General features: G+C 44.3%; 2 protein-coding genes and 1 long non-coding RNA gene across 5 annotated transcripts; 1 reads left to right on the top strand and 2 right to left on the bottom strand.

The window, feature by feature from the left end:
* Positions 1-90,593: 90,593 nt before the first annotated feature.
* LOC146058632 (uncharacterized) lies at positions 90,594-97,347 on the bottom strand. 2 transcript variants are annotated; one of them, XR_014469875.1, is made up of 3 exons: positions 96,066-97,347; positions 95,775-95,886; positions 90,594-91,059 (listed from the first exon to the last, which is right to left on the bottom strand). It is a non-coding gene; the product is annotated as an uncharacterized LOC146058632 (long non-coding RNA). The 2 variants fall into 2 exon arrangements; XR_014469876.1 differs by having other exon boundaries at positions 97,199-97,347.
* Positions 96,146-255,585, top strand: GALNT7 (polypeptide N-acetylgalactosaminyltransferase 7). 2 transcript variants are annotated; one of them, XM_083170892.1, is made up of 13 exons: positions 96,150-96,737; positions 96,797-97,154; positions 139,361-139,818; positions 201,356-201,522; positions 207,036-207,166; positions 209,972-210,051; positions 213,912-214,094; positions 217,357-217,474; positions 234,045-234,167; positions 238,933-239,151; positions 241,185-241,283; positions 250,787-250,915; positions 251,676-255,585. In XM_083170892.1, exons 2-13 carry the CDS (start codon positions 97,032-97,034, stop codon positions 251,811-251,813), a joined length of 1,968 nt encoding a protein of 655 aa, XP_083027018.1. In that variant the 5' UTR covers positions 96,150-96,737; positions 96,797-97,031; the 3' UTR covers positions 251,814-255,585. The 2 variants fall into 2 exon arrangements, with proteins under 2 accessions (XP_083027026.1, XP_083027018.1); XM_083170900.1 differs by lacking the exon at positions 213,912-214,094 and adding an exon at positions 214,241-214,423 and having other exon boundaries at positions 96,146-97,154.
* Positions 255,586-258,719: 3,134 nt separating this feature from the next.
* Positions 258,720-261,785, bottom strand: HMGB2 (high mobility group box 2). Its single transcript, XM_083170885.1, has 5 exons — positions 261,630-261,785; positions 260,868-261,024; positions 260,541-260,692; positions 260,254-260,428; positions 258,720-259,246 (listed from the first exon to the last, which is right to left on the bottom strand). Exons 2-5 carry the CDS (start codon positions 261,015-261,017, stop codon positions 259,082-259,084), a joined length of 642 nt encoding a protein of 213 aa, XP_083027011.1. The 5' UTR covers positions 261,018-261,024; positions 261,630-261,785; the 3' UTR covers positions 258,720-259,081.
* Between the last annotated feature and the right edge of the window lie 26,573 nt (positions 261,786-288,358).

The following is a 288,358-nucleotide window of genomic DNA, read 5'->3' as shown; positions in this document are numbered from 1 at the left end:
TCTTGTTGTGTGTCATTCAGCCAGCACTGGCACATTTCTTTCTTTATATACATTTACATAGGGGATTGACTACCCCGTGCCAGCTGCTGTTAATTGCGCACCACACATTTTCTTCTTTTTTGTTCATCAACACCTTTTGACCATGTTGACCTTGTGACTGTTGAACTTTTGACCCTGTTGACCTTTTGACCCTGTGAACCAATAGCGGTGGACCTTTTGACTGTAGACCAAGACATTGTAGATCTAATATACCATAACTTATCGGATGGCCTGGGGTGGAAGGCTTGGGCGTTGGGCCCCATAGATTATGAGGCCTTTGGGCAAGTGCCCATCAAGCCCATGCATTAAGATGGCTCTGCCTAGCCCAATCTATTAGCAGAGGTGAAGCACTGCTTCTAAAGGATATCTCCCAAAGTCAGCATTGGAAGTGTGCCCATCTGCAAGTTAAATACTGTATTTACTTCTAAAAATGTAGTTTATGAAGTCTTTAATGTAAAATGTAAGTAATTAACACAAGAAACAAATTATTTTTTAATTTAACACTAGTGCATTGTTCTTGGATGAAACACTGAAATAAATGAAAACATTAGCCTGATAATGTTCCTTGTAAATTACAATTTAGTATTACATATATATTCATTACATTTTAAAGTCACTCCACATTTTCAAATCCAGTTATTTCTGAATTCACAAGTTATAACAATGGTCTTGCCTGAAATATCAAACTTATATTTTAGGACACTATGGGGGAAATCTAATAGGATGAGAGAATTAGAAAGTGGATGATTTGGTAAGAAATCTCCAGGTCTTTTAAAGCGGCTATCATTTACACTGTAAAACCAGTTTGATTTTGCAGTATAAACGATTGCCGCTTTAAAAAGCTTGTATATTTCTTACCAAATCTCTCACTTTCTGAATCTCTCATCCTATTCAATTTCACCCTATATTTTTTTATCCATCCTAAATAAAACATATTGGTTGGTCATTGAAGAAAGTACATTATAGTATACTGTATATACAGTATAGGTGTGGGTGTGCGGTCCAGCACTCTCCCTTCCAGGGACGTACCCCGGTGCCTTCCAGAGGAATAGAGTAGCGTAGGTAACAAATTAGGTGGCACTCCGAGGATTTTCAAGTAAAATTGTTTTAAGGTAATGACACCAACGATTCGGGGCTAGCGCCCCTTTGTCACTCACTGTTTTATCACCTTGACAAAGGGGCGCTAGCCCCGAAACGTTGGTGTCATTACCTTAATACAATTTTACTTGAAAATCCTCGGTATATACAGTATATATATATATATACAATGTAGCAGCGGCACTCAAAGTAAAATGAAAACTCACAGACGTCTTGTCATAGTCAACGTTTCGACGGCTTTTAATTGCGCCTCTTCATCAGGACATCACAATATATATATAATGAACGTCCCGTTAGTGAAAATGGAGGACAGGAGGCGGCACTCACTTATAGTGGGAAAACGTGTTTTCAAACCGTTAAATAAATAAACATAAGGTCAGCATGGGGAGGTCAATAGTTTCGGGGCTTGCATCCATTCATCAGGACAGCCGACATGAGTGAAAACATGGCAAATGCATTGCTGCCGGCCCACATGCAAGCTAATGCCTGCATCACAGTTGTGCCTCCTGTGATCTAGCTCCCCTCCTCTAGCACAGCACCCATCAGCACAGATCACAGAAGCATTCAGCAACACCTATCACCTCTCACACACAGCAATCATCAAGTGGAGCCGGTTTAGGCTTGAGGGCGCACCTAGACACAACAGTATGTGCATGTCCTACCCATTTACAGTCCATTCAAGATGGCATATGGTACATACAGTACAGTGTAAATATTTTGCAGTTACTGGTGTATTTTATTCTGACAGTACTAACAAAAGCATCCTAGAGTCGTCCCCAAACAAGTGCCACTCCTAGGCACATGCCTCCTGTGCCTAATGGGTAATTCAGAACTCAGAATCACCCTTCATACAGAACCCCTCAGATCACTGCAGCACCTATCTCCAATGTCCCTCACCGGGCCAGCACAGAGGCAGTGATGACGGCAGTACCTGTAAGTGCGGCACTGAATGGAGCATCCTCAGGATTCTCTTATTGGCTGTACCTGCTGCAAAATTCCGGTACGGACCATCTAAGGGATGCTTTGTGCATTCTGTGTGGCAGCACTGGGCACACACCCAGCGGTGTAGCTAGGTACCATGTTGCCTTGAGCAAGGGCATGTTTCGTGCCCACTGCGCCACCCCCTCCCCCCCCCCCCCCCAACAATCCCCCAAACCCCATGATCCATCATTATGGTTATTCCCCATGACCCAATCTTTACTTAAAAACTAAAATCCACCTTGACAGACATCTTGATGTGACAGAGGAGGCACAGCAGGGTGGCAGCCAGCAGAAGTCAGTCAGCCTCCTCCCCAGGCTACAGCCAGCACTTGGGATGGAGTGATGATGATACTGCTGCAGCCAGGGAGGAGAGAGTGTAGCAGCGACAGGGGAGGAGTGTCTCCTGATCTGCTGCGCAGCATTGCCCGACCGGCTCGTCATCACAGCCGACTGAGCCGGCCCGAGTAGCAGCAGCTTCGGACATGGGGAAGACCACCCATGAAGTGTGTGACGTCATCGGTTTGTGGGAACGGCGGCAGGGTGAGCAGCACTGCAGGCAGTCACCGGGCTGGGCAAGGCAGGCACAGTGTCTGGGCTGAAAAACCAAGCGAGTCCTGGAGACCTGGACTCCCAGGTCATTTGTGGAGGGGGGGAGGCGCCCTACACCCCTTCAGTGCCCGGAGCGTGTGCTCCACTGGCTCCGCCCTCTCTATGCCTCTGCACACACCCCTACTTACGGCAGTGTCACTAGCTACATAAGGATGACTCCCAAACTGGTAATACTGAGCTAAATCCGTAACTTTTCCCCAATCAAAAGGATTGACTATATAAAAAGGAGAGGAAAGGTAAGGTGTGAGAAGAGGTACACTTCCAGGTTTGAGTATTTGGATGTTTTTTTCCAGTATAGGGACATATCTAATTATTGATGAAAAAACGGGAGCCTTTTGCGATTTTATCTTATATTTCACTGATATATTTTGGGGGGGGCAAACCTATTATGTTGGCCAAAAAATGACCATTCTCTTGTGAAAACATACAGCTCTTATTGGGGATTTTATTTTGTCTGCTTTAGGCTTGCAAAAAAAAATCCCTGATATGCTCCAGCATGCACAGGCTTTTTTAGGGACATTAGTCTGGGGCGAATTCATTTGTCAAAGATAATTACTGTGGCTTGGATATCTCCCCCCCCCCCTTTTTGAATGTTGTAAGTGAAGCTTAACTGCCAGAAGAAACAGTGCAGATTCACCAGAGAAAATTATTCACAAACTTCGAAAATGGCTGTAGAATTGTCAGATTCTTAGTGGATAGCCTAACTGTATAACCCACTGCTGATGAAGGAGCGTGCTGACATTTCATAACTGCTAGTTATTCATTGTACCTTTTCTGAACAATGTATATATATTGTGGATTTATTTCTATGATATTTATTTAAGGTTCTTGTGGAGGTCTTGTGCAGCAGGCATTATATTTTCTGTAAATGAGACAGGGAAAGATTAACCTGTAATTCAGAAAAAGCTGAATTTATAACATTGTTATAAGTAAACCTCACCCACGAAAAACACCCAGTAATCTTGCTGGGAATTACTGTAAATATGTAGATATTTTGCGAACATCAGGGGTGGATTAAGCATTCAGAGGGCATTGGGCACTTAAAACAGGGTGTCCTACCTCCGCTCCTTTGGCCATCCTCATCTTGAAAGCACTGCCCCATGGCTGTGCTCACTGTGTGCCCCCTCCCTCCACACCTCCAGAAGGTGGCAGCATCACAGGTCCTACATGCAGCAGGGGCAAACTCCAGAGTTCAGTTAACCCCTTTCTTCTAACCCCAGTTGTTTCACAGCAGTCCAAGGACCAGTGCTCATCTCCAGCCTTCATCACATACTAACATATGCGATTAGTATTGGGATAGTCAACTCTCCCGAAAAGAGCTGTCCTTTACGGTGACCGCACTTCCAGGTTTCAGCCATGGAAATCTGTCTGAGCATGTGCAGAGGGATGCAGTGGTCACTGGGGGGAGCTGGGAGGAATCCAATTGTATTCCACTATAGCACGGATGCAGGCCATAGACTTTTCTAGGGTAAGGGAAACAAGAAAGTATGAACCACATGTGCAACTATAGCTGCTGTAATGGGAGGGTGTAAAACTCCCTATATATAAAGTAAATATAAATATAGGGTAAGGCCAGCTTTTGCTGTGTTACTTCCACACCATAGCCCTGGTTTCCGGAGCTTAGCACATATGGGAAATGGACACATTTTCCCTTTAGCATGTCCTGGCCTCATTGTCTTGCCCTCCCCCACTATAAGCCCGCACAACTATAGTACTCTGGCCAGGGAAGGGGGATCTTGAGAGAGGGTGGCTGGGTTAAAGCCTTTGCTGTTAATCCAGAAGTTGAAAAGAGGCTCTCCCAAATGAGGGGTCCCAAAATTAAGCAGGTGCCGGTGTCCTAAATGTTGTTAATCCAGATGGAGCATGGAGTACCAAAAGTTAAACTGGAGCTGGTCCAAGACAGGTTGTAATCAATGTGTCCAAAAGTCCAACAATTAGGAGTGTGTTGACGTGTTTCATCGTCTACTGACAACTTACCCAATTGATTGCAGTAATTAAAACAACATTTAAACAATATTTAAAAGTATACACTATCATTAGGGAAAATCTCTATAGGAGGCAGACCTAAAACATATGTCCACATACTGTCAACTCCTTGCAAACAGCCAGAAAACAAAAAAAGTAGCAGGCTTTCAGCTCCCGTGCAGATCCCTAGCTGTGCGATCAGGTCTGAATTACCCCCTATGGCATTCTTAATAAATAATATATCCTTTAGATGGCCTCATACATCTTCTGTCCCTAATATGAACGTCCTCAGATCAGTGAATCCATACCTCCCGACTTTGTCATGTTGAGAAGAGGGACACGGTAGCGGCCTATGTAAATTAGGGTATGTCATATGCAAATGGAGGACACTCCCCCATTTTTGTACACTGCGAGGCTGAAATTCTGTCAGACTAGGGGGACTCCCAACTGCTCCCCCCCCCCCCAAAAAAAAAATGATGAATCTTGTTCCCTTAAATTGAATTCAGACCTGATCATTCACTGGGCATACACATTTCTACTATGGCTGCATCTGTGGAATCAGTGATTTCCATGTCCTACTGTGCATATACCTTTAATAGCATGTTACGGTTATAAAGCATGTGCAATATGTTACTTACACAATCAGGATCTATATCTTACATCTGCAGGTCCGTTGTCTACTGTGTATGTATTTTTTGCCTTCATTTACATCTTTTATTTTCTGTGGCTTCTCATTCTGACACTGTAGAGATTTGCATAAATATAAAAAAACTAGGTTGTGCAGCAATATCAAACAAAGGCACTGAGGGCCTGGGATTTTTTATCTTAATCCCAAATTAACATACGAGACAATACAAAGGGTGGTGATGGGGTTTTTTTTTGTTGTTGTTTTTTTTTACATACAGTATAATATTAAAATAAAAATCTAACTTAAATACTTATCAATGATTATTATTGTGGTATTTTACTGTATGTAAACAAACATCAGCATCATTCTGATGTCACCACTGTAATGTTTTGCAGCAGAATGATAAATAATGGTCAATGTGACTATATATATTAACAGTATATGCACTCCAATGTACTGCCAATGTACGCATCTGATTTGGTGTGGTATAGCTCTCAGACAATGGGCCTAATTCAGACCTGATGGCAAGGCTGCAAATTAGCAGGCTAGGCGATTATTGTTAGACTGCACATACATACAGCTCTTAGGCCCTTATTCTGATCGGTGCGGCCCGATCAGAATATGCGGCCAGGACCGTGCAGGCGAATCCCCGCCTTCCATACGGATCGCCACCTCCGTCCGTACGCGGATATGTGGCGGTCCGCATGAAAGTGGACGGGGATACGCCTCCTCCATCTTGGGAGCAGCCCCTGCATTCGATGGTCGCCGAACATCGAATGCAGGGCCGCACGCTCCACCAGCTCCCGCCACCCTAGACCACACGGACACTTGTCCGTATGAAATCATGTATGGGGGCGGGCAGCTGACATCCGGCGATGTCAGATGCCCGCCCCCTACACAAGCGTCACGGCTTCATTACCATGCATACGCCCCGCGTTTGCATGGGAACGCCCATGAAACGCGGGGCGTATGCATAGGGTAATGAGGCTAAGTAGCCCTACACGCCCCTCTCCGCCCCCTGTGCGGCGTATAAAGAATACGTGCGGCGAAACCGCTTGCACATGCGCAGAGTGACCTCTGCACATGCGCAGTCCAAAAACATCGGCGGTACGACCGCATGCGGAGAAATCCGCACCGATCAGAATAAGGGCCTTAGTACGCAAACCTGCTACTTTTTTTATTTGTGGCCATATATAAGGTGATTGTCAGGGAGCCAACATTTGAAATCATGATCACAATTATGATCCACTTGTGGATGAGACATCAAGACAGGCCTAAAAACTGGGACTGTACCACAGAAAATGGGACAGTTGGGAGCAAAGGCAGAACTAACATTGATGCAGCAGGTGCAGTGCATTTTGTAAACTTGGGCTGGCGTTGAGGAGAGGGCCCACATTAAATTTTTGCACCTGGGCTCACCACCCACAAGTTCCGCCACTGGTTGGGAGGCATGTAAATGCTAGTAAAATATCTCTTGAATAGTGCATTAAATTCGTTGTTGCATGTGTCATAATAATGTACATATTTTATGAATAAGTTGTACATAAAACAAAAAAAAGTACATAATTCTCCTTAAACAAAACAAAATGAATGACTATTCATCTCAAGCTATATAAGGAAAGTATGAATACAAAAACATCAACAATGAAATCACCAAAATAATAATTTTTTGGTACTTGTTTCCTAGCATGGCGCCCAGATTTTCTACGTACGCTAACGTAGTGAAATCGCATCGCATGCCACTATATAGTGACATGCGATGCGATTTCAGTCACTCCCGTTCCCGTTCACTGTCTCCCGCTCCCTGGCTCACTGGTAATCCCGCCCCCTGTCACATCCTCACAGAAATCACTCTGAGGTGATTTTGTGAGAGGAGAGGACGTGCATTTGTGAGCTAGTGATTTATTCCTGGTGATTTGGTTATTTCGACTGGGTGATTTGCTTATTTCGGCTGAAAAGGCATCTGCGCTGAATCTGTTTTCATTGCCGGTGACGGAAGTTGAGGCAATCGAATTCTTTCAGCGTCATCATCTTTTGCCGGTGGCGGCGAATTGTGCCAATATGTAGGTAGGTGGCGGTGCCATGTGAAGGTTTGTCGGCTAAAGGCAAGCCTTCGAGCGGCACTCTTTTTCCCCAGGTGCCACTTACCCTTCCTCACATTGGTGAGGTTCATCTACTCCTGGGCTCAGGAGATGACCTCGGTGGAGTACTGCCAGCAGCAGCTGGAAATGTCAAAGAAGAGTACAGTATTTTAAAATAAGTGGATGCCGGAGGCCTACCTGATAGATCTACTGGCGCAGCCGCAGCGCCATATTGGTGGGCCAGACCGGATAGTGGAGGTGGACGAGACCTTATTCGTCAGGAGGCAATCCAATGTAGACTGCATGTTACCCCAGCAGGGGGTATTTGGGGGAATCTGCCAGGAAACAGGACAGTGTTTCCTGATGAAGGTGGCCATCCGTGATGCAAGCACATTAGTGTCGGCCATCATCGACAATGTGGAGCCTGGGACGACAATATACACGGACTGTTGGAGGGCGTACAGCACAGAGCAGCTGCAATTGGCAGGATACGAGCACGCCCAGGTCAACCACAGGTACAATTTTAGCGACCCATCAACAGGGGTCCATACGCAGGACATTGAAAGGATGTGGGGCGTGTGTAAATGGTGCAAAAAATGTCATCGGGGCACCGCCAGGCACATGTTAAAGTCTTACCTTGAGGAACTCATGTGGCGTAAAACTTTGGGTGGGGATGACCCTTTTACCCGTATCCTCCATGCCTTGACACTGTTACCGAAGGACAATTAAATTATTTGATTATGATGACATCTTATTAATTATTCTGTCATGTTTTTAATGATTTGTTTGTATTACATGTTATTTCATTGATTCTTACTTATTTAACTAAACTATTCTTCATATTCAAGACATGTCGTCCTTACTGTGTCAGCTGCATGATTTTGCAGGGGTGAATGTGTTCATAAAACACCACCACTATCCACGCCTATCAACGCGTCCTCCGACCTTTTCATACCCCCACTATCCACGTCTGCGTGGAGTTGATTTTATATAGTGTGGCGAGCTAAGCGAACCCCCGAGACCGAAGCGTGTAATCCGTGTCCCCTCGCAGGGCTCGCTGCGTTCACGACACTATATAAAAACAACTCCACGCTGACGTGGATAGTGGGGGTATGAAAAGGTCGGAGGATGCGTTCCGACGCCCCTCACGGGGCTCACTGCGCTCGACACGCATCCATCACGGTGCTTGTACAATGAAATATCGTATCGCATCGCATTTGTTGCACTCAGTGTACTCATATCAGATCCGATCGGATCCGATATTTCATTGTATAACCACTCCTCTGCACTTTCTATGGACATCGCATCGCATCACATGGTACCATAACATGGCATGCGATGCGATTTAACTATGGAGAATAGCCCAGTACGCAAAATGCATACTGAGCGCCCTTCTAGGAAACAAGTACCAATTTTTTCATTCTCTCTCTTTGACCCCACTAAGTGATATCTTTTTTTGTTAAATTGTTTAGTGTGTATACTAAATATCTTTAATGATTCTTTATCCCTTCCCCATTCTGTGTCTTAATCTCCTTCCCTACCAGTGCCCCCTCCCATATCAGTGTATCTGCCCACTCCCCATCTGTACATCTGCTCCCACTCCATCTGTGTCTCTGCTCCCTCTCCATCTGTGCCTCTGCTCCCTCTTCATCTGTGCCTCTGCTCCCTCTCCATCTGTGCCTCTGCTCCCTCTCCATCTGTGCCTCTGCTCCCTCTCCATCTGTGCCTCTGCTCCCTCAGTGTCGCTGAGGGGGACAGTGATCTACTTTTTTGGGGGTTGTGCAGGAGCTCGCTATTGTACTGAGTGCGGGAGGGGATGTTAGCACTAACGTGCTCAGTCCTGGAAGGGGTGGGGAGTGTACTGAGACTGGGCAGTTGGGGACAGAAGAACAAGCAAGGGAGGGGCTAGGGTGTGGGAGTCCGCTATTGTACTGGCAGCAGTGATCTACTTTGGCTGGGACTGTGCTGGAACCTGCTAATATACTCAGGTACTGGGGGTCATCTACTTTGGAGGGGGGCCCAAATCGGTGTCTTGCTTAGGGCCCCATGAGGTCTAAATCCTCCTTTGATGCACAATAGTTTGCCTGGGCAGGATTCAGTACTGAATCCCGGCGGTCGGGATCCCGGCGTTCAGAATCCCGACGCCGGAATCCCGACAGCCGAAATGCCGACAAGGGGGGGACGTGGATCGCCCCCCCCCCCCCCCTTGTGGGCTCGCTGCGCTCGCCACGCAGCGGGCCCGGTGCCTCGCTACGCTCGGCACACTAATTTATTCTCCCTCCAGGGGTGTCGTGGACACCCACGGAGGGAGAATGTGTCGGAATTTCGGCGGTCGGGATTCCTGTGTCGGGATTCTGAACGCCGGGATCCCGACCGCCGGGATTTTAACTGCATCCCGCCTGGGCATACCTCTGATATCACTAATAATGTCGGAGGTAGAGCTCATCGGCTAGTGTGTACAGGGCTTACTACCCCCGACAGACAGCAATCTGAAAAGATTTAGTACAAATATTTAGCTTTCTCCAGATTCTGCATATAATTACCAAAATGCAAGCTTTAATACAGTGGGTTTTATGGGTTATAACAATTTTAAAACCTTAACAAGCTATTCAAATTGATTTAACACAGACAAAAATGAATACATAGCTATAAATTTAACATAATTAATACTGAATACAGGAAAGGCATACTATCATTATTAATTAATTTTGTATCATTAATATTAATACAGCAATCAGCTCTCCTATATTGCTACATTGCGATTATGAATTTACTGCTTCTAAAAAGCTGCCTAGAAGGAGTTACATTAGTTCACCTGGAGGCAGCAGAGAGCGGCAGATGTCAATGAATATTTCATTTAGATATACAACAAGTTGAACATGGCCAAGAATTCTTTTCAAGGGCACTGAATTTTTTGCCCTGTCGTGCTTTTATGTACAGTATGTCATTCTGCGGTATTGAGCTAAAACCCCATATATAAAATCCATCAATCTCACAAGTGACAAGGGAAATATTTGTAAGGTTAGAAGCTTTGTATTGCGGAAACCAAATTAAGTGCATACAGGAAGTTATTAAATTAGTCATGACAACATATATTGCTAGGTGATTTCAGTCACATTCCTTTGTACGGCGCTGCGAAACACTTGTGGCGCCTTATAAATAAAATAATAATAATACTGTAGCTCAATCAGCCATTTGTGAGTACTATCTAATTTAGGAGAGTGTGTCTTGTATGAAATCACTCTGTACATGCCTAGAAAATAAGACGCATGAATATGTGCCTACGCAGATTTCTGTAATTCAGGCTTATCTAAGCCTTGGATAAAGATAAAGTGGAAAGAGACAAAGCACCAGCCAATCAACTTACAACTGCCATTTACAGGCTGTGTTTTAAAAATGACAGTAGAGATTGGTTGGTTTATCTCTTTCTCAACTTTACAATTCTCCAAGGCTTAGTACATCTCCTCCCAGGGCTACCATCAGGAACCCTCCCCCCTCCTCACTTCACTTGCCGTAACCCGGCTCCTGCTCCACTATCTCCTGTTCCGCTGCGCTGCAGCCCGGAGGTCCCGGAGCGCAGGCTTCTTCAACTCAGGATGCCGGAGGCCAATTAAAATGCAGCACCAGCTGGTGAGCCAATTAGAGCTCGCGTACCAGCAGCCGGTCTGATTGGCTGCCTGTACCAGAGCTCTGATTAGCTCAAAAGTCGGTGCAGCATTTTAATTGGCTGCCGGCGTCCTCGGTTGAAAAAGCCCGTGCTCCAGGACCTGCTTTGTTCAGCACACTGAGCGCAGCACAGCAGACGCAGTAGGGGGGTTGCGATGGGCAAAATTAACTGCCGAGGCCCTTCCAGAGGCTGGGGCTTGGGACAGCTGTACCCACAGCACCCCCTATTGGTGGCCCGGTCTCCTCCACATACACTTGTGTCCACTTGTACCTGTAAAGAAAAGATAAGGTGGAACGAGGGCTGTATAAGCCCAAGTGTAGTTATGGGACTGTGAATTTGTGCTTGGTTTAAATAAAGTTGTTGTAATATGACTAGGCATAGAAGGAGGGGTTATTCAGGGCGGGAAGCCCCACCAATGAGAGTCCTGGGGGGTGGCACCCTTGAGCAAGGGTATATAACCAGGGTAGCAGGGTATAACAGCCCTCTTTGAGTTTTGATCTGCGTGGGATCTACGTGCTCAAAGATAAGTGTCAGCGCATCGCTAAATAAACACCTTAATAATGTCTGGTCGCCCCAAGAGGTCCGCTCCACCGCCCCGCTGGCTGGCGGATGCAGCGCGCCCGCTCAGCCATGTCCCTGGTCGCGGGGGCGGCAGAGCTTACAGGCCTGTGTCCTCCGGCGGCATGGAGGAGGGACCGCGGCCTGACTCGCCGGCTGGGAGCGGTGGATCGGGGGCCAACAGTCAGGTTAGCGAGGAGGCGGGCAGGCTTGCCCCCCCTCACGCTACAGCAGCGGGGCTTGAGGAAGCGCGCGGCGCTCAGGGATCGCCGGGCGTTGAAGTGAGCGCGTCAGGTAGTGACGCGGGGGGCGGGGAGGATGCAGAGGCGCTCCCTCACCTCTCCGTACCTGCGCTTGCAGGCTCGCCAAATGACACGGCAGCGGGGGCAGTGGCGGGCGCCGATGACGGCAGCGCGTCACAGACGGCGCCCACCGCTGTCAGTCTGGGGACTCCACAGAGAGCTGGGCTTGCTGCGCGGGATGGGACACCCGTACAGCAAAGTCGTGATGGTCCAGGTACAATAAACAACATACAGGATGAAAGCGGAACACCCCCACCCGCTGGCAGTAACCCCTCAGTGGCTGGGTTACATCACTGTGTAGTATCAGACAGGGGGCTAACTGTGCCCAATGATATTATAGAGGGTGAGTTGCCCGAACAGACACAAGGGGATGTGGGGCATACACGCCAGGGTAGGGGGACGAGCCCCTTAATTCAAATCTCAGGCGGTCCACCGTATGGGGGCGGCAGGGATGATGGGTACAGACCATGGGACAGGCAAATGACACAGGTAAATGATGGGGCTTATAGGCAAGGAGCAGCCCACCTGCAGACAGGCGGGCGCTTTTATGACCACCCCATAATGGGTCAGCGGGGGCAAGCACAGAGTGGTGTTTTCCCACCCTGGGCTCAGGGTTACGGGGGACAGGCACAACCTATATTACCTCCAGGCCCATACTTTAATACTGCACCGGGAGGCATGGTTAATTCATTCCCACAACATTTCGCTTGGGGTCAGCAGGGTCAAGGTCAGTGGCCCAATCAGGCACCAGTTTTTGGGAATTACGGCGGGACCCAATACCCTTATTGGGGATCGGGGCCCGGCCATTCCTTTAACCAGGGGATGAATCAGTATAGTCATACAGCACCCCAGGGTCCCTATAATCCGCCACATTATCCTATACAGCCGTATGGGGGCTGGGCTCCGCCGACACGTGAGGGTACAGTAATAGGTCACAGTGTCCCATTCAGACAGAATGGAAGGATGGGGGAACCTCAGAGATCGAGGGCTCCGTCCGTGGCGTCACATGTAGCGTCAGAAGCGCATGAGGGTCAAGCGCAAGCAGCGTCAGGATCCAACCAGTCCATTAATGAGGGTTCTGTTATTCCAGTTGTTGATACACTTCCCACATCACCGCGGCTGCCGAGGGAAGTGACGTCGGCCGAAACACCTGCATCGACGAATATACCACAACCTACGCCAGAGGAAGTCACGCCAGTTTCACAGAAGGCTGGGAAGGAGAGTGGAAAGCTTGACAAGGTGAAGGCCACCGAGAAGGCGGCAGCTGTCGACGTTGGGGGTGCTGCATCCCTGGAAGTAGCTGATGATGAGGAAGAATCCTCTTCGGGTGAGTCAGTGTCTTCTGCTTCATCAGGCGATAGTGATGAGTCTGGCGCTGAGAAAAGGCCGCGTAAGCTTGCCAAACTAGTAGCTAAGCAGGTGGCAAAAGAGGTTAGGGGCAAGAAGCGCAGGCGAAAGAGTAGCCCTGTGGTGTCAGGGGGAGCAACGGGTGATGCATCACATTGTTCTAACACTGCAGTAGCCAGAGGACTTAGAAAAGGGGTCAGGGAGAAGATTAGAAAGGGCAAATTTGTTGACCTTTTCACAATTACCACAGAGATGAAGAAGGATTTTGACAAAGTCAAAAAAGCTTCGCCCAGTGGCGAAGCTTCTTTCAAGGGATTTCATAATTGGTTGAAAGGTTTTCTGGCATTTACATCATGTTACCTCTCTATCAGGCCGACAGAATATCTGAACGTCATTAGGTACCTTCATCTTATTAACGAGACGTTTATGAATCATAAAGGTCCGGCATGGAGGGAATATGATGAAAAATTCCGGCTGTGCCATGAGGGCACACCCATCATACCCATGGGTTCAAAACACGTGGAGATTTGGTGGGAGGTGATAGGAAAGAGTCAGCCCATGACAGAGTCAGCTGGGAAGAAGTCCTTTCAAGGGGGTAAAGCGTCGGGTAAATCTGGAGGGAAGGGGCGATGTTTCGCCTTCAATGATGGGAAATGTGATAGGGGTGCAAAATGTCGATTCAAGCACGAATGCAAAATATGTGGAGCGGGTCACCCGGCCAAATCCTGCAGGAGCAGCAAAACAGCCGACACGGGAGAGGGGACATCTGGCGCTAAGTAAGGCCAAGTCACCTATTAATGTCGGGCAGCTGGAGCAGTATTTAAGAAAATACCCAAATAAGTTTGATGTTAAGTTTTTGTTAGATGGTTTCTCTTTTGGTTTCCGCCTTCCCATCCCCGACACGTTCTTTACGTCCACAAACAGGAACCTTAAATCGGCCAGGGAATTGCCGGGAGTGGTTAAAGAAAAGGTGCAATTAGAAGTTAGGCTGGGCAGGATGGCAGGGCCTTTTGAGGTCCCGCCTATACCGGATTTATGCATATCTCCACTAGGGGTTGTGCCAAAGAAAGACCCGGGAAAGTTTCGCCTAATACAGCACCTGTCTTACCCCCACGGCAATTCCGTGAACGACGCCATTCCAGAAGAATTGGCGAGCGTGCGTTATCAGTTGTTCGATGAAGTTTTGAGTTTAGTCAAGAGTTTCGGCCCTAGGGCTCTGATGGCAAAACTAGACATAGAGTCAGCCTTCAGACTCCTTCCATTACATCCGGATTCTTTTAAGTTTATGGGTTTCAAGCTGGAAGGGTATTTTTATATTGACAGGTGTCTGCCCATGGGTTGCTCAGTTTCCTGTTCTTACTTTGAGAAATTCAGCACATTCTTGCAATGGTGCATCCAAAGTGAGGCAAAATCCAGAGGGGTTGCCCACTATCTTGATGATTTTCTCATTGTGGGACCAGGGGGCGAGGCCACCTGCGGGCGAACGCTAGACATAGGACTAAGGGTTTTCGAGTCATTGGGGGTACCCATAGCTCACGAGAAGACAGAAGGACCGGTAACGGTACTTTCTTACCTGGGTATCGAAATTGATACGGGGACTGGGTGCTGCAGGCTCCCAGCGGATAAGGTGCAGAGACTACAGGGGTTCATTCAGGACTGCATGGCCCGGAACAGGGTACAGCTGCGGACCGTCCAGTCCTTGCTAGGTTCCTTTAACTTTGCCTGCAGGGTTATTCCTATGGGTAGGGTTTTCTGTAGGAAACTGGAAAGGGCCACAGCAGGAGTTAGGAACCCCCACCATTCAATTCGCCTGGGTAGAGAAATTAAGGACGATTTGAGGGTTTGGCACGAATTTTTGCGCCAGTTCAATCATAACCTGATTTGGCAAGCTGAAGCGGCCTCGAATGGGGAGCTGCAACTGTTTACAGACGCCGCGGGGTCATTGGGTTTTGGAGCTTACTTTGAGGGAGAATGGTGTTGTGAGAGATGGCCTCAATCTTGGATAGACAGGGGATTCACTGGAAACATGTTATTGTTGGAACTTTTTCCCATCATCGTGGCTGTGGTACTATGGGCAGAACAGCTAGCGAACAGGAGCATAGTTTTCTGGTGTGATAACCTAGGGGTTGTACATTCAGTGAACAATCAAAGGGCTTCGTCTCCAGAGGCACTAAGATTGTTGCGGCACCTTATTCTAGTTTGCTTGAAGAACAACATCAATTTCAGGGCCAGACATGTACCAGGCGTAGAAAACGATATCGCAGACGCTTTGTCGCGATTTCAGTTTACTAGGTTCCGCGAATTGGCGCCAGCAGCAGCAGAGATAGGTCTAAGCTGTCCCAAATCTGTCTGGCAGGTAGTAGAGCCGGCATGACAGAGCTAGCGTGCCGGTCATTAGCGCCTGCTACTCGCAGATCTTACGGAAAGGCATGGGAGGATTGGTGTAAATATCAACAGCAGCCGGAATCCAGGGGTAAGTCAGTTGATGACTGCCTCCTAGCTTTTGTATGGGAGCACTTTAATAACGGACGGTCCAAGTCGGCTATGACGGCGGCTTTGGCTGGGATAGCATTTCACAGCAAATTGCGCAGGGTGCCAGACCCTACTAAATCATTTCTCATCAGTAAAGCAATGAAGGGTTGGTCACGCGTGCAGCCGGTTCAACCGGACAATAGGCGGCCCTTGGACGAAGCCAAGTTAGAGGATCTATTATCTGTGTTAGCGAAAGTTGCGGATACTGGATCGGAGGTAGCGCTGTTTAGGGTGGCTTTCGCTTGGGCTTTTCACGGGGCCTTCAGAGTCAGCGAATTAACATCGCGGAATAAAAGGGTTAGCTCAGGGATTCTCAAGGATGATGTGGTGGTAGGCAAGGATCAGGTGCTGTGCAGGCTAAGGAGGTCAAAAACTGACCAGCAAGGCAGGGGCACCTGGATTACGCTAAAGCCACACGCTAACAAAATAATTTGCCCAGTTGCTTTAACACAGGATTATGCCTCTGTGAGGCCTAGCGAGGCTGCTCAATTTTTGGCGCACGCTAACGGGCTACCACTCACAAAATTTCAATTTGCTGCAGTTATGAAGAAGGGCTTAGCGGCAATAGGGCTGCGTCCAGACGATTTTGGAAAGCATTCATTCCGGATCGGCGCGGCCACTTCAGCAGCGGTGGCAGGTTTGCCGCCAGAGGCTGTCAAGGCCGTTGGCAGATGGAAGTCAGACAGCTTTAAGAAATATGTGAGAATTGATATGCTTTAATGTAGAGTGCTTAGAATTTAAGTATTAGTTTGAGCGTAGTATGCGCCTGTTGCGCGGGTCCAAAAACGTAAAGTTTACAAACGGTTAGGGAATGATTAGCGTTCCGTAATCGGAGGTGTGGAGTGAATTTTTTTATTTTTCCTCCAGAATGCGCTTAATTCAATCTGGCCCCACCCTTACAAGCCTTTCTGGTGGTTTTTTAAGTTTTTCAACTCCACTTGGACCCTAGCCATATGTCACTTCAAAGTTTTGAATTAATAGAGTATAAGTTTGAATACTAACCATTAGGTTTTTGATTCCTTTGCAGCCCCATCCCCTCCCTTCGGTCCCTTGGGTGTAGTTTGGATAGTAGGGCACTCCTACATATTCTGGGCAGAGAAACATTTGGTAGCGAGAGGTTCGCCCGTGCTGGCCACTGCAAAAGCAGTAAGATGGATTGGAATAAGGGGCCTTCTATGGAAGAACTTGGCAGGCCTTTTAGAGAGAGAAGCCAGCAATGGGGAAAGGCCCGATGTTTTGGTAATACACTTGGGAGGAAATGACTTAGCAAAGACTACCGGTATAGCTTTGAGAATTAGGATGGAAAAAGACTTATCAGCTTTGTTGAAGAGTTGGCAGGGTCTACGGCTTGTATGGTCAGATATTATTCCTCGGTTCTGTTGGAGAGGGGCTCAGAACGTTGAGGCAATAGAGAGGGCAAGGAGAAAGCTAAATCACGCCTTAAGCAGGTTCGTAGTGAGTCAAGGGGGAGTTGCTGTTAGGCACCCCGAGATTACAAGAGAACACCCGGACCTATACAGGCCTGATGGGGTGCACTTATCAGAGGAAGGAATGGCTATCTTCTTGAAGGGAATCCTTAAAAGATTAGGATAGCAGTTATTCGAGCTAATAGAGTTGTTAGGGGATGGCGGGGCAATTGGCACTGAAAGATGAGTAGGTTAGGGTGCCACTTGCTGTGGCGGGTCGGCACCCTCGACCAGGATTCTAGAAGGGCGTCAGGTGGTCCCTGCGCGGTATTACCCCTCGACTTGCCAGGAGGGCGGACGAGCCTCGACTCAACGCGGTGGGCGATGAACATTTAGGCGAAGATGTTCACGTCAGGCCTTAGAGGCGGGGGGATGTCCGCGCAGGGCGGGCTGTGCCTTTGGTAAGGGGTGTTTAAGAGGTTGGGAGCGACCTGGTCATTGCCCTGGGCAACACCCCTGAACGGTCTTCGGTCTCAGGTGCCTGGTCTTTGCCATCCCCTTTTAAAGGGGTCATACCAGTTTTTCTTGGTCTTAAATAAATAACTATGACCGTTTAAACTGAGCTATTGGTGTCGCGTCTTTATTTTTAGATAAGTTGTGTCAGTGTGAAGTTATTTCTAGGCCAGTGAATGATAAGGTTAGATTCACAAGCAACATAATTCTCTAGGCCACTTAGGTGGAACGAGGGCTGTATAAGCCCAAGTGTAGTTAAGGGACTGTGAATTTGTGCTTGGTTTAAATAAAGTTGTTGTAATATGACTAGGCATAGAAGGAGGGGTTATTCAGAGCGGGAAGCCCCACCAATGAGAGTCCTGGGGGGTGGCACCCTTGAGCAAGGGTATATAACCAGGGTAGCAGGGTATAACAGCCCTCTTTGAGTTTTGCTCCCCACCCTCCCTTCCCTTGCACATCAAGGCGGTAGCCTTAAAAAATTTGGATCTAATTGGCAATAATAGAATTGGCGGGTCGGCACCCTCGACCAGGATTCTAGAAGGGCGTCAGGTGGTCCCTGCGCGGTATTACCCCTCGCCTTGCCAGGAGGGCGGACGAGCCTCGACTCAACGCGGTGGGCGATGAACATTTAGGCGAAGATGTTCACGTCAGGCCTTAGAGGCTGGGGGATGTCCGCGCAGGGCGGGCTGTGCCTTTGGTAAGGGGTGTTTAAGAGGTTGGGAGCGACCTGGTCGTTGCCCTGGGCAACACCCCTGAACGGTCTTCGGTCTCAGGTGCCTGGTCTTTGCCATCCCCTTTTAAAGGGGTCATACCAGTTTTTCTTGGTCTTAAATAAATAACTATGACCGTTTAAACTGAGCTATTGGTGTCGCGTCTTTATTTTTAGATAAGTTGTGTCAGTGTGAAGTTATTTCTAGGCCAGTGAATGATAAGGTTAGATTCACAAGCAACAGCGTCTATTCTATTAGATTGGGGGGTCTCCCAACTGCTACCCCCCGCAGCGGGACAATGCCTGCCGCGGGTGGGACAGCGGGACAGGACCCGCAAATCGGGACTGTCCTGCTGTAATCGTGACAGTTGGGAGGTATGCATTGCTCTCATCCATAACCATGTTTTTGTTCCAACCAGCCAGATCTGAAAATAAATCTGCATGTGTATGGCCACCTTTACTGTGCGGAGTTTGTATATGCTCCCCGTGCTTGCCTGGGTTTCCTCCTGGTACTCCGGTTTCCTCCCACAATCCAAAAATATACTGGTAGGCTAATTGGCTTCCAACAAAATTAACCCTAGAATGTCTGTGTGTGTGTGTGTGTGTGTGTGTGTGTATATATATATGTGGTAGGGAATATAGGGCCTTATTCTAGTTCACTCTTTCTGACAAAATCCTTCTTAGATGGACAAAACCATGTGTACTGCAGGTGGGGCAGATTTTACTTGTGCAGAGAGAATTAGATTTGGGTGGGGTTTTATTTCAAAGTGAGATCTAAAGTGAGATCAAAGTGAGATCTATATTGCAGTGTAAAAATAAACCTGCACAGAAACAAAATAACTCACCCAAATCTAACTCTCTGCACGTTACATCTGCCCCCCTGCAGTGCACATGGTTTTGTCCAGCTAAGAAGGATTTTGTCAGAAAGAGTGAACTAGAATAAGGCCCATAGATTGTAAGCTCCACTGGGGCATCGACTGATGTGAATGTTTGAATATTCTCTGTAAAGTGCTGCGGAATTTGTATGCGCTATATAAGAAACTGTTAATAAATAAATTACTGTAATGGGCCCCATATATCAGCAATCACAATTAATGGTTTTCCAGATCCAGTGATTTTTTTTTGGCCACATAAATGGTTTCTACAATCTATTTGACTTGCCCACACATTACAGATTTATTTCAGTGATCGGCAGATTTTTCCCATCTAAAGATTGCATCTTCATATCTGGATCAATTGCCCATACATCACCTCAATCGATTGTCATTTCAGATGTTACTTCTTTTCATAATTTAAATAGAAGAAGAAGAAGACGAAACGGGAATGCCCACACATATAAAAAACAACCGCAGATAATACCAGATTATTAAACATGTTTAAAAATCTGATTAAGCAATCGATTGGTGATCCCTATTAATTGTTGATTGGGATTGCCAACACATTAAAGATTAATTATGACAATCCTCTCCAGATCTGAAGATTGTCACAATTAATTGCTGATGTATGGGGCCCATAACATCTACACATAGATCAGGCTGAAGTTTATAATAATGCAACTTATCAATTTACAAGTGTTTCGACGACATTGATATCACGTGCCTCCTGCTGAATTGATAGGTGTATTCTTATTTATTTATTTTATTATTTATTAACAGTTTCTTATATAGCGCATACATATTCCACAGTGCTTTACAGAGAATACTTGGGCATTCACACCAGTCCCTGCCCCAGTGGAGCTTACAATCTATATTCCCTACCACATGTACACGGACACACAGACATTTTAGGGTTAATTTTGTTGGAAGCCAATTGACCTACAGTATCAGTATATTTTTGAATTGTGGGAGGAAACCGGTTTACCCACCTCCTTTTAGTCCAGGCATGTCCAACGTTGGCCCTCCAGATGTTTTGAAACTACACATCCCAGCATGCTTTGCCACAGTTTTGCTATTAGAGAATGATAAAATTATTGCAAAGCATGCTGGGATGTGTAGTTTCAAAACATCTGGAGGGCCAACGTTGGACATGCCTGTTTTAGTCTATTAACTCTTATGAGTAGGGCCCTCCTTCCTCACGTACTCACCCTACCTCTTTACCTCACCAACGCTCCTGCCCTGTTCTTCCCTTCCTCTACTTCATCTTCAGTCTCCTCGACAATTTCGACACCTACTTCAGAACTTATGCTGATTTTAATTCTACCAGCTATACCCTATTTATGCTGTCACCACACCCTGGGCCTTTTTCTAGTTCACTCTTTCTGACATAATCCTTCTTAGATGGACAAAACCATGTGCACTGCAGGTTGGGCAGATGTTACTTGTGCAGAGAGAATTAGATTTGGGTGGGGTTTTACTTCAAAGTGAGATCTACATTGCAGTGTAAAAATATTCAGTCAGTATTTACCCTGCACAGAAACAAAATAATTCACCAAAATCTACTTCTCTCTGCACATTTTACATCTGCCCACATGCAGTGCACATGGTTTTGTCCATCTAAGAAGGATTTTGTCAGAAAGAGTGAACTAGAATAAGGCCCATTGTACGTTACCTTGTAATTCGTTTTTTTGTTTGATATGTACGGCGCTGCAGACACTTTGTGGCGCCTTATAAATAAACAAACTACTACTACCCGGAGGAAACCCATGCAAGTACGGGGGGAATATACAAACTCCGCACAGTTAGAGCCATGGTGGGAATGGAACTCATGACCTCAGTGCTGTGAGGCAGTAATGCTAACCATTACACCATCCATACTGCATGTTGGATGACCTCACAAAATGGCTGCCTAGACTAAGTCATACAGTAGATACTGTTAAACAAGCATATTTCAACTACTGTTGTACTTCAAATTATTCTTTTATTTTATTTTTTATATTAATTATAAATATAGGTTGAAATATAAATATATTTGAATATAACTACAAAAAAGTTACAGGAAACTCTTTGCTGCATTGCAATATTAACTGCCCCGGGGTGTACTATATAATGTGATGTGGTGAGCTCACATCTCTGGGACCTGATCGCTGCTCTGAAAAATTGCAGAACCCTACGATCAGGTATACGCCGCCCAGACAGAGTGAATTCCTGCCCTGTACAAGCCTGCAAATTGCTTCGCACGGCTTGGGAAAATTAGCTAGTTTGGCGATTCGTTGTAAATCCATTCGCAGGCCGCTCTCCATTGAATGACTTTCCCAGTGTGTGTAGTCTGTGCTGTAGATCAGTGGTAGCCAACCCTAGCCCTCGAGAGCTACCAACAGTTCACATTTCCAGACAACCTAGCTGCTGCACAGCTGCACTCATTAATCACTGACACATTTTAAAAGATCCACAGATGGAGCTAATTAGCTCACTTGTGATTCTGTGAGGAGACCTGCAAAACATGCACTGTTGGTAGCTCTCGAGGATTAGGGTTGGCTACCCCAGCTGTAGATAATGAGATTAAATAATGTGCTTGTGTTCCAGCTTGTCTCCCAGGTCTGACCACCCTGCAGATTGCTCACAATCAGTTACATACAGTGGAGGATATACAGCACCTGGAGGAGTGTCGCAGCATTAGCGTCCTGGATTTATCGCACATTAAACTGGACGATCCTGCCGTAATTGATATTCTTGAGAAGATGCCAAACTTGGTATGTGATGTTAAGGTGTCCTGCTGCCAATCCGTTGCTAGGATACATTAGACACATGTATGATATTCTGTATCAGATCACATCGGTGCGAGTGGGATATTTTCATGGCAACCTCAAACCTCTAATTGCATTCGTAATGAATTCCTAACTCATGCTGTTTCTGAGGCAGTGGCGTAACTATGGTGTGGCAGCCCCAGCTGTGGCTTGGGGGAGCCATCGGTCTCGGGGCGTACTGAAAAATACCCGCTATCTTGTATGAATACACAGTTTGCTGTCACTCAGTAGTAGTGGGCGGCGGTGGCTGTGTACTGTAGCTGCATACCTTAGGTGACAGCCCACCACCCCTCCCCAGTCTCCTCACCTCCTCTGCGTCTGGAGGCAGTCAGTGTCATTACCCGCACACACTTCCACTAGTATCCCCGGTCGGTCCTTGGAAGCTGAGGCTGGTGACGGAAAGCTACAGTATATCAGCGGATGGGATGTCCTCCCTGTTATCCCGCTTGGGCGCATGTCACTCCTGTGGAGCTGCAGCACTACACATGGCGGTGCACAGTGGCCCAGGTAACCAGTCTGCACCATTGTCAGGTGACTGAGGGGGGGGCCACAAATATTTTGGCAAGGGGGGGCTAAATTTATAGTTACGCCACTGTTCTGAGGGAAATCACACTGTCTGAGTGCACACACACACACACACACACACACACACACACACACACACACACACACACCCCCCCCCCCCCCGGGAAAAAGGTGGAGATAATCTTTATTGTAATATAAAAATGTCAGAACACACATTTTTTTTCCATTCTTTACAAAATGGTATTAAACATTGAAAAATCACTTTTCAGACGTTTTGCTGTACAAAAATGCTGGCAATTTAATCATATATATATAATTTGCCACCTTTTTAAATAGGTTTCATGTACTTCTCCCAGGAAACTTTTTGTAGACTCCCAGGTTTTGGAATTTGTAATTAAATCTTCTCTTTTTCGGGTAGGTCAGTGCTTAGACTTGCTTTCCCAAACTTAAAATCGTAAGCAGGGCCGCCATCAGGGGGGTGCTGAGGTAGAACTGTCCCAGGCCCCGCCACTCTGCGGAGAGCCCGGGCCATTCTGTTGCACCTTTTTCCCAGCCGATGGTCCCCCAATGTCCGCTTTCTGACAGCCACCTACATTTACAGTGGCAGGCCGAGGGTTGTCCTCTGTCACAGCCCACTGTGTGCCGCCTGCCAGCCTTCTGTCACAAGCCAGTACAGCAGCCTGCAGAGGAGCCACCATCTGGAGGAGCAGGGAACTGTGACACTGGCTACAAGAGGAGAAAGTGATTTTCAAACCGCACAGGATGGGGGGGGTTCGGCAGCACGGGGGGGGGACTATTTTGACAGTCCCAACACCATAATTTCTGATGGCAGCCCTGGGTGTGTGTAAGGACTGCTTTTGCTATAGGCCTATACTTGTACTGTTTTGAAAGGATAATAAATTGCTCTTTTCAAATGTTTGAGTCGCAGGTGAATTATCATTGCTCCAGGATACACTAGAACAACCTTGTTGCCAGTCTTTTCAAAGGCGTGGCATGAAGGTGGCGTCAAATCGCTCCAAAATACAGTTTGTCTTCCAGTTTGCTGTACACACTACAAGATAGGCAACAAACCGGTTGCAATATCACTTGCTTTCATCGAATGCGACTGCAGGAGGGCACATATTGAGCGAACACACTGTGCGATGTAGGCAATATCAGTCCGATTGGACGACATATTGCTTAGTACGTACCCAGCTTAAGTTTCACATACAGCTTTGCTTTAAGAATAATCACCTTAAATCTTACCTTTAAATCTTCAAGTTATTAAGTTATCAATGATTTGGATGTAACTGTCAACATTAAAAAATAAAATAATTAGCAGCTCTTCCAACACACCCATGGGGTGGCTGCTCAGTGTCGTTTTTTTTAGTGGGGTGTCGCCAGAAGCCCTAATCCCCAGTGCAGTTCTAAAGACAAGGAAAGTAGTAACTGCTTGACAGGTGGAAAACCGTACATCTCCAGAGACATAGCCGATGTTGGGGCAGGCAGCAGAGGCAGCAGGAGCAAGATCTTTCTACTCTGTTTTGTGCAGGTCGCCGTCAACTGGTGAAATAGAATCCAGCTCCATTGGCACATTATGATATGATTCACCCCATTTAGGGCAAACAAATTGTAGGTCATCAAATATGCTCTGGTCCATGGCAGGAATTGGCTCTTTGTAGGCTTCACTGTAGGACACGGGAAGTGACTCGTTGTAAACTTCACTGTAGGACACAAGAGTTAGATCCCTGATGTATTTGTACTCTTGGACTACAGGAGATGCTGCTTTTCCAGTCTCTATGCTTTCCCAGATAACAGAAGAGAAGTATGGGTGTTCTCGCACGTTACCATTTACCCCGAGCCGGAGGGTCTGGTCTTTGCATAGAAGTTGAGATAAAAAGTCCTTTGTTATGGGATCCCTAAGCCGGTAATATGATGGTTCTTGCGTACGGGCTTTCCTCTTTCTCTCTGCAGGTTTCCAACCAAAAGGGTGGTGTCCTAAGTTGAGCAAATAGAGCATAACTCCAAATGCGAACCAGTCTATACCTGCACTGTATGGGTGGCGGTTTAACACTTCTGGAGCCATGTAGCCAGGTGTCCCAGCAATGTCAAAGGCATCGATTTCTCCATATGCATTCATTACGGACAGCCCAAAGTCTGTAATCTTCACATGGCCATTTGTGGTCAGCAATACATTCTGCAGTTTTAGGTCTCGGTGTATGACTCCTCTGGCATGCATGAACTGCAAGCCACAGACCAGTTCTGCCGCAATAAATTGTATTGTGGTTGGGCTCAACATTGTGCTCTCTGTCATAAAACTGAACAGGTCCCCTCTGCCAGCCAGTTCCATTACGTAGTATACGTAACTGTCCGTGTGGAAGGCTGCATATCCGCTGGTCAGGAAAGGACTCTCGTGTGCCAACCGTAATACTCCACACTCTGCCAAAATGTCCTCGTGGTTTAATATCGCCACCCTATTTGAGACTTCAAGTAGCGCTCTCTTCTTTAAGATTTTAACAGCCACTCTTTCCTTGTGAACAACATCTGTCGCGAGCATCACTTTTCCAAAACCTCCCTCTCCAAGTAGTGAGTGAAAAGTAAAAGTTTCCACAGTTAAGGGGGCAGTGGCGCGCTCTTCTGTGGGTTGCTGAGCCTGTGGGATGTCTGGTTGACTTCTGCTAATTGCAGTTAAGAATTGATTTTTTTTCTTCTTAAGAAAACCAGTAAACCTGTCCCAGCCTCTACCTGCCAAATGTTTGCTCCCTTCCCCTGGAGCTTCAGCAAGGGACAAGTTCTTCCCGTGTCTCACTTGCCAAAATCTGGGGCATCTTCTGCATGATTTTAGGAACCAATCTCTTTTCTTGGTGATAAATCTCCTAAAGGTGTCCCAGCCTGTGACCAAAGCATTTGTTCTTGCCTCTTTTGCTGCCTGCTTTCTTTCCCTGCTTTGTCTCCTTCTCTTCTGCATTTTCTTTCCTTTATATCTCCACGCTTCCTCCATCACTTTTTTTCTCAGAATATGTCCCATGTTATGTCCGAAGACAAGAATAGGACTCTTAGACGAAACACACTATCAATATCACAAAATGTGACTGCAACCTAGAGTGTCTGACTAAGTTCTGAGGCTCAGTCACTTCAGCAGCTGTGTGATGTCAGCCGCAATTGTGATGTCACAGTAGTCTTATAGGGCACCTACAGGGGCGTAGCTAAGGGTTCATGGGCCCTGGTGCGAAAGGTCAGCTTGGGGACCCCTACATACAACAAAATTAAAATCTCGGTCTGTTTATATTTTAATACATCAAGTATATTATGTTAATAATAGAACTAACATTTAAACATAGGATAGTAGTTTATTTAAATAAAATATTAAAAGAACAAAGATGATAAAACTGGAGAGGCCCAGGTTACTGGAAGCTATGGTGTGCTAGGTATTAATCTACAAGGCCCAAAGGATTATATTATGATACTAGTGGCCATGATATCTAGATGTGGCACTACAAATCCCAGCACATCCTCTATCGGCAGAGCATGCCGATGCCCACATCGGCACAGCAAGCTGGCAGGGAAGGGATATCCCCAGCACGGCTGTCTGTAATCCCCATGGCATCTCCTTCCTATGAGTCACCCAGGATGAGCCCCCCACCTTCCCTCCTCAGCATCATGGCGTTTCAGCAACGGAGGAGCTCGCTCATCCATAGCCGCAATCCTCCCGGCACAGCCACTCAATGCCCTTTCCCTACCAGCACGCCCAGCACCGCCGCCCGCCTAACGTTACCGGCCTCCCCGCGGCATCACTGGCGCACCGGCCCCACTCACCATCCTCTACGCGGCGACTCTCTCCAGGTTACCAGGGGCAACTCCGTCACCCAAGCTGCTGCTGCTGGTGACGCTGTACGCCCAATGGGCGGTCTTCTACGAGACGTATGGAGCGTGCTCCGCTGACGCCCGATGCTATCCGTCCATACTTGAAGCTGGAACGGCTCTGCGCATGTGCGAAATTATGCCATTAAACCTCGGCTGCCCTATTATAGTGGCGGGGGTTACAGTGGCGGGGGTTGGGCCCCCCTGGCTCAGGGGCCCGGTCGCAGGTGCGACCGCTGCGACCCCTGTAGCTACGCCACTGGGCACCTACATTATGGCTGCTGATGAAAAATGGATAGCTTGAATGTAATTCGTTGCTGTAGGCCAAACACTTGACCTTTTTCTCTTGACTGTAGGGTTACCAACTCATCCCTTTAATTCGGGACACATATTAATTACACAGGTTCTGTGGCAGTTTAAAACCAGGTGAAATGGAGTCTTGAAGTGTGGCAGTTCAAAACCAGGTGAAAGCCAGCCACAGAACCTGTTTAATTAATATGTGTCCCGAATTAAAGGGATGAGTTGGTAACCCTACTTGACTGGTATTTTCCCTTCCCAATAAAACACAGATTAAAGCTTCATTATCTCATAACTTTATTCTCCTTCCCCTCATCTATCCCTCTTTACTATTGAAACATAGGGGTCAGTCCAGTTAGCCATCAGTCCGCTCTCGCAGTGTAAAGCGCTAGAGCGTTCCACACTAGAGGATAATGTAAAAGATATCACTCAGAAAGGGCCTTCTGAGTGATATCTTTTAAAATATTGTCTAATGTGTACACTCAATGGGCCTAATTCAGACCTGATCACACAGGAAATTTTGCCCAAATGGCCAAAACCCTGCTGCACTGCAGTCGAGGCAGATGTAACACGTCTGCACTGCATCCCTGCCTTTTACAATCCTTGTCGGCTCCAAATACCCTTAGGGGTAAGAACCTCTTCATGTTTATTTATATCTTGTCTATTTTATCTGCTTAAATAAAACCTTTCATTTTAATCTTTTGGAAAACATTTTATCCATCCTGAAATGGGTCAAGTTGGGAGGTGCACAATCTAGTAAACATCTGCCTCCCCCCCCCCCCCCCCCTCCCTCAAGGCTTAATCTGGCACTGCTACCAAGGCTGCCGCCATCAGGGGGATGCTTAGGGTACAACTGTCCGGGGCCCCGCCACTCTGGGCAGGGCAGAGACTGTTCTTTTGCATCCTCTCCCCAGCCAATTGGTCCCCCACGGCCCACTTCCTAACAGCCACCTACTTTTAAGGTGCCCATACACTAGTAAGATTTATCTTCAGATCTGGCTGGTTGGAACAAAAACATGGTTATGGATGAGTGACAGTTTTTCAGCTTTCCAGCATTTCCAAGCAAATGGTCAACTGTCATTTGCTCTCATCCATAACCATGTTTTTGTTCCAACCAGCCAGATCTGCAGATAAATCTGCGTGTGTATGGCCACATTAACACCTACAGATTTGTTGGCAAAAGCAAAAATCTGCTAATGGATCGCAACATATGAGAATCGATATTTGCTCCCAAACACCAGAAAACAGACAATGGTTTTTCAGACAATTTGGTTAAATCAATTTGGTTTCATAAATGTATCCAAACAATTGTTTTTATCTATTTTCCAGCATTTGGGAGCAAATCTTTAGCTGTGTATCCAACTTTAGTATTAAGCTAACACTAAAGGCCCTCATACATCTAAGCGCTATTTCTCCAGATTCCCTTGTAATCAGCGTTCCATTGGGGAATCGGGGAAATTCTTCAGGTAAAAATAACTGATATAGTCATGATTTTAAGTTTATCCTATATATACCAGAAATCTTATCACCAACATTAAAAAAAAACCTTATTACAATTAATAGTATTCATGTTTGTCATTACAAGACAAGAAACAGACAGCAATCAAATACATGATTTGTGGCAATTTGTAAAAAATATGAAAGAGGAACGAATTGTTTCTGTTCTCTGTATTCTTCCACCTCCAAAGAAGTCCATATTAATTGGTTAATATTATGGCTGCTACTAGGGGGGTTATTCTAGTCCATTCTTTCTGACAAAATCTTTCTTAGATGGACAAAACCATGTGCACTGCGGGTGGGGCAGATGTAACTTGTGCAGAGAGAATTAGATTTGGGTGGGGTTTTTCTTCAAAGTGAGATCTATATTGAAGTGTAAAATCATGCAGTCAGTATTTTCCCTGCACAGAAACAAAATAACTCACCCAAATCTAATTCTCTCTGCACATGTTACATCTGCCCCCCTGCAGTGCACATGGTTTTGTCCATCTAAGAAGGATTTTGTCAGAAAGAATGAACTAGAATAAACCCCTAGGAGAGTAAGAATAAAGAATGGAAAGTTGGAGTGTTGGGAGATTATAGTCAGTGGTGTAACCAGCTTCTTACATGAGTGGGAGTGAACATGAAAACACAGGGTCTGCGAGTCAAGGTGTTTACCCTAATATATTATGATCTGTACTCCACTCCTATATTAGGCCTGTGCTCTTCCCCTAATATCATTTGTATAATCTTTTCTGTTTTTGCATTATGTCCCCACAATCCCATCTGTACGTTCTGTACTAAGCAACCCCCCATCTCATGGTTTTTTATCGTCCACTCTCTCCCTTTCCAGTCTGTGGGCCAGATTCTCTAAGCTTCAAAAGTGATAAAATGGAGAGTGATAAACAGCCAGCCAATCAGCTCCTATCTGACATTTTTCAAACACAGTCTGTGACATGGCAAGTAGGAGCTGATTGGCTGGCTGTTTATCACTCTCCATGTTATCACTTTGAAGCTTAGAGAATCTAGCCCTGTATGTTTTATACTGTCCTATATATATAAAAAAAAAAAAAAAACACACAATCACATACACACATGTATGCAGGGGCGTAACTAGGTATTCGTAGGCCCCATAGCTAAAGTTTCTAAGGGCCCCCTATTTAGCAACTGATGGTGATAAATGTATGTAAAATATATTACTTAGACAATAAACATGGGCCCCTTCAGCTCTGGGCCCCATAGCAGTTGCAACCCTTGCACCTATGGTAGTTACGCCCTTGCATGTAAGTATGTATGCCGTAATCCGATCCTGTCTTCCTCCACAGCCCACTCCAGTTCTTTGCATTGCTGACACTCACAGCTCTTTTCGGGGGTGAGATGTACCTAGCCTTGAAAAGTGATGAAAGGAAGAGTGATAAACCACCAACCAATCAGCTCCTACCTGTCATTTTTCAAACACAGTCTGTAATATGACATTTACGAGCTGATTGGCCTGATGTTTATTACTCTCCACTTTATCACTTTTCAAGTTTAGCCCTATATAGTCTTTGAATATCAGCATTACAACACAATTACATCATGTTTGTGAAGTGCTGAAGACTCATAATCCGCTCCCCAACCCCAGTTTTGACACAGAGTACAGTTTTATATATTAAATCATTAATCAGAGGCAAATGCACTAAGCCTCAGAGAGTGCTAAATAGGAGCAAGATAAAGTACCAGCCAATCAGCACCTCACTGTCAAGTTACAGACTGTTTAACAATGTATGACTCCATTTGGTCATTGTGCGACACTGGACTCATCAGCAATTTATTGGAATTTTAGACATCCTAAGGTAAATGCACACAAGTCTCCGCTTTCTGTATACAATTAATTGGCAAATTGGGGGGGGGGGGGGGGAGGCTAAGGGGATCTTAATTACATTTTCAAGCCGTCCAATCAGCAGTTATCAGCAGCACAGCGGACACCTGGGTATAGTGCAGGGATGGACAGGGGCCAGAGGGTCCCTCTGTGATTGATGGCTGCAACAGGCAGGGCAGCCGAGAGGAATGCCTGGCCCCGGGAAAAATTTTGGGGCGTGGCCGAAGTGTGGGAGGTGTGACCACCTCCCGAGCTTAGGCCACGCCCCCAAAATGTTTAGAGGGTGGTGAAAGAAAACTCTAAACTGAGCAGCAGCAGCATACACCTCTACAGCATGTACTGTGCTGACAGCAGGCTCAGCATGAGCTCTCACGCTGTCAGTGAGACGCTCATGCTGAGCCTGCTGTCAGCACAGCACATGCTGTAGAAGTGTGTGCTGCTGTTGCTGCCCGGGAGGGATGGAGGGGGAAGGGAGGAGTCGGATCAGGGCCCCTGAAGGGCTCCTCCAGCAAGCCCAGGCCCAGGTAATTAATACCCGCTTCCCCCCCCCCCCTCTCTGCTGCCCTGGCAACAGGGACATCCAGCAGCTGGCCACTCTGCATTTCTGACTGGCCGCATTGTCTGCAACCAGGTCAGGTAATGCTTAGCCTGATGTGGTCACAAAGGATGCGACCATACAAGGCAAGTAATTCAAAGATATTTTATCTCATAATGGAAATCAGCCACAAGAAATGAATCCTGACTCGGCTATCCTACTGTACAGAACTAGGAAAGTATAGTTAGCGACATGACATGGTTTAACATAAAATAAGTTCTTAAAAGTCACTGTTAAGAAAGGCACATTCATGTTGACATGATGACGTTTTTTATACCTCAATGAGATGTCTTTGTACTATATTTTATTGTACTGACTCAATGTCCCTGATAGTGTTTCGCGTAATCCTTTTCATGAAAGATGAGCCTACGAAGTAATGCAGTGAAATCCCTTCTGTTAGTACAGGGGTTATAAATGCTCTGCTCTCACTTATCCATTTATGACATTCTCTGGTAAATATCAACCTGTGATGTTAATGTAGAAACAGAGACTGTAACATTCATTTTATATCTACATTATGGGGATTATTCTGGTTCGCTCTTTCTGACAAATTCCTTCTTAGATGGACAAAACCATGTGCACTGCAGGGGGGGGGGGGGGGGCAGATGTAACATGTTCAGATAGAATTAAATTTGGGTGAGTTATTTTGTTTCTGTGCAGGAAAAATACTGACTGCTTTATTTTTACACTGTAAAATAGATCTCACTTTGAAGTAAAACCCCATCCAAATCTAATTCTATCTGCACATGTTATATCTGCCCCACCTGCAGTGCACATGGTTTTGTCCATCTACAAAGGAATTTGTCAGAAAGAGTGAACCAATATACCCCCCTATGTGTAGATATAATTCAGATCTAATGCATTCCAAATTTGTTCTCAAAATGAGTAAAACCATGTTCACTGCAGGTAAGGCAGATGTAACATGTGCAGAGAGAGTTAAATATGGGTGGGGTGGGGGCGTGGCTTCGACAGATATCTGAGGAGGCTTTCACCCGGTGCTCCCCGCTGATTGCATCCTGATTGCCCATCCTGAACTTGCTCAACTCAACCTGTCCACCAGTTGTTAGTGTGGGAAGCCTCCCAGAACATCCCTGTAGCCTCAGACAAAGGACAGAGCCTTCCTCTGTAGCAATGTTTGGCCCGCTGTGCCGCAGCTCCGGAGTGAAGGTCAGACGCCTGAGCCATTTTGCTGCTGCTGCCACTTCAAGAGGACACAGACCACTGGAGCTCCCGGCGTCCTGAATCCCGCTCCGTCCGCCTGGCACTCCACACTGACGGTCTCCCTTGCGGTTGGTTTCCGCACCCCTGCCTACCCGCGACTAGGAGCCTGGATACAAAACAGCCGGGACGCGTGTCGCCGGGGAAGGGGAGAGGCGGTGGCCATCTTGGAGTGTGAGGGTTCTGCCTCAGCCAATACCATTCCCTACTCCTAGCGTGCGCAGACCAACAGCATAGCTCAAGTATAAAGTATAGAGTGCTGCTGCTTTTCATCTACATTATTTATCCTGTTCAAATCCTGTCACTTGGGCAGCACTGCCACTTTTTCCCTGACCAGTTATTGCTCCCATCACTATGGAATCCTCTCATCACCAAATTCTGCAGGCTATACATGCCTCTACTGAAAGGCTTCGTGCTCAGCTCACTGAAGTGCAGGGAGATGTGCTCCCTACACCATCTACTCCTGATAAGTATGCTGCTGCAGAAGATAAAATTACGCTTCAATGCTCTAATCCTGAGAATTCCATTATACCTATGTATGCTAGCATCCTGGATGTACTTTCTTTAATGGCTCTACCTAACTCTGAGGGCTTTTGGATCCCTGTCCTTGTATGCGCGAAGATAAGGCTGTATTACAATCTCCTTCATTTTTCCTGCCTTTAGCAGTACAGCCCTTTACGTTATATTTACTCTTCTGGATATGTTCCATGTCTTCGGAAATTTGGAGGTGCTGATAAGTATGCTGCTGGAGTAGATAACATTCTGTTTCAATGTTCTAATCCTGTGAATTCCAAGATATCTATGTATGCTATCATCCTGGATGTACCTTCTCTGACGGTTATAGAATAGAATAGAATAGAATAGAATCAACTTTATTGGCCATGTGTGCTTGCGCACACTAGGAATTTTTTGTGGATTACAGTGCAGCATCAAGCAGGGATGAAATGGGGTGGGGAGACATTACATACATTCCATTGAGACAATTATACACGTTACATTGAGAGCATATTGACATTACTTGCGGGGATTCACATGCCCGCCGAGCTGAACAGCGACTAGGCAGCCATCAGCGGCGCCACTGGTCGTTGCAGCAGCCAGGTAGGTAACAATACAAGCAGGGACAGCACAGTTGTCGCACAGGGAACACATACCAGCCGAGCTGCACAGCGCCTAGGCAGCCATCAGCGGCGCCACTGGTCACCGCAGCAGCCGGGTAGGTAACAATAGAAGCAGAGACAGCACAGTTATCACAAGGGAACACATACCTGCCGAGCTGCACAGTGCCTAGGCAGCCATCAGCGGCGCCACTGGTCACCGCAGCAGCCGGGCAGGTAATAACAGAAGCAGAGACAGTACAGTTATCACACAGGGGACACATACCTGCCGAGCTGCACAGTGCCTAGGCAGCCATCAGCGGCGCCACTGGTCACTGCAGCAGCCGGCAGGTAATAATAGAAGCAGAGACAGTACAGTTGTAGCAGGGACAGTACAGTTATCACACATGAGACACGGGATACATATTTGCTGAGCACAGATCCTAGGCAGCCATTTGCGGCGCCATCTTGAAGGCCTCACCAGGCCATCCTCCTGAAGGGAGAGTCAGTGCAGGCAGCTGCCGGGGGAGGGGGAGAGAGAGAGAGTCCATGAGGCTGGGGGGGCTGAGGCTGGGGGGGCTGGAGGGGGGGGGGAGAGTCAGTGAGGCCAGGAGCCTGGGGCCTGGGACAGACAGTGAGGCCTGTGGCCTAGGCTAGGCCCTCTCTCTGGAGCCATACCTTCTCCCAGGCAGCCAGTTCATCCAGAGATCCATGAGGCTGGACGGGCTTCCCAGTGCATCCTAGGGGTCGCAGCCAGGGTCTGCCTGGAGTCTCTGCCGCAGTGCCGGGATCATCCACTGCAGGCCAGGGTCCTCTTCTGTAGGCCCGGATCCTCCACTGGGGCCGGGACTCCTTCTCTGCTGCGGCGGCTGGATGTAATGTGTGTCACATTTTTGGTTTCCGTCTCTGCTGCGGCAGCTGGGCGTCCCGCTGGCACGAGGGACCGGCAGCAGGGCCTCATGCCGGCGGCATAGTGTAGTTATCTGGGCGCCGTGACTGTGGGCGCCATCCGTCTCCCCCCTCCATGCTCTCCCGCCGGGCAACGCCGCGACCAGCGCCGGGGGAGCACATCGACTCAGCGGTCAGTGCTCTCTCCGTCTCCCCCGTCCCCCCGCCGTCACCCGCACCTTCTCCATGGGCCGGGGATGGGAGCTCCGTGGATGGACACCGGAGCTCTCCTGCATGCGACCATCCCCGGCCCCACCGGAAGACTTTGAGAACTTTCGGACCCTTGTCCTTATATGCATAGATATGGCTACACTCCAATTTTCTTGCCTGCAGCAGTACAGTCCTTTATTTTACTTTATTTTTATTCTTCTGGATATGTTCTTTTGTATCTCAGGGAAATAGGATGTACCTCGTTTTACTACAATATTACCATACTTTGGACTTGATAAATGGCCGGATTAACTGTCATTGCAGAACGGTTTCCCTTGCCCTTTCTTGCTTCTGATTTCCTGGTCATTACTTCTCCATTAATATATGTGTCTAACCCTGTCTAATAATATTATCCTGTATGGGTGGGGGCCGGGGGGAGGTTTGTTTGTTATGATGTTATGATGTTTCCGGCTGTTACAGCGGCCATTCAACACTCCTTAGGAGGTTAGATGTAAGTAATAATTATATGTCTGACTAACTATCCTTTACTACTGCATCCATTATACTTTGTTTCATATGTTTATTGGCCCAGATGGTCCCTGCTATTATTATCCTTTTGTTGGGTGGGTAGGTGGGAGGGTTGGGAGGAAGGGGTAAATTAGGTTTTTAGGCACAGTTTAGCTAATATAGATCTGTATATATCCTTGGATAGCGGGGATTCGATTTGGTCTTAGCTATAAGCCACTTACGTATTCCCTTCTATAGATAGTTAGTACAGTTAGTTGGGGAGTGTTAGGCTGTTCGGGATCCAGGTATACCTAGGTTGGGGTAAGGTCATACAGGGTGGGGGGTTAATTAGAGGTTTGCTTTTGTAAGGGGTTTTATTTTAGTTAATGTTTGTCACGTCAATGTCAATACAATGTAATGACTCCAGCCTGAGTCGAAAAGTGGATATCCTATTAGTGTTTTGCATAAGGTGGGATCATACATTTCATCTATTACAAGTCTGTCTCATATACGTTCCTGCTCCTTATATTAGACACCTACCCGAATGGCGCCTTTGGGTATTCCTTTTGTTAAAACTTACACAGGAAATATTCTTTATATCCTGTAATAGATACTTGCTTCCTGTATGATTGCAATGTAATACGATATTTTCTTGCTGTAGACCACCCTTACATTGTCGTGACTACATGATAGGTTGTCATGTTTATTTTTTTGTGCAAAATCAATAAAAAAATACTGAATTTAAAAAAAAATTCGCAGTGTAAAAATAATACAATCAGTATTTACCCTGCAGTGCACATGGTATTGCCCATGTTGAGAACAAATTTGTACTGCGATCAGATCTGAATAATGGCCTATGTATATGGTTCACCAATGTACAATTATCGTGGTACTTCCACATGAATGGGGAAAAATAATTACTCCCATTTCATACATTGGTACAGGCATGTCCAACCTGCGCGCCTCCAGCTGTTGTGAAACTACACATCCCAGCATGCCTTGCAATAGTTTTAGCATTCACTAATAGCAAAACTGTGGCAAGGCATGCTGGGACTTGTAGTTTCACACCAGCAAAGCAGGTTACTTAGGCCTTGACAGCTGTGTTGGTATTAGATTTGAATCCAGTGTCCGCCATTTAGACGATTGATGGATTTATGGTGTCCCCGGTACCAAATCCCATCTAGATTCCACTTCACTAGGCTATTCCCAGTATAGCTACATAGTTACATAGTAGTTTAGGCTGAATAAAGACTTGCATCCATCAAGTTCAACCTTCTTTATTAAAGTGCATGATCTATTTGCGTCGTCCCTTATATAACTGAAATCTGATTTAATTATATACACATTTTAATTGTTATTTGTACCCCTGGATGCTTTTGCCCAATAGATGATTTTCCAACCTTATTTTAAAGAATTTATTGTCTCTGCCAACACCACTTCTCCAGGAAGAGAAATACAGGATGTACAGAGACATCCAAAAAAGTGTCCTCAGTGTCCTAAGAAATGTGGTTGTACCCATTATTCACTTAGCCACGGACGTGTGTATAAGTGGTACAGGGTAAACGAAGGACTTTATGACTGTGACAGCCCACTGGGTAGATGCATCGCCTTCCACAGCAAAGCAGCAGCATCTCCTGCACATCAGCTCCTTCCAAGGCAGGCTATGCTGTGTATCACTGGTTTCAGTAAGAGGCACAACACAGCAACCCCTTAAAGGAACTGAAGGAAATCATTGTGCAATGGCTTACCCCACTTAGACTCTCCAGGGGATTTGTGGTATAGGACAATGCTAGTAACATTGTGCGGACATTATGGGTGAGATTCTATGCTATGCGCTAAATGCGCATGTTTTATTTGCGCACCACATCGCCGCAAATCGCACTTTTAGAAATCGCATTTTTCAGTCAAAATGCGCATATTTAATGTGATGCGCATTGGAGGCTGAAAAGTGCGAAGAGGGGCGATTTGCAGCGAAGTGGTGCGCTGTATTTAGTCCTGAAAATCACACATTTGCAGGACAGCGCAAAGTGTAAAAAAAAAAAAATGAGCGCGGGGTCCCCCGCCAGAGTATAACCAGCCCCGGGCTCACTGAGCCGGTGCTGGTGACATAAAATCAGGGTCCCCGACAAATAGGGGTCCCCTTGATTTTATGAAACCAGCACCAGACTCAAGGTCCGGCGCTGGTTCCCAAAATACGGGGGACAAAGTGACTAGGGGTCCCCCGTATTTTAAGAACCAGCACCGGACACAACCAGCCAGCAGGGTAATGCCACAGCCGGGGGAAACTTATTATATAAGCTCCCGCGGCCAAAGCATTAATCCCCTGGCTGGTCAGCATGGGCAGGGGTCCTGGGGAAGTGGGGACCCCCCCAATGAAGGGGTCCCCCCCCTCCAGGACTTACCAGCCCATGCTGATAGTCCGGGGCTGTCTCCGATGCCCCTGGGCGGTGGGCATCGGGCTGATGACTTGTGTAAAAAAAAGAATTAAAACTATTGTTTTATACTGGCGAACTATCAGTCCCAGCAAGCCTACCCCGCATGCTGGGACTTGGGGAACCACAAGTCCCAGCATGCAGGGCATTAAAGGGCCCGCTGGCACTTGTAGTTCGGCAGTGCAAAAAATAGTTCACAAAATCACACTGACACACTGTAAAATAAAACTTTAATACACACAAAACACACACACACTGATACTTACCTACCTTGAGCCCGTAGGTCGGTCCCTGGATCCTGGGTCCGTCCTCCGGGGCTCCAGGGCAGAAGAGTCCGGTTCCGGGGCCTTCGTCCTGGTTCCGGGGCTGGTCCTGGGGTTCCGGGGCTCCTGGGCTGCAGAATCCGGGGTCCGGGATCCGAGGTAGTCCCCAGGGGTACCTAAGGAAGCAAATCCAACTTACCTGGTCCCCAGCGGCGACCTCGGACTCCTCACTGGTGACTGCGCTGCTCCCATCTGGTACCCGGCTTGCAGGACTTTGACCGGCGCTGAGATGTTTCCTCCTCGGTGTCTCTGCACAGAATGATTTCTTGGCCAATCAGGAGCCGAGAAAGTCGGCTCCTGATTGGCCAGAAATCATTCTAACTAGAGACGCCGAGGAGGAAACATCTCTGCTCTATATGCGCTGAGATGTTACTTCCTCGGCGTCTGTATTCAGAATGATTTCTGGCCAATCAGGAGCCGACTTTCTCGGCTCCTGATTGGCCAAGAAATCATTCTGTGCAGAGACACCGAGGAGGAAACATCTTAGCGCCGGTCAAAGTCCTGCAAGCCGGGTACCAGATGGGAGCAGCGCAGTCACCGGTGAGGAGTCCGAGGTCGCCGCCGGGGACCAGGTAAGTTGGATTTGCTTCCTTAGGTACCCCTGGGGACTACCTCGGATCCCGGACCCCGGATTCTGCAGCCCAGGAGCCCCGGAACCCCAGGACCAGCCCCGGAACCAGGAACAAGGACCCGGAACCGGACTCTTCTGCCCTGGAGCCCCGGAGGACGGACCCAGGATCCAGGGACCGACCTACGGGCTCAAGGTAGGTAAGTATCAGTGTGTGTGTGTTTTGTGTGTATTAAAGTTTTATTTTACAGTGTGTCAGTGTGATTTTGTGAACTATTTTTTGCACTGCAGAACTACAAGTGCCAGCGGGCCCTTTAATGCCCCGCATGCTGGGACTTGTGGTTCCCCAAGTCCCAGCATGCGGGGTAGGCTTGCTGGGACTGATAGTTCGCCAGTATAAAACAATAGTTTTAATTCTTTTTTTTACACAAGTCATCAGCCCGATGCCCACCGCCCAGGGGCATCGGGGACAGCCCCGGACTATCAGCATGGGCTGGTAAGTCCTGGAGGGGGGGGACCCCTTCATTGGTGGGGTCCCCACTTCCCCAGGACCCCTGCCCATGCTGACCAGCCAGGGGGTCAATGCTTTGGCCGTGGGAGCTTATATAATAAGTTTCCCCCGGCTGTGGCATTACCCTGCTGGCTGGTTGTGTCTGGTGCTGGTTCTTAAAATACGGGGGACCCCTAGTCACTTTGTCCCCCGTATTTTGGGAACCAGCGCCGGACCTTGAGTCTGGTGCTGGTTTCATAAAATCAAGGGGACCCCTATTTGTCGGGGACCCTGATTTTATGTCACCAGCACCGGCTCAGTGAGCCCGGGGCTGGTTATACTCGAGCGGGGGACCCCGCGCTCGTTATTTTTTTTTTTTAACCCTTTCTTTTATTTTTTACAGCAGAACCCTGCACAGAACATTGCGATCTGTTCAGGGTTCTGGCTAATTCGCCTAACAGACCCTGGTCTGAAATAAGTGCGATAATTAGTCACCTAAATAATGCGATGTGCAAATGCGCATTGCATTAAATAAGCGACTTGTATAGTTTTCTATACGAAAACATCTGGATGCGATAAAAATGCGAATTTATCTCGCATTTTTATTCAGCATACCTTAACGCACATAATATGCGATTTCAGTCCCTGAGCGCATCCCATTAAATAAACGATTTAATGGGAAAATGCAATATCGCCATTTTGTGGTCTAATTACCGCAAAAAAACGATAATCGCATCCCATAGAATGTCACCCAATATATGGGCAAATTCCAACATGTGCCATGTTTTGCCCACACAATAAATTTGGTGGTGCTGCATTTCCTAATAGTGACAGGAGCATGCAGGAGATGCTTGCGGTGGCCTGGGACACTTTCAACATTCTGTCACTGCCTGCCAAAGACTGGAGTGCCATCAAACCCTCCTGAACCTGCCCTGCCATCACCTCAAACAAGAGGTTGTGATGCGCTGGAACTCCCCCCTCTATATGCTGCAGAGGATTGAGGAGCAGCAAACGGCCATTCAAGCCTACACAGCCACCTACCACATAGGCAAAGGAGCGGTAATGCACCTGATCAAAGCACAGCAGACTGATTTCCGTGTTGTGCAAGGTTCTCCAGCCGTTTGAATTTGCCACACGTGAAGTCAGTTCCGACACTGCCAGCTTGAGTCAGGTCATTCCCCTGTTCAGACTGTTGCAGAGGAAGCTGGAGAAAGTGAAGGAGGAGCGAAAGCATGGTGATTCTGCAAAGCATGTAGGTCTTGTGGATGAAGCCCTTCATACGTTTTGCCAGGATACAAGGGTGGTCAGTCTATTAAAGTCAGAGAAATAAATTTTGGCCACCGTGTTCGATCCTCGGTTGTGTCTCTGGGTGACATTTAATGGGAGGCAAATGTGTTTTTTGCAATTTTTTGTAAATAAACGTTCGAATTCGCACATTTTTCCATAATAGCCAACTTAATGGGATGCGATATGCGCTAAAAATCACACCTTTTGCTGTTAATACACACATTCTGAACTGGTGATTTTTCAACACACTTCATTTCACATCCAGATGTTTTCCCATTAAAAAAGTATACAAATTGTAAAATTAATGGGTTGACACTTTTGACCAGTGTGATCTGTGCATGGTTCTGTCCAAAAAAAATGTGTAAAATAATTAAAAAAAACAGTACTGTTACAGATGAGATTCCGAATATGGAAAAATAGAGATATCTATGAAGATGCAGAGTATTTACTACTAAAAGAAATGAGAACTTGGTGGGATATTGAAGCCCTGGATAATTATGTAAAAAATGCCAGAGTCCCTAGGGGTTTAAGGCTAATTAAAGAGCCGAATTTTTGTCATGAGAATGCACATTTTTTACAAGAATGGAACAAGATTTTAGATAATTGCTCTATAGAGCTAATGAAGCTTATTATTTTTGAAAAAAAGAAAAATATAAAGGAGATAGAAAAAAAGTTAGAAAACTTGGAACCTCAGTTTATTCTTAAAGACAGTAAAGAGGCCCGAGAATTCAAAGAATATGTTGATATAAAAGTAATTAAAGCAGAATAAGAAATTATACAAGTTAAGGTGAAAAAGTTCAAACGTGACAAAGAGGACTATGATCTTAAACAAACTAGATCATGCAATAAAACTAGAAATTAATATCAATCCTCTAGAAAAAAATAAACCAAATAGATTTCAACCACCTAAAAAGTGGAATACACAATGGGAGGAAAGAAAAACACAGCTGATTTTTCCTCAACATGAAAGAACTAATACTGATTGTGTAAAAGTCAATAGAGCTAAAGCATGGAAACCAAGGGGTTACGAACGACCTGCTCCAACTACTCCAATAACCCATAATAGGTTTGCCCTGTTACAACAGGAAAATGCTCTTAGTGAAAACCTCTCTTTTTTAGAACAGCGCCACAGGAAGAATATAACACCACAAAGGTAAGGGAAAAGAAACAGCGAAGAAGGAGGAAGAGAGGGGGGGAAATCCCCGTTTTCAAAAGGAGAGTGTTAAATTAGTAGATACAGTAATTAAAGGTATATTTAATCTATCTGAAGTAGAATTAACAAAACCCCAGATGGATTTACTACACTCCATAAGTGTTAATAAATTTGCACTACAGGTGGATTTGAATTGTATATATTCAAAAGTTAACTTTGAAATGCCATTTCATAAAAAATAACAAAATGGAAAACACTAACAGAGAAAATGAGATTATTAATACATCAGGTTTAAAAAAACAAAGTACCTTCTATCTAGTGGAGTCTCGTGGCTCCAATTTAGAATTATTTGCACAGTTGGTAAAAAAATATTTTGAATCCATATCAGAGGTTATTAAAATCAAGGAAAAAATCTAACATACAAAGAAAATTGTGCTATTAAGGAACTTATGGATAATAAGTATTTGGTTTTAAACAGGCGGATAAGGAGGGGGGGGGGGGTTAGTGATTATGACCAGAGGACATTATGTGAAGGAAATGGAGAGACTGTTGTCAGATTCCATTTCATACAGAGTGCTTTCTGGGGACCCCACCAAAGAGTTTGTAGAGGAATTAAAATTATTATTACAACGACCAACCGAGAGTAGCAACAATTTATCACTTGTCAAAATTGCACAAAAAATCAGAGACCCCGCCGGGTGGGCAAATTGTCTCTGGCATTGATTCTCTTACATCTAAACTATCGGCTTATGTTGATAAATTTTTGAAAAAATGTATGCCTAAATTAGAATCATACATTAAGGATTCTGTTTCTGTACTCCTTATAGTGGAAACATTGCAGTGGAAGAAAGATTTTAATTGGGCAACAATTAATATAAATTATTTATACACTTCTATCCCTCACGACAAGGGAGTGGAGTGTATAGCGGCAGTACTAGCCAGAGATAGTGAGATTTCAGAAATGAAAAGCGTCTTCATCTTAAAATGTTTGAATTTTGTATTAAAATAGAATTATTTTACTTTTCTGGGACAATATTATTTCCAGCTGTGTGGGACGGCGATGGGGACAATTTTTGCCCCAGGGTTCACAAATCTTTATTTGGGGGAGTCGGAAAATGTATTTATTTATTTATTAACAGTTTCTTATATAGCGCATACATATTCCACAGCGCTGTACAGAGAAGGGGGTGTTTCAGAGGGTGCTAGAACAATAAAACAACTGTATTCACAAGTGATATTTAATACATAAAATTGATAAAAATGACATAAAAATCACCCGTTGGGCAAACAAATGAATACAAGATTTTACATATACTTATTTATAATAAGTCAATACAATATATTTTCTGGTGGATTGCTAGAATATGTCATTCAGTCAATATAGATAGCCAGACGCATTTATTTATTTATACACTGGGGTTTATTTATTAACAGTTTCTTATATAGCGCACACATATTCCGCAGCGCTTTACAGAGAATATTTGAACATTCACATCCGTCCCTACCCCAGTGGAGCTTACAATCTATATTCCCTACCCGCACACACAGAAATTCTAGGGTTAATTTTTGTTGGAAACCAATTAACCTACCTGTATATTTTTGCATTGTGGGAGGAAACCAGAGTACCCGGAGGAAACGCACGCAAGCACAGGGAGAATATACAAACTCCGCACAGTTAGAGACATGGTGGGGATCTAACCCATGACCTCAGTGCTGTGAGGCAGTAATACTAACCATATATCTTTCATAACAACCCCTTTTCAGATAACATCATTTTATTTAAACATTATATAGATGATCTCCAAGTGGTATGGAAGGGGTCACAGGATAAATTTGTAGATTTCATTAATTATATACACACCAACCAATATAGTTTGGGTTTCACCCATAACTTTAATAATAAAATATAGAATTTTTGGATCTAACTTTAACTGCAAAACAAGAAGAAGAACCTATCATTGAAACTTGTACTTTCTTTAAGAGGGTAGATAGTAATAACTATTTACAACAGCTGCCATTATAAAATATGGAAAAACAATCTTCTATATTCGCAAATACTACGGTTGCGACGCAACTGCAGCTCTATGGAGGTTTTTGAACAACAAGCCTCAGTATATATATCGCTAGATTAAGGGAGAAAGGCTATCCACAAAGCCTTATTGATAATGCCCTGGAAAGAACAAGAAATCTTGATAGACAAACATTAATTCAATATAAAGAAAAAAAGAAAGAAAATTCAGGTTTTTGTCCTTTTGTTACTCAGTACACTCAAAATACAGAAATTCGTAAAATTCTTAATAAGCACTGATCGGTCCTTAAAATGGACCCTTTCTTAAAAGACTACCTTGGATCTTGTCCAGATGTGGTATTTAAGAGGGCAACCACATTACAAACAAGATTGGCACCCAGACTTTTACCCATTGAACCAAAAATCGACATCAGACCTATGTTCTTCCAGTTACCCCCACTGGCGGGATTCTTCTGCTACGGCAAATGTAAGATGTGCCAGCATAGCTTAAAAGGATGTATAGAAGGGCAAAGGAGATAAACAATGGAAAATAAAAAACATCATTAATTGTAATACCACCTATGTGGTTTACCTCCTTATTTGTGCTTGTGGTATTAGATATGTGGGTCAGACAAAGTGATCTCTTAAAATACGTATATTAGAGCACTATAGGAACATTAAAAATCGATTAACTAACCACAGTATTTCACGACATTTTTCTTGCTGTCAAAATGGGGACCCACGGGGTATGAGATTTGTTGGAATAGAGGCAGTTACTACAGACATTAAAGGGGGAATAGGGATAATTTTTTATTAAAAAGACGATCTTTTTGTATGTACCAGAAGGATTGAAGGAAGGGCTAGAAATGACTCCTTTTATTGGTTAACCCATGTCCCTAATCTGGAATTAATATTGTCTCTCATTCATTTATTTATTTATTTTTATTTTTTATTATATATATTTTTTAGTTCTGCAATATATTATCAAATGATACATTATATTCTCCTTGATACTATTTTATCAACTTGTTCCGATTGTTCATTCTATCAGTGTTTTATAAATAATTGTACCATTGTTATACATATTTTTATTATGTATTTTTATTGTGCATTAATGCTTTAGATTATTGCTATCTATGTATATTGTATATTATGGTCGGTATGAATAGTTATATTGTATAGTTCCAACTAGGGATAAAATAATATTGGTAGTTCAGCAGCCTATGAGTTAATAGATATTTACACTTCTATTGAAGTTCAGATTAAGGCAACTTTATGGGTTTAAAAATCAGCTGCTACCATGATTGCTTTTCCCTCTGTTTGCTACTAAAGGGTAGGAGACTGATGCTAGGCCAGCCCTTTGATGAAGTCGATGACAAAATGCATTGGGGCATGGCCTAGCGTCATCTCGGACCCGAATCAACCATGGGGAACAGATTGCCACTGCTGTGGATTTCACAGCTGAGTGTAACCGCTCCTAAGGCTGGTCCTGCTTGTAGTACACAAATGCGATTGATCCGCCCTGTTTGGTATGTGATCTCTGCCGACAGTACTGTGTTTTATGTACCTCTAATAAACCTTTTTAAAAACTGATTCACCCACTATAGAGCGCTCCCTCTCATTATTGTTCTATATATATATATATATATATATATATATATATATATATATATATATATATATATATATATATATATATATTCACTGTAGTAGGGTCACACTCTCATCCAAAATAATAGCAAATGCTTGGGTGTCACCCACAATGACCGCAAAGGGAAATCCATTTATATATTTTTATATATATATATATATATATATATATATATATATATATATATACACACAATGCTTGCAGGGTCCGGCACTCCCAAATAAATTGTCAGCAACCGCGGTGCCCTCCAGGGTATGATATAGAGGTAGTGTATCAATCGACACAAACGGGCGGCACTCTCACGGATTTGTTAAGCAAGTAATTCAGACCCACAACTGGTTAGTCTGACGTTTCGGTTATTTATTAACCTTTTTCAAAGACCTTTTAAAAAAGGTTAATAAATAACCGAAACGTCAGACTAACCAGTTGTGGGTCTGAATTACTTGCTTAACAAATCCGTGAGAGTGCCGCCCGTTTGTGTCGATTGATACACTACCTCTATATATATATATATATATATATATATATATATATATATATATATATATATATATATATATATATATACATAAGTACTGAAGGCACACTCAACAGTCAAAGCAGTTTAGTTCTTTGTTACGAGAAGCCTTTGGTGGGTCTGTGTAAATGCAGCCTGACTTCTCAAGGTGGAGCACAGCTGATGCTTGATTAAACCATTAGCTCTGGGCCTGGTGTGTCAGCCTGCTTACCTGTAGCAAATCTCCTCGTTTAGGTAGCTTGTCTGCCTTGGCTATTCTGATTGGAAGTCTGCCCTTTATCTCCCATGCTGCCTTTCACCCAGATGCTGGTGATTTCCATGTGCAGCCAGTCCTAGTCTGTTTTTCCTGTCAGCATCTTGTGCAAGCCTGAAGTCTGTGTCCTTGCTGTTCATCTGGGATTGTGTCGCAGATGATTCCAAGATTCTTCCTGTCCCCTGGTACCGGCTACTGATATCCTGATCCAGACCTGTACAGAGATAATTGTCCTTGTACCATCTAGGCATTTGTATTCTCTGCTAATTGCAGCAGGCACGTGCAGTCATGGGAGGCAGGGGAGTCAGAGCCTCCCCTGTCATAATGATGAAAATAATAAAAAGAAGATATTTATATATCTTCTTTTATTATTTTCATCATTTCTACCTCTTCCCCTGCCTCCCACCTTCTTGCACTGCTGCATGTGAGGGTGGGAGGCAGCGGGAGAGGTGCCTCCCGCTGTTAACATTAAAACTCCGGGCAGCGGGGGGCGGGTAGGGGAGGGCAGGGGGCAGGGTGCAGCAATGGGCTGTAAAAGCCCATTGAAAATGAATGGGGAAGCGGCACTTATACTGATGCCGCAATGACAGCGGCACCAGTACAAACGCACGCCCCCAGATGTGATTGGGCCAGCAGATCCAGTGCTGGATCCGCTGTCCAATCACATACATGCAGGGCCCTGGAGGGATGCAGCAGCGCGGGCAGCGGGGAGTTCGGCACCTGCAGGGAGAAATCAGATGTCACTCACCCGTCTCACCGCCGAAAGGACTGGCCGCCGCCACCGCCGAGGACAGGTGAGTCCGCCGGGTGGTGGGAGGGGAGGGAGGGGGGGGGGCGCATGTACCGGCGGCCGCTGGGGGGGCATCCCATGATAGTCCGCATGACCTCCCTCATCAGCCCAGAACAGCGCGATCTGCAGCACTGATACACGAGCACTGTATACACACAGGTGCATACCCTCCAACTGTACCGAATTTGCTGGTACAGTACCGTTTTCTAAAGGTCTGTACCGGCAAATAAAAAGTGTACCGAATGTACCGTTTTTTTTCTGTCTGGTTCCCTTCCCTGCAGAGCACCCGGGAGACATGCGCACTCTGGGGGACTTTGTCCTCTCGCGGCCGCCGTCTGCCTCTACAATCTAGCTCCGCTGCTGTCTCTATGGTAACCGGTGGACGCGGTGGACGCGGAGGACGGGGGGGAGGGGGGGACTTGACCGGAGTTGCTTGCGAGTACAAGTGTGCAGCAGCGCCAGCGAAATACAGTGGTGGGTTGCTGCGCACTCGCTTCTCACTGGGACATAGCAGTCGGCAGGGAGAACAGAGGAGAGATGCGGTGCCACAGCGGCAGCGGCCTGACATTGTTCTGTGGGGAGGAGGAGAGGGGTCTGTTACTGGCAGCCTTCCTCCGTCATTGCTGCATCATAGGTGCTGCTGCTGGCCTCTGCATTAAAACACCAGCCAGCTACCCACCCCCTGCAAGGACCCTGCCTGCTGCTCCACCTCCTGCTGAGAACCGTTACCTGGACCTGGCATACACCAACCCTGCTGCTCTTGCAGCAGCTGCTGCTGTACCAGGACTGAAATAATACTGGTGACTATGGTAGGGCTGAGCTTTGAAAGCGCATGTGTCTGTGTAAGGCAGGGCTTGTCATATATATATATATATATATATATATATATACACACACTATTATATACAGGGGTAACCTATAAATGTGTGTGTGGGGGACGACGACTGGTCAGTACACCCACTTTGCCCGTGACCACGCCCACTTTGCCCGTGGCCACGCCCCCTTCCTAAATGAGTACCGATTTGTGCCCTTCAAATGTTGGAGGGTATGCAGGTGATGTATATCACACTGGTGCTGTATACCACACAGGCACTGCAGTGACGTGCGGTGAGGTTATTGCCTCCCCAGGCAATGACCTCACCGCACGTCACTGACTTGCAGTGCAGTATTACCTATGTGAAAAGTTATAAGGTGTCTCTCTGGTATTCCCACAAGCTATCATCAGTATTATGGTGGGAACCAGCTTTGTGTTATAACATCTTTCTGCAGAACTGCATGTATAGGTCTAGCTGTTGGAGTACTGTGTAATTGTTAACACCTTCATGCATTGTTGAATTTAGGGTAGTATGGTAGGAAGCTGTATCGTTGCTCCCTAAATCACTATCTGCCTAATTGATCCAGCCAGGGATCATTTGTTAAAATAAGTGTATGTTGTGCTGCTGGAGGATCCCCCGCAGAGGACAGTTGTGCCATATTATTGTTTTATTTCCCTTTTTATGAGTTTCAGTCAGTTATCCTTTTGTCCTTCTCTCAGTTTCAGTTGATGCGTTGTCCTACATAAGACCTGGGGGTATCGGGGTTGGAGCAGGCTTAACTCGCTTCTTCCGAAGTGGCTGCTATAGGTGAAGTCTACCACTGCATGCGTCAATCGACCACTGGAAGAGACAACATAGTTAGCGAGTATAGGTGTTGCTGTGATCCTCACCACTCACGAACATGGCCTCACAGTCTAGTCTGGAATCCCCTCAGAGTCCTTACATTCCTTTCAGGCATCATACAGATATACAACATTTCGGTCCCTTTAAGGACCTTCCTGCATGTTATACAAGTAGAACCAGTTGGATCAGCAGCCTAATGTAAACTGATCACTGGTGCCTTGTTATACCCTTTGCTACCATCAAAATTGGTGCTAAAATGGGAAGAGCCAATCACGTAGCAGAGGGTGTATAAGAAAACATCATCGACAATGTACAAATAAATGCAAGACACAAATACTATACAAGAAACATACACAAAAGAAAACCAAGTGCTGATCGGGGGCCACCTCCACTACTAAACAATCATATTTACCCTGTAGTAGAAGTCCCACGGTATTCACAGTTCAGCGTGGTACACTGGCTGCGCTCCCAAACTTTCGCCCTGTGGAAAGCATACCTGGAAGCATGTGTTCCATCATCTTCTCTGGCAGGAAATGACGCACCATTATGGAGCGCAGTCTCAACAGAATGCATGTCACCAACATGCTTATCATACATCATATTCACAATATATAAGTTTAATACATCTATAAAGAAATTGAGATTGCACTAGGGATGTGCGGGCTTGAATTTCTGAGATCCGAGCCCGCACGAACGCCATCAATTCGAGCCCGGATCCGAGCAGCTCTCGGAGCTTCCCGCCTGACTCGGATCCGGCCACGCGGGCAAAACATCATCGCCCGCTTTAAATAGAGGCTCCCGTGCCCGACATCTTCACTCCAGTCTAGGAGAGTGTTGGGAGAGGGTGTGTTGGTGGCGCTGCTACTGGGGCTTGAACTTGAACTGAAGTTGTTGCTGGGGCTGTCTGCTGGGGCTCCCTCAGTGCTGCTGTGTACTCTGTCCTCTCTGCTTAGGGTGGGATCACCCTAGCAAGGTGGACAGTCAGCTGTGTAACTGACACTGTAAACTGATTCTGATGTGTGTGTAACTAACTGTGTACTTGTAGTGCTACTGTCTCCTCTGTGGCGGGGGCCTACCTCTGGTGCTGTGCTGTATATAATAATATTATATTATATACAGTCCACTGGTGCTGCTAGTGCCTGCACTGAATAGAGGCTGCCAGTACCTACTCAGTCCACTGGTGCCACTGACAGTGCTACTGCCTATCTACCTAGTAGTACCTAGGCTATTATATTTAATTAATAAATAATACCTGTCCTGCAGTGCTGTAATAAATTCCAGGCTGCTGGTGCCCTGCCAACCAGTACCTACTGCAGTATAATTATTATAATATCATTCTGCTGGTGACTAGTATTGCCGTATCTACCTGTCTGGTGCCTAGTACTGCCGCATCTACCTGTCTGGTGCCTAGTACTGCCGTATCTACCGTGTGGTGCCTAGTACTGCCGTATCTACTGTCTGGTGCCTAGTACTGCCGTATCTACTGTCTGGTGCCTAGTACTGCCGTAACTACCGTCTGGTGCCTAGTACTGCCGTATCTACCTGTCTGGTGCCTAGTACTGCCGTATCTACCTGTCTGATGCCTAGTACTGCCGTATCTACCTGTCTGGTGCCTAGTACTGCCGTATCTACCGTCTGGTGCCTAGTACTGCTGTATCTACCGTCTGGTGCCTAGTACTGCCGTATCTCAGTCTCTATATATACTACCTGTCTGGTGGTAGCTAGTAGTGCCGTATCAGTCCAGGGGTGCCCCCATGTGTGCTGTAAAATGATATGGGTGCCCCCATGTGTCCAGTATCAGTCCAGGGGTGTCCCCATGTGTCCTGTATCAGACCAGGGGAGCTGCCCTTTTTTTAATGAAAAAAAAAAGTTGTTTTTTTTTTTTTTTACTGCAAGGGCTATTAAATGTGCTGTATCAGTCCAGGGGTGAGCCAAGAGTGCCATATAATTAAAGGGGTGTTGCTAAGTCTGCTGTATAATTCCAGGTGCTCTTTTTTGCATGTGTTAGGGAATATAGATTGTAAGCTCCACTGGGGCAGGGACTGATTTTGAATGTTCAACTATACTCTATAAAGCACTGCGGAATATGTATGCGCTGTATAAGAAACTGTTAATAAATAAAAAAATATTAAATAAAAAAACATATATAAAGCACACATTAAAAAGAGCACCTAGATTGTAATTACCAAATATTATATATACCATATTCAAATGAGGGATTGTCACTCAACCTCATCATATATAAAAAGAAAGACAAAAATATAAAAAAATTTAAAAAGAGCCAAAAGAGTTATATGAATGTATGTGATTGCACGCATTTAAAGTGCACCTCCACATACATTGTAAAATAGTACATAATCTATATATGCAAAAAAATTACCAAAACTATTTATGAACAAAAATGATTTATACATATATGGGCAGATAACTTGGCCATAGCATTTATGTATTATTTCTTTAATTACAGTTTCTTATATAGCGCAGAAGATTCTATTGTGCTTTACAATAACTGGGTAACAAGACAGACTTGGAGGTAGGGGGGCCCTGCTGCAAGCTTACAATCTATAGGGATATAGGAGGGAAACATAAGGACAGGCACCAGTAATAGCATAGCAGTCCCACCAAGCTACAAGTCCAGAAGGGAAGCTATATAATACATAAGTGCCTCAGAGGTTTATGCATGTGGTACTTAAATATGATAGGCTTGCCTAAAGAGTTGAGTTTTCAGGGAACGCTTGAAAGTTTGGAGGCTAGTGGAGAGTCTTATTGTGCGTGGAAGGGCATTCCATAGGATGGGAGCAGCCCAATGAAAGTCCGGTAATAGAGAATGGGAGCTAGTGATCCGTGCAGAAGAGAGACACAGATTTTGTGCAGAGCATAGCGGTCGACATGGTAGATATTTTGTGATAAGTAAACAGATATGCAGCATGGTTAATAGCTTTATATGCAAGTAGAAGTGTTTTATATTGAATACGGTAAGATACAGGCAACCAATGGAGGGACAGGCAGAGCGGATCAGCAGACGATGAGCGCCTCCTCTGTGACCAAGCGTAGCGAAACGTACGTCAGAGGGATTCCGCTGTGTCACGTGGTGCACACACGTGACCGGCTTACTCCAGGCAGGGACGTCAGCAGGAAGCGGCGAGCGCTCACTCTCTCTTTTTTCGGTACAGCAGCAGACCACATCCCAGCTTCCCATTACCATACCGGTCAGGTCTCCCAGGTAACCACTGGTCTTCACCAGTGGACTTATTTTTACCTCAACTGTACCTTGCTGTATTGTATTATAGCATGACGATTTTTGTTAATAATCTGTGTGCCCCCGCACTGCCTTATGTAAATAATACTGCTGCACTTCATGCTGCAGAAATCCCTGCCGCATTGTGAGACTCAACTGGTTTTAGAGAAAAAAATCCTATGATTTAAAAATCCCAGCAAAACAGACCTTAATTTGGTGTCAATTGTGGGATTAATGAGGATCACCTATTACCTATAACCTATACTAAGACCAGTGAGAGTCTCCATATTATCATCATACATATTTTTGCTGCGCTTTTTTAGAATGTTAACCTAGTACAAGAACCTACACATTATTTTAGAGCATACCTAATAAAGGTTAAATCTTAAATCATTGTCATAAACCCTGATCTGTGATATAAGGGTGCCCCCACCCAGAGTTTATCTTTTTTCTCCTCCTCCCTTGGCATTGTTTCAAGGAATATCAGCCTAGCAGCAGCATTTAAAATGGATTACAGTGGCGAGAGTCTGTTCTTGGAAAGACCTTTTAGGAGAATATTGAATTAATCAATGCGGGATATAATGAGTGCATGGATAAGAGTTTTGGTAGTGTCTTGTGTGAGATAGGGTAGTATTTTGGATATGTTTTTTCGATGCATGTAACATGATTTGGTGACAGATTGAATGCAGGGAACAAAGGACAGTTCAGAGTCAAGGATGACCCCTAGGCAATGATCTTGTGGGGTAGGGTAGATTGTCGAGTTGTCAACAGTGATGGAGATATTAGGATGGTAACTGTTCTTGGTTGGTGGGAATATAAGTAATTCTGTTTTGGAAATATTGAGTTTGAGTTGGTGAGAAGACATCCAAGATAAGATAGCAGAGAGACATTCAGAGACTCAGCTCAAAACCACTGGTGACAACTCTGAGGTTGATAGATAGATTTGAGTATCATCCGCATATAAGTGATACTGAAATCCGAAAGAGCTGATTAGTTTGCCAAGAGAGGAAGTATAGATTGAGAAAAGCAGAGGACCTAAGACTGAGCCTTGCGGAACTCTAACTGACCGAGGTAGTTAAGAGGAAGTAGTGTCAGAGAAGCGAACACTGAAAGAGTGATCAGATAGGTAAGATGAGAACCAGGAAAGGGCTGTATCATTAAGACCTAGGGAGTGTAGTGTTTGTAAGAGAAGGGTGTGATCCACAGTGTCAAACGCAGCAGAAAGATCTAGAAGAAAAAGTAGCGAGTAAATGGCCTTTGGACTTAGCTGCTGGTGCACTGAGTGCCACATGTTTGTGCCACACACTTGTGTGGCTTAGCATAGTTATCCAGCTACCTTGGTGCAACTTTTTGCCCTAAAAACAATATTGTGAGGTGTGAGGTGTTCAGAATAGACTGGAAATGAGTGGAAATGAATGTTATTGAGGTTAATATAGTGTAGGAGCAAAAAAAAATGCGATTTTAGCAGTTTCTATGCTTTTTTCACAAAAAAATCACAACCCAAAACCCAAGAAATCCAAACACAAAACACTTAGGAGGTGTTTTGGCAAAACCCATTAGAACCCAAAACCTCAAGGTAATCAGAACCCAAAACCCGAAAAGTGGCCGGTGCACATCCCTACTTAAAATCAACAACATGGTACCTTACTAGGGCAGCTGCCCAGGATCTTCCTGTCCTCCTGAACTAATGTCTCCATGTATTGATCATTAAAATATGTTTGTTATTCCTCTGATTTGTACGATGATTGAACTTGAAATACCAATGGACCATGTTTTAAATTATTATATTCATGCAATTTGTATACAATACACATTTGCAATGTGTTTATTACAGTGTAAAGCAATGTCTCAATAAAAAAGTTTATTAAAAAAAAACTTTGTCTGAGAGCAGCTTAAAAATGCCTAAAGAAACCCATAGTAGCACATAGGAAGCTTCAGCTAGAGGAGGGGAGCTGACCAGCAGAGACCACAGCAGTGTGCACCAGGGAATCCCCACCTGCAATCCTGCCACTGACATGGACTCCAGCACCATGAGAGACCCTGTAAGGAACTTCTTATTCTGTTCCTACAGTGTCCTGGGCCAAAGAGCCATTTGATTGGCCACACTGTTGAGGTTGACTGCACAGTCACAGTAACAGTAACAGAAACACACTTAGCAAAAATGTGACAATCATGAGAACTTGAAGAGGCGGCAAGGTGGGTGCTGAAAGGAGCCAGAGGAGTGAGGTTAGCAGGATCCATGTTCTTTAATGTGAATAACAGACACGTGTGCAGTGTATTGTTACTATTCTGTGGCCACACCTCTGCATTTTTTGCCAAACGCTATCCCTATCTCAAATTTGAAGGTGGGTGGGGAACAATTCTCTTTCTGGCAAAGGGCACCAAAATATCTTGTTGCAGCACTGTCCATGATATGTGAAGCTGTTAGATAAATGTCTGACAGTCTGCCATTTTCCCCAATGTATTACTAGTGCACCTAACATGCACTAGTTACAGCCCGTCGGGTTATGCTCGGCGGAGCTGTCCACAGCAATCCCCCCCAGTGATTAGCGGCCGGGCAATGTATTAACAGCCGCCCAGGTGTTAATTTCCCCAGGCCGCTTTGCCAGCTCAGGGCTAGCGTTGTCCTTGCGTTGTCCACTGCAGGGACAACGCTAGCCCTGCATTTGGCTCAGGGTGTGCTGGAGATCTTGTGGTTTTAGCGAGATCTCGCACATGCCCAGACAGCCGGCTGGGTGGTAGAAAGTGCATTGTGCATGCGCAGGACACCGGGGAAGCCGATAAGGTGATCCGTTAACGCTGGGCATAACAGCTCTCCTTATCGGCTTGCTGGGGGTTAATACATTAGCCAATAACAGGTGCTTGCTTCTCTTATTTGAGAAGCACTAAGGGGGGGTTAATACATCTGCCCCATTGTATTGCATGAGGCAGTCTTTTACTTATGAGCTAATTTTACCTTCTTTATGGGCTGGCCACTGTCTTACAAAAAATAAGAATCTGATCTGGAACCATCCCCCGTTTCTCTAGAAATGTCTTGTTTATTCCTGTTTCTACATCTTTATATAATACTGAGTCTCAGCAGATATTTACTGGCTGAAATAGAATCAGTTGAGTGACACCTTTTGATCAAAAGTATTGTTGACATTAAAAAAATGTACCCAACATGTTTGTCACGACCCAGGTAAAACAAACACTTTTTTTTTACCTTTGAAGTTACTCTCCAGATTGTCTCTGTGCTCCAAGTCTGGATATCCACAGTATTGTTTGTGTGGAGGTCACAAGACATATTCTTCACAGTATCTTCAGTGATTACCTGATGCTGCAGCTGCTGTGAAGCAAAACCTGCAATCTTGCCTAGCCATGCAGCAAGCAAACAGACTTTCCCAGCCAATCCATTGCAACTTCCCTCCTGGTTATTGGCCAGCCAAGTCTCCTCCCACCTGCAGGTATAAAAGTGCTAGGAGGACTCCTGCACTTTGTCAGAGCTTACATTGTCAACCCTTCGGTTATATGCTCCAGTGCTAATACCAGTCCAGCACAGCCTGACTCCCTACAGTGCTTTGACACTGTCTCCTGCTGCTTCCAGGCAGTCTCCAAGCCAGCTGTTCCCATCAGCTACCATTCCTATTTTTTCCCACTGCATCCTGTTCTGTTACCTGTCACCTGTACACAGGGCCGGTGCAAGCTGCCCGCTCGCCGGCCCGCTGGCCGCCCACTGCTGGGGAGATTTCAGTGGGCAGCAGACGATACTGCACCACAGGGTGGTGTCCGGGGGGGGAGGGGGGGGAGAGGGAAGCTACGCTTCCTTTCTCACCTGCACCCAGTCCCCACTGCAGATGAAATTTCAGCGGATGGCGGGCGAGCAGGCGGGGGGTGCGGGCGACACTGCACCGTGTCAAGGGGGGGAGAGGGAAGCTACACTTCCTTTCTCACCTGCTCCCAGTCCCCACGGCGCATTCTGGTTTCTCTATGGTATGGGTACCTCTATGGTACCTCTCCTCCTCGGCGGCTCAGTACCGCCCTCCAGTGGCCGGCACCCTAGGCAAATGCCTAGACCTGCCTAGTGGTGGCGCCGGCCCTGCCTGTACATGTGTGCTTCCAAGTTCCTGCACCAGCGATCACCTGCACCTGTGTGCCTCAAAGTTCCTGCACCAGCGTTCACCTGCACCTGTGTGCTTCCAAGTACCTGCACCTGTGACCACCTGCATCTGTTTGCCTCAGTGTCTGCACCTGTGACTACCTACACCTGTGACCACCTTCACCACTGCAGATCTCAGCTATCTGCTCCTGTGCCCTGATTGCTGTCATCCCATGCTTCTAGGCCTCAGTGCACAAGTTGTACCTGCTCCGTGCCTCCGGCACCTGCACTCCAGTGGTCCTACTCCGTGCTTCCGGAACCTGCACTCCTGTGGTTCTACTCTGTGCTCCTGTGGTTCTACTCCGTGCTTCTGCCACCTGTGCTCCTGTGGTTCTACTCCGTGTTTCTGGCACCTGTGCTCCTGTGGTTCTACTTTGTGCTTCCGGCACCTGTGCTCCAGTGGTCCTACTCCTTATTTCCAGACAACTATGATCCTACTCCATGCTTCCGGCACCTGTGCTCCAGTGGGTCTACTCCGTGCTTCCGGCACCTGTGCTCCAGTGGGTCTACTCTGTGCTTCCGGCACATGTGGTCCTACCCCGTGCTTCCGGGCACCTGTGCTCCAGTGGTTCTACCCCGTGCTTACAGCACCTGTGCTCCAGTGGTTCTACCCCATGTTTTCAGACACCTGTGCTCCAGTGGTCTCTTTTCCGTTATCAGTTACCTGCACCTGCAATTCTGTTACCTGCACCACTGTTTTGTTTTTTTCTTCAATAAAGACTTATTATCATTTCACCTTGTTGTCCTGGTCAAGCCTTCGGACATTCCTTCATGAGTGAGTGGATGTCTAAAACCCTTTACGGGCTCCCAGGTTTTAATACGCCTGCCTCTATGCTTGAGACTTCCCAGGGTCAGTCTCCATCCTTAGACGTGACAATGTTATTTAGCTTTGTTGTTCATTACTGTTTATAAAACCTAATTATAAACCTATATAGTTTTATTTTCTTGTATTGTACCCATATAGGACCTGATTCAGTTGAGTTGTAGATTTGTCAGATATCGTAAAACTACAACACACTGTGTTAGCATGCGGGGCCGCCCAGCCCAGTGCAAGGCTACCCCACATGTTTCCTCCCCAAGATGCAATTGCAAAATCTTGCAATCACAGGCTAATATGGTTCAGAGAAATAGCATCCCATCTTAGTTAATTTCACCCTATACCTTTGATAAAGCTGCCTGTGGGGATGCTGTGAAATGCATCAGTGCCACCAACACCTTGTCCCTGTGCTCTTGGGATAGCATTATTTCTGCCTGAACCAACCCCAGGGCCCAATTCAGTCCTTCACCTTTGGCAACCAGTATTTATGTGGATATTACGGTATGTATTTATGTGGATTGAGGACGCCATCCACCAGCACCAACTCCCTCTAGTGGTACATACTAGGTTCTAAATTTACCACTCTGTGGATCTAAATAGCTGGATTTGCATTATTGGGTGTGATGCGATTTTAAGTCATTATTTTTATGATACAGCACATTCTTATTGTAAAGACAATTGAATTGATCTTCTATATATATTTTTCTGCATCTCTAGCACTGCATTTTTTGTATGTGGCAATGGTTTGGAGATAATAATAATAATAATGATATTTATATAGCACTTTTCTCCCAATAGGACTCAAAGTGCTTCACACATTGTCTTTACAGCTTGAAATACAAAACAAGCTTAACAGTAGATGTCAGTGAAATGCTTGAGTAAATAAGTATGTCTTTAGTCTATTTTTAAAGGATTCTATAGTGGGCGCTTCTCGCACTGTGCGAGGAAGAGAGTTCCACAGAGTTGGAGCAGCAAAGTTGAAAGCTCGACCCCCAGATGAATTCAGGGAGATTCTGGGTACTGTTAGTAGTCCTTCTTCAGTGGATCGTAGTAATCGAGTAGGACAGTAAGGGATCAGCAGCTGTTGCAGGTACCTTGGGCCCTGGTCATGTAGGGCCTTGAAAGTGAGTAAGCCAATCTTGAAAACGATTCGCCATTTTACAGGTAGCCAGTGAAGGGCGTAGAGAATGGGAGTTATGTGGCAGGAGGAGATGCCCGTGTTGCTGGACAATACCCCTGCAACACCACACTGTTGCCGCTCCCCATGGTCCATTTGGACTGTGGTTGTATTTTCCTGAATGTGACTGCAGTTAAGGAGTTTCACATATGCACATGCGCAGATTTACCAAAAATCGTAAGGAGATACAGGATACTCACAGGTCCAGTGTTATTGAGGACAATTTGAAGTACATTACTTTACAGTAACGGATAGAATGTGCTGCTCCCAGTTTGGAAGGAGTCACTGGCAACAAGGTAACATAACATTTGTCTATGTGAAACTCATTTCAGCTATGTGACCACTCTTCCAGGACGTTCAATACATTCAATTATTGTAAAAAATTGGTGATTTGACTACATTTGTGATTTAACTAAACCTCTGTGACAATGAATACACCTTGACAAGAGATCCAGAGTATTTTGACTGCTTTTAAGCTCCATAGAGTAAGTTACCTATCCTTCAGTACAGATAGAAGTAAAACTTGACCATTTAGCAGGTGTGAAGACAAGTATGTCTCATCCAGCAGTGGTTAATTCCAGATCTATCCTTGCAAACTAATAGCCTACACCTACAGAATAGACCACATGAGAAGAAATTAATTGAGCAGTCTTTGTTGCAACATTTAACTTTAACATTTAACTGCAACATTTAACTTAGCTTACCATTTAGCACCAATTAGATCATTATCATATTTTGCAGAAAAATTATAAAGGAAGTACAGTAGCAGCCATGTGGTATAAAATGATGAATTATAGATTGAAAGCAAGTCTGCACATGACAGTTTAGCTTAGTTTTTCGAACTTTTACTAATATATGTAGAAATTAATCATGTACCCTGTTTTATCTTTAGTATTTTTCTAATACTGTACCTTACATTACTAAATCAAATCACATCAGTAGAAGAGCTTATCAAGGTGCTAAAGTGGGTTCAGTCAGTTTGAATTTGCAGCGGAACGGTTCCGCCTCCATCCACCCACTACCAACCCACCCACTAACAGCAGCATACAGCTCCTCTCCCTCAGACACTGAAAGTCATGTCCGGAGCCCCACCCCCCTCTCCCCAGCTCCATGCAGCATGGGAAAAACATTGAGCTGTCCCTTGCGATGCAGCTTCGCTGTTGGACTTCTGGGTTTGAGACCCGGGAGTGCCTCTGCACACATGCAGAGTGCCGGGGCCGGCCGGGGGGACATGCTGGGTCGGATCCGAGACAGATCCCTCACACAGTGCTGCGGTTAGAAGCCCATAGGCTTCTGCAGTTAATCAACAGCTTTTGCTGGCGATTCCTTCCACAGCGATGACACTGCAGAGGGGCGTTAGAGCATACAGAAATGCTGTAAAAACCCAGATAACGGGTATTACACCCCTTTTTTTTCGGTGCGCACAAATTAAAAAATTGTAGGAGTCACTGGGGTGTGTGTGGTGGGGGAGGGTGTGTGGTACTCCAGAACCAGGGGTACCCCACCTTTTTCTTGTTGCCCATTAACAATATGGTGGGCTCATGTATGCTTGGGGGATTGCTAGGCAACCGCCCCGCAGCTGGATCTCCTGACTAAATTACTGGGACACTTTTTATTGGTGGCTCAGAGGGCGCCAAGTCTGTGGGGCATCCCAGCCCGTTGCTGGGCAGATTGATATGTTGCCAGCGCCTGTAGGGAGTAAGCAGGGGTAAGAAAGCGCAGGGCGTGAGGAGAAGTGGGCGGTAACCAGCGGAGAGCGCGAAGCGACGAGGACGGGACTGACCGGGGAAGTTCGGGCAGCCTTAAAGAGTGACACGCTGCAGCTCGATCCCCCCGTGCAGACAGACCGGAGGAGCGCACCGGAGAGAGCTGGGACTGACAGGCAGACTCGCACACACGCAGCTGCTGCCAGTGGGGACCAGAGCGGCGAACCAGGGAGCCACAAGGAGAGCCAGCCCAGCGGTGATCGACAGCCTAGGAAGGCTGATTGCCGAGTGGCTACTGAGAAGAGAGACCCGGGCGGCAGAGGGAACATAAGGGAGCAAGACCGCAGCAGCGGTGATTGACAGCCTCAACCTGGCGGCCATAAAGAATCAGCGTGTGGCTGTAAAAGTGCCCAACAGGGTGACCAGAGCCCAGCAGTGAGGTTCAAGTGCCCAGCAGAGAGGTACAAGTGCCCAGCAGTGTGACAAGAGCCCAGCAGTTGGTCCAGCAGTGTGCTCCTGATTCATCAGTGACTGGCAGGAGCTGGCAACGGCACCAGTACCACAGGTATCTACAAATTACCCCTCCTGGGCGCCTTATTATCCCCCTGAGCCCTCACTACCTCCAAGTCCTGAACACAAGTGCCCCTTGCCCTCATTACCTCCAAGTCCAGAGCACGGGATGCAGTTTAAATCCCGGCGGTCGGGATCCCGGCGTTCAAAATCCAGACGCCGGAATCCCGAACGCCGAAATCCCGACACTTTCTCCCCCGTGGGTGTCCACGACACCCTCGGAGGGAGAATAAATTAGTGTGCCGAGCGTAGCGAGGCACTGGGCCCGCTGCGTGGCGAGCACAGCGAGCACGCAAGGGGGGGCGATCCACATCCCCCCCTTGTCGGGATTTCGGCATCCAGGATTCCGGCATCGGGATTTTGAACGCCGGGATCCAGACCGCCAGCTTTTCATGCCGAATCCCCAGAACACAAGTGGCCCTTGCCCTCATTACCTCCAAGTCCAGAGCACAAGTTGCCCTTGTCCTCATTTCCTCCTCAGGCCCGCAGCTACAAACCCCGCCGTGGATATTTAGCCGCTGTTGTAATAGAGGTCTTACTGCACAGCCCCTTAGTGACAGGCCCGCAGAAACTACCATCCCACTTGCTCTCCAGTAATTCACCAGGACCAATTGGAGACTGTACGGGCCCAAGTCTGTTAATTCCAGTGCTATATTGCTATACTTCACTTGGCAGTGAATTTGGTGCACCTAGGCCAAAGGTACCTAACTTTAGGGGTAAACAGCGCAGTTTAAGGGAAATTAATACTTTTTTTGTATTTTAAATTGGAAGTTGTCATATTTGTATGTGCTCATACTGTCATTTTCATATTGCTCTGCAGCATACTGTGAGGATTGCGGCCCAGCGCATATTGTGGGCCTCATTGCGCACAGTATCTTTGAAGTGATTGTGTCACAGTAAAACATGTGTGATCTGTAATTTTAATCCAGTGAAACTGATTTCATAATTCATTGATTATCTACCTGTAATTAAAAGTGCTGTGTACCGTGCGAGTTGCGACCTGGGTAATAGGGTCTCATATCGCACAATATACATTTATCCTTTCATCCCCTATATTGTTGTCAGACATTTTACTTGTTATTCTGTGATTTCCCCTGATGGTGATCCGTGATCCAGAGCTGCAGAATAAAACATCTGTTCACCGTCCTCACGTGTGGTGAACCTGTTATTTCGTGTGTGTGTGTGTGGGGAGGGGGTTTGTTTCTTGGGGTTCCTTGTCCCTTTGCCCTCAGAGTTCAGACGAGAGAAGCTCGACGACCACAGAAGGTCCGTGACCAGCAGGAGTAAAGAAGGCAAGGTACAAACTACACCTCACCTGAGTTTGGCGATATCACAGGTGCATGAGGCCGGGAAAAAAGCCAGTTCTACCACCTCTCCATGACCACTTTACACCCTGAGCTTATCTCATCTGTATAGAGTTTACTATAGATGCAATTTATCATTTATATGTGCCAGAACTATGTCATGTGTTTGCAGTCATGGGCACCCAGGAAATTATCCATGCCTGCAATGATATAAAAAGCAATCCTGACTACATGCGCCTGTGAATATTAGCTGGGGAAGCAAACAAAGGAATTGACCAGGGGAGCGGACAGTTTGGCTGGGCCGTGGTAAAACTAGGAGCGTGAGCAATGGGAGGGGCTTAGCCAATAGAGGAATCACAGCCACGTCCCAGTGGAAGAAAATGCTTTGTTTGTGCCGGTGTGCGCCGTGCAAGGGGGGGGGGGGGGTGTTCAAACTGATATCTATACTGCAGTGTAAAGAGAGGAGAGAAGACCAACTGCCACTGCACCTGCCCCTCTCTCCAGCTCAGCACATATTACTGAGCAGCGGGGGTGCAAGACTCAAGACTCTCCACCAGACCTGCCTCACAAAAGGTAACATGAGAAGAAGGGCTGAGATATTCTAAGCACTCTGCCTCTGAGTCTGATTACTGGCCCAAGTACTTTTATGCGGGGGGAGGTGTGGCCTAATTGTTCTGTATAAAATACAGAACAAAATAGTAATTTAAGCACCTCCCTGGCCACACTATAGCCCAGCACATAGCAACATGTGCTGGGCTACTTGCTGCCAGGTAATGGTGGCCTCACCGGGCACTCCACCAGGCCTGGTCCTGGTTAAGTAGTACCCCCTCGCTTTCATGACCATTGCCCAGCCATATGCCTGCAGAGCTGTGAAAACAAATTCTGCCATCTTTTCGTCACACAAATAAATGCAGCTGATATGGCTCTTTTATAGGCAGTAGAATTGTGTTCACATAATGTTTAACTATAAACATATGCAAACACGCTGCTGATGAGGAAGTCTATTTGAAACTTCTATTTTAGCTGAAGTTTGCTCCTTGTTCAATTGTGTTTGCAAAAACCATTCGTTTGAAATATCCGTGTTGTGTTATTTTTGGTATCCGGACGCCGGGTCGACGCGGTTTAAATTGACCACCCTTAGTTGACCCGGCTTAGTTAGACGCATAAATATAGTAGGCGGCCGCTAGAGTGGCAGTAATGCTAGTTAGACAACGGTGGCTGATACATTTTTGGGTGCCAGTCCACTTGGATCATTCTTTTCTATACAGGTGGACATAGAGTTATGGATGCCACACACGCACCGATGCGGGCGGTGCGATGCTGTACGATGGGGTGCGCGCTCCCACGGCACCTCATCGTACAGTACAAAAAGTATGTGCTGCACATACTTTTTGTACTAGCCTTTTCTAGCATAGCATCGCATCGCATGCACATCGTATGCACAAGGCATACGATGCGATGCTATGTGTGCTAGTTAAGCCCACAACGCACGCCGGGATCGGTGCGTGTGTGGGCTCCATTAGAATATAATAGTGTGCCGAGCGCAGCGAGCCATGCAAGGGGACCCCTGTGACATTTACCACCAAAAAATCCTGAAAAAGTTCAGTCGACCAGGTATCCATTGACCATGGTCCCGCCGATCAGACGCCGGTGTCTAACTAGCCGTCAATTATTTTTACGCATCTACGTCGGGTCGACTAAGTGTGGTCGACCATCCCATGCTGACCTGTTATTTTCTATGTAAAGTACTTGCAAGTTGATTCATTGGGGTACTTATACTTATCGACTTGCTTGTTCGTTTTATTAGAGGCATGTTGGGTAGGGGAGTTGGCCAGGGTAGGACTGCACGATTGTGTCCTCGTGGCTCTACTACTAATGTGGGACAGATGACCATATTCAATGATTTATTACTTAGGGGCAGTCCACATCCCATATGTGCTAAAATCACCCAGACCAGCAATGCAATAATTGATTACGTTGCAAGTATGTTCCAAAAAAAGCTCTGTTTCTGAAAATACACTCCGCAGCCTTTTCGGGTTGTTTTTCTGTTGATCAGAGGGCTAAAGGTCATCAGATCCTCTTCCTGTTGTGTCCCTGATGCAGTAAATTGAGCTTCCGCTTTGAAGGGACACTTTACTGCACCTGTGGTCACGCAACAGGTCAGGAGAATACGATGACTGGCAGCCCTCACCGAACCTGGATGCGTGCGAGTTTATTGTGTGTCGGACACACACGCATAGCTGATCATACTGGCCGGGTAACTGCACTGAATTCTTTCCCAGCAGGCAGATAAAGCTTTGCAGATGCAAGGATATTGCAGTAAGCTCTAGAATTATCAGAGGGCTCACTGCAGTGTTTTTCACTTTTTTTTTTGTAAATATGGCCAGCTCACGTTTTCCATTATAAGTATGGTGAATGCGATCTAATTACCAAAAACAAAAAATTTAATTAAAGGGTTTGGAGCAATTTAAGTGAACATAAAATGATGTGAAAGGGGTGTGTACATTTTGTAAAAATATTAATAAACCTGCCCTATAGTCTTTATCTGTTGGCAGTTTTGTTTGCTGATATGTTGCCCCACCCCCTGCATACAGCCCACCACTGTACACATTACACTGTCATGCCCCCATTCATTCTGTTATTCCATCTCTGCAGTACAGTATCTCTGCCATCCAGATGCTGACAGGTGCCGGATGATGGTCCGACTGTCGAGATTTCTATAGTCAGTATACCAATTGACAGGGACTACTCTCTCTTGTGGTTGCCCACGACTCCCATAGAGGAAAAATAGAACCTGTGGTGAGTGCAACAAGCCCGCAGGGGGCTTTTTTGCACTTGCCTTCAACTGTCGGAGTACCTGCGGTTGGGATTTCGATAACGGTATACTGTCTGTGGAATTCCGACTCTCTGGTCTGTACTGTGGCTTTCACATGACCACAATTGACTATTGTCCAACCACTTACATGATGTTAGCAGAAAAATGCATAGATTCAAGCATGTTTCCTGCTCCTCAATAGACTCCATGGGCCTTATGTAATGTCTGGGTTCAGTGGCCATGCCAGATGCCAGCCAAACTTGGACGTTTTTTCAAATGGGCAATCATTTACAAGGCCGGTGTTTGGCAGGTATCCTTCACAGCCGCGAAAATCGGACTTCATTATATCCATCCCATTGTCTCCATTACATATCACGCTAAGCTAAAGGCATAATATCACTATCGTCCATTGTACTCCTACCAAATATGCATGATGGTTGAGTCTGTAAGTGAGCAGTAAATATCTTCATAACCATAAAACTCTTGATGTTTGGAGTTATGTTACAGTGTACTTGTAAGGTAAAGATAGTAGCTTAACATCCTACTAGTTGCATGCATGTATCAAGTTGCAATGAATGAAGGATTTTAACAATCACAAAACTAGCAGTTTATTAATGAATGCCAAAACATGTAGGGCCCCAAAAAAATGGTTCTAAACAATCCCCCATAAGTTCAAGCATGTGGTTGAAAACTTATGGGCCCACCTTAGTGAATAAAGACTGTGAGAGACTTCCAAGTATAGAACTGAAGACTAACAGGCAATGCCTGAATTGTTGAAATTCAGGTTGTGCCTCAGGCACAGGCATCAGTGGCTGGGACAGGTGTGGTCGCTGTATCAGGCGTTGTAGAGGCAGATATGCTTCTACTGTTACTCCCTTCACAGGATGAGTTTGAATGACTGGGCTGGGCATTCGCTCAGGTGCATTCCAAAAGCATTACATTGAAAAATTGGTTTAAAATGTAGGGGAGTGCCGCACTGATTTTTCTGTAACATCAGATGTTAGAGGTTATTAAGACCTGAGCGAGGCCATCCTGCAATAAAATCCTGCTACTTTGCTGGTCTACGCAAGCTGATAGACATAAAGCCAGAGTAAGTGGGTGGTAACCTGGCCATTTTCTGGGAGCGTAAGGCAGGGGCGTAGGGAAGGCGGAGCCGGTGGAGCACAAGCTCTGGGCGCCTAAGGGGTGCAGAGCGGCAGCGCGTACTGCAAATGATCCCCTGCTGTGCGGCTGCCTGTGTCTGTGTGCTGCCAGTGCCTGGTGTCTGCCCACCCACCCGGCTGCAGTCGCCCACCCGCAACCCGATGTCTTATGGTGTGTACACACTTTTACTCTTACCTGGCCGTCACGTGTCCTCCCTGCTCGGCTCAGTCGGCTGTGATGATGAGCCACGGCCGGGCAGGACACTAGAGACAGGCTGTGTGATAACGGGCGGGAGGGCGACTTATGTACTGGAGATAGAGGAGAGGCACATCATTGGGCAACAGTTCCTCCACTTAAAGCACCTGCTGTGCATCTTTGCTGCAGCCTGCAATATCTCTCTGTGCCGGTATTACAGTGTTGGCATCCTGATCCGTTTAAATTTCCAGTGTCGTTCTTCTTATGGCAGTCAGGATGCCGGCGTCGGTGTATTGAATGCCGGCATCCTGACCATCAGGATGCTTAGTGCATCCTGTGCGCAGAGGACGTACAGTGATGTTTTACAGTGCAGTGAAACCTCTAGACTGGTCGGTAATATAGTTCAGGGTATAGAGGGGTCAGTAGTGTAATATGTGCAATATGCAATATTATCTCCTAATTCATTACAGGGGGTGGCGCGAAACATACCCTTGCTCCGGGCACCAGGACACCTAGCTACACCGCTGGTGTCAGCTCTGGCCCTGAACAGCCTATTGACCAGTAAGTCATGGGCTACACACAGACTGCACACACTGGAAAAATCATTAAATGGTGAGTGAGTTGCCAATGGATTTGCTGCTAATTGCCAATCTGCATGATTTTCGCTAGCCATGGACATCGATTTGTAGGCTTGCACGGGGTGGGATTTAACTCTGGCTGGGCAACCATTCCCGCAAAATAACAGCCCAATTGATCAGGTCTGAATAACACCCATCAGCTCCACCATACTTGGAGTGGATGCATGAATGTAGCAGTTATTGTTGCATAATGTTGCAGTTGATGTTAAATAATGTTGCAGTTGATGTTACATAAAACTGAGATGTGGATTTCTCCTCTAATGCCACATGGCACAGGCAGAAGCAGAAAAGTGCCTTCGGTATGAACCCCACATGGATTTGTGTAGATATAAGTATTAGGTCCTTCTGATGGGCAGGGGTGCCGAGAGGGGGGGAGCAGGTACACTTTACGTGGGCCTTTCAGGGGGGCCCGGGTCTGGACACACAATATTTTTTATTTGGTGGTGAGTGCGCCGGAGTCAGCTTTTTATCTGCAGCATTGGGAGTGTGGATGTGGGTGGACGTGGGCCGGCGTGGGGGCAGCAGCATCACAGAGGAAGAAAAAAAAAGTTAGCGCTAATGACAGTTATAACCTAAAACCCTGCTACTAACTAATTAGGATTACGAATCCTGATACGGAAAAACAGACAAGGAGCAAAAAGAAAGCGCACTGGTTTAGGTATTTAAAAAAAAAAAAAAAAGCCAGTTAGAGTGTACAGTAAAAAGATTACTTGGTACTCTTTACCTAGAACGGCGCCCGTCGCGGGCATCGCGGGTACATTTATGCCTGCCCGCGACGCGACCGACGCGATGCCCGCGATTTTCCCATTGAAAACCATGTTAAACCTGAAAAATCGCGTCGGTCGCGTCGCGGCCGGCCATAAACGTACCCGCGATGCCCGCGACGCGATGCTCCCGATTTCCCATAGGAAGCAATGTTAAAAGCCGCGATGGACCCGATTTTAGTGTTAAATGCCTCAATCCACCCGATTTGGCCATAGAAATCAATGTTAAATGGGCCACAGAGCCCATTAACCCTTAAATGTCCCCCCAATTTTTGTACGCCACCCCACGATCCACGCCAACCCGAAGCGTGGCGAGCGCAGCGAGCCCGCGAGGGGCGGCGGTACGCGTCCTACGACCTTTTCATGCCCTACTATCCACGTCGGCGTGGAGTTGAGAATAGAATAGTGTGGCGAGCGCAGCGAGCCACCGAGCCCGAAGCGTGGCGAGCGCAGCGAGCCCCGCGAGGGGACGCGGATACCTTCACAGGTAAGCGCGTCCCCTCGCGGGCTTCACAGGTGTCCGTGGCGACCCGGACACCTGTGAAGCCCGCGAGGGGACGCGTCTACCTGTGAAGGTATCCGCGTCCCCTCGCGGGGCTCGCTGCGCTCGCCACGCTTCGGGCTCGGTGGCTCGCTGCGCTCGCCACACTATTCTATTCTCAACTCCACGCCGACGTGGATAGTAGGGCATGAAAAGGTCGTAGGACGCGTACCGCCGCCCCTCGCGGGCTCGCTGCGCTCGCCACGCTTCGGGTTGGCGTGGATCGTGGGGTGGCGTACAAAAATTGGGGGGACATTTAAGGGTTAATTGGGGCTATTTGGGCTCTGTAGCCCATTTAACATTGATTCCTATGGGAAAATCGCGGGCATTGAGGCATTTAACGCTAAAATCGCGGTCAATCAGGCTTTTTAACATTGTTCTCTATGGGAAAATCGCGGTAATCGCGGGTACCCGATTTTGATGTACCCGCGATTTACCCGCGATGCCCGCGATTACCGCGATTTTACCCGCGATGCCCGCGATTTCAATCGTGGGCGCCGTTCTAGGTAAAGAGTACCGATTACTTTATATAAATTTATGCACACAATAAAAACATAAATTGACAAACAATAACACACAGCATCAAAGTGTTATTACAGGTACCGGCGGATACCAAACATGCATGAAAGATAAAAAATACAATTGAAAGAATATATATATATATATAAGCATCACAGAGGTCCTTCCGCTCTCCACCTGCTGAGAGCCTGCCACATGACTTGGGAGTTTACTGTGGCTCAGCAACAGCAGGATACTTAGGGTAGGTAGTTCCTGGGTGCCGGAAGGAGCTGGGTCAGAGAGAGGCCACCAGCCGCGGGAGTACCACCCACTATGCAGAATCCAGCCGCCACCAGCAGCAGCAGGTGCCAGTGCCATTTCTCCAGCCCAGCAATCCCAGACATGGTTCCCCACCTATGTCCAGGTCACTGTGTTCCAAGGTGGAAGGTGGGTGGCTGGTTGCTCTGTCTGCTGCCTTCCTGCATGCTGCTGGGACTGAGATCCAACTCTGGAAGTCAGCATGTAACACCTGGCAGAGCATGTATTGTAACTCCATGACAACTAGTGTGTTAACCCCTGGCAAAGCATGTAACCCACGGCAAAACATGTAAATCCATGGCAACTAGCATGTTAATCCCTGGCAGAGCAGGTTAATACCATGGCAGAGCATGTTAACCCCTGGTAGAGCATGTAAACCCATGGCAATGAGAATGCTAACCCCTGGCAGAGCATGTAATGCCTGGCAGAGCATGTAACCCCTGGCAGAGCAGGTTAATCCTATGGCAAAGAGCATGTTAACCCCTGGCAGAGCAGGTTAATCCCATGGCAAAGAGCATGTTAACCCCTGGCAGAGAATGTTAACCCCTGGCAGAGCATGTAACTCCAGGCAGAGCATGTAACTCCAGGCAGAGCATGTAAATCCATGGCAACGAGCATGTTAACCACTGGTAGAGCATGCTAACCTCTGGCATGAAGCATGAAGCACATAGCAATGAGCATTTAGGTAAGTGGAATTTACAGTATGTGGCATAATATGTGTGGTATTATATGTTATAGACATTACAGTGTATGGCATAATATGTTATGAGCATTACGGTGTGTGGAAAAATGTGTAATGGGCATTATGGCATGTGGTAAAATATGTAATAGGTATTACGTTGTATGGCATAATGTGTACTGGCCACTACGTGTGTGGCATAATGTGTAATGAGCATTATGGCATGTGGTATAATATGTGTGGTATTATATGTAATAGACATTACAGTGTGTGGCATAATAGGTTATGAGCATTACGGTGTGTAAAAAAATGTGTAATGGGCATTATGGCATGTGGTAAAATATGTAATAGGTATAACGTTGTATGCATAATGTGTACTGGCCACTACAGTGTGTGGCATAATGTGTAATGAGCATTAGGGCATGTGGCATAATATGAAATGGGTGTGTGACATGTGTAATAGGCATTACGGTTGTAATTTTTTGTCCCTGTATCCACGTTGGAAGCAGTGGCGTAACAAGGGTCCGCAGAGTGTGCTGAGTGCTCGGTCCATGGGGGCCCCAGAAAATTGTTGTACCGGGGCCCAGGATTTCTCTTGGCGGCCCTGCTGATGGGGCTGCTACTCAGTTTCCAAAGTGCTTCATGATTTTATAAGGTTGCTGAAATAAAATATTCACAATATCCAGTTAGTAGTCTACTAATTAAAAACACTCCTGTAAAGTACTTAATTGTTCTCCAATTCCCTTTATTCACATGGATTAATTATTTGTCTCCCAAAGACAGATTTAACTAATACAACATTGCTTCCAGTACCGTGATTCTGCTCTTATATCCCTAAATGACCAATTGCGCAATTCCCAAAAACTGTCTTACAATGGCTCATATGCAAATGTCTCATATTTAATCAATCTGTACATACTAAAGAACAGACTCTAACAAACCACTCTATTAAAAGTCTTCCTCTCAGGATTCAGTAAGTAAATGTTTAATAAATACAAGTTTTGTTAGTCGGAGACATAAATAGGTAAACATTTTACAATATTTATGGCTCACATTAAATCCTTACATCAATAATGTTCTGCCCAAGATGTTTCCAAATTCCAAACACTAGATTGTATATACATTTGGTATAGAAAATATTGACTGTATTTGCTAAATGCTTGGGAGGTCATATTGTAGAAAGCCTTCATTGCAAGTTGTTTTTTAAACCGGGCATGAATAATGCCTATTCCTATATCAATATAACCCTATTTGTGTACCCCAGAAATTGGCTAACCTGAGTTTTTGGGTGCTTGAAGTTTGAGCTGTCATAGGGGTCCATTAGCAACAAACAGGGCCAGCGCCACCACTAGGCAGCTTTAGGCATTTTCTTGGGGTGGCACTTGGGTGCAGGCCACCCCCTGGATGGAGGTGAGCAGCTCCCTCTCTCCCCATGGAGCAATGCTGAGGCCGCATCTCTCGCCACCCACAGCCCCCCAATGAAGCATACACTTTGCAGCATCTTCTAAATAAAATGATGATATTGCTAATAATAAAGGCATGTATTCCCCTCCAGACTCCATGCTATATACCATACATCTTGGGTCATGTTGTGAAACTACAAATCCCAGCATGCCTTGCCACAGTTTTGCTATGAGGTAGTGTTAATACTGTGGCAAGGCATGCTGGGATTTGTAGTTTCACAACATCTGGAGGGCCACAGTTTGAAGACCCATGCCCTACATCCTCTGATCTCTGTTGGAGACAATGTGGCCAAAGGGGAGCTTTTTTGCATGTTTGGTGGTCTTACCCATCTATACAGCCCTCCTGGATAGAGGTTCATAACCTGATAAACTTGGTTATGGGCACTCAAATGCCCTCATCTCCTCTCTATTCTTTGTTACTGAGACCACTGGCTCATATGTCACCTCCAACACAAAAATTGATCAATCATATCCTTGGAACAGCTAAATGTCTTATAGCCGCACACTAGAAATCTACCTCACCCCCTTCCATAACTGTTATGATCAATTCTGTCTGGGTTACTTACAGAATTGAAAAAATCACCTTAATAATTCATGATACTCCCTCTAATCTGATCAAAGTTTGGTCCCCATGGACAACCTACTTCCACGCTGAGGCACTGTTGACTTCCATTTAATGCCTCTTCATGCTTACCTCTGGTGATCATTGACAACTATACTGCTTCTCTAGCTCTCTTGCTTTCCTTTGCTCTGTTTTTCCTTTCCGATTCCCTTTCCTCTATCCCTATATTTTCATCCCTATATTCCAATTCTGTTTCACATCTCTTCAACTCATATGGACTCTTTCTCTTTTACATGCATCTCAATAATTGTGTTATCCAAAATCTACTATTATACCGCTTATATAGCTCTTACACTTATACACTCCTTGTTTAACATTGATTTTGTTTTACTCATCATCTCTTCATTGCTCCTGGATACTTGATCTTTGTTTCATTTATTACTGTTCACTAGTCCATTTTGCTAAACCAGTATTATTGTATCTTGACAGAAACAGAAACAGAAAACCTAAATAAACAAATTTTCTCCCCCCAAAAATAATAATAAAGGCATGTCTCTGGTAAGCAGATGTACGTACTGTATTTTGGATGTTGTACCCCAGGAGCAAAGGTATTTGCTGTTCATGATTAAACTTAGCTCAAACCTTTAAATAGAACAAATTATTTTAAATAAATGAAAAACAAAAAAATGTTGAGTATAAACTCAATAAAGCACATGCTACAATGCATCCTTGCCTACTCTGAGAGGCTTCCAAATCTCAGGCAGCACTACCAGCGACCTGGAAGAGCATTCAAATCAGTCTGTCTGGTGCAACACACTTCCAGAGTAAAGTGCGTGGTCTGGGTGTTCAATGGCACTACAGGATGCACCATCGCAGACACACTCATGCTATATAATGTCAGTAATCGCAGCATTCTACAGTGGGTAGTGGGGCCATGCTGACATCACCCCACTCCGTGCAGCGTTACCGGGGGTTAGCCAGATAGTTGGCAAGTATGATACAATGTTATTAATTAATACATTGCAGTAATGAATTTCTTTGGGTGTAAGCACTACTAGCCAATACAAAGAGCCATTCTGATACTCTGTCCAATCAGTGCACAGCTGCATGTCCTTTGCATTTGAATTCTGCAAGGATAAAGTATTCATCCATAAAGATATTTTTTCCAAAAGGATAACATGCAGAAAGAAAGAAGAGAACCTCCCTACTACACATATATTTAGCTGATAGTCACATTATTTTTATAAAAATCTGTACTTGTGTCGTTTTACAGCGCCAGCATGGCCGTGAGTCTGAGACCCCTTGTGGGGGACGGGCTAGTTGGCTCGCTACACTCGCCGCACGAAATCAACTCCATGCCAACATGGATAGTGGGGGTATGAACTATCCACGTTGGCATGGAGTTTATTTAGTTTATTTTAGAAAGTTTGGCAAACGCAGAACCTGGAAGTAGTGCGCGCCCATGCTGGCGCCGTGAAACTACACAAGTACCTAAAAATCTTTCTAGTTACTGTACTTCTTTTGTAATAAAAGCACAAATCTTTACTCGCTTGAAAAAAAAAACATTTTTATCTTGGGATGTGTCTACAGCTGTATTTTAATGGTCCCGACCGACGCAATGCCCCCGATTTTGTACCTTTGCCAGCAAAATGGACCTGATTTCAAAGGAAATCGGGTCCATTGTGTGGATCGTGTACCTTAACTTAAAGGTACACGATCCATAAGATTGTGGCCGTGCTAGGAAACAAGTACCAAAAAATTACATGAAAAAATCGCATCTCATGCCACTATAATGTCCCATGCGATGCGATTTCCCTACGGTGCCGTACGTAGAAAATCTGGGCGTCGTGCTAGGAAACAAGTACCGAATTGTATTTACATTCTTCAATGTGAGTGTAACAAGAAATATGTTGGGAAGTGCTTTAAAAACAAGATGGTGAGAGCATGTGAGATATTAAAAAAGGAACAGAAAATCTAAATGTAGCAGATCATTTTAAAAAGTCTCACAATTCTAATACTAAGCATTTAGTCTCATTTTGTGGCATCAAAGTAGTTAAATCACATTGGAGGAACAATGATATAGACCGTGTTTTGTCACAAACGGAAATGAGAACAATATATGAATTAAACCCCGTGGTTTAAAAGCTGACTTTGAAATCAAATGTTTTCTCTAAAAATCTTATATGGTATTAATATTTTCTTTATGGTATCTATATGTTTTATGGTATTAATACCTGTTTTATTGAGTGTGAGAAGAAATATAATCTGAATGTTGCCTATAGTTTCATGGTCACTCTCCTTTTTCTTTGGGTGGATTTATTATTTATAATTTAATCAATGTGAGAAATTATATTTATTAGATATTAATGATATGTTTAATTATTTTTTCTTATTTTCCTTTTTGGTGCATTAATACCCTATGGAGAATTTTATTCATAATAATGAAGTGCCGTTTTATTGTGAAGAAATAAATTACGTCTTTTAAAATGCGCTCCATTGGACATATACAGAAAGTCCATTAAGCCGTTCTCCGGATAGACGTTATGCGTGTCACCTGCTGAAGTCCTTGCATTCCACGGGACTGGATAGCGGAAACGCTGCCTATTTCTTTTCCGGCGTAGATCTCAGATGTAAGCGCCTCATATATGGGAAGAGGACAGAGTTATAGCTAAAACTTCCAGTTCCCGTATTGGAGGACTGTGACACGTGGTCGAAGATTGGCGCGATGGATTAAACCAGGGGTCTTCAACCCGTGGCCCGCTGAGCTGTTAAAAAAAAAACCTTCCACGCTAGTCCCTTAGCAGTGGGACGCATAGAAGGTGGATGTGCTGGCTGGGGCAGGCAGGACTGTGTGCAGACATGCCGCACACCCGTCCCACCTGCGCCCTTTCAGAGAAGACAGCTAGAAGTGACAACCGCTGCCAGCCTCTGACGCCACGCACCCTGCCGCCAGCCTCTGACGCGGCACACCCATCCCTGCCTTCTCCTTTCAAGTGAAGACAGCCGCCAGCAGCAGCCCTCTGCCAGGGACACTAAGATTAAGGCAGGTATCTTAGGGAAAGGTGAAGCCGGCTCGCTAATGCAGTGCTGACTAGAGGGGATGGGCTCTCTGCAATGTTTTCTTTGCTGACTATGGGGGGGGGGGGAGAGAGAGAGAGGTGAGCTGGCTGCCTTTTGCAATGTTGTACTGGACATGGGGTGGGGGGGTGGCTGTTCTGAAATGTGGTGCTGACTATGGGGGAGGTGGGGCTGGCAGTGCAATGTGGCACTGTGTATGGGGAGGGTGCTGACTATGGGGGAGGGGGGCTGGCAGTGCAATGTGGTGCTGACTAAGGGAGGGCTGGCATGCTGTCCAATGTGCTGACTATGGAGGGCAATACTAGGGCATTTTGTGAGGGACACTACTGGTGGCATTTTATGAGGGACACTACTGGTGGCATTTTATGAGGGACACTACTGGTGGCATTTTGTGAGAGGCACTGCTGGGGGCATCATATGCATAGGCAGGAGTATTGGTGGCCTTATAGTGCAAGGTGCAATGGGCATCATGGTGTGAAGCATCATGTGTAATGGGCATCACTGTGTGTGGCATAATGTGCAATGGGCATAAAGGTGTGTGGGTACTTATGTATTATCTGGGCTCCCATGTTAAATGCACCCCATTTTTTCATACCCTACTATCCAACTACGCATGGAGTGGATTTTATATAGTGTGGCGAGCGCAGCGAGCCATCGTGCCCGAAGCGTGGCGAGCGCAGCGAGCCCCGCGAGGGGACACGGTCTCATAAGAAAAACGGGAGCCCAGATATTACATAAGTACCGGTGTGTGTCATAATGTGCAATGGGCATCATGCTGTGTGGCATAATGTGCAATGGGCATCATGGTGTGTGGCATATTGTGCAATGGGCATCACGGTGTGTGTCATATTGTGCAATGGGCATCACGGTGTGTGTCATATTGTGCAATGGGCATCATGGTGTGTGGCATAATGTGCAATGGGCATCATGGTGTGTGGCACAATGTGCAATGGGCATCACAGTGTGTAGCATATTGTGCAATGGGCATCACAGTGGTTGGCATATTGTGTAATGGGCATCATGGTGTGTGGCATAATGTGTAATGGACATCATGGTGTAATGGGCCTTCATGTTTATATGTCACTGTGCGGCCTTTAGACAGCTAACTTAATCGTGGAAGGACAACAACCATTCCTGTGGTAACCAATGTCTGGTCATGCAGGTCGCAAAAGTGAAGTGTCAGGTTATTGTTTTCCTGCTAGTTTACACTCTTATAATACCCCTGGATTAAACAGTATATATAAAACATGGTCACTGGATCTTTTTAATATATTTATTTTCTGGTTGCATTTTATATATTTGTGAGGATATAATTGTTTATCCATCTGAATTATTTTTCTTAGTTACATAGTAGGTAAGGCTGAAAAAAGACTTGCGTCCATCTAGTTCAACCTAGTTGTTATTGAACAACTATTATGTATATGAATTTCCTTTTATTAGTGTATTGATGTTGTTATTGTTAAGTATGAGCAGGTTTATTGCATTTGCCACCATGGGTTTTACTGATACCCTAGAGTACTACATGTATAAATACCTGGAGCAGCTTGATATCTCAACACCTTCAAAAAGGGCTGTAAGAGCCCGAAACACATTGGTGCTGTGGAGGTTGGTGTTCTTGCGTCTCTGTTGTCCTGGACCTGTTGTCATCTCAGGGGATCTACCACTGCTTATCGCGGGTGAGCCATGAGTTTTTGGTCTACCGGACTCGGTTGCGAGACCTCCTTTTTTTACTTTTTACTTTGTTTTATTCTGCTTTTTGATCTGTATGGTGTTTTTTTGGAATAAAGGGTTTTCACAAATTCCTTTGGACTTACCCTGGATTCTTGCATCCATCTAAAAGGGACACCTAAAAGAAACCTTTTGAAGAACATAGGGTTATACTTGCAGATGAGAGGTTGACTATATGGGGAATGGAGATATGGAAAAATGAATAAAGAAAGTAAAGATACCTTTATGTGCCTATAGGGCCTTGTATCAAGGTCCGTTATACAATCTGGTTATCAGATTTGGATCTCTACATAAGGGAGGAAGGAAATTGTGCCCTCTCCATTTGTGGCGCTTCCCACCCATCTTTGTGGACTCTTGTTACCATTTTTTGTTAGAATAAGACAGCGCCATTGAAACTACCCATTTTTGTCTATTAGCTGGTAACTCCCAGCTTTCTGCATTTCATCTATGTACCTGAAGCAAGGCCGGTGTAATGCTTCTCAGCACCCTAGCTGAAAATTTTACCTACTGTACCTCTCTCCCCCCCCCCATACTGCCACCCCTGCTTTCCCTGGAGGCTCCACACACCTCCCCTTTATCATACACAATAGAGTACAAGGAAGAGGGGGTAGCAAAGTTGGGAAGTATGCCACAAGGGAAAGTATGGAGGTGAGGTCTTAAAAGTTCCACAGCCGCCACCAGCAGTAAGTACAACAAGGATCCTCATAGACAGTCTTGGTGGTGTCCCCCACAACTGAGCAGGCCCTGACCTGAAGTAGCTATCCTGCATTTATCTGTGTACCTGTACCTGCAGTACCTCATCTGCATTTCCCAGCTAATCTGCATTCATCTGTGTACCTGAAGTAGCTGGCCTGCACTCTCCCATGTTATCTGCATTCATCTGTGTACCTGAAGTAGCTGGCCTTCTTCCATCAGTTAATTGCAACACATCAACCAGGTGATTCTGTATAGCTGACCTGCACTCTTCCAGCTTATTGCTTTAATTTCATATTGTGCTACCAATATTCTCTGAATGTTATTATCCAATAAAGTATGCCTTGACTATGTTCTTTTAAACAACAACCTCCTCATTCTTCTGGTGCCACTCTATGACTGGGATTTATATGAGGCCTCCCAGATTCTGTTACATTCATCGGGCGGTATTCAATGAGCCTGATTCGCCATGTTTTTATGGCGAATTTGTGCTGTTTGGCGAATTTTTGACAAAAACGGTGAATCACCCTATTCAATGACCAGATGGCGAATACATTTCATGGTTTTTTTCGCCATGATTCACCGAGTGTCACGACTGGGGATTTGGGACCCGGGAGTGACCTTGGTGGCTAGCTGACAACCCAATGGAAACAGGACGGAGGCAAGTGGATACAAATGAGTAAAGTTTATTGCATAGAATGAACTGGTACAGGGGACATTTGAAAGTCTGTAAAAGTCTTTGGAAAGCTGGGAACTGATAACAGTTACTTGGAGGCACGTAGTAGAGGCACGGGAGCACAGGAGCTGGAAAGCACAGAGTAGGGCCACTGGAGTGCAGGTGCCGGAAGCACGGAGTTGTAACACTGGAGAGCAGGTGCTGGAAGCACGGAGTTGGACCACTGGAGAGCAGGTGCCGGAAGCACGGTAGGCAGTGGTGAAGGTGGTTGCGGGTGCAGGTACTGAGGCACGCAGAGGCAGGGGGACACAGGTGCAGATGCTGGAGCGTGCGGGTGCAAGTGGTCACAGGTGCAGGTAACTCGGAAGACCAGGTGCAGGAATCTCGGAAGCACAGGTGCAGGTAACTCGAAATGCAGGAACGGATGAACACTGGTGCAGATGAACACAGGTACAGGTAAATCGGAAGCACAGGTGCAGGTAACTCAGAATCACAGGTGCAGGCAACTTCGGAAGGCAGGAACGGATGAACACTGGCACAGATGAACACAGGTGCAGATAACTTGGAAGCACAGGTGCAGGCGACTCGGGAACACAGGTGCAGGCGACTCGGGAACACAGGTGCTGGGACAGGAAGCAGGTACTGGATACAGGTACAGGGTAACACTGGTGCAGGTACTTGTAATGCAGGAACAGGTGAACACTGGTGCAGGGTCTTAAAGGCACACAGGTGTAGGAACGCTGGTGCAGGGTTTTGGAGGCACACAGGTGTAGGAACGCTGGTGCAGGGTGTTGGAGGCACACAGGTGTAGGAACGCTGGTGCAGGGTCTTGTAAGCACACAGGTGTAGGAATGCTGGTGCAGGTACTTGGAGACACACAGGTGTAGGAATGCTGGTGCAGGGTCTTGGAAGCTCACAGGTGTAGGAATGCTGGTGCAGGGTCTTGGAAGCAGGATACAAATGCTGGGTAACTGGAATACCACAGAGCTTAAGCAGAAACACAAGCTGAAGCTTCCTCCCAAGTTATTGACAACAATGCAAAAGCAAAGCGTCTATGCAGGGCTGGGAGGATAACCCCTCAGAGCAGCACTGATTGGCCATCCGGGTGATTGGGAATGGCCACACCTGGAATAGTCTTTGGATGAGGCCAACAGGGAACTTGTATAAATCCTTTCAAGTGGTAACCACAGAGTTAATGGCTGAATCAGAATCACCCAGGTGCTCATTACAAGCAAATACTCAGATCTTGCTGCAGCAGGCTGAGAAACAAGACTGACAGGCAGGTAAGACAGGACAAACACACTGAGTTCGGGCAGGATTGTGACAGTACCCCCCCCCATTTTCGGGTGGCCACCGGACACTTCAGGAACTTTGAAGAAAAGTCACAATTCTGCCTCATCGTCAGAACAGGTGGACCATCCATCGTCGATGTAAACGGAATTCCCGTTCCCTTGGACACGATAATGAGGATGACTTCCGTCCTGAAGGAACACTTGACTTGGACGAAGAGGACCACTGGAGAAAGACGTAGAATCAAATTCATCAGGGATATCTGAAGTATTTTTGACTGGAACTGAGAGACGAGAAGATCGGGCCCTTGAGGCTAAGGCACCACTAGGACTCAAATTAAATCTTGTTCGATATCCAGGGGCTTACGGATAGCCATCTGTAGCATCTAACTGAACTTTTCTCAGAGGTAAGACATGGCAAGGTGAAACAGGATTTTCAAGGAAAGGGGTAGAGTCATAATCCGCATCATACTCGGAATCAGAATCCATGTCTAGAGTTAAGACTGCCTTGCTCTGACTGGAGGTTTCTGAAGACTTGTTGGGGCAAGGTACCGTAGCAGGTTCCACTTGAGGATGAGACAGAGAAACACAGCCAACTCTTAAGCTCATGGGTACAGACCTTGAAGATGTGGGATATTCAGCAGAAAACTCGAAGGAATCTTTGGAAGGAGACAGAGCCATATAATTTAGTTCCATATCTATGGACTGAGTCTTTGGTGACGACTGTGAACCAGCCTGTTTTCTGGCAGCCCGAAAATTTTTGATATATTGGTCAAGAAGAGCTTGATCTTGTTTGGGGAGTTCCATCTTGGAGGACTGAGCTAAATCTGTGTTAAAGTATAGAGTCTCTAGAGTACTAACTGTTTTTTCAACACAGTGGGAGTCGATAGAAGACAGGCTGGAATTATCAGGATCAGGTAAGTTTGGAAGAGTCTCTGGGCTGAAGGATACTACAGACTTGGAAGTAGACAAACTTGGACCAGCTGGAACCGGAGGACATCCGATTGTTCTTGAACCAGCTAGGACCGGCAGGGACTCTGGATTGACGGATGGGACCGGATGATCACTGAAGATGCTTAAACCGTCTGGGACCGGCATGGACTCAGGATTGATGGATGGCAACGGATGATCACTGAATATACTTAAACCGGCTGGGACCGGCATGGACTCTGGACTGACGCTTAAGACCGGATGAGAACCAGAGGTGTCGGAATCGGCTGGAATGAAATGAGCCTCCTGACTGACGGCTGGAACCGGATCATCATTGGAGGTACTTGAACCGGCTGGGACCGGAGTGGACTCTGGACTGACGGATGGGACCGGATGAGGTCCAAAGGTGTCGGAATCGGCTGGAACCGAATGAGCCTCCTGACGGCTGGAACCGGATCATCAATGGAGGTACTTGAACCGGCTGGAACCGGAGTGGACACAGGACTGCGGACCCCCTCTTGGGGCTGAGGACTGCGGACCCCCTCTTGGGGCTGAAGACTGCGGACCCCCTCTTGGGGCTGAAGACTGCGGACCCCCTCTTGGGGCTGAAGACTGCGGACCCCCTCTTGGGGCTGAAGACTGGATGTGGTCAGAATCACTTTGTTCTTGGGCTTGCGGAGTGAACAATTCTCAATGAAGTGGTCTGGATTACCACAGTAGAAACATAAATGGAGAGACCTGCATCTTTGGCGTTCAGATTCTGAAAGCTGGGACCTCCGCTTGCCCTGGACAGAAATTTCGCTCTAAAGGTTGGGAGGCCTTTCAGATTTCACAGGCACTGTCACTGAGACTCCTTTCACTTTGGAGCTGTAGCTGATGGGCTTCACAACCTCAGGAGTGTAACTGAGTAACGTAGTTATTATGAGAAAATTTTTTGCCAAAAGTTCTTGCAGCTGGATAAGTGAGTGGTGGTAGGTTCCCATTGGTATTGCTGTCAGATTTTGCATAGCCACTTTAAAGTCACTAGCCAAGTCCAGGGGCTTTTGCATACTGTCACGACTGGGGATTTGGGACCCGGGAGTGACCTTGGTGGCTAGCTGACAACCCAATGGAAACAGGACGGAGGCAAGTGGATACAAATGAGTAAAGTTTATTGCATAGAATGAACTGGTACAGGGGACATTTGAAAGTCTGTAAAAGTCTTTGGAAAGCTGGGAACTGATAACAGTTACTTGGAGGCATGTAGTAGAGGCACGGGAGCACAGGAGCTGGAAAGCACAGAGTAGGGCCACTGGAGTGCAGGTGCCGGAAGCACGGAGTTGTAACACTGGAGAGCAGGTGCCGGAAGCACGGAGTTGGACCACTGGAGAGCAGGTGCCGGAAGCACGGTAGGCAGTGGTGAAGGTGGTTGCGGGTGCAGGTACTGAGGCACGCAGAGGCAGGTGGACACAGGTGCAGATGTTGGAGCGTGCGGGTGCAAGTGGTCACAGGTGCAGGTAACTCGGAAGAACAGGTGCAGGAAACTCGAAATGCAGGAACGGATGAACACTGGTGCAGATGAACACAGGTACAGGTAAGTCGGAAGCACAGGTGCAGGTAACTCAGAAGCACAGGTGCAGGTAACTTCGGAAGGCAGGAACGGATGAACACTGGCACAGATGAACACAGGTGCAGATAACTTGGAAGCACAGGTGCAGGTAACTGGAAGCACAGGTGCAGGCGACTCGGGAACACAGGTGCAGGCGACTCGGGAACACAGGTGCAGGCGACTCGGGAACACAGGTGCTGGGACAGGAAGCAGGTACTGGATACAGGTACAGGGTAACACTGGTGCAGGTACTTGTAATGCAGGAACAGGTGAACACTGGTGCAGGGTCTTGAAGGCACACAGGTGTAGGAACGCTGGTGCAGGGTTTTGGAGGCACACAGGTGTAGGAACGCTGGTGCAGGGTGTTGGAGGCACACAGGTGTAGGAATGCTGGTGCAGGGTGTTGGAGGCACACAGGTGTAGGAACGCTGGTGCAGGGTCTTGTAAGCACACAGGTGTAGGAATGCTGGTGCAGGGTCTTGGAAGCTCACAGGTGTAGGAATGCTGGTGCAGGGTCTTGGAAGCTCGCAGGTGTAGGAATGCTGGTGCAGGGTCTTGGAAACAGGATACAAATGCTGGGTAACTGGAATACCAAGAGCTTAAGCAGGTACACAAGCTGAAGCTTCCTCCCAAGTTATTGACAACAATGCAAAAGGAAAGCGTCTATGCAGGGCTGGGAGGATAACCCCTCAGAGCAGCACTGATTGGCCATCCGGGTGATTGGGAATGGCCACACCTGGAACAGTCTCTGGATGAGTAAAACAAGACATTTTTTCCCTCAGCACACTGAGCAATGATAGTAACCAATCTAGAACACTACATGATAATAGAATTCAGAGATATTGGTTACATATACCTGCGCAGGTGTATGCTATGCCCCCAAGCTGCGTCAAGGCTTCTCTGTATATTGGGGGTCCCTAGCGCTATATCTAGGTGCAGGCTGCGGCACCCCAAAAAACCATCATAAGCTGGGAATCCCAGTGCGGCATGCCAGTGGTATACTAAGTGTTAATAATTAGTGATAGGAAGCCGAAGCTATATAAAAAGAGAGAGATAAATGAATGTAATTAAAATAGAATAGAGATAGTGTTAGTGAGGGAAAAGTGTTAATAGAATGTAAGGGCATGCCGCACTAAAGCCACCCAGCCCATCCAGTCCAGGAGCACCGCACCCCACACCACCGTTACCCTAAATTGGGTCTACGATTAACCAGCAAGGAGCCACATGATAATGGCTCCTTACTTGATATATCCAAACTAAGAGCTACCTACCTTGGAGCAACCCCAGACTACTCCATGTGGCATATCAGGACCCACATCTCCTCCTAATATGGGCTCCCTTCTGCCTCTAACAACATACATACATACAGATAGTGGTAGATGCTCAATTAGTTCAGTAGCATTTCCCAGGTGCATGAGGGAGGGGTTAAATACTGGGTAAGTAAAACAAGACATTTTTTCCCTCAGCACACTGAGCAATGCTAGTAACCAATCTAGAACACTACATGATAATAGAATTCAGAGATATTGGTTACATACACCTGCGCAGGTATATGTAACCAATATCTCTGAATTCTATTATCATGTAGTGTTCTAGATTGGTTACTAGCATTGCTCAGTGTGCTGAGGGAAAAAATGTCTTGTTTTACTTACCCAGTATTTAACCCCTCCCTCATGCACCTGGGAAATGCTACTGAACTAATTGAGCATCTACCAATATCTGTATGTATGTTGTTTGAGGCAGAAGGGAGCCCATATAAGGAGGAGATGTGGGTCCTGATATGCCACATGGAGTAGTCTGGGGTTGCTCCAAGGTAGGTAGCTCTTAGTTTGGATATATCAAGTAAGGAGCCATTATCATGTGGCTCCTTGCTGGTTAATCGTAGACCCAATTTAGGGTAACGGTGGTGTGGGGTGCGGTGCTCCTGGACTGGATGGCTTTAGTGCGGCATGCCCTTACATTCTATTAACACTTTTCCCTCACTAACACTATCTCTATTCTATTTTAATAACATTAATTTATCTCTCTCTTTTTATATAGCTTCGGCTTCCTATCACTAATTATTAACACTTAGTATATCACTGGCATGCCGCACTGGGCTTCCCAGCTTATGATGTTTTTTTGGGGTGCCGCACCCTGCACCTGGATATAGCGCTAGGGACCCCCAATATACAAAGAAGCCTTGACGCAGCTTGGGGGCATAGCATACACCTGCGCAGGTATATGTAACCAATATCTCTGAATTCTATTATCATGTAGTGTTCTAGATTGGTTACTAGCATTGCTCAGTGTGCTGAGGGAAAAAATGTCTTGTTTTACTTACCCAGTATTTAACCCCTCCCTCATGCACCTGGGAAATGCTACTGAACTAATTGAGCATCTACCACTATCTGTATGTATGTTGTTAGAGGCAGAAGGGAGCCCATATTAGGAGATGTGGGTCCTGATATGCCACATGGAGTAGTCTGGGGTTGCTCCAAGGTAGGTAGCTCTTAGTTTGGATATATCAAGTAAGGAGCCATTATCATGTGGCTCCTTGCTGGTTAATCGTAGACCCAATTTAGGGTAACGGTGGTGTGGGGTGCGGTGCTCCTGGACTGGATGGGCTGGGTGGCTTTAGTGCGGCATGCCCTTACATTCTATCAACACTTTTCCCTCACTAACACTATCTCTATTCTATTTTAATTACATTCATTTATCTCTCTCTTTTTATATAGCTTTGGCTTCCTATCACTAATTATTAACACTTAGTATATCACTGGCATGCCGCACTGGGCTTCCCAGCTTATGATGGTTTTTTGGGGTGCCGCACCCTGCACCTAGATATAGCGCTAGGGACCCCCAATATACAGAGAAGCCTTGACGCGGCTTGGGGGCATAGCATACACCTGCGCAGGTATATGTAACCAATATCTCTGAATTCTATTATCATGTAGTGTTCTAGATTGGTTACTAGCATTGCTCAGTGTGCTGAGGGAAAAAATGTCTTGTTTTACTTACCCAGTATTTAACCCCTCCCTCATGCACCTGGGAAATGCTACTGAACTAATTGAGCATCTACCACTAGTCTCTGGATGAGGCCAAAAGGGAACTTGTATAAATCCTTTCAAGTGGTAACCACAGAGTTAATGGCTGAATCAGAATCACCCAGGTGTTCATTACAAGCAAATACTCAGATCTTGCTGCAGCAGGCTGAGAAACAAGACTGACAGGCAGGTAAGACAGGACAAACACACTGAGTTCTGGCAGGATTGTGACACCGAGTAGCAATCGCTATCTTTTTATGGTGAAGTGGAATGTGAACTTTTAAAATAAAGTGTTTTGTTTTCTACATTTGGTGTCAAAAAATCAGGAATTTTATTCTGAGGAGGGGCATGCTATTTTTATTCATGTGCTGTAAGCACATGAATATATATTTAATTTAAAAAAATATATATATATTTTTTTTTTTACACAGCATCCAGCAGGGGGCGCCGGAGCCGAGCCGCTCATTAGATATTCATATATTCACTGCACCCGATCGTTACATATGCACAATCGGGTGTAGTGAATATACCCGGTCCCCTGCTGGCACCCCCGGGGGCAGCCTGTGCTGCCTGGCACCCGGGGAGCCCACCTCCCCCCCACATACGCTCTGGGGCAGGCAGAGAGACTTCCATCTCCCTGCCTGCCACCGTCCTAAGGCTCCCTGCGGCATCGCCGCAGGAGCACAAATTCGCCAGTCAGGGGCAGTGAGCCCCTGACTCGTTGAATACCGGAGCCGTCGAGGCTCCGGAACGTGGCGGGCAGTGGCGAATGTGCAGCGAATCCTAAACAGGATTCGCTGCACGTCGCTGGTATTCACATTGAATACCGCCACTAAGGTTAAACAGTCAACACACCACACCTAACCAAGTGTGACAGTCTCTGATGAAACTTCGTACTAAGAAATCATACTGTGGCATAAATGTTTGTAGCATCACTGTTGCAACCTCATCATCTTCTTTGATGCCTACTGAAGTCAATTGCTGATTGACAGCATTTTAGCTATATATTCATTCATATTCTTGTATTCACTGTGCTTTGTGCCATATAAAGTATGTCCTAAGACAGAGGTGGCCAAAGTGTTGCTCACAATCAATTGGCCAACCATGGACATAACTAGTCAATTGTGGTGGATCCAGTCTGTGGTAGGCAGCCCAGCAGTAGCCACTAAGAATGATTAAACTTTAATGGCTTGCTGTAGCAAGCTGAAGTTGTGGCTATCATTGTGACAGTAATAACCAATAGGAATCAAGGTGATTCTTATTGGCTGAGGCTGTCACAAATGACAGGCTCCATTCCAACTGTGCTGCAGCAAGAGAGCTGGTTTGAAGGGGGGCATTGGCAGTGTTGGCTAATTGAGATGGGGGATGGCAGCAAAATCTTACCAGCCAAGACGTTTAACTGCGGCTGTCTTGCTGAGACTGCTGCTGGACCTGCCATGGATGAGGGCATGAAAGGACTGAGTTCTACTTTTTCAGCTTTCAAAGTAGATTGCTAACGCCAGAATTCTGGCCACCCCTGCTTTTAGTTGATACATCCCATTAGAACTTTTTTCAACAGAAGCCCAGGTAAATCTAGTGCCATCAACAGTTTGAACCATGTCGATGTTCTGATGTCAAGATTATGATTGCCAACATACTGTAGTTACTGCCCACTATGAACTGGTTACTGGCAATAGAAGGTACTCCCACAGAAAGAATACCATTGTATATTCGCTACAAGGTTCAGGTGTAGTGACATCTATGTCCAGCAGTGGCGTAACCAGCAAATTTGCTCCCCCCTGCCAAAATAAATTCTGCGCCCCCCCCCCCCCCCCTCCTCTTTTTTTTTTTTTTTTTAATGCCAGCTGCCCCCGGGGATCAAGCAGAGTGGGCAACGCCGCCTGGGGATCAGGGGAAGCTGGACAGTCAATGAAACTGTGACAGATCCCCGGCAGGGCATAATAGCCAGCGGAGGTGAGCGCTTTTCAGGCTGACGCTCTCTCTCCCCCTCCTGCTTACCGCATCCAGCCAGGTCCTTACAGCCGACTGGTACACAGCATTGTACATTCGCCGCCTGGGAGCCCGGTCGGAATACACAGCAGCGCTGCGTGCACGCTGGAAGGGCAGCGGGCATGGATGAAGGGGGAGCGCTGTCTGTGTGAGGACGCTTAGTGAACTTGTCACTGCATCCTCACACAGACAGCCAGAGAGCGCTCCCCTTTCCACGATACCCGCTGCCCTTCCAGCTTACACGCATCGCTGCTGTGTATTCCAGGCTCCCAGGCGGCGAATATACAATGCTGTGTACCAGTCGGCCGATGGGGAAAACACTGTGAACCTGCACCCCTGTGCCGCCTGCTCCCCCCCGCCATCGCTGGGGCTGCGGACCCCAATTTACGCCACTGATGTCCAGGCCAAAGGCAGAAGTCAGGGCTGGTTGCATTTAAAATTGGTCTGTGTCAGAGTTGAGGTCAGGCAGGAAGAGGACAGAGAATGGCCCAAGTACATGTGTTAATATACTTATTCTGGCCATACTTTAGGACAGGGATGGGGAACCTTCGGCCCTCCAGCTGTTGTTGAACTACACAACCCAGCATGCCCATCAACAGTTGTAGCATGGCCACATAGCAAAACTATAACAAGGCATGCTGCGATGTGTAGTTCCACAACAGCTGGATGGCTGAAGGTTCCCCAACCCTGCTTTAGGACAACCAGCATCTGATCTGAATCATCTCGTGATTTCCTATGATTCCCCGGCTCATGATTTGGTTCATTTTGACACACAATGTTCTAACGATGTACTTGCAATCTGCAACCACTTTTGACAGATCATATGTGCAACACGTAAGATCATAGGATCTATCTCACGATCCACAGGCCTGCACATAGGATCGTAATAGTACTGAAACACCTCACAATGGGCCTTATTTTAGTTGACTCGGACGGATGCATATTTTTGGACGGCCACCGAGTGTTCTTAGCCCCGCCTACCGTACGGATCGCTCACACTGTCCGAATGCGGTAAGACGCCGAGCGAACGGACCATGAGTGGATCGGAACCTCCCCCATCCCCCGATGGTCGCCGACCATCGAATGATGGGCCGAGCGGTCAGACAGCTCTGAGTGCTCCAGACCACTCAGACATTTTTCCATGTGAAAACAGAGATATGGGCGGGCAGCTGACATCCTGCTATGTCCGCTATCCGCCCCCCACACGTGCATCATGGCCAGATTACCTTACGTACGCCCAGTGTTTTCATGGGAATGCCCATGAAACGCGGGGCGTACGCATATGGTAATGAGCCCAAACAGTCCTTCACGCCCCTCTCCACCCCCTGCTCGGATTGTTCTGACCGATCGCTTTCTGTACAGAATTTGCGCCGTATTCAGACGTGAGCGGCGTTCGCACATGCGCAAACACAATACATCGGTCGTCCGACCAAACACGCAGCCATCCGACTCAATCAGATTAAGGGCCAATGTGCACAAAAACATACCAAGCATCACAAGACAAAATTGTGCATTCGGCCCTGAAATCCCTCTAATGTATAACCAGCATAAGATCTATTTATGTATATGTAAAGCCTATATTGACAGCACTGTGGCAGTTGATTTAAACACAATCTTTCCACATACCTGTAATTTCCCAGTTCCCTGTGGCTGCACTTTCTCTGTGGCGCTGGCATGAATTATTTTTGTACCTTACCTGTTGGCTTGTAGCATTTTACTGGTGTTCTCTTTTTTCTGCTTGTTATAACCTCATCTACTCCGCAATACCACCCCAAAATCATCTTCTCACGGTAGCAGCTTATAGTTATCCCACAGTAAAGCTGTTTTCCTGTAGGGGACCTAAATATCTAGTGCCCCCTAAACAGTGGAAAACACTACATTTTTGTTTTCTTCTACAGCATCACATCTCTCTTCAGTTTCCCCAAACTTGCACACGTACACTGATAAATCAAAGACTGGCCAATCTTCAATGCCTCCATTTAACGTTTATTTATTGTTTCCTGTAACCACCTCATTTAGCTTTTTAATTTTCAAAACCATTAAGCCATTTTTGTCAGCGTGAATTGTGCTTCTTTATTTCAGATCTCTGTTAAATATGCCAAAACAATTAGCATAATAAGAACGAAAAGCTGTCTGGCATGCAAATAATAGCACTGATGCCGTTATCAATGTAGCTTGTACTTTTCCGGATACAATAGTCCCTAGCATGTTTTATAAGTCACAGAACCCATTACCAATTCAAATGCTCTCAATTTCTAAGGCTAAGCCTTTAACTGGCAAATATATGTACAGTTTTTGCCAAGTTAAGTCAATCGAACAAATCTTTTTCCCAGGGAAACAAGTATGCATTACGAATATTTAACCCTGGAGTTATGTAAAGTGTAATTTGCACATTATAAGTATATTTACCCACTCTCATGTTTTAAACTAATTATCATCCTTTTTGTTTGCCAGCCAGTGACATATTTCAAGTATTACCTGGCAAGAACCCATGCACATCTAAATACACAATAGTTTCCCAGGTCTTCCAGAAAATGTCAGACAATATGCAATGACAGTGAAAAGTCAGCAACTTATGTTTATTCTTTATACTGTAGATCCCTTTTGCACTGAAGATGTTAGCAATACATATGTATATTTAAAAAAAAAAAGCACAGCAGAGTCTTAGCGGGAAGGGTTGTTTATTGCAACTATGGGCACGGTTTGGCTGTAAAATATGTTAGCATTCATGTCTCCTCTGCAGCATGGCTCTCGCTCAACCTTTGCAAGCGCTGAGAAGGTCAATAAAAAGTAAATGGGCAGTAGATTCTACTCTCTTCAAAAACACATACATTTTTAGAAGGGACTAAATGGTGAGCTGCAATCATTTCGTTTCATGTGTGACAGCTGTCATCTTCCCTATATAAAAATGTATTTATAATGCTACTCTTTCAATCCAAACAGAAAATGGGCCATATATTTTATCTATAAAAAAAATAAAATGCACTAGACTTAATTTTGGTACTTGTGTAGAATCACGGCTCCCACGATGTCCATCGCATAGCAAAAAATCGCATGCGATTCGATCGCTTGCAATTTTTAACAGAAATGCATCCAAATGCATTGAAATTCATATCAAACATGTTCAATGGCCCCCAAATGTCATTTTTAAGGCTGTACCACCCCCACTATCAACGCAAACCCGAAGCGTGGCGAGGGCGTGGAGTTGAGAATAGAAAGAGTGTCGAGCACAGCAAGCCACCGAGCCCGAAGCGTGGCGAGCCCCGCGAGGGGACACGGATACCTTCACAGGTATACGCGTCCGCTCGCGGGCTTCACAGGTGTCCGCATCCCCTCGCGGGGCTCACCGCGCTTCGGGCTCGGTGGCTCGCTGCGCTCGGCACACTTTCTATTCTCAACTCCACGCCGACGTGGATAGTGGGGGTATGAAAAGTTTGTAGGACGCGGGCTCGCCACGCTTCGGGTTCGCGTTGATAGTGGGGGTGGTACAGCCTGAAAAATTACATTTGGGGGCCATTAAACATGTTTGATACTAATTTCAATGCATTTGGATGCATTTCTGTTAAAAATCGCATGCGATTTTTTTTTTAATTGCTTAAAACTGCAAAAATTGCATCCCATCTCATGCCACTACATTTGGCATGCGATGGCATCCGTGATACTACACAAGTACCTTAATTTTTACACACGCGCATTGTGGTATTTTGGAAACAACCAGGAGACTTAACTTGTGTATACTTTTGCTGGTGGTCAGTAGCAGCAAGAAATACTCCCCTGGACTCCCAATATAATAGACTAGGAAGCTCTTGCTGATACCGATATGAATGGTGTCATTGTGGCCTCATTCCCTACTGCACTATTATGAGAATTACAGCATTTTACAGTTCGCGTTTCAGATGCATGTTGCACAGTCTGTTCGCCGGGTGCACGCACCAGGGCAGGGGGCAGATAGGGGCATTAGGCAGCCCCATTAGCATATGGGAACGCCCAGCATTTCCTGGGGGCGTTCCCATGAGAATGCCCAGCATTCTCATGCTAATGAGGTCCTGACACGGGAGTGGGCAGCCGATATCACCGGATGTCAGCTGCCCGCCCATTTCCATCCAAGCGTGCACGCATATGTAAGTGACTTGAAAGTTATTTTTGTGTGTTCATCTTCTAGACCTTTTGATGGTTGGCGACCATTGAAAGATGTGGGTGTTCCCCGCAGCATGCGAATAGATGCTTATGCTAAACATCCATTCACAGCCTGTGCATGGGGACATACACTGCGAGGGGAGCTGACGGCCCAGCATTCGCTGGGCAGGTTTGGTGGATTCGCAGCCTTGTGAATCAACCAGGATAACCCCCTTTATCTGGAACACAAAAACCTAGTAATCTGACACGTACTGTATACAATCATAACAATGGCCCTATTTTAATATGGAGGTCTGGTGCTGCAGCCCCATCCACTACATTCTTAATATTGCCCTTCTACCTCCTGAATCTCAATCTATTTTTTTTTCCATCTCAAAGTAATAATCAAAATAATGCTAAATTCAAACTCCTTCATATTAAATTATAGAAGTGAGGGACTAATTTTCATCTTCAAATGGCTTTAGCAGCCACTTAGTCAGAGACTTGGCCTAATTGGCTGACTGGATCACAAAGCAATTTCTCTCTCTCTAATGGACAAAACCATTCAGCTTTTGAAAAAGTTGTGGGGATTCCACATCAATACGCGTTGTTCTATTGATATATTTTATTGAGAATGCATGTGTGTGAATGTATTTTATGAGAATCAATTCCTTAAATATTTTGTTAGTCAATCTTTGTGTTTTTGAAGTTATTCAGTGAAGCTTAGCGCTGTTCAAAATCTATTTTGTGTATATGTGCATAGAATTAGATTGGTTGAGTAATTTTGTTTTCGTGCAGGGTAAATACTGGCTGCTTTATTTTTACAATGTTTTTTTTAGATTTGTTTGAACATATCCTACCCAAATCTAAATCTCTCTGCACATATTACATCTGCCCCACCTGCAGTCTCTAATGAGGACAGCAAGCACATTTCATATTAGAAATGTACATTAGCACAGTGCCACACACAAAAAGGGCGCATTTTGAGGTCTTACAAACGGGCAGGGTGCGGCACCCTGCAAAAGACACTTTCTTTCTGGACAGCAAGTTACAGTATGATAAAGTAGTTGTTACAGATCAGCAACATTGATACATGAATAGCCCTGAATAGTATAAAAGGGCTGCATTCCTGCAAAACAGGTGTAAAATTTAAAAACATAATTTGCATTGCAGGTTTGCAATTTTTTTTTTTTAAACATTGCCACACCTATCATCTGTATCCATTTTTTGCAATAACGTTTTATTGAAACACCATTAAATACAATTTTGCACATTTCTTGTTGACAAACTTTACATTTTAAATAAAATGGTCAATGTGTACAGTTTCAAATACAATCCATTACAGACTGATGTTAGAAACTAAAAAAATCAGGAGTACTTTCATATCATGACATTTCACCACTAATCGAGGTTTTAGGCATAAATGTTCACAGGAGAATCACCTCAGATTTCCTGAAGAGCATACCATTAGGTTTGTTTCATGGAGTTATGTATTGTTTGCCTTAGAGATCAGGGTAACATAGAAATATAACTTTCGAACACCGCAAAAAAGTTTTCTGAGCATCTCTCCCTCTCCAGCAAACATTCCACCCAATCCATAGTGAAGACATGGAGCAATTTGTCTAAAAAAAAAATTTGGGTACTTGTTTCCTATCTGGGCGCCCACGATTGAAATCGCGGGCATCGGGGGTAAAATCGCGGCCATCGCGGCCGATAAAAAATCGGGTGCGATGTGCCAGACGCGATGCCCGCGATTTTCCCATAGAGAACAATGTTAAATGCCTCAATTTACCCGCGATGACCGCGATTTACCATAGGAAACAATGTTAAATGGATCAATTTCCCCAAATTATCATAGGGAACAATGGGAAATGGGGCAAAAACACCCCTGAACATAAAAATGTCCCCCCAAAAGTAGTTGACGCCACCCCGCCATCAACGTGAACCCGAAGCGTGGCGAGCACAGCGAGCCCGCGAGGGGCGGCGGTACGCGTCCTCCGACCTTTTCATGCCCTACTATCCACTAGGGCGTGGAGTGAGAATAGAATAGTGTGGCGAGCGCAGCGAGCCCCGCGAGGGGACGCGGATACCTTCACAGTTATACGCGTCCCCTCGCGGGCTTCACAGGTGTCGGCGTCGCCACAGACACCTGTGAAGCCCGCGAGGGGACGCGTATAACTGTGAAGGTATCCGCGTCCCCACGCGGGGCTCGCTGCGCTCGCCACACTATTCTATTCTCACTCCACGCCCTAGTGGATAGTAGGGCATGAAAAGGTCGGAGGACGCGTACCGCCGCCCCTCGCGGGCTCGCTGCGCTCGCCACGCTTCGGGTTGCCGTGGATCGTGGGGTGGCGTTAAAAATTTGGGGGGACATTTAAGGGTTAATGGGCTCTGTGGCCCATTTAACATTGATTCCTATGGCCAAATCGGGTCCATTGAGCCATTTAACAGTAAAATCGGGTCCATCGCGCATTTTAACATTGATTCCTATGGTAAATCGGGAGCATCGCGACGCGACCGACACGATTTCCATGTTTAACATGGGTTTCAATGGGAAATCGCGGGCATCGCGTCGGTCGTGTCGCGGCCATACATAAATGTACCCGCGATCACCACGACGGGCGCCCAGATAGGAAACAAGTACCAAAATTTGTAATGTTGGGGGTGCCACGTCAATCCATGCAGTATTGCTTTCTTCACAACAGTGCTAATTATTAACCCCTTCCCTGGAAAATACTCGGGAGAGCCACTGCCTGCGCTCCCCCTTGCCGCTCAGCTTCAGCGGCTACCCGGCCCTGCCTCCCTCCCCCCTGCTGTGTGTGGCGTGATCTTGTAACGACATAGCCATCCGGACCCGGGGACACAGTGGTGTTTTTTTTTTTAAGGGAGCGCTCCCCAGAAAAACTCGCCCAGTGGGGAGCGCTCCCTAGAAAAAAAAAACACTACTGAAGGGGTTAAGGGCAATTTCTTACAGCCTCTCTCCACCTGCTGTCCCTCCGGAAGCATTCAAAACAATGCCTAGGAATCCCCAAACGGAACATAGTTTATTAGATGTTCTAGTGCATATTTCCTAACCTTAAGCCAAAAAGCTCTTATTAAAGGGCAACCAAAGAAATAATGATAAAGGTCAGCAACAGCAGAGTCACCGTGATGGCAAGATGCTGAACTTATCATCCCCGCTAAGGTGAAATATATGCCATGTGATATATGTTAAGAAACCTTTCCTGGTATTGTATAGCAAACATTAATTTCCTAAACAATTGAAGTGATCAAATTATCCTATCACACATTATGGAAGGCATATCCTTAACCCAAGTACCCATACCCGTTTGTGATTGCTCATGATTAAGAATTGGCCTTAGGAATGCATAATGAAGAGAAATATCCCTTTTCTCTACTGGCCTGGAAGATACTACATTATCCAGAGTATTAAACCAATCTTTCTCAGAGAAAACTGAGAACTGAGGTGACATAGGGGGAAATTTACTAAGCTAATTTCGTAAAAAAATAAAATCGTATTTTCATAGTAAAATATGATTTTTTGGGGCGTATTCGTATTTTGGGCATTTGTCTGCTCATCTATTAAGTAAGTGAACTTACTGGGCATGTTTACAGTTGGCGTCAGAGCTGGAGGGTCGCAGTTTGAAGACCCATGGTCTATAGAATGTATCAGGACAAAAGGGGTTAATTCAGACCTGATCGCACAGCCCCGAATGTACATAGGGCAGAGACAGGTAGATGCAGGACCGCTTTAGTGAAATCCTGCCTTACGAATTAATGTGTATGGCTTGCGAAGACGTCGCAGCCGAGCAAAAATGTACAAAACCCTTTGTTACAGGCACACAAGCAAATGTTTTTTTTTTCTCTGGTAAACAGTCATCGCAGGCTCAGAGTACCCAGAGACTTACTCAGCAGCTGCGATAAATACAGGCCTAACCGGCCTGTTGCTGACGTCGCACACCCACCCCTAAAACGCTTGTCCATTCCCGCATTTTCCCTGACACTCCCTGCATTATTTTTCTGGTACGCCTAGCGTTTTTCTCGGTACTCCCATGATATGACCGGTTAACAGCCCACAGACACCTACTTCCTGTCAATCACCTTGCAAATCAAAAGCTACCAGGACTTCACCGCTGACCAGCATAGTGAATGCGCATTATGGCCCATACCCATGCACAGTTTATCAATAATTGCCCACTATGTGATTTCGCAGCTCTTAGATCAAGTCTGAATCGGGCCCAAGATCATGATTGGAAGCAGTTGGTATACCTCTTCTTTTTTTTTTTTTTTTTATTACTAGTTTTTCTAAGAAAGGTTATTGAGAAAGTGGTAACAACTCAACTAGGATCTCACCTGTCAACCCCTGATTTTTATGATCCATTCCTGTCAGTATTCAGGAAAAGACTTTTAATGGAAGGCGATAGACGGAGTCTTAATCCTTCTGGATCTCTCTGCAGCATTAGATACCATGAAATTCTATTTGAGTGCCTTAAAAATATATATTGACTGAATAGCACAGCTGGTTCAAATCATTACTCACCAACAGGTCGCAGAGCTTCTTCCAGAGTACACCCATTGTGACCAGTACCACTGCCATGTATTGTGCTACATTGTGTTCTAGAATATCTTCCATGCTTTTTGCGGTATACGGCTGAAATAATCAGATGTCATGACCTAGTCTACCACTGCTATGTAGATGATATATAACTGTACATGTCCAACCTAATAGTAACCCAAAATGACTGTCTAGCTGGAATTGGACAAAGCCATGCACACTGCAGGTGGGGCAAATATAATGTATGCAGTTATCAGGGATTCTGCTTGGTGTGGCTGACATAATAACAGATATCAGCGGGTATTAGAGATAAAGAATGCCAACATAGGGGCTTATAGGATAGCACCGGGAGAACATTAGCAGCTGTGAATTATTGTTGCTAATTGCAAGATGCAATATTATAACAGCCAGAGGTAGGGAAGGCCATCGACCATTGAAAAATTAAAAATCATCGGTGGTTTATGGCCAATGTTGAATAGTTTTGACATTGATGGGGGAGAACCAGATGGTTTCCCATCATCGATGTCAAGCTTAACTGAATAGTTTTGTTTTTCTTTTTTCATCAAGGGGCTGGGACACGGATGAGCTGTTTATGAAGTCCAAACAGCTCTGACAAATCAAGAAAATTCAACAAATAAATCTGCGCACTGTCTGTCTGCCTTTCCGGCCCATGGGCAGTAGGCAGAGTGGGTGCAAGGTGATCTAGGCCGGGCAGTAGCAGCCCTCCCTCAGTACCTCCTACCACCAGCAACTCTGCCCTCTGGCTTTACTCCCATGTGCAGCTCCATCGTACTATCCAAACTCAACCAACTGCTTGACATGGTGTCAGTGTGTGTGATGTATGTGTGGTGGAAGAACACAGGAGAGAGGCAGCAGATGAGCCGGCTAATACTGCCGGACTGCTGGGTCCTACTTCCCCTCTTCTCTGGACATATCCTGGCTTGATGGCCTACCTAGTCCTCACTGCGTCAAGGACTACAGCACTGATGAGTGCTGTTTAAAGCTGGCTACACACACAAATTTGTATCTGTCCAATCTGTCTAGTGGGAGCAAAAGACCACCAACATTTTCTCCCAAATACTGAAAAACAGACAATTGCGTGGAAAATTTTGTTTTATCAGATTGATTTAAAGTTCGGGAGCAAATTTTTGGATGTCCTTTGCTCCCATTTATTTCCAGGTGTATGTTCCAACCAGATAAATCAGACAGATAAATCTGTAGGTGTGTACTCAGCTTTACAGACGCAAAGAGCTGACAAGCTACAATTAGGACAATGAGCAATAAGTAAGGAATACTGCTTGTTGTTAAATACAGTCACAATGCAATTTCACATGCAGGAACAAAATTAAAATAGCGCTGCACAAGCAATCATGATAAACAGAAACAGCTGTTATTTATCATACTCAACCAGTTTGTCAAGCAACAAACGAGTTCATCAATGGGGGCCTTGATTTTGTTCCTGGATCACGCGCCATGATTTTTATGAATTGCTGGCATTAGTATGGTCAGCCATATTGTCACCTATTGAGATATTTGTATACATTCCATCATAGGTAAAGTTTTTAAATACCCCAGGCAGGAAGCCAAGTAGCCTTGGAATTTTTTTTTTTTTTTTTACAAAGGTAACAAGTAGAGAAAACCAAAATAAATATGAAAAGAGTTTTGTAATAATTATGCCAAATTTTTCTAAAGGTCATTACAATAGACAAATGCTGATTATGAGCACGCCCTGTATGCTCACAGGAATGTTAGACAAGACTGCAGTAGCATTTGCTCTTTCACCTGGCAGGGTGGGGTGGTTAAAGGTGGAAAATTACATCTGAGTCGTAGCAGCCACGTAGATATAGGATATGTGGACTTCCTGGTGAATATCCTGGTGATTTGGCTTCCCAAGCTTAAGGTGTGGAGGGGAAAATATCCGAGGAGGGAAAACAAATGTCAAAAAGAGGAATTAAAATAGAATAATAATAATAGGTTAATTCAATGTAGTGTGATTTTTGGAAATAAGATCAGGTCACCATCACCTGTGTGATATACCCCTAAGGTGGCCCTAGGGCTATCTGTAGTAGTTACCTTAAAAGTGACTTGAGCAGAAAGTGATAAGTCCCTGAGGGTTGAGGGAACAGGCAACGGGGCAGACGTCACCTAATACAGAGGCAGGAGGGGCCTGAATAATGACTGAGGGATAAAGCAGCCACACATAGGTGCACAGTAGCCGGGCACACACAGGGCAGGTCCGGCACCAGGGACAGGGGGCAAGTGCTAGCACCTCAGCAGGAAAGTTTTATGTCTGGCAGAGGCGGGGTGAGACAGGGGGCAGCAGCGGGACACACAGGACAGAGGAGCGGAGGCTGCTGCTGTGTGTAGGAGACAGGGGAGGCTGCTGCTGTACACCTGTGTGTGTGTGTGTGTGAGAGAGAATGTGTGTGCAACATCTGCTCAGTGTCAGGATGTGGTCACTGGGTGACTGAGCGCTGTGTGTATCTGTGATATAGGCTGTGCTCTGTGAGTGTGATATAGGCTGTGCAGTGTTCTGTGTGCGAGTGTGATATAGGTTGTACTGTGTACTCTGTGCTGGTGCACATTGACTGCTGTGTGTTCTGCTGCTGGGGCAGATTGTGTGATATAGGCTGTGTGTATTTGTGCTGCTGGGGCACAGTGTGGGATATAGGTTGTGCTGTGTTGCTGGGGCACAGTGTGTGATATAGGTTGTGCTGTGTTGCTGGGGCACAGTGTGGGATATAGGTTGTGCTGTGTTGCTGGGGCACAGTGTGGGATATAGGCTGTGTTTGTGTGTGATATAGGTTGTGCTGGGGCACAGTGTGTGACATAGGCTGTGTGTGTGCTGGGGCACGGGCACCGGTAGTTAGCAGCAGGACATACTGGCGGTGTAGTTGTGCATGTAGTGTGTGAGTGAGCAGCGTGTATACACGGCGTGTGTGTGTGTGCGGGAGCAGCAGCAGCAGGGTGACCGCACTCCTCCCGTGACTTCCCCCCGGCACGGTACGCTCCCCCTCCCCCGACCTCCGAGCAGTGAGTATGAGGCTGAAGCCCGGCTTCCTCCTGCGCAGCCTGCTGCTGCTGGCCACCCTCCTGGCGCTGCTCATCCTCTGGTCCTCCCTGTCCTCCAGCCGGAGCGAGCCGCACTCCCATCTGCCCCGGGTGAGTACCGCCTGTGTGTGTGACATGTTCTATATCATACGTACATACATGTGTGCAGTGTAGCTGTGACCTCCATTGCCGGAGGGGGCCTGAACGCTGTTAGGCCGGGCCCCTCTCCCTGTGGCCGGGGACTCCGTTATTACACTCATCGCCCGAACCGGGTGGCGGGGAGCGGCGCATTGCGCTGCATCACACACGGGGGCGTCTGCTGTGTGACCGGGGGGAGCGGGGGAGGGGCGCAGCAGCAGCTGGCTGCCCCGTGGGGCTCTGGGTAATCGGTGTCTCCCACCCTCCTCACCCCCCATATCGGACGAGCCTCGCACCTCAGCTCGCCGCTTTACGTACGTGTGCGAGGGGTGGGGGCTCCGTCCCTGATGTCACTGTGCTTCCCCTTCCCTCACATACCCCCATGCCGCCACCATATATCATACACCACCTGTGCTGCTGAAACAGGGTCAGGGCACACGTGTGTGGGTGACATGCCATAAACATGTCTGTAGTAGGAGCATGGCATGCACCCTCCGCCACAAGTGTGTGTTCTTAGTGCTGTGTTGTTAGTTACTGCCTGTGGGTAACCAGTTATATAGTGACCTATATATGACAGATGAGGCTAGAATACATACACATTGCTATACAGTATATGTATGTGTCATTATGCTCACATAGCTGTCACTCCTGGGAACATGCGGGTACACCACTGCTGCTAATCCTGTGTAGCATTTACCTCGCATTCCACTAGCCACCTCCTGCAAGTGTATAATGTAGTGTTGGTGGTGTGCTGTATTATATGGAATAGTTCAATCCATACTGATTGTACACTGCTCAACTGATGGTATGGAGAAGTTCTGCAAAGTCATGGCAAGTGCTTCCTCACAGGGCACAGCGGCCTCCAGTAGTGCCAATGCTAGTACAAGGATGTTGGCCCTTATGTGTTACCTGTTACCTTACCTGTTACGCTATCGCACTGCTATCTGTAACACTAGTTTGCCAGTTTAAATAGAAAAGGTGTTTGTATGTATATTACATGTTGGCTCTTTATATGTGTATATATAATATATATATTATAATATGCAACTCATTTTAACCTTAGTCATCATAATATGTGGCAACCTGTAACACTACTGGCACTATAAATGCCCCTGTGGCTGCATGGAAAGTAGGTCTGTGCCACTGCACTTGGTGTTTCAGTACTTCAGTAATGTGATTTACATATTGTTGTGGATAAAAAACAGTTTGTGCACTTCTGTATTCCAGCCTATAGGTGGAGTAATTTTATAGGGTAACAACCATTGTGTTTTAAATGGACATGGGCCTGAATCACTCTGGGGCTTATTCTGATTGGTCCACAGCCATTTTTCCATCTGATTGTAGATGACTACTTACTGCTTTATGGTAATGCGAGAATAAACCCATGCTTAATAAAAATCTACTGATTGCAGTGAAAGCCTATTCTGTCTATTTTTTTCATATTCATCCTCCTTATTATCGGGGCTTACATCAGCCCCAAGCTAAATGCAAAAGATCTGTATGAAACCTATTCCGTTTATGTCCCTGCAATGAGTGCTAAAATCAGTTGACGCTCACACGAGAGTGATCTGTTCCGTGAAATCGCATGATCACCTCACAGGAGTGAATAGTCAAAAGACATTTTAATACATATTATACACACTAGCAAATTCTAAGCCAGATTCTTTAAGCTTCAAAAGTGATAAAATGGAGAGTGAGAAACAGCCAGCCAATCAGCTCCTGCATGACCTTTTTCAAACACAGTCTGTCACATGGCAGGTAGGAGCTGATTGGCTGGCTGTTTCTCACTCTCCATTTTATCACTTTTGAAGCTTAGAGAATCTAGCCCTCTGCCTGTTCGCATAAGCCTGGTTTTGCATATGGTTTCTTTGGTATTTGTGCTGTATGCTGATATCCACAAGATGGTTATGTTATAAATGGTAGACCATGTCTAGTTCGACACCTTGAAATGGTCAACATTGACAAAAGGTCAACACAAGTTGATGGTCGACATGCACATGGTAGAGATGAATAAGCTCAACATGAGTTTTAACTTATTTTTTGGGGTGTTTGTATTGACATAAGTTGACTTGGACACCGTTTAAGTGGACCTCATACACTCGCATAGCTCGCTTTGAGAACTATTTTATTCCCACTCTATGCCCACTTGGGTAGTAAAGTATGAAAATCCACCTTTTTTTGAGGGAAAAAAACATGAAAAACCCATGTCGACCTTTAATGTCAACCATGACCTTAAGCTTGTGTTGACCTTTTGTAAGGGTCGACCAGGTTGGTTATGTTGAACTAGAAGTTGGGGTATATTCAATGCCCTTAAGGCGAGCTAGTGACCACTTCCCCACGAGATCCATCTGCATTGCCAGTCTCATGAAGAATCCTTACCTGTATGCAAAAATGGGTACAATATTGGTTCAAATCTAGGATAACCTAGCCTGTATAACGCCACTTGTCACTTTTAATAAATGGTGATGTATTTCTAAAAAATTCCGTTGGAGTGCCGCTTCAGTTTTCTTCCGGGTCCTTCACAAGACACCGGGGAACAGAACCTTTCTACCTAACCATTGAGGGCACCACGGTTATTACCCTTATCGTCCAGAGTGCCGAGCAACCCCAGGACTATATATATATATATATATATATATGTGTGTCATTATTTTTACAATTAAATACTCTAGCAATGAATAAAGTAATATAAATAGCTCTCTTTAAAAAAAAAAAAATTGCAATGGCTGTAATTGGGCTTCCTCTCTGTTCACCTTTGCTTGTTTAATTAAACACATCATTACTCCTTGACAAAAGATTGCTACATTGGCAAAAAATCAAAACCGGCTTTAAAATGAATGTAGGTTGCAAATTAGTGTTTAACAGTCTCTTTCTTTAAAAGCCTTTTGTGCAACATGTTGCAATGGGTGTGAAAGAATATTACATTTAATAAAGCATATGTAATTAAATACATTTGCATTGTAGGGGAATCTTTCATTAAGGCAGAGGCGCTTACTCTGTTAAATAAAAAAAAAAAAAAAAAAAGGGCCAGTGAACAATTATTTTTAGTATTCCAAAAGTAAAGCATTGCATGTGAGACTGCCCTGGATCAGAAATAAATCATGGAGAGCATCCACAGGTTCCTCATGCCTATATTACAGCGTGGTTCTCTCCCCATAATACAGCCTGAATTGGTAGTACACTATACAATAGCTGGCATCATATGTTATTGTACGTCAGTAATCGCTCAGTTGCAAACATTGCTGCTTGTGGGTTCTGTTGAATGAGAAGCAGATCTTGTGCATTGCAGTGTTTTCAGTGTTTTTCCATCTAATTCCCTTTTCATGTTGTTGGTAAAGTAAAAACTTTGTTAAATGAATCAAGTTTGTACTTTATTACAGCTTTAGGCTGTAGCCTTTAATACTGATTCATACACATACATTTTCAGCTATTTTGTTTTTAAATATCTGCTTCCTTGGTTTATGAGGGGTTGTTTTTCTTGAGCACAATGAATTTTCATTAGGTTACTGCGATTTATAGAGATTATAATCCACATCATTTTTTAGTATAATGAAAATAATTTATATAAACTGAATCCCAGCTACAAATAATGTAGGACACATTTGCCAGATGGGTTGTGGATCAGGGTATGCTTTATAAAATGGCCTTTAATTCCAGTGTCATTTTTTGAGACTTTTTTTTCCAAATAAAGGGTATTTTACAGATGATATTTAAGAGGTGATGAAGCTCTCACTAATCAGTATAGTAGATTTGACATCCTGGTTATGAGTGGGTTAAAACGTGTATGCAAAGCATATCCACTGGAACAATAGCATGGTACACGTGTAACACAAACACATTTCATTTACTTCCACGTTACTTCTTGTCCCATTATCTATGACCAGGAACATCTAGTGCTGATTTCTAAGCTTGCTTTAAGTTACTGACATTATTTTTAGCATTCTCCTTAAGTATAGGTCTGGCAGATAAAGCAAAAGGTTCCTGTGATCATTTTCTTGTTTATGACCTGAATTTTGGTCCCAGAAACGGTTTGTTGATGGGTTTTTATTTTTTATTTAATTTTTTTGGGTGGGAGGTCCATGATTCTCAGATGTGCAATATAATATTGGTAGCCATCTATTTTGAGGGTCAGATAAAAAGGACATACTGACACTTGGGGTTGCTTGCCTGCGTGTGTATGGCCACAGCGAATAGTCATTTATAGGTTTGTTTATTTTGGATATACAATATAGAAATTTATAATGACTGATCCACATATAAAATGGCATACGGTCGTATTGTCAACAGCATTTAGGTCGACAGGTGGGAAGGTCGACAGGGTTCTAGGTTGACATGGGTCAAGGTCGGCATGGGTTTATGTTGACATATGCGTCGACATGTGTTTTTTTTCACAGTTTTTTGAGCCGACATGTGCCGACAGGCGGCATTTCAAGCCCTACCATCCACTAGGGCGTGGTGGGCTGCAGTTGACTTCCAACTGTGTCAACTTTTGGGCAAAAAACAGTGAAAAAAAACATGTCAACCTTGTCCCATGTCAACCTAGACACCTGTCGACCCAACGGAGTCGACCTAATGACTGTCGAGCTAACTATGGTCGATAAAATGATCCACACCCGATAATATTGCAGCTCTTAGAGACATACACATGGGTTATTAGCCCATTTTCTAAATTAAGCCCGGATTGTTCCTGTGTATGCCCCTAAGTGACGGCGATACACTGTCCTGCGCATCGCCATCGCCCAGTCAGCTTCACCACATGTAGATAAGAGTAGCACAGAACGCTCGGCACACATCGCTGGTGCATGGCATGTCTGTCAGCGATGTGTGCTAAACTACTGTGCATCGGCTCAGCACGGGGATGAAGTCGCCCTGTGTGTACTGGGCTTTGGAATGTTTCATTATTCTGGGGCAATTAAATTGGGATCCGGACCATTCATCAGGTCGACCACTATTGGTTGACTTGCATTAGGTTGACACATCAAAAGGTTGATGTGAGTTTTTCAATTTTATTTCCATTTCTTTTTAACTTTTTTTTTTTTTAACGTTACGGATGGTAACTGTAAAGTTCACTGAGCATGTTCTCTGGCGAGGTTTGCAGCTAATGCAGGGAGCCCACTGCATTTAGCCATGAGCCTCGCTGTTTTGGTGGCCGCACACGCCATTTCCACCTTGCTGTAAACACCCAGCAAGGTGCAAAGGAAATGTGCAGGGGGGGGGCAGTTAAATACTGAGCTGTGAAGGCGAGTAATCGGCATTGCTAGCAAAAGAGCATTGAATACGGCCCTGAGAATAGTGAGACAGCTGTCATATCCCTTGATTCTATGAGTCCTTTGGTTGAAATCAGATAAAGCCCCTGTCCTCTTCACTAGGGTGCAGTTATAGTGCTGACAACCAGATTTAATCCAGCTCTGGGATAAAACAATGGAACCATGTTCATTGAGACTGCAAACACCATAATTCGCTTTGTTTTTTTCCATTACTCATGTTTGCCAGTCACAATTAGTTTCCTAAAGTGGTGCATTCAGCAGCAATATGGAGGGTATTTTGCTTCACTCTTTCTGACAAGTTCCTTCTTAAGGTGCCCATACATGTTACAATTATTGTATACAATATTGTATACAATATTGCATCTCATCGCATCTCGGTTTTGCGATGAGATGAGATCTAGTACAAAAAGTATGTGCTGCACTTACTTTTTGTACTAGATCTCATCTCATCTGATCTCATCGCAAAACCGAGATGCGATGAGATGCGATATTGTATACAATAATTGTAACGTGTATGGGCACCTTTAGATGGACAAAACCATGTGCACTGCAGGTGGGGTAGATGTTACTTGTGCAGAGAGAGTTAGATTTGGGTGAGGTTTTACTTCAAAGTGAGATCTATTTTGCAGTGTAAAAATAAAGCAGCCAGTATTTTCCCTGCACAGAGATGAAATAATTCACCCAAATCTAATTCTCTCTGCACATTTTACATCTGCCCCCCTGCAGTGCACATGGGGCCTTATTCTAGTTCACTCTTTCTGACAAAATCCTTCTCAAATGGACAAAACCATGTGCACTGCAGGGGGGCAGATGTAAAATGTGCAGAGAGAATTAGTTTTGGGTGAGTTATTTTGTTTCTGTGCAGGGTAAATACTGGCTGCTTTATTTTTACACTGCAATATAGATCTCACTTTGAAAAATAAAACCCCACCCAAATCTAATTCTCTCTGCACAAGTAACATCTGCCCCACCTGCAGTGCACATGGTTTTGTCCAACTAAGAAAATAACCCCCCATGTGTGTGTGTAAGCTCTGGGAGATAGTCTCCTATTGTAAAGTGCAATGGAATATGCCACACTGTATAAGAAACTTAATAAATCAATATTAAAGGAGTTTATTTCTATTAAAGGAGAACTGTGGCCAGAACAAACGACTCTCCTTACATCGTCAGGTGACCAAGTCATAACACCACATTTGTGAGAGAGCTCTTTAAATGTGCCCCATGTCCTTTTGCTCCCTGCTTTCTTAAACTGCCATGTCCAGAACAGCCTTTAATATGGGTATGGGTAATCAGGTTGACATAGGAAAAAGGTCGACGTGATCAAAAAGTCAACCTGGGACATGAGTTTTTAGTATACAACTTGACTAGATAAAACTAGAAAATCAGCCGCTGATTTGCATATAAATGGGTATAAAGTACGGTCAGATATATCAAATCTCATTTATACTGATTTGCAGGTCTTTTTAGATGTATCAGTGTAATACATCAAATAGTTACCTTAATGTATATGTTTTATTAAATATTATTGTTTTATACAAATAAGGTGGCGACCTAAACAACCGATATTTTCCAATAAAATTGTATGTTTCTAAATCTAATTTGTCTATTGGTATGTCCATGGTGCTAAGTATACCGTGTCCCCTCGCATTGCTTGCTGTGCACACTATGCTTCGAGCACTGCGCATGGCACTCTATTATATTTTCCTTCTATACCCATTAGGATGGTAAAGAAGTTGTTTAAAAAAAAAAAAGTCAAACTACTTTTTCCATGGTGTCTACCATTTTGTTTGCATATGTCTACCTCTTGACCATTTCCATTTCAGATTTCTAATCTCGACCTTTTCATGTGTCACCCTTTTGACTGCTGATCTAGACACTGTCCACCTAATGACTGCATATCCTTTCAATAGCTTTCTCTTTTTTATTACCTTGTTTGTTATGCTGCCCATACACTTATGCGATCGTAATGCGATGTCCCATCTGGATGGCCTTCTGATTGGCTGAGGCTGCTGAGAGAGCTCTCTCAGCCAATCAGCGGCCTCACATTCAGGCAGCCACTGATTGGCTGAGAGAGCTCTCTCATCGGCCTCAGCCAATCAGAGGGCCGTCCAATGTTTCAAAGTCATCTGCTGCCGAGTCCTGCCACCTGAAAGCTCCACCCCTCTGGTCCCCGATACACAGCCACCACGCCACCCCTGCTGAGTCCTGCCGGGTTCCCAGCGCTCTGGTCTCCAGCTCCACAGCCGCCAGCGCTATGGTACCAGCTCCCCGCCAGCGCGCCGGTCCCGCTCCTCCTCTGCCGCTGTCAGCTCCGGTCCCCATCCTGGCCCCGCTCCCCGAAACCCGCCACTGATTTGTATTCGAGCAATTGCATGTGGTTAAAAATCCCATGCGATTGCTCATGCAATTCGATAAATATTATGTGCAGCACATAATATCTATCAATGCGACATTCGACGGTGGTCCTGCACATATGTCGAATGTCAGCTTAAAAATGCATGCAATCATTCGATTTATCGGCCAGATATGGCCGAAATCTAATGATTGCATGCAATATCTCACATATGCATGGGAAGCATTATCAGCCTCTCACATTTCATTGTACTAAATGCTTGAATACCTCAGTTGCTCTCCGATGCCAAGTCTCCAGTAAATGAAGTAATTTTTACACAAGTTCAGTAATGTTTTTTGTAATGCACTTATGCTCTAAAAATGGTTAATATCGAGCATGAAGCTGGGTCACAAATGGTCAAACTCTAGAGTTTGAAGACTGACTGAAAGTCTGAAATTATTTAGAAGGGAGTATATGAAACATGAAATTGGGAATTACACTGAACAACACTTTTATAATTTTTTCCTGTATATGGATGACGTGCTGCTTAATTCTGCACTACCAGCTGGGAAAACATTTCCTAAGGTGCCCCTACGCCTTCGATGAGAGCAGCGAGTAGCCAGGAGAAACAGTTGGAACAGGCACAGGGCTACGTGTGTTTTTGAGACCCCATATCCAAGATCTGAAAATTCCTAGTTGCACCTCCTGGGAGTTGGGCTGACTCAGGGGGTGAAATTTACTAGGAGCGATTCAGAAAGTGAGATATTTGGTAAGAAATCTCCAGTTTTTTTTAAAGCGGCAATCATTTACACTGCAAATTCAAACTGGTTTTGCAGTGTAAATGATTGCCGCTTTATAAAAACTGGAGATTTCTTACCAAATCTCTCACTTTCTGAATCTCTCATCCAGATGTATATCTGTGCTGCCATTGTTGCTAGTTCTGATAACCCTTTGTATTACATTATGTGCATTATTTTTAATGACTGTAAAGCACCTTGAGTTCTGTTGGAGAAAGTGCGCTATATAAATAAAACTTACTTACTATTACATTTCCCCCAGGATGTTGATGGCAGATGGGTGTTGCCACTGGCCCTTGCTGTGTACAGCTAACAGATACAGTGTTTGGACATGGCAGAAATAGGGGAGTTTGTTCCTTGTATTCTGGAGGTTATGATTTTATGCTTTTAAAGATCTACAGGGCTCTATTTGTGTCAAATTGACTGTAAAAAAAAAAAAAACCTGTGTATTCCACTTGCCTGCTTGTGACAGCGAGCTCTTGAAATCTATGCTAGGCTTTTAATTATGACTCAAATATCGCTCTTGTGAATGCTCCTAATGGTTATTAGAAGGTGGACACTTCTAGCATCCTATCAGTTTTGAACTGAATTAATTTCATTTATCAGGCTTATTTTGAAGTACACATGCTGGCGATATTGCAGCATGAGTGACCAGCTTTATATCCTGTTCTTGTTTGAAGCCTGCATAACTGAGCCTGGGAGAAGGTAGGTTGATGACTTGCCTAAAGAGGGCCTGTCACATTCATATGTAGAACCAGGCAGTAGAGCATTACAAATGTTTTTGTGTTATGCTTTTCCTTGAAGCTGCAGGCTTTGAAAGATCTTGTTCATGTACTGTAATAAAAAGACATGAATGTTTCCCATTCTGCTGATGTGCTGCTACCTCAGGATGCATATAGGATGATTGTGCTCTTGCATATTAACTCTGTGCATTGCAAGGACCATGTGTATAAGGATTTGGTACTTCTGTATTAGCTGGGCGCCCCTTACGTACTTTGTGTAGTGGTGTATTGAGAATACCAATACACCACTATGCTGGCTATGTAAACAACGTAACTTAAGCAAATTACGTCACTTACGCAAATTACGTCACTTACGCTCAGCTTATACACAAAGGGTCATATCCCCACTATCCACGTCATACCCCCCAGTGTCCACGTGGGCGTAATTTTAGAAAATGTGGCGAGCCACTGAGCCCGAAGCATTAGCCGGGCGCCCGGCAATGGCTACGCTGACAACGTAGCCAAAGCTAAGTTGTCAGCGTAGCGTAGCCGGGCGCCCGGCTAATACATAAGTACCAATGATTTTTATTAATGTGTACAATAGATGGCAAGAATGGGCACACAAATAAGTTAAATTATGCTATAAAGGTAATTTTTATTCAAAAGGTGGTCCCACTTGAGTTCACTGTAGAAAAAGTAGCTATAGTGGGTTGACCAAAACAAATAAATATTAATCCCTGTATTCAGGGGCCCACGTCAGTCGGGTGATTTGATCTCTGCTGGTTAGCAAAATCCAACATGTTAGATTGTTGCCGCTTGAAATCCATTTTTGGGTCAGGATTGTCGAATCATGATTCTGCATTATGTTGGATTTCACCCTTTACCTGCAACAAATACAAGTGTAAATAATAGAAATGGATGTAGTGTGTTTTAAAAGAGTCATTATAAAAGATCCTTGCTGATCTATGTTCTCCTGTTATGTTCTTATGCTTGTAAAAATCCCAATAAATATATTTTACAGAAAAAAGTAATAATTACAACGCGTACAATATGTATTTTTTTGTTTGAGTAGGTGTAGATATTGTGTAGTTTCTGGATAACGATTTTCAGTTTATTTGCTTTTTATTTGAAGAGAAAGCTATGCTTCTTCACTACCCTATACCAGAAATAGGTACAGTAAAGCTGGGTACACATCTATACAATCGTCTGCCCGTTCTTCGGTTCTGGGACGAACTAGGTGTGTATGCTGTCCCGACTCCCTCTGTACGATCGATAAACGGTCTTGTTCGTCCATACTCGGTCGGGCGAAGGTTCAGTGCTGTTTAATATTCATCCGACCGGACGGGCCCATATCGGAACAAAAGTGCAGTGTGTACGCACGTTCGATCGATATGCGTGCCGGCTGACTAATTAGACGCGTACCCCGTCTATATAGAAGTTTAGTCACCCTGCCGGCTGACTAAAATTTAGACGCATAACCCGTCTATATAGTAGTTTGCCGTAGTCACCCAGCCGGCTGACTAATTTAGACGCATAACCAGTTTATATAGCAGTTTGCAGTAGTCATCCTGATCGAACGCTCGCAAGAAAACGGGGATTGTATAGATGTGTACCAAGCTTTACTCTATAATGGTTAATTGGCTGTCCTCTATAGTTTAGGACAATGTTTTTGGCCTAGGGTCAAAATGCAGGATGGTCTAATGGGGCCTACACACAAAGTGATTTAGTTGAATTTTGTAAGTGATCTCTTAGAAAATGCCCTTACATTGCTCTGTATGTAGTAGCGATATGTGGCCCCGCAGAAAACCTCTAAGTTTGTAGGCTCCTTAAATCTAAAGTCCCATACACAAAGGGAATTTTTGAGCTGAAAACAGGTCACTTTTACCATATGAGCTGTTTTCAGCTGTTATCGGCTTTCCTTAGTGTCCTGCTATGGAAAGCCGTCCACCCCTGCGGAAATCACTTGGATTGGTGAAAATTGCTCAGTGTCTTTCCTGCTTAGATATTATCGCTAAATCAGTATCTCCTATCATGATCAACTATGCAGGCAAGGCAATTTTGAACAGATCATAGACCAGTGATCACAAAAATACTCACTTACAAATATCGGGGTCCTACCTGACCTTTTCTGGGTCCCAACAGAATAAATACAAACACACACACCCACACACATGCACTCCATCATAATAGTCAGGGCCAGATTTAGGGGTCAGGCCGCCCCTAAGCTCAATATCTTTGGCTGGACTCGGCTGGAGGACCCTTTTGAGATTTTTAAAATAGACTAATGGATGGAGATCCAGAGGACTGCTCCCCGGAGTTACCTCTCCTCTTCTTACTTTGCATTGGCAGCCCCGACACGCGCTCCTCCTCCTCTGCATTCACTGTCGGACAGGGTAAGGGCTGAGACACCCGGGCGGCAGCAGCTACACTAGCGGTGGTGTTGGGAGCTTGAAGCCTGGTCACACACTGACAGGGCTGAGGGAGGGAGCTGCTGCCCATAGTGCGCCCAGGCAGACACTCTGGGGAAAAAGGGAAGGTATAAACTGCGCTTACAGTGAATGGAAGTGTCAATCATGTAAATAAAACTGCACAATTTAATAAAGTATAAAAAAATAACATGACATATGACATGAATGCTAAAATGAAAAAATACAAAATAATAATAATCAAAAATGTATAATTTACGCAATAAAAGAAATTGAAGTTCTGCATTAGAGAGCAAGTGATGTGTGACGGCCCATACAGTACCGTATTGGAGAGTCTTATCTGACAAGTGTAAGGGGCCCTTTAGAGTCCAGGTTTCTTTCTATATTGCCTCATGGAGAAGGGGAATGAAATTATCCTTTGGAGGAACTTGTTTTTGCAATCCTCAGCCAGCATATGGAATGTGATTGATCCATCAAGAGCAGGAGGTCCTGGTTGCCTGGTTGAATTCACTGTGGGATAGCACTCTCTGGCTGGTGTGAACAGTTATCCAGACAGGCTGGTGGGATACCTTGCGAGGGAAGTAGTTGTAGATCCACAGGGAGTGGAGAGATGGAGAGGCTGGTCCGGTCTCTGGAAAGCGTATAAAGGTGTGGACGAGTGTCAAGACTGTAGAAAGTCAGGGAACTCTGCATAGCCCGGAGACAATGGCAGCACTGACACCCTGGGAGCAAGCAATGTCACAGCCCTAGGCTCTCAGCGGGAAGCTGCAGAGAGCTGCTGCTGGGGTTAACACCTCCAACAGGGGGACCGCTGTGACAGGGCTGCCATCATCCGCAGCTCCTGGCTCCCCCTCCACCCCGTACCTCCTGCGCTGCCGTATTCCCACCATCATCCTGCTGTCCGTCCCCTCTGCAGCTGCAGTTACACCCACCCAGGAGTCCTGTCCATCCTGCCACTCTACCGACCAATCTGCACGGACCACGTATCAGGGGGGCCCGCCATTTAAAAAAAAAAAGTGAGTCCCTGGCTGTCATTTGTGGGTAAAATACGGGCTATAGTGTGTATTTGTGAACCCTGTAGACTATCATTACTTAGACAGGAGTGCTCTCCCGTGACCAGCCCTGGGGTGGTCGTTGGTCGGAGGAGAGTCTCATTTTTATCAGCGACCATCTTTGATCGCTAATGGAAACGGGACACTGAGAAATAAATTGCTCAGCGATCATATTGCCCCGGGTGTACAGAGCTTCTCAGGTCAAACTCTCCAGTGCATCTAGTCAAAATTGGCCTTTAGCCAATATCTCACTTTGTCTACATGACTTTAGTTAGTGTTTTGCAGGAGATTCCTGTAAAATGTCCCGCATTAGGCTATTATCACACAGCTGGTATACATCAAATTATGCAGACACTGTAGTTTATGAATAATTTCCGAAAAAACTGCCTGGATAAATAGGCCCTTATGCAGTCTGTATTACCAGATGGCTGATAAAGTAACCTATCTAGAAATAATTAAGGCTGGTACATAATATATACACACTTTCCGTGTTAAAGCTTGGTACAGGTTGAGTATCCATTATCCAAATTATGCCATAGTTTCCAGAATGTGCCTTTTTTTTTTTTTTGCAAAAATAACTACTGGGGACATCTGTAACTGGCACTACTCTGTGCATGGTATATAACTGGCACTACATATTTGCTACAAATGCAGTGTCTGATATTGTACACAAACTTTGTTTCATGTTTTGAAACCTTGTTTCTTGCACAAATGAAATATGTGTTTGTATTTTATGTGTTTGATGTGTTTATACAACATAAATGTAAGATACCGCAAGATCCATAATTGAAATAAAAACTTATTCTGAAATACGGAAGAATCCATTATCCAAAATGATTCTGATGCCGAGCACTTTGGATAAGGGATACTTAACCTGAAGTAGGTATTGTTAGGGATTCGGTATGGAATCCCGGCGTTCAAAATCCTGGCGCCGGAATCCCGACCGCTGAAATCCCGACAAGGGGGAAACGTGGATCGCCCCCCTTGCAGGCTCGCTGTGCTCGCCACGCAGCGGGCCCGGTGCCTTGCTACTCTCGGCGCGCTAATTCTCCCTCTATGGGTGTCGTGGACACCCACGGAGGGAGAACGTTTCGGGATTTCGGCGGCCGGGATTCCGCGTTGGGATTTTGAATGCTGGGATTCCGACCGCCGGGAAAGTAACCGCATCCCATTGTTAGCACAAGTAATGCAACAGAATTGTTGTAACCACTGCACACCTGTAACTAAAGCCCATGTTCATGGAAATCCAGTATTTTGTGAGTTTGAAATCAACTTTTAATGAAGGTTTCCTTTTCCTCTGTTTTATCAGGTATCTGGTTGTAAACCTGCATCTTCTTTATGCTGCATTTGTTTGGCTCTATGTCTCCCAGTATGCCACTTACACTTAGGACTGTTTCACATGGATAACTTTTCCTTCACAACGGTGGCCAATTATCAGCTAACCAATGGGGCAGGCAAAATAAGGAGAATTTTAGTATATTGACCCGAATAACAAGATAGTCTTTATCTACTTTCTCACATCTGGTGCTTAATTGACAGCATTTGTGAATGAAACTTGCCCATGTGAGACCATTATTATAAGCAATTTTACAATTTAACTTTGGGAATTAAAATATAGGTAGTTCAAGATACACACGTATTTGCATATTACAAGTACCCCGTAATTTATGTACGTTTAATCAAAGTATCCCATGGCTAAATGTATGCTAAGCCAAATGGCCTTCTATACTCCCTTCACACTAGCACACAAATCTTCTTTTTTAATGGGCACGCGCTTTAGCCTGAGGTTGTTGGTGTGTATGTGTGTGACCGCATTCTTGGCTCCCGGACTCTGCTTCTTACCAGGGTTGGGGCTGAGACCCTGGAATTTCCCGGCTTTCTAGTCCTGGCATGTAGTCTGAAAGTGGTACTAGTTGCTTCTGCATATGTTTTAAGGCCCCCACACACATGATTTGGGCCCGGTTTCACCTGATTCGGGAAGATCGGGCCGAGAAATCTGCTGAAATAGGTCCAAATTGCATAGTGCATGACATTCGATCTGATCCAGCACGTGGTCCCGTGCTTATTGGATAGGACTCTGAGGTCGGACAGTCAATGCGGGGACCGGAGAGCAGGGTTGGGGCAGGCGGGGGGGGGGGGGGGGGGGGCAGGGACAGGTGAGCAGCTTCCGGGGAACTGTCAGATGGTGAGCGGTGGGAGAATAGCAAAAATTCTATTCAAAAGACAGTGTGGCCACCGTAGTGTGTACTGGTGAATGTTTTGTGATTCAGAGTTACATCTTTAGCCGGGTGCACACTACATGATGTGTGTACACAACAATATTGTTGGCAGTGGGGTGCCAGCATCGGCAGAGTACATGGCGGGTGGAGTCCTGCAAACCCTCCTCATCTGAGAAGTTAACGATCTGGGGGAGCAACAATGATGAATGTACATAGTGGACAATAGTAAAATATATCTCTCAGATGGGCCCTACTGAGCGATATCCTAACTTTCTCATCTAGTTAGTATGGGGCTTATATGCACCCACCAGAGATTGTAACCTCTGCTCTAGTGGAAGCAGTTGGATAATATACAGTGCACCAACATCACACTTTAAAAATAGAGATAAATTTTATATTTTTTTATTTATATTCCATGTCTACAGATAGAATATACTTGTCTTTGAGGTTTTGTTTTGCGCAAAAAAATTGTTGCCAAAAATTTCACAGGTTACATAATTAAACTGTAAATCACAAAAATTGTTTATTGTTAATGTTTAATTTTATGTAAAATGCATAGTACATCCTGTATTACTTTGAGCTTATTTATTAACAGTTTCTTATATAGCGCATACATATTCCGCAGCGCTTTACAGAGAATATTTGAACATTCACATCAGTCCCTGCCCTGCCATCTATATTCCCTACCACATGTACACGCACACAGACATACTAGGTAGGGAGGCCAATCCCGGGATTGGCGGGATCCCGGGATTTAGGCCTAAAATCGGCGGGATTTGAATCCCGGGATTGAAGCTTTCAATCCCGGGATTTCGGGATTAGTATCCCAGTGCTAAATGTACTTTTTTTTTCCAAAGCCGGGCAGCGCTGAGCACTTTAGAATGGCTCAGATGCTGTCTGCTGCGTACCCCCAGTGGCTGATTGGTCCACTCCGCTGTCAGTGTCATGACGGCGCCCAGGCTGTGCAGCGTGACCCCTGACATCACGCCACGCTGCGAAGCCCGTCCGCCGCCATGCCTGTCAGTGCACTTCAGCACAAGCACAGTCACTCAGCCTCCCGCCCGGCCGCTGCATGGATGGACGGACGGACGGACATCGCTCCTGCTGCGGCCTGTCACCATACCTCTGTAAGTGACAGTGCAGGGCAGGGGGATGGGGAAGAGTGGCGGGCGGGCAGGCGGGGCGAATAAGAGGTCATTTATATTGATATTTGGGGGGGGGGCGAGTCATTTTTTTTTTTATTAGGGAGGCCAATCCCGGGATTCCCGGGATCCCGGGATTGAGCATTTTTCAATCCCGAATACCGGGATTGAAAAAATGCCCCGGGATTGGCCTCCCTAATACTAGGGTTAACTTTGTTTTTTGAGCTAATTAACCTACCAGTATATTTTTGAATTGTGGGAGGAAACCGGAGTACCCGGAGGAAACCCACACACAATTTTCAGATGCATTTTGAACTTTTTAGTTAAAAACGCAGCAAATGCAGTTCACAAGGCACCGTGTTTCTGTAGGCTTGCGATGCGCATTCACACATGGCATATTACAAAGTATGTGCAGGATGTACTTTTTGTACTTCATCGCATCGCACCTAGTTCAAATTGCACTCTTTTTTTTAGCGAATCGCATGAGATTTTACCTAGATTGCAAGGCGATCTAGTACAAAATGTTTACCGCACATATCGCACCGTGTTTTTTCGGTGAATATTCGTGACACTAGAAAAATGCTTTCTCCATAGCTCCACCTGAAGGCAGTTAATTGGTACTGCACCCTAACAGAATAACTATTTCATAATAAACTATTACCTACAAAGATGCAGGTAAAAAACCTATTCCCATAGAAACATAGAATTTGACGGCAGATAAGAACCACTTGGCCCATCTAGTCTGCCCCTTTTTTTAAACATGTTACCTCAAACCATATTTGATCCTTATTTTTTTGTAAGGATATCAATATGCTTATCCCAAGCATGTTTAAATTGTACTACTGTATTTGTGTCTACCACCTCTGTTGGGAGGCTATTCCACTTATCTACTACTCTTTCTGTGAAAAAATTCTTCCTCACATTTCCCCTGAATCTTCCTCCCTTTAGTTTCAGTGCATGTCCTCGTGTTCTGTTGCTCCTCTTCCTGTGAAGAATGTCTCCCACCTGTACCTTGTTAAAGCCCTTGATATATTTGAAAGTTTCTATCATGTCCCCCCTTTCCCTTCTCTGCTCTAAAGTATACATATTAAGATCTTTTAGTCTTTCCTAGTACGTTTTGTGATGTAGGCCATGCACCATTTTAGTTGCTCTTCTTTTAACACTCTCCGCTTTTGAACTAATTGCCTATTTTCATTAATAGAACAATAGAACATTATTGGAACATTTATGTTTGGCCAGGGCACATAAGACACATTTATTAGGCACAAGGCATGTTACATATGACTTTTATGTGCAAATGGGCCTACTTAGCACATACAGATCATATTGTGCTTGGGGAACAGACTGAGAGAACTATGATGTGAGTACTTTGCTCGATTGAGGAGGCTGCCCCTACAATTGCGTTTTTTTTTTAAATATCACTTCAAGGTCCTCCCTATTGACACTTAATTAAATTAGCTTGTTCATTTTTTTTTTCCCAGATCATTCCAGCCTCATTACATTCCTATCAGAGTAAATGAACATGTGGAGTATCTTCATTACATGTGTCACATGGGTGCGTCTCTTTTTTATTTTATTATGTGGACTTTTATGCTGATCTAAATTTAGTGCCTATGTAAAAAAAAAGGTTGATTTACTGGTGCTACTTGCTGACTGTGCTACACCCCTGTACATGCATCCTCTCTTCACTCTGAATCTCATTTAAATATATATTGTCCTGCAAACAAATTTTTTTTTTTGTATTATGGCACAACAGAAAGTACATAAGTGCATTATCTGGGAACAGTGCCTGCCATCGGAAGATATGGATGGCAATCTAAGTGGAATTTACAAATTATGATTTTTTACTGTCAATCTTCAAAACTGTTTATACTTGTGTGAGTGATGGTGAGGGGGACGATGTGTCTAAAAATTAGAGCAATCTAATGGCTAGTTATTAGAGTGCAATCTGGTCAAATAGCTGTGTATATAAGGGCGTAGTGAGGTCAGGCTGGACAAGTGTCTCTTATTTTTATTGGTTTGCACTCTGTTTTCCAAATACAAAACAAAATTCTGTACTCTTTACTTAGAACGGCGCCCATCGCGGTGATCGCGACATCGCGGGCAGTACATAAACGGCCGCGACGCGATGCCCGCGATCACCGCGATTTTCCCATAGGGAACAATGTTAAAAAGCCTAATTGACCGCGATTTTGCATTCAATGCCTCAATGCCCGCGATTTTCCCATAGGAATCAATGTTAAATGGGCTACAGAGCCCAAATAGCCCCAATTAACCCTTAAATGTCCCCCCAATTTTTGTACGCCACCCCACGATCCACGCCAACCCGAAGCGTGGCGAGCGCAGCGAGCCCGCGAGGGGCGGCGGTACGCGTCCTCCGACCTTTTCATGCCCTACTATCCACGTCGGCGTGGAGTTGAGAATAGAATAGTGTGGCGAGCGCAGCGAGCCACCGAGCCCGAAGCGTGGCGAGCCCCGCGAGGGGACGCGGATACCTTCACAGTTATACGCGTCCCCTCGCGGACTTCACAGGTGTCCGTGGCGACGCGGACACCTGTGAAGCCCGCGAAGGGACGCGTTTACCTGTGAAGGTATCCGCGTCCCCTCGCGGGGCTCGCTGCGCTCGCCACGCTTCGGGCTCGGTGGCTCGCTGCGCTCGCCACACTATTCTATTCTCAACTCCACGCCGACGTGGATAGTAGGGCATGAAAAGGTCGGAGGACGCGTACCGCCGCCCCTCACGGGCTCGCTGCGCTCGCCACGCTTCGGGTTGGCGTGGATCGTGGGGTGGCGTACAAAAATTGGGGGGACATTTAAGGGTTAATTGGGGCTATTTGGGCTCTGTAGCCCATTTAACATTGATTCCTATGGGAAAATCGCGGGCATTGAGGCATTGAATGCAAAATCGCGGTCAATTAGGCTTTTTAACATTGTTCCCTATGGGAAAATCGCGGTGATCGCGGGTACCCGATTTTGATGTACCCGCGATTTACCCGCGATGCCCGCGATGACCGCGATTTTTTACCCCCGACGACTGCGATTCTGATCGCGGGCGCCGTTCTAGGTAAAGAGTACCCAAAATTCTCATTGTTTTTTGAAGCTGTGAAAGTCATTCAGTGATTCCTAATAATATAATATTTATGATTCTATTTATACTTGATGTGATATGTACGTAAACATTATTTTTGATGTAGCTAATTTTTCATTTTAATTGGCAAAAATACTGATGAGGTTTAACTGTAAATTTTGTTATTTTTCCTAGTAATGTGTTAAATGAAGGCAGATGCATAAAGAGAAGAGTTTATGCAGTGATAATAAAGATCTTTGCAAAACTAGTGCTACTTAACCATGTCTCTGGGTACTTTCAAAAGTTCATGTTTTCCAGTTCAACACAGTGTCTGAGGTTACGAAGACCCTATCTTTTAGAGAAGAGCAGGGCTTACAGTGGTGATGCAGAAGTGGGGGAAGTCATTTTTCTATGCCATCAAATTACCCTCCTCCCCCCATTAGGCAGGGACAGGGCCAGTGGTAGGGTTTTTGGCATCCCCTTGCAAACTAGAATGCTTTTCATTGAGAATTACTGTACAGGGCCAATGTGGAGGTTAAAATGTTCCACCTCACCATTACAGGTTAGAGGTGGTGGAACTCAGTTCCCCCTCACCTAACCCCTGGAGAAGAGGTTCCCAATCAAGGCACCCCAACGGTCCAGGTTTTAAGATTGGCCGCATGTGACTTAATTTGTTACTTAGGCAACCCTGGTTAAACCAAATTGACTATCTGACACTCTCCTTCAAGGAGAAAATGCACTGTTCCTGGACTTCCCTGGTAATGTAGGATTGCCAGCACCTGTGGTGAGCTAGATAAGAAAGGTATTTCACCACAGGTGATGGCAATCCTACATTACCAGGGAAGTCCAGGAACAGAGCATTTGCTCCCTGAAGGAGAGGGTCAGGTAGGAAACCCGGGGTTTAACCATCTGTGCAATACTTGCCTACCTGAGCCTCTCCATGAGGGAGAAAATGCTCTGTTCCCGGACTTCCCTGGTAATGTATGATTGCCGTCAACTGTGGGGAGCTAGTTTCTTGATAAGAAAGGTGTTTCACCACAGGTGATGGCAATCCTTCATTACCAGGGAAGTCCAGGAACAGATAATTTTCTATCTCATGGAGAGGGCCAGGTAGGCAAGTATTAAGAGTAAGGCCATTTGTTGTTAAGAAAACTGAACTTCTGGTAGGAGATCTGGAAAACATGTCATGTGCAGCTGCTTTACTCAAAAAAAAGTATTTCTAGTGTTTCCACATTTAAACATTTCCAGGAATAACTGAGACTGCAAAATTTATTGATGAAAAGTGCTTTCTTTTTTTTTCTATTTTTTTTTTTCTTGAGGGAATGCCAAAATAATACAATGACAGCACAGATGGTATAATGGTTAGCATTACTGCCTCACAGAGCTCTCTGCGCTTACGTGGGTTTCCTCCGGGTAATCCTATTTCCTCCTACAATCCAAAAATATACTGGTAGGTTGATTGGCTCCCACAAAATTAACCTTAGAATGTGTGCATGTGGTAGGGAGTATAGACTGTAGGCTCCACTGGGGTAGGGACTAATGTAATGTGAAAAATTATAGGTGTATACTCCTTTGTAAATTAAATCTAATATACATTACAATATGATGCATGCCTTCAGTATTTATTCACAGTGTAGACAGCCAAATTGTTACATTAATTGAACTGTAACTTTAGTAAATGTGAGCACTGGCATGCATGTTGTGCAAGATGCAAATGAGCAATCAAGCGTTTGGCAAAGCCGGATAAAGCGTGACACGCACACAGGTGCTTTCACTGCATCTTTTATCTCCTTTGTTTGCTATATAGCTGTCCTTAACAATAGGGATTATGGGACCATCAGGGAGAGAAGCCGGACTGGGATCAGGAATCATATGGGGGAAGGAGATGGGGGGGGGGGACGGAGACATAGACAAAGTCCTGGGACATAACAAGGGTATAATCGGGGGTAACTCTCAGGGTGCATCAGGAATGTCATGTAATAAAATGTTATGTTGTAACAGTCACGTTACCCCATTACAGTTCTTAGGTACAGATGATCTTAGTATACGGGAAGGAGGGAATGACAGAGGAAGAATTCCCGGAACTATGGAGAGGGCAGGCAGTGTGCATGGTGGGGAGGCCTGTAGAGAGTCTATTGAAGGGGAGAGGGGAAAGAGGAAGCTAGTAAAGAATTCAAATGGGTCCTGGGGTGAAACTAATCACAATATTAGAGCCATATCTAAAAATAAACATAAATTAAAATGCTTACTGGCTAATGCAAGAAGCTTAGTGAGTAAAATCGGGGAGCTTGAAACGGTGATCAGTAGGGATGACTACGACATCATTGGTATTACAGAAACATGGTGTAATGAGTCGCATGACTGGGCATTAAACATGGAGGGATATACACTCTACAGGAAAGACAGGGAAAATAGAAGGGGCGGGGGTGTGTGCCTATATGTAAATAATAACTTAACATCATGTGAGAAAAATATGAGCACAGACCTGGAAGACGACAACTCGGAGACAGTGTGGGCAGAGATAACCGACAATAATAAGAAACCAAAAAACAAATTTATAATAGGGGTATGCTATAGACCACCAAATATAAATGAAAGGGAAGAGTCTCTTCTTTTAAACCAAATCAAACAAGCATCAAATCAGGGTCAGGTATTAATTATGGGGGATTTTAATTTACCCGACATTGATTGGGAAAACGAAACAGGTAAATCAGCAAGAAGCAATGGGTTCTTAAGCTTACTTAAAGACCAGTTTATTACACAAACGGTAGAAACTCCAACTCGTGATGAGGCGCTCTTGGACTTAGTATTAACAAATAACACAGACTTAGTTTCAAACACAAAAGTAATTGAACAATTAGGGAATAGTGATCACAATATGGTTTCACTGGAAATCAACTTCAGTAAATTACATCAAAAAGGATCTGCAAAAATACTAAACTTCAGAAAAGCGAACTTTGAATTATTCAGGGAAGCCCTAACAGGAATTGGGTGGGAAACGGTTATGGAGGGAAAAAAATGCAGAGGAAATGTGGGATACTCTAAAAAAGGTGCTTGATTCACTAACTATTGAATACATTCCTAAAGTAACTAAAGGTAAATTCAACAAAAAAAAGCCACCATGGTTGGACAAAGAAGTAAGGTCAGCTATCAACAATAAAACCAGAGCCTTTAAATTCTATAAAAATAACTTGAATGAGGAGGCATTCGCAAAATACAAAGAATCAAACAAAACTTGTAAAGGGGTAATCAAAGCAGCTAAAATATTATATGAAGAGTGCATAGCCGCTGAAAGCAAAAACAACCCAAAGAAATTTTTTAAATACATAAATAGTAAACGTTTAATTAAGGAAAACATAGGCCCACTAACTGATACTAGTGGAAAAAGTGTTACTGAGGACAAGGGAAAAGCAAAACTGTTAAATGAGTTCTTCTCATCAGTATTTACTAAGGGAGAGCAGACTGTGGAACGAACATTTACCACAAACGGGACAAATAAGCCAGATCTCATTGTGGATTTCACGCCGAAAGAATTAATACTGAGGCTAAGCAAACTCAAAACAAATAAGTCACCAGGGCCAGATGGGATTCATCCGAGGGTATTAATGGAATTAAGGGATGAACTAGCTACCCCCCTACATTATATCTTTAGCAAGTCGTCAGGTATAGTACCAAAAGATTGGAGAATAGCAGAGGTAGTGCCAATATTAAAAAAAGGAAAAAAGGAAGATCCCGCTAATTACAGACCCGTTAGTTTAACATCAATTGTGGGTAAACTATTTGAAGGATTTTTAAGGGATGGTATCCAGGAATATTTAGATCATCACCTTCTACTCAGTACTAACCAACATGGGTTCGTGAAAAATCGTTCATGCCAAACTAATCTACTAGGGTTCTATGAAGAGGTTAGCAAAAACCTCGATAATGGAAATGCTGTAGATGTGATTTTCCTAGATTTTGCTAAAGCATTTGATACTGTCCCACACAAGAGATTGATTAATAAAATGGAGAACCTAGGATTGGGTGAAAATATCTGCAGATGGGTAGGGAATTGGCTATGTAATAGAGAACAAAGAGTGGTTGTGAATGGTGCCGTATCAGATATGATACCGGTACTAAGTGGAGTGCCCCAGGGTTCGGTTTTGGGGCCCATTTTGTTTAACATTTTTATTAACGATATTGGGATAGGGTTACTCAGCAATGTATCCATCTTTGCGGACGATACAAAACTTAGCAAAGTCATCAAATCACCAGAAGATGTCACCATGCTTCAAAATGATCTTGCAATTCTAGATGAGTGGGCAAAAAAATGGAAGATGAGGTTCAATGTAGATAAATGTAAGGTTATGCACCTTGGGAGACACAACCAGTGTGCAAGTTACAACCTTAGCGGAGAGGAACTGGGTAATTCCATACTTGAAAAGGATCTAGGAGTCCAAATAGACAGCAATCTAGGATGTAGTGCCCATTGTAATGTAGCTACAAAAAAGGCCAACAAAATTCTGGCATGTATTAAGAGGGGAATGGAAACTAGGGACTCAAGGGTAATTATGCCACTATATAAAGCATTGGTGAGACCTCACCTAGAGTACGGAGTACAGTTCTGGGCCCCACACTATAAAAAGGACATCATAGAATTAGAAAAAGTCCAAAGGCGAGCAACAAAGCTTATTAGGGGAATGGAGAATTTAAGCTACGGGGAGAGATTAAGCAATTTGGGACTATTTACATTAGAAAAGAGACGTTTAAGGGGGGACATGCTCAACATGTACAAGTATATCAAGGGCCAATATAAGGAACTGTCACACACCCTATTTTCTACTAGAAAGGAATCTAGGACGCGAGGGCATGAGTATAGATTAGAAGAAAAAAGATTTCATTCAGCTAGTAGAAAGAATTTCTTTACGGTCAGAACAGTCAAACTCTGGAACTCTCTTCCCAGAGAGGTGGTAATGGCTGGCTCATTAAATGCGTTCAAGGCAAAGTTGGACAAACATTTACTGGAGAAAAACATCCATGGGTACAAATAAGAAATATAATTTGTCTGTAAAATACCAGAACCAACCAAATCGGCAATGGATATCTATACCAGGTTGAACTAGATGGACGCAAGTCTTTTTTCAGCCTTACCTACTATGTAACTATGTAACTATGGATTGATGCTCTGGATTGATGTATGCAGAGGGCTTTTATATGGATACACGTTTCTTGGCATCAGCTCAGAACACGTTTCTCTGGGAGGTGTGAGTCATGGCCTACACTGGAAGCACTTTTTTTATAAAAACTGTTTGGGGTCACACATTCCATATCCAACAATTGGAGACCATCTGTGTCTGAATAAGAACTATATCTAGGACTGTTGTGGGACTCTGGAGCAGGGAGACCTTTACTGTCCTATGTCTGTAATTTGTACAATGTCTATCAGTGTTTAGAAAGGTAAAGGGGAGCATTTTACCCATACTGCCTCAATTTGTTGCCACCCCAAATCCCTGCTGCTGTTTGATTTCACATAGGACTCAGTACCCTTTCAAAACCCCCTTTTTTTGCCAAAACACTAATAGTTGATGTCTGGAATTACCCTAATACAATACGGCTGCCATCTGTGGACCTGTGATCGGTTCCCAGGTAATGGTGCAGTGCAGACAGCGGTTGGTAGGGGCTGGAGCAATTGGCACAATAAATGGGCATGTTTTAGGATAAAGAGAGCACACATTAGTTTAGTGTTCTGGCACAAGTGAGAACATCCATATAAGAATGAACAGATAACCTACAGATATTCCATGACTGTGATCAGATTCCGGATTTATTCACATGAAAACGGCATTTTGCTCTTTCACATGCAGATAATTAGGGGACAGGGTCTAAAGCAGGGCTGGGCAACACCGGCCCTCCAGATGTTGATGAACTACACATCCCAGGATGCTTTGCATTAGTTAGATATGTGGCCATACTGATACTGAAGCAAGGCATGCTGGGATGTGTAGTTCATCAACATCTGGAGGGCCGGTGTTGCCCAGCCCTGGTCTAAAGGATAGTTTTTTTAAACCGGATGTTAACCCTTAGGTTGCTGACATGTTCCTCATATCTAGGAGTCCTTTATTTGCATTGACAGCTTTACATGCTGGTGTATAGTGCTTATACAGTAGCATTGGAATTGTCACACAGGGTTACACATTAGAAGGAGCCAGTTTAAAGTATTGTATAAAAAGTTCTCTTGTGATCATGTGCACATGTCATATGTGACCACCGTTAAAGTGACAGCTAAATTTACCAACCCATTCTGCACCTTATTCCCTGTAAAATATATCTAGATCCTTAAGGGTATAAATCCATTAGATTTATGTCCGGATAGAGATGTCTGGAATCCTGCAGTACAGGAGATAATCACCTGGCTCAGGCCATCCTGCTGATCCTGGAAAATGTGTTATCCCTGCTGTACTGACACATGTGTGGCCTTTGTCGGGAATGTATAATACTTGCAGAGGTTACTAAACAACCTTTGCAACTGATTGTCTTGTAAATAGCTTAATTGTGCTATAAATGCCTGAACTCTGTTACCCATGCAAGACATGCATACCTTCTAAGAAAAGCATCTGTTATATAAACAAAGTATCCACTAGATCACATTTTTTTATAGTATGTTTAGTTTCTGAGAGATCCTGAGAGGTGTTTTACTTTAATTGCATACAAAACTACAGAAGAAAGAAGAAAACCATTATTTATTTATTTATTTATTTATTTATTTATAATATAGCAGTTAAACATGAAATAGTGTTCTTATTTGTTACATTGTTATTTTTGGTGAGCTTTAATTTGTTGTGTAGGAAATATGAGTGCTACAATACCAAAACTACATATATAACTACAGAAAAGAAAGTTCTCCTCTAAAAGTGAAAAGAGATGATCGTGACCTGTCTATTTTTGGAAGAATTAGTAAATTTACCTCATAGGATAGTTCAGGTGTGGTAGGAGTTTCTATTAAAGGTGCTTCCTTGTAAGCAGCCATGATAACGCTATATGATAATGGAGCAGGAGGTATCTATTACAAGCAGATGCCTCCTGCTGCAGTAGCAGTGATCTGATCTGCACCCTTGAATGCCATCGGGTGGCTTCTGGGACCCAAGGTGCTGCCCATCACAGTGTCCTAAAAATCTCCATCCTTCAATGAGATCCCTGGCCTCTTCCGACTTCCTAAACAATGGTGACACAACTGCATTTTTCCGAACAAAGCCCATTGTCGCCCTCTCCCAGCCCACAAAATGGCATTAGACTGTCAATGAGTGATGCTGGCACATGCTTAAAGTATTGAAAATTGATACTTTGCATGTGGAACTGCATTTGAATGACCCACATATTGCCTAGTTTTCTTTCTAGCACCCTAAACCTTTCAAAACCCATTACTTTCCTCTTTCCTGTCTGGGGTGTTGCTGTTCGCTGTGATCAGTGGCGTAACTATAGCACTGCAGCCCCCGCGGTTGCAGGGGGGGCGCTGTGCATTTGGTGGCGCCGGGGGGGCTGCGGTGCTATAGTAATGCCCCCCATCCCCCGCAGGCTTACCTGTCTGCGTGTCCCGGCTCCCCTCCTGGCTTCAATCAATTCTATGGAGATGGACCACGATAAAATGGCCGCCCCATAAAGCAGACAGTTCTCTGAAACTGTCTGCGGTAAGGGGAACGGCCATTTTATTGTGTCCGTCTGCATAGAATTATTAATTGAAGCCAGGAGGGGAGCCGGGACGCGCAGACAGGTAAGCCTGCGGCGATGGGGGGGGGGGGCACCGGGCACCAGCGGCTGGGGAGGCCGGCGGGGAGGGGGGGGAGGCGCCCCCCATTAACGGCGGGGGGGCGCCCCAAACCAAGCTACGCCACTGGCTGTGGTGTTTCTAGCAGTCTGGTCTGTATCTCAATACAGGTCAGACTGTACTAGGAGCACCAAAGCAGACAGCAACACCTATTGCAGGAAAGAGGAACTGCACAGATTTCGAAAGCAGCAGGGTGCTAGAATACACCTATGCAGACTTGTACTAAGCCCACATGTGTCCGTTTATTTAGGTAAGGACATTTTAACATGAAGTACAGAATGGCTGTTTTGCATAATTAAGAACCTACATAGACCAGCAAATAACTTATGTGTCTGAGAAAGTCATCATATATGCGGAAGGGCAGGGGCAAATGTGATGATGGTGACCACTTGTTATTGCCTGGCTTATAAGGCACCACTGACATTGATAGGCTCTTTCTTTGTTTCTCGGTTATATAATATTCCTTTGTGTGCTTGTTGTTTTTTCCATTTTTTTCTAATTCTTTTTACATTATACAAACTAAAATAATGGAGTCTTGACAAGCTGTCTAATGCACAGAACGAAATAGTTTAAAACGTGCTTAGCAGTATTCCAAAGTTGTTTTGCTTGTCCTGATTACAAGTAGTGGCCCATTCTCCTTATATATTCACAGTTTTATACTAGTAGTATTGGTAATTGAAAATGTGGAAGGGAGAGTTTGGCAGTCCTTGTGCAGTGTCCTTTTTAGGCTGAGGTGAAGTGGTTTAACAGTTTATAAGCTTATTGATTCAAAGATGAAAAACAAACCTCTTCTGACCAAAATAAAGGGTGAAATTTAATAGGATGAGAGATTCAGGAAGTGAGAGATTTGGTAAGAAATCTCCAGTTTTTTTTAAAGCGGCAATCATTTACACTTCAAAATCAAACTGTTTGCAGTGTAAATTATTGCCGTTTTAAAAAAAACCCTGGAGATTTCTTACCAAATCCCCTCATTTTCTGAATCTCTCATATTATAATATTTCCCCAAAATGCTGGTCCATAATGTTTGGATTTGTTCTTCTTTTTCATGTTTGGAGAAGTCTGTGCACAGTAACCGTGGTAATGAGACTTCATGAAGATTGAAAATCAGGCTCTTAACCTCATTTACCCTTCATCTGCCCATAGTCGTAGGATCGCAGTGAGATTTATGATTGTGCTGCTGCGTGTCATGCTGAACTCTCTGCTTATCTATTAATCACACCTTGCTGCGTGCATTATATGCACTGACTGGCATCAGACTAAACTTATAGTAGATATCATTTCCATCAAACTATAATCATAAAAACAGTATGATGGGTATGTTAAGCAAGTGAGAGGCCAGAACATAAAGAGTTAGGCCAGATGTATGCTTGTCTTGCACTTATCAAATAAGTTTCAAACCAGTAGCAGCCATATATTATTAAGACTGGTTTGTTTTTCCTACAACTCTCTCGTGTGAGGAAATCTGTCTTCATTTTTATCCTTGGTGCAGCTGTGCAGACAGCTACTTGAGTGATGTGGTCATACTCATTTCACGTTAACCAATCAAATCTGGCTGCCTCTTCTGGGGTCACTGAAATTGATTGCAGCTGAAATGGGATATATGATTTGAATGGGCTTGAAAACGGCATGTCTTGTATGTATATCACGTCGCTTGAGCCATCGATACATGCATCTCAGTGATTGATACTCTTGTTATTCAAACTGCTTCTACTTCTAGAGTCCCTATATACCTATTGAGTTCTAATAATCATGGATATAAATCTTTTTTTCTGTGAATAATAAGCTTCTAGAAATAAAATCTATCAGCAAAAAATGTTTATAGTACTAATCTATATTGTAATATCAATTATGCATTAAAGAAGAACAAAGGTTTGCACATACTAAATTAATGTTTTGAAGTTCCCAATAGCGGTAGGTAATAATAATTTCCTTATTGTGCAATGGGCTAGAACGGACATGGGGTAGATTGCCCTATAACATCAAATAATTGAAAGTTTCAATTGGTTTTAAAATTATGACTGATATTCAGTTACCTGCAGTAATTTACAACAAGCGATTGTGTTTCTGGGGATATCCAATTCGCTCGGATAAGCTGTCACAAAAGTCCTGAAAGCAGCCTAGCTCAAACAAAAAATTACCTTAATAGTGTTCATTCTAGCACCCGCCATCTTTGAAATGCAGTTGTTGTTTTCCTGCCTGGGGTGTCGCTGTCTGCTTTGGTGTTTCTAGTACAGGTCTGGTTTACATATCAGTGCTGATATACAGACCACACTGTGCTAGAAGCTTTACAGCAGACAGCGACACCCCAAGCAGGGAAGAGGAACTGCATGGGTTTTCAAAGATGGCGAGTGCTATAATGAAAACATACATACATGTTGAAAAATTGCAAAAAAAAAACCCCATCCGTTTTCCGCTCCCGTTGTTTCTTCAGAGATAAACAGAGAAATATAGTAATTTACCGGGAAAAAAAAAAAAAAACTCCTAACCCTAATTTAGAATATATACTTATATTAATAGTATATTTGTTCTTATTTTTTGTTTGCCTTTAACAATGTAATAATGAATTTGTTTTTAGTCGAGAACATCTTCTCCTTTGCAGAATTCATCGAGGAATTGGCATATTACTGTTTTTCATAAGTAGAATATCATTAGCCGAATAGCAAGCAGATGGATTGCCACCAGCCTCCTCACTGAAGTAGTCTGATATATTTGGCTTCTTTGGGGAGTTCACTGTCATTTATATTGTCACAATGTCTGTTTTAATATTTACTAATATTAAAACAATATTTTCACACAACTAAGGATATGTACGTTGCTTCATGTACATAAAAAGCCACATTGCTGGTGGTGTACAGCTCTATTATTTGACATTGATGTATTTGACATTGCCTGTTGCAAGACTGCTAAACAATAACCATTTCAGTGTTGGTATGTCACTGACGAAGTGACACAGGAAGATCTGCTGCATCTGCTTACATTGACGCAGTACAAGCTGGATATATATCGGTTGTGGCTTTGCAGAGAAATGCAGGATCTTTGGTGGATGATCTGTTTGTGGTTGATGCTCTGCACAGGCTTCCCCCACAGTATACAATATCCCTAGTGTAATGCTGGGTACACAATGGGCAATTTGTGTCACTACCGATATTGTTTACTATATCGGTGATGTAGTGTGTGACCGATATAGCATATACACACTGACTGATAACAAACGATAGTGTGCATAAATAACGATATTGAGCAGATGCATACCTCCCAACTGTCCCACTTTCCGCAGGAATGTCCAATTTTTGGAGGACTTTCCAGAGTCCCACCCGGGGTCAGCATTGTCCTGCACGGGGGCAGTTGGGCGTCCTCGCTGCCACCCGCAGGGCAGTGGTGAATAGACTCTATGCGCACAGCATCTATTCCCGCAGGCAGAGGGGCAGCAGTGGCAAAAGAGGGTGTGGCCTTGTGTGAGTGATGCGATTTGATGCCCACGCCCCCCACAATTTTATTATTCCACCACGCCGTAGTGGATGGTAGGGAATGAAATATCGCCTGTCGACCTTTTGACTGTCAACCTTCCCATTGTCAACCTAAAGTTTGTGTCGACCTTAGCCATTTTGACCTATCTCAGGTGTCAACCCTCAGTGGTCAACCTATGCCCATATCCCTTAGCTGGGCATCCTTCCATTGTATGGGCTGGCACATCCTATAGTTTCTCCAAAAATTAGTCACATCATTGGGGTATGGGGCACTGTAGTACCATATTTCCCAGAACTGGTATGTAATACTTTATTTTTATCTATTTAGTATTTTATACACCTATTTTTGCTAACTTACGGCACTTTCCATATACCCAAATAGCTAATTAAACAGGACAGCAACTATAGTTATTTGAAAACACAATCAAGTATACTTTCTCTTTTATGCCCCTTTGCCACTGCAGCTCAAAAACTGTAAATTGCAGATTTTTCAGTGCAAAATACTGTTTAAGGCTGCAGTGGGAAAGTGCCAGAGTTGAAATACCGTTTAAAGTTAAATGGTATTTCAACCCGTTTTAAAAGCAGAGTCCTACACAGTAAAATAACGTTTTTGAGGCAGTGGGAATGCCTGTTAGTGATAACAGGCTACAATTCAGTGATAGGTTGTTGCCTGTGTTCTGACCCTCCCCACAACCAGGAAGTTTGTGGGGAGAAGATTGTAGAAGAGTGCACATGTTTTTGGAGCATTGCTGGTGATATTTAATTAATCAAACAGCAGAATGTAAGGAGCTGCAAGACCCTCTCACATGCTGAATCAATCAGCATTACAGCAGAAACAATGACAAAATCCACAGAAACATGTGCTCTGCCAGCCATGGTGATTGTAGGGATGGCCATCGACCATCGATGATTCGAAATCATCGATGATTCGAAATCATCGATGGTTCATGGCCGATGCCGAATACTTTATCCATCGATGGGGGAGAACCAGATGTTTTGCTCCGCCCCCCGACACCCGCGAAGCCCTGCCCCCGTGTTTTGATTGGCCCACAGGCCAATCAAACAAACATAATGGATGACCATCGATATGTAAAAATATCGATGGTCAACCATAGCATAGTTTAGCACTATCGATGGCCAGTTGCAGAATTGCCATCGATGGCAACCATCGATAACGATGGCCATCCCTAGGTGATTGCTGCACTAATCCGTCCTGGCCCCTCCCCCTCCTTTTATACTGTGAAAACATCATAGGTGTGTGCCTTTTTAACCCTGAAAAGCCCATTTAAAATGACAGGCACTCATTTCTGCTGTAAAAACGTTTTGAACAGCTTAAACGTTTTACCTGCAATGGGAATGGTACTTAAATGGTATTTAAAATGGTAATCTGCTGCAGTGGGAATGTTAATACCGTTTTAAATACCATTTAAGATTACCAGTACTTTAAACGGGTCTGCAGTGGGAAAGCAGCATTATTCTAACATTTAAATGTATACCAAAAAAAAGGACATTCCTGTACCTTCTGTCTCCTAAGATGTCACCGCACATATTTAAAGGTATTAATATTGGATATTACAACAAAATGGTTGCCAGCAATTGTCTGAAGGCAGCAGGTATCACATCCCACAGGCCCTTCTATGTACCTGAAGCAGAACAACTTTCATTCAGGGCTTCAAGCAGTATTTGCATGTAAAAAAATCTGCTTTATTCACAGTACATTGGTTATGAGCTCATTAGTGCTGATTTGCATGGAGGCTGCAGCCACAGGTGTATATTGTGTGTACATGCAGATTCAGATGAGTACCTTCTCACCCGCACTGGCCATTTTCCACTGAATGTCGACAAGCTGTCTCTTTTTTAAATCAGCACAGCTACATCAAGAAGGTTTCCAACAGAGCCAGATTTTCTAAGGATCTGCTTCCTTTAAAGATAAAGACGTTCAAGTGCTGTGACATCGCTTAGTCCTGCAAAGCCTGGTGCTTTTCTGATTTTGATCCCAGTATTGGCCTGTTTGATTTATTTCTGTCACTGAAGTCATGAACCTTTGTTGGGAAAAAAATGTCCATTTTCTTTGACTGTTTAGAAGAAATACAGCAAGGTATTGCCTTCCTAATTATTGTATCGACAGATTTTTTTTCTAATATCGACCATTAACCATTCTTATACAATATAATAAAAGGCTAACCCTGCTCCTCATCTCTACGGGGGGAATTCAAGCCACTAGATGGTGTCTGGCAGAGCAATTTAAGTATTGCATCATTTTGCTGTGCACTGACCTTACTGTTCTGATGATCTACCATTTTTAATGGTAAGGGCAATTCCAACAAAAAGTGGACATGGGTCATGGAGAAAAAAAAGTTGGATATTCAAAATATGAATATCCCTGTGCATCAGTCATAGTCTATGGTATTTTTAAAAATCTGTTGGTAACAGTGTGTCACATGACATGCTGCCATTTTGTCTTATTTCAGTAATGGTTACAGACACTGATTGTGACAATTGATTAGCTATTGCTTTTTTCTGAAAGCAAGGGTAAGAAACTTGGATTATTGTAGCAAATAACACAAGTTGAGGACATGTACTGTAAGAAACTATATGTTGATAATCAGTATTTCATGTGGTTTTATGTTAGTGAAAGAGTTAAATGTGGCACATATTAAGTGTTACATCCGTTGCGTTTTTTGGTATTTTTTTCAATATTTTGGTTTAAAAGATGAGTAAATGCATTATATTTACCAGATCTCTAATGGGTTATGAGAGGATTAAGAATTTCTTTGACATTTGTTCACAACATATTACCTTTTGGCTGTTCTGTACTGTAACCTATGTAATATGCTTAACGTAACGGACATAACATAGTTTATGTTACATGTGTTACATTAACAACATACGCCCGTTAGCTGTTATTACAAGTTAGCTTGCTTATCCCAGATGTATACAAAAAAGGAAGCTATGACACCTGTAGAAAGAATGAGAAAATACAGAGCCAAACTGAACACAGAAAAGGCTGCAGAAATAAAGAAAAAAAAATGTGGAAGACCAGAAAAATAGGAGGTCAGAATGGACGCTTGCCAGAAGGCGAGCAGAAGCAGTCAAATCAAGAAACAGAATGTCAGAAATGTGAAAACGCAAAAGAGAAGGTGTTAATCATCCGACATTAATTGACAAGAGTCCCTCAAGTCACATGTGTCAGCACAATCCTTCCATTATTAGCTGCTTAACAAAAACAGTAAAAGCCTCACAAACAGTACATGTGATGGACACCCTGCAGGTATCATAGCTTCCTTCTGTGTATTTCTCTCTTGCATATTAAAACCACATGTGGCAGTATTTCGGGGCAGCACCGATGGTGTAATGGTTAGCATTACTGCTTCACAGCGCTGAGGTCATGGGTTCAATCGCCACCATGGCTCTAACTGTGCAGAGATTTTATATCTCCCGTGCTTGAGTGGTTTTACTCCGGGCACTCCGGTTGCCTCCCACAATCCAAAAATATACAGGTATGTTTATTGGCTTCCAACAAAATTAACCCTAGAATGTCTGTGTGTGCGTGTACATGTGGTAGGGAATATAGATTGTAAGCTCCACTGGGGCAGGGACTGATGTGAATGGGACTATTATTTGTAAAGCGCTGCGGAATATGTGTGCACTATATAAAAAAACTGTTAATAAGTAAATAAATACTGATTATCAACATATCATTTCTGACCGTACATGTCCTCAACTTGTAGTCTATACTACAATAATCAAAGTTTCTTACCCTTGTTTTCAGAAAACCACAATAGATAATCAGTGGTCACAATCGGTGTCTGCCTTTATAACCATTACTGAAATAAGACAAAATGGCAGCATGTCATGTGACACACTGTTACAAACCGATTTTTTTTAAACTACTATAGACTAGAACTAGACTATGGGGGGTATGCAATCCAGGATCACGGCTCTGAATCCATCCTGACAGCTGTGATCCCGGCCTGTTTTCTGTTTGCCGACAGCAAATCGGCAGACTGGCTTCAATGTCCCGCCTACCGATCGGCGAAAGGGAGCGTGGCCACAAAAATGGCTGTGATGTCGATCTACGTTCGGAATCGCAACATTCCTCGGCAGAACATGCCCGACAGCTTTAAAAGTCTGTCTCATTCTGCCTTGAACCCTTTTCAATGCTGTCGGTAAAGACCGCATTGAATAGGGCCCCTCTGCTAATTCCCCTGTCGGAAATAGCGGCGGACGTTTACATACCCCCCCTATGACTGATGGACTGGGAAATTCATATTTTGAATAGCCCCTTTTTTTTTCATGACCCTTGTCCACTTTTTTGTGGGACTGTCACTGATATAAATGAGAATGGAGAGTTCTGTGTTCGGGTGATGCATCCAGCCAGAGGTGGGTGGTTATGGCCAAAACAAGATGATGAGATATCGTACCCATCTGCAAACATTGTTAGAAAGGTAAATGACCCTGTACCAGTTAATGCAAGGGGCCTTTTTTAATTTCCTGATTAATGTATTTGATAGTTACATCCGTGACTATTTTCTGGGTACATCCGTTACGCATACATTCCTTTTAAATATTGTCAAGGTAATAAAAAAACTTTCCTGAAAATTTTACTAAAACAATATGTGTGGTGTTTGCTTTATTGTTAAAAAGCATGGAATAAATATTTGTTGTAGTTTCATAGAAATCAGACATGTATTTTATTTAAGAAATTACCATGTCCTATCCTGGTTACATCCATTACATTTAAACAATGAATTGATTTATAGTAGTCAACAATGGTGAGGCTTGTTCACACTTCATATTTTTATTTTGTGTGCATTTTAAATTTGAAGCAATCTAGATGTTTACCACAAATATTGTATCTGAGAGTTACATCCGTTACGTTGGAATTGCCCGTAACTAGTAGTAAGCTATAATGATAACTGACAATTGCTGCTACACAGCCTCTTTCGAAAGAAAACCCTTCTGTAGAGTTGTGATTTTTTTGATGTTCTACTATTACCAGTCACCTATATAACACGGAGAAAGCTTACTTGCAGACTGAACTGAGTTTATTCTTTTGGAATGCAGCTAGTCAATTCACCAAGGGATTGTGCACATACAAGTCTTTTATGTCTGTCTTCCATCTCTGTTGGGCAAGAGAACAAAGGCAAGAAGGAAACTTGCATACATCTTTGTTCTGTGTGGAGAGACCTCCCATTCAGCAGGGGATACCGGCAGCATGCGGGAATAGAGACTTTCTCGATTCCCCTGTTTGTTCTCTAGTGCACTCCTGCAAAGCATTGCACAGGTAACTCTCCATAGAACGTAAGGTGCTACTGCTGTGCAGGAAAGTTCTTAAACAAATTCTACATAAATAGGGAAGTAGCTATGTGAATTAGAAAAGGAAGTGCACATGTGCTAGACTATAGTAAAATACTTGGGGGTGCAGCAGTTGTTCACAGCATTATATTCTTCATTAGCTGTCTCAGTGGAAGGGAGAGCTGTAGTCCCAGGTTATGTTATATTAATCTCCATAATTTAATAGCATACATCGTGAAATTACCAATTTGCGTTAACTCTACATCCTGATCTGTAGTTTTTTTTGTATTCTAAAATTAAATTTCCCATAAGTGTAATTAAGAATCTCTTCTTAGCACTACAGAGATCCAAGATAACACCATGTTCTGAATCCTCGGGCCCCCCTCCTGCTCACTGTAGTTGGTCTTCTTATTGTCTGCAATAAAACTGTTTTAGCGTAACCTAGAAATGGGGGCTAAATATGGAAGCATTTTGTGCACTTGGTGCTGAAGGTTGATCTGGGTGCTAATGCCATATATTGCTGCACATTTCAATATTATGACCACTTCATGTTTCTGCTTTTAAACTGTACTTTCAGTTCTGCGCTTTTCAAGGTATTTTACTTTGCAGAATTGATAAACGAAGTAGGTTTTAAAATTGTTGATTTTCAGAATTTTACCAGCAAAAAGGGAACTTTTTATTTAGATGGAAAAAGTACAAAGAAAAACATGCTGTCGGAGGCATTACACAATTCACAGGACCTATAATACACTTTATTTGGGGAACGGCTCTGGGGACCATGATCTGTGAGCCTGCACATACTTATTTTCATGTCTGGAGCAGAAACACCAGATAAGCCTTCCCTGCTTACTCAGAAACTGCAATGGCGCAGGCTACCAGAAGCTAAGCCGCCCGAGAATACTTGCGTACCTACAACTTACTGTTATGTTAATACTTCACAATTACTTACAGAACAATTTGACTTCTAGTGAACACCAGTATATACATTTAAGTTTCAGAACCGAAGAAATGTAGATGATGTCGCCTCTGTCATCAATTTCCTGCTGCTCTAGTTGTGCCATGTGATTTGGCCATTTGACCCGGGCACTGAGCAGATGCCTATTTCTGATGTGCTTACTTATATATGTCACCTACTTTAACAAAGATATGGCTGCTCAGCTCTTGGCCAGACTTGTCTGTGTATTGGCACTGTCCATGTTATTTACATTTATTGAACAATACCGCAGACAGCTATATTTGACCCTACAGCTATATGAAATGCTTGATAAAAAAAATGTCAGTTTATTCATTATTTAATTGTGTGTGTGTGTGTGTGTGTGGTAAATAAGCGAGTGAGAGACCTCGGTTTTAAAGTCAATAAGTGTGTATGTTTATCAGCTGCATAAATGGTATCCATAGAATCCCCTGGAGTCCTGTAGGCTTGGCAGCTATGCTCTATATGTATTACAATCAGGGTACGCTTGGCTAATATTAATCAAGGCCACAGCAGTATCAAGTGGTTTTATTCATGACTGACTTTTTATGAGTAAAGAGTACACTTCAGAGACCTGCAACTATCTGGCAATAATTGCACTTTGTTCGTTTCCTCTTGAAGGTCCTCAGATCAATTGCTTTGTGCTTAACTATACTCAAGCTGTTCAAACATTTCCCTATGATTATGCAGTTGGGTGTGTTTTACTGCTGCTTACCAGCCTAGTTTAATTCCACAGATAGTCTTGTCCCTCATACAGAGAGAAAACATATTCTGTGCCAGGATTGGCACAGAGATTGGTAACTCTGCTATTAACTGTGCCATGCTCCTACTAATCCCCAATGGCAATCTCACACGTGTTACCATGCCATGGCTACAAAGGCACATGCAACTTGCCCTAACGGTATTGATCATAATGCTTCAGCAGGCTTCAATTCTTAATGGTCCTTTCATCCCAGATTTAGTGAGACTTGTGTTTGACAGCATTGGTCATTATTCATTAATTTATTTATTAACAGTTTCTTATATAGCGCACACATATTCCGCAGCACTTTACAGAGTATAGTTGAACATTCACATCAGTCCCTGCCCCAGTGGAGCTTACAATCTATGTTCCCTACCACATGTACATGCACACACAGACATTCTAGGGTTAATTTTGTTGGGAGCCAATTAACCTACCAGTATATTTTTGGATTGTGGGAGGAAACCGGAGTACCCGGAGGAAACCCACGCAAGTACGGGGAGAATATACAAACTCCGTACAGTTAGAACCATGGTAGGAATCAAACCCATGACTTCAGCGCTGTGAGGCAGTAATGCTAACCATTACACCATCCGTACTGCCCCATTCATTTCTTAGGTGATCTTAAGAGAATTTCTCTAGTGAACATTTTAATTTCATCTGTTTTAAGTTTGCTATACATATATTTTTAATTAGGGGAAAAATATATATTTTTTTTATGTTGTTATATTATAAAAAATCTACAAAAACAAAACAAGATATTACCGATAGGGACGTGAATGAAAAAGATTTAACCATATAAAACAAATTTGGGTACTCTTTACCTAGCACGGCGCCCATCGCGGTCATCGCGGGCATTGAATGCACTAAAAAATCGGGTGCGACGCGACCGACGCGATGCCCGCGATTTCCCATAGGGACCAATGTTAAATTTCTCAATTGACCCGATTTTACTGTTCAATGCCTCAATTGACCCGATTTTTCCATAGGAATCAATGTTAAATGGCCCACAGAGGCCAAATAGCCACCCTGAAGTGTGAAATGGCCCCCACAATTGTTAACGCCACCCCACGATCAACGTAAACCCGAAGCGTGGCGAGCGCAGCGGTACGCGTCCTACGACCTTTTCACACCCCCACTATCCACGTCGGCGTGGAGTTGAGAATAGAATAGTGTGGCCCGAAGCGTGGCGAGCGGACGAGGATACCTGTGAAGCCCGCGAAGGGACGCGTTTACCTGTGAAGGTATCCGCGTCCCCTCGCGGGGCTCGCCACGCTTCGGGCTCGGTGGCTCGCTGCGCTCGCCACACTATTCAATTCTCAACTCCACGCCGACGTGGATAGTGGGGGTATGAAAAGGTCGTATGACGCGTACCGCCGCCCCTCGCGGGCTCGCTGCGCTCGCCACGCTTCGGGTTCACGTTGATCGTGGGGTGGCGTTAACAATTGTGGGGGCCATTTCACACTTCAGTGTGCCTATTTGGCCTCTGTGGGCCATTTAACATTGTTTCCTATGGAAAAATCGTGTCAATTGAGGCATTGAACAGTAAAATCGGGTCAATTGAGAAATTTAACATTGTTCCCTATGGGAAATCGCGGGCGTCGGTCGCGTCGCACCCGATTTTTAGTGCATTCAATGGCCGCGATGCCCGCGATTTTTTTACCTACGATGCCCACGATCAAAATCGTGGGCGCCGTGCTAGGTAAAGAGTACCCAAATTTGTCTTGTATGTAGTGTAGTATTTAATATGTGTTATCCTATCAATTGAATAGCACATCACATGTTGTTAATATGAATGGTATTGCTATCCCTCCAGAAGTCCGATATTTGCTGCAACAGATAATTAAGGTATACCAAGCTTTGGAACTTCTGACTGACAGCCTCAATCTAAAAGGCTTGAGGCTGTAATGTTATTAGCACCGAATTGCGGATATTTATCGAAGCATCCCCTGTGTGTATGTGTTCACCTTTTTACGTGAAGATTATTTTTATACATATTTTCTTATCCTTCACTTATGGAAAGAAGGCACTAACCAGTGCTTGAAATGTAGCAAATGGTTTTGATGCTTCCTTTATTATTAAAATAATATATCAGAAAAATATGTCAATATTTTCCCTTATGCTTTGGTTATAAATGTCTAAATAAGTGCAGTGTTCCCTACAGACCGCTAACCTTTAAATCAGGATGCATATAAATAACAAACGCTTCATGTTTGCAATGCAATTATTGTTCCTATACAAACAAGCAGCAAACATCTGTACTAATTCCATGGCAGATAGCAAATATGTATAAGAATTTAAATGACTTCTATGGCAACACTAGAGACACCCGGTTGTATAGTTAGCTCAGTGCACAACCAATGCTGCCAAGTGCTTAGATACCTTTCTGCAGTTTAGCGCAGTTAGTAAAGAAGGCAATATTGGGGTGCACAGCACCTCTGTAGTCAGTAACCGTTTATGTAAAACATTCTGAATAGGCCACATACTGCCACAATGAGATGGAATAATGATAGCAAGCTCAAACAACTTGTGCTTCTTGGTTGTTGCTGAGCTACACAAGGTAACATGATCAGCACACGGCTAACTGTCTGCAAAAATGATTAACTTCTTACAAGGCAAGAACAAAATCAGACACCGTGTTATTTAATGGAGATAAAATCGCTTTTCATCATGCTTGGATTACCAAACTGCTGTCCTGTGTGCAATTTGGCCTTTAGAGAATGGTGGCAGTGAAAAGGGTGCATACACACCTTGTTTTTGACCCCCTGAAGTGGTATCAATCTCCCTGAAGAGTCTAGCACTCCCTGATTTCACCTATTGCATAGTAGTATGCAGCCATTACATTTTTATGGGGGATAAAAAAACGAAATCCGAGATATATATATATATATATTCAAATGGGATCATCAGTGCCATTTCCTTGCATTGATTATAAGGCACAATGATCCCCATGGCTACTTGCATTTAGCTTGTGGCTACTATATCGAACCACCTGTATAACACAATGTATTAACAAGTCCTGACACGTATTAGTGCCTTTTATTCAACAGGTGCAGCAGATCTTACTAACTGCTTCGGGCCTCTTCTACATTGGGCTGTAAGTCATTTTATGACACGCCTCTCAGATGTAGCAGTACATGTCTGCGCTTTGGGGCTGCCACCTTCAAAACCTTCCTGAAATACTTTTTCAAAAGTATAGTTTGCATTTGCTGGTTATAAGGCTAATAGTGGGGGGTGGTTTAAATGTGGCGGGACTGCGCATTGCTGCTGCTTACTTGGAATGCTCACATATGGCTATGGAGCAGGAGGAGTCTGGTAAAAGGAGATGCCATCTGCATGCCTGTGTGACCCTATATTGCATCCAAGTATGTCGCATCGAATCACATGCGACACCATTAGTGAACCCTGAGGTCCCTTGTCACTGAGGTCTGGAAATCCTTGTGGTAAGACGGAAACCTTGGCTTTGGCACTCCCAAAAAACAGATGGGATACAACTCCATTTTTTTAAAACGTCAGGCATTGCCACCACCTCCCGCCCCCAAGCTGCTGCAGACTTGAAGTCTGTAGCCATAAGGTGTCTGATGATGCAGCATATGTGCAGACCTGTGTTCTTTGCGCATTTGCCATTAATACATCATAAACTCTTGATTAAATTACACCCAGTTTGCTACCAACTCTAGATAAGTCCTATGTGTTCATATTTAAAAATGCCCTCTGCTTTGAAATAAAGTTGAGTCTCTTACATAAGGTATGCATTTTGCTGTGTTATTCTGTATACAAAGTCACATAAGATACTAGTAATGTGAAAAGATGGGTACACACCTACAGATTTATCTGTCCAATCTATCTGGTGGAACCCAACATCTGAAGATTATTAAGGGGGTGTTCAATCACCTGCAGCCATCTCACGATGGGGGAGATGGCTGCGGGGCCCTATTCAATGCTGTCTTCCCCAACCTCATTGAACAGGGTATCTTGGCAGAACAAGCCCGACTTCACAAACAGTCGGGCTCATTCTGCCGCATGACATTGAATCCCGTCTGCTTTTTCTCAGTCGAGCAAACCGAGAATGGGACCGGGTCACTGCTGTAGGGCCAGCTTGACAGCTGTGGCCCATGATTGAATACCCCTCTTAGAATTTAATATTTGCTTCTAAAAAATAGAAAAACAGATAATGGTTATTCAGACTAATTGGTTATAGCCAATTGATTTAATAAATGTATTCGAACAATCATATTTACCGGTTTTCCAGCTTTTGGGAACAAATGGTTGATTGTCATTTGCTCTGAATTATTGCCAGTATTTTGTTCCCTCCAGACAGATTGGACAGATAAATCTTTATGGTTCTCAGACTCTGTGCCCTGCTGAGGCACCCTGGGTGCCAGAAGGCTCTTGCAGGGGTGCCTCAGGTTGGTGGTATAGGACCAAATTTAAATAATCTTTGTTCAAAGTGATAGCCAAAACCAGTACTAGTGGCTACCAATCACAAAACCTCTGCACAATCCGAAGCACAACTGTACACCATCACCATTTACCTTTCAGCTGCATACATGTCCCAGTAGTCAGTTTGTTACTAGTGTTAATGCATGATAAATTGCTTGTTCTGCTCTCTTAAATTGTAGAACATCAAGGAGGGAACAGCAACTTTGACTTTTATTTGACCTTTTTTTTTTTATGCACTTTCATGAATGCATTTATTGATGTGTTAACTGTGCCAAAAAAAGCAGGTAGGTGTGAATGAGCTATAAAGGTCTTAAGTTGTTTAGTTTATAAATTAAACTGCCTTCGCTGATGATTTTGTGATAGCAATGTATTGTGAATTATTATTTATTGGAATTTGTTTTTATATATGCTCTTTATTTCTTTCCCAATAGGAAGAAAATGCAAATCTCCCTCAACCTGGTAAATTAGACAATAACATTGTTCCCAAAAATGAATTCCAACCAGTGGTGCCATGGCCCCGTGTTGAGGGTTTAGAGGTCGACCTTGAGTCTATCCGCAGGAAAAATAAGGTCCAAAATGAGCAAGATCGTTTAGATGGGAAGGCTAATAATCAAAAGAACGTTGTGCAACGAGAGTTTCTGACTTTTAAACCTCAGAAGCATGTGTATCCAGAACCAGTGGTTCGTCCTGGAATTCTGGGAAATTTTGAACCCAAAGAACCAGAGCCTCAAGGTGTGGTCGGAGGCCCGGGAGAGGGAGGAAAGCCATTTATTTTGGGTTCTGACTACAAGGAATCTGTCCAGGCTAGCATTAAAGAATTCGGATTTAACATGGTTGCCAGTGACATGATCTCATTAGACCGAACAATTAACGACTTGCGCCATGAAGAGTAAGTATATTCTTTTTCTATCTGTTTCCAATCTTTTGAGGTAGTTACAAAAATAGTTTGCAACCTAAATTTTCATTATAAAGGGTTTAGAATGTCTGTAAGTGTAATTGAAGCTAAGGAAAGTAATATTTTAGCCAGCTTCTCATCCGCTTTAAGTAGTACACACATATATTGGTTTTCAATTATTTATATAGACCAGTTGCTTTTTCTTTCATGAAGTTCTACTTTGTCCTCTGTATAAAGCTACCAACTTGTGGTCTACAACTGATGAAGTAGTTTTGCCATATCTTGAAGATAATATGTAGAAAGCCATAGGTTTCCTTCTTCTAACATTGGATACTCATTAGATAGTTTGAACGATGTGGCAAATTCTGATGGAACAGGACTTTAAAATCATACAAATTGTCCAGTCTGTATTGTGTGCTTCTGTGAGTCCTACTTACCTTTTTATGGTCGCTATCGCCACAAAGATAGACAAGGCATGCACTGTCTATCCTGCTAGATCATGGGGCTTTGCCTATAAACAATAGACAATAAACAATCAGCACACATATCACTGTGTGCATCTTCAGTGTGCCGCGATGTGTGCTAAGCGATCATGCTTAAGCACGTGGTTCAGCAAGAGAGCCCGGGTCACCCTGTGTGTACGAGGCTGTACATTCAATGGTGAGCATTGTCCGTGGCAGAATTTCATGATAATCACATAACTCAGAATTTGTGTAAAAGTATTATTACATGTATAATGTGTAGACATTATTGTAAATAATATAGTAATAATAACTAAAGCTAAGAGGTGCATCTTGCAGCGCAATGGGAAGATAACCCAGTAGAATGCAAGTTACATATCGCCCGGTCATACGCATGTTAGAAATCTGGGATTGTGTTGAAGTTGACAAAGTAGCAATAAAAATTTCCCACGTGTTGAAAAGGAAGACGCCTTCTTCTCCTTATCAAACATTGTCTCAACCCAGTCCATTCGCAAAATAAAATTTAAGTTTTGCTTTATATTATTTAACATTAAAGAGTTGGGTGTATCAAGTTTTGTAAAATGGTCTTCTTTGCTGCAGCACTTATGGCAAGTAACAATTTCCTACTTCCTGGAGTAAAGGCCCCCATACACTCATGCAAATTCTCATATGGAGAAGTTGCATAAGATTTCCCTTTAACCACCCTGGAGCTTCCCAGGTGGCAGGATCTCATGCGATATATCGCATGCGGTCCTTTTGCATGTGATATATTGCATGAGATCCTACATGTGATACCATTCACCACTGCCAGAAGGCTGTCTGATCCCACAGATTCTTTGTGCAGCAGGTCCGATATCCGACTCCGATGCACATGGGACAGGGCATCTGATCGTGTCTGATGTCAAACACGTAAGATTTGGCCAGTTTCACCCATATTCTCGACCCTATCCATTGGAATCAGGTGAAAAGTGTTCAAATCGCCTGCAACATTTAGCAGTCACGTCCAATGTGGCTTGATAGGAATCCATTTTATATTGACTTAGCATGTCAGAGCGTGCTGTGGGTGATCAGTTGGAGCTTCAAAAGTGCAGTGCTTTTCCACAGACGATCACAATTCATGAAAATGTTTTCTTCCAATTTTTGAATAGTTCCTACTTTACTTTGTGTTAAGTTCTACAGACTGTGTTTTATAAATGACCCAACTTCGTAGCCTTGCTTCCATCAAGCTGTTATCTGCTACTTTTACAAAGCATTCTACATTTTTGGTTCCAGTGGTTCTTTTACGTAGTTTAAGTATATTTGACAGTGAATTCATATATTTTAAATCCCAGCTTACTTCTGATTTACACTATATCACCGTGGGAATAAGTATTCAGTGCTCTTATTGCCTTTTAAAAATAAATGTCTCAACCTGATCACTCTCCCCATTTATTGTATTTTTATTAAATCTATCGCTTGCTGATATACTTACATTCTTGCAAAGCAAATGAAAGGTTATTCAATATTTCATAAAATGGGCAAATGATTTATATAAATAGAATTATATCCAGTAAGTGCGTACCATCTAAACGAAACTATCTTTAAATATACATATTTTATTTGGCCTTTGCACAAACCTTGCCAGTATTTCATATCAAATAAACATGATCAATGGAAGGGGGTATCCTCACAGAATTATAATACATCTGCTAACCATTTACAATGATCAGATCATTTACTGTGTGATTTTATGATTCACAATAGAAAATGACACAATTGTTGCAGGGAACCAACAGCCTTGGAATAATAAGTTACAAATCAAACACACTGCCTGTAGACAATGTAAAATAGGTTGTTACACAAAAAATATCCTTTTCTTTCATTAGACATTACAGCAAAGCAGAGCCTTCGTCTCCAAGCCTGACATGCTGTGTGTTGTAACAGTACTTTGCCCTGAGCGCTCTTCAACCTCACCTTAACTCCATTTTTTCAGAGATACCACACACAGGTTTTATTTGTTTGTCAGGTTCTTAAATAGAAAAGTCATTTCAAAGAGATGTTCAGAGGGAACACAAGTGACTTTACCAGCCAGAGAGCATGCAGAGCAGCGATACTAGGGAAATTAGTGCAGCCTCAGTGACGCAAACTGTCCTCATATTTTCCAGAGCTGAACGTGCGCGGTTCTGCCTTAAAGGCAATGGCCACAAAAGTCATAAACAGTGTGTGAGAGTTCTAAAAATGTATCTTTATGGCCTTGTGTATAATACAGTAAGGTTAACCGCCCTGGCTAGGTAATAAAGCTGCGCGGTAAGCTGCCTCCATTTCATCAGTCTTTTGTTTTTCATATTCTGATGCAGATGACATGACATGACCAGACATTTTTGAGAGGTTTTGTATGAGGTGCATTGTAACATGCTATTATTAAATGCCCAACCAATGGGGGAATTCACTAAGGCACGGGGTTTGCCACACTGGGAATGGCTCTGGGTTTCTTTTAAGGACCTATTCAATTAATCAGCATTTTCCCCGCATGGTAATCCAGGGGTTAATGCATGCTGTGCCACGCTTGCTAACTTGTAGCTTTTGCACAATGTACTGGAATCTATAGGTTTTCCCATGCATTGAAATCAAGATATGTATACTTACCTGTCCCCTATCTAGATTCACTCTCTTCTGCATTCTGTCCGCCAGTCATCCACATGTATCTCCGCTTTCGCAATCTCTGATTATTGTAGTTGAGAAACTAAAATCTGGGGAATACTGTCTATGCACTGGAAACGAGCTCTCCAATCCAACCAGAAGCCTTAAGCCGGTTATACACTAGACCAGTGGTTCCCAAACTGTGTGCCATGACACCCTGGGGTGCCTCAGCACACTTGCAGGGGTGCTCCGGTTCGGTGGGCCAGGACCAATACAAATTATTAATGGTCAATGTAAAAGGCATGGTGGCTTCTAATATTATTTATTTATTAACAGTTTCTTATATAGCACTTATATTCCGCAGCGCTTTACAAAGCATAATTGAACATTCACATCAGTCCCTGCCCCAGTAGAGCTTACAATCTATATTCCCTACCACATGTGTACACACACACAGACATTTGAGTTTGGGAACCGTTGCACTAGGAATATGTAGTCTGATTCGGCAGATCGGAGCGACATATATGTTCAAGATTTAAATGTTTAAATAAGTGTTTTTTTAATTAAGGAAAAAGAGGAAATTTGGACATACCAGTGACCCACTACAACATCCTGTCAGATTTTACCTGAATACCATTGATCTGTGTTTTATATTATAGGTTGAATATCCCTTATCTGAATTGCTCGGGATCAGGAGCATTTTGAATAAGGGATCATTTCGGATTTGGGAATATTTTTTAATACCCACCTGGCGATCCCTAAACGTCCAAGTTGTCCATCGTCCATCCCTGGTCCCACTGATGCATTGCACGTGTGACATCATGACGCATTATATTAGACATTTTATCAATCCATATGCCTATTATTATCATTTTGTTTAGACTACCATAGTGCTTTCACCACTTTAATTTCTAGGAACAGAAATGCATGTATTTGGTAAATCATAAAAACAAATTGATGATTTAGATGCACTTATTTTTCATGTGTTGCACTTTTACCAATACACTATTTTCTAGGTGTAAAACATAATAAACTTGAGAATAAGCTTTTGGATAGCAGATGTAGTATTGAGCCCATAACAATTAACTATTCATCGTATTTGGAATTTATTTTTTAAGGTTTCAGTTAGCTCATAAGGAGTAATGGAGCTCCATAATAAAGATAGTTATAGAAACTAAAAGATTATGTATAGTATCTGTAACACATGAATTATTTCTATGCATTATCATTGCATTACTGTAGGTGTTGGCATATTTTTTTGATCTTCTTTTGCTAATCAGCTGGTTATTAAACCCTGCTGATATCACTGGAATAATTATATATAAATTATATATAATCTAGTAACTAGTCTGTAAAAACAGAACAGTACTGTCAATGCTAGCATCTGTGCGTAGCTAAATGAAGCAGCACTTTATTTGTTCCGTCAGGTGCCATCTAGTGGCCATTGGCGTGCATAAAACACGAATCCCGCCCCCATAGTGGAGGTGAAGATCAGTGTTGGCGAATATAGGAACAGATTTATAGACAAAATAGAAAAGGCAATTGTGACATAGTTATTAAACACCAGGCTAAATTTCCGGCAGGCTAAAAATCTGCATTTTTTGCCTGTTTTGTGGGCAAATTTGACTCTCCCTATTCAATCCCAAAATGCCAATAATTGAATACTGATTGACGAATTATTGACGATTTTTCAGCTGGCCTGGAAATTCATCAGGGATTGAATACCCTCCATCATAGCAATGCAGAGTGTGACAATTTCCACATGACTACAATATCTTACCTGTAAGAACAGCAGTTAGTACTCACTCGTACTCCTTCAAGGTCACATTCTTTCTGGCAGCTGATTACGTCTTTATAAGTGAATAGAAGGCAATGCTGCTTTTCTTGTTTTGCTATTATCTTCAAAGTTTTTGTATTTGCCTTTAAGTGTATCTATAAATAACGTAATGGTGTGGCTAATTTGTAAGAATGAACAAGACCTTTTGTATAATGGCCTTTATTCTGGGGGTAGGGGGCAGATGTGATATGTGCAGAGAGATTTGGATGAGTTATTTTGTTTCTGTGCAGGGAAAATACTGACTGCTTTATTTTTACACTGCAATATAGATCTCACTTTGAAGTAAAACCCCACCCAAATAATCTAATTCTTTCTGCACATGTAACATCTGCCCCACCTGCAGTGCACATGGTTTTGTCCATTTGAGAAGGAATTTGCCTTTACGAGTAAACCAGAATAAGGGCCATTGCGTGCTTTTCATTGTTTCCTAAGTGTGCGGACTGTGGCAGATAATAACTATATATTTCATTCTATGGTGTGGATTGAAAGGTCTACAGCAGGCATGTCCAACATTGGCCCTCCAGATGTTGTAAAACTACACATTCCAGCATGCTTTGCCACAGTTTTGCTATTAGAGAATGCTAAAATTATTGCAAAGCATGCTGGGATGTGTAGTTTCACAACATCTGGAGGGCCAACGTTGGACATGCCTGGTCCACAGTGTCTAAGTAGACAATAGGGGAAACAAAAGGGGAGCTACCTAGGTAGTGTGACTAGGCGTCACCAGAGATGCTCTGCTAATAGCTGCAACTTTAAATATGGGGTTGTCAATCCCAATGGCACAGGAAAAAATACAAAGAAGTGGCACTTGTTTGATGAAAGGTTCAAATATTTAATAACATTAATAAAATTCACATAAAAGAAAAAAGCGTATATCACCAACAATTAAAAAGAAAAATTAGTGTGGCTAAAACCACTATAATAGTGGATCTGGACCGGATTTTTCACAGCGATAAGGATAAAGTGACTGTCCTGTCTCAGTTATTGTTCTGTAGATTGTGCACCATTAGTAATGATTAGAGCATTTTTGGTGCCCAATTGGGCTAATAGTTACCCAGCGCCGCTAGAGGATTCCAATCCCTTAGAATAGCATTGCAGCAAGTGTCCTCAAAGTTGTACGGCCAATGGGGATACGGCTGTATTTGTATTCTAAGATGGAAGCCAGTAAATAAACCAGTAAGCTCTTGGGTAGTAGGCAGATGGATATAGCCAGGTGGTTCCAGAAAGTAGAGATGGTATATATGAGTGTAGTCAAGTCCTTGCAGGTTTTAGAGCATAAGGATCCGGTCCAGAGCAAATACTGACGCGTTTCGCTGTTTAGAAAATACAGGTATACCTTTTGATAAAGCTGTATTTTCTAAACAACGAAACGCGTCAGTTTGCTCTGGAAGCAATCTTCCATTGCTTGGAATACAAATACAGCCGTATCCCCATTGGCCATACAACTTTGAGGACACTTGCTGCAATGCTATCCTAAGGAATTGGAATCCTCTAGCGGCGCTGGGTAACTATTAGCCCAATTCGGCACCAAAAACGCTCTAATCAGTACGAATTGTGAACATCCGGTCCAGATCCACTATTATAGTGGCTTTAGCCACACTAATTTCTCTTTTTAATTGTCTGTGATATATGCTTTTTCTTTTATGTGAATTTTATTAATGTTATTAAATATTTGAACGTTTCATCAAACAAGCTCCACTTCTTTGTATTTTTTTCTAAGTAGACAATAGGTCAACATGCAATAGATTGATATTGGCAATAAGGTTTACCAAAGCAACAGGTGGAGATTAGAGCGGTACACACATGAAAAGGTAATAGATTAGCTTTTTTTGTCTATGTCTGTCTACGTAGCCAATTAGCATAGTGCATACACTTCGCACGTCATGCTTCGGTTATGGTGGTGTGCTCAGCACACATGACCATTTCCAATTGGAGTCCACGTGGATGTTAAAGTATGAAAAAGTCCAAAAAATTAAGAAAACAAATCATGGTGACCTTTTCGTGTGTCAATTTTTTTTCATAATGATGTTGACCTAGACATTGGAGACCGATCAACCAATCATAATCTACTTAGTAACAATGTGCATCCAGATTATACAGTACAGTTCAATGAATCAACAATGTGAGATCCTTTTTGGAGTGTTGACAAAACCGTAAATCAACTTAGTGAGCCCCATTGTTATGCCCTCAGGGCATTTTTTATTAAATATTATTTGACCATATTCTGTTTACATTTTAAAGTTAGCGAACACACACACACACACACACACACACACACACAGTAAAGGTGCCCATACACGTTACAATTATTGTACACAATATTGTATACAATATAGCATCTCTGTTTTCTGATTAGATGAGATCTAGTACAAAAATATGTGCTGCACATTTTCGTACTGCGTACTTTATTGCACATGTCAAGCCCTTTTTTTTTTTTTTTTTGTTATGCCACAATTGTTTTCTAAAGCAGGTCTCTCCTTACAGACATCAATGACTGCTGTGAGGCATAACTGAGTAATGCTCACCCTCCTCACATTACTTGATTTTCAAGTTCAATTCTACCTTACATTTCAAATCAAATAATGCATAGTCATAGGGTATTAGGATAGATAGTGGCAAATGAAAATGGAAAAATATGAATAAGTTCTTATATTGTTCTTTATTGTATTGGCTTCTATAATACGTGTTGTACTTTTATAGGTGCAATCTCCCAACCCTCACCTCTTAACACTTTCAATCAGTGACCACCTTCTCCCCTGATAAGTAGTGCAGGCACGACCTTGAAATAGTTACTATGAAATACTTTGCACACTGTATATAAGCAGCTAGATGTATATCAACCACTTTTTTATAGTCACGTAGACTGCAGTCTGCAGTTTTGTAGTTGCTTCCTATTGGTAGAAAATGACCCAGCAGTCCAGAATCAGTGCCTGCTACCCCCTATAATTATCACCATCGATCTGTCTGGCTGTCTGGTATAAGCTAGGCATTACAGTGAGTAATTAGGTTTACTAGGTTTAATCATAGTTGCCTACCCTCCTGCATTCTCCAGTAGATTCCCTGAAATAGAAGCAATCTCCCTCTCTCCCTCATTAGTCTAGCAATCTCCCTCATTTCACCTAGCCCACATTACACTGTTACTGTACATTTTGTGGAAAAATGGAAAAGAGAGATCAATTTACATCATTAGCACCATTTCTCATCACTTTACCAAGTATAGTATCTCTTACTAACTGCTTTGGGACTCCTCTACATTTGGATGTCAGTAATTTTAAAAGATTCCTCTCAGATGTAGCAATGCACACCCACGCTTCTAGGTGCCACGTTCACAATCTATTTTCACAATCTCTCCATATATGGAACTAGACACGCCCTTTGGGTGGAGCATGACACACCCCCTCAATGGGGGCACTGTGCAAAATTTTACTACCAACTATTATCTCCCTGAAACTAGTTTTCAAAAGTAGGCAAGTATGGGTTTAATATATATTTTCAAATAGCTCATATGTTAAGGTACATGTGGTCTGGTGTGAAAGCATGGAGTAAACTGTAAGGTGCAAATACATTATTACAGATACAGCAGAGGCGGAACTACCATTGGTGCAGCAGGTGCATTGCACCAGGGCCCCTGAGGACTAAGGGGCCCGCTGCTGCTGCCCACTGCTGTGTGGCATATTGTGAACTTCAGTTGGAGTTGAAGAGGAGGGCCCAAAAATGTAGTTTTGCACCTGGGCCAACCACTCATAAGTTCCGACACTGAGATACAGGGGCATGAGTGGTCTCTTATGGTATATGCAAACCATTTTTTAATCTTTATTAAAGAGGTAAGAAAATGGCCTGACATCTGAAAAAGTAAATGATTGTATCTCTATTGCGGGTTTGGCCCCTGACCATATTCCGTCTATGAATCTGGCCATAAAAATATGTGTGTGTTTTAATACAAGGTAAATATGTACAAAGGGATGTTAATGATATTTGTTGTAAGAGAACAAAGGAATACAGACTAGGGAGTAGCAGGAATCGGGAATAGAAAGTGAAAGAAGTCCATTTTAATTACTGAAACAAAAAAGGTCTAAATCTGAAACTGGCCCCTTGATTACATGCTCCTTCTAGCAACAAGAGCAACAGTGAGTCTACCCTTATCCGTTGTACAATGTTGCATGTAAAAATAGCACTGAAGGACTCCCGGGGAGTTCGAGGGAAAGCGGATGCACTTTCTCGTGCAGGAGGTTCCATCTCTGGCTCCGATGCGTATGGGGCCACGCATCGGATCTCATCCAATGTAAAAAAATCTGATTTGACCGCTTTTCATCTGATTATTCGGGTCAATTCGTCGTAATCCGTTAAAAATCTGTCAAAATCGCATAATTGTATTGCTACGGTTACTTGCACTACCTACTTTGTATCGTTACAATAATGTTTTTGTACTTATGCGTATACTTCTGCTGTTATATTGTTTTATATTGCAATGTTTTAGATTTACTCCCTTGAACAGCCTTGCAGATACTTAGTGGTACATTGTAAATAATTACTGGTACATTATAAATATTACAATCTGTTCAGAGGACTGGACAGAGTGTAATTATCTGTGTAAAGGTCCATACACACTGGGTGATTATGCCCAGCGTATATGGACAGCAATGGGGTAAAAGCCGCTCAGTGCATACACACTGAGTGGCTCTCCCCTCGCCCGGTGCGGTCAGTGGGGGGCGGATGGCTTTGCATAGCACAGCGCTATGCAAAGCTGTCCTCAAAGTCGCTCTTCTGCTGGTAATACCAGCAGATGAGTGGCTTTCCCGGCGATGATGTGGGCGCGCGCGCATCACCGCTCATCGCCGGGCCATACAAACTGGGTGACTTTGAGCTGAAAGCCACTGAAACTTGCTGTTTTGAGCAGCTTTCAGCTAAAAATTGCCCAGTGTGTATGGGCCTTAAGGCTGAGCTGAAGTGACATTTTTACCAGGCAACGAGAGACAACTCTTCAAAATCTACACGTCAGAAGATGCTAGTTATTTCATGTTGTTGAAAAATGTGGACAGTCAATCTATATTTGCAAATGCCAAACTTTCTAGTAGCTTTCTATTTTTGCGTTCTTCAGGTCTTTACTTTCTGAAATGATTTTGTGGTTGGATGAATCTATTTTAACTTGTTGTTTCTTATGGACAATTACATGCTGGTCATTGAGGCAATTCTAGGTCAGTTTGCTGTTTAAGATTCAGGTCATTGGAGCTTTTTATGATATTCATGCTGGGTGTGTAATGCTATTCTGTGTCCGTGTCTGATGCCGGAACACTTCCTCCCACTACTGACCCAGTATACCCAATAGCTTGCACAAACACACTCAAAAATGCCTACATTGCACTATAGTTTTCAGCTCTATACAATTGTATAATGTGTAATTATTTAGAATTATTTTTATGTGACTCTTTGTATTATGATGTAGTGCATAATATGATTGCCACTGTGAAAGACATTCATCCTTTTTTCTAGACAAAAAGTGGTGGTGTCACGTATCCAGTTCTACCTATCAATTGATGGAATGTATTCAATAAATTAAAGCTAGAATCCACTTGCATTCTTTAGAAATGATAATGATCCCCATGTAGTAGTAGTAGTAATAATAATACCGGTAACCCTTTGAGTGCCAATGTTGCCATGTGCGATCCTCAAAATATCGGTTTAAAATGCCAGCGCCGCCCACAGCAACAATTTGGGTACTTATGTATTATCTGGGCTCCCATGTTAAATGCACCCCATTTTTTCCTACCCCTACTATCCAACTACGCATGGAGTTGATTTTATATAGTGTGGCGAGCGCAGCGAGCCACCGTGCCCGAAGCATGGCGAGCGGACGCGGTCTCATAAGAAAAACGGGAGTCCAGATATTACATAAGTACCAACTATTCTTTTAGTATAAATAAGTACAAATACAGCCAAGTCAATTAATTGAAGTTCAGTTCAATATCGCACCCAAAATACAGTAGGAACAGTCGCTGTGAGCGACGCTGGCATTTTTAACAGATATTTTGAGGATCTCTCACAGCATTGTTGGCACTTAAAGCGTTAATAAATAGATTTGCTTGGCAAGTTTCACACCTGTTTTGACACATTCCCTTGGCACTCAAAGAATTAATAGTGGATGAGCATCTTCTTCAAAGTGGTCCTCTTTGTAAGCCCCATTACTATGGTGGCTATGAAGCTAAAGCTATATTTAGTACATTTTAGTCCTATTTCTTTTCATATATTTTGCAGTACAATCTCGCACTCAGTTGGCCTTGCTGCTATGGAGAGCTTGTCCTGATTTACAGTAGGATAACTTACTCTTCTGTTCTGTCACCGTGTCCTACAGCATGTGGTTTGTATATCACCAACTGTGCTCTCCGCTGTGATAACATCATCTGCTCCTGCGTGTTTGTCATCTTGTAAATGCTTTCTGATCTGCCTCCATTCCCTGTGAACCCAACATCTTTGACAGTGGCAATTGCAAAGGTGTGTGTGTGTATGTATATGTATATATATATATATATATATATATATATATATATATATATATATATATATATATATATATATATATATATATATATATATATATATATATATATATATATATATATATATATATAAACTGTAATCCCTTTTGGCTTATGGAGGAGCCTTTGGAGAAAAAGAGCGGCACTCACGGATTTGTAGAAATAGATATTTATATCATATTCGTGCAATACATCAAAGTCTCATACAAGCAATTGATGTATTGCACGAATATGATATAAATATCTATTTCTACAAATCCGTGAGTGCCGCTCTTTTTCTCCAAAGGCTCCTCCATAAGCCAAAAGGGATTACAGTTTGCATCAATGACAGTGAAGGCACCACGGTAATTTACATCTGTTTGTCCGGAGTGCCGAGCGTATGCCAGTATATATATATATATATATATAATATTTATTTTTTTATTTTTCCTCTGTCGGCCTCAACCTTTATTATAGATGGGCCAGGGTTCGTGTTATATTGTGTGATTTAAATGCTGTCAGAGAGGACACTGGTAATATGTATTTTATTATTTATTTATTAACAGTTTCTATATAGCGCACATATATTCTGCAGAGCTTTAGGTACGTATGTAATATCTGGACTCCCATTTTTCTTATAAGACCGCGTCCCCTCGCGGGGCTCGCTGCGCTCACCACGCTTCGGGCACGGTGGCTCGCTGCGCTCGCCACACTATATAAAATCAACTCCATGCGTAGTTGGATAGTAGGGGTATGAAAAAATGGGGTGCATTTAACATGGGAGTCCAGATAATACATAAGTACCGAGCTTTACAGAGAATATTTGAACACTCACATCAGTCCCTGTCCCAGTGGAGCTTATACTCTCTCTATATTCCCTACCACATGTACACACACACACACATTCATTCTAGGTTTAATTTTGTTAGGAGCCAAATAACCTACCAGTATATTTTTGGATTGTGGGAGGAAACCGGAGTACCCAGAGGAAACCCACGCAAGTACGGGGAGAATATACAAACTCTGCACAGTTAGGGCCATGGTGGGAATAGAACCCATGACCTCAGCGCTGTGAGGCAGTAATGCTAACCATTACACCATCCGTACTGCCCCGTATGTAGAACTTTAACCTACAACTCAGGTTTAGTCTATATGATAAATGCAAATTAATAATGCTAAAACTTCCATACCGATTACAAGCCCAAGTTTACCTATTAAGCAGTGTTATATGATACAAATATCTGTAATTTAGCTCCAGAAAGTGATGACTCGCTATAATGGGGAACCGTAATCCTGTTAATCACTTTAATGATATATGAAAGAAGGCTGAAAATAGGAAACTACTATTTGTTATGCACAAACAAATTGTTTGTGATGATTCTCCTACATAACTGGCAGCATTCTTAATTCATACTTGCCTACCATACTGCATACTGAGGGAGACTACCAGTCAACGGTTTAGTCTCCCGCTACCCCAGATTCCTCTGCCCAGCTGCTGCCGCCATACAATTAACAACCTGAATCGGATGACCGTAAACTGTAGTTACAGCTGCTACTGCTAGCAGCTTTGAGACTGAGATCTTATTACAGAGAATTGTCTCATATTATAAGGACTCCATAAACATGGCTGCCACCGTCCTGCAGTGAGGATAGTAATCCTCTCCAGATTTCCCTGCCCTCTGCTGCTTGTCAGGTGCTATGACAGATGCTGTGTGGGTGATTTAAAGTTAAATACGTGTACTGTTCTAGATCTGTATGTGATTGACAATGGGTATAAGGGTATATGCTGGTCACTTTATGGGTATATTGGTGTATGCTGGGCACTGTCTGGGTGTATACTGAGCACTGTATGGGTATGGAGGGGGGTGTATACTGGGTACAGTGTGGTCTAAATATACTAGAGATACTAAAGTAGCCGTGTCTTAATCATGGGACTTTACAGTCGTTTACGTCTGCTACTTTATTAACGTTCTTAAATATTTTTAACCCTTTGTGAGTGAGTTTGTCAAAATAGGTGTGAAAAGTGGCAAGCAAACCTTTTTATTCATCATAATGACCTGTAATATTTTATTTTTATAGGAAATATAATTTTTTTTACACATTTTTTATTTGAATTTATATAACAAATGTGGGCGATGCTGGCATTTTTTCAGGTCCGTTCGCACGGCTCCGATGTTTTTGCAATGTGCATTTGCATTTCTGTGCATGTGCTGGGTGCGTGCAGCCATGGCCAACAGACTGTGGCGGTGGGATGGGGTACACGCTGGGCATTCCCATGGAAGCCGCCAGGTGACGTGGGCGCCAGGGGGTGGACAGCTGGGCACTTTATATATGCATGCACGCACCACATTTTTCGATGGTCGGCGATCATCAAAAGATGTGGGAGTTTTCCCTCGGCCTGCGAATGGATGTTTATGTAAAACCCACCATTTGCAGTTCGGGTTCTGGTGGACTTGCAAGGGTGCGAATTCGCCGCTGAGCGAGTCAACTGGAATAACCCCCTTTGTGCATCTCTATTACAGAGATGTTGGCACTCAAAGGATTAATATCATCCAATTATAGACTATAAGAAGCCCAATTATTGGCGCCTTATATGTGCAAGTTTATTTTTAGCACGTAACGCAATGCATATGGAGCCTCAAATAACACCTTTTAAGTTCTTTGCCGAAATAGCTTTCCCTAATTATTCTGTGTTCTAATAATATAAAGAAGAGTGGATAAAATCACGTTCTGTGAAGTAGGAAGGAGAGACACCGTACGGTAAGCTGTTATTGTGGCAGCACTGCTTACCGTTTGGTATACATGCACTACTTTCCCCAGGTTCTAATTCCAGCTTAGCCAGTGTGCAAGGTTTAGTAATGAAATGAAAGCAGACTGTAGCAAATCCCAGGAAGAAATGTGTATGAGCAGGATTTACATGTGCTGCACCTGAGAAGAGAAGATTACTTCATTGTTACGAAAAAATCCGTTCTTTTCATCCTCTCAATTAGATTTTGTTTGTGATCTTTGGATAGCTTATCATAGTCCTGGCTCATTTCCCTGAACACATCCCAGAGCTTTCTAAAGCATTGCATAGGGAAATATTTAAATGAGATCCCATCTTAATTTTAGAACTGCTTGACTATTCTAATGTTAAATAGCATTATGTCTTATAAAAGGAATGCATACTTAAGGCCCCCATACACTAGGGCGACTTGTCCTTAGGACAAGTCGCCCCCGACTTCCCCCTGAGCTTCCCCGGCTGCTCCCCGGGGGAGCTTGATTAGATTGGCACTTGATGTGCCATTTTTTACATGTGATAAATCGTCTCGATTTATCACATGTAAAAAACCCGGGGAGCAGGGGGGGGGGGGGCTAAGAGGTGGGAGCTGGTGGGAGCAGGGGGGCTGGGGACGCTGCGGGGGACACGTCTGTGTCCCCCGCTGCTGGGGACGCTGCGGGGGACAGCGTCTGTGCGGCGAGAAGGTAGAGGGAGCAGGGGGGGCTGGAGACGCTGCGGGGGACACAGGCTGCATAGAGCCGGGCAGGGGGAGTCGGCCGGGAGCTGTCAGTAATGAATAAAAAAAAAAAAAAGCCCATACAATGAATGGGCAGCCTGTGATTGGCTGCTGAGCGCTCTCTCAGCCAATTGCTGACTGGCTGAGAGAGCGCTCAGCCAATCACAGGCTGCCCATTCATTGTATGGGCTTTTTTTTTTTTATTATTCATTACTGACAGCTCCCGGCCGGCTCCCCCTGCCCGGCTCTATGCAGCCTGTGTCCCCCGCAGCGTCTCCAGCCCCCCCTGCTCCCTCTACCTTCTCGCCGCACAGACGCTGTCCCCCGCAGCGTCCCCAGCAGCGGGGGACACAGACGTGTCCCCCGCAGCGTCCCCAGCCCCCCCTGCTCCCTCCACCGCCGCGCCGCCCCACTAGGTCCCAAGTCGGGTGGTCGGACGTGCAGCAGGTCCGACCACCCGACGCAGATCCGATGCGCACGGGACCGCGCATCGGATCTGAGGGGACATCAAAACTAGCCGATTTTGGTCCGATTTCGGCCAGATCCGACTGATCTGGCTGAAATCTGACCAAAATCGGCTAGTGTATGGGGGCCTTAACTGCCGACATTTATTACCTAAATCTTACTATCAGAAAGATGTGCCTAGCTGGGTGTAACTTTAAATGTGTTTCCTGGTTGCTGTGCTTCGTTGCCTGAATGACCTTGTACAACTGTAGGTTACCCAGGACTGTGGGAGTCCATGCCAGGTGATGCCATGTGGTGTTGGGACCAGGGGCACAACTTCCATGGGGGTGTATCTGCTGGTAGAAGGGGGGGGGGGGGTGTCAAATCTCTATGTGTACATGTCCATAATTACCGTTATCCAGCATGGGAGTCCACAAATGTCTAGTTCTACCTGGGTGCCGGATGACGCTTCGACTCGGGGGATCCCGACTCACAGGGGCTATTCTCCCTTGTGGGGGTCCACAACCCCCATAGAGGGAGAATATAACCTGTAGCGAGCGCAGCAAGCTACTGAGCCCACAGCGTGGTGAGCACAGTGAGCCTGCAAGGGGCTTCTTGGTGCTTGCCCCCTTTCGGAGCACCGGCAGTCGGGATTCCGATGTCAGAATACTGACCGTCAAGATCCCCCTTGTCAGAGCCCCATACCACACCCGTTAGACCTATGGTGGGGCTATTCATAGGTTGATTGTAAAAGTATATGTACATTTTAGAGTGTCTGCATTTAAAATGTATCAATCTCATTGGATGTGAGAAATTTTGCGTGGCATATTACTGTCTAGGGGGTAATCTGCAAACAACAACATACTGTAAGGCCAGTATTCAATGAGAAAAATTTGCCTTGTTTTATGGCGAGTTTGTGCTGTTTTCGCGTTGGAAGGAGCATTTTGCTCTCCAAAAGTGAACCACCCTATTCAATGTGATATTTTCGCCGTCTTTTTAAGTGATTTTCGCCGTGTCTCTCCGTGTAGCAATTCTCCATCTTTTCATGGAGAACTGGAATGTGAACTTTTAAACTAAAAGTTTTTTTTTTTTTTTTATTTTGGTGTAAAAAAATAAGGATTTTTTTTTTCTGTGAAGGGGCATGTTATTTTTATGCATGTGCTTATAGCACATGAATATATATTTAATTTAAAAAAATATATTTTTTAATTTTTTATTATTTTTTTTTTTACACAGAGCAGCCAGCAGGGGGCCGGAGCTCTCAAGCCGCTCATTAGATATTCATATATTCACTGCATCCGATCATTACATATGCACGATCGGGTGCAGTGAATACTGGGTCCCCCGCTGGCTATAGGGGGGGGGCAGCTTCTGCCTGGGTCCCGGGGAGCCCACCTCCCCTCCACATATGTTCTGGGGCAGCCAGAGAGACTTTAATCTCCCTGGCTGCCACCGTCCCCCGGCTCCCTGCTGCGGACGCTCGTCCGCTGCAGGGGTTAAGACTCGCCGCGAGTGGCGGCGAGTCTTAACCACATGGAATAGTGGGAGCAGGAATGTCAGCGAGCCCTCCGGAACAGGGCGAGTGCATGGCGAGAGAAAAAATCTCTCGCCATGCACAGAGAATTTTTCACATTGAATACTGCCCTAAGACATGATATTGTTTACACACAGCATTAATCCTTACAGCCACAGGAAGTCACAGCATGTGCATAAGTCTGTGCGTGTGACAATAGTGGCCGCTAATCAGACAGTTTAGCGATTTGAGCTTTGCTCACTGGCAATACCTGAGTGTGGCTATGGGGGTTAATTTGGTTCACTCTTTCTGACAAATTCGTTCTTAGATGGACAAAACCATGTGTACTGCAGATGTAAAATGTGCAGAGAGAATTAGATTTGGGTGAGTTATTTTGTTTCTGTGCAGGGTAAATACTGGCTGCTTTATTTTTACACTGCAATATAGATCTCACTTTGAAGTAAAACCCCACCCAAATCGAATTCTCTCTGCACAAGTAACATCTGCCCCACCTGAAGTGCACATGGTTTTTTCCATCTAAGAAGGATTTTGTCAGAAAGAGTGAACTAGAATAAGGCCCTAAATCCTTATGTCCTCTTTGCAGACATTCCCTGAAAAACAAAATTGAAGGTGTTCAGTTTCCTAAAGTAATATCCTGTAACTTAGTAATGAAGAAAAGCATCACAGAAAGATAGTAGCTTTGCATTACATAACACATTATAGAAAAGAGCTTGTAGCTGTCACTTTTTGGCTTGTTGTCTGTCAGAACCATCCCCTTGTTAAGTCAAGCTCCTAAATTGATATCTTAAGGCCCCCATACACTATACGATTTTGGGACGATTTCATCCGATTTCGGCACTTTGGGCCGATAACCGGATGAAATCGCCCCAAAATCGCAGGTGTGTGATGTATGATCCGATCCGATGCGCGGTCCCGTGCGCATCGGACCGGATCAGGGAGGTCGGACGGTCAGCACATAAGATCATCCGACCTCCCTGTATGCTATGCATATGCCTGCCCACCTGTCAGGCATATGCATGCAGACACCGGGGGGCGGGGGAGCACGGCGGGCAGACAGTGACACACTGACCTGGCTGGGCAGCTGTGATCACAAATAGCAGCGCTGCCGCTGCGGGACGGGACGGGACGCACAGTAGCGGCTATTCGATTTTTAAAATCCCTGTCAAATGACCGGCCGTTCTGTGATTGGCTGAGAGCTCTCTCAGCCAATCACAGAACGGCCGGTCATTTGACAGGTATTTTGAAAATCTAATAGCCGCCACTGTGCGTCCCGTCCCATCCCGTCAGCGGGAGCAGGGGGGGGGCGCCGCAGAGTACCACAGAGCCGGGCAGGAGAAGACGCTGCCAGGCAGCGCGAGTGGCGCCGGGAGCAGAACACTTTAAAAAAAAAAAAAAGCCCATACAAACGCATAGGAAGCCATTGATTGGCTGAGACCTCTCTCAGCCAATCGCTAATTGGCTGAGAGAGGTCTCAGCCAATCAATGGCTTCCTATGCGTTTGTATGGGCTTTTTTTTTTTTTTTTTGAAGTTTTCTGCTGCTCCCGAGTCCCGCCGCTGCCAAGCAGCGTCTTCCCTGCCCGGCTCTCTGGTACTCTGCGCCGTCCCCCCCCCCCCCTGCTCCCACTGACGGCAGGGGCTTCTTACACGGCTCCCTGCGCCCCAGCATTACCGGCGCCCCCCCTGCCCCCTGCTCCTCACCGCCCGCAGCTCCCCGTTACATGTGGTAAATCGCAAGCGATTTTATCACATGTAAATTTGGCACATCAAGTGACATATTGTATGTGAGCCTCCCGGGGAGCTGCCGGGCGGCTCACAGGAGAATTGGGTCCGACTTGTCCTAAGGACAAGTCGGCCTAATGTATGGGGGCCTTTAGACTCCGAAGTTTAATATTCCAGTCAATCATGTCTTGGCTAAGGAGATCGCTTGGAACAGCTCGACCGTAGGGCTTGCGCCTTCAACAGCAATATGATGAGTTGTTTAATTACATCACTACAATAATTGCATGTCTGATACTGCTTAATGAAATAAGCTGGCAGTAATTACTCCTGGTATCAAAGTCCCCGGCTACTAGACATGCCTGGCCTCCATTTCACTGTCTGCCTCTTTGAAAAGCAAGTCTGGATTTCCCACTGATTTTGCAGAGCGTTTTTCAGCCTTTAGCTGGTAGCTTCTGAGTGCACAGGGAGAATAGTAATATAATAAAATAGGGGCCTTGAGTTTTTTTTTTTTTTAGGGGGGGGGGGGTGATGGTTCATTCTGACAAAGCATCAATCAAACTATCCTTTCATAAGTAAGTTTATGTGGAGATTATATCAGCAGTAAGATGTCTGTCTCTGGCAAACCTGATCTTAATCATTCTGAATCTGCATTGCAAAACGGAACACTTGACATAAATACCCACTAGCTAAAGTATTGGGAGGACTGCGAGTAATCATTTCCTGCCCGAAATAGCTTTGCTTGAATCTTCCCTATAACAAACCTATTTACGCACTGGTGTTGTATTTGCTAAATATGTTATATGGTAATTATTTAGGGCTCATTCCCAGATATGGGGCAGACTAGATGGGCCAAGTGGTTCTTATCTGCCGTCAAATTCAAATTCTATGTATGCTGGTTGTCCTGTATAAGCAATGTATTTAACATTTATGCAATTGCTTTTGCTCATGCTCCCCCCCCCCAATGCAGCGTACGGATAAATTCATACTGTACTCATCGTACACAGCAGAGCCCTTCAAAATAAATGAAAGATGAGGCTGCACCTAGAGAAAAAAGTACATTATAATACCACTTTAACACCAGAACTACCGGGTGGCACCTGGATTTTTGGAGCCGGATGCGACCTGGCAGTTGTTCCCTTTTACACTGGTGTCCCCCAGCATTATGCCGGGTGGGTAATGTCGGGAACTGACCCGGCGCTTGGAGATGACATCATCCGAAAATACTGGTTGCTTTATTTTTACACTGCAATATAGATCTCACTTTGAAGAAAAACCCCACCCAAATCTAATTCTCTCTGCACATGTTACATCTGCCCCACCTGCAGTGCACATGTTTTTGTCCATTTGAGATGGAATTTGCCTCTTAAGAGTGAACTAGAATAAGGCCCATAGTGTGCTTATTGTACATTACAATCACAGTGAGTGTGAGTGTGGGTTCAGGTTGTTGTTTCCCCATCATGGTCAGGAAAATAACCTGTATGTTATGCAGTGTGAAGTTTTCACCTGCTTCTACTTCACAAGTGACTTGTGGAGCTTGTATTTCCTCAGTGCTCAGTGGTGTCTCACCCCAACTTAGTGGGAATATGCAGTCTGCCTCCCAAGAACCAGACTGGGCTAGCTCCATAAAGAGCATGCTGCAGGATGTGTCCTCTCAGCTAGCTGCAAACTAGGGATGGACATCGGAAGCCAACCATCAAATGATGGCAGTGCTTCCACCATTGAAACTTTCGATGCGATGGTAACTAACCATCGAATCAAAAGTATTCGATGGTGAAAACTAGTTATATGACTAGTGCATGCGCAAAAGCCTGTATTGCCATTTGTAAGGTAGTAATTGAGTTTGGTGGCAGGGCCCAGGCTCTGAGCAACATATTACTTTATCATTGGACATTGTGTGTATAATATACATATATAATATTCACACAATGCCCAATGATGAAGTAATATAATAATTTTGTACACATTATTAACACTTCAACAGCAAGTAATCAAAATGTAATAAAATTAGATAAATTGTAAACTAACTCGTTTTAGGTTTCACTATTTTTCCAGATAGGAAAATGTCTATTTATTAAGGCAAGTGTAACTACGCACACACACAAATAAGGTAGATGACGGTATAGTGGTCATCACATCATTTATATGGTGAGATAAATATTGCAATGAGCAGGGCTGGCTCTACCATTAGGCAGCTGCCTAGGGTGCCAGGATCTGTGGGGGCACCACTAATAATGCTACACACTAGGCGATTCTAGCTTCCATAGTCAGCTATATGGTCGCTCAGTGACTATATTGCCGGTGATACCTAGCGACCTTCGCCGTGTGTGCGCTCCCACCGCAGCCCAGCGACGATCGCTGGTCGCAGGAACTTGCTAGAATCACTGGTCCCCAGTAAAATACTGATAACCAGCAATTCGGTCACTGAGCGACCAATCGCTAGCGACAAGGTCACGTAATATAAAAAATAGTTCACTATATATAAAAACAGTTAAGGTGCCCTACACTGAGGCGATTTGGTCCGATTGTGGCCAATTGCGACCAATCGACCCCTTAAATCGGACCAAATCGCCTCTCCCTGACATGCTGTTGGGTCCCGTGCGCATCGGACCCGACCAGGTGCTCAGACCGGCAGGCAGCCACCCGTTCCTCCTGGCGGTGAGGCGGGTGGGAAGCAGGGATGCATGCAATCTATCACAACGGATCGCATGCGTTCCTGCCGCCGGGAAGGTCCCTGCAGCCTGCAGGCTGTCCTGTGTCCGTACACTGCTGCGAGACGTCACAGCAGTGTATGGGCACCTTTATCTTGGTTCATTCCACTGGTACCCCAGGACTGTGTATATTGTTCCACTTCCTCACTATCTCACTATATTCACAGAAACAGACAATCTCTGACCAACACTTCACTGATGATCATATAGTGGTTGCTGCCTGGTAATACTAATGCAGTATATTAATGAGTGTTGTATGTGACTGACATTCACAGATATCTGTAGCTAGTTGTATTGTGTACTTATTATTATTGTAGCTTGCCTGAGCTGGTATAACATTCAGTGACTTCTCCTCCTCTCTGAATCCTCCAGAGCTCAGTGTGTCTGTGAAATTTGCTGCTGTTTGAGTGACTGGTGCTGCAGGGTGAGGTTTGTGCTCTGATTGGCTCTCTGAGTCAAGGAGAGCCAATCAGAACTAGCAGTGGGCCCTGTTGCCTAGCAGCTACAGCAACCATAGAGAGGGAGAGGGAGGGAAGCAGAGAGAAAGTCAGACAGCCTCCAACGAACCTAGGAAGTTTCCCTGACACAGACACAGCAGCCAGGGGAGGCATAGCTTTTGGGAATTACAAAAAATAAGCCACCATCGGTACACCATCGAATGATTAGCATTCGATGGTGACAAACATCGGAAGGTCACCATTAAATGGTAAAAACACTAACATCGAAAGAAAAACATCGATGTTTCCGAAACATCGACCATCGATGTCCATCCCTACTGCAAACACTCCTCAGACTCAGAACAGATAGGTCCTGTCTGACTTTCTGTCTGCCAGAGTAGATAATTTAACCCCCACTCCTGTAAATGGGGCGCAGAGGCTAACCCTCCTGATACAGATGAGGAGCCTGAAGTGGGGGAGGATTCAGATGAGCCCTTACAGGATTCGCAGCTGGCACTTACAGGCACTGAACCACTCATTATGGCCATTAGGGGTGTGTTGGACCTCCCTTTAACTGAGTCTGTAGTGGGGGATCCATTCTTTGGCGCCCAGAAAAAGCAGCCTATTGTTTATCCAGAACAGGCTGATTTGGAGGATGCATTAAAGGCGGCTTGGAAGTTCCCAGAACAGCGTTTTAAACTCACAAAGCAGTTTGTGTCTGCCTTCCCTTTCAAGCCGGCTGGCCGAATGGTGTGGGAGGAGCCTCCTGTTGTGGACACGTCCTTGTCTCGGGTGTGGTATGGGACTCCGACAGTCGGGATCCCGACCGTCATTATCCTGACGTCGGGATCCCGACTGCCCGGAGTCAGACAGCATGGCGAGCGCTTGAAGCCCCTTGCGGGCTCGCTGCGCTCGCCACGCTGCGGGCACCTCTATGGGGGTCGTGGACCACCACGAGGGAAAATAGCGGGTGTCCGTCGGGCACCCGGCTGTCGGCATTTTGACAGTTGGGATCCCGACGTCGGGTACCCGTCCGGCACCCCTTGTCTCAGAAGGACAGCTCTGAAAAAAAGGTAGAAGCTACCCATAAGGCTGTTTATACTGCTAGAGGCGCATGTCAGCGCCCGGTTCTGGCGAGTTGCTGGATGGCTAAGGCCATCCACACCTGGGCCTCCCAGATACTGGAAGGTTTGCAAGGGGACATGACTGTGGCGCAGCTTTCAGAGAAACTGGGCCACATCCAAGATGCGGCCAAAATGCTGTGCGATGCACAAAAAGAATTGGGTGCAATAAATGCACGCAATTCAGACATGGCAGTCTCCGGACGCAGAACCCTCTGGCTATGCCAGTGGGTGGCTGATGCTGATTCAAGGCGTATCGTGGAAAATCCCCTCTATACGGGGGACAGATTGTTTGCGACAGAGTTGGATGACCTGATTTCCAAGGCTACTGCTAGGAAATCCACATTCCTCCCGTCTACTCCCACTGTGCAGCGCTGGCCCTTTTCAGGTCCAGTGCAGCAGTCCTTTTGGGCCGCCAGAAGGCGAGAGGTGGCTCCAATGTGCAGAGGGGTTCTCGGACAAAGTTCCGTAAGACCGCAGCCCCAGTAGCCCAGGATCGTAGCTCCAGAGCTACCGCATCCAAGCCCTCTGCATGACAACCCAGCACCACCATGGGTCATACTCGAGGTGGGAGCTCATCTGCTACACTACACCCAGGTGTGGGATGCGTCCTGTACCAATCCTTGGGTGCGGACTCTCATTTCGCAAGGCTACAAGCTAGAGTTTGCAAGGTCACCCCGCACAGGTTCTTCAAATCAGGGCTACCAGCTTTGAAGGAGACTCAGGACACCCTGTTTCAGGCGATTCAGAGACTATTACTGTCTCTGAATTGTTATCCCGGTCCCTCCTCAGAAGAGGGGCAGGGATTACTACTCCAACGTTTTTGTAGTACCAAAACCGGACCGTTCGGTACGGCCAATTTTAAATTTAAAGTCTCTCAATCCATTCCTAAATGCACATCCCCATATGGGTCCCACATCAGGCATTCCTGAGGTTTGCCATTCTGAAGGACCATTATCAGGCCCTTCCCTTTGGTCTGTCCATGGCACAAAGGTGATGGCGGAGATGATGGTGTTATGAAAGAGGGGGATAAACATCATACCCATCATACCCTATCTGGACGACCTCCTTATAAAAGCCAGGTTGGAGGAGGCTTTGAATCTGGCAATTCAGGTATCTACACAGGTACTCATTGCACACGGGTGGTTACTGAACTTATCCAAGTCCTCTATGATCTCTTTGCAGCGGCTTTTGTTTCTGGGCATGGTACTGGATAGCACAACACTTTTGTTGGTAAGCTGCTCAATCAGAGGTGTGTCAATCAGGTGCCAAAAGGGAGGAAAAACATTTTGTATCCCAATTGCACACTGAGTGAAAAATAACTACATAATAATCAGATAATACAGAGATCTTGGTTGCATATATCTGCAGATATAGGGCTAAGCCCCCAGGCCATATGTCAAGGCATCTCTGTCATTGGGGGTCCCTAATACTGGGTATGGGTCTGGGGTGTGGGCCCCCAACATGCCGACACAGGCTGAGTACTCCAGGGCAGAACACAAATGAAAATTAGTAGGGGTTGATAAGAAGCACATAAGTGCTATGTAGGAAAGTGAAGGTGTGATTAAAATACATGGTACTGGATACCAGGGAGCAGAAAGTCTTTCTGCCAGGGGACAAGGTTCAAGCGCTCCAGATCCTGGTGAGCGATTTATTGGCTGCGGTACAACAATGCATTGGGGTCCTGGGCAAGATGGATGCCTCTTTCGAGGTGATCTCATACGGGAGCTTCCACTACCGTGTGTTCCAGTTAGGCCTCCTAAGCAAATGGTCAAGGTCCCACCTGCAGATGCACAGGAAAATTTTCCTGTCCTCGAGTTCCAGGGAATTACTGAAATGGTGGCTCCATCCTCCAAACCTGCTGGTAGGCAGGAGGTTTGGGATCCAGAATTGGATTCTGCTAACAACTGACGCCAGTCTCCGAGGATGGGGCGCCGTGATGCTGGGAAGGACTTTCCAAGGCTGGTGGTCCCTTTTGGGAATCCAAACTCCACATAAACAACCTGGAGATGAGAGCGGTGTTTTATAAAGCTGCAGGACGCAGTGAAACGCGTTAGGTGATTGCCCCCCATCTCTGGACACCACTGTGACACTCTGTCAGACCTGGACACCACTTCTGTTGTTCATCCCAATTGGTTATTCATTGTTTGGCGGACACCGTGCATGTCAAAACCCCTGGTTAACAACATCTACACCAGCGTGGACTGCTACTAGGCACGGAAGCCACTTCCTCATCCCACTGTTGGAAATACAATCTGGATAGAATCGCTCCAGACAACCTTGGTGATTGAGACCATCACATCAGTCTCTCACCCCAACAACAAAAGGTCTGGTTTACATCAAGCGGCTACCTCCAGCGGCGCCCAATATTACCGCAAACATCGAGAGGACCCCCAGTAATATCCACATCCAAGGGATCTACTACTCCTTGTTGGTAACGTGCACTTACCTGTTATCTCTCCAAAAAGTGTCGACACAGTATATTCTTTTGTGTCCATTGAGGCGGGACTTTTTTTCATATTCCTTTGTATTTTTACATTCATTCCAGTTTACTTTTATCTTCCCCCCCTTAATTCATTATGCCATTATAAAATGGTTTTATTTATGTATTGTATTTACATGTGTTTTTAAAGAAACAGTAAAAATTGTTATACCTTTCTAAATTTCTGGTATTATTTCATTGACTTGAGCGCTGCTTGACTCACCCAGTGTGAGTCTTCCCGGTGTTTTATGCCCTCCTGCAAGCTGCACCTTGGTTCGAAGATCAGGCGGTAAAAGTCCGACGACAGTGGTATTTATCAACCGCCAGGGAGGCACGAGGAGCAAGTCCTGCATGAGGGAGGTCACCAAGATCCTCAGTTCGGCAGAGGCTCATCTGACTGCGCTGTCGGCCATTTTCATCCCCGGGGTGGACAATTGGGAGGCGGACTTCCTGAGTCATCATTACCTTCACCCGGGGGAATGGAGCCTGAAAGAGCAAGTCTTTGCACGCATTGTGGATCAGAGGGGAAACCCACAGGTAGCTCTGATGGCGTCCAGGCTCAACAAGAAGTTGGCTCAGTACTGCTCCAGGACCAGAGATCCTCAGGCAGAGGCAGTGGATGCACTGACAACACCTTGGTGCTACGACCTGGTGTACGTATTCCCACCAATTCCATTACTGGCGAAGGTTCTAAAAAAGGTAAGATCCGACGGAGTGGAAGCAATTGTGATAGGTCCCAACTGGCCTCGCAGCCATGTTAGAGGATGACCCGTGGCTCCTCCCTCAAAAAAGAGACCTGCTCATTCAAGGTCCCTGCATTTGCCAGGCCTTAGCGCAACTACGTTTAACGGCCTGGAGGTTGAGCGGCAGATTCTAGCTCGCAAGGGATTGCATGTGTCAGTCATCTCTACGATGACTCAGGCCAGGAAGCTGGTGACTTCTGCACACCACCACATTTGCAGGAGATATGTGGGCTGGTGTGAACAGTTACATTTTCCACCAGCAGAATTTAAAGTAGACGCTTCCTTTATTTTCTGCAGTCTGGTTTGGAGTTGGGCCTACGTTTAGGTTCCTTAAAGGTACAGATTTTGGCCCTCTCCATTTCCTTCCAAAGGAGATTGGCCTCTTTGCCGGAGGTCCAGACTTTCCTGCAAGGGGTGCTGCTTATTCAACCCCCCTTTGTGCCGCCTACACCTTCTTGCAGTCTTCTTGGTTTGAACTCAGTGGAGTTAAAATTCCTGACATGGAAGACAGACATTTTGTTAGCTTTGGCTTCAGCACGGAGGGTGTCAGAGCTTGGGAGCTCTGTCTTGCAAGAGCCCATATCTCATATTCCATGAGGATAGGGTGGAACTCAGAATGAACCCACGGTTTCTTCCTAAGGTTGTTTCGGCCTTTCATTTGAACCAGCCTATTGTGGTTCCAGCAGGTGGGCCTCACTCGGAGATCCCTGCTACGTTTGGTGTGGTTCAGGCTCTCAAATTGTACTTCCAGAGGACGGCTAGGCTTTTTGTTTTGTACGATGCCCAGTAAAAGGTTATTCAGCCTCTAAGCAATCAATTGCTCACTGGCTTTGTACTACTATCAAACAGGCATATGCTGTGGCTGGCCTGTCTGGCCCTGATACTGTTAGGGCTCATTCTACCAGGGCAGTGGGTGCATCCTGGGCAGCTGACCAGGGTGATTCAGCTCTGCAGCTGTGTAGGGCAGCTACATGGTCGAGTCAACATACATTTGTCAAATTTTATAATTTTGACACCATTGCAAAAGAGGACATTCAGTTTAAGAATGTGGTGCTGCAGCAATCTCTGCATGTTCCCGCCCATCCTTGAATCTTGGGTATAATTCCCATACGTTATGATGAAATCCCCAATATCCCATATGGATGATAGAGAAAATAGGATTTTAATATCTACCGTTAAATCCTTTTCTCGGAGTCCATACGGGATATTGTGCGCCCGCCTTAGTGCGAGATCTTGCTGCCTTGTTGATCCTGAATAATGGATCCTGATACTGTTATCTTGAATTACAGTTATCCTGTTCTTGACTTCAGTTATATTGCCAATCTTGTTCTTTGCCATTGTTGTGTTATTGGTGTGCAGGTTGCATGACACCACTTTAATACATTTTATATGTTAACACATGGTTATATCCTTTTCTCATATACTTTCCATTCCTTCGGGCACAGTTTCATATTAACTGGTCTTGTGGGAGGAAGTAGAGGGGAGGGGCCAGTACACCCAGTGAAAGAGCTTCTATGTGCTTGTCTCCTGCGGATACCTCTTCTCCCATACGTTATGATGAAATCCCCAATATTCCATATGGACTCCGAGAAAAGGATTTACAGGTAGGTATTAAAATCCTATTTTTTGTTGGCAGACAATTATCCTACCAGTATATGTTTGGAGCGCGGGAGGAAACTGGAGTGACCGGGGAACACCCACACATACAAAATAAAAATATACAAACTTCACACAGTTTGGCCCACCATGGGAACATAGGCGAAAATACAAAGTTGGTAATTTATTTATTTATTTATTTATTTGCAGTTTCTTATATAGCGCAGCAGATTCCGTTGCGCTTTACAATAGTAGACAGTGATAAAACAAACTGGGTAACAGACAGACTTGGAGGTAGGAGGGCCCTGCTGAAAGCTTACAATCTATTAGGTATATAGGAGGGAAACACAAGGACAGGCATCAGTAATAGCATAGCAGTCCCACCAAGTGACAAGTCCAGAAGGGAAGCTATATAATACATAAGTGCCTCAGAGGGTTATGCGTGTAGAACTTAAATATGATAGGCTTGCCTGAAGAGGTGAGTTTTCAGGGAACGCTTGAAAGTATGGAGGCTAGCGGAGAGTCTAATTGTGCATGGAAGGGCATTCCATAGGATGGGAGCAGCCCGATGAAAGTCCTGTAATAGTGAATGGGAGCTAGTGATCCGCTCAGATGAGAGACGCAAATCTTGTGCAGAGCGGAGTGGTCGAGATGGGAGATATTGTGTGATAAGTGCAGAGATATATGCTGGTGCAGTATGGTTAATAGCTTTATATGCAAGTAGAAGTGTTTTATATTGAATACGGTAATATACAGGCAACCAATGGAGGGACTGGCAGAGCGGATCAGCAGACGATGAGCGTCTTGCAAGGAAGATCAGCCTAGCAGCAGCATTTAAAATGGATTGCAGTGGTGAGAGTCTGTTCTTGGGAAGTCCAGTTAGGAGACTATTGCAATAATCAATGCGGGATATAATGAGTGCATGGATAAGAGATTTAGTAGTGTCTTGTGTGAGATACGGTCGTATTTTGGATATGTTTTTTAGATGCATGTAACATGATTTGGAGACAGATTGAATGTGGGGAACAAAGGACAGGTCAGAGTCGAGGATGACCCCTAAGCAACGAGCTTGTGGGGTAGGGTAGATTGTCGAGTTGTCAACAGTGATGGAGATATCAGGATCGTAACTGTTCTTAGTTGGCGGGAATATAAGTAATTCAGTTTTGGAAATATTGAGTTTGAGTTGGCGAGAAGACATCCAAAGTGAGATGGCAGAGAGACATTCAGAGACTCGGCCCAAAACCACTGGTGACAACTCTGGGGTTGATAGATAGATTTGAGTATCATCCGCATATAAGTGATACTGAAATCCGAGGGAGCTGATTAGTTTGCCAAGCGAGGAGGTATAGATTGAGAAAAGCAGAGGACCTAAGACTGAGCCTTGCGGAACTCTGACTGACAGAGGTAGTGAAGAGGAAGTAGAGTCAGAGAAGCGAACAGTGAAAGAGCGATCAGATAGGTAAGATGTGAACCAGGAAAGGGCTATATCATTAAGACCTAGGGAGTGTAGTGTTTGTAAAAGGAGAGTGTGATCCACAGTGTCAAACGCAGCAGAAAGATCTAGAAGAATAAGCAGTGAGTAATGGCCTTTAGACTTAGCTGTTACCAGATCATTCACCACTTTAGTCAGTGCTGTCTCAGTGGAGTGTTGAGAGCGAAAGCCTGACTGAAGCGGGTCTAATAGGGTGTTGGAGTTAAGAAAGTTTGTTAGGCGAGAGTAGACAAGTCTCTCGAGTAGCTTGGAGAGGCATGGGAGCTGAGAGATAGGACGATAGTTAGAGAGAGAGTTAGGGTCAGAATTGTGTTTTTTCAGAATGGGAGTAATCGCTGCATGTTTGAGCAGAGATGGAAAAGTACCAGTAGCAAGAGAGAGATTGCAGATTTTAGTTAAGGTTGGAATAAGCACAGGAGATAGATTTTTAATGACTTGTGCAGGTATAGGATCAAGAGGAGAGGTAGTAGAGTAGGAGGATAAGAAGAGTGCGGATACTTCCTTTTCATTTGTGGGCTCAAACGAAGAGAAAGTGCCAGAGGGTTCAGGTGTGGCAGAAAGAGGGTTAGAGATTGTGGAGCATACCATTTCATCTCGGATGTTATCAATCTTGTCCTTAAAGTAGGAGGCAAGTTCTTGTGCACTGATGGTAGCCGGTGGGGGAGGAGGGGGAGGGTACAGAAGAGACTTAAATGTGTTAAAAAGTCGCCTAGGGTTGGTGGCATGAGAAGAGATGAGAGATTGGTAGTATGTTTGTTTGGCCGTGTCCAAAGCATTGCAGTAGGAGTGGTAGCTCGTCTTATATGTGAGGAAATCAGTAATATTACGAGATTTACGCCATTGGCGTTCAACTTTACGTGACTGATTTCGTAGTTGTCTTGTTGTGTTGGAGTGCCACGGTTGGCATCTAAGCCTACGTGGGGTATAATGGGTAGCTGGAGCCACTTCATCAAGGGCTGTTTCAAGAGTCTGGTAGAGGTGGGAAACAGCAGAGTCAGGAGAGGTAAATGTAGAAATTAGTGAGAGCTGTTGTTGCAGGGAGGTGGAAAGTTGTGGAAAATTAATAGCATTAGTATTTCTGCGGGTTAGAGTAGGCTTGCATGATTTCTGTGTCAGTGAGCTTGAGGTAATGGAGGAGAGTGAGAGAGTAATGAGATTGTGATCAGAAAGAGGGAATGGAGTGTTAGTAAAATCAGAGACTGAGCACAGCCTGGTGAAAACGAGGTCAAGGCAGTGGCCTTCCTCATGAGTAGCGGCGTCGGACCACTGGGAGAGGCCAAGAGAGGAGGTTAGAGAGAGGAGTTTGGAGGCATGCAGAGATGGTGGACTGTCAATAGCAATGTTGAAGTCACCCAGGATGATAGTGGAGATGTCAGAGGATAAGAAATGGGGGAGCCAGGCAGAGAAATCTTCCAGAAATTTAGATTTGGGAAGCCCAGGTGGGCGATAGATAGCAGCAACACGCAGAGAGAAAGGGGAAAAAACCCTAATGGAGTGTACTTCAAATGATGTAAATGTGAGTGAAGGAACTGGTGGGAGAACTGAGTATTTGAAGTCTTGTGACAGTAATATACCAACCCCACCTCCTTTACAGTTACCAGGCCTAGAGGTGTGAGTGAAGTGGAAACCACCATGTGACAGTGCTGCAGGCGAGACCGTGTCTGATTGTGTGAGCCAGGTTTCTGTAATTGCCATCAGATTGAAGTTGTGGGAGATGAAGAGGTCATGGATGGATGTTTATTTATTGCAAACAGAGCGTGCATTCAATAGGGCACATGTAAGTTGGTAATGGGTGGTACCTATTCCAAATTTCTGAATTTTTAAAATAAATACATTTTTTAGGTGTGGGGTCAAAAAGGGCATGGCCTTCTTGCAAGGGGTATGGTCTTGCAGGAAAAAGATTACCTTTTATACTCCACACATCGGCCAACACGAGTTCAGTGTACTATTTTTTGTCTCAAGTTCGTTAAAATTGTACATTTTTAATCCTCTGACATTAACACACCAATATCAGAGACATACACTGGCCGGGAGTGGTAGGCAGTGCAGCGCCCAGCAAGGGTGGACGGCCGCGAAGGTGGGCTTTGATGGACGCACGCATGTCTTTACAAGGAAGCTAATGCAGACTTCCAGTGGGTCTGCTAATGCTGAATGACCGGGAGCCGTTGCCAGAGTACAGGGCCAGTACTAGGGTGTTCTGTGCCCCCTCCTATGCTTTTACAAAGAGACAGCATGTACCGAAGGCACACTCTGAAAAAAGGGTGTATAATGCCCATAGTAGTGCCTTTTGTACACATAGCAGCAGTGCCTTAACCTTTTGGTGTTTTTGAAGTTTGCGTGTGCGTAAAAATTAGGGCCACGTAATACTACCAATTCACATTACAGAAAACAGTAGTGTAACTTCTACACATTGCGCAACCTGAAGCCCCTTGGACACACTGCGGCAGGATTCTGCACACCATAATGCCTATTCCATATTTTGCCACACAGTAATGCCAATATCACATTATGCCACAAACTGTAATGCTCATTATATATTATGTCACACTGTAATGCCTATTACATATTATACTACACACCACAATGCCTATTGCATAATATACCATACACCATAATTCCTATTACAAATTATGCCACACACCGTAATGTCCATATCACATTATGCCACATACCTATAACTATTATATCACCTAAATGCCACTTACCTACATGCTCGTTGCCAGGTTTTACATGTTCCTTGTGAAGGTGTTACATGCTCCTTCTGGCTAGTAAAAAAAAAAAAAAAACACAGACTTATACCCCTTCACACCCCCGACCTGGCAATTACCTGGCATTTTTGAGTGCCGGGTCATTTTGCCAGGTGTAGCCTAACCCGAATTTATACCAGAAGTAAATTATTGGGTTAAAGCTTTTCAACCCAGCTATTTGCTGATTAACCCAGGTTTTTCTTTGTTGTGAAAGGGTTTTAAATCCCAGTTCAATGACCATGGTAAACAGCAGGGTCCGCAACCTAGATTTTTTAAGACCTGGGTTGACTTTCACACCAAAGAAAACCCCCGGATTGAAAAACTATAACCCAGTAATTTGCTTTTGGTGTGAATGGGGTCTAATTGAATACATCTCTTTGACTTTATAATATACAGTATAATTTACATAAGCATACGAAAAGCCACATAGGTGAATACACCATAGAGCACATACTGTACATCATTTTGGCAGGCAGTAATTTCAATTGTTTCTTTGGGGTATTTTATTATCCCTGTTTGTGTTCTAGTGTTAAACATAAAACCACAAACCAATTGTGATCTAATAAGTGAGAATAATGAAAACATACATAGAGTATTAATGAATGTGTCTGGGTTTCTGGCCATAAGCATAACGACCTGAGAATTCCCCACACTAAGTGCATGTAACCATTCCACGAAAAAAAAGAATCCATAATTACTGAAGCAGGGTGTGTCTGTATGACTGGGAAGCTTAACCTCACACCCATGTTAGTCACACTGTGACCGCAATCATTGTAGTTTGTTTCATAAATGAGCAATGTCATGCTTTTTTTAGGGCAATTTCTAATCAAAAAGTCACAGGCTTAAGGATCTCCTTATTACCTCACCCTAAACATCTGTAAACAAGTCTCGCAGTACCGATGTTGTGCGTCTGCACATGCGCAGGCGTGTTTCTGCGCATGTGCAGGCGCATGGTGCGTGCACCCATGGCGACCTTTCGGGTCGCCGGGTGCACGCACCCATGGCAGCGAGGGGGCTGGGCGTTCTCATGGTAATGAGGCAGTGACGCGGGTGTGTGGGCCGGGTAGCTGACATCACCGGATGTCAGCTGCCCGCCCATATCACGCCAGCGTGCACGCATATATACGCAACTGAAAAGTCACTTATATATGCGTGCACGCTAAACATCATTCGATGGTCGTGACCATCGAATGGTGTGGGCGGACACCCCAACAAAGCGAATGGATGTTTATGCTAAACATCCATTCACTGCTGTGCAAGCGAAGCCGCACTCTGCTGGGGCGGCGGGGGGGGGGGGGGGGGGCATGCGTTCGCTGGGCGGGGTTTGATGGACTCGCAAGGCTGCGAATTCACAGCCTTGCGAATCAACCTGAATAACCCCCTTTATGTGTTAAAAGATCAAAGGTCCTAGTCTTGTTATGTTATATTACAGCCTTATTACTATTTTCTATTTTTTTCCGCTATGTGGCAAACATTCCAATGCAGAAATTAGTACCATGATGTAATCCTACTACAACCAGATGTAATGAACATAACGGTACTCTTTACCTAGAAGGGCGCCCATCGCGGCCATCGCATGCACTAAAAAATCGCATGCGATGCGACCGACGCGATGACCGCGATTTCCCATAGGGAACAATGTTAAATGTCCCAATTGACCCGATTTTCCTGTTCAATGTCCCAATTGACCCGATTTTGCATAGGGAACAATGTTAAATGGCCCACAGAGGCCAAATAGGCACCCTGAAGTGTGAAATGGCCCCCCCAATTGTTAACGTCACCCCACGATCAACGTGAACCCGAAGCGTGGCGAGCGCAGCGAGCCCGCTAGGGGTGGCGTTACGCGTCCTACGACCTTTTCATACCCCCACTATCCACGTCGGCGTGGAGTTGAGAATAGAAAGTGTGGCGAGCGCAGCGAGCCCCGCTAGGGGACGCGGACACCTTCACAGGTATACGCGTCCCCTCGCAGGCTTCACTGCTGTCCGCGTCGGTGGCTCGCTGCGCTCGCCACACTTTCTATTCTCAACTCCACGCCGACGTGGATAGTGGGGGTATGAAAAGGTCGTAGGACGCGTACCGTTGCCCCTCGCGGGCTCGCTGCGCTCGCCAAGCTTCAGGTTGACGTTGATCGTGGGGTGGCGTTAACAATTGGGGGGCCATTTCACACTTCAGGGTGCCTATTTGGCCTCTGTGGGCCATTTAACATTGTTTCCTATGGAAAATCGGGTCAATTGGGACATTGAACAGGAAAATCGGGTCAATTGGGACATTTTACATTGTTCCCTATGGGAAATCGCGGTCATCGCGTGCGATTTTTTGGTCGCATGCGATGCGACCGACGCAATTTTTTTTTCCTAACGATGCCCACGATCAAAATCGTGGGCGCCCTTCTAGGTAAAGAGTACCAACATAACTCATGTTCTTCACTAGTACGACCTCCACTTAGTACAGTCTATACTATTATTTCTCTATGCACATCTCATAAGTGATTTGCTGCAGTCACTGCTGTCATTGCCCTGCAGTCCCTTGGTGGTCCCCCTGGCAGGGACAGATGTCTGTTGTATCCATAGTTCCACAGAGTTGAGCTGCAGAGAAGCGTACTGGACACCTCCTGTCCTCATACAGGAGTATTATGCATCCTTACTGGAAAGAAAACATTCAGATATATGCACATTGTGTACAGTATCATTTCTTCATAATATCAATACTGGCTTGTGACTATTATATGGTGGGATATCTCTGAACAGTCTGCCCTACAGAATACATATTGCAAGGATGTTTTCTTGATATTTAATCTCTATATTCAGGCTAAAGCGTGAAAATTAACGGTACTTATGTAGTATCTGGGCTGCCGATTTTTTGATTGTATGCCTTAACTTAAGGCATACAATCAGTGCGATGCGATGCGATGACCCGATTTTTCCATAGGATTCAATGTTAAAATGGACTGAGTCATACCCCTACTATCCAAGTGGGCATGGAGTTGGATATAAACCTGTAGCGAGCCACCGAGCCCGAAGCGTGGCGAACGAACGGTATTCTGTGTCCCCTCGCGGGGCTCGCTACGCTCACCATGCTTCGGGCTCGGTGGCTCACTACGCTCGCCACAGGTTTATATCCAACTCCATGCCCACTTGGATAGTAGGGGTATGAAAAGGACCCCTTTTCCCATTGAATTCCATGTTAAAATGGACTCAGTTCATTTTAACATTGAATCCTATGGAAAAATCGGGCCCATCGCATCGCATGCGATATGGTCGTATGCGATGCGATGGACCCGATTTCAAAATCGGCAGCCCAGATACTACATAAGTACCAAATTAAGTTGATCAATACTGCTGCTGTTAATTTCATGACGACCAGAACAAATGCTGCAGAAGTGTTTCTCTTGAAGCCCTGGATAGCAGTGTGGAGCAGTGAACGTGGCACTGCTGGTACTATTTTATGAGCTCTATGAACAATTATTGTACTGGGTTATAATAATAGATCTGATGAGATTATTTAAGAATATTGGAAAGTGCCCTTCGACTGAATTTGTATGTATGTGTCATACAGGTGTTAACCCCTTCCCCCGGACACACACGTATGTGTGTTAGATTTAGATTGTGGTAGAGACAGCATCTCCCCACATGAAAATAATGTGGAGGATCCAGACCAGGTTTTGGAAGCAGTAGCAGAATCCCAGGTGTGTAATCAGCAGCACCTGGGATTTCCTTATATAAGGGTTTCCAGGGCAGAGTCATCTTGCTCTTGATGGTGGAATAGATACCCAAGTTATAGGCCAGGGGTGTTCTCTTGTAGGGACCATTGGAGACTATTAAGAGTTTGCTATGCTGAGAGTGCCTGTATGCTACTGAGTGTAATACCAACTGCATATGGATTTAACCTGCTATGTTGTGACCTGCTGTTCAAACAACACCAAAAGTCTTCATCTGAGTCCTCGTGTTTGTGATCCTTGTCACATTATAAATCTATATAGCCAGTGGAAATCAGGCGTCACTCTCAGATTTTAGATGAGAAATAAAGTGCAAGTTTATTGCATAGTGTCCAATCCTACATGTTTTGGGCCAACATGCCCGTCTTCAGGGATCCTCGAGGATGGGCATGTTGGCCCGAAACATGTAGGATTGGACACTATGCAATAAACTTGCACTTTATTTCTCATCTAAAATCCGAGCATGCCGCCTGATTTCCACTGGCTATAAGAGGATTGAAAGCTCTTGTTTGGAAGGCACCTGGTAAGAATATTCATGGATTTCAAATTAGGGGAGTGCTGGATTCTGGGATATGTGTGTGTGTGTATGTATAGAGATAGATAGATAGATAGATAGATAGATAGAGGGAGAGAGAATGGGCTGGCACTACAGTGATAGCTCTGTTGTGGCCCAGGTGCACTTCAATCAGAGAAACAAATCCAAGTACAAGAGGTAGCAATGAGGCACTCGCGGGGCTTAAAAATGGACACCAAGGTCTTACGGTAAAGCAATGTTTCGAGCTTTATTTGCTTGTCCTCAGGCTTGAGTCTGAAGACTAGCAGGCTTGAGCCTACAGCACTCCATGAATATAAGGCAGATATACTTACCCAGTGCCTTCCTGGGTAATAAAATCTCAATAAATAGCAAGAAATTGTTGTGGCCTTTGAAGCATTAAACAAGGAACTGGTTGATTTATTTATTTATTTTTTACTGTACTTGAATTGCTCCATCGGGCAACATCTAGTGGCCATCGACATGCACACATGCAAAGGGAAGGAGTTGGACCAGAAAGGAGAGATACAGGACAGAAAAGAGGAGGAGTCTGGCTTAAGAATTACCCCCCCCCCCCCCACCCCTAAATGACAAGGTCCTCCCCTGGATGTCCTAGATGCTTTGGATAATGGAGGTTATTCTGGTTCACTTGCAAAGGCACAATCACTCTCTAATGGACAAAACCATATGCACTGCAGGTGGGGCTGATGTAACATGTGCGGAGAGAGTTAGATTTGGGTGGGGGGGTGTACTTCAAAGTGAGATCTATATTGCAGTGAAAAAAATAAAGCATCCAGTATTTACCCTGCACAGAAACAATAAAATACCCAAATCTAACTCTCTCTGCACATGTTACATCAGCCCCACCTGCAGTGCACATGGTTTTGTAAATTAGAGAGTGATTGTGCCTTTGCGAGTAAACCAGAGTAACCCCCATTGTTCAAAAGATTCTGGTTCACGCCTTCTGGAAAAATTCCTTCTTAGATGGACAAAACCATGTGCACTGCAGGGGGGCAGATGTAAAATGTGCAGAGACAGTTAGATTTGGGTGAGTTATTTTGTTTCTGTGCAGGGAAAATACTGACTGCTTTATTTTTACACTGCAATGTAGATCTCACTTTGAAGTAAAACTTTACCCAAATCTAACTCTCTCTGCACAAGTAACATCTACCCCACCTGCAGTGCACATGGTTTTATCCATCTAAGAAGGAATTTGGCAGAAGGAGTGAATCAGAATAACCCCCTCTGTGAGATGTGTTGTTCCTGGTTAAAAACAAATAGTGGATTGGGTTTTGCAAGAAGCCATTTATATCATTTACATGTGTCTAACATGAATGCTAGATAGTTGTGAATGTGAAAGTACATGGCTAGTAATGGCACGCAGACATTCAGCTCTGCTCTGTAAATATTTATGAAGCAATTTGTAAGGTGGATTACTACAAAAGCGTTTTGTGACCTCCGCCATGTGAAGTGTAATTAGATTTCAAGCTTGTTACAAATCGGTACTGTAGTCCTCAGGTTCCACAGCCCTTTACTGTCATGAAGGTAGAAAATAAGGGGGCGTAAGAAACAGGATCTGCTTCATTATGTTTTTCACATATAAGTAAGGAGTACCCTGCAGGGGCTATTTAGGAGCACTTTGGATAGCACAGCAGGGGTTAATAATATCACTTTGTTATAAATGTCTCCTACCAGTCTTGTTACTGCTGGCTGCCTGTCGTGAAGCTGAATCAGCAGCCACCCTTATGCTGTGACATTGGGACTGTCTCACCTATTTATAACTTGCTCAGCATGAAGGGAGGCAGCGCATCCCGCTAGGCCACGCGGTTACGTCCTTGCCTATGAAAGCGTGGGCTGCATATTTTATTCCTGATGAGTTTGTGCCCCTTTTGCTTCTGCAACCTGCCTATTAGTAACTCAGCAGTGTTATTTAGATTCATCTCCAGCAATCTGAATACACCGTGAAAGACTGGCCCGTGGTCGATCTTACATTGAGCTAGATGAAGCAGCCTGAGTAGTCCTTTCTTAAGGGGTGTACACATGGGCTAGGGCGATTTTGACTAATCAATTTGGCTTATTCAAAATCATGATCGGTAGTTAAGTTGTGGGAGATAGATGGCTGCCATCCCCAGCCACAGCCCATGAGTATAGCCAAATACACCATGTGGGGCCAAATCTGGATCACTCGTAGTAATCTGAATTCGACCCATGCCCCGACGGTCAAGGTTTGCACATGTGCAAGCCCCGACAGCAAACTGGCATGGTGAGTTACACACTTACTGGGCCCTTCACAGCGGGGAGGGAGGGACGGAGGCGGAGACGAGGAACCAGAGGCAGAACTCTGGGAGACAATGGAGTCATCTGCCGCCGGGCTCCTGCTCCCAAGGGGGCACCTCTCCTCCCCTGCATGTTTAAATCAATTAATTGAAAGCCATCAATATTGCTTCCGTGGCAGAGTTCTGATATATATGTTTTCTCTCTCTCTCTCTCTCTATATAGATATATAATTCATAACAGACATATATATATTTTATATATGATGTGTGTGGCTGTGGGGGGGGCTCCAATGTACATCTTGCCTCCGGGCAACTGGGACAAACTTACGCCACTGCGAGGAACACCCAGCGTGAGTATGCAGGCGGGCCGATGCCTGACTGGGGCGCGCAGCTAACATCACAGACGCCTGCTCCATCTTTGGCCAGACACAAACAAATAAAGTCAGTTCAGATTGACTTTTATATGCGAAGCCAGGAGAAATTAAGTGATGGTCGGGAACCATGGTGCTGTGTGCAACTTACTTATCTCCAGATAGATGCATTTTACATTACATTATTCTGTGTGTGTTTAGTAATACCCTTTTTAAACCTCCAAGCTGGGATTTTGTACCCGGCTCCAGTCGGTTTCCTTTTTTTTTTTTTTTTTTTTTTTTAATACCAGTCCTCATTTATGGGCTTACTCGTATTTATCAGCCACTTTTTTCATAACATCTTTAGAAACAGCAGTTTCAGCATCCTTGTATGTACTCCCTTTTATCCTAATACCCGAATGCAGGAGAGTTCATAGAATTCTCCTGTAAAGGGCTCATTAGAGCTGCAGATCTCTGTACCCATTATTATCAATGGGTTCTCCAGTCTGACTATGTGCCAAACTCTGAAAAAATGTAGAAAAAAACATTTCAGAGTTTGGTCTAGTTGAAGTAGAAGATACAATAGAAAAGTCTGTTGCAAGATAAACTATCAGTAATCATGGCGCAGCCGTGATTATTAGTATATAAGCCCCTTAGAGGGATATATAATAGTGTCAATTTCCCAGAAAATTATGCATTTCCTATTTATTTAATCGGTATGGGTCATAGGGTTGACCACTGATGGTCGACATGGGCCAAGTTTGACACCTGAAAATGTCGACATTGCTTAGATCAACAGGGTCATTAGGTCGACATGGGGAGGTCAACAGTCAAAGGGTTGACATGGGGTTTTTCTTTTCTTTTTGTCCTGAATGTCATTGTCGACATGGACACTGTATCGGTGCACTGCGTCCCCTCCCATGGCTCACTGCGCTTGCCATTCTTCGGGCTCGGTGCCTCACTATGGCCCTTATTCTGGTTGGTGCGGTAATATCCGCGTGCGTTCGTGCCGCCGATGTTTTGTGTCTGCGCATGTGCGAGCGGGGCGTACGGCCAAATCCCGCATGAAATGTGAACACTATGAACAGGGGGTGGAGAGGGGCGTGAAGGGCTATTTGGGATCATTACCATATGCATACGCCCCGCGTTCCATGGGCGTTCCCATGAAAACGCTGGGCGTACGTATGGTAATGCGGCCGTGACGCACATGTAGGGGGCGGACATATGACATCGCCGGATGTCAGCTGCCCGCCCAGATCCCTGCTTTTGCACGGAAAAATGTCCGTGTGGTCTGAGGTTGCGGGAGCTGGTGGAGCACACGGTCCTGCATTCGATGGTCTGCGACCATCGAATGATGGGGGAGGCTCCCTGAGATGGAGGAGGCGTATTCCGTGAAAAATACACGTGCGGTCCGTTCGGCCAGCTTCTTACCGCGTACGGACGGAGTTGGCGATCCGTATGGAAGGCGGGGTTTCGCACGCACGGTCCTGGCCGCATATTCGGATCCGGCCGCACCGATCAGAATAAGGGCCTATGTTTGGCACACTATTTTATTCTCCCACCACGCCCTAGTGGATGGTAGGGCATGAAATACCGCCTGTCTGCACATGCCGCTGGCTCAAAAAAAGGTGAAATCCCCCATGTCAATATTTTGACTGTCGACCTTCCCCATGTTGATGTAATGCTGGTGTTGACCTAAGCCCATCTTGACAGTTTCATCTGATTGCACCTAGTGGGGCCAGCAATGATAAGCCAGTAAGAATATTTATTGTGAAACTATTGCCATTGCTGAGGCATTTCAGGAGAAGATTAGCATTCTTATGCACATTTGTTCACACAGTTGTTGATGAATGGAAGGGAAGTTGTTGATGAATGTAATGGATTTCTTTTTTCTACATAAACCCATAATAAAAAACAACAACAATATGGCTCGTTCGCAGAGTATCCGCAACAGGATTGCACACTGTGGTCAAGAGAAAATTCCTGTGACATAATCAGCATATTTGTTCTGAGTGATCACCTGACATTGTTTCCTCTCAAACCTCAAATTCTGCTGTGCAATGTCTTCAAAGCTTAAGTGCTCACTTCTCCACCTAGCCAGTTGGTTGTAACAGATATAAGCAGGTAAGGGCATTGTATTCAAATAGCCCTTATTATACCACATAAGTAGTGCACATGAAGGACCTGGACCCCTTCTGGAGCGAACAGCTTTGCCTGAATCAGCCCCTTATTGTACAAGATCAATATTCACAATTCCCTACACCTTAACCATCTGGAAATAAGCAAGTGAATGTGTCAAAATAGGTGTGAAAATTGCCAAGCAAACCTATTCATTCATCCAAATGATCTATAATGTTAACCCTATATGGGAAATATATTTTTTTCACAAAAACTTTTATTTTCATTTATATGACAAATGTGAACGACACTGGCATTTTTAACAGCTATTTTGCACATTTTTCCAGAGATGTTGGCACTCAAAGGGTTAAATTCCCTGGATATCTAGTAAGCAATATAGTAAGAAAAGCATGGGATATCCAAGTAGGCCCAATTCACTTGGGCAGGCTTGCAAACCACCACTGTAATATTTACAGTACATTTTACCATACCTCCCAACTAGGGTGGCCAATCCCGGGATCGGCGGGATCCCGGGATTTGGCCCCTAAAACGCCAGGATTTCAATCCCGGGATTGGAGTTTCCAATCCCGGGATTTTCGGGATTAGACTGCGCATGCGCAGTCTAATGCCGGGCAGCGTCTGAGCGTGTGCTCAGACGCTGCCCGGCTTCTCCCTTACCCGGCAGTATGGCTCTGCGCAGCGTGACGAGGCCAGAGGTCACGCTGCGCAGGCCAAGTAGCAGCAGATGCACACACAGCCGTCCAACATGACACGCCCGCCCGCCTGCCTCCTGTATCCTGCCTGCCCGGCTCCTGCTGCTCACCCGCCCGCCTCCCGGCTGCTCACCCGCCCGCCTCCCGGCATCAATCAGCCGCCCACCCTCCCAGCTTCACCGACCACCCTCCCGGCCGCACCGCACCGCACATGTAAGTAAATATGCGGGGCGGCCGGGGCAGGTTTTTTAATCAGGGAAGCCAATCCCGGGATCGGGCATTTTTCAATCCCGAATTCCGGGATTGAAAAAATGCTCCGGGATTGGCAACCCTACTCCCAACTGTCACGATTACAGCGGGACAGTCCCGATTTTCGGGTCCTGTCCCGCTGTCCCATCCGCGGCAGGCATTGTCCCGCTGCGGGGGGTGGCAGTTGGTAGACCCCCCAATCTAATAGAATAGACGCTGTGCGCATGCGCACAGCGTCTATTCTCGTATGAAAATGAGGTTATGGCTAATTAGCATAAGCCACACCCTCATTTGCATACGCCCCGTCCCCTTTTCGGGCGCGCGCGAGTGTCCCTATTTCCCCAACACAGAAGTTGGGAGGTATGTTTTACCATAGTTAACAATGGTACCTCTTTGCTTGCCTGTCTGGATTGGGCCCTTGGTGAAGACATTCTGCTTTTATACTAATATTATATTATGTATATTTCATTTATTATGAAACTCTGTTGTAGACGTCATCATGGTGAAGCTTGAGAGACATCTATGTAATTGAGGTGAGGTGAGGTGAGGTGAGGCGAGGCACACCTTTCCCACCTTTCTTGGCTAGGCGTTGAACAGGTTGTTCATTCTAATGGTATTTATATTAATGTAGGTCAAGAATATGAGGCATTAAGTGTAATTAGCACCATTAATCTTTGTCTCTTGGGATTTCAAGGTAATTACTATATATAGATCACTGCACCTACATAAAGGAAAGAAACTCCTGTAATATCTTCTGGTCTACTGTAATTGCACATTGTAATAAGGCTGCTAATCATCTTTATTTATAAACAAGACAAATGCAAGGAGGATTTCCATGAAATAGGCTGCAGCAGAAATGTGTCACTCCAGCTGAACGCTGGCAGTGCATTCTGGGATTTTTAGTTCCACAATTACTGGACGATTACAGGTTTCTTACATGCTGTTACAGGACTTGACATAAATATAATTATCTACAGTAGTTCATTTTATGCTTCAGTAAATCACTTCTAGTTTCATTATTTTAAACGGCCTTTATCTCCAGTGGGTTTTAAACAGGGCCAGATTAACAATGGGGGCGGTTAGAGCTGCAGCTCCAGGCCTCTACATATAAATAGGCCCATCATCATGACAGAATGATGATCACCAGACAGACACCAACTGGCCACATGGTTGGCCATAAATCATTAAATCATATTTAAATAGCATTTCTATTTTACAAAGGTATTAAAAACAAAATTACATTTATATATTTAGGGAGACAGTGGGGCCTTTAGTGTATGAGTACTAATCTACATGCCTAAATGACATTGGCATCACCTCCCCCACCAGGGTTGCCTACCCTCCTGGAATAGCCAGGACGCTCCCGAAAATTGTCACCCTCCCAGTCACCTGAAATGGTGGGACCTCCTTGCATTTCCCCGGCGGCAGCATTAAATTGCAGCAATTCGCGGCCATGTGGGGTCGGGATAAATATGCAAATCTCATCATTTTACCCAACCCTCTCCCTCTAATTGCAGGATTAATACTGCTTTCACATTGCAACCCTGCTTTCAACCCATTTTTGTAAACGTTTCATAAAACGGGTCAAAAGCCAGTTAAACCCCTTTCACATTGCATGTTTGTAACCAGTATATTACGGTTTTTGTACCTTTCACATTCAACCCGTTTCACCCATATAAAACAGCAGTATTTGTTTAGTTTCACGGCGGCAGCACAAGGAGGCTGAAGCTATGAATATTGGCAGTTTGCAAAACTGCCTTCAGCTACACTATCAGCATAGCGACTGTTTGAATCCTGTCAGCTTGCCAGCTGCTTAGTTGTTTAGTTTTAGGGCGGCAGCATGTTCCGCCTTACTTCTGTCATGTACGTTATCAGCGTGCTACGCTGACTCCTCAAGGCAGCCCAGCGCTGCTACTCCTAACCTCCTGTGAAGTGAGCACCTTTCACACAGCGCTTGTGCCCGCATGAAATCCTCTCGGTACTTGTTTCCTAGCACGGCCACACCGATTTACATCGGGGTGGTCGTGTCGGAAAAATCGGGTCGATCGCATCGCATGCGATTTGGTCGCATGCGATGCGATCGACGCGACCGACCGATTTTGGACCCGATTTTTTTTTTTTTTAATGAAATGTAAATCGGGTCTCTGGGACCCGATTTTACATTGGATTCAATGTAAAATATTCCCAACCCCCCCAAATGTCACGGCGTACACCCCACCCCACGATAGACGCCAACCCGAAGCGTGGCGAGCGCAGCGAGCCCGCGAGGGGCGGCGGTGCGCGTCCTCCGACCTTTTCATTCCCCTACTATCCACGTCGGCGTGGAGTTGAGAATAGAATAGTGTGGCGAGCGCAGCGAGCCACCGAGCCCGAAGCGTGGCGAGCGCAGCGGATACCTTCACAGGTAAACGCGTCCCTTCGCGGACTTCACAGGTGTCCGCGTCGCCACGGACACCTGTGAAGCCCGCGAGGGGACGCGTATAACTGTGAAGGTATCCGCGTCCCCTCGCGGGGCTCGCTGCGCTCGCCACGCTTCGGGCTCGGTGGCTCGCTGCGCTCGCCACACTATTCTATTCTCAACTCCACGCCGACGTGGATAGTAGGGGAATGAAAAGGTCGGAGGACGCGCACCGCCGCCCCTCGCCGGCTCGCTGCGCTCGCCACGCTTCGGGTTGGCGTCTATCGTGGGGTGACGACGGGGACATCTAAAATGTGAAATGGGTCATATTGGCCCATTTCACATTTTTCACATTTTTTCAGGATTTCAATGTTAAAAAATCTTTTAACATTGAAGCCTATGTAAAAATCGGGGGCATCGCGTCGGGACCTATGTTAATGGTCCCGACCGACGCGATGCCCCCGATATTTTACCTTTCCCGACACGATTTCAATGTTAAAATATTTTTTAACATTGAAGCCTATGGGGAAATCGCGGGCATCGCGTCGGTCGCGTCGGGACCATTGTTAACGGTCCCGATCGACGCGATGCCCCCGATATTTTGTCCTAGCCGGCTAAATGGACCTGATTTCAAAGGAAATCGGGTCCATCGTATGGATCGTGTACCTTAACTTAAAGGTACACGATCCATAAGATTTGTGGCCGTGCTAGGAAACAAGTACCATCCTCTCTCCTGTGGAGAGGGGATTATGCAGGCGTCGGCGGAGAGGCGCTCCATCTTTGTGATACGTAGGAGCGTATCACAAAGAGCGTATCACGCTGATAGCGTGGCTTAAGGCAGTTTGGCAAGCTGACAATATTCATAGCTTCAGCGTCCTCGCGCTGCCGCTGTGAAACTAAACAAGTACTAAAACGGCTTCTTTGCAATAAAACTCCGTTGTGCCCTTCCTGCTTGTGGGCGGTGACAACATGCAGGGAGACAACCAATGACCCTTGTGCAGATTATCATGTGTAGTTCAAACCGGTTCTGGGACGTTCAGACTGCAGGAAAAACAGCTCAGAACCGTGTAGGATCCTGCTTTTGAAATACCGGTATTCTCTAACTGGTAACTTGACTGGGGAGCTTTCACACTGCAGCTGGTACCGTTTTAAAATGCCAAAAAAAATGTGAAACGGGTATAACAGTACAGGGGGTGGGGCTTGATGATAACAAAAATATAATAAAATCTCTGTGCTTTTACTAGGATGCAGCAGGGTACCTGGTAGTACCACCTCCTACAAATAAGTACACAATAATAAACAATGATTAGGAACCCGTGCTTCCTTTTGGAGTAAGTGGTCACAGATTGTTAAAATTGTCCTGGCTCTGAATTCTTCTCCTCTATGTTGTTCAACTGGATTGGTTAACCTCAGGAAAAGGGACAGACAGAAATCTCATGTTGCAGACTAAATTACTGGCGAATGGGTGATAAGGTGAGAAGATATTAGGTGCCCATATGTTTGGTCAGATGTAGAAACCCGGGTGGACCTCCTCATACAGTACAGTTTCCAAAGATAGTCCCAGTGTCAAGTTCAGATAAGGATTCCAGGTGCCTCTACATCAGGCGTGGCCCACTGAAGTGCTGCTGACAGTCTCCTCTCTGGGCTTCTGCTGAAGAGGAGACTTTAAAAGTAGGCAAGTATGTCCCCACTACTCATCATAGGCCCTTCAACATTTTAACCTTCTAGCCCATTTGACTCCTAATCCGGCCCTGGTTTTCAAGAGTCATTGGTAACTTTTCTTTTCTTGTCATTATAAATATTCAGCACTAATGTAGTTACTGTATTTAGTATCTATCTATCTATGGCAATCCAATTGTTATATCGCATCGGATCTCCTTTCTACACTGACTGGAAATCAATACTAAATTGTTCATTTTTTTTCACATACTTTGTGCCCAGAGTGGTTGGGTTTAGCTGCCCCACCAAAGTAGTAGGTGTGACATGAAAAGTCCCATTTGGGCACCCAGACTGGTCACATTGTGCACATTTCAGCTTTCCTACTCAGGGGGTAGCAAGCTGAAGTTTCAGCATCTGATTGCGCCCGAACGATGAAACTATTGAGTAGATCAATTAGGTGGCTTCCGGTGCTGAAAACAATAGAATTGTGCCCGTCCCATATCTGTGTGTATGCATATGTGTGTGATATATATATATATAGATAGATAGATAGCTCTATCTCTATCTCTATCTATATATATATATATATATATATATATATATATATATATATATATATATATATATGTGTATATATATAAATTACCTACACACACACACACACACACAAGTCGTGTCTCCCTTATCCGTATATTCCAAAAACCAAAATATTCTGAAAACCGTGTTTTTTCAGAATATTTTGGTTTGTTTTTTTTCATCCCTCTTTTTTCATACTTGCCTTGTCCTCCAGTGTCCACGGTGGCCTTCAGAATCCTCTTCAGCAGTATATCCGGTCCCAGGGGTGCATTGTGTGAGTGTGGGGGAGTGCCGGTGACATCAGCAGCGCACTCGCGCAATGCACCCTTGGGACCAGAGATGCCGCTGATGAGGATTGTGAAAGCCGCCGTGGATGTCGGGGGACCATCAAGGCACCATCAGGTGACCAGGTAAGTATGAAAAAAAAATATTCCAGAATCTGTAAAAATCCCTTATCCAAAATGTTTCGTATAAGGGATAAACAGCAGGAATAACAGAGGCACTCAAAATCTATTCAGTCAAAATATATGTAATGTGGAAAAGCCAAACTTCCAATATTTCCGTAATTATTTATAGTTCATTATATATATTTAATCAACATTTTAGTCCTCCTAAGAAGCTTTGTCAAACATCAATAATTCATACCTCCCAAAATGCAAAATGTAGAGACAGGTATGCGGGACAGCTTGTGCGCCATAGGTGTGCATCGATTTTTTTTCTTGGGGGCGGGGGGGCTACTGAAAAGGGGGCATGGCCTATACACGCGATGCTGCCGTGAGGCCACGCACCATTTTTGACGCTGTGGGGGCATGCCCCTCTGGCTGCAAAAATTGACGCTATGTGCATAGCGTCTATGCATGGATGACAGGGGGGCTCCCAACTGCCCCCCCCCCACTACGGGACACTGCCGGCCGCAGGAGGGGCGCAGGAACGTCTCAAAAAACCATTCCCGCGATAAGCGGGACAGTTGGGTATGATAATGCATGGTACAATGCTGCTATGTTATTTTAAAGCAACTATGTGAATAAACTGGAAAAATATTTTTACCTTCTGTTTGTTTTTATTACCTAAAAAATGTGGGCTTGTTTAGTCAACGCTTTGGTAGCCCGAAAACCAGCCCCCAGAGCCGTGATAACACATAGCTCCGGAAACGTATCCCAGATCTCATGTGTTTTATTGGCTAAAATTGGGTAACTATGCGGCTGATTACTGACTAATATTGCCATAATAGCTCATTTTAATAGCCTTATCAACTAATTACATACCCCCTTTATTCATAGTGCAAATCTCCCTGGAACGTAGAAAGTTACTTCCTGCTCTGTGCATGTTATCCATTTTGATTCTCAGCATTTTGTGGAATAATAAAAAACCTATCCACTAGATGGCAACATACCGCAGAGATCACCTTTTGTGTGTGTCCATTGGCAATGAATACAAAGAGGCATGTTAGAATGTGCTGTTCCACTCAAGCGAACTGAGCTTCATTGCTTCTATTTCTGCTGTGTATTATTCACTGTAGTGCATTGTATTTATTATATTGATTTTTATATTACCTCTTGTCCTGCGATGCATATTACTTGTGGTGTCAAACAAATGGTACCAGTCAATACCCCTCCATTATTTCCTATTTTGCGACAATTGTAGCTACTATGGTTTTATTATATTCGTATTATATAACACAGCCCAAGCAGTATGGTCAGAAGAGATTTCACACAGACCAGTTCCACATAGACAGGCCGGGCAGGGTTTGGAACCAAACCAGAGACCCCCAGCTCTGTAAAAGAGCAATTTTAACTATGTTCCACTATGATAAATCGCATGTAAAAATCCAGTGCCAAATCTGATGTAATCACTCCCAGGGAGCTGCCGGGAAGTTCAAGGGAAATCAGATCCGGCATGTGCCTCAGACAAGTCGCACCAGTGTATGGCCACCTATTCACATCTGTCCCTGCCCCAGTGGATGTTAAAAGCTATAACCTACCTTTTCTGGATATTGGGAGGATACTGGTGTTCCCTTTGGGAATCCCATGGAAGCATACCTTGCAACTGTCCCAAATTTCATGGGGACAGTAATGTTTATATGGGACTGTGAAACGGCCGTCAGTGTCCGGCGGTGGGGCAGTTGGGAGTCCCCCTGTCATTTGCCACTCTGCTTAGCAGAGTAATGGGAAATAGACGCTGTTCGCGTGCAAACAGCATTTATTTACTGAAGAGAGTGACAGGGGGCATGGCCAGCAGCTCTCAAAGCACTTGCCATGCCCCCAACAGTGATGAAAACGAGGAGTGGCATTGCGATCTTCGCATACCCTTGAAGCCACTTCCATTTCTGCGAGGTCAAGCCTCTTTCCGGAAGCGCACTGCTACCGCTACCACAAGTGTCCCATCTGCCGACATTCAAATATTAGGCGATATGGGGGTCGCATACAAACCCCACACAGAACATAGATTGAAATCAAATATAAGACCTAGGGTTGTGAGGTAGTGCTGCTAACCATTCCTGTAATACCCTACAATGCCACCTGTTTAATTGGTTTGCCATAACTCCAATGTATGGCACTACATACAATTTGTGGCATGTTATAAATAATAATAATTACCAACTATGTATTGCACTCTAGAAAATGATAGGTGGAATAGCCACAAGTCAGTGAATCTTATTAACCCTTTGAGTGCCAAAGTTGCTGTGCGAGATGTACAAAATATCCGCTAAAAATGTCAGGGTCGCGCACAGCGACTCTTTGTAACCAGGAGTAATATTTAACTAAACTGTAATTAATAACTAAAGTGATTCATATTCCTTTTAGAGGAGATTTTGCACATCTGTCACTTCAATGGCTGCACTCAAAGGGTTAATGGGATATGGGGACAGGTTTGGGTAAAGTAACAGTTTTACACCGGTGAAGGGTTAATCGGCACATAGGGGGGAGACCTCACTCCTGCTTCCTGCAGAAGAGCTGTAGTCTAATTTCAACAACTGAATGCCAGCACTTTCTTCCTCTTATCTCAAGGCCCAGCACCATATGTAACCTAGTATAAAGTCATAGCTTCTCTTTACTAAACACTCAGTGCAACCAGAGATCAAAGTTTATCTCCTGAAGATCCTGCGTGGTGTAGCCAGCAAGTTCTACTGCTTTACTTACACTGCCCTTTGTGCACTATTAAGACACAAGACCTCCTTCCCCCACTGGAGGAGGAGTCGGCACCATGGAAGTGTAGTTGTGTGTATTATGACTGTCTAGCAACAAGGTTGTTTTCTCTCTCTTAAACTCCTAGTCAAATTATAAAGGTGCCCATACACTACTGTGATTTGGGTCCTTGTCACCTGATTCCAAAGCTTAGGGCTGAGAAATCAGGTTAAAAGTATCAAATCATATGTGTTTCATCTCCAATTCCGATGTGCGGTCCTGTGCACATCGGATTGGAGCCGGGGCTGCCATCAAGATTTATCAGATCTGGCAGCCCTTGCTGGGATCGCATATGATACATTGGCGCAGATGTATCAATCTGCCTATAACATTTTGTATTCTAACGTTTCCTACTTCTCCTGGGATAACGTTTACTAGCTGGGACCTATTTCACCCTAATGTATCATTCTGACGTTGGTGACATTAATCGTTAACTCACCTCTTCTCCTTATTTGCCTTTTTTTTCGTTTCCATTTTATCGTCCTCTTCTCTCTACACTGCGCATGTCTGCTTCTAATGGGATGCAGTTACGATCCCGGCGGACGGGATCCCGGCGTTCAGAATCCCGACGCCGGAATCCCGTCCGCCGAAATGCTGACACATTCTCCCTCCTGGGGTGTCCACGACACCCCTGGAGGGAGAATAAATTAGTGTGCCGAGCGTAGCGAGGCACCAGGCCCGCTGCGTGGCGAGCGCAGCGAGCCCGCAAGGGGGGGGCGATCCACGTCCCCCCCTTGTCGGCATTTCGGCTGTCGGGATTCCGGCGTCGGGATTCTGAACGCCGGGATCCCGACCGCCGGGATTCAATACTGAATCCCTTCTAATAACCCGTAATTCCATTCTCCACTACTAAGTCACATATGTCTTTTAAAAGCATGTTATTGGTTGATTTGTTTTTCCTCAGCGTTTGGTCTCTTTGCCAGTTTGTGCGTCCTCTCCGTTGAGTTACCTGAGGTGTTCCATAATCTTCTCTAGTAAGTATTTTTTTGCCTAAATTCTTTCCCCTAGCACCTGTCCCCCCTCCTTTAATCTCTTGAAATATTTTCATACTCCTGTGTCCCCTGGCCGTGCTGCATCTCTCCCTCCCCTGGACTGCGTCTCTTGCGTCTTCAACCTGCAGCAGCTCTCTACCCTCTGTTCTAAGCATCTGCACCCGTTTCTGTTTTTCCTTGTCTCCCCTTCTCGTGATAGTGCTCCCCATTTCTCCAGCCCCTCTACCTGCATCCCCTGGCTGTTGAAGGACTCAGTGGTGTATCAATATAGGGTGCAGCTGCTATGGAGCACGGGGCTTGGGGGTGCCAGACGCAATCTCCTGCGCTCTCTACATTTTTTTTTTTTAGATTATCCCCACCCCACCGGCTATTGGAGCTGGGGGGGGGGGGGGGGGGGTCCATGCGGCGCTGTCTGCAAGCCGCAGTCAGAGGGGTCCCTGCGGCGCTGTGTATTAACTCGGCGGGGTCCCTGCAGTGCATTGGAAATAACAAGCATTAGGTCGACATGGGGTTTTCCACTTTTTTTTACCCGAATGTCAACACAGTTGACATAGACATAGGATTAATCCCACCTATCGGCACAACCCCATGTCGACCTTTTGACTGTCTACCTAGACCATGTCGACTTAATGCTTGTGTCGACCTTGATCCATGTCGACCTTAAACATGGTGACCTTGCAGTATGTCGACCTAATGACTGTCGACCATCTTTAGGTTGACCAACCCACCCTATGCTGTACATCACTGCACAGTTCTCCAGCAAGAATTTGTATCTCTGTAAACAGGAAGCATCACTACCACAATGCTGTGTACATGTCCTGAAGCCAGGCTGCTGACCTGGGATGACTGTGAGATGCTGTGGTGTTCCCAGCACCAGTGTCTTCCTTACTTGACCTACAAAGTACAGTACTCTCTCTCAGAAGTATAAGGAAGGGGGTGGGGGATTGGATATAGTGGCGTTTCATTTTAGATTACCATAAATTGCCTGTTTCTCCGGATATGTACATTAACTTTTTATTATATTCAGAATGTCATTTGCTGCCTAACATCCCATAAAAAAACCTTTAAAGCCCTCTTTTGCACACACTATAGGAGCTTATTTAGTTTTGGTGGTAGTGGGGACCTGAAAAGGATCACTCATTTTCACTGCATATCATGGCAATGAGGAATGATTTTATGTGGCTATTCATGTTTTTATGCTGTGACAGCAGCTTCAATAAGCAGCTGCCATGACGATTGTTAAAACCTGTGCTTTCTTCATTGCGGGCAAAGTCAGGGGGACCAGAGCATCTGAAGACAGCTGTCTGCTCTCTTGGCTAAGCTTTTCAGAGCTCGTTAATGTAGGCCCAGTGGCTGTTCCCATATAGGACTATGGGGACAATGCTATTCAGTGATACATGGGAGAAATGTACTAAGATGGGAGTTCTATTTCCCATGGGATGTTGCTATGGAAAACCAATCCGATACTATCTGTTATCTTCTAGAAGGTCCTAAACAAATTAGAAGTAGATTCTGATTGGTTACCCGTAGCAACACCCCATGTGAAATGTGAAATAGAACTTCCATCTTAGTAAATTTCCCCCTTGGGGTTACACAAATGAGAAAGCTCAGATATTGCTCCTGATAAATGCCCTCATTATGTAACTGGGAATTAATCATACAGTAACCCACATAAAGGGCATGTTTAATAACTAGGCCACTGAAAGCGCTGAGTCCACTGGTGTGACCATAAACTGAGTAGGGATCATACATCCAGCATGCATTTTATTAAGACCATACAGTGAGCATAGGGCTTGATGTCTACTGTAATGTGCTGAGTTCATGATGCTTTCACAAATATGTGAACCTAGAGCTTTAAACTCAGATGCCATATTTGTAAATGCAAACAGGGAAATGTAATAGCGTATTATTATTGCCGGAGATAAGGGATGCCGGATGATCTGTCTTTTTTTTTTTTTAAAGCCAAACCATGCCTTGTAAGGAATCGGTACATCTGTCAGACTGCATTTAGGTCTACAGTCATTAGGTCGACCCCACTAGGTCGACTGGCAGGAAGGTCGACCTGACTTAAGGTCGACATGGGCCAAGGTCGACATGACTTCAGGTCGAATTTGCATAAAGGTCGACATGAGGAAGGTCACCTGGTCATAAGGTCGACATGGGTTTTTCACTGTTTTTTGATCCGAATGTCGACACAGTCGACATGGACACAGTTGGCAATGAGAATCGGACCCTCGCATCGCTCGCGATGCTTCGGGCACGGTGCCTCGCTGCGCTCGGCACACTATTTTATTCTCCCACCACGCCCTAGTGGATGGTAGGGCATGAAATACCGCCTGTCGGCACATGTCGGCTCAAAAAACTGTGAAAAATCCCATGTCGACCTTATGACCAGTCGACCTTCCTCATGTCGACCTTTATGCAAATTCGACCTTAAGTCATGTCGACCTTGGCCCATGTCGACCTTAAGTCAGGTCGACCTTCCTGCCAGTCGACCTAGTGGGGTCGACTTAATGACTGTACACCTAAGTTCATTCTAATAGATGACCGCTTCCCCCTTGTAAATGATTATCGCTTCTAAAAAAACGTTTTTGGATCCTCCAGAATCCCGCACATGTTAAGGTCCATACACACTGGGCAACTATGCCCAGCGTGTATGGACAGGGATGATGCCAATTATCGCTGCGGGGAAAGCCACTAGGTGCATACACACTGAGCGGCTTTCCCTCTTTCCCTCCTGGCGCCGACGGAGGGGGAGGATGGCTTTGCATTGCGCAGAGCCATGCAAAGCCGTCCTTAATGTGGCTCATCTGCTGGTATAACCAGCAGCGGCTTTCCCGGCGATGATGCGGGAGTGCGCAGCAGCACTCACCGCTCATCGCTGGGGCATACACACTGGGCGACTTTGAGCTGAAAGCAGCTCAAACAGGCTGTTTTGAGCGGCTTTCAGCTCAAAGTCGCCCAGTGTGTATGGGCCTTTAGTAAATGTGATCAATTAATAAGCAACTAATAAGGTAAACAATATTTTCAGTTTTTCTTTCAGGGACTAGCACAAAAAGATGCTTGGGGCTACCAACTCGCGTGCAAGCCAAGTAAAGCTTTAAGGACCTTCTCATTGACTCACAGGGTTGCGAATTTCGCAGCCTTGCGAATCCACCAAACGCTGCACGCATGGACGCCTCCCCCCCTCGCATGCCGCAATCCCCCGCAGACGTGTGAATAGATGTTTTGCATAAACATTCCTTTGCAGCTTGTGTGCGGGGAGGAAATCATTCGATGGTTTGTATGTGCGACCGGCCGGCAAATAATCAATTTGCTGTGACCGCTCACACCAAGGTGCTGCGCAAGCACATAATCATTTATGCGCAGTAGCACACCCTCGCAAACAGAATAAGGTCTAATTTGATAGAGAAAAGAGGTTACCTGCACTATATTGTTTTATGAATATATTATACTGGATGGGCCTATGCAGACCAAGAGGGGATTTTCTATGTTCGTCACCCCACTGGTTCAAGGTGCTATCAACTGATTTTGGATATGGAATACGTATTACAAGGAAGAAAAAGAAGTTTAGGTTTGAATAAGGTCCTAAGTCAGGATGATTGCAGCTAATCACCTTAGTTTATCTTTTTTAGCTTGCTGGAAGTATTGCGTAGATCATACTTGCCTACCCTTCCGGAATGGCCGGGAGGGTCCCACAAATCGGGTCCCCCTCACGGCCCCCCGGGAAGGGGGGCAAGTCTCCCGCATTTTCCCCACAGCCCCCCCCCCCCCCTTCCATGCGGTATAAAACTACAAATTGTGCGGGTCCATGGGGAGGGGCTGAAATGACGCATTTCGCATCATTTTAGCCCCTCCCCTCCATATAGGACCTGAAAATAGATGCGGCTGTCTGTCATGGGGGTGGGGCTTGGTGATGTCAGCCTCACCCTGCCCCCAAAATTAAGCCTCTTCCCGTCCCCCTTTCACTCCTCCGGGCTTCTCCCGGAGAGGAGTTTTCAAAAGTCGGCAGGCATGGGGCAGATTCCATCTCTTTCGAGACAACCTGATTGTCCCACTTTAGTAAACAGTACAGGATACATATTTTTGTAAACTACAATAGTATAGCCTGAGGAGCGACTCTATGATATGTACAATAGTATTTGTGTTGGTCGCCATCTACTGGATTGACGTCCTTGTGTATCAATGCCTATTTCACTATAGGTTGTAAGCTTGCATGCAGGGCCTTCATTCCTACCATTTTGACTGTCTGTAAGTACCCTGTTTCCAATTGTAAAGCACAGTGGAATTTGCTGTGCTGTATAATAAATTGTTACTAAATAAATAAATGTAAACTGCAAGTTCATAAGTAAAGATAAGCTGCCTGATTAGTGACATACATAGTCAGATTTTCCAGAGAAATGGATATTGATTATATATATGCCATTGTTTCCTACCCTCCTGCATTCTGCAGGAGACTTTCTGAAATAGCAGCAATCTCCCTCTCTCCCTTATTAGTCTATAAATCTCCCTCATTTCACCTAGCCCACATTACACTGTTACATTTTTGGGGAAAAAATAAATTAGAGACAGATACATTTATATTGAAGTATCAGCACCATTTCCCAGAACTTTACTAAGTAGAGTAGCTCTTACTAACTGCTTTGGGGCTCATCTACATTTGTATATAAGTCATTATAAAAGATTCCTCTCTGATGTAGCAGTACACACCCACGCTTCTAGGTGCCACGTTCACAGTCTCTTTTCACAATCTCTCCATATATGGAACTAGTTGAGTGCTCTAACCAGGACATTATAGGGATGTAGCCACTCTGAGCCACTAATCTGACACTAATGGGCGCTCACACAGCATGCATGTCCAACAGGGGAACATTTGAGTCATTTTGGTGGCTACTGATTACATTGGGGCTCCACTGGCCAATAGTGTATTTTATTTATTTACAGTTTCTTATATAGTGCAGCATATTTTGTTGCGCTTTACAATTGGATTAAATAAACAAACTGGGTAGATACAAACCAACATGGAGGTAGGAGGGTCCTGCTCGCTATCTTACAAGGATCGATGTATACTCCCTACCACAGGGGAACTGGAGAGTCCAGGGGAAACTCAAACATGGGGCCTGATTCAGACCTGATCACTGGGCTGTGAATCTTTGCAGGTGAACGCCACCCCGCCAGAGGTGCTCCCTGCCCCTGTTCACAAAACGTATTTGCAGCAATGCACATTGGGGTCAATCCATTTGCAATCATTTGTAGCTGCCAAGTAAGTTTAGACTAACTTGGCGCAGCGATGGCCATGGGGAGTGGGAGGCCATCTCCCTCCGCCCATGGCCAGGCGCCGTCTGCATTTTCTGCTGCACTCACAGAAAACGCGGAGTTGCAGCTGTCAATCATCTTGCGAATGCCTATTGCTGGCTTTGGTCGCAGGGGAACCCCACAAATGCACACCGTGTGCATGCGCGGTTGTTCAATAATCGGCAGGGCTGCGAATGGGTCTGAATCAGGCCCATGAAGAGAACCTGCAATCTCTATACATATAGGGGCAATGTTTGAGACGTGAACTCCTGATCTCCGTGCTGTGAGGCAAACCACTATCTTACTTTGTCTGCCCCCTTATTTACAGTGTTTGTGCACTTACATGGCACTCACTATGGGCAACTAAAAGCTAGACCAAGAGTCACTGAGGTAAAAAAAAAAAAGACTCTTTTAAATTGCTTGCATATGCTCTGAAATGCCATGCGTTTCTCTCCGGTTCATTTTCAGGAGATGTGATTCAGCCTGCTGGAAGAATCCCACATTTGTTGCTGTCTGTCTTGCCTGTGTAGCTTGCTTCTGTCTCTGAAGGCATCCGATGTCAAGCTTCCTCTGCTCACCCCTCCTCCCTCCTTAGAAATACATCACAGAGCAGATGGTTTCTGGCCTTTGTCAGACAGAGTGCTGCAATGTGGAAGCATGCTTTCAGTCACTGTTCTCAGTGGTAACGGCTATGTGTGATTAGGAGTAATGTCTTTCTAAATTGTGTACAGAAGAACTGTAACATGTAAAGTGTTGTTTTTCCCTCTTTGCCTTTTGTTATCAAAGTGAAACAGATTTTCTTTGTACTTTGCAGTTAGTTAGTATGCAGCTATTCCTGAACCACAACCCCCCCAGTATAATCCACGCAGGATGCTGTTACCTTATTAACAAAGCAAAGCCCCTGCACAGTTTTATATGCAGATATATAAACAATAGACACATGCACTGACTAGTTAGCAGGCGATGCGAAGTGCGGGACCACGGATTGTAATCGCTCGGGGCATACACACAGAGAGATCTGTGCTTACTTTCTATGCAATTGTGTCACAATTGCTTAGAAAAGAGCACAAAATCACTCCGTGTGTATGCCCCATCTTAAAAAAATGCCATGCTAGTGAGGGGATTCGGGCCGGGGGGGGGGGGGGGGGGGGGGGGTGGGGGGTGGGGGGTGGGGGGTGGGGGGGGGGGGGGGGGGGCGTTCGCCTTTAATCCAGCCTGGTTCTGAAAAGATGGATAGAAATTATATCTGTATGGATACTGGCAGTTCAAAACAGGTCTTGACCTAGAGTAACCTTGAGAAAGCCTAATGCTAAGTATAGGAAGGAAATCGTCATTGTTGTGGGGGGAAACTCCAAATGTATTTTTTTTCACTTCCTTTATTCCTTATGAGGTAACTATAACTTTTTTTTATACTTTTTTTATCTGGTTGCAATATAGGTGCTAAAGCATGTTGGTACTTGTGGGTGCTATTGGCACTGGAATTAAGTGTACCTATTAGGGTCTATATGTTTTTCATGCCTGACCACCCCTCTCACTTTTTATAAGGAATCTCACCCTGGCACCAGCGGGTCTGGTAGTAATCATGGTGGGGGTTCCTATACTAGAGTATCTAATACCCCCCATGGCTCAGCTAGCCCTGGCTAGTACTGGCTAATAGAAAACTAGAGGGAACTTCACGCTATTTGTCCTCCCAATTTTTTTCAATACCAGCCTAGGTCAGCATTTTTGTTTTTTTGTGGGGTTTTTTTTTAGGTTTTTTTTTTTGGGGGGGGGGGGGGGGGGGGGGTATTGGGGAAAAAAGCAGTAACCGCCCGCCAGACAAAGGGCCAAATGTAATAGGGTGTGAGAATCAGAAAGTGAGAGATTTTGTGTAAGTTTTCCAATATTTTTAAAGCAGCAATCAATTACATGGCATACATTTGGTCGACACAGACAAAAGATTGACATGCTTAAGGTCAACAGGGTCAAAAGGTCGACACATGCATGAGGTCAACATTGGGAAGGTTGAGTGCCGGTTGTGGAGAGTTAATATAATAATGTCCGAAGCATGGCAAGCGCAGCGAACTGATACGGTGCCCATGGCAATTATGTCTGTGCTACTTTCAGCTCCAAATCCCTCAGTGTGTATGCCCCTGCGAAGGGTGGTGAGCGCTGATGGGACGGGCAACAATCGCTTAGCGATTTTCACACAATCACGCTGTGCCATGCTCTTTGTGAACCAAATGTTTTTCAAAATCCAAAACCTCCCTAGTTGATGAGACTGAAGGCATGGCAGCAGCATCAGCTTCTCCTACCTCCTGCTGTTCCTGTAACCCCTTCATCCTACATGCTACTGCGTGTGTGGATCATTAGGTTGACAGTAATTAGTCTGTAGGTCAACCGCTATTGATCGACAGTCAATAGGTCGACACAGGGGAAGGTTGATGTGACATTTTCACTTTTTTGGTGTCTGTGGAAATCTGCCAACATGGACACCATTTAAGTGTGCCGCGTCCCCTCGCCATGCTTCGGGCACAGTGCCTCGCTGCGTTTGGCATTTATTATATTCTAACTCTATGCCCACTTAGACCAAGTAGATTAAATCATCAAAACTCATGTCGACCTGGGTCCACTGTTTCCATTTTAAACTTTTGATTTTGTTGACTTTTTCCAATGTTGACCTAAAGCCTGTCTATCTTTTTCATGTGTTGAGCCATTGACTGTCAAACTGCTTACTCAAATCGTCCGGTTCCCACTACCACAAATAAAGCATCTCGACTGTTATCTGATGATCTGTCAGCAGACTCTGGGGAATTGGTTCTACATAAACAATCCTGTATTGTAACACCAGTGCCTTGCGTCATTGCATTAATGCAGCAATGCCATCTGCAGGTAGCCCTTCTCTTTGTTCAGGCAAATCATCTGGTTCCTTCACTTCTCCTTCCAGAGAATAGCTGTCGTTATGTACTCAACTTGTTATTATTGTAGTCACTTCAAATAGGGGTTGTAGTATATATCACAGACAATGTCTAGGTCTGCAGTCCTTAGGTCAACATGCACAAAGTGGCCACATGGAAAGGTGGACAGGATTTTTTCACTTTTTTGTGTCAATTTCAACTCCTTTACGGCAGCATGTCCTACATGCAGACAGTCTCTCATTGCTGAGCACAGCCCATGTGATGAACATGACCGTTTTGAGCCAGCAATAACACTCCTCATAAGGATCATTTTGTAATGGGGCCTAAAAACATGGGGCCTAAAAACAGGGTGATTCCAGATAATTTTCTAAGTAATCTCACTAGATCGCTTCGAAAAGTCCCCTGCATCGCTCCGTGTGTATCCTCGATGGATAACCTTGACACTCTAGCTGTTGTTGAACTACACATCCCAGCATGCTCTACATCAGATTTAGCATGGCCAAATAGCAAAACTGAAGCAGAGCACTGGCCCTGACAGATCGCTCAGCATACATCGCTGACACATCGCTGTGTGCTGGGTGATGTAATCTCTCCTTTCAGCAAATCTCCCCGTGTGTAGGCCCCTTTATTGTTCTTCTGTAGTAACTTGAGTTTGTTCCTCAGTTGCAAAAACGTTCTCTTCATTTCCAGAGCATTCGTATTTCCCTGAATACTGAAGTGTTTTTGTTGCTGATCATCTTCATAATGTGCATTAATTGGTTTATTTTTTCTTATGTTTGAAGCCTTATCCGTTACAATACAAAGATCTTTTGATGCATTGCAGACTTTCATTTTAGGAAATACAAAGCGTCCCTTGAGAGTTTGTATAAGTTTTTTCTTTAGGAAAAGGGCTTCTTCACTCCCTAATTTTCTAATAGAGTCTCTTTCCAGAAAAACACCAAGTTTGCAGGCCATTCAGATCTATAATAAATAATAAGGCACATCATCCTTTGTAACAATTTCTGTGAGCTGTTTTTGAATGTCTCCGCTATCATTGTTACTGTAACTTTGTACCTGACAAAACACATTTCAACTGATGTCTGAGACGTTTTCTGATCTTTTGCTTGGCAGGAAGCAATGGGCGTTCATTCTCTCTTTTGCTGTTATCTCATTCGATTCTTTGAAAACTGGGCGAGAGCTCTGTTAATGTCTTTTGTGCTTGGAAGCTCTCATAGGAGCATTCCTATCGCTGCCTGAATACGCACTGATCTTGTCATCACAGTAATTGTCTTCATCCGGGTCGTGTGTCATACACTGACACACAAGAGTAGGAAAAAGGTCAGGGGAGTCTCATTATATGTAAAGCATGAGATCAAATCAGAGTCACTTTATATGTAAAGAATATGATCAAAATGCTTTTGATGCACTGCAGATATGATTGAGGGTATTTGGGTAGCTCTAGAAATCAATGTGAGAGGGGACCATTGTATAGGTCACATTGGACAGATTATTAATATAAGAAATCACTGAAGTCAGTGAAAGTGATTTCCAACATGGGAGTCACATATTACTATGGCCCCTACACACGGAGCGATTCCAACATGTGTACTGACAGCTACCCATTGGTCATTTAGCTAAGAACAGTGGGAATGTGCTGCATCTCTCACACAATTATATATCCAACACACACATCTGAAATTGTAATCTCACAATTGAGGGGCCTTGCATCAAATGTATCTTTATTCATGTAACAAACTTGCAGAACAAATAGAGATGTCAGAAAGGCCCCCATATATTACAGATGTAGTGGTGTAGAGCCCTGATGACCAGGTTGGGGAACCCGGGAATATTAAACATGTCTAAAAATCCCAATTCACCGATCCTGACCATTTGACAGTCAGAATTGGCCAATCAGGCATTTTCAAAATGAATAATTTCCCCGATTCCTAAATGAATCTCTTATCATTGCGGATCTAGTAGAAAGGATTGTGGAAGCTGGCTATGGAAGACTTTATGTCCCAGGGAGAACATTGTATGTGAATCCCTATCCGGGTGGGACTTGAAAGGCAGTGTGCGTTAACAAGGCAATCAAATTATAGGTACATTATTAAATGTAGCAGAGAAACCAGGGACAGACAGTATGGTTCTCTATTATATTTGTTGCTTTTTTCGCGTGGACATGCTTTCCGGGAGAAGTTGGTGATCTAGGGGTTTGATGATACGATGAACTACACAAAAAGGCAGTGGGGAAGGATATAATAAATAGAATAAATATGGGAGACCGTGGACAAGCACTTTAAGCTCCAGAATGGCAGAGTCCGGCTGTTCACATGGTTTTGTCCGTTAGAGAGAGAATTTGCTTTTGCAAGTGAACCAGAATCAGGCCCTATGTGATGGGGAGTAGGTGTGCAGCTTTCTGTGCACTGGGTGGACCTTCTACATGCACATATGGGAAAACTAGTGTAATATGGTACACACTCAGTGTGCTTTATAAATGATATCAGCTGTGTAGCACATCGATATTGTTATAATCTAGAACAAAAGCAAGTACATATATGTTAATTTTTCTAGAACAATAAAGAAAACCTTATAGAGTAATTTATGTTAATTTAAACACCTAAAACTAACTGTAATTTATTTGCAGGTGCAAGTATTGGCATTTTGATGAGAACCTACTTACATCCAGTGTGATCATTGTGTTCCACAACGAAGGCTGGTCTACGCTCATGAGGACCGTTCACAGTGTTATTAAAAGAACCCCTAGGAAATACCTGGCTGAGATTGTTATGATAGATGACTATAGTAATAAAGGTGAGTTGTGGCATACCAATGCTAGATCATCATTTTACATTTATTTTCTGACATTATGGGGTCAGAATAGATTTATTTTGTTTATGCTTACCGATTATCAACAGAAAATAATGTGAATGTGAGAATGAATACTATATCATTTACTCTATACATAATAAAAATGCAAGCAATAATGTATTGCATAAGAATTCAGTGTTTGATAAAATACACTATACTAAACCTTGATGCAACCAGTAGCCTTCATAACTTACATAACTAATAGCTTTCAAAATAACTGTCTGTTACAAATTCTAGACGTTGTTAGTGCATTTCTAAACAGTAGCTTCATAGTGAAGATCAAAGAACATTCAAATTAAATCAGAGGAAAAAGACTGGAATATTTCGAAGACTTTTATTATCCCTCAGAGCACTAATAAATCAATGATACAGATATGATGAGAATATGAAATTACTGAATTTGTATGGAACACGCTATACTACAAAACTGAACATCTGATAAAGAAGAACTTATTAGGGAGTTCGCCATGTTGCCTAAATCATCTGACACCGTTACTATGGGCCTTATTCTAGTTCACTCTTTCTGACAAAATCCTTCTTGGATGGACAAAACCATGTGCACTGCAGGTGGGGCAGCTGTAAAATGTGCAGAGAGAATTACATTTGGGTGAGTTAATTTGTTTCTGTGCAGGGTAAATACTGGCTGCTTTATTGTTACAATGCAATATAGGTCTCTCTTTACAGTAAAACCCTCACCCAAATCTAATTCTCTCTGCACAAGTTACATCTACCCCACCTGCAGTGCACATGGTTTTGTCCATCTAAGAAGGATTTTGTCAGAAAGAGTGAACTAGAATAAGGCCCTATATGTCATGTCATAGCAGAGCATCCACGTTATGTAACAACAATATATTTCCTAAAAAAGCACATCAAAGACCCACTTACAAAGTGGGAGTAGTTTCTGTGGTCTGATTAGAGTTGGTTTCAACGCTCATTCTGATCTGTAATGTGAAACATTATGGCAAGAGTATAATGCTATGGGGATGATTCACAGTATTTAAGCCAAATGAGATGTGTGAAGACACTTTAAACATGGGCATATGAATACTTAGGTCACGGGTGTCCAAACTTTTTGCGACGAGGGCCAGATTTGGTGAAGTGTAAATGTGTGGGGACCGACCATTCAGCCTGACATTCTTTGAATCATTAATCACATCACAATGGTCCCCCACTCTTCCCCCATTCACTCTGTCCCCCAGCCTGCCCCCATTCGCTGTATTTCCCCCAGCCTGCCCCTCCACTGTATGTTCCCCACTCTGCACCCATTCACTCTGTCCCCCAGCCTGCCCCCCTTCTCTTAATGTCCATCAGTGCCTCCATTCATTGTATGTCCCCAAGCCTGACCCTCCTTCCTATGACTCCCATTCACTATGTACCCCACTCTGCCCCCATTCACTGTATGCCCCCCAGCCTGCCCCTGCTCCCCCTTCTCTGAATGGCCATCACTGCCTCCATTCACTGTATGTCCCCCAGCCTGATCCTCCTGCATTGTATGTCCCCCACTCTGCCCCCTCCCTTCTCTGTATGTTTCCCAGCCCCTTGCGTGAGCCAGAGGAAGGAGAGGCAAAGCAGGCACTGCAAGGACAGGAGATGCTGCCCTCCTCCGCTCTGCATGTTACGGGAGCAAACTTCCCCTTGCTGCCCCCCTCCCCAAACACTGCTGTCACTGTGATTGTGGAGTAGAGTGATATACAATTGCAGCAGCAGGGGTAGGACGCCAAACACATCTGACTGTGGCGGCCGGCACCTCCTCACTGCAGCAGACAGCAAGGTAAAGGCGCGCTCGCCGAGGCCCCACCTTTAGTGTCCTGTGCTGTGCTTCCCACATCTGATGCTCTGCCTGCTTCCAACTGGAGGCTGAGGGCCGCTTGAAATGACAGCACGGGCCGCAATTGGCCCCCGGGCTTGACTTTGGACATGCCTGACTTAGGTTGTCACTTATTGCCGGTGTTTTATTTAAAGCACAGAACATTATTTGAAGTTTTTTTTTTTAATGTTATACTACAGAGTATTTATTGTTAACCGGTCCTAAGAATTCCCAAATCAATCCATTTTAATACCATGAATTATATATATGAGAGTACTGCTAAATGGAAGAGGATGCTTTTTATATTCACTGGCCATGAGGGGCAGATGTATTAAGCCTTGAAAAGTGATAAGCTGGAGAGATGAGCTGATTGGTTGGCACTTTATCTAAAGGTGCCTATATATCAGCTAGCAGGATCCTCTGATCCACAACCCGCTGCCGAACCATCTGCAGGATGTGCCGCTCAGCAGGCATCAGTGATTGGCAATTCGATGGAGGATAGGGGAAATTAGGCATGTTAAAAATTTCAATTACACAATCTCCACCATAATAAATAAAGTTTATTATTCCCGATCCCTCAATGCGACGGTTAGGAGTTTGGGGGATTGTCCCAAATACATGGTAGGTGGATGGACACCTTAACTGTCCGTTTTCAAACACACTCTCCAAGGTTTAGAACATCCTCAAATTTTATTTTATTTTAATGGTCATTTAGAGTTACCCGCTAAGTGCTTAATGCTAAGGAGGATGCTGCAGTAGTCACTTCTGCGTCTGTGCCGCTAAACTGGGGCAGTATGGATGGTGTAATGGATTACATTACTGCCTCACAGCACTGAGGTCATGGGTTCGAATCCCACCATGGCCCTAACTGTGCGGCGTTTGTATATTCTCCCCGTACTTGCATGGGTTTCCTCCCACAATCCAAAAATATACTGCTAGGCTAATTTGCTTGCAACAAAATTAACCCTAGAATGTCTGTGTGTCTGTGTGTGTGTGTGTGTGTGTGTGTGTGTGTACATGTGGTAGGGAATATAGATTGTAAGCTTCACTGGGGCTGGGACTGATATGAATGTTCAAATATTCGGTACTTGTGTAATATCTGGGCGCCCGATTTTTATTATTGCATCGCACTACTTAAGGCATGCAATGCAATGCAATGTGATTTTTCATTGTAAAGACCAGATTTTTAATTGTATAGTCACCCATGGGTGATTTCATACCCCCACTATCCAACTGTGCATGGAGTTGATTTTATATAGTGTGGCGAGCGCAGCGAGCCACTGAGCCCGAAGCGTGGCGAGCGGACGCAGAATACATGTAAAGTAATCCGCGTCCCCTCGCGGGTCACGCTGCGCTTGCCTCACTTCGGGCTTGGTGGCTCGCTGCGCTCGCCACACTATATAAATTCAACTCCATGTGTAGTTGGATAGTGGGGGTATGAAATCACCCATGGCTGACCATACAATTAAAAATCGGGTCTTTACAATGAAAAATCACATTGCATTGCATTGCATCGCATTGCATGCCTTAAGTAGTGGCATGCAATGAAAAAATCGGGCGCCCAGATAATACACAAGTACCAAATATTCTCTGTAAAGCTCTGTGGAATATGTGTGCGCTATATAAGAAACTAATAAATAAATTGCAGAGGCCTTTGCTGTGTGTGCTAGCATGTGCCTGAATGTGCAGTCACTGAGACATTCACTCTCTGTGCCCCTACATGCAGTAACACAGCCTGTGGTTCTAGACACTCTGCCATTGGTTGCGCACCATCAATACTTGCACCAGCCAAACGGAAGGAGCAGTTTATCTATCATGGCCTCTGTGGAAATGGCAAACTACCCTGTTAATGGGTAGTTAATTGAAAAGTGATAAAATGGAGAGTGATAAACCTCCAACCAATCAACTCCTATCTGTATATTGCTAAAAATGTCTGCTTACTCTGAATTGGGCACAGTAACAGTGACACTGCTGGTGGTTGGGGCTAACAATGGCAGTAGTGCAGCTTACACATTTAGCAATGTAGTTGTGATTATTCATCACGGCAGAGCTGTCTCCAGGACCTCACTTTGGTCCTTCCTGGCTCTGTACATAATGGAATGTTGTTGTGAACATTTGAGTAGGAGGAAGGGCAGAACCTGGACACACAGTGGAGTGGAGGGCAATGGAGAGCGGGCAACTGTGAACACCTTTGTTTTGGAGCTGTGTGTCCTGGTGGAGCATGGATACTGAATGGGCATATTTTCTCAGGAGCAGGACCTGCTTGTCTGGCCACAGCAGCCTGCGACTAATCATCTTTCTATTAGTATATAGACCACTTTAAAGATTTTTCTATTTAACATACCCGTTCGCAATATGCCTAAGTAGCCACAACTGTTGTCACATTTATGCAACAATATTATTATTATTATTATTATTATTATTATTATTACTCGCCACATCCCTACAAAACTTTAAATGGGCTCTTAATTAAATCTAACCATTTCTAATCCTAATGTTCTGTTTATGCTCACTTCTATCCCAGTCGGTCTGTCCCTTCCCTTTTAGAACGTCACGTGCGGGGGGCCCTCTCACCCCATGTGCTTTACTAAGCATATATCTCTGCCACTGTTCTAATTGTGTCAGTGTCCGCTGCTGCAACTGTCTTTTATTTACTATGTACTTGTCCTAATTTGCCTTTTTACTGTAGATTGTTCTTTTCTTTTTTCTGCTCATCTATGTATTGTCAGGCGCTGCAGAACCCTTGTGTCGCCATATAAATAAACAATGATAATTATTATTTTTGCTATGCTTTCAGACTATTATATGCTGCAATTTGTTGCCATTTGAGTCTAAAACACATAATAGGCCATCTGGAGTGTATATGTACCTTAAGTCAGCCAGTTACAGCGTGTCTCTGACAAAACCAAATTGCAATAATTATATTCCCTGGCCTTATCTTGTCTGTGTCCATGTTTCCTTAATGTTACCTGGCAAATCATCTTGTACTGGCTGAAAGCGGGTCTTTTTCTCCTTTAGTTGGGATTCTTATTACTGTTTTTCCATTAAATAACACACAAAGTAGCTTAACAGCTGTGATAATCAGCCAGTGATTTCTAGAATAAACAATTATATCCATTGTTTTTGTTTTAATAATGAGGGTGAAAAATACTGAGTCCTTGATAATGATTGTTATGGATAGGTCAGTGTAATGTGTTATCAGTAAGGCCTTCTCTTTATTGAAGAGTCAGTGTTGTGTGGATTTCTGAGTAATGTGAGTAGTGATAACATAACGGTGATTCTCCCTATGCAGTGATTCATACACTTAGTAGCAGGAAAAGGTTAACTATAAGCCATTAGCTATCTTGGTCAAACTGCAGTAAGCATGTCATTTGTGCAATGAATACAGTTGTCTATCGCTATTAAGCCATCCTCAGAGAATTATGGAATTTAACACCTCTTCTGTGAATCAGCCATTAGAATGGATGCATCATATTACACAAGCTCTCCGATAAGATGACATTGGTGTTTTTCTTAATGAAACAGAGCCTAGTGTTTACCCTGCAATCCATGTGTCCATATTAATACACGTGAGAGGACAGGGGATCAGGACGTCAGGGTGCTGGAAGATTCTATTATAATGATAGCGGTACTTGTATATTTCTCCTAGAACATTTAAAGGGAAGGCTGGAAAATTATATCAAGCAATGGAATGGCCTGGTCAAAGTATTTCGAAATGAACGTAGAGAGGGACTGATACAAGCTAGAAGCATTGGCGCACAGAAAGCTAAATTGGGACAGGTAAGTACGAACATATCATAACTTCTGTCGTAATTCTATCAAAATTCAGACGTGACCGCTAATGTGAGAATTCGCAGTGGACTGGGTGGAGAATGCCACCGCTCAGACAGAAAGAGTAACCGCTCCTGGAAAAGGGATCATTAATTGGTATGCACTTGCAAATCCATACGCAATTCATGGACCATCAAAAGGTTTTTACTGTCTGCAAATGTGAGCAAGCTTGAGGCTTGCACTAATCTGGAGGATTGTTATATGCGATCCATACACATTTCCTGACGCTAATTTCCTGGCGCTGGAGTGATGTATATGGTACACATGCGCAGTCATTCAGTAATCACTCGATTTGCAAATTTTCTAGTTAGCTCTCAAGTCTGAATTAGGCCCAATATTCTGTAACTGTGGAGAAGATGTATGAAGCAGTGAAATGAGTGAAGAAGTGGAGCCAGTGGAGAAGTTGCCCATGGTATCCAATGAGCTGTTACCTAAATGCTTATTGGTTGCTATGGGAAACTTCTCCACTCTTTTCACATCTTTTACATCTCCCCCTGTGTTCCCTATGTTTTGTATATATTTTTTTATACTGTTTGTCAAAATACTACATTATTATAGCAGATTTTTGGTCTATATTGCTAGCTGTACAGTGCAGTAGAGGAAAGATATACAGATATGATACATGATGATTAGGGTTGCCACCTCATCCCTTTAATACTGGAGACCTATTAATTACACAGGTTCTGTGGCTGATTAAAAAAATACAGTTGGAATGAAGTCTGATGGCTGTTGAAATTGAAATTGAACTGTTGAAATTGAGTCTTGAAGTGAGCCAGCCACAGAACCTGTGTAATTAATATGTCTCCAGGATTAAAAGGATGAGGTGGCAACCCTAATGATGATTGGGGTGTAGTACAATATGGCGACACTGACAGCAATTTGAGAGTCCAGTTGTCCAGGGAGTATTGCTGATCCTAATCGAAGTCTAACCCTACTAACATTGTCCAAACATTAGCTGTCGACAATCACAATGTCAAAATTATGTCACAGGGAATGTCAACATATTGAATGTCAATATTCAAATCATGTTAACATTTTCATAGTGATCTATACTGATCATTGACTACTGTATCAGTATTGCCTAGTTCTCTAACGAAGTCCAGCCTAAAATAAATCAGGATGCTGTCATAACGTTTTGGCCTCATGACTCATGATACAGTTTACTCCTATCCTTTTTCATCAAAGTCCTGGGTCTGTCCCAGTATTTTAAACATGGGTCCAAGCTGGGTGAGGCCCTTTCTACTGTGACGCTGACCTGGGGTATAATGATGGACTCTATTTTTGAAGCGCTGGGAGATCCTGCAGATCAGTACCCTGGGGTGTGGCCTTAGTCCCATTAACACCCCTTTCACATCGCACAAATAACCCGGGTCGTGGCCCAGGCAACCCAGGTCGACATGCAGTGTGGAAGGGCTGTTTCATAATATCCGGGTACAGCAACCCGGTTTGAATGGGACCCGGGTTCCATTCACACTATATGGAGGAATCAACATCAGCTGCAACCGCTGCCTCCTCCCCCTGCTCTGCCCCACCCCCTTTCTGAAGATAGCCTCACGGCTTTGTGGGGGACTATAATCACAAATGCTGGATCGTTCCCTGGACAGATCCATGTCCAAATCCCAGTTGCTAACCCGGCATTTGCGATGTGAAAGGGGTATAAGTAAACGACCACATTAAAGTTGTCCAAACCACAATGGGGGCAACCGAGCACTCTGGGAGCTGCTGGGCTACCCCTAACCTCCCACGTTCACCATCAGGTGTCCAAGCCAGATGACCCGGGTTACCCATTTTCCGGGTTCTACCCATGTGAAACCCTGCATGTTCCTCGGGTGATGGATGACGGCACCCGGCGATGATGCAGAAGTGCACATCAGCACTCACCGCCCATACACATTAGGTGATTTTGAGCTTAAAGTAGCTCAAAACTAGAAAAGTGAGCTACTTTGAGCTCAAAATTACCTAGTGTGTATGGGCCTTAAAAGTCCATACACACTGGGCTGCCCAGCATGTATGGACAGCAATGATCACTATCATTGCTGAGGGGGGGAAGCCGATCAGTGCATACACACTGCCCGGTGCCGTCAGTGGGGAGAGGACGGTATTAACAGCAGATAAGCGGCTTTTCCAGCGATGATGCGGGAGCGTGCAGCCGCTCAAACTTGCTGTTTTAAAGCGACTTTCAGCTCAAAGTCACCCAGTGTGTATGGGCTTTAGGTGTCTGCTGTTCTATAGACTACATTGAGGACTGACACTATTGGATTACGAAAGGCGTAGCACATGGACATGTGGTATGCCAGCTTCATACCTCCCAACTTTTGTGCTTATGAAATAGGGACACTCGCGCGGCGCCCGAAAAGGGGGTGGGGCGTATGCAAATGAGGGTGTGGCTTATGCTAATTAGCCTCGACCTCATTTTCATACGAGAATAGACGCTGTGCGCATGCGCACAGCGTCTATTCTATTACATTGGGGGGTCTCCCAACTGCCACCCCCCGCAGCGGGACAATGCCTGCCGCGGGTGGGACAGGACCGAAAATCGTGACTGTCCCGCTGTAATCGTGACCGTTGGGAGGTATGCACTGGCTTAAAATTAAAAAAAGGGGGTTGAACACCACTGCCTTACAATATTATAAGGTTTTCAGATGATTATCTTTTTGTTCTCACAACTGAAGTTTGCAGTTTGTGCTTATAGACATTGACAGTCTAATTCATGTTCATCAGTAATGTGGAATTGCTCTCCCTGCTTTCTCGTAGGTTTTAATTTATTTAGATGCACACTGCGAAGTAGGGATTAACTGGTATGCACCATTAATATCTCCCATCACCAAAGACAGGTAAAGTGCAGTCTGTGTTATAAAGCCTTGCTCTGTTTAATTTAATATGTCAAATCTTCATTGTACTGAATGGACAAGTAACATAGCGTCCAAGGGAGCTGTAGCTTTGCACTATGAAGAAGAGGACAATATGAAATGACTGTAATATGTTTGCAGTTCTAGACTTATGGGGAACACAATGTAAAATGAATTCTTTGCTGAGAGAACATAAAATCTTATTTGTTTGTTATGTAATTAAACGCCTCTGCTTTGTGTCAGTGCAGCATGCACACCCACTGGGATAGCTGCAGTATCTGATAGCACACACCAAATTTTCTCATTTTATGCTGCCTTCCAAAGTCAAAGCAACAGAACACTGCAGTGCTGGCCAATTACATCGCTTGACTGACAGCTCTCCCAGGCTAATGCCTTTTGTGGAGTCCTCTTCTGTCGGCGGCAGGTAATTGCGTTCTTGTCATGGGTCAGGAGCCCGGTACGATTATCTTGTCTGCTCTTGCATCATTGTTGAACACGACTTGTCTGTATAACTTTGGGAAATTTGGGGAATCTGAGATTCATTAGTTTCAGGCTGCTGGAGGAGATAGAAAGGCAACTTGCAGTGTAAAATTGCTGGAAATTAGAATATATTTAATAATGAATTATATAGTGTCAATTACAAGTACAGCCCAAAACACCTAGGATTATATTCCTATAAAAGCCAAGAGGAAGCAGCTGAATTTGAGAATAACAGTAGTTTACACTAGAGGATGCTGTATGCTATATATAATACATAACAAGAAGCTATGGTCCATTATTCAGAAATACATTTAATACTCAAGGAATGGCCAAGACCCCATACAAAATCCTCACATCACTTGCTTGCCTATATTTCCAAGTGATTTGGTTTGAAAAGCAAAATAACAGAGTTTGTGAAGGAGCAGAGTTTGTACCAGCAGATGGAACAATGGCCCTGCCTCTAATTGAATTTGCCCTGTTCCGATTTTTGTGGCTCTGTGCATGGTATATTATAGTAAATATAAGATGACCAAGCTTCAAAAAGTGATAAAGTAGAGATTGATAAACATGCATCCAATCCGCTCCGAAATGCCAAGTTACTGGCTAGGTTTGGAAATGAGTTAGGGGCTGACTTTTTGAAGCTTGGTGCATCTGGCCCAAGGTACAGTACAGAATGAATGTGCCTAATAATAGCCAATACATGTACTTTTCTGCACAGTTCCTGGTTTTGGGCTTTAATGTATAAATTGGGCCATCTGGCACAAAGGGAGCATTCGCGTGGTATTGATATGAGCAGAATTAACATATTTCTGTGTGACATATCAAAATATACTAAGGGATCTACTAAGGGAAATGGAAATAGGCTATAAACTTTTAAAAGCAAATGCCAGTGTTCCATTGAGGTTGTTGATGTGAATCCAGCATTGGAGAACTAGCATTGGAACTGATAAAAGAGGGGATAGGGAAAGATTTGCCATTCAGTTTTTACTTCTTTTCATTGTATTAAAAGTAGATTTGAAATCTTATTTACACAACATTATTTTGTGAAACTGAGGTCTCGGAATATCATTTTGTTTTTTGAGTCCCAGCAGAATTTTCACATTTGTAACGTTCCAGATGAAATTTGATCAAATCACAATGAACTGTCTGAAGGCAAAAGAAATATATATATATTTTTTATAGATATAGGCATTACATATATACGGAATGGGATCATTCGTCAGACTGCATTTAGGTCTACAGTCATTAGGTCGACCCCACTAGGTCGACTGGCAGGAAGGTCGACATGGGCCAAGGTCGACATGACTTAAGGTCGAATTTGCATAAAGGTCGACATGAGGAAGGTTGGCTGGTCATAAGGTCGACATGGGTTTTTCACTGTTTTTTTATCCGAATGTCGACACAGTCGACATGGACACAGTTGGCAATGAGAATCAGACCCTCGCATCGCTCGCTTCGCTCGCAATGCACGGGCACGGTGCCTCGCTGCGCTCGGCACACTATTTTATTCTCCCACCACGCCCTAGTGGATGGTAGGGCAAAAAATACCGCCTGTCGGCACATGTCAGCTCAAAAAACAGTGAAAAACCCATGTCGACCTTATGACCAGTCGACCTTCCTCATGTCGACCTTTATGCAAATTCGACCTTAAGTCATGTCGACCTTGGCCCATGTCGACCTTAAGTCAGGTCGACCTTCCTGTCAGTCGACCTAATGACTGTAGACCTAAGTTCATTCTAATAGATGACCGCATCCCATATATACAGGTATGGGATCTATTATTTTATTTGGAGCATTGTGCCTACATTATAAGTTGTGTTTAAAAATGATGCCCTTTATTTCTCATATAACATGTGGCAGTTTCCTCCTCAGTAGATTGTTTAGCAGTGCTCCTCACAGTAATGCATATGCAAGGGATCATATCTCTGTATGACATGGGGTCAGATTCTCTAAGCTTCAAAAGTGATAAAATGGAGAGTGATAAACAGCCAGCCAATAAGCTCCTGTCTGACATTTTTCAAACAGTCTGTGACATGGCAGGTAGGAGCTGATTGGCTGGCTTTTTATCACTCTCCATTTTATCACTTTTGAAGCTTAGAAAATCTAGCCCATTATCTTGTAAGCTTGCAGCAGGGCCCTCCTACCTCCATGTCTGTCTGTTGTTACCCAGTTTGTTTTATCACTGTTTACTATTGTAAAGCGCAACGGAATCTGTTGCGCTATATAAGAAACTGCAAATAAATAAATAAATAAATAATTATCTTTAGGCAGTGACAGTTGCTTACTATTTTATGTTTCTGATGCTCTGATCTTTCCAATTTACAAGTTTATACTGTTAGGTCCCATACCATCATTTACAGTATATAGATCTGTTACAAGTTAAGTCTCCCATATTCAAAATTCTGAAATACAGAATGTTTTGTGTACCTCTGAGACCAACACCTTTTGATTTCTGATGGTTCAGTGTACACAAACCTTTTTATTTTAAAAACATTGTATACAATTATCTTCAGGCTATGGTGGGTATTCAATCTTGCCGATCCGCAGAAATACAGAGAAATTGCGTCTGTTTTCGAGCATAATAGATTGAATTCACATTCCATCAACTCAAGGTTTTAAATTCTTCCCGAAAATGAGAAAATCGGAAAAGACGTGGATCTGCTAATCTACATATTTTTCCACTAAAAAACATCCGCTAATACGAAAATTTGCTGTCCATTTCCACGAATGCAGATTTGGCTTTTCAAATCTGAGGAACGTAATTAACAGGAAACCGTAAATACCCCCCAAGGGTACCCCCCAATATCCGCCGCCTATCCAATACTGCCGTTTCCGACAGCATCGAAGGCGTATTTCGACAAAACAGAGCCAACCTTAACAAAGTCCGATCTGTTTTTGTCGGAAACGGCTGTGGATTGTCTAATTCACGTCCGTTTCTCGACAATCCACAGCCGTTTTCACCGACACGCCCACTTTTTACTACTCAACAGGCAAAACATTCAATTACGCCTGTCGAGTTGCAGGCGAACTGGCTGAAAACGGCCTGGGATTCCTACTGTCGGGAATTGAATACTCCTTTGTGTATAACATGTATATGAAACAATTGCACTCTGTGTTTAGAATTGGGTCCTATCCCCGAAATATCTCATTATACTATGCAAATATTCCAAAATACATCTTGTAAAAGCATTTTGGATATGGGAGGCTCCACCTGTATATGGTTTACAAGACCATATTACGTAGCTGTTAAATGTTTATTTTATTTATTTTTTTTTAAATACTGGAATATACTTCATTTTGTTTTGTGTGTCTAGCTCCTTTTATGAATACTGTGTTTTATTCTTTTCCTCCTGCGATCCTGGCAGAACTGCTTGTACTGTTCCTCTAATAGATTACATTGATGGCAATGTTTATACCATTGAACCACAGCAAGGTGGGGATAGCGATGGTTTTGCCCGAGGGGCCTGGGACTGGAGCATGTTATGGAAACGAATTCCATTAGGCGACCGAGAGAAAGCCAAACGAAAACATAAAACCGAACCTTATTGGTAAAGAATGTGGTTTTATTTATTATCCATGTTTGTCTAAAACCAATTTCTGTTTTTGTCCCTTTTCCCGGTTTTCCATGATGTTTCTGTTCATATGTTATCCACCGTGTCAACCCTTCCATCCTGCATCCTCTACAACTCCGCAGAACTGCATGCACTGTACCACTGATAGATGTCATAGATGGCAACCATTATAATTTAAGTCCACAAGGGGGAGGAGATGAAGATGGGTATGCTAGAGGAGCATGGGATTGGAGTATGCTATGGAAGCGGGTGCCCTTGACCAAAAAAGAGAAGGATATGAGAAACACAAAAACTGAGCCATATCGGTAATCACTAAACCAATTCCAGGATTTGTTTTCTTTTTCCATATGACCTACTGATCTACTAAATTACAGCATGCCTGCTTTCATATCTCCAAATCTTCCACTGCAGTCCCACTTAGCTGCTGCATGTATGTGTGATTTGTCTACAAACTTAACTATCCTTATTTATATGGCTACAATGTTATTTCCATATTTATGACCTAGATCTGGGGTAGCCATCTCCAGTCCTCAAGAGAGACCAACATTTTCCAGATCTTCTCACAGAATCACACGTAATTAGCTCCACCTGTGGGTCTTTTAAAATGTTCCAGTCCGTAATGAATGCACCTGTGCAGCAGCTGGGTGGTCTGGATAATGTGAACTGTTGGTAGCTCTCGAGGACTGGAGTTGGCTACCACTGACCTAGACCGTTTGTAATGAAGTGCGAGTCTTGTAGTCATGTGTTTTTTGTTTTTTTTAAAGGAACACTCATTTACAAAGCATAGTTTTGCCTTGTAAATGACTGCCCCTTTATAAAATCCTCCACGTTCGTCCTGCATTATGGGCCTGATTCAGAGTTGGTCGCAAATGCAAATATGTTAAGAGTTTAAACAGTAAATATTTACAAGACTTTATACTTATATTACTTGCGCATTATAAGGGTACAACAAGTGTCACCAGAGTTCCTATGACACACACACACATAAAATATTTTGGTTGGTCATGGATTATCTGACTTTTTTTAATTGCTTTATTTTAGCAATGAGGCAGTACAGACATTAGTAGGTAATGAATGCCTATATCAGGAGAACATTAAAGCACTCACAACAGCTAAGATGATGAGAGCACACTGACTTTCAAAAGATGTCTAGTGTAGTGTTCATTCTAGCAGCCACCATCTTTGAAAACCCATGCAGTTCCTGTTCCCTGCCTTGGGTGTTGCTGTCTGCTGTGGTGTTTCTAGCTAGTCTAGTTAGCATATCAGTGCTGATATACAGACCACACTGTGCTAAAGGAACTACAGCAGACAGTGACACCCCAGACAGGGAAGAGGAACTGCTTGGGTTTTCAATGATGTCTGGTGCTAGAATGGTCAACAAGAAGTTGCAAAGTCAAGAAGCAATCTCTGTCATTTATTACTATCATTTAGTTTAGAAGATACATGTGCTTTATCATATATATTTTAGGCTAAGTGGGACTGCAATATTTTCTCCTTACTGGCAAGGTTTGCTTGCAGTGATTTGCCCTTGCAACACATTGCCAGTTCTCTTGGACTGTCACGGACTGTTAACTTGTGACTCTTTTCTGTTTGCACGTAACTTGTTCTATTTTAATCTCCCCTTGCTCAATTTGACAGATAGCAGGTTACTTGTGCTGTAGATGTGGTGCTTGGTTACCTTCTAATACTATTAAAGCTCATCCCTTTCAACACTTTTCTAACCCCTACATTTCTTGTGCCTGTGAGATAAATGTGCAGAACTGTATGTTTTCATTGCCACACCGGGAGAGAGTGAAGCAGTCACAGTTATGGAGGAGGTGATGTGCAATGAAAATAATATAATAGGTGGAACTCAAGGTAAAACCAAGGCTGCATAAGTTTTGTAAGTTGGAAATGCATTCTGTAGGAGAATATTCCGAATACCCCTTTCATACCAACGTCCTGGGTCATACCGATGATACGGAACACTGATCCAACCTGGATGATTCTCTGGTTGGCACTTCACACTGCACACAGTTACAGGTGAACTGGCCACTTGGAGATTACATCATTTCCAAGGTTTGGGAGTGCAGCTTTCCCTGTGCTGTAAACAAGAAATTTCCACGCTGAGATGTGACCTGGGATTAACCCAGCAATGACCCGTGTCAAATCGATGGTGTGAAAGGGGTATAATGGATTTTTTAGGTTTTTATTTTTAGGCTATAATTTTATATTTTTTATGTGTCCCTGTTTAGAAGTTAGCCATTTGCCTGGCATAGTCACACCATATGCGACCACACCAGGCTGGACTCTTCCTCATTTGATACTATGGCCTACATGTATAAGATTTCAACAATCCACAGTCACTAAAGTGCCTTCTAAAGGCCTTCGTATATCAGCAACGGATTGTCACAATTTCCTAATCTCCCGATGTCAGATAGGGGAATCGGCAATATTCAACAGATCTCTATTCTCCAATCTCAACATGAGAATGGTCAGGATTTTTACCATGAAGAATTTCTGAGATTCCCTAATTGTTCACAGGGCGAAGACATTGAGTTGTCATTGCAATGGTGGTGTATGAACGCCACCAACAGCAGCAGAAGTAATCCCCCCCCCCCCTTGTGTCCCAATCTTACCCCAGTCTCACTGATTTTTGTATGCAGCTTTACTGGCTGTATACAAATATCTACAGATCCGGTGGTACTGGGTCATATAACAGCACTTGCTCACGGGGCAAGAACATTGCAGATAATTGAATTGACCCCTTTCTGTAATTTAACAGTTGCCATCATTGACATTTGGAGGTCTTTAGTCTTGTTTTCCATAATTTTATTTATATTTGACCGGTAGATGTTTATTTGCAGAATCAAAGTTATTAATAGGGACAAAATGCATTTCAGTATAGCTTTGAGGAGTAATTTTATTAATATCACAAATGTACAGTTGCTTTCCTTTTTACTATATATTGAAACTTTTTTTTTTTAGAATTTAATTAATAAAAGACCAAAGTAAATGTTGATTGCAGACATAAGACGTTTTTTTTTTTTTTTTTATCTCATTATGTCTTTGCTTATTGACTTCCAGTTTTGTCTTTTACATCTGCCTGTATTTCATTTTTATGGATTTTCTCACTTTCTGTGCATGCCTGGATTTTAATGAGACTGTCTTTCTTTGTATTTAAGTTTCCCGATATTTAATTACACATTATATCTTTGTGCTACATGATAACAGGTTATTCTATACATTTGTTTTCTAGGTCCCCTGCCATGGCTGGAGGATTGTTTGCTATTGAGCGAGAATATTTCTTTGAGTTGGGTCTCTATGATCCAGGGCTTCAGATATGGGGAGGAGAGAACTTTGAGATCTCCTACAAGGTACTGTAAATAAATGAGTCATATCTGCAGCCTTTTTTTTTTTTATTGGTAAAAACACTGTATTTTAAAGTGTGAATATGGCGTGACCACGGCGGCGTGTGAGTGAGGGAGGTACGTGCTGGCTCTCCTGTGCTCCATGCCTTTCCCCCATGCCTGATACCTACGTCTAGCCGAACAAGCAGCTCCAGTTGTGGACTTACTGTGTGCGGGTGCCCGGTATATGCGGAGGAATCGCGGTGCGGACAGCCGGTGAGAAAAGCTGGGTCCCCGGCCGCCGCACGGAAGGTGACTCATCTCCAGCCTGTTCAGCTTCCGGGTCGCCAGCGGGAGCACGCGCCTGTGCCGATAGAGCCGGCGTCTGCAGCAGTACTCGCAGCGGCGGCAGCCCCGGCATCAAATCGCTGCAATTGTTCCCCTCCTGGGAATCGGGTGTACACCGCCGGCGGTCAGCTGGAAGGGCGTGTGGAGTCCCATTGCATCATCCTCCACTGCTGAGTGGGAGGATTAGGCAAGCAGCCAAGAGCCATCGGGAGCGGACCCCAGGATCTCCAAAGGGGGCAAGACGCCCTAAAAAGCCGGTAAAAGAGGAGATTCTATATGGACAGAAGTGGGGTAAGAGGCAAATTGTTTCTTTAAGTATCTCGCTGGTATTGTTTGGGCCGGGGTGAGCCTGCAGAGGCTGTGAGGCGACTGGTTCTATAGGGCAGAGACTTGTATCAGCGTTTAATACGGCTCACTTGACCAGGTCAGGACATTGTTCTTGGGCCATTGCAACGTCAGCAGGGCCGAGGGCGCGGTACAGCACACTACAGAAATAAAATGGGCAAAACAGGCCAAGCATCGGCCGCTACCCGTCTGGAAAAATATGCCCGGACCCAATCACAAGCTAGCAACTCACAGTCAGCCTCTAACTCCCAGCCTAGCACCCCACAGACTACTCCGGCTAAACGAACCTCTGACCCCCGCACGGCCGACGTTACATTACAACAGGTGTTGGAAGCAATCAACACATGTGAAGCGAATTTATTGGGGCAGATTAATAAAGTACAATCAGATATCATGCTTTTACGTGATGACGTCCAGAAGATACGTGACAGAGTCACGGAAGCTGAGAACCGGGTCTCTAGCCTCGAGGATGTCGTTGCCCCCCTCCAATCCCAAGTTAAGGCCCTCTCTGGACAGGTGGTAGATCTACGGAGTAAACTATCAGATCTAGAGGGCAGACATCGACGGAATAATATCAGATTTATAGGATTTGAAGAACGAGTAGAGGGTAGCAACCCCGAAAAATTCCTGGAGGACTGGCTTGGTCGGACACTAGGCAGACAGCTGCTTACTCCACAGTTCACAATTGAAAGAGCTCATAGGGTGCCTTCGCGGCCTGCACCCCCAGGCGCCCCCCCGCGCACACTAATCGCCAAGGTGTTGAACTCCAGAGATCGTGATAGTATCCTCCGCTTGGCTAGGGGAAAACCAGATCTCGAATATGAAGGGAAAAAAATCTCTGCTTTCCCAGACTTCCCGATAGAAATACAGCGAGAGAGGGCCAAATACAGGGAGGTCAAGGCCAGGCTTCGAGATCTGGAGTTAAAGTACTCGATGTTGTACCCTTCCAAATTACGAATCGAGGTCAATGGTTCAACTAAATTCTTCTTCTCCCACGAAGAGGCTGCTGAATGGCTGGACAGGACGTATCCCGGCAAGAGACAGCTGGCTTCTTAAAGGGAGTTCAACCGCACTATATTAGTGGATAGCGGCAATTGAACCCCATTAGAGTGTGCCCTAGGCCACGGGACTATATAATTACTGGGTGTCGCAGATGCTTAGTACTATGATATCCGGATTCTTTGTGGGGTTAGTTACATAGGTATCAGTAAAGGGCATGGGGGGGGGGATGTGAATACCAGGATTAAATATCTGCTTGAAATTAGGAGAGCCGGCCACGCTTGTGGTGGTCTTATGGTTATCATAGTAATAGCCCCTAACGTTGGTGGGGGGGGTAGCTGGAGGGAAGCCTGTGGGGATATAGGTACGCCTGGGTTCCTAGGTAGTACAGGGAGGAGGAGGGGGGTCGGGTTTTGTAGAATGTATGTCTGTGTAATGTCTTGTACATGCCATAGTAGAAATGTATGTTACCTACAGTTAATAGGCTCCTGCTGGTTTTGGAGTAGGGGAAGGAGGGGGAGAGATAAGCCAAATACAAACAAGAGAGTTATGATGTTTATAATTGTGTATGGTTAATTTTATGACATGGAACGTCAGGGGTCTCAACAATAGGGTCAAAAGGGCGTTAGTTATAAAACACTGTAAAAATCTGGGGGCCGATGTAATCTGCCTCCAGGAAACTCATTTGGCTGGAAATAGGCTGCAGTCGATAAAGCACCCTTGGATTGGGGCACAATTTCATGCCCCTTTCACCTCTTCATCAAGAGGTGTGTCAATTCTGGTGAAGAAATCAGTTATATTTGAATACCGTTCAGTCAGAATAGATCCTGGGGGCAGATACATCTTTATAGATTGTAGCATTAATCATACCAATTTTACCTTGTTGTCTGTCTATATACCTCCTCCCTTTTCGTATGAGGTGCTACGCTCTGCAGTAATCTTCTCATCAGCCTACCCAGATAATCACGTCATTTGTTTGGGCGATTTTAATAATGTTTGTGCACCACAGTTAGATCGGTGGGGCAGGGAGGCTCAAGTCACAAATAATGAGAAGAACAGGTTTGCAGAATTTATGGCAGAGATAGGATGGAAGGATGTGTGGCGTGAACGGAATCCGCAACTGCGTCATTATTCATGCTATTCTGCGTCATTTAAGGTTTTCTCAAGAATAGATATGATATTTACTTCAGTCACGCTATTGCCCAAGGTTTCCTCTGTAAAGTACACGGCGCGTGGTATATCAGATCACTCCCCTATGGTTTTACAGTGTAACATAGAGGAAACGGAGGGTTTTAAGGTGTGGAAACTACAGCCATTCTGGCTCGCCCAGATGGATCAGGGAGCTGTGGAGAATGCAATTAAGGAGTTTTTTGAAATTAATCAGGGTACTGCTTCGGGTGCGTGCATCTGGGACTCCTTCAAGGCCTACCTCAGGGGTATTTTTATTAAACAGATCTCTTTCTTGAAGAGAACACATCAGAGAAGGGTGGCCGAGTTGGAGTCCAGGGTGGCCGCACTGGAAAATACTTACCTGGCTAGCGGAGCCGAATCGGACCGGCTGGCGTGGCAGCAAGCCCAGACTGTGTGGTTGGAGTATGTACAGGAGGTGAATTACAGGAGACTTCGGGCAAACTCACATCAATGGTATGCTAATGCAGATAAAGTGGGTAAATCCCTGGCTTATTTATTAAGGATGGATAGACCCTCAAATATTATTACTAAGATAATGTCAGAACAAGGGAGGTTATTGACATCTACCCCAGATATTGTGGACAAATTTGTGACCTATTTTAGTGATATATATCAAACGCATACTAGTAGCGATGCAGACATGATGGGACAGTTTTTCTCCTCTTTAAATCTCCCTCAGCTATCACCAGATGCACAGCATCTGATGGACGCTCCATTCACGATTGAAGAGGTAGAAAATGTCATTAGTTCGTTGCCAGCAGGTAAAGCCCCTGGGCTAGATGGTTTACCTGGAGAGGTTTATCAAAAATTCAAGGGGATTTTAGCTACCCACATCTTGGCAGTGACTCAAGGGATGATGACCGAGGGAGTCATGCCCCCTTCCATGGCCGAAGCTTCTATAGTTTTCCTACCAAAAAAGGGCAAAGACCTGGCTAAGATCGATTCTTACAGACCAATTTCTCTGATCCCTACCGACGTAAAAATCATCACAAAGGTGCTGGCAAATAGGCTAAGTGGTATAATTCGTGAAATAGTACATCCCGACCAGTCGGGTTTTATGAGGGGTAGTTCCACATCGCTTAATCTGCGCAGAGTATTCTCTTACATTCAGTATGTAAACGCAGGAGGATTAAGGGCGGCATTGGCGTCGTTCGACGCCAATAAGGCCTTCGATTCTATAGAATGGGGCTACTTGTGGCACACTCTTAAGGCCTTTGGATTTGGTCCTGGGTTTATTAAACAGATGAGGCTAATTTATAAGCATCCCAGGGCAAGGGTCACCATTAATGGGCATACGTCATCTCCCTTCTCGTTGCATAGAGGCACCAGACAAGGGTGTCCTCTTTCCCCCCTGATTTTTGCAATCGCGATAGAGCCATTGGCTAATGCACTTAGAACTAAATTATACCAGCATAACCCGGGGGTACTTGCAAGAGCGAATATTGTCTCTCTGTATGCCGATGACTTATTAGTAGGTACAACAGACCCACAGAGGGACTTACCCGTGATATTCCAGCAACTGATTCAATTTGGACAAGTGTCTGGGTTGACAGTAAACTGGGGCAAATCCCACATTATGCGTCTGGGGGATGAAAACCCTAATGACACATGGGGGATTGACCTCCCACTGGCCAACAGTCCCAGCTTTAGTTATTTGGGGATGAAGATCTCTAGCAAGCCAGAGGATTTTATAGAGGATAATATTATTCCTGCAATGTCAGATCTTAGAACCAAATGTAGATGCTGGGCCAAACTTCCCCTATCGGTAATAGGACGGGTAAACCTAATCAAAATGGTGGTGCTGCCCAAACTCCTGTACATACTTCAACAGTCACCGATTTATATCAAGGATAAATTTTTCAGAATGATAAACAGCATTTTGTCATCTTTCATTTGGAGTAACAAGCGCCCCAGGGTGAGGATGGCTACTCTCTGGCTGGACCGCGATAGTGGGGGGCTGGCCCTCCCTAATTTCAAGAATTATTATCTGGCGGCGCAACTGGTCCATCTTAAAGAATGGGTTAAGAAAGACTCCCATACGGGGGAATTAACTAGGCTGATTAGATATGTAGACCCTAAGATCACCCCCCTACAAACACTGCTTATAAAAAGGACCTGTAAGAAATATCCACCTATAGTCAGTCAAGCTATTAGAATATGGCAAATAGTCTGTAAAATGGACCAGTACGTTGGGATTGATCCAGATACATTTATCTTCTCTCTTAACACGCTGCAGGAAGTAAATAAACAACAAGGTGGGAGATTGTGGGCTCAGTATGGGGTGGGATCATTGGGACAAATATATCAGGATCGAATCTTTAAATCTTTTGCTATACTCCAGGAAGAGTATAAACTACCCAGCTCTATGTTCCATAGATATTTGCAACTCAGGAGCGCTACCCTACAACATAGCCGTGGCCAAGTTGGCTGGTTAACAGTGGCTCCAATTAAAATATTATTACAAAAACTTTCGCCACGGCGCTGTCTTGCAAAACTCTATGGACATCTGTCCGCTAACGCTCAAGATGAAGGACTGAGGCAGTTGAGGTCAAAATGGTCCGCGGAACTACCCAACCTAACCGAGGCTATGTGGCGCGGTGCCGTCGCGGCCCCAAAATTAGCCACAAAGTCCATTCGAACTCAGCAAGTCCAATTTAATATACTTCACAGGACTTACATGACTCCGGTGAAGCTCACAAGAATTGGCGGCGCCACCACTGATAACTGTCCGAAATGCGGGATGGTGGGGGCTTCATTCTGGCATCTTCTCTGGTCCTGCCCGAGAGTAAGGCGCTTCTGGGATCAGGTTCTGGGAATATGCGAGGAATTGGGGGCTCCACGGGTTAGTTTAACAGAAAGTAACGTATTACTGGGGCTATGGATAGATTTAACTGTATCTAGGGAATTAAATTCTTTATTGCTAATCCTTACCTCACTTGCTAAAGTAATAGTCGCACGCCATTGGATGGCGCACAAAGGACCTTTCCTCACTGAATGGATTAATTTGGTAAATTCAACATATGAACACGAAAAGTTTTTTTATGCATCGAATCAAAGAATAGATAAATTCCATTCTATATGGAATAATTGGTATCACTCCGATCATTTTATATTTAGGAGCACCATCTTATAAGTCGTTATTTAATTCATGGGTTTGTCACTCATATATTTTTTTATATACCACCAAGCAACTAAGTAATTATTGAAGTTTAGATACCCTTTCTCTTCGCCGGTTCCAACTGTAAGGGAACCTGCGTGGGGGAGTGAAGGGTCTTCTTTGTACACTATACCTTGTTTTGTTATTCTAGTTTCTAAGATTCACTTATTCACATGAGTATATCACTCTGTGTCACTGCTGTATTTTTAGTCCCCTTTTTATTTTGTTATATAGGCATAGCGATCTCTCGAACAGTTATTAGATTTCTGGCCCACTGGGTAGCAGGTTACACCCAAAGAATACAGATAGGGAGTTGGTCGTCCATTATTTTTAGCCCCATGTTCATATATATCGTATAGGTCGTAGAAATTGACATCTCCAGTACCGGGTGTAGTTCACCATCCTGTTGTGTAAGGATTCCTGGATATTAGAGCGGCCTTCTTCTATGTTTGTATTGTGGCATGTATGTATGTATTGTGGTGTTTGTATTTTTTATGGTATTTGTTGTTTTTGTATAATTGTTAAAATTTAAATAAAGACTCAAATTAAAAAAAAAATAAAGTGTGAATATAGCTCAGGGATGGAGAACCTTCGACCCTCCAACTTTTGTTAAACTACACATCCCAGAATGCTTTGCTACAGTTTTAGCATGGCAAAATAGCTAAACTGTAGCAGTGCATTCTGGGATGTGTACGTCAACAACAGCTGGAGGGCGAAAGGTTCCCCATCCGTAGTATCGCTGGACACACGTTGTAATATCCACAATACTGAACAACCTGGCCAATAATGTTACTTGAATGGCTTGTAAACGTCCTCAGTGAAAATAATGTGATCATGACCAGGTATGTTGTAACTAGGTGATTTATCGCGCCCTACGGGCGCTCTTCACACCGTCGTAAGGGGCTGCGCCCCCTTAAATTGGGAACGGCGTTATTGCAGGTGCCAGACGGGGTCCCGACAGTCGTTATCCCGACAGGCATTTACCCGACGTCAGGATCCCGACTGTCAAAACACCAACAGCCGGGTTCCCGATGTCCACATGCTATTTTCCCTCATGGGGGTCCACGACCCCCATAGAGGGAGAATAGAATAGGTGGCGAGCGTAGCGAGCCACTGTGCCTACAGTGTGGCAAGAGCAGCGAGGCCACAAGGGGCTTAGTTCCCGACTGGAGGACCCCTGTACCACACCCGTTATTGCGTGCAGGGGTGGTGTTGGTGGGGGAGGGATGGGTGCGGGTAGGGGATGGGGGAGCGCGTATGGGGTGGAGTGTGTGCCGACTTGTAGTACGTGTGTGTGTGATTCTGGGACTTGTAGTTCCCCAGTTGCAGTGGATACACAGTGTACAGTGTGTGATGCTGGAATTTGTAGTACGTGTGTGTGTGTGTGTGTGTGTGATGCAGGTACTTGTAGTTCCCTAGTTGCAGTAGATACACAGTATACTGTGTGTGATGCTGGGACTTGTACATGTGTGTGTGGTGCTGGGACTTGTAGTCTTCCAGTTGCAGTGATGCTGGGACTCACCGATGGCGCAAATCTTCCTGTCCCGCACCCACAGCCACCCCCAGTCACCGGGACAGGCCTATAGGCGTGCCTTCCAGCACGAACACATAGCGGCGCAGGCGGGCAAGCTCCAGCACCGGGTAACACAGCAGCTGGCCGGGGCCATGGAAGGTGCTGAGGCCGCCGCGGTCAGTGTGCTGGAAATCCGCCCCCAGGGCCCGGAGCCTGTCCTCCTCCCCACTGTGTACAGGGGAGGCTGCTTGCACAGCTGCAGCGTGCCCGGTCCGCCCTCCTCCTGCAGCTCCCGCAGATAGCGCTGCTTGCCCACACAGCCTCGGGGTAAGGTAGCAGCCCCAGGGCCCTGCCGGAGCACATTCAGCAAGGGCCAGGGAGTGCTCAGCGCCATCCCCAGGTCTCTGTGAGACCTACAGCGGCCGGGGAGGAGGAAGGAGTCTGGGGAAATAAGAGGGTGTGACGCCGGCATCAGGGAGGGATCTGCACTGGTCGGTGTATGTCTGATGGCCGGGAGGGAGGGGAGCATTATCTGTCAATCATCCCCTTGTGTATAACGCTGGGTGGAGATGTTATACATAACTCTGCCCAGCATTATATATACACAGGGGATGATTGACAGAAGTGGCTAAATATATGAGAAATCCATTCAGAAGATCACTGCGGTAGGCCATTATGCATGGTCATCTGTCAATCTAGTTATTCAATCCAGGCAGCAAATTATCTGATCTCATTCATCCTATTGTTCAACTGCAGGATCGGTCTTTGGGCCTAATTCAGACCTGCTCGCTAGGCAGTGAACACTCGCTGCCTAGCAAATGGGGAAGTGCCACCCTGACTAAAGCACCCCCGCACACACGAGCCGCCCAAATCCCCCTGGTAGCGTGCAAGGAGATGTTTTTGCTAACACATCCCCTCGCATGCGACCGCTAGCAGGAGAAATCATTCAATGGTCTCTCCCCATTGAATGATGTCTCCTGCCGTCTGTAAATAAAAGTCAGTCTAAACTAACTTTTATTACAGCCAGTATCCGCCAAAAAGTGGTCCGCCCGAACCGAGCATAAAACGCTGGTGCCACCCTCTGCCTGCCCCCTCCCTCCACTACCCATGCAAAATCCTCGGCGAGTGTGATACTCACTGTAGGCATTCGCACAGGTGGTCTGAAAATTTGCAAATACATGCACGTGCAGACACCCCACCATTGGAGCAGGGCTGAATTGGGCCCCTGCTGATCTGACCTGAATTAGGCTCTTTGTTACATAATCCTATTTCTTACATAATTGCTCAGGAGCAGGAGAAATCACAGTCCTTCCTTTTTACCCTTTCCTACTTGTTCACAAACATTTTCACCATGTGAAGTCAACCCTGAGAAAACTCAGTCCAAAACTAAAATAGTCCAAAATTATATTTACTCTATATATTCTTATTTTTACTTGGTATTTTTTGGGGATCACTGATTCCTAAGTCTTCTAAAAATGTGTATTCTATGAGGAATGTTCTAGAATGCAGCGGATCACACCTAAACCCTTCCAGTGATGGAATGGGAATCCTTTCAAAAGAAAAAAACAGATCACTGCACAAAGAATAAAGCAGGGCACTGCCGCTAAGATGCTTTGCTGGATCGTGTCAGATTTTTTTCTGAGAATTAAAAATGTGTGGCTTATAAAAGCAAAAAGAACAAGTAAGATCATAGTTTACTGTCACATTTAGAGCCCCCCTCATTCATTAATGAAGTAATTAGTTTTATGTCTGAATGTATTGCTCTGCAATTTAGCCATTATAAATCTTCCGAAGTGACCGGACATTGGGGTAAATTTACTAAAGGTTCCAAATGTGAAAAATGATGATGTTGCCCATAGCAACCAACCAGTTTTATATTGCATTCTAGAAAATGAAAGACAGAATCTGATTGGTTGACATGGGCAACAATCCCCACATTTCACTATAGAAGCTTTGGTATCCCGCATTTTTATATGTTACAGGCAGTAAGGGACCCCATCTTTAACACACTCGGAGTCGCTGATCTTGTGTGCAGCCAATAACAATCCTCAGCACCTCCCAACCAATCACCACCCACAGATTCTATTCACCCAATTGCCATCTGCGTCCTTCTCTCCCTGCCTGCCAGCATCCCGCTCTGAAATTTTGCCTAGTGCTCTAAGGGAGCATAGCCCAACTACTGTAGAGCGGATCAGTAGTACTGCCTTTACCACAGCCCTATAGCTGGCGTCCGAGCCCTGCAGAGCATGCGAGTGGATGTCCACAAGGAGGAGAAATCATTCAATGGTCGCTCACCATCAAATGATTTCTCTAGCCTTCATTCTGAAAAGTCAGTCTATACTTACTTTTCAGATGCCTGCTACCTGGCGAATTGGGGGCAGGCGCTGACGTCATGTGACGTCAACCACCCGCCCCAGCAGGCATGGACACGCCTGTGTTCTCAGGGGTACGCTCAGTATTTCTATGGACACGCCCATAAAAGGCTGGCCAGTCCCCTGCATCCGCTCCCTGTCCGCCCATGTTGGAGCAAACTCCCGGGGGAGTGTGAAACTTGCCGAAGGCGTTCGCTACGCTACTCCCGCACACAGTTTGTTTGAAAAATGTGAGGGGCTGATTGGTTGGTACTTTGGGCCTGATTCATACCCGATCGCTGGGCTGCGAGTTCTCAGCCCAAGCGACTATCAAATGTACGCACATACACACGATACCCATGGGTCCCACACGCTGGCCGTTTCAAGGTATTGGCCTATTGTTGGCGGCACATCAGCGGTTTTTGGGAGTGCAGTGAAAAACTGCGGAGGTGCCCAGCCATCTCAGCGCCAACAGGGGGGAATCGATTAGATGGTGAGTGATTGGCAATGGATTTACCCATGTGTGCATGTCTGCGAACAACTGATCACTGGGCTGTGAAGATTTGCAGTCCAGCAAACAGGTCTGAATCTGGCCCTTAACCTCTCCAAGCTTTGATAAATCTCCCAATTTGTTTTAGTTGGCCATGGATGTGCTTCAAAGCTAATATCACACAATTGCTCCAATTGAGCCTGAAAAACATCCCTTTGTAGTTTAGTAAATAGTAATTGAACTTATTGTTAAATACTGTCTAAACATTAGACAATAGATTACACATCTTGCTTTCAAATTGTATTCAAGTTGTCACGTTCAAATCAAATAAACTGAGGGAGGGGGGGCACTTTGCTTACAGGTGTGATCATGCTAATAAGCCTCACTTTTGGACTGTGTTGTGTATTCGCTAATGAGAGGATACATTGTAAACCTCAGATCACCGACCTGCATAAGTAAATGGTAATTGACACAACCTAAAGTATGTTTGTTTCATCGGACAACTATTAACACTTATATAAGAATCTAATTATCACCAGGAGATGGGCACTCCAAAATATGTGCCGGGATGTTCCTCACAAGCAGTCATCTGTAACACCTGCAGATTTATCTTCAGATCTGGCTGGTTGGAACAAAAATCTGGTAATATCTTAATGACCGTTTGTCAGTTTTCCAGCATTTCCAAGCAAATGGTCAACTGTTATTTTCTCTCATCCATAACCATGTTTTTGTTCCAACCAGCCAGATCTGAAGATAAATCTGTAAGTGTATGGACACCTTAATAAAAATGCATAAATAAACACATCTGGCATTTGGACTCTGATCCAGGAGTGTTCTTTACTTCTTGTAAACTAACATGTACGAGTATGAAGGGGAAAGGCTCTAGGGGGGCTCCTGTTGCATTTATCATATTTTTGTGTCATTTTTGAAATACCTCCTACCAGCGGAGGCTCTATATAAAATAGGGAACAGAGGGTGCACTCACCAGTCTTACATGTGCAAGATATGATTTGGCATAGTCCTCACACTGCTCGACTACTGCAACATTCTCCTTACTGGCCCCCCATGCTTCCAGCTCGCTGCCTTCTGTGAATATGGGTTTGCTCAAATACTTTGGCTCTTTATGTAATCCCAGACAGACTCGATGATGTTGAGATCAGGGCTCTGTGTGGGGCCATATCATCACTTCCAGGTCTACTTCTTCTTCTTTATGCTGAAATTGTACTAATTGACATTGTCTGTATATTTGGGGTCTTTGTCCTGCTGCAGAATAAATTTGAGTCGGTCAGACACCTCCATGATGGTATTGCATAATGCTTAAGTACCTGCCTGTATTTCTCTGCATTGAGGACACCAGTCATTTTGACCAAATTCCCCAAGTCCATATGCCAAAATGCAGCCTAAAACTTGCAAGGAACCTCCACCATACTTCACCATGCCTGCAGACACTTGTTATTGTACCACTCTATAGCGAACAAACTGCTTTATTATAGACAAATTATATTATAGTGTCACTATTGCTCTCTGGCTGTTGACACGGTTCCCACAGACTTTATCGATTTTAGATTACAGAATGTCTACTCAGTGAAGACACCAGTCGGAAAGTTGTCTATACATGCTTGGAGAATATGATGCTCTGTATGACAGTACATTTTGTTACTGGTCACGTTCATCCTTTTGATTCTGTCCATCTCTGGTTATTCAACCATTTGAAAGATCTAGTGGTAGACTGATACCTTGCTACCCCTGAAGAAGTCCCGCTTGGGATGAAACGTGTAGGGTGATTTCAGGAAAGCATTGGCTTAAAGTGGTATCAAGCACTGGACATACTGGATGTGAAAACCTTTTATGAAGATTTATTATTGTTTTTATATTGTTATATGGAATACATTTTATATTAAAGTGGGAAAACTGATTCATAACTACAGCGTTATACCAGCGTTACACCGAAGTGAAACTGAAGGACAAAACAACAACTGAGAAAACCAAAGTCTGCTTTGACAACATACTACTCCTGGCTGCTTAATCTGGCAATTCAACCATAATATCATCATTTTACATCTGCAAACAACTTTTACTATCACTGTTTCTTGCACTGTCTGTTTTGAAAATGACCAGCTGTACCTCTAATGACCTCACCTCTGCTGCTCTTCCATGTGCCCCTGACATTTTATTCTTGGCCCTCTTCTTCTCTTTCTCTATACGTCCTCTCTGGGTGAGCTTATGTGCTCACTCGACCTCCACTATCACATCTATGCTGATAACACTGAAATCTACCTCTCCTCTCCTGATCTCTCTCCCTCTATCCTCACTCATATCTCCAACTGTCTCTCTGCTGTCTACTCTTAGATGACCCAGTGCTTTTGTAAACTTAAAATATCAAAGACTAAGCTGACCCCTTCCTACCCTCCTGCATAAAACCCGACCATCTCTCCTCCTAACCTACTGTTTATGCCCACTTCATTCCCTTCTGTGTCACCCTTGTCAGTCTAACCCTCCCCTTTAGAATGTAAGCTCTCACGAGCAGGGCCCTCTCTCCTCATGTGCCTTTCTTAGAATATATAAACCACTGCCACCCTGATGATTGCTTCAGTGTCCTGTCCCCTGATGCAACTATCCATATTAACCATGTACTTGTCCTAAACTGTCTTGTACTGTAATTTGTTATGCGTTTTTGATTATAACTATGCTCTGTAAAGCGCTGCGTAATTTGTGTCCGCTATATAAGAAACTTAATAAATAAATAAATATATACATTTTTTACGGATGTACATGTATTTGTTTGGTGAAACTCCTATTTGTGCACCTCTATAATCTTTCTTTTTTCATCTCTATTTCATACCTCTATTAACAGTGAGGTATATAGAAGTACAGCTATCCAAACAGCGCAGGGAAGGTCACAACCCCTTCTTTCTCTTTCTCTCTCTCTCTATCTATCTATCTATCTATCTATATCTCTCTCTCTCTCTCTCTCTCTATATATATATATATATATATATATATATATATATATATATATATATATATATATATCAGTATTCAATGAGCATTTTGGTGATGTGCAGCTTTATTTATTATAACAAAACACTTTATTTTAAAAGTTCACATTCCACTTCACCATAAAAAGATAGCGATTGCTACTCGGTGAATCATGGCTAAAAAAACCTTGAAATGTATTCGCCATCTGGTCATTGAATAGGGTGATTCACCGTTTTAGTCAAAAATTCGCCTTACAGCACAAAATCGCCATAAAAACATGGCGAATCAGCCTCATTGAATACCGCCCATAGTATGACTTATGTGTTTTATAGCTCCCCCTCCAAGTGCTGGAGTGCATTGCAACTCTGCAGATGTCATTTAAAAGTGTTTGAGAATGTTTGTTGACTATGTGTTCCCCTTAGGAATTACAATTGTAGTCTTTTTGCAGAAAGTGGCCTCTCTTGTTTTAAAACTGAACTAGTTATGTACCTTTGTGTTTGTTAAAAAGAAGAGAAAAAAAATCTTTACCATGCTTGCATTTCTATATTGTAATTACTTAATAAAAGCAGCCTTCCTATATGCAAATGATGGCAGGCTGTTCCATTGTCTTGACACGTTCAGCACATTGGAGACATGCAAGTTAACTGTACAGCCAGATAATCTAATGGACAGTTTGAAATGCAGTGCTAATAGTAACTAATAGTTAACCATTCATTTAAGATCATGTTACTATGTTTGTATCTAAAGGCCCATACACACTATATGATTTTCATCTGAAAATCGTTCATTTTCAGATGAAAATCGCCAAGTTTGTATGGGCCACCGATGGGAGACTAGTGATGATGCACGCTCCCGCATCATCGCTAGCAAAGTCTCCCGTCTGCTGGTTTTGCCAGCATGCCAGCGATGATGGATGGTTTTTCATCCATCATCGCTGTGTGTGTACGCAGCACAGGCTGAAAGATCATACACTTTCAGCCCGCAAATTGCCCCGATGCCTCCCCATCTCCGTCCCCCTGCTCTGTGTTGTCATGAGCAGGGAGAAGCCACACATGACCCGCCCCCTCGTCCGTCCCCGACCCCTCTCCCTCCCGCTCGCCAGCCAGACTCACCCGCCGTAGCAGCAAAGTGACCTCCCTCCCTCCCTCCTGCAGCTATCCGCCCGTCTGCAGCTGTCCGCCATCTGTGGCTCACCCGCAGCAGCAAGCTCCCTCCCTCATGTCCATAAAATAAAATAAAAATCACCTTGTTAAGTGAGTAGCCACTGCCACCAATGTGTACAGTATAAAATGATATCCTATGTAGAATATAAAAAAAGTGCACATTATGAAATGGCGGCAACGCAAACATTGCTGCCACAGGCCAGCAATGTATGCATTACCACTGCCCGCCAATGTATATTGTGTTATGGCGGTAACTCATGCATTGCTGCCACAGCCCATATGTATATATAGTAGTCATAATTGTACCCACTGATAGCTAATGGGCACTTGAACAGAACAACATTTAATACATATATCTTGATGTATCAGGGATGTCCATGCTCAGATTATAATAGCGCTAGTAAAATAAATAACAGAACCAAAAATGTAAGTAAAAAATAAACAAAAACGTAAGTATCTTACTTACAGTGGGAGAGAAAAACCTGAAAAATAAAGTTTTGGGTAGATATATATGGGTTTCATGGCAGTGTACAATACATAATCAAGAGGAAAAAAGACCTCCTATACAATGTAACTAAATAAAAAAAGCCATGCATGGCCATCCGATCAGGCAAATATATATCTCATACCTGAACGCATGTCCATACACAGACTTCTGCCACCAGATGGTTACTATAAAATGTATTGCCCGGGTGCTCGCTCGGATGAAGGCTCTGTCAGTACCGGTAATTATAATCCAATAAATAAGCTGTAACGTGCAAAATTGTTTATTGTATTGACTGCGTTTCGGGCAGAACCCGTCTTCAGGATATATATGTTTATCTCAAAATCATTAAAAATAATGGCCTAAATTTGCATAGGTCTCCCTTATTCTACCAAAACATCTAGCAGGAGACCCTTTAAGTCCTGTAAGTTGTGAGATGGGGCCTCCATGGTTTGGAGTTGTTTTTTCCAGATTTAGAAGTGGTGAATTTGGAAGTCAACATCTTGAACTTTGTCATCTTCCTTTAAAACATTTCTGAACAATTTTAATATTTGGCAAATCTGCATTCTGCAAAAAGACGCCACTGCCATTAGGGAATACAGTTCCCATGAAGCGGTGTACTTGGTCTACAACAATATTTAGGAAGGTATTATGTGTCAACGTAACATCTACATGAATGCTTGGACTCAAGGTTTCCTAACAGAACATTTCCAATACTTCCTCCGCTAGCATGCCTTCTTCCTTTAATGCATCCTGCCACCATCTCTTTCCCCAGGGGGAACAATACATATACACACATTCATCCATATGATATGGATTCATCAGACCAAGCCACCTTCTTCCAATGCTGTATGGTCCTGTTCAACCCTCAACTGCCTATTGTAGGTGCTTTGGGCAGCGGACAGGGTTCAGTATAGGCACTTTGAACAGTCTGCGGTTACGCACCAAGTTGACATTTTTTGTATCATAAAATTATGGTACAGTAGCCCTTCTGTGGGATAGGACCTATGGGCTAGTTTTTGCTACTCATGAGTATCAAAAATACTGTAGCTGGTCCACCTGTTGTGCTTCCTTGGACCCCATTTGTTAGGTACTAACCACTGCATACAATGGGAACACCCCTTATTCTGCTTTAACAAGTTCAGGAACTGACCCAAACCTTCACAGGTGCAACTGTAATGAGATAATAAATGTTATTCCCTTCACCTGTAAGTTGTTTAATGCTTATGGCTGATCAGTAGGCTCTTATGCAATAAAAAAAAAAATGTAAACAAATTTATTGAAGCATACAAAAAGATAAAAAAGTGACAAAAAATAAAAACGTATCATTAACGCCATCACTTCTACATGCCTCGAACGTTTGTGCGTTCTCTGAGCTGACGACGGGGCCCCCGAGCCCCGAAACGTTGCCCACCTGCACATAGATTAAAATATCCTAATTCTTTTCACCGCTATCAAGTCTCCGTGTGCCGCTTATTGTTCTGCATTTATATATCTATATCTATTTATTTAATATCCACCTTCTTCCAAATCCTTTAAGAGGGCTTAATTGTAAATGTCACATTTTTGTTTTTTAGATCTGGCAATGTGGAGGAAAGTTATTATTTACACCTTGTTCACGTGTAGGACACATTTATCGTCTACATGGGTGGCAAGGAAACCCCCCTCCGGTCTATGTAGGATCGTCACCAACACTGAAGGTCAGTTACTGAAGAAGAACAACACATTTTCTGGTTACCATCCATTTATTTTGAACTTGAAGCTTTGATTTTGTCATGTGTGTTGTGTTGAAACGGACAGCAAAAATAACATGTAATCATATGCAAGCTGGTTGTGATAGTGCCACCATCTATGGGGTTGGAGGAAAAGTCCCTGGTATAACAGTAACTATTGTTGAATATAACCTCTCCCAATGAAAGTGTTCTTCCAAAATAACAACTATATTTCACTTACCCTGACCCCCTATATTGAGGTCTGAACCTATTTACTCAGACTCATAACTCATTAGTTACGTGTGAATTGACATAATAAAATTGGATACACACTAGAAGATCTGGCCGGTTGGAATGAAAATCTGGCAATATCTGGGAAATATGATAACAATTATTTGCTTTTAAAAGCTATAAAACAGGTGGAAACGGCCATTCAGATAAATTTGGTTAAATGAGATGGATTGAAACAATTTGTCTGAATGACACTTTTTGTCTGTTTTCCAGTGTTTGGGGAGCAATGTCTCTAGGAATGCATTGTAAATAGCAAAGCATTTGCATAGCCATTCACAGAAACTGACACATCAAACAGTTTATATTTTCACCTGCACCAGTATAGGGCTTCCCCTCATCTGCTAAAGAATTAGGCTGAAAGTGGTCACGCCTGCGTTTTAAGATAAGTCACCCGAAAAAGTCCATGTTCCCAGGGGATGCAGTTGATTTGCCGGCGGTCGGAATCCCGACACTGGAATCCCGACCGCCGAAATCCCGAAACTTTCTCCCTCCGTGGGTGTCCACGACACCCATAGAGGGAGAATAAAATAGCGTGCCGAGCGTAGCGAGGCACCGGGCCCGCTGCGTGGCGAGCGCAGCGAGCCCGCAAGGGGGGGCGATCCATGTCCCCCCCTTGTCGGGATTTCGGCGGTCGGGATTCCAGTGTCGGGATTCCGACCGCCGGGATCCCGACCGCCGGGAAATCGTATCGGATCCGTTCCCAGCACTAGCTTCCTGTCCATCAAATTGCGACTTCTATGTGTATGGATAAGTATTCGCTAATTTATGCCGCATATGCACATGTGCAGTCATTCCATAATTGAATGGATTATGATTTCTCTGATTAGCCATTCATGCTGAATTATGCCCACTGTGTGTAGGTAGTCACACTTATAAAGCTCTGTGTATGACATATTAGCTACCTTAGGATGATTATATTATAACCAACATTCTGTTATTTCCTAGGTGTCATACACAGATGCATGAAAAAAAATGTTGGCTTAATGTGTTGAGAAAACCTTGTACTTTGATCTTGCTTATCACAGCCATAGAAGTGCATAACGTAGCTCTTTACACTGCCCGCTTGCAGCATGGTGTATTATTTACTTTATGATGCATCCATAGAACTATTACATGTTACCCAGCAGTTACGCTTCTAAATGCTGATTGTATTGCACTGCTGAAATTACAGGAAGTAAAAAATAATACACAAGTCCATTCACTTCCAGTATGTTTCAATTATTATAAAGCAGCTGGGCTTAAGAGTGAATGCTAGTGTGTGAAGGCCTTGCATGGCTAATACCTGTACTACAATTATAATTGGTGACGAAAAGTAGTAGAAATATGACCAATGGCTTTCCGGGATCCTATTTCACTACTTGGCATCATTTGTGCAGATGGCTATAGCATCATTATTAGTGGGTGACACTTGGCTGTTGCTGCTCCTTGAATGTTAGCATATCAGGATCACATTCCATTTTGGCAGCACACAAGTATGGCCAAACAGGTTGCACCCAGCTAGCAGAGTCACCAAGCCGCTAGACTACTACAAGAGCCCATTCGTCCCCTAAGCAGTAGTAATCACCTGCCATTTATGGAAGTGTCCGGTTATTACCCAGTAAACCTTCACTAGCTTAAAACTGGCCATACACCTTAAGATGTATTATATAAACTGGCTGGGTGGAACAAAAATCTGGTAATAGTTGAAAAACTATTATCAGGATGACAAAAGGATCAGTTTGCCGACACCGTAATCCTGATAGCCGGCAATCCGGATCTAGGAGTATGCAGTGTGGTCTAGCGTGCAGCTGGGGAGTACTATTAGGGGACTTAGGGTTTAGGCCGCGGGGAGAGGGGGTTATGTTAAGGCACCAAGAAGGGGAGTTAAGGGTTAGGTTGTCCTGCCTGGGGGGGTAGTTTTGGCCAGCGGGTACAGGGGTTAGGCACTAGAGGGGAGGGTTAGGATAGGCTGCTGCAAGGTAGGGAAGGAGTGTTAGGGCGCTATGAAGCCCCTTTTCAAATTCTCCAGGATCTGTCTTTTGACCACTGGCATCCCAAAAGCCAGGATATTGTGTGTATCCAAGATACATACTGCAGGTGAAATGGCTTCTGACTGTGTGCAGCATAGATTGTTAATGATTATATAATTTCTGAATAGGGCTGCTTAATATAATTGCCACTATATAACTTAAAAATTATAAATGTATATAGCAAACAAACTTGCCCTCATTTGTGTTTTTATCATTGCTTCATGGAAGAATTGTCATTTGGAAATTGCTTAAGGCTTACTGGTTTCTGCAACTGCTGCTGCCTGTTTGTTTAGCACAATTGAAATGGTTCTCAGAGACATAGCAGGTTGTGGCAGGATAATTGGACATCCCTTTTAATCCACATTTACTTCCTATAAAAGCTTTATCAGAGGTATAATTTGTGCCACAACTTGTCATTCCAGTGAGAATATATCATAGGTAATTGTATTTGATTCATGCTTATGCTGGCTAGGCTGCAAGTCTGAAATAGTATAAAAACTTCAGAACAATCTTGGCATTGCCTCCCAACTTCTATGCAGTTAATAGAAAACTTTATTTAACAGTTTATTCTATAACGCACATATTCTGCAGCACTTTACAGAGAATATTTGAACATTCACATCAGTCCCTGCCCCAGTGGAGCTTACAATCTATATTCTCTACCACATGTGCACACACACACATTATAGGGTTAATTTTGTTGGGAGCCAATTAACCTACCAGTATATTTTTGGATTGTGGGAGGAAACTGGAGCACCTGGAGGAAACCCACGCAAATACGGGGAGAATATACAAACTCCGCACACTGAGCCATGGTGGGAACAGAACCCATGACCTCAGTGCTGTGAGACAGTAATGCTAACCATTACACCATCCATACTGCCTACTTAATGTGAAGAAGTACCATGATGCTATGCTTCCAGTCACATCTAGTACTTAATAATACCAAGATATTTATGACCAGATACAAATTGTCATGAGGACTTCAATAACGGGTTTACAGAATCACAGCCACCGTGTGTTACTAGCAGTGGCGTAGCTATACTGCAGCAGCCCCCGCGGTGGCTTGGAGGAGCCAGCACCAGCGGGTCTGTGGGGGGGCGCAGAGAATATCAGGAAGTGCGGCTCCCAGTCCCTGTTCTGTACTCCGTTGCTGCCGCTGCGCTTGTCACACAGCCTGCAGCCTGAAGACCCTCAGCTGATGTCCTGCTCCCCCAGCAGCAGCGGCCAGCTGCTCCCCTGCCTCTGCTCAGCGGCCTGCTTCTTTTCCCCCACGTCCCGTGTAAAGCTTCTCTTCTTGACCCACCCCCCAGCAGCAGCGGCATTTAGCTTCTAAACCCCAAGTTCAGCCACCAGCTAGCCTTATATTATCCTGACCGACACCACTCGGCTGCCGTGTTTGTGGCCAGCTTCTCCTCCCCCCACAGCTTCTCCTCCCCCCACAGCTTCTCCTCCAACCTGACCCCAGCAGGAGCCAACTTCTTCCCACATGCGCAGCGGCAGAATGTCGCCCCCATATTATAGAGGGGCACCAATATGTGGGGCAGAGGCACCTCTAGGGCCTGATTCATACCTGACTGCTCAACTGCAAACTTGCAGATGACTGTGAGTAGTTAGCCACCACCTAGACAGAAAACCCGCCCTGTACAAATCAGCAAGTGAATTGTGAAAATATCGCTATTCGGCATCCATATGCATAGGCCTGTGCTGAAATCGCATACCCCACCTTGAAACTCCTGGGCACGCCTGCGTTTTTCCGGACACTCCCTGAAAATGGCAGGTTATCACCCCCAAATGCCGGCTTCCAGTCAGTCAATTTACTAGGGAATTGAGAACAGATCATTTGGCTATTTTTGACGCTCTTTTGGCTAGCACAGATAAGATAGATAATTAATCTGTTTGCAAATTTGAGATCAACTCTGAATTATGCCCCTACGCTGTTTATGTGCGACAACTAAGTTGGTGTTTCTGGGTAGCAACAATCCTAATGCACAGCAGGGAACCGTTTTTTGGGTGTGTTGGGGTGGACCATGGGCATGAACACAATTACTGTCCCATCTGATTTGGGTGTTATGCATTGTAGGTGATGAACTCTATCACGTCTTGTGTATCCAGCATGATAACGATGATGGCTGATCTCACCATCGGAAGCGTACAGTGGTGTGAGCCCATGGATGCATATGACATTGAATATGCATGAAGTGGTACTAGCATTCAATTTGCAGCGAGCATGTCGGGTTGTATACAATTACATGAAACTCAAAATCACTTAATAAGTCTTAATATATGTAATTACTTCACCGTATTATATATGGTTGTGGTGTTTACATTTCCCCCCCACAGAACAATTATTTCTGTGGACAAAATTGACTCCTAATTCTAAATCAACTGCTAATTGCATAAAGGAACCACTTGACACATTCATAAAACATCCTATGTTCGTGTTTCTACAGAACTATGTTAGAGTTGTGGAAGTCTGGTGGGATGATTACAGAGACTACTTCTACGCCAGCCGCCCCGAAACCAAAGCCCTGGCTTATGGGGACATCAGTGAGCTGAAAAAATTCAGAGAGGACCACAACTGCAAAAGTTTTAAATGGTTCATGGAAGAAATAGCGTACGACATCCCCGAACACTATCCACTGCCGCCCAAAAATTTGGATTGGGGAGAGGTGAGTTCTTCATCAATATTTTGTGTGTGCAGCATATGTCTGTGTATATGCATGCATAAAGGAAAGAGATTTAATACATTTTAGGTTATTCCTTCCATGTTGTAACTCTTCGCTCTGCTGTAAGCCTTTACTGTATGTGCAAGAAGCTGTTCTAGTTCTGACCTCTAGTGGAATACTGCAAACCTTAAACAACAAAATAAGCACTATTGTATTTAGCTGTATTTAGTTTTTTTTTTTTTTTTTTTATGTTTGTGTGTGTGTGTGTGTTGCAATAGGGTATTATTTAGTACTATAGTAAATATAAATGATGGTTATGGTGTTATAGAATGTCTTAGGTGTCAGCTGGGTGTGCTGAACCCTCGCATATTTCCAGCTAGAAGAGCCAGTGTCTAGCGCTTTCACAGTGACAGGCTGATGTAAAAGTGGCTGTGTGCAGACACAAACGATATTAAATCTAAAGCAGCTCAGACCCGGCTGAGATTGGGTTGTATTTGATACTTTTTAATGAGAGAACATACTTCTTATACAAAGTGAACTGTAATAAAATAAAACAACATGCAGGGTAATCGGGATAGTGCCCAAAAGTATTTCACGGTATACCAAAAATTGTGTGAGTAAAGAAAGTGGTTAGTAAAGGAGTCGTTTATTCAGTTGAAGCTACATATTTGTGTGTGTTTATTTTTATTTTTTTGAATCTTTATTTTTAGTATCGCTATCCATTATATGGAAACCACTGGGTACAAAAGTTACAAGTTAATAATATTGAGGATGATTTACAGCGCTCCCACATCTTAGGGCAGGGGTGGGGAACCTTTTTTGTGCCAAGGGCCAATTTTATGGTGGAAAAATCCTTCGGGGGCCATATGTAAAAATTTCTCTTAAAAATTGTCCTGCTGCAGCCGTCCCACGCTCCAGCGGCTGCCGCTGAATAGGACTAACAGTCTCTGGTTGCTCTTGATTGAGAGGAATCTCGAAAGTTCTCCCCTATACTTGACTTTTGGCAAATCTGCCAGGTGGGTAGGAGGGCCACTCAGACTGGCTACGGGGGCCGCATACGGCCCCAGGGCCTGAGGTTCCCCACCACTGTCTTAGGGAAATGTTCTGAGTTGCCCATTTGCAGCATCTTGAGAAAGTACATTTCTGTCTCTGTGCATCTTTAGAGTCACCATCAGAGCAGTGGTGCACACAGGGGTGGGTTTCAGAGTACCCATAAACCCGCCCTGATGAGCCAGATTCTGAGTTTCAAGACTGCTGTGCTTCCATCTCAACACTAATCTTGACCACAGCTTCTGAGAGTTCTGCTCTGAATAACTCAGACTTTGCGTAAGGAGCATGGGAGCTGCCGTGCATGATACTCATATCCTCAAAAAACAGCTCCCTCTATGTCTACATCTCACAGTCATTATGCAGTGCCGTGGCCACCATCAGTCTCCTCTCCTATTTACATGAAAACCCCTGGTGCACCATCAAAACTTGCATCAGCCCTGTGGCAGATTCCGTTTCTCTATGTGAGCATGGCCTCCTTTGTGAGCGGGTTCAGCGTCTTTGGATGCAGCCGGCTTCAGTAAAACAATACCCAGGGAATGCTGTCTAAAAATTACAGACCCTGTGTACAATTCTGTTAGCACTGTCTTTATCCCCTTTTGATTGAGAAGATGTAGTCTCTGAATAATGGAGAGATGATAGAATGAAAATGAGGGCAGTTTTCTAGAGCTGGCTGAGGATTAGAGGGGGCATACAGTTATGATTCTCACATTATAAATAAAGCTATCTTGTGCAGTATTGTAGTAGACAAATACAACTTATTATTAAATGGAGATGATAGGATAGGAGTAAGGGCTGGAATTGGATACAGTACACCTTAAATATGCTTTTCTCCGCACATCAGAGCACACTTGCCAAGAGTGGAGAAGAGGTGTCATCATTTGGTGCCTGTGTGGTCATTGCTTGGCCTGTATTCTCATGCTCCACATGTTTACCCAATCCAAGGTTCAATGGTTATACATATTTCACATGTATTTTTGTCTTTACAGATAAGAGGCTTGGAGTCCAGCTACTGTATAGACAGCATGGGTCATACAAATGGAGGCCTTCTAGAACTTGGGCCTTGTCACAGAATGGGTGGAAACCAGGTAGGTTAAAAAAGGAACAAAATGTAATATAGGATTATAATTGTCTGTTTACATTGGCGTAAAAGAAGTGCGGCTTTGTCTACATAGAAGTTGAGTGCTAAGCTACTGATTCTGTAAGCCATTTGCTTCTTCCATGAACTCTACGAACACATCTATATTGTGTGGTTATAGAATGGGAACTGCTCGTAGCATCGGTCACTGCACGTGGTCTTGTAGACAGAGTAGCATCTGAAGCGCCACATTGTATTTCAAGATTCAGAGGATGTGGTTGAAATATTTTTGGGCCTGCTAAAATATATAAAAAAATTATAATGGTGGGCTGCCCAGAGCTCTGTCACTGATTTAAAATATATTATTATTATTATAATTGTTGTTTATTTATCTGGCGCCACAAGGGTTCTGCAGCGTCTAACAATACATAAATGAGCAAAAAACTATTAAATACTGAATTATAATACCTGGTAATTTAGGACAAGTACATGGTAAGTAAAACCGTTTCATCAGGGGACAGGACACTGAAGCAATTATTAGGATGACAGAGATATATATGCTGACAAATATATATACTGCACTTAAACCTTGACAAAGGGGTGAATGATACACTGAAACGTTGGTTTGCTTTAATACACGCTGTTGAAAACCCTTGGAGTGCCGCTGTCTGTTCCTTCCTATGAGACTACCTGTTTGTTCCAGAAGGCACCCAGGTACTGAATTCCAGCTGAGGGAGTGCCAGGCTGTCTACCTCTCTCTCTCTCTCTCTCTCTCTCTCTCTCTCTCTCTCTCTCTCTATCTATCTATCTATCTATCTATCTATCTATCTATCTATCTATCTATCTATCTATCTATCTATCTATATATATATATATATATATATATATATATATATATATATATTAATTTAAGAAAAGCACATTAGCAAAGAGGACCCTGCTCATGAGAGCTTATATTTTAAAGGGCCGGGGCAGACAGACAGGAGTGGGACAGAAGGGATAGAATCGAGCATTAACAGAAGGTTAGGTTGAGAGATGGCTGGGTTTAATGAAGAAGTGGGTATTCAGAACCTGTTTAAAGTTTTGTAGGGAGGTGGGGTGTCTGATTCTGGACAAGATGTACTAAGCCTTAAAAAGTGATAAAATGGAGAGTGTTAGACCACCAGCCAATCAGATCCCAATTGCCATGTTACAGGCAGTTAAGAGCTGATTGGCTGGTGGTTTATCACTCTCCATTGTATCACTTTTCAAGGCTTTGTACATCAGGCCCAGGGAGAGGTAGAGAATTCCACAGCCAAGGAGCACAACAGCCAAAATCTTGGTGGCAGGAATGGGAGGAATTGACCAGTTGGCAGGAGAGGCGGTGTGCATTTGTGGAACAAAGAGTGCGGGAGTGTAAAGAGAGATTTGGTCAGATATGTAGGTGGGAGAACGTTGGGTGATGGATTTGTTAGTGAGTGTCAGGAGGGTGATGGATTTGTTAGTGAGTGTGAGGAGCCTTATGGGGTTATTCAATATGTGCCGATATTTACGCCGGCAGAAATAACAGCACTCGCCTATTCAATGCAGTTGTTTCTATAGCTGTGGCTGTTGCTGCAGAGTGCTGACAGCTCTCCCCTGGCTCCCTGCAGGGCTCCCTTCACTGACCAGCAGCAGTGGCCAGACTCACTGCATGTGGGACTGCCTCACTTTCTCTCCGGTGTCGACACTTATCAGTCTCCCAAATAAACAAGAAAATAACAGACTACTATCGCGCTACGAGCAGGTACCCAGACAACTAAAGACATCAAAAAGAGGTCGCCAAACCTCTTGATCAATGGATATAAACACAGAAACGTCTCTAAATTGCGCTTTTCCTTTTCAAGTCCTTTTTTTTCTTTCTTTTCCTTCCCAAAAAGTTTATGACGTGGAGAAAATAAAAGGAAAAGACCATCGTGTGACCAATTTCACAGAAGAAGATGTCTATTATGTCCCAATAGGGTCCACCCTTCTTCTGCTATGGGTAGTGGAAAGTTCTTTCTTTATTAGGGCGCCACAGTGATGAGGAGAAAATATTTCTCTTACACAAAGCTTACATTCATATGTGTTATATCAGACATATAAAGGTATCTCTTAACCCGAACTACACACCACTCAGGCAATCCAAAGATATTGCTCACATGTCTGCTTACACGATCCAGCTTTGTATCCTCATATCTCGGTTTCTTTCATAGGAACTCATTCTTGGTCCAAAAAATTTCCCAAAGTAGGTATTGATTTTAAGGTCAATTTATTGGTTAATAAAATTTAAAATATCAATTAAAAAAAAATTATTAATTAAAAAACAAGTACCACAACTAGATGGAAGAAATAGAAAGGAACCAAGGAGCGGTAAGTGAACCCGGACACGCTCACCCTTACTAGTTCCAATCTTGTGGTGTGTACCTGTAAGAAGCACCAGGTGCTTCTTACAGGTACACACCATAAGATTGGAACCAAGAATATGAGTTCCTATGAAAGTAACCGAGATATGAGGATACACAGCTGGTTCATGTAAGCAGACGTGTCAGCAATATCTTTGGATTGCCTGAGTGATGTGTAGTTCGGGTTAAGATACCTTTATATGTCTGGTATAACACGTTTGAATGTAAGCTTTGTGTAAAAAGAACTTGAAAAGGACTGTACCCTGACCACTAATTAATCCTGGTGGTAAGAGCGCAACTTAGAGACTATCTTCATTTGTGTGTCTTATCGGTCTCCCGGATAGGCAGTTCCGAGGGCAGTGTGTCCAGCTGCTGCTGTTGTCAGTGAAGGGAGCCTTGCAGTGGCTGACAGCTCTCCCCCGACTCCATGCCATGCTTACAGCTATTCCCCGGTTCTGTGCAGTTTTGACAGCTCTCACCCAGCTCCGTGCACTCTCCACGGCTCTCTGTGCAGGGCTGTCAGCTCTCCCCCGGCTCCCTGCAGCGGTGGTCAGCACTATGCAGCAGCGGCCACAGCTACAGTATCAGCTCTGATACAGCAGCCACTGCTGACGGCTTCCTGGTGAGATGCCCGCCGCCTCCCAGATCTGACAGTAATTCGACAATCTCTGTGTTTTCAGACTGTTAAATTTTTTCCTACATTCGGAGGAACGGCCCTGACATTGAATAGGCGAATGCAAATTCGACCTATTAAGGTCTAAAACAGACAATATTTCCTCCTGTTGGAAACATCAACCAATATTTTAAAGGAAAGGGGAGCAGTTTAGGGCTTGTAAGAGTGGGAAGTGGACATAGTACATTTGGAGAGGAAGATGAGCCAGGCAGCAGCAATGAGGATAGATTATGCCCCTTTCAGACCGCACTTTTCACCCATTATTTAGCCGTTTTTTCACCATTTTAAAATGGTAATTTGTGCAGTCTGAAAGGTGCAGAGTGAATTTACCGGTTCTATTGAACTGATATTTCTAAACGGTAACAAAGCAGGGTCCTACCCGTTTCAGATCCGTTTTCTTTTCATCCACTGTTTTCTATGGGTTAAAACGTGTTCAGAACAGAAACTGCATTGAAATACTGTTTAAGGACAAAAACTGCACTGAAATACCATTTATGCTGCTTTCACACGGCAAAACCTGTTCAGACCAGGTATTTAAAACGGTTTTTAAAACGGGTCAAAGCAATTTTAACCTCTTTCACACCGCATGTAAATACCTGGTCTAAAGCAGGTTTGCGGTGTGAAAGCAATACAGTAAAGCGGTAACCCCCCCCTCCATCACCTCACCATGCGCTCCCCTGCCCGCTCTCCATCAGCTGCACCGCTGGCTGCTCTCCGTGTGTCCCCCTCCTCCCAGAGGGCGAGGAGGCAGCAAGGAGGACATCCACATCGGTGTCCCGCAGCCCTCCCCCCGCCCAGAGGGTGAGAGACATCCGCATCGGGCTCCCGCAGCCCCCCCCAGAGGGCGAGGAGGCAGCGAGGAGGACATCCACATCGGGCTCCCGCAGCCTCCCCCGCCCAGAGGCCGAAGAGGCAGCGAGGAGGACATCCCCCCCAGAGGGCGAGGAGGACATCCACAGCGGGCTGCGCTGCCTGCACTCCGGTACCTGCAGGCTGATGGTGAGACAGGGCAGACAGCCGCCAGCACCCCAGCCAGAGCCGCCCATCCCTGCTCACCTCCTCGGCGCTGTCCGATACACCCTGCTGCTGCTGGGAGCTTCCCACTGCGCGGCCAGCAGTAGCTCTCGCCCCAGGCAGGACACACTTGCAGGGACCCCTGCCTCCAGTGCGATCATTCCCTTCCCTGTGCTGGGGGCAGGGAATACCGTTTCAGACCCGTTCTAGACACCAAATAAACGGATCTGAAACGGGAGGGACCCTCCATTTTTACCGTTTCCAAAAAACGGTTTTTTTTGGGAAACCGTAAAATCACTCTGCACCTTTCAGACCGCACACATTACCGTTTTGAAACGGCAATATAACTGTTAATATGTGCGGTCTGAAAGGGGCATTAAAGACATGCGGTGTGAAAGGGGTTTTAGCTGGCAGACCCGTTTTTAGAAACATTTTATAATACCTGGTCAAAGCCAGTTTTGCGGTCTGAAAGCAGCATTAGAGTGAAGAGAGGGGTTTGTCAGGGAGGCCAGGAAGGAGGAGATTACAGTAAATCAATCTGGAATGTGTGGTTTAAAGGAGAGGGAGGAGTCAACATAACACCAAGGAAACATACTTGGGTTCTAGAAGAGATAGTTGTTCCATCATTAGGGAGTGAAGCATTTGCAGAAGGAGATGGTTGTCTACAGCAGTGGTTCTCAACCTTGGTCTTCATGCACCCCCAACAGTGCATGTTTTCCATGTCTCCACACAAAATCACAAATGAAAGAATTTAGCTTCACCTGTGGATCTTTTTAAATGTGTAAGTGAGTAAAGAATACACCTGTGCACCTGTGCACCTGCTGGGTGACCTGGAAAACATGAACTGTTGGGGGTACTTGAGGACCGAGGTTGAGAACCACTGGTCTACAGTGTCAAAAGCAGCAGAGAGGTCAAGAAGAATAAGCAAAGAGTAGTGGCCCTTAGATTTGGCAGCATAAAAGATCATTGCAGACTTTTGTGAGGGCAGTTTCAGTGAAGCGGAGACGACAGAAGCCAGACTGGAATTGATCAAGCAGGGAGTGGGAGGAAAGAAAGACAGTAAGGTGGTTATAAACAATATGCTCAAGGATTTTGGAGGCAAAAGGTTTGAGAGAGATAGGATGGTAGTTGGAGAGAGTGTTCGTTTTGGTCAAGATTAGATTTTTTTTAAGAATAGGGGAGACAAGGGCATGCTTGAAGGCAGAGAGGGGATAGTGCTAGATGAGAGGGAGAGCTTGAGGAGATGTTCAAGTTGGGAACAGGAAGGAAAGAAGACGAGGAGGAGGCTGGCTGGGTCTAATGGAGAGGTGGCTGGGTGGGTCAGATAAGGGCCATTACTTTATCTCCAGATACAAAATAAATCTGTGAAATGGATCAGGTGTAGTTGTTAGGAAAAGGAGGGGGCAGGTTATTGAGGTTCTGTTGGGATGTGATGTCCTGCCTTATGGAGTAAATTTTGGATGTTAAATATGTGGCAAACTCAAGGGCAGAATGTGAGGAAGGGAGATGGGGGAGGGGGCAGAGGAGGGAGTTGATGGTGGCAAAGAGACACTGGGGGTTAGGAGATTGGGGTGAGATGAGGGTCTTGAAGTATGACTGTTTGGAGACAGAAAGGGCAGCTCTGTGTGATGAGAACATAAACTTGAAATGAAGGCTGCTTTAAGGCTCATACACACTGGGCGATTTTGAGCTGAAAGATGCTCAGTTTTACCGTTTTGAGCTGCTCTCTTCTCAAAAGCCGCCCAGTGTGTACGACCCGGCGGTGAGTGCTGATGCACGCCCCCACATCATTGCTGCCTGCTGCCACTCATCTGCTGGTATTACCAGCAGATGAGCAATGGGGTGGACAGGAAAATCACTCAGGCTGGGGAAAATTTTCAGCCCAGTGATTTCCCCCATCATTGCTGTGCATATACACTGGGCAAAAATACTCTGTGTATGCCCCTGTAAAACTTGATTTGCTCTACTTGCCACTCAGCGGCATGTGATCATTTTTGCATATAACTGGTGAATTTGGTGTGCCAGGGTTGACGTGGTGTTCTGGAAAATGATAATAAGGTTAGGATTGTGAACACCAAAGGGGAAAGGTTAAGGGTCTGGGATTTCCGCTGATTCAATTACAAACTCAGATTCAATTACATTTCCTCACTAGAATTCTTGCAATGTAATTGTACCATGTCACACACAGATTTTCAAACACAATACAAAAACAGGTCACAATTATAAGAATTGTGCGGTTTCTATTTAAATGTGTTAATAAGGATATAGTTAAATGTGTTAATGATATAGTTATGTACTTTGGATACAATTGTAGTTTAATGTTACCCACTGTCATCTATCATTGTAAAAACATTACAAAAACCTATTTTTCGTTAACATATGTGGCACAAAAACAAGCTAAATTACACCCTTTACATATTGTTAGGCTGGAAAATGTTGTGGAACGGAGACCTATGTAGACTAGACACCCAGTGACACCGGATTGTATCTGGCTGCTCAACTGTGCACAAAATTATGTATTAGTAGGTTATAGCGCACACATATTCCGCAGCACATCAGAGAATATATGAACATTATATCAGTCCCTGCCCCAGTGGAGCTTGCAATCTATGTTCCCTACCACATTTACACACACACACACACACACACACACATTCACACTAGGGATCCTATTAACCTATCAGTATATTTTTTGATTGTGGGAGGAGATCAAAAAGTTGACGTGTGGAAAGTTCCACATGAGGTTTTCACTTTTTTTTAATGTCGACATGGATCCCCCAAGTAGTGTAATGATTAGTTCGTCATGATTCGGGCTCGGTGCCTCACTATGCTCGGCACACTATATGCTGACATGGATGGTGAAGTAAGTACAAGCTGGGTTTTAAAAAACAAAACAAAAAAAACATGATAAACTCATGCCATGTGTCTACCTTTTTCATGTTGACTTTCTGACCTCCTGACTGTCTATCTAGACACTGTAGATCTATCAACTGGAACCAGAAATCGAAGTACCCAGTGGAAACCCAAACAAGCACGGGGAGAAAATACAAACTCCCAAAATTTAGAGCCATGGTGGGAATCAAACCCAACGTGCTGCGAGGCAGTAATGCTAGCCATTACACCATCCATAATGCTGGAAATGGCCATATTGACCTAACGGCTCTGCTGGACTGCTGTCAAATTACCTGGCAAAAACCACGGACATTTAATTACCGTAGTCATGTTTAGCGGATTTTTCCCAATACATACCTCCCAACACGACCCTCTCCAGGAAGGACACAATGCTCTGCTCCTGGACTTCCCTCTTAATATATGATTACCATCACCTGTTTTAAACAGGTTAATTAATAAAAAAAGGTGCTTCAACACAGGTGATATCAATCATAAATTAAGGGGAAATCCAGGAATAGAGCATTGTGTCCCTCCTGGAAAGGGTAATGTTGGGAGGCATGCAATAGTAAAATTACAAGACACCTGTAAGGGTACCGGACGGCTCCCCGACAGTCGGGATTCCGACAGTAAGTACTCCGACGTTGGAATTCCGACTGCTCTCTCGTGGGGGTCCACGACCCCCATAGAGGGAGAATAAAATAGGTGGCGAGCACAGCTCGCCACTGTGCCCGCAGAGAGCCCGCAAGGGGCTTCATTGCGCTCCCCCCGCTGTGCAGTTGAGATTCCGACGTCTGAGTAATGACTGTCGGAATCCCGACTGTCGGAGTATTATACCACACCCACCTGACACTTCCTCCCAGCACAGATAAACTTTATAAACTGACTCCTACCTTTTAGATTGTGAAAATACAGTGTATGTGTATACTAGTATAACTATAATGGACCGGACACATTTCCACCTGCCCCCGCTCTGCCGTTCCTTATTTCATTACAACTCCATCCCTACCCACCTGCCGCATACACCAACCACATACTTCCACCTCCAGATGATCCTTCTCTCTTAAGGCTGTCCCATCTCCCTAGAAGTGGACATTACAGAATAGCTACAACTATATAGATTTTCTTTCTTATATATGACCGTATTAGTGCTATTTTTTCTTATTTCACTTATCAGCCACTGATGTAAGTCATACATCTGTAGTGTTTTCAAATGTTTTTCACAACCCTGTGTGTCTGAGTGGTCTGGCACATCAGCTGTACTAGTACAGTAATCACCAGCAGTCCAGTAACATATTATTATGCTTTATAGCGAAGTGTGATACCAACCAGCTCATTTTGCCTTTATCACAAATTGTTGATTCATGATGGCTTTTAGAGCAGACACAGGCAGACCTTGTTTTTGCAAGTCATTCATCTCTGCATCTAAACACAACAGCTGTCTGCGATGCCTTCGCTCCTTTTAAGCATGACGTTCTGTAAGCAACTATTTTTTTTTCACTTTACATCTGTTTATTGTAGATCTTTCTGATTAGGACATGGGTTAGTAAATTGCAAGTTATACTACTTGCTTCAAGACATTTTAGCTCAAAGTTTTTGAAAAGAATGGGGTCTGGTGAGCATACACTCTCCCCCCAGTCACCCTGTATTTTTAATTGTATTGCATTTACAGTAATTCATTTTGGATTACCTAGAATGGGTAAATACTATCACATTACTGATTTGCAGATAATCATTTTTTTCTTCTCCTGAATCTCAGAATATCAAAGCCGTTTTGAATTCTTAACTGTACTGTACATTTATCCATTAATACTCATTTGGGTTAAAGCCCCCGATACAGGCTGTGATAGTAGCGTGCGATGTGCGCGCCTGCGGGCATGACATCGCACAGTACAAAAAGTATGTGCTGCGCATACTTTTTTGTACTGCCCGCAGATCGCATGCAATACGGATGCGTTGCAATCCAGCCCATAACACATCGCAACGCACGCTGCTATTGCAGTGTGTATGGGCACCTTTATTCGTTCTCCTAGAAAACAAAGCAGTATAGTGAAGTCTTTAAAGCCAACTAATTGAGATGGTAAATTCAATAATGCAGCCACAATATGCAGTACTCTTTCACACCGCACAAATAACCCAGCTCCAGAAACCCTGTATTCCGACCCGGGAAAAAAGAACTGTTTTACCCAGGTTGCAGGGCAGTGTAAACAGGTAACTCTGTGACCGAGTCCCGTTTACCCTATAGAGTGACAGCAGCGTCAGCTCCAAGCGATGCAATGATGATGCGCAGCAGCCCTGCCCCCGTGTGACGGTAGCAACCCGGCTTAAAGCCAGGGTGCTGAGGGGAGCTCCACCTTTCAAATGCCGGGTCACTCCTGGGACGGACCTGTGTCAAAATCCAAGGTGCGACCCGGCATATGTGATGTGAAAGAGGCAGAAAGCAACACTGCACTGATAGAGGCTGCTTACTTCAGTAGTATCTATAAAAAGATTTAAGTAACTTGTAAGCTTACAAATGTATTTTGTTTTTATTAGCTTTTCCGAATTAATGAAGCAAATCAGCTGATGCAATATGACCAGTGCCTCACTAAATCGCAGGATGGAACAAAAGTCATGATCACACATTGTAATTTAAATGAATACAAGGAATGGCAATATTTTAAGGTAAGTTATTTATTATTGAGCTTACATAAATGTTGGGCACCAATGTTAACAATTACTGCTATTTAGCATATGCTAATGTAGCAGACTACCATTTTCTCCCAAGTCTGTTGACCAGTGGTTCCCAAACGCGGTCTGTAAGGCTTGCCAACAGTCCAGGTTTTAGGGATATCCCTGCTCGTGCACAAATAGTATATTCAAAGTGGCTGAGGTATAGCCTGTGCCTAAGCATGGGTATTCTTAAACCCTAGAATGTTGGGTGCTTTGATAAAGAGATCCATCCTCTCTGACGAGAATGGTATAGCTGACTGCTGAGTACCTGTGCTTCATACACCATGTATGTACATTCTATGACATGTCCCACAATGCACGGTACTGTGGGCCTTATTCTAGTTAACTCTTTCTGACAAAATCCTTCTTAGATGGACAAAACCATATGCACTGCAGGGGGGCAGATGTAAATTGTGTAGAGTGAAGTAAAACCCCACCCAAATCTGATTCTAAGTGAGATCTATATTGCAGTGTAAAAATAAAGCAGTCAGTATTTTTACCTGCACAGAAACAAAATAACTCACCCAAATCTAATTCTCTCTGCACATTTTACATCTGCCCCCATGCAGTGCACAAGGTTTTTTCCATCTAAGAAGGATTTTGTCAGAGAGTGAACTAGAATAAGGCCCTGTGTGCCTATAGCAATGCCATCAGTGCCTTTTAATATAAATAATCCTGTGCAAAAATGACTACCTCTTATTTTTGTCCCTAGAATTTACACCGATTCACCCACATCCCTACTGGAAAATGCCTAGATCGTTCTGAGGTCCTTCACCAAATTTTATTGTCAGACTGTGACTCCAACAAATCAACACAGAAGTGGGAAATGAACAACATCCTTGGTGTATAAAACGTGACATCAACAACACAGAGATTAACGTGGCTGAATACAGACTCAAACCTGCTGCAATTAATAACTCTGTTACAGTCAACACCCTTCTCGACTTAATGAAGGATAATGAAGACCTACAAGTAGAACTGGGTCATCCTGCAGTTAATGTTTACAAGACTGCTTTCACCTTAAACTTTTTACATGTTTACAACATCTTGATTTAAGATGTTTGTAAAAGTGCTTCTAGCTCTTGTTTGTAGGAACAAAGCTAAAGACTATCTTTTTTGGGATTATACTCAGGGGTTGGATGGTAGTTTTAATACACACTTGAAAATCATTTGATTAGTCAGACAATTATGTTCCTTGATGATAAACTAAAGCTCCCTTCGATTTCCACTTTCTTTTATTCAAAGCACTGCCACAATGTATTTTAGCAATGGTGGCCTTTGTCTGTGCTGCTGTTTTGAATGGGAAAATATGAAATAGTGCCTCTTTCATTGTTTTTCTTTTTTTTTTTTGGTATTCTAGAGCTGTATGATGCGTGTAATAGGTGCAAGAACCATAAGATGTATTTGATAGGATGCATGTAGAGTATCACTGAGGGGAATCCTTTAACTGGTGTGTGCACAGAGTAACGAGGCTATAATTATTAGTGGTGAAGTGTGATCTTCCGATGCTTTTATGGGTGCAGATGTTCTTTTCAGACTTGTCCTATTTAAAAATTTGAACTTCATCCTTCTAAACTTGCATCTTTTATTCCTTTTAATATGTAACCGTGCTACAGCCAACACCTACGTACCAAGTGTCTTCACAGCCCATACAACAAAGGAAAGGTTTAGCACAATGCTTCAGTGAGAGAGCGAGTATTGCATTTCCCAGTGTGGTGTTTTACACTGGATGAATTGAAGTTCTGCGTCTCAACAAGTCTCCGGTTACACGGTGTCCATGGTATACATTGGACGGACAGGATCCGATCTGACAATTGTCCATGCATAAATATTGCAGTACGCTGTGAAGTCTGAGGTTGCCCATGTTATCTTGATGTTATGTAAAAGGGTTACAAATAATCAACCAGCCCCCTGCAGAGTATCATAGATACTGTAACACCTTTTATAACCATCATGTATGCATGCACCCATCACATACACACAGCAGCGGCCAGCACTTTGTAGGTTGAATATTTATCTAAGACAATGCAGCCAATAAATTATGTTTCTTAAAGGAAATGAATGATAAAGCGTCTAAGGGAGGACAGAATTTCTATAAACACAAAACGGCAGTCTCCACTGTGGTTAGACAAACATCCCAGGGATTTATGTAAGAAGCAGTGGAAATGTTTCCCATAGCAACCAATCCGCTTTGAGGTAGCATTTATCAAATACACTCTATAAAATGAGGTACAAACTGATTGGTTGCTAGGTGCAAAGTCTACACTGGCTACTTCTTTCACTGCTTCATACATCAACTACTGCGAGCACATCATTTTGTGAAGGCGAATCAATGATTTTACATATTTACTTAGAACATCTAGGTTTAGCATGGGACCCCCCCGGGTAAGCATAACTCAACTGCTTTTGAATACCAATAAACTTGTTCAGAACATTAAGATACGCTTGTACGCTTACTTCGAGCGCTCCAGTCTGGGCAAGGTGACTCACTTTGTTCACCACAGGTTACTATTTCCAAAAGATGCCTATGTGGATGGTGTTCTGAGGCAGTTTAATTATGCTAGCCAACGGGGTCAAATGTTCTGAACTTGAGAACTATATTTTTTTATGGCATAAATAGCTCTGGAAAGCGATAATGTGATTAAAATTGTAATAAAAAAGACCAAATGGGTTCCAGTGAATATGCTGAATGGGCAATGCAGATGTTTCACACCATGTAAACAAGGCAGGACTGCAATGAGGTAGAAAATCAGTACAGGCACAGAAGTGCCAGACATAGCTTCCACAATAATTTACAGCCATATCATACAATTTTAATAGATTGCAATAAACATTCATCACTGCTGTGACTTACATACTGTATAGTGAATTTCATGAAAGATATTTGAAAATAATAGAATTCTACTATACACTATTAATAATATGTATAATGGTATTTTACGTATTTTTATTTTAATACATGGTCAGTTGCTTTTTTTTTCTTCTTACAATTGCTACTTTACTGGTTTAGTTGCACAGCCAAAATGTGTCATCACACTAACTTTATACGGAATTGGTACGAAATCCCGGTGGTCAAAATCCCAATGCCGGAATCCCGCCAAGGGGGAGACGTGGATCGCCACACAGCGGTCCCGGTGTCTCGCTACGCTCGGCACACTAATTTATTCTCCCTCTATGGGTGTCGTGGGCACCCATAGAGGAACAAAGTGCTGGGATTTCAACTGCATCCCCTTTATACACCACATATATGGTTCCCAATGCAGCGCACTAAACTATACATCAATCTTTTATGATAAAAATTACCATAATAAAGGCCAATAGCCAGTTCAGTCTTTTTATATTGTACCAATCTAGTAGATATAAAACCAGTACGACTTGGATTGGGAAACTATGGTTAGACTAATCGGTGTTGTTATGATTGGTACTGTGATGAAATCCTACAACTTCAATGTCAGAGGATTATTTAACTGCTACAACTTCAAAACACAGTGAACATTAGATAGGCCTTGAGGACAAATTGTTGTAATAGTTACATTGGAGGGTTTTCATTGTTGGAATCCAAACCTGTTGCCTACACAGGTTTTGATTAAATGCTACGAAAACTAGTTTTAGGGTATCTGGTGAGTTTTCTGGCATCTCTTGTAACAAGTATAGATTAGTTTACTTTGGCTGCTGCACCATATTGTTTCATGGGTACACTTTATAGTACTGAAGTAGTCTCTGAATATGAGAATAGTGGCGCAATGGCCAGGATTAATCCACGGGATACCAGTTTATAATTCAGACTAAAAATAAAGCTAATACTTGGGATTGAATTTAAAAAAAAAAGTGTCAATCATAATTTTAATGTAAAGCAATATACCTGTTTCCAACTAAATAAGATGAGCAAAACCAAAGATGTTTACACAACAATGTAGCAGTCACCACATTCTAAAACTGCAACTGTGTATGTCCTATAACAGGTTCTTGTGTCGTTGAAATTTGGATGGTTTAGTTTAGTGGTCCTGAACTGGCCCTATTGCTCTAGATCCGGTAATTTACTTTCTACGCAAATATACCAACATCACACACCACAGTGTTGTGCCAAATCTACTCTGAATCAGATTCAAGCTATTAATATACAAAGTATATTAAAGTAGGTTTGTGAAATTGAGTACGTTTATAGTGTTGACTGATGGGGGAAGATGATACTTTAAGATGCATTCAATGTGTGTGTTAACGGAGCTAGAATATCACATTGATAATTTACCATAAAAAATACATTCTTGTGAGAAAGGACAGACACGTGCAGTTTGCATATATTTAACATGGGTATTTTGTGCAATTAAAGGAATCTGTGAATTTAAGTTTATTAGCGCATCTCATTAATCCAGAGCTGATTCTGTATGTACTATTTTCCTGTTGTCTGAAACAAATCTTGTGCTTTTACTTTGTAAGATAATACCACTATGCATTTCTACTCATTTTTGTTTAGTTTGATTTATGCAGATTTTGATACACTGTATGTTTCTGTAGAAATTGTACAGATACAATTGCATTTTACTATGGATATATTGGGGATGTTCCTGGTAATTTGGGGGCTGCTTGTTTTTCTAGGTGCAAGAATAAATATTTTAATTTTTTGTTGCTTTCTAGGTTATTTATATAAAATGCTGACTGAAGGTCAGAAATAAGAAAGAATCATGACAAAACAAAGTCTGAATCTGACTGCTGAAATGAGATTGCAATCTAACAAACTGAACATATAGCCTTATTAAGGGTGTTACTATGGAGGGAGAAAAATAAAAAAATGAAAACAGCAAGCCAGTATTCGAAGGCCTAAAGCAGCCCATACACGTGCCGATGCGGGCGTGCGTTGTGGGTTTCAATAGCACGGATCACATTGCATTGCATGTGCATCCGTTGTGCATGCGATGCAATGCAATTTGATGAAACCTAAGTACAAAAAGTATGTGCAAGCACATACTTTTTGTACTGTGCGATGAGGTGCCACGGGAGCGCGCACCTCAAAGCACAGAACGGACAGCCCGGCATCGCAGCATGTATGGGCTGCTTTCTAACCTATTACACACTAGACTAGTGGTTCCCAAACTGTGTGCATAGGCTCCCTGGGGCGCCTCGGGTTGATCGTCCAGGACCAATTCAAATTATTTATGATCAATTATTTCTGGACAAAATCTACTTAATTTTATATATATTTTTGGGGCCCTAGGGGTGCCATGGAAAAATTCTGGTACTTTAGGGTGCCGTGATTAAAAAAGATTGGAAACCCCTGCACTAGACTGGTCAGTGAAAAATAATGAACAATTTCCCTGTAATATTCCAGTGTCCTGGACAAGCAATATTGTGCTTCCAAACTAAACAATGCGCCAGTCGAAGACTGATCTAGAAAGTTTAGTAATATGCACCTTTTATTGAATGACAGCCAAAATTTAAATGCCTGTAACAGACCGAAATCCTCATTGTAGACCTGTGGGAGGACACACCATTCATTGCATACACACTGGACAATATTTTGAATATGCTCACTCAGAAGAGCCAAAATGAGCAAGATTGCTAAAAATATTGCCCAGTGTGTATTCACCTTGATATGGATGAATATTACTTTTCACCCTTAAAAAAAAAAAAATGTATAAAGTAGGCTGTTTGCATACAGTAAGCTTAAGTTTTTCAGCACACCTACATCCATACTTCTGGGTCCTGACTGAAATAAACACACCACCTTAAAAGCAGACAGGTACAGGATCTATTACACTGTACTCTAAACCATTCAAGGAGCAATCATTCAGTTCTACTTACAACTGGAACATTGACAACATCACTATCAGGAGGGATTTATATCCAGACAAAATTAAGTTAATTGTGTTAAAGAGCATAAAGCTGTTAAATAGCACAGTTATGCTGGGTATACACAAAAAAACATTTGTCCAATATATCTGCTGGGAACAAAGTTATGTTAATTCATGGAACACACACACACACACACACACATATATATATATATATATATATATATACACACACACACACACACCAATTTGCTCCCAAATACTGAAAAATGGACAGTGAAAAAAAAAAAATCTGGATACATTTGTGAAATTACAACATATGTAAGTAAATTACCTGAATGACCATGGATTAATTTCCATCATTTGCTCCCAAGACTGGACAGAAAAACTACATACCCAGCTTTAAGGGGTTAAACGGGCCATACATCTACAGATCGATTGTCAGATTGGGCTGGTTGGAACAAAATCCTGGTAATGGATGAGCAAATGACAGTTGACCATTTGCTTTGAAATGCTGGAAAACGGTCATTCAGATATTACCAGGTTTTTGTTCAAACCAGCCCAATCAATATGTAGATGTATGGCCACCTTTATATAGTGAATTACATTTCCTGATAAAAAAATAAATAAAATACAACACCCTCAGTGTACCAGAGATTCACAGGCACCCATCACACAAAAGCAGGTTCTGCACAATTCGTTCTATCCTAGGTTTATAGCAGAACACGGATTCCCAAAATATTCTTGAATTGTTGTGCCCTAGTAGCAGGCCTGGCCAACCTGTGGCTCTCCAAGTGTTATAAAACTACATGTCCCAGCCTTAGTAAACCTGAGGATTAAAAAAAAAAAAAAAAGGTGGTAGTTGAGCTGGGAGGATGCGGGACCATTTGTCTACAACAAGAAGATAGACAGCCATTAGGTCGACACCATTAGTTTGACAACTCAATAGGTTGACATTCAAAAGGTTGACATGGTTTTTTTACCCAAATGTCGACACTGTTTCAAGTGATCCGCAGCCCCTTGCAATGCTTCGGGCACACTATTATAATCTAACTCTACGCCGTAGTGGATGGTAGGGCATGAAATACAGCCTGTCGGCACGTCGGCTCAAAAACAGCGGAAATAAAACATGTCAACCTTTTGACTGTCAACCTAATGGCATGTCGACCTATTGAGCTGTCAACCTAACGGCTGTCTATCTTCTTGTTGTAGACAAATAGTCCGGATACCGAGCTGGGATATGTAGTTTCACAAAAGTTGGAGAGCAACATGTTGTCCAGGCCTGCTCTAGAGTATCAGTGGTATAATGTGCAGGTCACTTAAGGTTTTTTTTTTCTAATTATAAAGTTTGCAAAATAAGAGATTTTTTACAAGGGGTATAACCCCGCCAAATAGACTGCTGCACAGTGCATCAACCAGGGAGACCAACTTTGCCCAGGAAAGCTTACTACATTGCTCTGTACATCTTTCATCCCATAAGCGGCCAGCAGAAGAGCGTATGACAATAGTGTTGTATTCACACAAGACGATTACATATCCTCTAGTAACCTAAATGTGCGAAATGTTTGGATAGTATGTAGCATTAAAACAAATCTGATGCCCTTATATTAGTTCCCAGTTGTAAGATACTGGGTGTTATGGAATGTACACACTTGTACAATGTCCATGAGATTTTGACTATATAGTCAAAATCGCATGGGTTTTAACCCTTGCGATCCTGATGCAGGCTACCATATTGCAGACAGAAAGTCTTGGCTGCATAGACTATATATTACAGATCTGCACTATAGTCAAAATTGTATGCCGATTGCATCGCAAGCCAAATCTATAGTGTGTACACACCATTTAGACCCCTATTGAGAATGCATGCATTTTTTTTAAAGACTACATCTTCTGGACATTAGTACAGTACATGTACTTCACCCTTTTTAATGTGGACAAACCCACCACAAAAAAAAGAAAACAAATTTTGAATTATATATAATTTTATTACAAAAGTTGCTAAAAAAACAAAAAAAAAAAAGTTAGAAAAAAGTACAATGCACCAGGTCTACAGGACTAAAGTATATTGGGTATTGTTACCTGCATTGGGCTACCCTTAGAATCCATTAAATATGCAGAAAAATCCCACATCAGAAGCTTCACTCTAAACAGCCCTCCAGCTAATCCTTATATTAAAATATAGGTTATCGCTAAAGAATCACATACCTATACACAAGTCTGTACAGTTTTTTTCATAACCAAGCTAACAAGATGAGCTGCACAAGTTCACATTCTTAGCAAAACAAAAAAACAGAGGCTTCAACAATTTATACAGCAGGAAAGTCATTCACTCATCATCTTCATCATCGTCGTCTTCATCTTCGTCATCCTCCTCGTCGTCATCATCATCGTCATCATCTACAGGTTCAACCTTCTTTTTAGAGCCTGCTGACCTAGCAGGGGCTTTCTTTGCAACATCACTGTTTCCTTTTGCCCTATATGCAGCAACATCCTAAAATAAGACATAAATCCCATTAAAAATATGAATAAATAGCACTCAAAGTAGTGGAAAATGTCAAAGCTCCTAGTAACACACAGTAATATGGAGACTTAAGCTGGTAGCAATCTGGGAATCACGTCAACGAGACATCATACAAAGTGAACACAGCACACGGTGTTAGATCAGTGGTTCTCAACCTCGGTCCTCAGGGACCCCCAACAGTGCATGTCTTCCAGGTCACCTCAGATACACAGGTGCACTAATTACTCACTGACATTTTAAAAGATCACAGGTGGAGCCAGTTATATCACCTGTGAGGATACATGCACTGGTGGGGGTCCCTGAGGACAGAGGTTGAGAATCACTGTGTTAGATCACTCATGGCTGCATTCAACAGCATGGCACTGACTGGATTGTCCCATTGGCTGTTAAGCACAGCTGACAGGATCCCAGTGTACACAAGTGGTAAAGCAAATACACTAGCCAATGTGGGATAGGATAGCATAGGCATGTCATCTAGCACAGGCCTAGCCAACCTGTGACTATCCAGTTGTTCTGAGACTACAAATCCCAGAATGCCCTGCCATGTTGCTATTAGGGAGTGCTTAAACTGTGGCAAGACAGGATCCCAGTGTACACAAGTGGTAAAGCAAATACACTAGCCAATGTGGGATAGGATAGCATAGGCATGTCATCTAGCACAGGCCTAGCCAACCTGTGACTATCCAGTTGTTCTGAGACTACAAATCCCAGAATGCCCTGTCATGTTGCTATTAGGGAGTGCTTAAACTGTGGCAAGGCATGCTGGGATAAAGGGTATCACAACAGCGTGAGCGCTGCAACCCTAGCATGTATTCCACATCACTCGCCAACTCAACAAGGCACTGCTAAAGTAAATTCAAGTAGAGCCACTCACTACTTGCCACATGGAAGCCCATGCAAGGCTCAGATGAACTATCACACTGTACAGAATAAATGCTTTTGATACCAATGCAGAGCTAGTGAGAATCTGCACCTACCTTCTCATACTTTTCCTTTAGTTTTGCTGCTTTCTGCTCAAATGGCTGTTTGTCTTTCGGTGTCTGCTCAGCCCACAGCTCTCCCAGTTTTTTAGCAGTGTCCCCAATTGTCAGACCAGGGGTTTCCGTTTTTATCTGGGGCCGGTGCTCTGAGCAGAAGAGGAAAAAGGCAGATCTGTAAAAGGGACAGAAAGTATATATTAATATTCAACAAAGTCCTCTTATTCTTATCATGCTGCTGACCAGATCATGGGAACACAACCAGACACAAGTTGCTAGATACTTACGGGGGACGTTTTGGTGCATTGGGATCCTTCTTCTTCTTCTTTCCCTTCTGCTCACCCTTTGGAGGAATGTAAGTCTTCATTTCCCTCTCATAACGTACTTTGTCACCCTTGGCCAGGTCTTCAAACTTTCCCTTTTCTTTTGCAGACATGGTCTAATGGGAAAATAACCGAATCAAAAACAAGTGGTTTAATTATGCTCAATACACTGCAAAACCGACACATAAGTAGGCAGGCAATCCTTACATTTACTTATCCAGAGGGGAAAAAAAAAAAAATTATATATATAGATTTTATATATTTCACACGCATGTAGTCGCAGCGACTCACCTTCCACCGCTCTGAGCACTTCTTGGAGAACTCTGCGAAGTTGACGGAGGAGTCCGGGTGCTTCTTCTTGTGCTCCTCTCGGCACGTCTGCACGAAGTAGGCATAGGAGGACATCTTGCCCCGCGGCTTATTAGGATCGCCTTTACCCATGATTAACCTGTAACGGAGAGAGCGGAACACTGGAGTCAGCGGAGGAGAGAAAGCCCGGGAACGCGGCGGGGCGGGGCCTGCACTAGGAAGTGGCCGTGGGGGGGCAGGGCCGGGTTCAGCGCGCTGCACGCACACCGCTGGCTTCCCGCCCAAATCGCACACGTCCTTCCGCCACCCGTGCGGCGATAAGGGGGTGGGGGGGAGGGAAGTGGGTGTTTAGGACAGAGCCGGCACACAGGGGGTTAACACTGGCACCACGATGACCACCACTACCCACCCCCACCAGAAGCACGCGCTCGCCCCGGTCCCGTGACAACCGCGCGGCATAGTTGTGAAGCACGCGGCTACCCGCTTCCCGCCGCCCACCACGTGACCCGACTGCCGCCCGTTCCTCAACGACGGGCGCAGGCTCACCCAGGCGTCCCCGAGACCAAATAAGGCCCAGCGGTGCTCCCAAGTACACGAGCTACTACACGCGGCCCACAGACAGCTGCGAGATCAAGGAGAGGTAGTGAGGGGGAAAAAGTTTGTAAATAGAGTGAGCGCCAGCCAGCGTTCCAGCCCGCAGCTGTTACCCGGGGATCGGAGAGTAGGGCAACGTGCCAAACTGACCTGAGCTGTTAGATAGTGGAAGGTGACCGGTCCGGGTGTGTTCCTGCACTCGACTGGTATAGCTGAGACGCAATACAGCCTCTTGTTTTCCACACTTGAGCCTCTCACAGCAACTTGATGAGCACCCTCGCAGCACACGCCCCCAGACGCTCATTGGGGGATCGCTGCACTGCGGAAGCGCCGAAGCCGCTCCCCTCGAGCCTGATTGGTCCACAAAGTTTGAAACGTCATCCAGAGGGCGGAACTAGAAACCATAGCAAGTTTGTGCTGAGATCCCGCCCACGTCTCTTAGCAATGGGAGGAGTAGAAACGGCCATAGGACTCCTCTAGCTGGAACCGGTTACACAGGGAGCCGGGCGGGCTTCCTCCTGTGATTGGCTCAGATGGGCAGTTTAAAAATTCGCGGGTGATTCTTTAATTGGTCGTCGCTGAGTACCCGGGCTGTGATTGGCAGCGGCCGAGCTGTGCCTCGTGATTTGAAAAACTACAAGTTGTAAAACGTGCGTACGGTGGGAGAGACTGAGAGGCGGCCATTGTTGTGTTGCTGTCTGCCTGGCCCCAGGAGTCAGGAGGACACAGCTCTCCTGGCTTGCCAGCGTCGGTGCTTACATTCGATGTGCGGCCCCGTGCTCAGGAGAGTATGCGCCGGTAATTCCATGCGTGCTGCAGCATCTGCTTAACACTGACCGGCCACCGTGCGTTCTCTTGTTGGAGATATATATATATATATATATATATAATCATGCCTGCTCTCCATGGGATTACATGTGCTTCATGTTCTCATCTCTATAAGTTGTGTATATGTAGCTGCTGCTAAGGAGGCTCCATAACATCATTAAAACTATTCCTCACTACTATGTGTACCATGTATATTACTTCTGATAAGCTTCGTTGTGACTGTCTCTTTAAGTGAGCGGGTACAATGCCTAAACCCACTATAGAAGCATACTTTATTTAAAGTCCGTATAATGCCAGAGCTAGATGAGGCAGAGAAAGCCCGTGTAGTGACTGACTAAAAGGGAAGGCTGTGCAATGACTTTAAGACAAACAAACATAAACTGCGCTGGGAACAACCTTATTATAACTTTAATTTATTTATTATAAACCACTGGCCAGTGGTAGTATTAAAAATGGCAAGCAGACATAACTTACTAAGTAACAGACACACTGACATAAGAAAACCCCATATTAGTCTTGGGCAGCTTTGTATTTTTAAAGTGCCTGATGGAAGGTGTTAGAAATCCTTCTTCCTGTTTACCTGGTTTTATGGAAAACAAGCGGTATCAGCGGATTCCTCAGATCGTGGTGTGCAATGACTTGTTGCTTAATAAATTATTCCAAAATTTTGGAACTAACATTTCCTTATAATATATATATTATACCATACTGTCTCTGGATACATTTGTGCATTACACAGTTTCTGATTAAAACCAGGTGAAATACAGGGCTTAAGAGGCCCATTTATCACGGAACGCATTTACAATGCGATCTGGGCGGAATATTACCATCCAGGATTGCATTGTAAAATGCGATCCTAAAGATGTATCGTTAGACTCCGAAAAGAGCCTGACCCTGCGATGTGCTGAGCCAGGTGCCGGGGTGTTTGCACATGCGCGGTTAGTGCTGACCACACTGCCCCGGCAGCAGTGTGATGGCAGCAGCCCATAGGCTAAAATGGGCTACTGCCATCTCAGAATGGCAGTAGCCCAGGGATGTGATGCACTACAGCCCGATCTTGATACATCATGCAGCTTTGCATCTGCCATAGAAACCTATATGGGATACGGTTGTGCAGGAGGGATAAAATATTCCTGCTGCGGTCCCTCCTGATACATTTGGGAGATAATCCAGAAAGGCTTGAATTAAAAACAGAAATGTGGGGTCAACTGTACTATCAGTCCATGAGTGACGCTGTTTTGTGCATTTTTTTGATTCATTGCAAGAGGGCACTATTGCAACTGTAAAGCTTTGTACACACGGAGCAATATGATCGCTGGCAATGTATTGCTCAGTGTCCCATTTTCATCAGTGCCCAGAGATAGTTGCTGATGAAAATGACACACACTGCCGGGAGAAGAGGCAGGGGAAGTTGCTGGTTGGAGCATGCTCCTCTGACCAGCAACCATTAGGGGGCTGAAAATGGGAGCGCGCGGTGCACACTGCAATCGCTGGCAATATGGTCGCTCAGCGACCATATTGCCAGCAATTATTGCCCGTGTGTACACAGCTTAAGATATATTTTTTAGCAGTTGGGCAGCACAGACGGTGTATTGGTTAGCATTACTGCCCCACAGCACTGATTGGTCATTGGTTCGATTCCCACCATGGCCTTAACTGTGAGGAGTTTGTATATTCTCCCCATGCTTGCGTAGGTTTCATCCAGCTACTCTGGTGTCCTCCAACAATCCAAAAATATACAGGTAGGGTAACTGGCTCTCCACAAAATTAACCCTAGAATGTTTGTATGTACTTGTGGTAGGGAATATAGATTGCAAGCTTCACTGTGGCAAGGACTAATGGGAATGTTCAAATATTCTCTGCAAAGTGCTGCGGAACATGTGTGCTTTATATAAATAACTTTCCAGCAAATATATCTGCTAAGCAATAGATTTTCAAAACCCGATTCTTACAGAGTTCAAGAGACAGAGCAATAATGTTTCATGCAAAACAAGCCAGGCTAAATCTGCTAAAAATGTTAACTATATTTATCACTCCTCACAGTAGATATAATTGATAACCTTAAAGATATATTTGACCAGAGGAAGCTTTGTTCATCTCATGTTGAAAGTTAATGGTAATGGACACCAGAATAAATTGTAGCATCTGAAAACAATTGTTACATTGGAATTCAGACATAACCCCCGATCCCCCCTCACACCCTCCTTGTAAGCTTTGTCTTAATGGCCAAGATAAAGGGTTGGGAAAAATCACAACAGTTGCTGTGTCGTGTATGTTATTAAATGGGACAAATCCTTCATGTAATACTTGTCTAGGAATAATAAGGATTAGCATAAAGATGCCAGCCATCACTTGTAAAAGAGTATGGGAAATGCTTTCCACTGTAGTACTACTATATGAATAATGTTGCTGCTACAATGTCTTATTATAAATAAATGAATACTTGCAGCAAAGTCGTTTTACAACTTATCATTTCAATTGTAAACAAAATTTCCCATTCTATGTATTAGTGAAAATTTGCAGGAAGTGTGTTCTAGTTAGAGATGCACACTAATGCATTTGCAGCAGATGGCCCAAAATATGCTAATTTTGTAGTTGCCTGAAAATGGATGAAAATGCCGTCCAGCAGCATTGCAGATCTTAGCAAATACATACAAATGTGCAGCGGTGCTCTCAGATCCTTCAATGATCAATCATGGATGTATTTTCCGAGATATGACCCAAAAATGGGCGCAAGAAGTCTGTATTTATTTTATACCAATCCACGTTAGCTCCCCCATATAGTCCCCGGTCATTGACTGAAAATCACGCAGTCACCGGAGAGTCCCTCATCTGCATAATATCGGCATTATGTACATCTCTGATTCAAATCCAGGAGACGGCCTGAGGCCAATATGCCTCAAAGGCATGAAGTGGTTTATGGCCATTTGAGGATGTTATACACCCACACAGCCAAAGTATCATAGACGGGTAGGGATGACCATCATTGTGGTCTCCATTGATGGTAGGAATGTGGTACCATATCAATGATGGTTTTAACCACTGAAGGTTCACATATGCACAGAATTTAATAATTATTTATTAACAGTTTCTTATATAGCGCATACATATTCCGCAGTGCTTTACAGAGTACAGTTGAACATTCACACCAGTCCATGCCCCAGTGGAGCTTACAATCTATATTCCCTAACACATGTACACACACACACAGACATTTTAGGGTTAATTTGTTGGGAGCTAATTAGCCTACCAGTATATTTTTGGATTGTGGGAGGAAACCGGAGTACCCGTAGCAAACCCATGCAAGTACGGGGAGAATATACAAACTCCGCACAGTTAGGGCCATGGTGGGGATCAAACCATGACCTCAGCACTGTGAGGCAGTAATTCTAACCATTACACCATCCGTACTGCCCCAGAAGAGGTTCTTTGTGTCAGCAGCGCGTCCCTGCGCCCTTAGACGGGTGGTCAGGGCACTTCTGCCCGGCGAGCTCCAGGCAGCAAATGTGACGCCCGGCCGCGGTGCGTCACTTCCACCCGGCTGGGGGGCGCTGGAGGAAGTCTGGGTGCGTCGCCCGGCGGTTGCCAGGCAACCAGGAGACGCCGGGTGGCGCGCGCCCGGACAACAGTAATTAATTAATCATGGGGGCTGGTCCCACGACGGAGGCTGATTGGCCAGCAAATCACTTTTAAGGGAGCTGGCCCAGCACAGCCCCGCCGGTAATATTGTTTCCTCACAGAGGGCCTGCTGCTCTCTGCTGTCCCAGTCTCTGCAGTACAACTGCCGTGCACCGTGCCGTATCTTTCCCCCTGCTGTTGTTCCAGCTGTGCACTGTCTCTGTGCCAACACCATCCAGCCAGGGTCAGCTATGTTTCAGCTGCCATATTGCTGCGGTCGTTCCTTTATCCGGAATTCCCTTGGTCAGTGACACTCCAGATGTACACTGCACCATCTGTTGCCGCTGGAGGTTCCGTTCCGGTTATGTAAGTGCTCCAGTGGATCCCGGTCCTTATTCGTTATTTTGCGGGCAAGCTGCCCTGTATTTTTAGTTGTTCAGTTCCCGTATTGCCTGGCTCTCCGGGGTCCGGAGAGACTCACGCTAGGGAATTTATGCCCGTTTTGGGGTACCATATTGTACCATTCTTGTGTTGGCGTATTTTGTGTTTGGTGGCACCCCGTTACTATAGTACCGGTGCTTGTGACTCGGTCACATTCCCCGTCCTTGGCCAGGTGCCGTTAGACAGGGTGTTCTATTCAGTTAGGCCCTTGTAGTCAGCCTTGTAGTTCTCCTTTTGGTCCGGTCCCTGACAGTCGCCGTGGGCTTGTCCCAACATAAAACCTGGTTGCATCGGGGTTGGAGCGGGCTTAACCTGCTCCTTTGAACGTGGCACTAACAGAGTTAGTGTAGGGCTTTGCCATGGCCGTTCTAAACAGCGGTCCCGGCTGAGGGCTCAGCCCACCACCAATCGCTGCATACACCCACGCACGTTACACTATGGGCGGAATTCAATTGTTTTTTTTTAAGGTGTTTAAACTAATGGGTGTTTATTGAAGCTTATCATTTTTCTCTCCAATCAGAAACCCGTTAGCTGCAGCAGGGACATTTCAGCTCAAACCCCCCCTCCCCCACCCCCTCGAAGGTGATGAGCTGAAATGTGAAAAAAGTCTGCTTTTTGGGTGCCCAACCAGCACTCTTCGGTTTGCGCTTCGCTTTACATGGCTAAACCTTGACTATTTCAGTGTGATAACAATTGAATTACACAATGGGCACCCATTAGTTATCACACCTTAATAAACAATTGAATTCTGCCCTATATATGCAAACCCCATACTCTAGCAGGTGAGTGCTTTTTGGCTGTCTGCGCAAGTCGCACTGCACATGTGCTGCAATGGTGTTGTGCTGGCCATTACTGTGAGGATTGATTCACAAAGTGATTGACTGTCAGGGGCCATTTGGAGAAGGTAGCAGAAATCTATGTCATAAACAAACATGTTGCATAATTGCAACATTTGATCCCGTAAATCACTGCAATATTTCCAGTATCTTATTTCCTTTGGCGATGCAGCACCAATATGGGGCTACTCAGAAATGCTATAGTTGCATCTTTGTATGCAACCACTGGAATTCAGCTCAATACAAATCCAGATGGAATATTTTGTAATAGCTGCTGTATACAAATTCGATGATCAGGCTTATCGTTATCAGTTTACAGGAGAGCGTACCGTTAAGTATATAGTGGGTACACACTGAACTATATGCACAACGATATCATTAACATGGATAGTGTGTACCCAACTTTGGCCTTCTGCAGGTAATTTCTGCTCTTTCTACATAATTATATGAAAAAAATTCTTGATAAATTATAATTTTCACTAAATGGTCTGTCTTATAAATTGATCCATGCAACAGTTAACAAAGGTAGCAGATATAAAACCTCTACAGTGTTTTTCCAGCTTTTTTAACACTCGGAACACCAAACACGATTTTAAAATTGCCAAGGCGCACCATTAGACCCCCACAGGTAACAAAATAAAATAGATTGGCCCTCACATGAAAACAATTATCATAATGGTCCTTACATAAAACAACAATTGCATTGTCCCACATAGAACACAAAAATAAAACACACTGACACCCCCCCCCCCCCCCCAGATGAATACAGTACAGTCTGTGACAGGCAAGAGAGATTTTATGCCATTGCAAATTGTTTTCAGTGTGTAGTGCCTCACTGATGGCAGTAAACCAACAAGGAGAAGCCATCAAAGGGCATCCCTGCTGTGGGTATCAGGCAAATCAGGGAAGGGGCAATAGTTAATGCCATATAAAATGGCAAAACATCAATAATGGTCAATGGCCATGTTTAATGAGAAGTTCTTCCAGCTATCTTGGACAATGATGATACTGGTAAATTTACACAATAACATTCAGACATACCAGATTATTAAATGGCTAACACATCACAGTCCCCTTAATATGCTATGGAGACACGGGTAACACTGAATAGAAAGGAATCAATAATTGGATAGTGGTAACCCATTAAGAAAATGGAGGGAAACAGCTATACTACCTTTTCCCTCCCAAAATTGCAGTACACTCCGCACTGCTTTAAAAAAAAAAGGGTGACCCCCTTAAGGCGGTATACTATTACAAACGATCTCGGGCAATAGGATACCACCCTTAGGGCCTTATTCAGAGTCGATTGCTATTGTGTGAATTTGCAATCCATTTGATTATCGAAGTGCACGAGCCAATATACAGACATGCATAGCGAAAATATGTAATCCCCCCGCCAGAGCCAGATTAGTGTTACCCCAGCTTGCCATCATGCGGCACTGTAGGAGCCCTGCTGCTCCTCACATATAACTTGAGTCTCTTTCATCACTCAGAGCAGGCACCAGCAGAGGGAGCTATTGAGCACATATAGCCGCAGTAGCTCCGCACACATGGAATGAGGCACAGGCAATGTATGCTTTGTGTGTGTGTGTGTGTGTATATATACAGTAAATGTATCATGCATACCTCCCAACATGACTCCTTCCAGGAGGGACAAGGTTCTCTGTTCCTGGACTTGGATGCCAGTCACAGTTGCAGAGTTGCAGGGCTGTAATTCAGAAAGGCTGCACCACCTGCTTACCCAAACTCCACAGTCAAGAAAGGTGTGGCTCCCCTATTTTAATTTTGTACAGTGCCACTTCTGCAATTGCCACTGACAAGGATGTCCAGGAGCAGAGCATTTTGTCCTTCCTGGAATGGGTCATGTTGGGAGGTATGCGCATGCGGTGTGTGTTGTATGTATGTGTGTGTGTGCAGTGTGTGCTGTGTGTGTGTGTTGTGTGTAGATGTATGTGTGTTTGTATGTAGTATGTTATACTGTACCGAATTTGCCAGTACAGTTCAGTTTTTTTAACAGACTGTACCGGCAAATAACGAATGTACTGATTTATTTACTTTGGCCCAACTCCCCTGGCGTCCCTCCTCCTCCTCCTGACTCCGGTGCCACTGCAGTCTGCTTTCTGATCTGGCACTGTGCGCTGCTCTCCACTGGCCCAGCACCCGGCGTTTCCAAGAGTGCATTGGGGTCCTGTGCCAGCGTGCGCGTCATAATGTGATGACATTGCGTGCCGGCATTGCGGACCCGGCGCATTTGGGAAAGGACTGTCAGCGCTCTCCACATGCGCAGTGACGTCCTGGGTGCGAAGCTGCCTGAGGCAGGAGCAGCTTTGCGTGTGGTGCGGTGGCCAGGCAGCGCAATGGGGGGGGGGGGGTCATGGCGATGAAAGTGGAGCTGAGCCCAGCAGTTGAAGGAGCAGCACATGAAATTAACTTCAAGCACACTGCAGCAAGTGAAGTAAGGTGCGGTGGCTGCATTTATTCAATTGTGTAATTAATCATACCCTCCAACTTTGTGTACAGGGCTTCTGACCACACCCCCTTTACCAGTGACCACACCCCTTTCCAGATTTGTATCGATTTCTGCCCATCAGAAGTTGGAGGGTGTGTGTGAGAATGTGTATGATCTGTGTGGGCGTATGCTATGTGTTTAGGTACTCTTTACCTAGAACGGCGCCCGCGATTGGAATCGCGGGCGTCGGGGGTAAAAAATCACGGGCATCGCGGGTACATAAAAATCGGGTGCCCGCGATGACCGCGATTTTCCCATAGGGAACAATGTTAAAAAGGCTGATTGACCGCGATTTTAATGTAAAATGCCTCAATGCCCGCGATTTGGACATAGGAATCAATGTTAAATGGGCAAATAGGCACAATTAACCCTTAAATGTCCCCCCAAATTTTTAACGCCACCCCACGATCCACGCCAACCCAAAGCGTGGCGAGCGCAGCGAGCCCGCGAGGGGCGGCGGTACGCGTCCTCCGACCTTTTCATGCCCTACTATCCACGTCGGCGTGGAGTTGAGAATAGAATAGTGTGGCGAGCGCAGCGAGCCACCGAGGCCCGAAGCGTGGCGAGCCCCGCGAGGGGACGCGGATACCTTCACAGGTAAACGCGTCCCTTCGCGGGCTTCACAGGTGTCCGCGTCGACGCGGACACCTGTGAAGCCCGCGAGGGGACGCGTATAACTGTGAAGGTATCCGCGTCCCCTCGCCACACTTCGGGCCTCGGTGGCTCGCTGCGCTCGCCACACTATTCTATTCTCAACTCCACGCCGACGTGGATAGTAGGGCATGAAAAGTTTGTAGGACGCGTACCGCCGCCCCTCGAGGGCTCGCTGCGCTCGCCACGCTTCGGGTTGGCGTGGATCGTGGGGTGGCGTTAAAAGGTTGGCGTGGATCGTGGGGTGGCGTTAAAAATTTGGGGGGACATTTAAGGGTTAATTGTGCCTATTTGGGCTCTGTAGCCCATTTAACATTGATTCCTATGGCCAAATCGCGGCCATTGAAGCATTGAATGGAAAATCGCGGTCAGCACTAAATTTAACATTGAACCCTATGGGAAATCGCGGTGATCGCGGGTGCCGTTAATGTACTACCCGCGATGCCTGCGATCACCGCGATGGGCGCCCTTCTAGGTAAAGAGTACCTGTGTTTATTTAGTTCTTAGTGGCCCCCTTTGTCTTAAGTATCCTGGGCCTCCTGGAGCCTTAATACAGCTCTGGACTGACAGGAAGACAATGTTTGGGGGTGCAAAAACAAATTTTTACGTAACTGAAATTTTGCGCTAGAAGCAGCTATGGATAGTCTCTGGAACTTGATAGGACCTACACCAAAAAGGTCCTAAAATTGTTTACAAGTGGAAAATGGGTTTAAGATCCAGAAACAATTCACAGCGCTAACAAACTAAAATAAAATAAAACTAAAAAAAAAAAAAAAAAAAAAAAAAAAAAAAAAAAAATTTATAAAAAACGTGAAAAATCAAGTGAACAAAATCTGGCATAATAACCCATTCGGAGCGAACCTGGTGTCCTATAGGAGATACATAGACGACATATTTTTTGTATTTGAGGGTGAGAGGTCATTGCTCGATGAATTTTGCACCTTCCTCAATAACAACAATTTAAACATTAAATTGACATTCGACATCCAAACAGAGAGTATAAACTTTTTGGATGTAACAATATATGTTAAAGACAACCATATTTTCACTAAAAATTATACAAAACCTACCGATTCGGGCACTTATATACCTACAAATAGCTGCCATCATCGGTCCTGGATTAATGCTATACCTAAGGGGCAATTCAAAAGAATTCGCAGAAATTGCACTGAACAAGCCACTTTTAAGACACAGGCAAAACTGATGAAGGAGAAATTTGTGGCAGCAGGATATGATGAAAGTAAAATAGAAGAAACCATTAAAACCATCAGCGAAACAAATAGAGAAGAAATGTTCGAACCGAAATTAGAGAAACCTAAAAATTCGAAATTTGACTGGGCATTTATTACGGAATATTCTACTAAACATCATAAAATTGAATCAATAATGAGAAAACACTGGAACATCCTAAAAATGGATCCTGTTTTAGGGCCAGTACTTCCAATGAAACCAGTACACATTTACAGAAAGGCACCTAACTTAAAATCGAAATTAGTTTCCAGTGCATATGCCTCGGTTTCAAAAACTACACGAATTCATACGCAAGGGTTTCATAGGTGTGGCTGCTGCCTTGGTTGCCGGAATATAAAATCTACCGGAACCAAGAAGTACGAAAAACTTGATATTAACGGTAAAGAGGTGATAATAAAAGATTTTATCACCTGCCACACAAAGAATGTGATATATATTATCCAATGTTCCTGTGAGAAGTACTATGTAGGAAGGACTTCTCGTCCTCTGAAAATTCGCATACGCGAACATTTGAGAAATATAAAAAATGGACTAGAGACTCATGCTTTATCCTCCCATTTTAAACAAGTACATAACAAATCCTGTGAACACATAAAAAATTTCATTGGCATAAAAGCAATCCAGGATAACATTAGACAAAATAACTCCTCAAGAATGTTAGCAAAGGAGGAAATGAAATATATATACAATTTAAAAACCCTTATTCCGTTCGGACTCAACAAAGACTTCGAATTAAAATGGTTTTTGTAAAACCAATCTCATTTGTTCGCTGTAAAAGGTTTCACCATTCTTTAAATTGCCCATTTGTAGTGTCTATATACTGCTAAAACGTTGTTTTTTCAGATATATGTATCTGTGGTATTTGTTTGTGGCTAAAATACAGTTTTTCCTTCTATTCTAGACAAAAACTAAGTAGGAGAAAATATACAATGAATCCATGTTTTTGGTTCTTCTGGCCGGTTTGCTTACACCTGATCCAAGGCGGGCATGGTCCGACTAGAAGAATACACCAAAGAAATTGCCACTTTAAATGTGACATCATTTTTGATATGCAAAATTTCTGTAAACCTGCATTGTCTATGAGATGTATAAATTAATAATGTATACAATGTATAATTATGTACTGTTTCCTTCTTCACCTGTTGATAGGATGATGTATATGTCTATTTTTGTAACATCTAAATTCTGCATTTACTCTTTGATGTTTATAAGATGGGATGGACATTGCACATCTGGTTAAAAACCCTTTTTTTCTTTCATACATAAAAATCGATTCAATTTTCTTTGGATGCCTTTTTAATATATAAGACATCCACCTCAGTGGAACGTTTAGCAATCCACGTATATATATCTGTGAATGGAGTGTATATACTCCCATTCACCACATACCAGGACAGCGACAGTGAGTGGACCGCATATGCGTTCCACCCACATCACACTATGACGCAATAATTTCGCGACCTTACAGCAGGACGGAACATCTGAGTTAGTGTGCGTAATCTGCACCTAACGCACCGTGTGCTCCGGTCCAGACTTCACTGACGCCTGCTTTTGTGGCACCGCTACTGCCATCGAGCATACATGCAAGAAAACATCCTCTTTTTTGTGCCATGTATATTTACGCCGCTTTGGAACGCATTGCGTTCCATTCGGCGGCCATTTTTCATTCATTAATTTCCGGAGGTCATTTAAAAATGATTCCTTTTGTCTTATCCCTTATTATAACCTTTTCTAAAACCATGGGAGTGCATTTTCCATCTTTAATACTATGTAATGTGCATTTTAAGAAGTTTGTTTGTAATGATTATATGTACGATTCTATTGCTGGATGATCACTTCCTGTGACCAGTTCCTGTCATCACGCGATTGGTCCAATCCTACATAAATACCCAGCAGTTGCTGCTAGTCCCCATGTCTTGAAAAAGGCTCTAAAGGAGCCGAAACGCGTTGACACTAGGGGATTCTGTGCACCTTGGACCTGCCTGACTAACAGAGGTAACGTTGGATACTTTAACCCTTCACCCTGTCTGGACATTTAACATCTTTTTGTGAATGTGTTGATGCCCCGGCGTTGCCTCTTTGGTCACCTGGTCCTTTTTGCATTTTTGTTTTTTTAAAATCATTTTTTATCTTAATGTTTTTTATCCTTTTTGTAAACATGTATTGTATGGATTTTTAGTCCAACTATGGACTTTTTTGTAAAATAAAAACTCTTCAGTCTATCTAGCATTTTTTTCTTTGTTTTCTTTGGGGTCACCAAACCCACATTGAGAAATTCTCTGTGGAAATAAAGATATCCCCTTTTTTGAAACTACAAAGAAACCTTGATGCGTCTGGCTCCAGTCTAAAACACCGTGAGTGTGGTACGCCATCTTCTCTAAAAAACTTCTATCCTGAAATTATATAAAAGATACCTTGATGTGCTTTTATCTACCATTTTGGATGTGAGTGGGGGTACGCCAAACATATACTCATTTATCTGGTATATAAAAGATTTGGGACAACCCCCATAAAAGATACCCTGATGAGATTTAACCCACCGAATAATCAGTGAGTGGGGGTACGCTCATTCATCCCCCCTTTTTTTCTTGAAAGAAAATTGTGTGTTTCATTGAAAAAGATACCTTTATGGGATTAGAATATATTATATCTAAGTGAGTAGAGGTACGCCCCTGAAACAAAACTTCGTGACAAAATCTAGAAATCAGGAGAAAACTAATTCCACTGCCAACATTTTGAACTTTATTATTTATGTTATAATTTATTTACACAATGTACATTTTCTTCATTTCATGCCTTTTTGAGAAAAATAAGAAAATTCACGGATCTTAACACTTTAAAAGAATTTCTTCAAAGGAACGATATCTTCACCTCCCTCCCATTGAAACATATAAAAGGGAAGTACCTTTGATCTTACACTTGTGCACATTGATTTTGTTCACTTGATTTTTCACGTTTTTTATAAAATTTTTTTTTTTTTTTTTTTTTTTTTTTTTTTTTTTTTGGGGGTGGACACCTACCGAGCGGGTGTGTGACATCAGCGCTGGCCTCGATCAGCCTGTCTCTGCTGCAAAGTTGTGGAAGTCTCAGACTTTATCACATTTGCTGAGACTGGAAAAATCATTCTATGATTTGTGAATTGCGCATGGATAGCGATATTTTCACAGTTCACTCACACATTTGCACGGGCAGGTTTTCTTTCTGTCGGGGTGTCGGCTAGCTACTTGCAGAAGAGCGATCAGGTCTGAATTAGGCCCTTAGGGAGAAATTTACTAAGACGGGAGTTCTATTTCACATGGGATTTTGCTATGGGCAACCAATCAGATGTTATCTATTATTTTTTAGAAGGTGCTAAATAAATAAGAAGTAGATTCTGATTGGTTGCCCATAGCAACATGCCATGTGAAATAGAAGTCCTATCTTAGTAAATTTCCCCCTAGGATCAAAGGGCTTTTTAGTGTCAGCTTGTAAATATGATTTCCTATTTTTCTTTTGTAAGTGGTTATAAATTAAACGTTTTATGCATTAGACAATGGGCCTGATTTTGGTTCACTCGCAAAATAAAATTCTCTCTTTAATGGACAAAACCATGCTGCACTGCAGGGGGGCAGATGTAACACGTGCAGAGAGATTTGGGTGTTATTTTTTTTCTGTGCAGGGTAAATACTGGCTGCTTTATTTTTGCACTGAAATATAGATATCAGTACAAACCCCACCCAAATCTAACTCTTTCTGCACATGTTACATCTGCCCCACCTGCATATTATTTTGTTTTCTTCACAAACATACACACACAGGGGCATATGCATGTAGGCACAAGGCCTGGTGGTATTCTAATTTGTCAGCATTTTTTCTCAGTGCCTTGGGTACCACAGGGTAACCCATAAATTTTGTGTTAAATGCAGGAATATATGGGTTTTCCTGTGTGTTAAATACAAAAAAAAAATTGTATTTTAATGTTGAGTTTTCCTTACAATTCCTTGAGGCAAAGTGCACCCTTAAGTGCAGGGGTTATATGACCTAATTGTATAGGTCTGCGCCAATAATTCAGCTAATTGATATTCCTTGTAAACTCACACTATTTCTCTCTCTACTGCTACCATATTCAGTGATGTTTTATTGAATGATCATTTTGCTTCCTTCACAAAATGTATACTGTACATATAAATGTTTTCTTAAAGGAGTACTTTACCGGTCTGTCTATAGCACATGTATTTCTAACAGTTGCTGTAGGTGCCCATCCTGTGTAGTGTTATGTGAGTGTGTGTACCTTTCAAAATTTCCCCTGAATTCTTATTTCCCTCCTGTTGTTAAAGCCCTCTTCTCTTCACATTTCACTTACAGCTCTCCTATACTCAAACACTCAGCGACCATCTTCATCCGCATACTCATCTTCACCATTGGCCTCAAGCCTCTAGTTGTATGTTAATTGAGTCCTCACTACTTACATTTAAGCTGTAATGTGTATTGAACTATGGCACTCTTTATTTGTACTCTATTTTTGTTATTTATTCAATGTTATGCAAAGTTTTGTCTCCCTGTACTGTTCCTTTGTATGGCATTGTGAAACACTTGTGGTGCCTTATAAATAAAATTATAATAATTATAATAATCCCTTTCACACCAGAAAATGCAGGGATTTACCCGGGAATATGGTCCCCGGATCATGCAGGAACATTCCCTGGTAGGCCCCTTTCACACCAGCCTAGTCCCTGCATTTTCTGGTGTGAGGGTGGAGAGTTAGTGAGGGAGGCACTCGGCAGCTCTGTGTCCCCAGAGCAACTGGCAACGGTGGGCGACTGGGGTGGTGGGACACCCGGCAGCTCCATATCCCCAGAGCGACCGGTGGGCAGGGGGCACTCGGCAGCTCTGTATCCCCAGAGCAGCAGGCAGCACCGTGTCCCCAGAACGATGGGTGGGACGGGGTCACCAGGCAGCTCCATGTCCCCAGGTCCCCCCAGCGGCACGGCAGCAGCAGGTTCATGTTCAGGACAGGGGAGTCGGTAAAGTACCTTTCACACCAGCATGTATCCTGGGCTGGTCGCAGGAGCAACCCTGCTAGCTAGCAGGGTTAAAATCCCAGGATATTGGCCCGGGATCCTTTCACACCAGCGCTAGTCGTGGGTTGTTCCCAGGCCCAACTCAGGAATTTAGGTTGACGTGAAAGGGATATTACACAGTAAAGGAAGTTGGATGTGCTGTCAGGCACACAGCATGTTATTTTCAGGGTCGGCCCCAAAAAAGTCAAAGGCAGGGACATTGACTAGGTAATAATACTATTTATATAGCGCTCTTTCTCTAAAAGGACTAAAGGCGCTTTACAGACATTAAAAACAATGCACATAGTACTTAAGATACTTTATTATTCTTTTAAAATCTAAATGCATTTATTTTAGGGCAGCACGATGTAATGGTTAGCATTACTGCCTCACAGCATTGAGGTCATGGGTTTGATTCCCACCATGACCCTGAGCAGAGTTTATATATTCTCCCCGTGTTTGCGTGGGTTTCCTTTGGGTACTCCGGTTTCCTCCCACAATCCAAAAATATACTGGTAGGCTAATTGGCTGCCAACAAAATTAACCCTAGAATGAATGTGTGTGCGTGTACATGTGGTAGGGAATATATAGCGTAAGCTCCACTGGGACAGGGACTGATGTGAGTGTTCAAATATTCTCTGTGAAAGCGCTGCGGAATATGTGTGCGCTATATAAGAAACTGTTAATAAATTATTTTGCTACATGCAGGGTATGAAAGTACACCAGATATTTTTAGGGGTATTCTATTAGCAGCGATAGTTTACCCCCACTCCAAAATGGATCTGTTTACAATTTTTTTAGCCCCTTTTTTATGAGAAAAACGTCCTGTTTCAATGCAATAACTTATAGGATCTGGGATAAGTTCCCAAACCCATGTGTTATCACTGCTATGAGTGTTGTTTATCGAAAATGATGCTTCGGACGCCTCAGGCACCTGAAGCATAATCCCTGATAAGTGCGGCCATCAGCCTGGTTTGGGGGTGCCCTGGTTGGGGGGAACCCTTTATTAGGGCGGTCCCCACTCCCCAATGGACCCGGCCATGGCTGACCAGCCAGGATGTTCATGCTTTGGTTGGGGGAACTTATATAAAAGTTTCCCCCGGCTGTGGCTTGGCATGGTACCAGTGCCAGGTAGCAGCTGACTGTTTGAACCGGGTGCTGGTTATAAAAATACAGGGAACTCCTATTCTTTTTGTCCCCCCGTATTTTGGTAACCAGAACCTGCCCAAGAGCCGGTGTTGGTTATAGAAATACAGGGAACCCCTATTCATTTTGTCCACTGTATTTCTGGAACCAGCACCTGCTCAAAGAGCCCAGGGCTGGTTAAGCTTCACACAATGTTTTATTTAATTATTTTTTACACAGAGAAGCCTACATGGATCTGACAGATTCGTACATTTATTTATTTTATTTATTTACAGTTTCTTATATAGCGCAGCAGATTCTGTTGCGTTTTGCAATAGTAGACAGTGATAAAACAAACTGGGTAACAACAGACAGACTTGGTGGTAGGAGGGCCCTGCTGCAAGCTTACAATCTATAGGGACATAGGAGGGAAACACAAGGACAGGCACCAGTAATAGCATAGCAGTCCCACCAAGTTACAAGTCCAGAAGGGAAGCGAAATAATACATAAGTGCCTCAGAGGGTTATGTGTGTAGAACTTAAATATGATAGGCTTGCCTAAAGAGGTGAGTTTTTTGAGGGAACACTTGAACGTTTGGATGCTAGTGGAGAGTCTTATTGTGCATGGAAGGGCATTCCATAGGATGGGAGCAGCCCGATGAAAGTCCTGTAATAGTGAATGGGAGCTAGTGATCCGTGTAGAAGAGAGACGCAGATCTTGTGCAGTGAGTGGTCTAGATGGGAGATATTTTGATCTAGATGGGAGATATTTTGTGATAAGTAAGGAGATATATGCTGGTGCAGTATGGTTAATAGCTTTATATGCGAGTAGAAGTGTTTTATATTGAATACGGTAAGATACAGACAACCAATGGAGGGACTGGCAGAGTGGATCAGCAGACGATGAGCGTATTGCAAGGAAGATCAGCCTAGCATCTGAATTCGGCTGAGCTTGCCATACATAAATATGGCAAATCAGCTGGCTGATTGTAAATGAAGAACAAATGGTTACGAATGGGGAGGAAAAAGCACATGAAAAGAGAGTGCCCTGCTCTTGAGAGCTTACATTCTAAAATGGGTTCAGGAGCTGTGGCATTGGCCTCCCCAGAGAGACTATGGGGGTTATTCTAGTTCACTCCTTCTGGCAAATTCCTTCTTAGATGGACAAAACCATGTGCACAGCAGGTGGGGCAAATGTAAAATGTGCAGAGAGAATTAGATTTGGGGCAGTTATTTTGTTTCTGTGCAGGGAAAATACTGACTGCTTCATTTTTACACTGCAATAAAGATCTCACTGAAGTAAAACCCCACCCAAATCTAATTCTCTCTGCACAAGTTACATCTCCCCCACCGGCAGCGCACATGGTTTTGTCCATCTAAGAAGGAATTTGCCTCTAAGAGTGAACCAGAATAAGGCCCTATGTGCACTGCACACCCTGCACCCATTATAGATATGCCAATGAGTTATACATACTAAGATGTAGAAAGTGGAGTAGAACTACAGTGCCGGGTAGCAGCTGCAAAGCTAATAATATCCTGGGCGCAGTGTAACTATGCAACTGTCACACTACAGTAATTGTTCTGCACTCCTCTGGAACAACACAGTTACCATTGATTAAATAACTACTCGCAGACCAGTCTTTTTAAAACATTATGTACAGTAATCGTAACAGAGTTGCATAAATGGTGTTACATCATTTTCTATGCAAACAAACTTGTATAAAAAGAAGCCATAGAAAATAAGATATATGTGAGTAGAGATTCCATCCTGTACCAGACCACATGAATACTGAAAAGGGAACAGTACAGCACAATTGTCAGCAATGTATCACATGCTATACATTGTGCGCTAAATACAGAGATATACACTGTGCATAGCTGCCACCTGTACCTAACTACACACATATCTAGTTAGGTATGTACTAATGCATCACAAAGGTTCCTATTTGATCTACCTGGTAAATTGCTCAGTATCACATTTCTTGTTCCTTTATCCAGAACGTTCAGGAAAAAGTAAAGCTGTAAATAAGTGCTGCAGACTGATAATACAAAAATACAAATATTTTAATGGCAGGAGCATTGAGGATCAAAGTAATGTCAATTATAATTTAGTATGTATTCTAGATAAAAGAGTATATACCTCTATATGTAAATTCTTAACAACTGTCCAAAAAGCATTTCGAATTTTAGAAATACTTACAGTTACTCTAACAAGACCCAACAATTCACAAAGCCATTAATTTTCAAAATGAGTTTTATAATCGTTTCGTCTCTAATGGTGACTCACATTTGTTCCAATGAAATCACTGCTAATTGTCCACGTTTGTAGAGTTGTTTTTTTTTTTTTTTGGGGGGGGGGGGGGAGTTTGATTTCTAACTGTAGATTTATTTGTGCGCAGGGGTTATGCAGCTTCAATGTTATTACACGTGCAGCTGATAATTAATAAGAACTACCTTTCATTTAAAGTATCTGGCTCTGAATCTGGTGGAAAATGTTTGCAAACTCAGGGAGTCTCTCCAGCGTGGAGCTCACAGCTGCTTTTCCTGTTTCTTTGTTCCTTACTCCTCCCCCCAGGCCTATGTTACCCTTTTCATTGACTTACAATTGTGTAAACTGAAACCCAGCACATTTCCTGCTCACTCATGTCCAGATACACAAGTAGTGAGATTGCATTGTGCAAGTCACTTCTCTTTGCATTGAAATGCCTCAAATCCACACATTACTTATTTGGATTATAATTTATCAGTAATTACATTTTTTTTTTACTTTTGTTCTGATTAAGAATGATATTGTTTGTGTATGAATATGGGTAAATAATTAATAGGGTATCCATTTTTTTCACACTTCTGTTTTATCAGAATCAGAATCAACTTTATTGGCCATGTGTGCTTGCGCACACTAGGAATTTTTTGTGGATTTTACAGTGCAGGATCAACCAGGGGGGGGGGGGGGGGGACATTACATACATTAAATAGAGACATTATATGCAGGAAACACATGCCCGCCGAGCTGCACAGCGCCTAGGCAGCCATCAGCGGCGCCACTGGTCGTTGCAGCAGCCGGTAGGTAGCAATATAAGCAGGGACAGTACAATACCACACAGGGAACATATACTCGCCGAGCTGCACAGCGCCTAGGCAGCCATCAGCGGCGCCACTGGTCGTTGCAGCAGCCGGTAGGTAACAATATAAGCAGGGACAGTACAATATCACACAGGGAACATATACCCGCCGAGCTGCACAACGCCTAGGCAGCCATCAGCGACGCCACTGGTCGTTGCAGCAGCCAGGTAGGTAGCAGTATGAGCAGGGACAGTACAGTTATCACATAGGGAACAAATACCCTCCAAGCTGCACAGCGCCTAGGCAGCCATCAGCGGCGCCACTGGTCGTTGCAGCAGCCAGGTAGGTAGCAGTATGAGCAGGGACAGTACAGTTATCACATAGGGAACAATTACCCGCCAAGCTGCACAGCCCCTAGGCAGCCATCAGCGGCGCCACTGGTCGTTGCAGCAGCCAGGTAGGTAACAGTATGAGCAATACATTGCAGTTAAGGCAGAGATAGCTTAGGCAGTACAGTTATCACACAGGGGACACAGGTTATATATGGTTGAGTGCACAGATCCTAGGCAGCCATTTGCGGCGCCATTTGCAGTGGTGGAGATGGTGGTGGGGGGAGGGGAGAGTCACTGAGGCCAGGGGAGAGTCAGCGAGGCCTGTGGCTGGAGCCTGACCATTTCCAATGAGTCCGGGGGCCTTTGTTGGGGGCCGCGGCTGAGCAGCAAGCCAGGGTGTGAGACAGGGGGGCCAAGGCTGGGCCCACAGTAGGCCAGAGAATGGGACGCCAAGTCCAGGCCTGCAGGGAAGGGTGACTACCACTGGTGAGACTACCAGGGCAGGGGCCCACCTAGGTGAGGTATCGGGCCAGGGATGGGCCTGCAGGGAAGAGAGTGTTCGGGGTCCTTCTCACCGTCCTGACCTGCCCCGGGCCCGCCAGGATACTCCCATCCATGTAGAGGGGGATCTGGAGATGATCTTCTTCCTCCTCCAGTGGTCCCCCCCGGGCCGATGGCGATGCTGGAGGCTGCGGTGCCGGCCTCCACTGGCCGGGTGACACTGCGTCCTCCTCGCGGTTGCAGTGACGGGGTTTGTCCGGCCTCTCCGGAAGCCTCTCCTCCATCGAGCGCCGCACTCTTTCCCTCCACAGCGCCTCCCCAGCCGGCGAGCAGGCAGGCAGGTCCTGTGTCTGCAGGGCTGCTCCGACATGAGCAGCCGATGCCCGTGCTGCCGTGGGGGAGCTCCGTCGCGTCCGGTCCACAGCCGGTCCGCAGCTCTCCTCATCCCCGGCATGCGGGGAAATCCCCAGCGCACTCCGTCGCCCTCCTTTCTCCGTCCTCCCCACGCCACTCACTCATCTCCGGGGCCGAGGATGGGAGCCCCGACCTAGGACGGACGGAGCTCCCGTTGGTGCGACCATCCCCAGCCCCCACCGGATGTATATGAATATAATAGGCTGAAAGCATTCTTATTTACATCATTCAATTATTGCTGATATGGAACACATTTCATGGATTTAGGCATATATGCAGTGTTGGTTGCATACCTGACCCTCTCCTTCAGGGAGAAAATGCTTTGTTCCTGGACTTCCCTGGTAATGTATAATTGCCATCACCTGTAGTGAAATACCTTTCTTATCAATTACCTAGCTCAGTGATTCTCAACCTTGTTCCTCAAGGACCCCCAACAGTGCATGTTTTCCAGGTCTCCACACAGAATCACAGGTGAAATAATCAGCTCCACCTGTGATCTTTTAAAATGTTTCAGTGAATAACGAGTGCACCTGTGTGCCTGCCAGGTGACCTGGAAAATGTGCACTGTTAAGCTGTGTACACATGGGGGCGATAGGGGCTGGAAATATGGAAATATTGCCAGTGATGGTAGTGTGCCCCAGTGATAAATCACTGCGTGCGCGCTCCCGTTTTCAGCCCTGTTATAATCGCTGGTCGCAGGAGCTTGCTCCTGCGACCAGCTGATTACCTCTGCGCCCCCCCTTCCCCCCAGCAGAGGTTCCCTTTCATCAGCGACCATCTCTGGTCGCTGATGAAAAGGAGAAACTGAGCAATATATTGCTCAGCAACATATTGCTAGCAATATATCTCCCCCGTGTGTACGGGGCTTTAGGGGTCCTTGAGGCCCGAGGTTGAAAACCACTGACCAAGCTCACCACAGTATCACCAACAACAAGAAACAATGTCAAAGTGAACAGTATTAAAGTGAACATGGTGAATAAACACAGCATATTATACCAGGGTTGCCGACTTTATTATTCTCCTCTCCGGGAGAAGCCCGGAGAGGAGAGTTTCAGCAGCCGCTCAGGGGGAGGGGCTTAAGAGTGACATCACTAAGCCCCGTCCCCATGATGGTAAAACCCCGAATTCACGGATCTTAGTGGAGGGGGCGGGGCTAAAATGACGCGATTGTGTCGTTTTAGCTCCGCCCCCTCCTCTGAGACCCGAGGATTGCGGCATTTTAATGCTGCGATCCGGGGGACAGCGGGGGTCCCCCCTGAATCCGGGAGGGTTGCCCACCCTTCCGGGGGGCTGGGAGGAGGTCCCGATTTTCGGGAGACTCCCGGAAATTCCGGGAGGGTCGGCAACCCTGTTTATACCTGGTGAAAATCTTAGAAATACTGGAATGGTAGAACGATGTGGCTAAATATGTCTTAAATTGCGCTTAACAGCAGAAGTCGCAATAGGATAACAGTCCTAATATGGGGTAACTTTCTGTATACTGTATAATGGTTGGAATTGAATACACTATATTAAATTACTACTGTTATGGGGCTAAACATGCAGAAGATCATCGCTACTTAGGCATGTAATATTTATATAGTGCTTATTATTATGAAAATATCAAAACTAATAGTAACTGGGTATTCTCACTACTTGAAGATATTGAACGACAATCTGTCAGTCAGTCCCTTGGGTTTACAGGAATGCACAGTGAAAATCCATTTTGCTTCTCACTGCAAAAGGTGTCCAAGTTGCGTCTGTTGCAAGACACAGGAGGACAGTCTTCATTCACATCACACCGGTATATAAGGTATGACTATTTCACCTGTATTTTTGTATTATATACTTGAAGACGGAGTGTTGTTACCCCGAAACGTTGTGTTCACTTGAAGGAAAGTATGTTTTTCCGAGACCACTGGAGTGCATCTATTTGTATTAGTACCACAGCATCTAAGGAGTGCCGGGCTGACACAGCATCTATATAAATATAAGTCCATAAGGCCGGCATTCATCGTGTCCAAAGTAACTTTCCGGGTGCCTTCTGAAGTGAGCATGAGGAGCGTGCTAATACAGGGCAGGTACGGGTTATCACACGTGTGCAGTCTCCTTCATTTACCTGCTATCCAGACCGGAGTGATGCTAATTATCTGCCATATATATATATATATATATATATATCCAAGATGCTTAGTAAAAAGCAGGGGCACTCACCATCCTTCAGTCAGTAATTTTTATTGGAATAGGTCAATCATAGTAGTCGACGTTTCAACCCTCTAGGGGCCTTTGTCAAGACAAACAAGTAATCCATATGCACAGCAGGCAAAAAGAGATACTGACACATGCTGCGTGCAGCCATTAAATACCCTATTGATTGCTCACCTGCTTAACACCTGTGTGGCTCAATCCACCATTGGTGTAGCCATTGGAACGCACTTTAACTTTACAAATGCGCCACCAGTCTCAATCACAGATATATATAAACATTATACTAGATGCATCCACAGTGACCGCATAAACAAGGCACAAAAAGTGTACATAAATAGCGAGAAATACCTTAATGAACTTAGGCTGAGTAGCCAGGTCCGGACCGGAAGTGCGTGTGTTGACACGCATCTACTTCCGGATATGCGTTCCAGCGTCGCATCAGCTGGAACGCACTAGGTTCTGTGAGGGGAGTTAGCGCAGATGTCAGCTGTCCTCTCAGCTAGGGATGCGCGCGCAGCCTGTCAGCTATAAGCGTATAGCGACAGACGGCTGTAGTTAACCCCTCACATAGCGCGCCGTCACTGGGTAGCTTAGAATTAGGTGCGCAGTAAATGTCATGTATATGGGCAATCATAGGGCATCCATGGCCACACTTTACAATAAAATACACAAAAGAGACAAGGACAAACTCCAAAAGGAAACTTAAATAAATGTGGAACGGAAACTTATAAACCTACAATTTGCATGTAAATACATACATATTTATATTAGACCAGTGGCTGTCTGATGAGATACAGAACACGTCATTTGACCCTAGCGGCCAATCATTGGAGAAATATGTTCAAATAATTGTACTCATTGAGTCCCTTTGGATCAATTGTATTCAAGCGATTGATCCATCTTGCTTCTAATTTTTTAAGCTGCAATTCACGATTGCCTCCTCTGGGATTTTTTTGCACGTGATCAATCAGCATGCATCTAAGGCTAGATACTTGATGTCGATTCTGTAAGAAATGTCTCGCGACGGGCTTATCAGAGTTGCCTGTGGCCAGTGCAGTCTTAATTGAGGTTCTATGGTTAGCCATGCGTTCGCGAAAACATCTCGTGGTAAGTCCAGTATAGTACAGTCCACATGGACATATTAAAATATAGATGACATGATCCATGGTACATAACAGTTTCTTGTTAATACGGATTTTTTGTCCACTATGGGGGTGAGCGAAAGTGGCACCGGTCATCATGGATCTGCAGGTTATGCACGTGGGGCATCTGAAGCAACCCTTTCTTCCAGATGTTAACCATGTGGAGGAAGTGGTCGATGGGTTCATGGTAGGTCTCATCAGCATCTGTCGGATGTTGGGACCGCGTCTGTAGGCCTGCATTGGTGGCACCTTTGGATCTAGGGCCAAAGTTGGATCAGAGCCCACTATTGGCCATAGCTTCTTATAAGCCGACTGAAGTATTTAGGGTAACTCGGTTGGCCCCGACCTAAAAAAGGTTGTCGCCTTCTAGTAGAACTATCCGATGTAGCAATGGCCCAAATGGAGATGAACCCAAAGGGTGCCCTTAAACCTAAATACTTCAATATGTCAGCCCCTGAAAGACAGGCCCTCCAATCTCTGAAAAACAATACAAACATCGTCATCCGCCCTGCCGATAAGGGCGGGGCAATTGTTCTCCAAGATTGGGCTCAGTATGATTCAGAGGTTTGGAGGCAACTAAATGATGAACAGACCTACATACATCTTAAACAAAACCCAACTAAAACGACAAAAAAGCTTGTAGATGATCTCCTGACCATGGGATTAAATGCGGGTTGGATTGATAAAAAGACAATGTCGTACCTATCAGTTGATCACCCCATATGCCCAATTATTTATATGTTACCAAAGATCCACAAGCGGCTGGAGGATCCACCGGGGCGACCCATTATCTCCGCGATGGGGTCACTCCTCCAGCCGCTTGCGGTATATGTCGATCAATTTTTGCAGCCACTTGTAAAGATGGTCCCCAGTTACCTTAGGGACACAGGTGACTTCTTGGATAAGGTCATGGATGCGGATGACCTACCTGCTGATGTGTGGTTGTGTACAATGGATGTACAGTCCCTGTACACCATAATCCCACATCAGCAGGGAATAGAGACACTGCGAACCAATTTGGTCCAAGCAGGACAAGCCCACCCCCCTACTGAATTTCTTCTAAGTCTAGTTCAGTTGATACTTACAAAAAACTTTTTTATGTATGGGACAGAGTTTTTTGAACAGAGAAATGGGACGGCCATGGGTTCAAATATAGCGCCGTCGTACGCCAACCTGTACATGGCGGCGTTCGAACAAGCCTATATTTATCCCAAATTTGGCCCGATGCTACTACGTTTCTATCGTTATATAGATGACATATTTATTTTGTGGTCCGGCACTGATCATGAGTTCACGGAGATGATCACCTATCTAAATGGTCTAGATGAGCCTGTGAAATTCACATTCAACATCAAAAACGACTCAATTGAGTTCCTAGATGTGAAGCTATACAAGGATGGGCGCAAATTGGGATCCACCCTTTTTAAAAAAGAGACAGACCGGAACACCCTCCTATACGCAAGCAGCCAGCACCCGGCATCACTAAAAGAGAGCCTACCGATATCACAGTTTTTGCGGGTTCTAAGGATAAACTCCTCTAGTGAAAATGCGGATGTACAATTGGAGGAAATGCGCTCCCGTTTCCTAGAGAGGGGACACTCACCCACGAATGTTGACCGGTGTCTCAAAAAAGCTATAAAAAAATTTGAGCACCAGTCACAGCCTCAGTCAGTGAAAAATGAGAAGAGAATGGTCCATGTCAGCACATTTGACCACATGTCTGGATCATCGCAGTCGGCTTATAAGAAGCTATGGCCAATAGTGGGCTCTGATCCAACTTTGGCCCTAGATCCAAAGGTGCCACCAATGCAGGCCTACAGACGCGGTCCCAACATCCGACAGATGCTGATGAGACCTACCATGAACCCATCGACCACTTCCTCCACATGGTTAACATCTGGAAGAAAGGGTTGCTTCAGATGCCCCACGTGCATAACCTGCAGAACCATGATGACCGGTGCCACTTTCGCTCACCCCCATAGTGGACAAAAAATCCGTATTAACAAGAAACTGTTATGTACCATGGATCATGTCATCTATATTTTAATATGTCCATGTGGACTGTACTATACTGGACTTACCACGAGATGTTTTCGCGAACGCATGGCTAACCATAGAACCTCAATTAAGACTGCACTGGCCACAGGCAACTCTGATAAGCCCGTCGCGAGACATTTCTTACAGAATCGACATCAAGTATCTAGCCTTAGATGCATGCTGATTGATCACGTGCAAAAAAATCCCAGAGGAGGCAATCGTGAATTGCAGCTTAAAAAATTAGAAGCAAGATGGATCAATCGCTTGAATACAATTGATCCAAAGGGACTCAATGAGTACAATTATTTGAACATATTTCTCCAATGATTGGCCGCTAGGGTCAAATGACGTGTTCTGTATCTCATCAGACAGCCACTGGTCTAATATAAATATGTATGTATTTACATGCAAATTGTAGGTTTATAAGTTTCCGTTCCACATTTATTTAAGTTTCCTTTTGGAGTTTGTCCTTGTCTCTTTTGTGTATTTTATTGTAAAGTGTGGCCATGGATGCCCTATGATTGCCCATATACATGACATTTACTGCGCACCTAATTCTAAGCTACCCAGTGACGGCGCGCTATGTGAGGGGTTAACTACAGCCGTCTGTCGCTATACGCTTATAGCTGACAGGCTGCGCGCGCATCCCTAGCTGAGAGGACAGCTGACATCTGCGCTAACTCCCCTCACAGAACCTAGTGCGTTCCAGCTGATGCGACGCTGGAACGCATATCCGGAAGTAGATGCGTGTCAACACACGCACTTCCGGTCCGGACCTGGCTACTCAGCCTAAGTTCATTAAGGTATTTCTCGCTATTTATGTACACTTTTTGTGCCTTGTTTATGCGGTCACTGTGGATGCATCTAGTATAATGTTTATATATATCTGTGATTGAGACTGGTGG

Source organism: Crinia signifera, chromosome 1, assembly GCF_055691185.1.
Source record: "Crinia signifera chromosome 1, ASM5569118v1, whole genome shotgun sequence".
Lineage (NCBI taxonomy): Eukaryota > Metazoa > Chordata > Amphibia > Anura > Myobatrachidae > Crinia > Crinia signifera.
This window is presented reverse-complemented; position numbering and strand designations above follow the sequence as displayed.

What these genes read in the sequence shown, in the direction of transcription:
- GALNT7 (XM_083170900.1), top strand. Translation starts at nt 97,032, where the DNA reads ATGAGGCTGAAGCCCGGCTTCCTCCTGCGCAGCCTGCTGCTGCTGGCC. An exon ending in AGATGACTATAGTAATAAAG is followed by an intron (nt 201,523 to 207,035) that starts GTGAGTTGTGGC and finishes TATTTCTCCTAG; the next exon opens with AACATTTAAAGGGAAGGCTG. An exon ending in AGGAATGGCAATATTTTAAG is followed by an intron (nt 250,916 to 251,675) that starts GTAAGTTATTTA and finishes TTTTGTCCCTAG; the next exon opens with AATTTACACCGATTCACCCA.
- HMGB2 (XM_083170885.1), bottom strand. Translation starts at nt 261,017, where the DNA reads ATGGGTAAAGGCGATCCTAATAAGCCGCGGGGCAAGATGTCCTCCTAT. An exon ending in AGTGCTCAGAGCGGTGGAAG is followed by an intron (nt 260,693 to 260,867) that starts GTGAGTCGCTGC and finishes TTTTCCCATTAG; the next exon opens with ACCATGTCTGCAAAAGAAAA. An exon ending in AATGCACCAAAACGTCCCCC is followed by an intron (nt 260,429 to 260,540) that starts GTAAGTATCTAG and finishes TCCCTTTTACAG; the next exon opens with ATCTGCCTTTTTCCTCTTCT.